This window comes from Sus scrofa, chromosome 17, assembly GCF_054392235.1.
Source record: "Sus scrofa isolate SSC_HxYL_T2T_F1_AM1 chromosome 17, Sscrofa_HxYL_maternal_Yorkshire_Landrace_v2.0, whole genome shotgun sequence".
Lineage (NCBI taxonomy): Eukaryota > Metazoa > Chordata > Mammalia > Artiodactyla > Suidae > Sus > Sus scrofa.
In genome coordinates, this window is record NC_139399.1 from 18,716,558 (window position 1) to 18,958,917 (window position 242,360).

Below are 242,360 nucleotides of genomic sequence, written 5' to 3' on the forward strand. Positions count from 1 at the left end.
ACTTCCATAGGGACCACGTGGCTGGATATGGGCCCTCTGCTGTGGTCAAGGTGGACTGGGGGCTACAGTGCCTGCTTGTGTTTTGCCAGGAGCAGAGTGGAGATCACAACAGCCTCCCCAATTCTTTACTTATTATTATTTACTTATGTATTTATTTATTTTTAGGGCTGCTCCCACAGCATATGGAGGTTCCCTGGCTAGGGGTCAAATGGGAGCTGTAGCCGCTGGCCTACACCAGAGCCACAGCAATGTGGGATCCGAGCCGTGTCTGCAACCTACACCACAGCTCACAGCGTTGCCAGATCCTTAACCCACTGAGCGAGGCCAGGGACCGAACCTGCGTTCTCATGGATATTGGTCAGGTTGGGTACTGCTGAACCACAACAGGAACTCCCAGCCTTCCCAGTTCTTTTCTACCCTGGGCAAGGGGCTGGAGATCCTGTAATGACTGAGACGGAATGTCCTGCCAGTGCAGTGGAGTGGGAAGCATCACTTTATCTGATTTATTGAAAATACAGGTGACACTTTCTGCGCCCTTGGTTAGCAGCAAATCTATTCCTGAGACAGTTGTAAATTCATAGTGGGCCAGGAACACACTCACATGGACGGGAAATCAATGTCTAATTGTTTCCTTCCTCTTCCATTGAAGCCGCAGTGTTCTGTAGTGTTTGCATGTGATAGCATCCAAAGACCCACTGCAGAGAGAAGAAGAGAGACAGCCCATTCTCAGGAGCCTGTGATCTGGGGAGGGGGACAGCCACAGGCTGGAGGTCTGGGGAGCGGTGGAGAGGGGGCTGGAGGAGGAAATACGGTCCCGACTCCAGGCCTGACTGTTTTTGTTTTGTTTTTTACTAAAGTTAATTTTTCTTAAGTAAAGTATAGTTGATTTACAATGTTGTACCAATTTCTGCTGTACAGCATAGTGACCCAGTCATATTCATATATGTGTGCGTGTGTGTGTGTGTGTGTGTGTGTGTGTGTGTGAGTGTGTACACATTCCCTTCCTTTCTTTCTTTCTTGTTAGGGCCGAATTTGTGGCATAAGGAAATTCCCAGGCCAGGGGTCGAATCAGAGCTACAGCTGCCGGCCTACACCACAGCCACAGCAATGCAGATCCGAGCCATGTCTTTGACCTACACACAGTTCACGGCAATGCCAGGTCTTTAACCCACTGAGCGTGGCCAGGGATCAAACCCGAATTTTCACAGATACTAGTCAGATTCATTCTCGCTGTGCCACAAGGGGAACTCCTGTTTATCCCTTCTTAATGTAATAGTTTGCATCTACTAACCCCAAATTGCCAGTCCAGCCCACTTCCTCCTCACTCCCCCTTGGCAACCACAAATCTGTTCTCTATGTCCGTGACAGGTTCATTTGTGCCCAGGGCTTATTTTATAACTGAGAGTTTGTGCCTTTTGACCCCTCATATTCATTATTCTTAAGCTCCAGGTGCAAACTGCAGGACAGTGGAGGGACAAGAACGTCGGAGAAACTTTCCCAGGCTTCCAGGATGCACGTTTTCACGTGTGGGTTTCCCCTTCCGCTTGGATCTCCAACCATGAGAACTAGCACATTCAGAAGTCGTCATCCTCTCTCCCCTGCCCTGCATCTCTTGGCCAGAGAGTGAATTAATAAGTCAGGAGTTAGGACCCAGAGATAGTTTTCAGACTTACACGATCTGACAGCTGGCTGGAAACCAACGAGGTGTACTTTCAGAGACATCACTCGTCACCCGATGTGGATGGTTTGAGCCCAGGACGCCCTCTCTGGGCGCCACTTTCTCTGGTCCCACTTTAGACTTTGAAGCCCTGCATTTTCTTTCTCCCACCCCCTTTTGGATAGAAATATCTTGCTGTTAAAGAGAAGGAATCACATCTCTCAAGCGGCCGTCATGATGCTGGCAGCCTTTGTCCTGGTGCTCAGTGCCCTGGGTGTCACCGGCTCAGGTAAGCTCAAGTTAAAGTAGATTAAAACTTGATCACTGTTGGTGCTGATAATGTTAGAATCACAAAGTGCAGGGTGTAGGTATCTTTAGGATAACCTTTTAAGGTGTGGCTCCGGTGACCAATTCTGTGAAATCTGTTACATTGTAAAGAAATCTTAATTATGAATTTCATAACGTTTATGCTTTTGTCATTATTGTGTTATTCCTTTTGAATCCTTATGAGCTTGGTAGGAGGACATAAAAGTGAAGAAAATGTTAGTGAATGCACTAAATGGAACTCAGAGAATTGTTAAGATATTTGGCATAGGTACTGACTGCATCAACGTTTTAATAGCATATCTATTAATATTCACTAGAGCTGTGTGTAGATAATTATCCAACATATCATGTGGATATAGAAATACTTACATTTATGTATGTAGGAATATTTAGTATGATTGTATATCACAATTGAACAAAAATGTATCTCAAATACCTATGAGCCTGTGTAAGTATTCTATGATGGTTATGGAGAGGAAAATAGAGGAATACTGAATAAAAAATGAGGGCAAATAAAAAGAGAGTGAAGAGGAAAGGGGGAAAGAAACTAAAAAGGTTAGGGAAGAAATGGTCACTGTCATCTGACAGTTTTCTGGGTTTTGGAATCATTTTGCTTTTCCTGTAACTTAAGAACAGGAAACCTGACACCAGAAACCATACAGAGCCAGGAGCCAGATGGTGAGAAACTGTGTTGTTCTGTTAGCACTTTGTATTTATCTGTCACTAGTGTTGTAGCCACATGTGATTACTGCAATTTTCAGATGGCGATGGGGAGGCACTGAGATAGATTTGCCCAAATCCTGAAATAAATCCTGGATTTAAAAATCATAGGGCTGTAAGGCACACACATCTGAACATGATTATATTTCCAAAAATGTTGTCTTTCCCTACCACTTGGGACTCGAAAACAGAGTCATTTCTAAGAGCAGAGAGTGTCAAACCCACTTTCAAATATCACTAAATCTGTTCTCTGAAAACTCTGAAGTGCAAGTTGTCAATCACAAAATTAATAATCAACTTCCTGTGTTTTAGCATGCAATTTATCATTAAAGTAACTAACCATCGACATCTATGCAAATCATGTTTTTCTGCCTTAATGTACTAGCACATATTTCCTATGCAAGAATCGATTCTTCCCATTCTTTCTGCAGAGAAACCAGGGGTGATTGACATAAACACTCTTGCTTCACCTGCCCAGCCTCCATCCTCTGCTGTGCCCAGCAGCAATTACATAAGAAAGTTGCAGTCAGAGGAGAGCCTGGTCCTCGGTTTTCCCCTGGCGGCTTCCAGCATTTGAGTCTGTCTATTTCTGTCCCAGAGCTATAGGAAATCCATGGAATAACCTGGAGTAACTCCTGAATTTCATTCTGAGAATTCCTAGAGCCACTGGAGTCTATTTTTAGATCTGTACCACACATTAAGAAAATCACCTTTTTTTTTTTTTTTTTTTTTTTTTTTTACCTAAAACCACATTTTTCAAATTTCAAGGGACAAGCCCTCCCTTCTGTGTTTCTGACTTCAGGGGCAGGATCCTTATCTACGGCCAACAGAACTCCTCTTGTGTTCCTAATTCATACTTTGTGTGTTTGTGTCTGAACCCAGAAACAGATACTGTGTCTTATTTATCTTCCCCTCACTCTGACATGTCACAGGATGATGTGTGTTTATTCACTCAATAAATATTTATTGTGGATCCACCATATCCTAGAAACAGTTCCACCATGTGGGACATGAGGGGGGATAAAATAAACATGTTCTAAGAAACCCTCAAGCTAGCAAGTATCCATGAAAGTCTTATTATTTGAGTCCACCTTCGGGCTAGCTGTCCGTGTTAGTTACCGTGTTTGTGGTATGATTTTTTTTTTTTGGACAAGGTGGTGATAATGAAAGGCAAAACCCTGGAGTTCCCATTTTGGCTCAGTGGGTTAAGAACTCAATGTTGTCTCTGTGAGAATGGGGCTTTGATCCCTGGCCTCGCAGTGGGTTAAGGATCCGGTGTGGCTGTGGCTGTGGCGTAGGTCACAGACGCAGCTCTGATTCAACCCCTGGCCTGGGAACTTCCATATGTCCAGATGCAGCCATAAAAAAGAGATATATACATATACATACATACACATACATATATATACGCACACACAAACACCAAAAGGTGTCAAACAAAAAAAAAGGCTTTCTCAACTATACTTGCTGAGATTTGAAATTCTTCAATTATTTCTTTTTTAAAATTATAGTTGATTTACGATATTGTGCCAATTTCTGCTGTGCAGCAAAGTGACTCAGTTATATATACATATATGTTCTTTTTAAAATATTCTTTTCCATCATGGTCTATCCAAGTAGACTGGATATAGTTCCCTAAACTGTACAGAAAGACCTTATTGTTTATCCATTTTCAATGTAATCATTTTCAATTATTTCTTTTTTTTTTTTTTTTTTTTTGGTCTTTTTTGTCTTTTTGTTGTTGTTGTTGTTGTTGTTATTGTTGCTATTTCTTGGGCCACTCCCGCGGCATATGGAGGTTCCCAGGTTAGGGGTCTAATCGGAGCTGTAGCCACCGGCCTACGCCAGAGCCACAGCAACGCAGGATCCGAGCCGCGTCTGCAACCTACACCACAGCTCACGGCAACGCCGGATCGTTAACCCACTGAGCAAGGGCAGGGACCGAACCCGCGACCTCATGGTTCCTAGTCGGATTCGTTAACCACTGCGCCACGACGGGAACTCCTTCAATTATTTCTTTACTCTCCTCACTGAGGATACACAATGGTATTGTTTTCAATAAAACCATAAATAATCATGGGAAATTTCATCTATTAAGTTTTTAAATTGAAGTATAGTTGATTTATAATATTATATAAATTTTAGGTGTATGATAAAGTGATTTACAACTTTTCAAGTTTATATTCCACTTACCGCTACTATAAAATATTGGCTATATTCTCCACGTTGTACAATACATCCTTGTGGCTTGTTTCATTCTTAATAGTATGTACCTCTTACTCCCCTCCCCTTCCTCCACCCTCACTAGCAACCACTAGTGTGGTATCTAGATCTGTGAGTCTGTTTCTGTTTTGTTACACTCACCAGTTGGTTTTATTTTGCCCATTTTTAAAGTTTTGTTGGGTTTTTCTGTTTTGTCTTTTTGCTGTTTCTTGGGCCATTTCCGCGGCATATGGAGGTTCCCAGGCTAGGGGTCCAATCGGAGCTGTAGCCACCGGCCTACGCCAGAGCCACAGCAACGCGGGATCCGAGCCGCACACGTCTGCGAACTACACCACAGCTCAAGGCAATGCCGGATCCTTAACCCACTGAGCAAGGCCAGGGACCAAACCCGAATCCTCATGGATAGCAGGGATTAATCACTGGGCCACGATAGGAACTCCCACGAAACTCCTTTTTTTTTGGTCTTTTTGTCTTTTCTAGGGCTGCTTCCGTGGCATATGGAGGTTTCCCAGGCTAGGGGTTGAATCGGAGCTGTAGCCACCGGCCTGCACCAGAGCCACAGCAACACCAGTCTGAGCCGCATCTGTGACCTACACCACAGCTCCTGGCAACGCCGGATCCCTAACCCACTGAGCAAGGCCAGGGATCGAACCCGCAACCTCATGGCTCCCAGTCAGATTTGTTACCCACTGCGCCACGACGGGAACCCCGAAACTCCTTTTTTTTCACCAAAAGAGACAGTGAAAAGCATCTCTGACTGGCAGCACATTGCCCTCTGAAGATGTGTGTGAGACCTAGTGTGTGTGTGTGTGTGTGTGTGTGTGTGTGTTGGGGGTGGCAGGGGACTGTGGGCAGACCCTGTCCAGTCTGAAGCAAGATGGCTCTGCCCTGTCACTGTAAAGTGCTGGGTGTCCGCCTCCCTGGAGGGTGACCCCAGGGCAGTGCCCATTCAACACCCCCTCACCAAACCCCCAGCAAAGCAGCCTGCCATGTGCTGGCTACATAATATATAATAATATATTAACATTATTAAGTAGTATTTATTTTATTTCTTTGTTTTACTAATTTATTATACATATTATTAATTATTAATAATAATGTAATCTAATATAGAATAATTCCAGGGTTAACAGACACCAGTGTCTCCCCCCAACCAAACAGCTGCTACCTGTAACCTGGTTTCGGAACACTGTCTTTCTGGGCAATAGCTTGAAACAACAGTTTGGAAAAAACAGTGCCAACAACACAGCAACAAAAATAGCAGTAGCAGAGTTCCCTGGTGGCTCAGTAGGTTAAGGACCCAGCATTGTCACTGCTATGGCTTAAGTTCGATTCCTGGCCTGGGGACTTCCACATGCCGAGAGTGCAGAAAAAAAATAGCAGTAACAATGAATATGGGTTCATAGAAGTGAATTGTTGCAACAGTTATTTTGTGGCAATAAGGTCATGGTGGAAATTCTATGCCTCCTCAATCCTCAAAGAACGTCATGGGCTGGTGGAAAGATGACAGCTTGGGAGTCAGAAGGCCATACCACCTCCGTTCCTGCCTCCCCTGGGTCTGCACCTGTAAAATGAGAGGCTCACATCTTTTTTGGGGGGGGGGGGCTGCTGCACCCACAGCACATGGAAGTTCCTAGGCCAGGCAACCACTACGTTTTCTTTGGAAGTTTTGTCCACCAAATAAAACTTAGTTCTCAACCTCTAGGTTATGCATTATTTTTCAGGCGACATTGTGGTTGATCCCTTTGGGGTCCATGTGTTGACCTCATGAAGGGAAGGTCCTGTGAGAAAGTAAAGCTCTGAGTAAAGTCTAGAGTCTACTTTTATTGATTTTTTTTTTCTTCCCGTTTTATTGGGATGAAGTTGGCATACAGCTCAATGTAAGTTTCAGGTGTGCAGCATAATGATTGGACGAACATACATTGTGAAATGATGACCATGATATGTGTAGTGAACTTCCATCATCGCATAGAGATAAAACTTTGAAGAAATAGAATAGAAATGAATACTTACAGCTGTGTGCCTGGGGATGCTGCTGAGGTGTGCTCAGCATACTGTTTTTGCGGAATCAGGCTATTTAGAAATACACCAGGGGGGAAGGGAGAGGGATGGACTGAGAGTTTGGGGTTAGTAGATGCAAATTACTCCATTTAGAATGGGTAAGCAATGAGGTCCTGCTATACCGCACAGGGAACTATATCCAGTCTCCTGGGATAGACTATGATGGAAAGAAATATAAACAAAAACGGAAGTTCCCATTGTGGCTCAGCCAGTTAAGGACTGGATGTTGTCTTTGTGAGGATTCGGGTTCAATCCCTGGCCTTGCTCAGTGGGTTAAGGAACTGGCATTGCCATAAACTTCAGCATAGGTTGCAGACATGGCTGGGATCCCGCGTTGCTGTGGCTGTGGTATAGGCTGGCAACTGCAGCACCGATTTGAACCCTAGCCTGGGAACCATATGCCACAGGTGGGGCCCTAAAAAACAAATAAACAAACAAAAAAGAGTGTATATATGTGCATAACAAAGTCACTTTGGTGGATAGCAGAAAATAGCACAAGACTGTAAATCAGCACTTTAATTTTAAAAATTAAAAAAAAAAAGACACGACTATCCAGATGTGGACCCACCCTGCGTCCCCAGTTAACTTTGGTTCCCTCTGTCTTGCAGCCTCTGCAGGATTCAGGTCCATCGCCGAAGCAGAAGACGCTCTGCTCAGACACTTATTCCAAAGTTACCAGAAATGGGTGCGCCCTGTCTTACACTCTAACGACACCATAAAAGTATATTTTGGATTGAAAATATCTCAGCTCGTGGATGTGGTGAGTCAGCCTCTGCCCCAACCTGAAAAGAGTGTGCTTTTCTTCACCTGTTCTCCAGTCTAAGATTTTGTTTCTTTTCTCCAAGTTGGCCAGTTCAGGTTTTTTTTTTTTTTTTTAAGGGCCGAACCCATGGCATATGGAAATTCCCAGGCTAGGGGTTGAAAGGGAGCTGCAGCTGCTGGCCTACACCACAGCCACAGCCATTCGGGATCTGAGCATCGTCTGCAACCTACACAGCAGCCCACAGCAACGCTGGATCCTCTTAACCCACTGAGCGAGGCCAGGGACTGAACCTGCATCTTCATGGATACTAGTTGGATTCATTTCCACTGCGCCACAATGGGAACTCCCAGGTTAGTTTTAAAAATAACTTACTGGATTAAGGATCTGGCGTTGCCGTGAGCTGTGGTGTAGGTTGCAGACTCGGCTTCGATCCCGATTTGCTGTGCTCTGGCGTAAGCTGGTGGCTATAGCTCCGATTCAACCCCTAGCCTGGGAACCTCCGTATGCCGAGGGAGCAGCCCAAGAATTGGCAAGGAAAAACAAAAACAAAACAAAAAAAAAACACAAAAAAACTTACTGGGAGTTCCCGTCGGAGCTCAGTGGTTAACGAATCCAACTAGGAACCATGGGGTTGTGGGTTCAATCCCTGGCCTTGCTCAGTGGGTTAAGGATCTGGCGTTGCCATGAGCTGTGGTGTAGGTTGCAGATGCAGCTTGGATCCCGAGTTGCTGTGGCTCTGGTGCAGGCTGGCGGCTACAGCTCCGACTGGACCCCTAGCCCGGGAACCTCCATATGCCACAGGAGCAGCCCTAGAAAAGGCAAAAAGACAAAAAAAATTAAAAATAAATAAATAAATAAATAACTTACTGTGAGAAAAAATCTGCCCCCAGAAGCCACTGAAATGAGCCATGAGCTGAGGAAAGAAGGAGGAGAATGTCATTTTCCTTGCAGCGCTGGGCTGGACAGGGCTGGGTGGGTGGGGAGGGGGCTGTTTGCCTGGGGGGCGCAGGGGATGTGGCTGCTAAGGCAGCCAGGCCCCTGGTGGTTTTTTTGCAGCAGCCAAGGTGAACACCAGGGCAGGAGCCCGGCTGCGCCAGGGCTGACTCAGTATCATCAGGGCTGAGACAGGCTGGGCAGGGGTGCCTGCAGGGAGAGAGGACAGATGGTGACCCATCCTGTCTCGGGTCCCCTCAGGACCCCAGACCTTCCCCCTGACACACCCATACTTGAACATTCTCTGCTAAGTTTCCCGTGGGGCTCACGCTTCTGCCATGATGTCCCTGGGGAAATCAGTGAACTTTACAAAACCAAATTCTGCTGCAGGTGCAGCCATAAAATGATATTTAAAAAACTTTAAAAAAGGAGTTCCCGTTGTGGCTCAGTGGTTAACGAATCCGACTAGGAGCCATAAGGTTTTGGGTTCGATCCCTGGCCTCGCCTCATGGGTTAAGGATCCCGAGTTGCCATGAGCTGTGGTGTAGGTTGCAGACGCGGCTTGGATCTGGTGTTGCTGTGGCTGTGGCTGTGGTGTAGGCTGGCGGCAACAGCTCCCATTAGACCTCTAGCCTGGGAAACTCCATATGCCATGGGTGCGGCCCTAGAAAAGACAAAAATAAATAAATAAATAAATAAATAAATAAATAAATAAACAACAAACCACCACCACCAACAACCAAATTCTGCAAAATCATCCTGCTGTAGTCCCCAAAGGCCTAGAATAATTCTCCCCGGTTGTCCCTATCCACTCACCCCCAAGGATCAATGGCTTCTAGAAGAGCATGCAAAGCCCATTTCTGATTTAGCTAATGTTTTGTTCTACTTCACACCCTTACCAAGCCTTCCTTCAGTTATGCAATTTTATATAAATATCACCACAGTGAACAACTACTTGCCTTTTTTTTTCTTCTTACTGTGACGCCTGTGGGACATGGAAGTTCCCAGGCTAGAGGCTGAATCAGAGCTGCAACCGTGGTCTATACCACAGCTTGAGGCAAAGATCCTTAACCAACTGAGTGAAGCCCAGGATGGAACCTGTGTCCTCACAGAGACAAATTTGGATCCTTAACCCTATGTCAGGTCCTGAGCCACAAGAGGAACTCCTACTACTTGCTTTAATTATTCTTCTTCACTTTAAGCAAAATATGCATAATATTTTCAGGTCCCAGTGCCATTTCATTGTTCTTAAGTTGAGACTCCTTTTCACTTTGGACCTTCAAAGACTCAGAGAAGTCTCTCTGACAAAATAATAATAATCATAATAATCCAGGAGTTCCCATTGTGGCTCAGAGGAAACACTTCAACTAGTATCCATAAGGATGAGGGTTCGATCCCTGGCCTCACTCAGTGGGTTAAGGATCTGGCGTTGCCATGAGCTGGAGTGTAGGTTGCAGATGTGGCTCAGATTCCAAGTTGCTGTGGCTGTGGTGTAGGCTGGCAACTGTAGCTACAATGTGACCCCTAGCCTAAGAACCTCTATATGCCTCGGGTGTGGTCCTAAAAATTAAAAAAAAAAAAAATTCCAATGCACAGTTTCACCTAATTTGAATTGACCTCTTTTTTAAATTTTATTTTTTAAATTAATTATTTTTTTTCTGGAAGTTCCTGGGCTAGGGTTCGATTCGGAGCTGCAGCTGCCAGCCTACACCACAGCCACAGCAACACCAGATCCAGTCTGTGTCTGTGACCTACACCACAGCTCAGGCAACGCCAGATCCTTAACCCTCTGAGTGAGGCCAGGGATCGAACCCACTTCCTGATGGATATTAGTTGGGTTTGTAACCTGCTGAGCCACAGTGGGAACTCCTGAACTGACCTCCTTTTTTATTTTCTCAGGATGAGAAGAATCAGCTGATGACAACAAACGTGTGGCTCAAACAGGTAACTGTCAGTCCAAGGCCTGTCCCTCTCCCCGTTTCCATTCTCTTCCACTAAGAAAGGCTCCCATTGGAAAAATCATTATTTTAAAGAGCATCCTGGGTTCTTCAGGGAGATATTTGGGAGTCTTTGGGGAGAGTCTATTCTTTTTGGAGAGAGTCGGAGGGCAGTCTGGAAGCTCACAGGCACACCTCGCTCTGTCTTGTTGCTCTGGGAATGGGTCTGTCCGCAGGTGGCAGGTAGGGGGGTAACTCTGACACAGAGGCCTGGGTGCTGGTCCCCTGGTGACTTGGAGAAAGTGGGAAAGGCTCCATTGCGCAACTGTCCCCCGTTCAAACTACCATAACAGGATAAGAAAATCAGGGATGTCCGGAGTTCCCTTGTGGTGCAGCAGGTTAAGGATCTGGCATTGTCACTGCAGCAGCTGCTTTGACATGGGTTCAGTCCCTGGCCCATGAACTTCCACATGCCCAGGTCTTGGCCAAAAAAAAAAAAAATCAGGGATGTTAAATTCCTCCTCCTCACTGGTCCTTCATGGCCCTAAATGTTTTCCCTTGAAAGAGGAAACAGGCCACCCACCATCAACTTCAGAACCTGGTGAAGCCCAAGTCAGCATGATGGCTCAGCAGGCTCAGAACCCAATTAGTGTCCAGGAGGCTGCAGGTTCGATCCCTGACTTGACTACAAAGCACATGAATGGTTTTCAGCTCTTAGCTTGAACGTAGCCTGCTTCCTGTTCAGAGGCGCTCCTTCTAGAGTTGCAGGAAATAATTACCCTTCAAAACCCAAGTTTGCATATGTCATGTAAAGGAAAAAATATTGACACTTCCTTGATAGAAAGTGAAAAGTTTGATTTCATTGCTTACTTACTTACTTTTTTTTTGTTTGTTTTTCTTTTTATGGCCTCATCTGAGGCATATTGAAGTTCCTGGGCCAGGGGTCGAATCAGAGCTTCAGCTGAGGTCTACTATGCCACAGCCCTGGCAACACGGGATCCAAGCCGCATCTGCAACCTATGCCACAGCTTGCAGCAATGCTGGATCCTTAGCCACTGAGTACAAGGCCAGGGATCGAACCTGCATCCTCCTGGACACTAATTGGGTTCTTAACCTGCTAAGCCACGACAGGAATGCTGTGCTTTTTTTTTTTTTTTTTTGGTTAGTGATCACTTGTTTTTTTTAACAGATATCCAGGTACTACATCATGTTCTAGAGATTGAAAATCTTCCTGGTGGGGCTATGTTAAGCATCTTGCTAAAGTTTAACATAGGAGTTCCCGCTGTGGTGCAATGGGATCAGTGGTGTCTTGGGAGCACTGGGTCGTAGGTTTGATCCCCAGCCCTGCACCACTAGTGGGTTAAGAATCCAGTGTGGTTTAGATCACAACTGTGGCTTGGATCTGATCCCTGGCCCAGGAGCTCCATACGCTGCAGGGTGGCCAAAAAGGAAAAAAAGAAAAAATTTAACATATGTGCACAACATTTTTCATGTGTTTATGTTGACAGGTGTTAGTCATCTCTTCAAGTTTAGTAAGTTTGTTCAATTCTTTCTGATTCGTAAGGTTCCATCTGGTTTATAAGGAACAATGGGTAAATGACACTGTTAGGGGATTCCCCAGATGTCATCAGCTGTCATAAAATTTCTACCAGCCAAAAACTTTGATCAAAGTTGAATAATTATGATAATAATTATTTTTACTAGTTTCTAGTCCTCTGATTCTTTAGCTGGGAGCTATGTTCACCTGCTATGAAATGGATCTGCATATTATTTTATTTGCAAATAAGAAAGTCCAGGAGAAAGTAATAAGCTGGGAATGTAGATATAAAAATTACAATTTAGGAGTTTCTGTTGTGGTTCAGCCGGTTAAGGGCCTGACATAGTGTCCACGAGGATGCAGGTCTGATCCTCAGCCTCGCTCAGGGAGTTAAGGATTCAGCGTGGTGGTGGATGTGGCGTAGGTTGCAGATGAAGCTCAGATTCAGTGTTGCCATGGCTGTGGTGTAGGCCAGCAGCTGCAGCTCCTATTTGACCCCTTGCCCAGGAACTTCCATATGCTGAGGGTGTGGCCATGAAAAGAAAAAAAATATTAAATAAGTGTATTTTTCGATATACCTATCTCATTCCTCAGGACTTATCCACTTTTGTACCTTAGAGGCTGTGGAATTTGGAGTGCTTAGAATTCATAAAAATCAATAAGTCCCATATTTAGAGGGAGGGAGTGGGAGGGATCGGGAGCTTGGGGTTATCAGACACAACTTAGAATAGATTTGCAAGGAGATCCTGTTGAGTAGCATTGAGAACTATGTCTAGATACTCATGTTGCAACAGAACAAAGGGTGGGGAAAAAAAATGTATGCATGTAAGGATAACTCGATCCCCTTGCTGTACAGTGGGAAAACAAAACAAAACAAAACAAAACAAATTAAAAAAAAAAAAGAAGTCCCATATTTGAGCTTTCAGGGTAAAGAAGAAAAACTTTTCTGCTAAAGGGTGAATAGGCTCAGGAAGTCAGCAAAAATAAAATGAAAAAACAGATTCTCACCGTTTCACGCACACCTGCTCCGCCTGCTCCTTGAGGTTAAGCTCTTACACATAAAGCAGTGGTCCAGCACTCTTCCTTTGAGATAGTAAGGACTTCTTTGGAAACAAGAAGTCATTTCAGCCAAAGAGAACAAGGTTAGACATGAGAAGAAGCTGCTACTCCTCAGGCCTTAGCCGTATTTTGGGAACACCTTCCAGAAAATCATGCCCCAGAATCACAGTGGCCTAGTGAGTGTCTCCAGGTCAAGCCAGAACCGACACCTAAAAATCCCAACACCCAAAACAGAGCAAAAGAAATCTTCAAGGAGAAGTGGGGAGTGGGGGGTAGTAGCTGACTGACAGAAAAGCCAGCTGGGGGCTTTGGTTCCCGTGTCATAGAAACAATGAGAATAACATGGTTTCATTGCATTAATTTGCAGTGGGTTGTCATCGATCTTATCCATTTACATTTCTCAGCCTCTCTGAGTTAGCAGAGTGGGTTATCATTACTCAATAATTCTGTAAAACAGATTTGGAGTGGGAACGTCACAGTAGATATTAATCAATAAGGGCTACATTACGGCACAAACAATGTGAGAGCAAAAAAAAAAAAAGAAGGAGAATCTAGGGCCTGGCCTGGGAGGCAGGCAGGGAAGGCTGCATGGAGAAGGAGGCATTGGAGCTCCACAGTGATGTTACTTTTATTTTTTTGTGTTTTTATTTTTAGGGCCGCACCTGCAGCATGTGGAAGTTCCCAGGTTAGGAGTCAAATCAGAGCTGCATCTGAGATCTATACTCAGCTTGTGGCAACACCAGATCCTTAACCCACTGAGCGAGATCAGGGACCTAATACGCATCCTCACAGATACTGTGTTGGATTCTTAACCCACTGAGCCACAATGGGAACTCCCATGATGTTATTTTACACATTTTTTTTGGCTTTTTGAAACTAAAAGGGCAAGGATTCCCTGGTGGCTCAGCAGGTTAAGGGTCCAGTACCATCATTGCTGTGGCCTGGGAATTTCCACCTGCCATGGGTGGGGCCAGCTCCCCCCTCCCCGCCCGCAAAAAAATGAAAAGGGTGAAAAACAGGACAAAAGAAAACAAATGATAAAAAGAAGATAAAATTGAAGTTCCCATCGTGGCTCTGAGGTTAACAAACCCGACTAGGATCCATGAGGACACAGGTTTGATCCCTGGCCTCACTCAGTGGGTTAAGGTTCTGGCATTGCCATGAGCTGTGGTGTAGGTCGCAGATGTGGCTCAGATCTGGTGTTGCTGTGGCTGTGGTGTAGGCTGGCGGCTTCAGCTCCGATTGGACCCCTGGCCTGCGAATCTCCATAGGCCTTGGGTGGGGCCCTAAAAAGCAAAAAAGAAAAAAAAGAAAAAAAGAAAGAAGATAAAATTGACATTTAAAAGAAACCACCATAAGCGTTTTACACAGATCTCCATTTCAGAGCAGCAACGACAATATTAAGATCCACTGAGCTCCAGCCTGGTAACTATGCTGCATGTGTCCTGGGAATGAACTCACTCGTTCAATGCTTGCAGCCCCTGCTAAGATAAGTCTATGATTATTCCCACTCAGCAGGTGAGAAGACTGAGGATGGAGCGCTGAAGTGATTTGTCTCAGGTTACACACCATTAAGTGCAGTCTAGCTTGTGTAAAGAAACGGTCTTTGGAGTTCCTATTGTGGCTCAGCGGGTTAAGAACCCAACTAGCATCCACAAGCTTGCAGGTTCAATCCCTGGCCTCGATCAGTGGGTTAAGGATCTGGTGTTGCAATGAGCTGTGTCATAGGTCGCAGATGCAGCTCGGATCTGGCGTTTCTGTGGCTGTGGTGTAGGCTGGCAGCTGTAGCTCCAATTTGACCTTGAGCCTGGGAACTTTCAAATGCCACAGGTGTGGCCCTAAAAAGAAAAAAAAAAAGAAAAGAGAGAAACCATCTCCTTCCTCAGACTAAAGGGAGCTGACAGAAGGGGCCAGGCTCTCCTCTCCAGCCTGTCACTGTGGAGTCTAGTTCCTTATCCTGGTCTTCTAAGGCTTTGATTCCCCACCACTACCACGGCCATCTGGGATGTCTCGTGGAGTTGGCCTAGAAAGATACTGAGGGGGGAAGGAGGCTTGAATCGACTCCATCTTCCATGGATTCTAGAGGGTTTATTGAGATCCAGGCACTCCGCTAGATCCTGGATGTACAGAGGTCAAAACGCAGCCCTGCCTTCAAGGAGAGGACATGGTGTTAGCTGTGTAAGAAGTAACTACTGTAATATGGTAAATACCGTAAGAATAGTATATACATAAGGTACTTTGTCGTTACAATAATGACAGTGAAACAGGGAGTAAATCAGGGAAGGCTTCCAAGAGGAAGAGGCATTTAAGCCGGATCTTGCAGGATGAGTAGAAGTCTTACGAGCCCTGAAGATGGAGAAATTGTGACCCACCTGTATAGGCTTCCCGCTAACAGAATTTCCCAAAACTCTCCCATCAGAGCAAACCTACAGGAAACTCTCCATCCCTGCCTACCTCAGTCAAAGTCAAAAATGACCAAACTGGGAGTTCCCATTGTGGCTCAGTGGGTTAGGAACCTGATATGCTGTCTGTGAGGATGCAGGTCCCATCTCTGGCCTCGATCAGTGGATTAAGGAGCCAGCGTTGCTGTGGCTGTGGCGTAGGTCACAGATGCAGCTCTGATTCAATCCCTAGCCCGGAAACTTCCACACACCACAGATGTGGCCATAAAAAGAAAAAAAAAGACCAAACGTCCATCTTTTCTCATTCCCCTCTCAGACACTGAAAAACGCTCCCTAGTTCATTTCCACGGAGAGAATAAAATTCTGCCTACTTGCAACAAAAAGCATATGCTGGAAGCATATGCAACTGAGATGCTTGTTTTGTTTTTTGTTTTTTGTTTTTTTTTAACCCAATTCCTCTGCCTTAGCCTCTATTTCCTTAGTTCCTGTCTGGTATGTTTCGACCTTTCTCTTCTCTCAACCAGACCTTTACAGTCACACTCTTAGTGACATCCTGAGAAAAGTCCTCTACGTGGAGCTATTTTTATGCCATTGATTTTATTTTGCAAACTCGTTTGTCTGCCTCCTTTGTATTTCCAGAGAGTAATCCAAACGCTATAAATCATAAATAGATATCAACACTGACTCACAAAAACCACATGAGAAGGTACGCACTGCCCTAGCGGTTCGGATTCTGCTTTGTCATGGTCAAGGGTAGGAAAACTGCATTGCGGGCGCCCTAACGGTGATGGAAGATGAAGCCATCCTGTCTTTAATGACGAGAGGTTGGCCCCTTGCCTAGTTGTTTTCGTGTGAATGATCTCCTTGGCCACAGATGTCAAGTGCACTTCCTGAGCACCCACTATGTGCCAGGCACTGTGTAGGGCCCTGCACCCAGCATAACTGGGGGCAAACTCCAACTAACCGGTAAGGTTCTGAGAGGCTGGGTTTCATGCACTGCATCTGAGAGCAGGCTGCTGTCTCATCCCCATGGCAACCTTGAGGAAAATAAAACTTCCCTCAACCTCTGCCCAGGCCAACATCTTAGACCGGTGTTGTTTCTCCAACAACTGATTCCCAATCGGATTTTTTTTTTTCTTTCTTTTTTTTAGGGCTGAACTTGTGGCATATGGAGGTTCCCAGGCGAGGGGTCAAATCAGAGCTACAGCTGCTGGCCTATACCACAGCCACAGCAACGTCAGATCCAAGCCTCATCTGCAGCCTACATCACAGCTCACAGCAATGCAGGATCCTTTAACCCCCTGAGTGAGGCCAGAGATTGCACCTGCATCCTCATGGATACTGGTAAGGTTCGTTTCTGCTGAACCACAACAGGAACTCCTCCTGTTTGTTTTTAATTAAAAAAAAATTTTTTTTGTTGGCCGCCCCCAAGGGATGGGGAAGTTCCTGGGCCAGGGGTCAAACCCGAGCCACAGCAGCAACAAGGCCAGATCCCTAACCCACTGAGTCACCAGGGAGCTCCTCATTCCTATTTTAGATCAATAAAAAGTTTAGAAATGTGACAAACCCATTGGGTAACTCCTCGGAGCTGGATTTTGGAGAAACCAAGAAGTCGGTTTGTCTCTTAACAAACTGCTAAGCCTTGCCTTAAAGCTCTAGGCCACCTCCCCTAAGCTTGCTTATCTTCCGCAACCTGCAGTGGCATTCCACATCTAGGAACTTACCTCAGGCTTCCTCACCATCTTGCTTTCCTTTTCTTTCTACAGCCTCAATCTGGCCTTGGCAGAGGAGGCCAGTGTGGTCTTTTTTTTTTTTTTTTTTTTTTGGTCTTTTTGCCATTTCTTGGGCCGCTCTTGGCAGAGCGGTATGGGCCCATCTGAGCCACGTCTGCGACCCACACCACAGCTCACGGCAACGCGAGATCGAGGCCAGGGATGGAACCCACAACCTCATGGTTCCTAGTCAGTTTCATTTCCACTGTGCCAAGCTGGGAACTCCTAGGTTTTTGGGTTTTTTTTTCTATTTTTTTTTTCTCAGTCAGAGATTAACTTGGTAACTTGTCCCTGACCTGCCTGAGCTCCCCTGTTCCCTGCACTAACAAGCTCTCAACCCCGGGACGGCTGCACAGTGGAGCTGGTGTTTCTGCCAGGCTTGGGGAGTCTTGACCAGGACCAGCCCCAGGAGCGCTGGCTAATTGTCTCTAATCTCCTCTCTGAAAAAGGGAGAGACAGTTAATCTCCAAATGTCCTCAGGGTTTCCGAGAGACCAGGGATGTGACCAGGAAGTCTCAGAGCTCCTCAGAGAGCTGGACAGAGGGCTTGGGCTCTGACTTCTTGCCCTGACACAGCTGGCTCTAACAGGAGCAGTGGTCCTGCAGTGTGGGCTCGGCCAGCCCCCCCCGGGTGGACCACATTCTGGTGGAAATTCTGTGAGCCCCTCCAAAGGGCGGGTCAGGGAGAACATCTCCGATGCTCCAGGTCTGGCTACCGAAGGACACCAAGGTGGTAGGAATGTCTCGCTCAACGCCGCAAAGGAGCACAGCTAGTAAAAGGATGTTCCAGGGCTTCTCTCTCTAGAACTCAGACTTTGGACTCTAATTCAGTGCCCTCTCTTTCCTGGGTATCCCAAAGTAAGCAGCATTGACCACAAGTCTCACTGTTCCTTTTTCCTTACTGGCCAGGAATGTAGCACTCTGAATCCACTGGAGATGTATTTGTATCCTCCTCAAATATTCAGGCATGTCCTTCATTCATCCATCCACTCACATCTGCTGTTCATTCTGGCCACATCGATGGCAGACCTGCTCCCTCCTTTGTGGCACCCACTACTCTTTCCTTCCCTCTGTCTCAGCTATGATGTCCTCTCATCAGAACCTCCTTCCCTGTCCTGTATCTTTACACCCAAACCGCCCCCTTCGTGGCCATGACCACAGAGTGTAGTGGTTGTTTCCCTGTTAGTTTGCACATTCTTGTCTGAGGCAGCCCCAGGCTAGGAGGACAAGGCAGCCATGCTTGGGGCTGGTATGGGCTTTGCATACTTAGGAAAGAATTAATCCTCCCCAGGAATTCCTGTTGTGGCTCAGCGGTAGCAAAACCAACTAGAATCCATGAGGACATGGGTTCCATCTCTGGCCTCGCTCTGTGGTTTTGCTATGGCTGTGGTGTAGGCCACCAGTTGCAGTACCGATTTAACCCAGAGCCTGGGAACTTCCATATGCCACTGGTGCAGCCCTAAAAAGATTAAAAAATGAAGAATTGATCCCCCTAAATTGTGAGCCTACAAACCACTGGCCCTGCGCTACCTCTGGCCACAGCTGTTTATTCTGCTGCAAGACAAATCTTTCTGGTTGAACAATTTCTCACCCCGGGACTTGACCCACTTCCCTGAGAACAGTCTGTACAGCTGATGTGTGTTTGCTGGGATTTGCACCCAGAATTTGAGCTATCCACCTCCCTCCTTGGAGGTAGAGCTGGGCTTAGGTAAAGACAGGCTGTGTTTATAGAAGAAAGAAGACAGGATTCCAGAAGCAGGAGATTTGATTTCTGGTGATCTTTTTGATCTTTTCATTCCCAGAGGAACTGCATTGGGATTCACTAGCTGTGTTCACCAATGCTCTTTCAAAAGACGGAGTGAGAGTATAGGAACCCAGCCAGCTCACCCCATGTCCATCCCCAGGGCTCATTGCCTGTGTGCCTGCAGCTTATTCCTTGCTAAGATCTACTTTCACGTAGAATATATATACTTTTTCTGGAGTTCCTGTTGTGGCTCAGCAGAAATGGACCCAGCTAGTATCCATGAAGACTCAGGTTCGATCCCTGGCCCCACTCAGTGGGTTAAAGATCCAGCGTTGCTGTGAGCTGTGGTATAGGTCCCAGACGTGGCTCCCACCTGGTGTTGCTGTAGCTGGGATGTAGGCCAGCAGCTGCAGTTCTGTTTTGACTCCTAGCCTGGGAACTTCCATATGCCGCAGATGTGGTCCTAAAAAGCATAAAAATAAAAATAAAAAAATAAAAGATTTACTTTTATTTGGCTGCACCCACAACATGTGGAAGTTACCAGGCCAGGGATCAAACCCTCACCACAGCAGTGACCCTAGCCACAGGAGTGACAATTCTGGATCCTTAACCTGCTAGGCCACCAGGGAACTCCTAAATATATTCTCTCTCTCTCTCTCTCATTTCTCTCTCTCTATATATATATACAAATGACTAAAAACTCAGTAATAAGATAACAAATGATCCAATCAAAAATATGCAAAAGTTTTAAGAATCACTTCACCAGATAAAATGTATGGATGACAAGCACATGAAGACATTTAGTCACTAGGAAGTTACATATAAAAATCATAAAGAGGAGTTCCCGTTGTGGCTTGGCAGGTTAGGAAGCTGACTAGTATCCATGAGGATATGGGTAAGATCCCCAGCCTTGTGGGTTAAGAATTCGGCATTGTTGCAAGCTGAGGAGTAGGCCTGCAGCTACAGCTCTGATCGGACCCTTGGACCAGGAACTTCCATGTGATATAGGTTTGTAAAAAGAAAAAAAAAATCATAATGATATGCCACTTTACAACTATTGTTAGGTAGTTAAACTTTAAATGCGACAATACCCAGTACTGGAGATGACACCAAATGGCCAGAATTCTCATGCATTGCTGGTAAGAACACAAAATTATACAGTCAGTATGTTTCATATAAAGTTAAACATACTATATAGCTCAGCCATCCCACTCCTAGGTATTTACCCAAGAGAAAAAAAAAAAAAAAAGAGTGCTTTTCACTCCCAACAAACTACAAAATGTTTATAGTGAATTTATTTATAATCGTTTACAAACTGGAAAGAATCCAATATCTTACCTGGCGAATGGATAAAAAAATTGTGGTATATTCGCACAATGGAATACTTCTCATTAATAAAAACGAACAAACTGCTAATCCAACAGAGGAGAATCCAAATGCATTATGAGAAGCAAAAGAAATCAGGGTGGAAAGGCTATCCCCTCTATGATTCCATTAGATGACATTCTGGAAAAGGCAAAATTATAGGATCAGAAAATAGGTCAGTGGTTGCCAGGAATTGGGGATTTGGCAGGGGAGGCTGATTACAAAGAGGCACCATGAGGAAAATTTTGGAGGAAACAGAGCTGTTCTGGTGTCTTGATGGTGCTGGTGACTATTCAACTATTTGCATATAGAGTCGTATACAAAAAGAGTGAATGTTATTGTAAGTAAATTTTTAAAACATAAAAATGAAAATGAACAAACAAAAAAAGGCTGCTCTGAGTTCCTTCCAACATTTCTGAGATTCAGGCTGGCTGCCCATAGTAGAAGCCTCCTTAGCAGGAGGCAAATTATTCATAGGGAGGAAATTATATTTGCTTTTTAACATGGGCAGAGGAAGACAGAAGCTTGTGAGTACAAGTAAACATGGTAAATACTTTATTAGTTTAAGCTCTTAAACTGTCAGTCTTCGTATGCATGTTTTCCGTAAGCATGCACGTGAATTTTTTTTTTTTTTATCCTTTCAGTTATAGCTTTTTTTTTTTTTAGTGGCCGTATCTGCAGCACATGGAGGTTCCCAGGCTAGGGGTTAATCGGAGCTGCAGCTGCCGGCCTACACCACAGCCACAGCAACGCCAGATCCAAGTTGCCGTCTGTGACCTACACCACAACTCAATGCAACACCGGATCCTTATCCCACTGGGTGAGGCCAGGGATTGAACCTTCATTCTCAACCTTAGTAGTCAGGTTCATAACCCGCTGAGCTGCAATGGGAACTCCTTGACTGTAGCTTGTTAAAGACCTATATTTTTTTAAAGCTTTTTTTTTCCCAAGGATCAACCCTCACAAATATTGTCTGAGAGAGACAAAGTCTTATCTAGAGTGTGCGGGTCCATCATTTTCCAGGCATCATGCATATTTCAATAGTTCACCATGTACTGAATCAGCCATCTGCTGACTCCTGATTTTTTAATGACAAAGTTAGGACCACTGGGGCTCCAGGAAGCCTCACACTGGGCACTCCCTCCTACCTTTCTGAAATGTCATTTAATATTATCCTGCATCAGTCCTCGACTGCCTACATGACAGAGAGTGGAATAGAAGAACTGAATTTTTAGGTTGGATTTCCTGAGATGTTAGATCCCAAATCTTTTTAAGAAGGCCCACTTCCACTATAATTGGGTCATCCGAACATCATTCTCTTGACCTTCATAATCCGATCAATTAATGCTCAGGGTTGTTCCTCTGGACCCATCAGCCCCCATAAACCATGCTAAATGATTTCATTCTATTACAAGACAAAATATGCAAGCATCTGGAGCCTAACCACGTCAGGAATGTAGTTTCAAACTGGAGTTGTGGCTTGCAAAATAAATTCAGATTAGAACTTCAAAGGACATTCTTGGAAAATATTTTTTCCATTGGATGAAAGTTATAATGTCATCAAGAGTGGTCAGCCGATCTGGATGTTGCATATTAACGTATCGGGGGGATGTTGGTCTAAGACTACTGACTGATAATTAAAATCACTTGCACCCATTATCATGGACCAAATCTCCTAGGATAAACAGAATTAGATCTATCTTTGCTGTTCTTTTGTTGCTTAGGAGAAAAGAGGCTGAAAAAATAAATCAGGAAACTGGTATTTGCTGCTCAGCCTTTTCATTGGGAGGTAGATTCTGCAACTTTTTTTGGCCACACCCACAGCATGCAGAAGTTCCCTGGCCAGGGATTGAACCTGTGCCACAACAGTGACAATGCTGGATCTTTAACCACTGAGCCACAAGGGCACTCCAGATTTGGCAGTTTTGGAAATCCCAGACCACACAGATGTGAGGGCACCATCCAAAAAACAGGACAGCTCAAGCAGTAACCTGAACTGCCATGAGCCACGGACAAGGTCATAAGGTTTAGAGGATGAATTTCCCATTTAAAATAAAACACTAGGGGAGTTCCTGTCCTGGCTCAGTGGTTAACAAGTCCGACTAGGAACCATGAGGTTGTGGGTTTGATCCTTGGCCTTGCTCAGTGGGTTAAGGATCTGGCGTTGCCATGAGCTGTGGTGTAGTTTGCAGACACGGCTCAGATCCCGAGTTGCTGTGGTTGTGGTGTAGGCCGGCAGCTACAGCTTGGATTAGACCCCTAGCCTGGGAACCTCCATATGCTGTGGGAGCAGCCCTAGAAAAGGCAAAAATATGAAAGACAAAAAATAAAATAAAAAAGAAACACTAGGGAGTTCCCATTGTGGCTCAAAGTGGGAACAAACCCAACTGGTATCCATGAGGACACAGGTTTGATCCCTGGCCTCACTCAGTGGGTTAAGGATCTGGCATTGCTGTAAGCTGTGGTGTAGGTCACAGACGTGGCTTGGATCTGGTGTTGCTGTGCCGGGGTGTAGGCTGCAGCTGCAACTTCAATTCGATCCCTAGCTAGGGACTTCCATATGCCGCAGGTACAGCCCTAAAAAGCAAAATAAATAGATAGATAGATAGATAGATAGATAGATGGATGGATGGATGGATGGATGGATAGATAGATAGATAGATAGATAGACAGATAGATAGATAGATAGATAGATAGATAGATAGATAAAATAGATTAGAAAATTAACATCAAGATTCCAAACCTGGAGTTCCCATCGTGGCGCAGTGGTTAACGAATCCGACTAGGAACCATGAGGTTGCGGGTTCGGTCCCTGCCCTTGCTCAGTGGGTTAAGGATCCGGCGTTGCTGTGAGCTGTGGTGTAGGTTGCAGATGCGGCTCGGATCCCGCGTTGCAGCTCTGATTCGACCCCTAGCCTGGGAACCTCCACATGCTGCAGAAGCGGCCCAAGAAATAGCAAAAAGACCAAAAAAAAAAAAAAAAAAAAAAAAAAAAAGATTCCAAACCCTAGTACCTTGAGTCTGCAGAATTAAATTCCAGTATGTTAATGTCATGCAGGAATGGACCGACCACAAATTACGCTGGAATCCAGATGAATATGGTGGAATTCACTCAATTAAAGTTCCTTCTGAATCTCTCTGGCTTCCTGACATAGTCCTCTTTGAAAAGTAAGTATCATGGAAGAAAAGTCCACTGATCAGATTAGGAGTTGAAATAGAAAAGCCCAATTGTGGCAAAATAATTAAGAGGAGTGTACAACGTTTATAAGAGAGTAGTTCCTTTTTTTTTCATTTTTTAAAGTTTTATTGACATCTAGTTGATTTATAATGTTGTGATAATTTCTGCTGTACAGGAGATGATTCAGTGACACACATGAGAATTGTTCCTTTTGAAAACATGGTTTGACACTGTAGAATGTTCCTTTTGAAAATGTAGTTTGAGGAGTTCCAGCTGTGGTGAAAACAGGGTCTGTGGCATCTTGAGAGCACTGGGGTGAAGGTTCAATCCCTGGCCTGGCACATCGGGTTAAAGGACTTGGCTTAGGTCACAACTGCAAGTTGGGATCTGATCCCTGGCCAGGGATATCCATGTGCTGAAGGATGGCCCAAAAAAGGGGGGAAAAATATATATATATATATATATGGTTTGACATTGTGGTAGGAAAGTAATAAAACACACACAGTACATTGGTGGGAAAACAAAAAACTGCTCATACGTGTTCCACTAACCATCAAGGGCACCATTTTGCCACAGTGCTGATGGACGGTTCGAAGGCTCACTCATGACCAAGGCCATCGTGAAATCCAACGGGACAGTGGTGTGGACGCCTCCCGCCAGTTACAAAAGCTCCTGCACCATGGACGTCACCTTCTTCCCCTTTGACAGGCAGAACTGCTCCATGAAGTTCGGATCCTGGACCTACGACGGGACCATGGTGGACCTCGTCCTGGTGGACGAGAACGTGGACAGGAAGGACTTCTTCGACAACGGGGAGTGGGAAATACTCAACGCCAAGGGCAGGGCGGGGAGCAGAAGAGAGGGCGTGCGTCGGTACCCATTCGTCACCTACGCCTTCGTGCTGCGCCGCCTGCCGCTCTTCTACACGCTCTTCCTGATAATCCCCTGCCTGGGGCTGTCCTTCCTCACCGTGCTCGTCTTCTACTTACCTTCCGACGAGGGGGAGAAGCTTTCCTTATCCACCTCCGTCCTGGTTTCCCTGACAGTTTTTCTCCTGGTGATTGAAGAAATCATCCCATCTTCCTCCAAGGTCATCCCGCTCATTGGCGAGTACCTCCTGTTCATTATGATCTTTGTTACGCTGTCCATCATCGTCACGGTGTTTGTCATTAACGTTCACCACCGATCCTCCTCCACTTACCACCCGATGGCCCCCTGGGTGAAGAGGCTCTTCCTGCAGAAACTCCCTAAACTGCTTTGCATGAAGGACCACAGGGATCGCTACTCTTTCGCAGATAAAGAGGACAGCCAGCCGGCAATGAGAGGGAAAGCCCTAGAAAAAAAGAAACTGAGGCACATGAGTGAAGGAGAAAAAGTTCTGGTTGCTTTCCTGGAAAAGGCTGCGGATTCCATTAGGTATATCTCCAGCCATGTGAGGAAGGAGCATTTCATCAGCCAGGTGAGCAAACTGTCCTGAGCAGGGACTGAGATTCTAACATCTGTTTCATTTAGGAAGTTTCTCTCTTTGTTTAAAAAGTGACCTTAGGCTGGAGTTCCTGTCGTGGTGCAGCGGAAATGAATCCGACTAGGAACCATGGGGTTGCAGGTTCGATCCCTGGCCTCGCTCAGTGGGTTAAGGATCTGGCGTTGCCGTGAGCTGTGGGATAGGTCATACACGCAGCTCGGATCCTGAGTTGCTGTGGCTGTGGTGTAGGACGGCAGCTGTAGCTCTGATTCGACCCCTAGCCTGGGAACCTCCATATACCAAGGGTGTGGCCCTGAAAACGCAAAATAAATAAATAAATAAAATAGAATGTGACTTTATGCTTCACATGCATAAAACTTAAGCCCTGGAGATACCACTGTGGCTCAGCAGGTTAGAACCCAACTGGTATCCATGAGGATGCTGGTTCGATCCCTGGCCTCTTTGAGTGGTCAGGATCCAGCATTGCTGTGAGCTGTGGTGTAGGTTGCAGACACAGCTCGGATCTGGCATTGCTGTGAGTTATGGCTTAGGCTGGCAGCTGCAGCTCCAATTCGACCCCTAACCTGGGAACTTCTGTATGCTGCAGTTGTGGCCCTAAAATGGAAAAAAAAAAAAAAAAAAAAAAAAAAAAAGTAAGCCCTGATGCATAATAGGGAATTTAGTATGGATTTGCAGAAAGAAGTTCACAAAAACAGAATGAACAAAAGAGAAGCAACTGTAGATTAAGCACTATGTCTTATCATTAGAGGTAATTCTATTTAAAATAATCCAATTCTACATTTTAAGTTGGTTATCCCGTTCTACTGGTCATTTATCTGTCATTTTTCGTGGGATGATGAATATTCCTTTTTTTTTTTTTTTTTTTTGTCTGCAACTCAGCATAGGGAAATTCCCGGTCCAGAGATCAAATCTGAGCAGCAGCTGCATCACGGTGGAAACTTCGATGATGGCTATTTCTCTCTCTTTTTTTTTCTTCCTAGGGCTGCACCCAGGACATATGGAGGTTCCCAGGCTAGGGGTCAAATCGGAGCTACAGCTGCTGGCCTGCACCACAGCCACAGCAACGCCAGAACCGAGCTGCGTCTGAGACCTACACCACAGCTCTTGGCAATGTCAGATCCTTAACCCACTGCGCAAGGCCAGGGATGGAATCCACATCCTCAGGGATCCTAGTTGGTTAGTTACCATTGAGCCACAACGGAAACTCCCCCAATGATAGGTATTTCTATTCAAAATATTTGGAGATAAGAAAACAGAATAAAGTTTTAAATTAACATAAAAGCTTGGTGTTACAGTACATATTTCACTAAGGGAAGAGGGTGTTGTTATTTAGTTTATTTTTTTTTTTTAATGTGGCAAGGGTATGGATTTTAGACCCAAAACAGTCCTGGATCCAGATGCTACCTGTGTTCCATTTGACTTCAGACAAGCCCTGAGCTTTAGTTTTCTGAAACCTCCCTTGAAGCTTTGCTGTGAGGGATTAGTGATATCAAGTACAAATTTTGCACATGTGGTCTCGGCCTCGTGATTTTGTACTAAGTCAATAAATATTAATTCTCATCTTTCTTCCCCTCATCTCCCTTCCCTCCTCAATTTTTTTTTTTTTCTTTTTAGGGCTGCACCTGCAGCGTATGGAAGTTCCCAGGCTAGGGGTCGAATACGAGCTGCAGCTGCCGGGCTACAGCACAGCCACAGCAACTGTGGGATCTGACCCACGTCTGCAACCTACACCACAGCTTACGGCAAAGCCGGATCCCCAACTCACTGAGTGAGGCCAGGGATCGAACTCGCATCTTATGGATTCTAGTCGGATTCCTTTCTGCTGTGCCACGATGGGAACTCCTCCTTTCCCTCCTCTAAATGATCCTTCCCCAATGGAAGGGAAACATTATTTGACATATAAATACTCAGCACGTTAAGTCTGTTGTTTAAAACATGTTAATAGGGAGTTCCCATTGTGGCTCAGCAGTAACAAACCTGACTAGTATCCGTAAGGACTTGGGTTCAATCCCTGGCCTCGCTCAGTGGGTTAAGGATCCAGCGTTGCTGTGAGTTGTGGTGTAGGTTGCAGATATGGCTTGGATCTGGTGTTGCTGTGGCTGTGGTGTAGGCTGGCGACTATGGCTTGATTTGACACCCAGCCTGGGAACTTCCTGATGCTGTGGGAGCCACCCTAAAGACAAAAAAATAAATTAATTGAAAAAATAAACAAATTAATATTTATACCAACTTATAAGGTTCAACTATTTCACTATAAAATCAGTGAAAATTAGTACCAAGAGCTTGATCCCATAAACAAACTTAAGAAATAGTGAGGTAAGAAATAGTGAGGCCAGAGAAGCCAATGTTTCAGGGGTGTGTTAAGTGGCTTCTGAAAACTTCAGGGCCTATAATCTGAACAGCACTTTTTTTTTTTTTTTTTTTGTCTTTTTACCTTTTCTAGGGCCACTCCCTCCGCCTATGGAGGTTCCCAGGCTAGGGGTCCAATCGGAGCTGTAGCTGCAGACCTACGCTAGAGCCACAGCAACGCAGGATCCGAGCCGCGTCTGCAACCTACACCACAGCTCATGGCAACGCTGGATCCTTAACCCACTGAGCCAGGCCAGGGACCGAACCTGCAACCTCATGGTTCCTAGTCAGATTCGTTAACCACTGCGCCATGACGGGAACTCCTGAACAGCACTCTTTTCAAGTCCCTTGAAATGATTTCAGAACAGTTGCCCAGCATCCTGAATGGGAGGCATTGTTTTCTCTGTTGCAGGTGGTGCAAGACTGGAAGTTCGCAGCTCAAGTTCTCGACCGGATCTTCCTGTGGCTCTTTCTGGTTGCATCCATCACAGGCTCGGTTCTGATTTTCACCCCTGCTTTGAAGATGTGGCTACACAGTTACCATTAGAAGCAAGTCTCCAGAGCAATCTGCACCCCACATATAATGACAATCACACCTTAGATCTAATCACACCGCTCCCACTCGTACACAGCATCCAAACACACATGCTTCCCAGGGGGCCCGGAGCATGGATAGTGTCCTGTGTTGGTCTCAGGGAAATTGAACCTTGGGCATCTGCCCACAGTAAATTGGTGTTGCCAGGAGAGTGAGTTGGGTTTGGATCAAGTAGAGCCTCCTAAGACCCCTCCCTGCCTTGGCTTCTGCAGACATTCAGGGAGGAATCCTGTGTCCAGGCCTGAGGTCATGAGCCAGGACACACTAGGCCCATTGCAATGGCACCAAGAACTCCAAGAGATGACATGGGCAGACCTGGGTCCTTCTGCTGGTGTCCCTGGTGGTTTTGCCTGGCTGCCCGCGGGCGCTGTGTATCCTTCTTCTGTAGCAATGTTCTGAGCTGCTGGGCAATTCCAACTGGTACCAGGGCACTGGCACGGCACACTTGTCATTAGGATGATTTCAAGACTGGTACCTCAAGTCCCCCCAAGACATGGTATTCATTCAAAACAGTCTGATCTTCCTCTAAGGCAAGCATTCCTCAGGGCTCCTTTATGGCTTTACAAGAGTTTTCTGATGGTGAACCAGAGTGACTGCGAATTGCAACCTGCTTTAAAGTCAGAGCAAAGTAATATCAGGAGAAACAATGTCTTTGGCTACCAGGAGGGTGGTCACGAATACCCCATTGTCTTTTCCTAGAAAACGGAAAAACTGAACATTCTCTGATGATGTTTTCTATGTCCTGTCATCTGCTGTAATCCTTTTTTTTCTTCTTTTTTTTTGTCTTTTTGGGGCCACACCTGTGGCATATGGAGGTTCCCAGGATAGGGGTTGAATCGGAGCTGTAGCCGCCGTCCTACGCCACAGCCACAGCAACGAGGGATCTGAGCCGCATCTATGACCTACACCATAGCTCACAGCAATGCCGGATCCTTAACCCACTGAACAAGGCCAGGGCTCGAACCCACATCCTCATGGATGCTAGTTGAGTTGTCAACTGCTGAGCCACGACAGAAACTCCTGCTCGAATCCATTTCAGCAGGACCCTGAGGTTCTCAGTTCTCTTTCTTTCTTCTTCCTCCCCCTCCCCTTCCCCTCCTCTTCTCTGCTCTCCCTCCCCTTCCCCCTTCCCCTTCCTCCTCCCCCCTCCCTCCCTCTTCCTCCTTTTTTTTTTTTTTTCCTGCGAACATTTGAATTGTACTCTCTTCACAAATTTCAATTAGGCAATGGAGTGTTGTCCACTCTAGTCACTACATTTTGCCTTAGCTCCTCTGACCTTCTTCATCTTATAACCAAAAATGTGCACCCTTTCACCAGCCTCTCCCTCCTTCCCCTCCCCCTCCCCCTCCCCCAACCCCTCTGTTTCTATGAGTTCAACTGTTTTCCTTTAAGATTCCACATATGAGTGAGATCACACAGTATTTGTCTTTCTTTGTCGGACTTGTTCCACTCAGTGTAATGTCTTCCAGGTTCTTCCGCATTGTTGTCTCGAATGGTAGGCTTTCCTTCTTTTTTACGGCTGAATTCTATTCCAGGGCATATACATTCCATTTTCTTTATCCATCCATCTGTCAACAGGTGTCTTGGTTATTGTGAATAGTGCTGCAATGAACACGGGGGTGCATGTATCTCTTCTATACCCAATTTTTTTTCCTGTGCATATGTACCCAGAAGTGGGATTTCTGGATCATGTGGTAGCTCTATTTTTCACTTTCTTTTTTTTTTTTTTAGTGATTTTTATTTTTTCCATTATAGTTGATTTACAGTGTTCTGTCAATTTCTACTGTACAGCAAAGTGACCCAGTCATATATATATATATATATATGTGTGTATATATATATACATTCTTTTTCTCACATTATCTTCTGTCATGTTCCATCACAAGTGACTGGATATAGTTCCCTGCGCAGGATCTCATTGCTTATCCATTCCAAAGGCAAGAGTTTTTATCTACTAACCCCAGACTCCCAGTCCATCCCATACCCTCTCCCCACCCCTTGGCAACATAGTCTGTTCTCTATGTCCATAGTTTCTTTTCTGTGGAAAAGTTCATTTGTGCCATATATTAGATTCCAGGTATAAGTGATATTGTATGGTATTTGTCTTTCTCTTACCTCACTTAGTGTGAGAGTCTCTAGTTCCATCCATGTTGCTGCAAATGGCATTCTTTTGTTCTTTTTAACTGTTGGGTAGTATTCCATTGTGTGTATATATACCACATCTTCTTAACCCATTCATCTGTCGATGGACATTTAGGTTGTTTCCATGTCTTGGCCATTGTGAACAGTGCTGCAATAATCATATGCGTGCATGTATCTTTTTCAATGAAAGTTTGAAAGTTTTGTCTGGATATATTCCCAAGAGTGGGATTGCTGGGTCATATGGTGGTTCTATATTTAGTTTTCTGAAGTACCTTCATACTGGTTTCAATAGTGGTTGTACCAATTTACATGCCCACCAACAGTGTAGGAAGGTTCCCTTTTCTCTGCACCCTTGACAGCACTTGTTATTTGTTGATTTGTTAATGATGGCCATTCTGACAGATGTGAGTTTTTTTCTTTTTCTTTCTTTCTTTTTTTTTGGCTGTACCTGTGGTGTGAAGTTCCCAGGCCAGGAATCAAACTTGTGCCACAGCAGAGACCCAATCCACAGCAGTGACAACACCAGATCCTCAACCACCAGGCCATCAGGGAACTCCCTATTCTTCATTTCTTGAGGAACCTCCATACTGTTTTCCATAGGGGCCGCACCAACTTATATTCCCACCAACAGTGCGTGTTTCCTTTCCTCCACATCCGCCAGTGTTTGTTACTTCTTCTTTATGACAACCATACTAACAGGCATGAGGTGATACCTCATTGTGTTTTTTGGGGGGTTTTTTTGGTCTTTTCTAGGGCCGCACCTGTGGCATATGGAGGTTCCCAGGCTAGGGGTCTAATCAGACCTGTAGCCACCAGCCTACACCACAGCCACAGCAACTCGGGATCTGAGCTGCATCTGCGACCTACACCACAGCTCACGGCAACGCCAGATCCTTAACCCACTGAGCAAGGCCAGGGATCGAACCTGCAACCTCAAGGTTCCTAGTCAGATTCATTAACCACTGAGCCACGACGGGAACTCCTCATTGTGGTTTTGATTTGCATGTCCCCAATGTCTCGCACCTTTCCATCTACCTGCTGGCCATCTGATGGTCTTCTTTGGAAACACGTCTGCTCAGGTCCTTTGCCCATTTTTTTAACTGGGTTATTCATTTTTTTGCTACTGAGTTGTAGGAATTCCTTACATATTTTTAATATAAGCCTCTTTTCAAATATATGGTTCACAAATATTTTCTCCTTTCCTATAGGTCGCCTTTTCATTTTGCTGATGGTTTCCTTCACTGTGTTGAAGTGGTTTTTTTTTTTAAGTTTTATTGAAGTAGAGTTGATTTACAAGGTTGTGATCATTTCTGCTGTACAGAAAGTGATTCGGTTATGCATATAGTAACATTCATTCTCTTTCAGATTCTTTTCCCACATAGATTATCACAGAATATTAGGTAGCAGTCTCTATGCTCTACAGCAGGTCCCCGCTGGCAAGTCATTCCATGTACCCATGTACCTCAGTGTGCATATGCCAATCCCAAACCCCCAGTCCATCCATCCCCCCTGCCTGTCCCCTTTGGTAACTCGAAGTTTCTTCGAAGCTTGTGAGTCTGTTCGTGCAGAAGTTTTTTAGTTTGATGTAATCCCACTTGTTTATTGTGCTTCCACTGCCTTGGTTATTTTGCGTCAAATGCAAAAAAAAAAATAAAAATAAAAACTGTCACCAAGATACTTCCCATTCTGGGAGTTCCCATTGTGGCTTAGTGGTAATGAACCCGACTAGTATCCATGAGGATTTGGGTTTGATCTCTGGTGTCCTTCAGTGGGTTAAGGATCCGGCGTTGCTGTGAGCAGTGGTGTAGGTTGCAGACACGGCTTGGATCCCGCGTTGCTGTGGTTCTGGCCTAGGCCGGTGGCTACAGCTCCGATTGGACCCCTGGCCTGGGAACCTCCATATGCTGCAGGAGTGGCCCAAGAAATGGCAAAAAGACAAAAAAAAAAAAAAAGGAAAAAGAAAATTACTGTTAATAAACAATTAACTGTTCTATTCATTTATTGTTTCACCAGGTTTTTTTTTTTTTAATCCTAAGTTTTCTTCTTTCCCTGATGCATTTCATTGTTTTAGAGGAATACATCTCCAAGTGATTCTTTTAGAAAGTTCTGAGTGGGGTAAACTTTCTGAATCCTTCCACTTCTGAAATTGTAATTTATTCTGCCCTCTCAGACTAGCTTGGCTGGGCATGGTATTCTGAGTTCAAAATCACTTTTCCTTCAGAAATTTGAAGAAACATTTCTACAATATTCCATGTTATAGATGAGAAGCATGGTGAGGAGTTATTCTTATTCCTCTCTCTCTCTCTCTTTTTTTTTTTTTTTTTTTACTTTTCAGGGCCATACCAGCAGTATATGGAGGGTCCCATGCTAGGGGTCAAATTAGAGCTGTAGCTGCCTGCCTACACCTCAGTCACAGCAACATGGGGTCTGAGCCACTTCTGCAACCTACACCACAGCTCATGGAAGCGCTGGATCCTTAACCCACTGAGCAAGGCCAGAGATGGAACCTGCGTCCTCATGGATGCTAATCAGATTCTTTTCCGCTGAGCCACGAGGAGAACTCCCTGAATCTTATTCTTATTGCTACAGACTCCTGTTTTTTTCTTTCCAAAACTCTGAGGCTTTTCTCTTTATCTTTGGACTATCGAAATGTCACCTGTATGCTGTATGTCTAAGTATAAGACTTTCTTTCTTCCTCCTTGGCACTGGTGGCAAATGTCCTTCAACTCATGCAATTTTTTTTCTCTTCAGTCTTTTATTATTTCCTGTCTTCCATGACTCCCTCCCTTTTTGAAATTTCTAACAGAAGGATCTTGGTATTTCTAGGTGTCTTCCATGTTTATTTAACGCGTTCACTTTTCTCTCTTACTTTTTATTTCTTTAACTCTTTACATTGTCAGCCTGAGATTACCATTGATTCATCCACTTTTCAGTCATTGTTTGTTCTTCTATTCAGCCCACCTACCGAGGTTGGGGGTGTGGATTGGTTTGTGGATAAACCATGTATTTGATTTCCAACAGTGCTAATTCTTCTTTTTGGATGTCACGCCCTCTGGAACATTTGGGGGATAGTAATTATAGTTACTTTAAAGTCTTTTATTGTCTGCATTAACAAATTTTCTTCAGGAGGTAGTTTTTCTGCCTGTTTTTGTTGCTTTCTGTGGTCACTTTACTCTAATGTTTGGTGATTTTTGAAATTGTTGATTCATTTGACAGTGGAAACCATTTCTAATTACAGGGAACACGGCCCCAGTCACTTTCCTTAGCTCTCCTGTGTCCAAGCAGACGTTTCTCTAGGGTGTGTGAGTAGCTCATCTTATCTTTGGGACACCCCTGCCTTCACAGTAGCCGGAAGTGATCTCAGGCACAGTCAGATCTGACTCTGATGCCCACTCCAGTTGTTCATGTGTCAAAATGACCCCATTGGTCCCAGGTCTCCTGCAATTCCACTGCTGTTAGGTTTTACCCTAAATCTGATCTCATCTGTCCTACATATTTCAGCCATCCCACCAATCTAGTCTATGAAGGGAAGGTAACTTGCTCATGAAAGTTGGAAGGTACCAACTTTCCAGTACTCTTATGAATTCATTCTCATTTTACATTTCTTCTGAAATAACAATAGGATTTGCAGGACAAAGAAGAAGAAGAAGAAGGAAATATATTGGCCTGCCATTTATACCATACCCTCTTCTAACTTCCAGTCCTTGTGGACGTGTCCAATTGTCCTTGGCAACTGGACACTGAAAAATCTCATTACACACTGAGACGAGTGGGGTCTATTTTAAGACTTGGCAGGCTGGTGGGTGCTGGGCATGCATGGGGACTGGAAAGATGCTTCTGTTGGGAATGGAATTGTTCGTTTATCAGCAAAAAAAAAAAAAAGAGGCATGTCTCGAAGGTCATGTCCCACATGTGTTGTTAGATGTGGCAGGAGCACCTTGCCCACAGTCTGGGACCCTCCACACCTGGCTGTGTCAGTCTCCTGGACCTCTGCTGAAGTCTCCAAACTCATTTCCTGCTTCCAGGCAGGTCATCCTCATGTTCACACCAACTAGCTTTTATCCTTCTCACACCCAGTTCCTCTTCCCTGGGCCCTTCATCCCTCCTCCTAGAAGTGATTCCTTTAATTATCCTTCCTATTTTCTACAGCTTCCTTTCCCACCAAGTGTCCAGATCTGCTTTCCTCTTAGAACAAAGCACTGACCCATGGTGAACAGAAATGATAGAATTTTTTAAAAGAATCTGGACTGTTTTTTTAGATTTAGCCCATTCAAATGACCCTCAAAAGCAATTCTAAATTCCCCCCCAAAGAAATCACATTCAGGTGTTCCCTGGTGGCTCAATGGGTGAAGGATCCCGGCATTGTCACTGCTGTGGCTCAGGTCACTATTGTGATACAGGTTTGTTCTCTGGCCTGGGAACTTCTTCATGTCCACAGACACAGCCAAAAAATAAAAATAAATCATATTCATGTGTTTTAGGTGTTTAAATAATATATAATATGGTCAGTGTATTTGTTTTCAATAGATAAATTCCATAGAACTATACATATACATATACTTTTTTATGGCTGCACCCACAGCGTATAAGTTCCCAGGCCAGGTATTGAATCGGAGCCACAGCTGCAACTCACACCACAGCTGAGGCAAATGCCAGATCTTTTAACCCACTACACCAAACTGGGCGGTGGGGGGGGGGGGGGGCGTAGGACCTGCACTTCTGCAGTGACCTGAGCCTCTTGCAGTCAGATTCTTTAACCCACTGTGCCATGGAAGGAAAACCCACAGAACTGTACTTTTGCGTACTACGTGCACATATTATGGAACATTGGGGCTCTTTATATGATCTGCATAGTCATTACTTTTGGGCATATTTTTGCTGGATTTTATTTTTTTATTTTTATTTTTATTTTTTTGGTCTTTTTGCCTTTTCTAGGGCCGCTCCAACGGCATATGGAGATTCCCAGGCTAGGGGTCTAATCGGAGCTGTAGCCGCCGGCTTACGCCACAGCCATAGCAACGCAGGATCTGAGCCGCGTCTGCGACCTACACCACAGCTCTTGGCAACACCTGATCCTTAACCCACTGAGCAAGGCCAGGGATCGAACTCGCAACCTCATGGCTTCTAGTCAGATTCGGTAACCACTGTGCCATGACAGGAACTCCTATTTTTGCTGGATTTTAAAGGGAGGCAACATGGCAAAGTAGAAACCAGGGCACAAGGGTTCAGGTTCTAGAGAAGCTGTCACCTACTGTGTGAGCTGTGGGGCCTTCTGTGGGTCACGTGCCTTCTCTGGGTTTTAGTTTCCTGGTCAATAATGAGAGGTTATGACTCATGACCATTGGCGATCCCTCCAGCCCCCAAACTCTATATTTTGGAGATTAAATACTAGAGCTCTCGCAATTTTTAAACCCCACAGTTTCTATTTGTAACTTTGTTCCCCTGGGAACATGTAATCTGCTTTATGGCTGCTTCAGGACAGGATTTGCAGGAATACATTGTGATGAAAATCAAAGATTCCCTGCCTTAAAGCCCTGATGGGATCACAGGCTCAAGGGCAAATCCCTCTTCTTCTCCCTTATATTGAAAACACTGTTGACTTAACTCATGACTTAACTTTAACTCATCAGTTTGCTGGGTAAATGACAGTGCTAATCTCAGAAAGATGCATTTCGGTTTGAAATCAGTTTTAAATAATGAAAAATGTCCCCTGAAAGGCTTTCCACGACAAGCCTCTTTCTGACCAGACACAAGTACAGCAAAGGTCAAGCTTTTCTCTGTGTGCACAAGGCTTAAGCCTCATCGCAGCTAAATTGGGAGATGATAAGGGCTTCGAATGTGGGCAAGATAAACATTCATATAGCACCGTAACCCTAAGGAAGTAACTACAAAAGATAACTTAAAAGCAAAGAAATTTGAATGTCCAGTGTATGGCAAGACAAATTTTCTGTGGACAAAACGTGCCAGGGAATTCCAACAGGTGGATGTTGGAAGATAAGTGCTACTACTCTCTGTCACACTTGTGGGCATGCACGGCACATGTGGGGGCACACACACGGGTGCAGGGCACACACGGGGGCATACAACGATGAGGCACACAGCTGTCCAAATTGTCCTCATTCCTCAGCTTTCTGTGCATAACCACCTCCTCCTGAAGCCCTCACAGAATACACAGCCCCCTCTGAGCCCCCGTGTTGTCTAGAACCTGTGGTGTTTTCAGTCACTGGTATGTAGATTAGAACATAGTCGTTTTCTACTGCTGTGTTCTGTGGATTTCACTTCCTCGGCTAAACCATATGTATCCTCCATCACACCCCCCATCTGCGTCTAATAGAGTTGAGTACATGCTCCAGGCTTAATTCATTCTTGTTGATTAGTTAAACCAGGACCACAAAGTTCGGATTGCGTTCTCTGTCTCACATGAGGACAAATGTGTCCTCTTGCTCAGCCCCTCCCAAAATTTCCAACTCTGTGTGTGTGCATGCACTTTTCAGTAAATTTCTTAAAGAAACATTTGCTTAACATTAAAAAAATTAAAAAACACTATTAACATCCTTAGAAAAATCAATAATTCCATATTCAAATTTCCCTAACATGTGGGTGGTGGGTGTGGCGTGGCTGTGGTGGGTGGTGGCTGGGGTGTGGGGTGGGTGTGGTGTGGGTGGTAAATTTCCCTAACATGTGGGTGTTGGGTGTGGCAAGTGTGGTATATATGCGGTGGATATGGTGGGTGTGGTATGTGTGATATACGTGTGGTATGGATGGTGGTGTGGTGTGTGGTAGGCCTGGTGAGTGTGGCATATGTGTGGTGTGGGTGTGGGTGGTGGGTTCGGTGTGTGGTATGTGGGTTTTAGTTTCCTGGTCAATAATGAGAGGTTAAGACTCATGACCATTGGCGATCCCTCCAGCCCCCAAACTCTATATTCGGTGTGGTATGTGGGTGGTGGGTGTGGTGTGGGTGATGGTGTGTGGGCGGCTGTCCTCTACAAGCAGGTGTAGGGTGGGCCTTCACAGGCCTGTGTCCCAAACTGATTCCCTGGAGAGGGTGGAGCTTCCCTTGGGCATCCTGACTGGGAAGCCCTCCTGCCCCTCGCATTGCAGATGGCTGGCATCCCCAGCCCCAGGCCCTAAGTGATAAGGTCACCCCAGTCCTGTGACCACCCAAAATGCCCTTTAGACATGTGGGAGGGGGGGTGCAGTAGCATCTCTGCTTGAGAATAGCTGGCTACTGCTGAAGGGTTCAGATGATGGTGCCAAAGTCAAAAGAAGGGGTGGGCAGGGGGAGATGCCCCTGTTCTATGTCCTTGTCCCTTCACTGCACCCATGAGACCCTCGGCCACATGGACACACTCTAGGCCCTCAGATGGCACTCTGCGGTCCCTGGAGTTGGCCTCCCCTCACCCCACCTCTGGCACCTCCCTACACCCACTCTGCCCTCCTGCCTGAGCTCCTCCAGCAGAAGGAATCCAGCCCAAGTCTGTTTAGCCAACAGCTGCAAACTCACAGCCCCGCATTGCAGTGTTTGTTTGGCCAACACCAAGACTTTATTTGTGCTTGATTTAGTCGCCACATTTTAAAACTAGAAGATTTTAGATGCAAAACTGGATCCTCCATTCATCTTGGAAAATCAGAAGCTCAAGACACCCAAGATGGGAGTTCCCATCGTGGCTCAGTGGTAACAAGCCCAACTAGTATCCATGAGGATGCGGGTTCCATCCCTGGCCTCGCTCAGTGGGTTAAGGATCCAGTGTTGCTGTGGCTGTGGTGCAGGCCGGCAGCTATAGCTATGATTCGACCCCTAGCCTGGGAACTTCCGTATGCCATGATTGCGGCCCTAAAGAGCAAAAAAGAAAAAAAGGAGGAGAAAAGACACCCAAGATGATATTCAGCATGAGGATGAGGGACTGGGGTTCAACGGGTGCCCATCAGCCTCTCGGCAAGCAGACCACTCACTCCATTGGCTCCTGCAGCACCTCTGTGAAGGTCTGTCCTGGGTTAGTCTGTACACTTCAGCATCAGCTAAGGTCAAAGGTTTTCTCCTCTGCCCCCCATCTGCTGCCTCAGCAGAGGGAAGCATGAACAGGTGGGGCACTTAGGGAGTAGAAACTCTAGGATGCTTCCACTGTGACCCAGGGCTTATGTCCCCAAAGGTCTGCTATTCATCTCAGCAATAAATGAGCTCATTCTGAAAACTCACATACAGCCCACAAAAGCTATTTGTATCCCCTGCCCCTGCTAAAATAAACTCTGAAGCTCCCCTACTTTCTTTTTCTTTCTTTGTACCAGCGGCATGGGAAAGTTCCCGGGGCCAGGGACTGAAGGGGAGCCAAAACTGTGATCCTTAACCCGCTGCACCACAGTGGGAACTCCCAACTCGGACACTCCTGATGGTCCTGACCTTCCACAAATAAGAGCACACTTGCTGCTTCCTTTCTAACTTGGTTTACATTGCCAAGCTTTCTTCTCACCAATGACTCACAGTGACAGCTGCTTTCCCCTGGTAGGAGGACCTGGGGTGGGGGGGGAGAAGACAGGCCACCTCAGTTGATTTACTGTTTTTTGAGTCCCATCTCATGAGAGAGACTAAACTATCTGGAGGCAGGGAAATGGTTTAAGAGTCAAAAGATGTGGGTCCTCAAGTTAAATTTGTTAGCTCCACATACATAGGCAAGCCACTCTACCTCTAAGATTAAAAATTTTAAAAAAGAGTCTAGCTAGATAATCTCTGAGTTCTGGTCTCTCTCTCTTTCTCTCTCTCTTTGGCCATGACATATGGAAGTTCAGGGATCAAACCTGTGGCACAGCAGGGACCCAAGCCACAGCACTGACAATGCTAGATCCTTAACCCACTAGGCCATCTGGGAACTCCTGTGCCATGGTCATTGATTCTAAAAGTCATTGATTCTCTAGTTCAAATGCACAGACACCTCCATGCTCTGATTCCCTTTTATTCAATGCTTAGTTCATTTATTTTTAAATGTATGTTTAGTCCATTTGCTTGTGTCTATACAATCCACCCACTATCCCTGAGGACCACTGAGCAACTTCTGGAAGGTGGACTGGGAAGGTTGAAGTACGTTCATGGATAAAAGAACATGATAAGAAGTCAGGGTGATGTTTACTTGCTAGAAAGGAAAAGGCAAAATGAAATTATCTCTTTCATTAGGGTGATTTTTTTCCCCTACTTTAAAATATATCTTGGAGGAGTTCCCGTCGTGGCACAGTGGTTAACGAATCCAACTAGGAACCATGAGGTTGCAGGTTCGACCCCTGGTCTTGCTCAGTGGGTTAAGGATCCGGCGTTGCCGTGAGCTGTGGTGTAGGTGGCTCGGATCCCGCATTGCTGTGGCTCTAGCATAGGCCGGTGGCTACAGCTCCAATTGGACTCCTAGCCTGGGAATCTCCATATGCCGAGGGAGCGGCCCTAGAAAAGACAAAAAAAAAAATTATATATATATAATTATATATATATAGGAGTTCCCTGGTGGCCTGACAGTTGAGGATCTGTCATTGGCTCTGCTGTGATACAGGTTTTTTGGTTTTTTTTTTTTTTTGGTCTTTTCTAGTGCTGCACCCAAGGCATATGGAGTTTCTCAGCCTAGGGGTCTAACTGGAGCTATAGCTGTCGGCCTATGCCAGAGCCACAGCAACACGGGATCCGACCCACGTCTGCCACCTACACCACTGCTCACGGCAACACTGGATCCTTAACCACTGAGCGAGGCCAGGGATTTAACCCGAAGCCTCATGGTTCCTAGTCGGATTCGTTAACCACTGAGCCACGACAGGAATTCCCTGTGATGCAGGTTTGATCCCCAGCCTGGGAAATTCCACATGCCACAGGCGTGGCCAAAAAAAAAAGGGGGGATTAAAATATATCTTTACAATTGTTAGAATAAGTGGATACAAAAAGAAGAATGAGAAGGAGGAGGGGAAAGAGGAGGAGGGGGAGGAGGGGGAGGAGGAGGAGAAGATGGAGTTCCTGCTGGGGCGAAGCAGGATAGGTGGCATCTTGGGAGCACTGGGACATGGGTTCAGTCCCTCCAAGGCCTGGCACAATAGGATCCAGTGTTGCCCCAGCTGCAGTGTAGGTCGCAACTAAAGCTCGGATCTGATCCCTAGCCTGGGTACTCCACATGCCGTAGGGTGGCCAAAAAAGAAAAAAAAAAGATAATAAATGAGAGTGGAATAAAACACAATGCCCAAAATTCTCCTCTCAGAAAAGGAATGGCTTCAAAGTGTACAAAATCACCATTTCTTAGAAAAGAAACACATGTTTAGTTAGGATTTTTAATTGTTTTTATTTTATTGAAGTAGAGTTGATTTAGGAAACGCTTTTATTTTCAGTCTCAGCGACAAAGATCAAATGGAAACTATTGATGAGAAGAGACACATTTGGACCCACAGCAAAGGCCGCTTGCAGTCTGTCCAGCCAGACCCCACCACGCTCTATTTTCATCGCTCTGGTTACATTCCCCACATGATACCTGGTCCTGGAGGTCTCTGTGTTTTCGATTTTTCCTAAAAAAACTCCGAGTGCGTGGACCAAACTTACTTCTGCTAGTGTGGTGATGCCTAGTGTTGGTCACCACTTGAGTCTCTTGCCAGATAAATGCTAATGAAATACAGCCTGCTGGCTAGATGGGCTACCTGCTGTTATTTAGCAATTAATGTATCAAGTAATGCTGAAGCGTGTGTGTTCCATCACAGAGATGTGCATGAGAAAGTAAGCAGACCCAAGCTCCCAGCCGCAGATGTCAGCGAGTCCGAGTTCCAGAGTTTCAGGTCTGGCAGGTGTCATTATATTGGGAAGCAATAAACTGGAGAAGCAACACAACCCCTTGATTCCATGGTACTGGGGTTCCAATGTGTGCCTGGAAGCCAAACATGTACAAACAAGAGATGCCTATAGATGCTGCTAGCTTGGGGCTCCCATGTCAGAAAACATCTTAAAGGACCCCTCCGAGCCCCGAGGGAGGGTATCACCTCCTAATTGTCAAGAAAGTCCTCTTTTACCATCTAGATGGGGATGTGGCGGGAAGATTTCTATCCCTTTCCTTGTGGTGGGGGACACAGAACAAAGAGCATCTGTAGGTTTCTGAAGATAAAGGAAAAAATTCATCCTTATGTCCTTATGAACTTCCTGTATTCCCCAGGAGTGGCTGGAGAAATAGCCCTACGGTTCCAAACACACAGACAATTATAAACACCCACAGGAACACCCTGTCCACCACCATGGCCACGTATTTCCAGTCGTCCTCTACCTAAAAGGCAAACAGAAAGGGAAGGAGCTTTAAAAAACTGAAGAGTTCCCATTGTGGGTTAAGGATCCAGCATTCCTGCAAGCTGAGGTGTTGGTTGCAGATGCGGCTTGGATCTGGCATTGCTGTAGGCCAGCAGCTGCAGCTCCGATTTGACCCCTAACCTGGGAATTTCCATAGGCTGCAGGGGCAGCCCTACCAAGAAAAAATAAAAATAAATAAATAAACAAACAAACCAAAACCAGAGTTCCCTGGTGTTACAGCGTGTTAAGGATCTGGTATAGTCACTGCAAAGGCTCAGGTCACTGGAGTGGCTTGGGTTCAATCCCTGGCCCGGGAACTTCCACATGCTACGGGTGCAGCTAAAAAAAAGAAAGAAAGAAAGAAAAGGTCCTAAGAAAAAGAACATAGAAAAGGAGTTCCCATTGTACCTAAGTGGTAAGGAACTTGATTAGTATCCATGAGGATGCCAGTTCAATCCCTGGCGTCACTCAGTGGGTTAGGGATCCAGCCTTGCCATGAGCTGTGGTGTAGGTCACAGATGAGGCTTAGATCTGGTATTGCTGTGGCTGTGATGTAGACCAGCAGCTGCAGCTTGGATTTGACCCCTAGCCTGGGAACTTCCACAGGCCGCAGACCCGGCCCTAAAAAGCAAAACAACAACAACAACAACAACAACAACAAAAACAACAACAACAACAGTTGCTTCCATTTCCTGTAAGATTTCCTGGCAATTTTTAAAGAAAATCCTCCCCCTCCCCCTCCCTTGATTCTGGTTAACCTCTGTCTCCTCTGTAGCACACAGAGAACTTCTGTTTGCCTGGGGAAGGTGGGTGCATGGGCCCCTTCAGTCCTGGGTAGCAGGTGGCAAGATAAGCAGACTTCCAGGGGCACAGAGGACTTCTGACTGCAGGAGCATCCCCAAGAAAGAGCTGCTCAGATGGCTCCACTATTGTGTCAACTCAAAAAAAAAGCACAACCTAAAAGTTGAGAATTGTGTTTTATTTGGTAGATTTTCTGGGGACTTAAAGCCCAGGAGACAGCCTCTCAGATTGTTCTGAGCGACTGCTCTGCAGAGAAAAAGGGGGAGCCAGGATATATAAGACTTTTTGCAACAAAGACCAGGTAGTGAGAACATCAAAAGATTATTGATAATGGCAGAAAACCAGACATCTCAAGTTAATAAATTAAGCACTTTTCTTGTTTTGTTTGTGTGTGTGTGTTGTTGTTTCTTTTCTTTTCTTTTTTTTTTTTTTAGGGCTACACCCACGGCATATGGAAGTGCCCAACCTAGGGGTCGAATCAGAGCTGCAGCTATAGCCTAGTAACACCAGATGGAGCTGAATCCTCAACTGATGCTGAAGCTTGCACAACGCTGGATCCTGAACCCATTGAGCAAGACCAGGGTTTGAACCTGTATCCTCATGGGTACTAGTTGGGTTCTTAACCCACTGAGCCACAACGGGAACTCCAAGCTCTTTTCTATGTATGGGAAGATGAGAGACTCTGGGCTGACTGAAAGTATTCCTTTGATATACACCTTAGCTATGAGGGACCAGCATCCTGCTTTTCTCCATCCTGAATCCGCTCAGGGTGCACACTTCAGGCTGCTGGCCTCATGGCCTATCAGCATCCTTTGTGTACTGATAGGGCCGGTGACGTTTTTCACCCACATTGTTGTGGGAACCACGGGATATGCTAATGCCCAGGCAAGTCCAGGAAATGGGGTTGAGGCAGGGGGTGTAGGACGGGTGGTGCAATTGGCCCCCATCAAGAAAAGGGGTGCCCTTTGGATCTCAGCGTCATGCTGGTCAGGGAGACTTCATTGCCATTTTTCCTGTCCTTCCTGTTCCTGAGCTCCAAGAACCCTACCTGGTGGCGATTACGTCAGCAGCAACTGTCCCCTAGGTTTGATGAAGGTGTCACCATAGAGGGGAATCCTGGGCTCCCCCGTTCCCGATGCAGCCCCACCTCTACCTGTGACATGCAGTCACAGCATGTGCCCCAGCGTTAACAGGAAGGTCTGCAATATCCTTTCCCTAAGAGAAAAGGATGCCAGCTGCAGCATCAGGTCAGACCCAGAACCTGGCAGGAGTTTTCAGAGGGCCCAGCTAGTCATCCCTATGGTATATGAAAAACTGGCATGCAACTCCTGAGCACTCTCTTAGGAGGGTGGGCAGGTCCACATTACTATAGTTAGACTCTGAGCAGCAGGAGCAAAATGTCTGGATGTAAAAATATCCCTGAGCCCCATTCAGTCAGCACCTGGATACCTGTCAAGTCTAGTTAAGTGGGATCCGAGCCTTTCTCCCAGGCTCCCAGCCTGCCAGCAGCCCTGCAGGCTTTCCTCCCGCCCCTCGGCCAGCTTTTCCCTCTCCTACCTTTCCTTAGGGGCTCTTGGCTTAATTAAGCAAGGTTGCTCTGATCTGTTTCTTTTTCAACCAGATTTTCATTTGAATTAAGTGAAAATTTAAGTGAAAAAAAAAACCTGCAGGAGGAGTTTTGGGTTTTTTTGTTTGTTTTTTTGGGGTTTTTTGCTTGTTTGTTTGTTTGTTTTTTAGGGATGCACCTGCAGCACATGGAAGTTCCCAGGCTAGGAGTCAAATAGGAGCTTCAGCCTAACCTCACAACCATGGCAACCCACCTGTGACCTACGCCGCAGCTTGTGGCAACACCTGATCCTCAACCCACTGAGCAAAGCCAGGGATCAAATTCACATCCTCATGGACACTAGTTGGGTTCTTAACCTACTGAGCCACAATAGGAACTCCTACAGGTGGAGATTTGTTCTGAGGCTACACCTTACTCTACCCCATCCCCAGGGCATCCCCATGAAGGTATAATCACAGGGCAATGATCTTAGGGGACCCCGCCCTGACTATCTTGCAAACAGAACTCACGCTAGAGATCTGACCTGTCTCGGCAGGGTCCCCAGGCTAGAGGAGACGCACCCTTACCTCCTTTGTTTGATTTTGGTGCTTCATGTTTTCTGCTATGAATTGAACACTATCCATCACATCTTCAACTTCAGGTGAGGGCTCTGTATGGTCTGTCATCCATCGTAAAGGCTGATGACTTAGTCGCCTCTTGCCGGTGGCGGGCTCCTTGGGTTGATGACAGCGGCAGCATTCTTGAAGAGGCGGGGGCTCTCCGTGATGATCCACCTTGCCTTTGGCAGGCCCCCTGGAGACCCCGTTGGGAGTTTTAGCAGATCTCGCCTCCCTCCTCTTGTCCAGGGGCCTCCTCATCATCAGGATCTGGGGTAACAGCCGGAGGAAGAGTGTCTTCACCCACGTGGGCATGGTGTGTGTGGTCGGGGTGCGATAGTGTATATTCAACACAAACACCGTCACCGCGATGGACAGGGTGACAAAGATCATGGTGAACAGCAGGTACTCGCCCACCAGAGGGATCACGAGGGACGTGGAGGGGATGGTTTCCGTGATCACCAGCAAAAACACGGTCAGAGACAGCAGCACTGAAATGCACAGCGTCACTTTTTCCCCACAGTCAGAGGGGAGGTAGAAGACCAGCACGGTCAGAAATGAAATAAAGAGGCAGGGGATGATCAGATTAATGGTGTAAAACATCGGCAGTCTCCTGATGTAAAAAGAATAGGTTATGTCCGTGTAGATCTCTTCACAGCAGTTGTACTTTATGTCGTGCTTGTAGCCAGAGGCATCGACAATTTCCCACTCACTGTTTTCCCAAAAATCATCCATGTCCACCTTAGAGCCAATGATGAGGAGATCAATTTCAGCTTTGTCATAGGTCCAGGAACCAAATTTCAGGGAACAATTTTGATGATCAAAAGGGAAAAAAGTGATGTCCATAGGACAGGAGCTCTTAAAAATAGCTGGTGGAGTCCAGGTTATCATGCCATCATATTGAAGAAGAGCTTTGGTCTTGCCCTCGACCTGGAAGTCGCCGACAGCACTGCAAGGCAAATCAGACACCGTTAAGGACACTCCCGGTGCTTTGGGTCCGCCTGGACCAAAGGCAACTTTGGAAAAGAGACTGGCTGTCAGATGCTCATACTTGTTGTAGAGAACGATGTCAGGCTTCCAGATCTTATCCGCAGGAACACGGAGCGTCTCAATGCCATCATATTCCATCGGGTCCCAGCGCAATTTATAATCATTCCAGATCTAAAGGAAATAGGACTCAGTTAAAAAAAAAAAAAAAAAAAAAAAAGCTGGAGTTCCCCTTGTGGCGCAACGGTAACGAACCCAATTAGTATCCATGAGGACAAGAGTTCTATCCCTGGCCTCACTCAGTGGGTTAAGGATCCAGCCTTGCCAAAAGCTGCGGTGTAGATCACAGACTCAGCTCAGATCCCATGTTGCTGTGGCTGTGGCGTACGCCGGCAGCAACAGCTCCATTTCGGCCCCTAGCCTGGGAACCTCCATGTGTCGAGAGTTTGGCCCTAGAAAGACAAAACAAAAAACAAAAAACACTTAAGCCATTACTTCCCTCCTCCCAACTTTTACTAAGTCTCTCTCCCCTTCCTCATTCACCCCTACTTCTTCCCCACCCCCATTCATCACTCCACCCCCAGCAAAAAAAAGTAAAAAAAAAAAAAAAAAAGAAAAGTCTTAAATTTTTTCCAATGTTAATTCTATGTTGGTTGATTGGTTTTTTGAAAAAGTTCTTATTTGAAGAGTACATTGGTTTCTATCAAAATTTGGGAGATTAAACCCATAGGGAACAAGGGAGTAGGTAGCTAAGCTGATTTGGGCAAATATAAATTATCTGATAGATATTAGATAAGGATTTATTGATTATTAACTAGCTGGCCAAGGCTCAGCTATAGTTCATGGGCTATGTTCAAACTGTAGCAATAGCCCATTTCTAATATTTAAAAAGATAATTAAGTGTATGATGATGAGTTTGTTACAAAATCTGCATAAAAGATTAAAACAGGAAGGAAGAATGAGATGAGATGGTCTCATTTTATTTGAGATCTCAATTTATTGATGGTCTCTCTCATTTTAGTGATTTTTACAGTTTTATTGATTCTTTATTATTCTTGGACTTTATTAGCCCATAAAATTGATCATTTTCCCACGTCAATCTGTACCGGCTCTTAAAAAATATTTTAAGTAAAATTTCCTTAAACACCTGGCATTCTCACACATCTCCAAGACAGCTGAAGTTCCAAGTTGATTTTAAGGAGAAGGCGGGCTTATGAACTTCATGAAATTACTACTTATTTCAGTTTGTTTGGTGAAGGTTCCCAGTGCTGTTGCCTGCTGGTTGTAGAAACACAGGCCAGTTGGATCAGTATTTTGCCAAGAAAGGGCAGGACCTTAATTTGGGATCAGTAAGATGGTGAGTTCTGTCCAGTGCGTGTAACTGAACTTCCCAAGCCCTTGTCTATCCTGTTACACTTGTCCTGCCTTAGACTTTAGAAGTGCCCTTATCAGACTTTCCTGGTGGCTCAGTGGGTTAGGGATCCAGTGATCATGTGGTCACTATTATGGCTCAGGTCGATGTGTGGCACAGGTTTGACATGCCACTGGTATGCCCCCCCCCAAAAAAAATCCAAAACAAACAACAACAACAGCAAAACCCAGATGGTAGGAATTTATCCACAGCCGGATCAAAGAGTGGGCAAACATCTGGCTCTGGAGTTTGAGATGTAGACAAAAATAAGAGACCTGAGAGCAGAACACAGAAAGGGCAGAGAATTTTGTCGCTAGGTTCTGCACCCATGAAGTTTGCACCCAGCCAGCCATTATCACTCTTAAACTTTGGGCTTTGGAGATAGATAATATTTTATGCTCTCTCATAAGCTGGAGATGAAAGAAGGAATGCTAGTGGATTTTATCCGTTAGATATTGTTCAATGGACACATGAGTAACACAGTTCCAAGGAAAGAACAAGTAATGTGGACACATACGTGACGCAGCCACAAGTTGGTTTCCATGATCTGGTTTACTTCATCCTAGGAAGAAGGAATAATATTCTCAGCCTAAATGTACTTACTCATAGAAATGAATCTTAGAGCAAACATTGCCACTAAAAGAACCAAATTTGAGTTATTCAGGCTAGTGGAGGAAAACAAAGAAGACTGAAAAGGCAACTTATAAAAAGTAACCATGGAGTTCCCTGGTGGCTCAGCAGGTTAAGGATCCAGGATTGTCAATGCTGTGGCACAGGTTCAATCTCTGGCCTGGGAATTTTCACATTCCATGGTGCAGCCCCTCAAAAAGCAACCAGAAATGTAATATTTCCACACTGGTCCCAAGCTTATTGACTTTGAAATGAAATGTGGCTTTAAGACTCTCTTTCAAATCTGATGAAGTCCCATTTCTTCTGTGAAGCCTTTCTGACCTGTGCAGCCCATAAAGGTTTCTGATTCCATGAAAGAAAAGAAGAGAGAGTGGGAGGGAGGTAAGGGAAGTCTTGCAGACAGTGATTTTTTTTGTTTTTTTTTTTGTTTTGTTTTGTTTTGTTTTTATTTTTTTCTGTTTCTGCCATCTTCTTCCCCACTCCCTGAAAAAACCTCCCTTCCCAACTCTGCCCCAGCATCTCAAGGCTCTGAGCCCTGAGCCCAACTTCCCCTGGAGGTGTCAGCCTCAGCTCACCACAGAGCTTTCCAGCCAGAACCTGCCACCCCACCCAAACCATGGCCAATTGCTTCAGTCATTCACTAATGAAGACTTGTTGAGCACCTATTATGTACTCTACAAATGCTGGGGCTGGAGAAGTAACCAGGATGGAAAAAATCTACCTATATGTGTCTAGGTTGGGGAGACAGGAAATCAATAATAGATATGTCATATAATATAAGATATGGTAGGTCTTATGGAAAAAAAAAACAAAGAGGGAATGAGTGGTGTGAATGTGTGCATATGTCTCTTTTAAACAGGATGATCAGGGAAGGCTTCTCTGAAGACATAGTTTAAGCAGGTTCATAAATGCCTTGCAAAGCGTCATGATTCTGTCTGGAAGAAAGGCGTTCCAGGCTGATAGCCCAAATATCACATGTTCTTTTTTTTCCTTTTTATGCTACCCCTGCACCATATGGAAGTTCCCAGGTAAGGGGTTATGGCCTATGCCACAACCACAGCCACACCGTGTCAGAACTGCTTTTGTGACCTATGCTGAAGCATGTGGCAATGCCCAATCCTTAGGCCACTGAGCAAGGCCAGGAATCGAACCTACATCTTCGTAGAGACTACGTTGTGTCCTTAACCCACAGAGCCCAATGGGAACTCCCCAAATATAATATATTCTTAAGGAGCTACTGACTCTCAGTGGAATAGCTACTGAAGACACATCCAGAAGCTGGCCTGGAAAGTCTCTTTCTCCATCCCAGGCCAGACCACGCCAATAGCCACAGGAACTGCCATCAGACAGCCCAGCTGAAGGAGGCCAGAGACCCACATACCAGCCCACATTCCTGCCACCATCACCGTGTGTCTCTTTCTCGGGAAAATAAATTAGATGACACTCGGTTGAATTAAAGGATTTGAGTTACAATTTCAAATGGACTAGATTCTAGAGCAGCAGCAACAGACCTCAGACAGAGGTGAGAAAATCCAGATAGGCTCCATTTTGAAAGCCTTCAGGTTTGTCATTTCAGATATGCCGGGCCATCGAAAACATCAGGCAGGAGCACGGTCCTGACCCCATGAGGGGGAGAGTGGAAATACTCCTACTCATCCACATGTTAAACTTTGTGGCCAAGGAGTTCCCGTCGTGGCGCAGTGGTTAACGAATCCCACTAGGAACCACGAGGTTGCGGGTTCGATCCCTGCCCTTGCTCAGTGGGTTAAGGATCCGGCGTTGCCGTGAGCTGTGGTGTAGGTTGCAGATGCAGCTCGGATCCTGCGTTGCTGTGGCTCTGGCGTAGGCCGGCGACTACAGCTCCGATTCGACCCCTAGCCTGGGAACCTCCATATGCCACAGGAGCAGCCCAAGAAAAGACAAAAGAAAAAAAAATTTTTGTGGCCAAGATCATTCCATACAGCAGGAAACACCCTTCTGCGCAGAGCTCTCTGATGCTCTAAAGGCACACTTGAGGCTCAGACAGCAGCAGAGGGCCTAGAGCCTCTAGAATGGAGTTGGTAAATGGGCATCCGGGTTGTAGGGCATCACAGTCCTCACCATGGCTTGGCGATAATGATGAATATGGTCCACAGGGACTTCTGGTGCCCCACGTGAGCACGAGGAGCCTCTGGTACACCAGTAAGGATGCTATATTAATAGCAGACAAAGTAGACTCGGAGGGAAACATTTACTAAAGACAAAGAGCAACATTACATAATGATAGAAAACTAAATCCACAAGAAAGGAGTGAGTTCCCGTGGTGGCTCAGTGGAAATGAATCTGACTCATATCCATGAAGATGCTGGTTTGATCCCCGGTCTCATTCAGTGGGTTAAGGATCCAGTGTTGCCATGAACTGTGGTGTAGGTCACAGATGTGGCTCGGATCTGATGTGGCTGTGGCTGTGGTGTGGGCCGGTGGCTACAGCTCTGATTCAACCTCTAGCCTGGGAACCTCCATATGCCCCAGATGCAGCCCTAAAAAGACAAAAAAAAAAAAATCCATAAGGAAGACATAATGATCCTAACTCTATATGCACCAAAACACAGAGTCTCAAATTATATGAAACAAAAACTAAGAGAACTGAAAGAAGAAACAGACAAATCTCCAATTACAGTTAGAGACTTCAAAATCCCCCTCTGAGCAACCAGTAGAACTACTCAACAGAAATCAGCAGAAATAGGGGAAGTCTGAACACTATAATCAACCAACAAGATCCAGCTGACATATATAGACACTCCACTCAAAACCAGCAGAATACACATTTTTTAAAGCATGCATGGATTATTAACCAAGATAGATCATATCCTTATCATGAGCCATAAAACAAACCTCAACAAATTTAAAAGAATTGAAATCATAGTGTGTTTCTGATTATAATGGAATCAAACTAAAAATCAATAACAAAAAGATTACAGGAAAATCTCTAAATCCATGGAGATTAAACTTCTAAATAATCCATGAGTCAAGGAGAATGTCTAAAGCAAATTTTAAAAAATACATAGACCATTCAGGAAACAAAAACATGCTATATCAGGCGTTCCCATTGTGGCTCAATGGTAATGAACCTGGCTAGTATTCATGAAGATGCAGGTTCGATCCCTGGCCTTGCTCAGTGTGTTAAGGATCCAGTGTTGCCACAAGCTAAGGTGTAGGTCGAAGATGCCGCTCAGATCCAGCATTGCTGTGGCTGTGGCATAGGTATCTGGCTTTTTTTTTTTTTTTTTTTTACTCAGTATTTACCAGCATGTACACACTCCCAGTCTGGGCCGGAAGCTAGAGGACCAGGCCAGGGTCAGTCCAGTCCATCAGGAAGCCCAGACTGGAAAACCATGGCTGCATCCATTGCCTGGGTTCTTCCCCAGGTGCACCTGGAGACCCACACTGTTTCTCCCAGGCTAAGCCCCATCCATAGTCTGGGTCTGCTCCCTCTGTGCACTGTTGTCTCAGAGATGCTCCTATTTCCCCTGCTTCCTGATCCTGCCTATTTTTGGAAGTCTGTCCTGGAACAGAGCGCTGCCAGGCCTTGGAGCCCAGAACTCTGCCCTACGTGAGGGCACCAGACCCACTGCCTTCTCTCCCAGCAACTAGGGTGTGAAGCTTATTCAAAAGAGAGAACACCAGCCCTCCTTGCCTTTGAACAGGGAAGCAATACACTAAAATAAGACCTCCAAATCCCCACCTGTTTTCTCAGGGCCAGATGGAACCCTACGAGAAAGAAGTTGCATTTTCCCTTTCTGGTGGAACACAGGAGACTTAAAGCAATTCTTCTTCCACGGAGTAAAAAGATTATGAGTTTTGCAATTAAACAGGTCTGATTCACCAAAGTAAATTTGTAACTGGAGGACATTGGGAAAGTTGCTTAATTGAGTCTCCCTCTCCTCAGCTGTCAAAGGCAAATAGCCCCCAAGTGTGGACACTGGTGCATAATAGGTGCACAGTGAAGTTAGCTCAGGTTCATTTCCATTGAGCCACAACAGGAACTCCTTGTTCATATTTTAAAATCCCTTTATTGGAGTTCCCGTCGTGGCTCAGCAGAAACGAATCTGACTAGTATCCGTGAGGACGCAGGTTCTATCCCTGGCCTCGCTCAGTGGGTTAAAGGATCCAGCATTGCTATGAGCTGTGGTGTAGGTTGCAGACACGGCTTGGATTTGGTGTTGCTGTGGCTGTGATGTAGGCCAGCGGCTATAGCTCCGATTCAACCCCTAGCCTGGGAACCTCCATATGCTGCAGGTGTGGCCCTAAAAAGACAAAAAATAATAAAATAAAATAACATAAAATAAAACCCTTTTATCTACCCTGTTCCGTGAGTGGGAATTGCTCTGACCCCTCAGGGTTGGGGCCCCTAAGGCAACCTAGTGACCCCTGCACTTACCACGTCGGCCAGCTGCGTGATGGCCACTTCAAAGTGCACCGTGACAGGGTCCGAGACATTTTCCACAGGCCTGATGAACTGGTTGTAGTGAGAAAACAGTGTGTGGAAGAGTCTCTCCTCAGATGCACAGCCTGCACAGCCTGCAGGGGCCAAACACAGGGCAGAGTCAGAGAAGCAGAGAGGATGCTGGCTGTGGGGAGGTGCCCACGACTTCCATCCCTGGAGGTGGGCCATCAGCTTCCCCATGGAAGCTGACCCTCCCAGGTGCACTGCTCGCCTCTGCCCCAGAGATGAAAAGAGTAATGCTACATCTCAGGACTAGGGTGATAACAAACCAAAAAACCCCACCAATGTTGGCTAAGAGCACTTCTTTTTTGTTTTTCATTTTTTAGGTCTTTTTTATGGCTGCATCTGCGGCATATGGAAGTTCCCCAGGCTAGGGTTCCAATCAGAGCGGCAGCTGCCAACCTACACCACAGTCACAGCAACACAGGATCTGAGCAACATCTGCGGCCTACTCCACAGCTTTCGGCAAAGCTGGATGCTTAACCCACTGAGCAAGGCCAGGGATCAAACCCACATGCCAGGTTCTTAAGGTGCTGAGCCGCAACGGGAACTCGGATAAGGGCACTTCTAAAGTCTAAGGCAGGACAAGTGTAACAAGATAGACAAGGGCTTGGGAAGTTCAGTTACACGCACTGGACAGAACTCACCATCTTACTGATCCCAAATTAAGGTCCTGCCCTTTCTTGGCAAAATACTGATCCAACTGGCCTGTGTTTCTACAATCAGCAGGCAACAGCACTGGGAACCTTCACCAAACAAACTGAAATAAGTAGTAATTTCATGAAGTTAATAAGCCCTCCTTCTCTTTAAAATCAACTTGGAACTTCAGCTGTCTTGGAGATGTGTGAGAATGCCAGGTGTTTAAGGAAAATTTACCTAAAATATTTTTTAAGAGCCGGTACAGATTGATGTGGGAAAATGATCAATTTTATGGGCTAATAAAGTCCAAGAATAATAAAGAATCAATAAAACACTGTAAAAGTCACTAAAATACATTTTTTAAAAATTTAAGGAATATTTCCCCAAAGTTGGTTCTCAAACAATAGCGCTTTGTCATTAAATTTTAGACAATCATTTAATGTATATCCCTTTGTATTTTCCCATGAATGCATTAAAAGTAGGTTGTTTGCCTTCTTTTGGCACAACTCATTTTATAAATGCCCTCTCTATATTTTTCCTTATAGAATTCAAATTTGACACCTAAAACATGATTCTACAAATTTCCCAACAACTCATTCAATCCCTTTAAATTTTTTCTTCTTTCAGGTTCTCAATCCCTTTGGGAAATCTGTAGAAGTCACTCATTAGGCAAAAACGAAGGAAAGGATAGCTGCTATGTTATTACTAAATAAAAAGCATTGCTTGCCTTTTGGCAACATTTGGAAAAGACAGCAACACTGGGATTTCAGCAGGAAAGAACAATTTTAGATGTAAAACATTCTCTACCAGCATAGTTAATAATGATAGAAACATTTCTACATCAAACAGACAATTAGAAAATCCTCCCATTACCCACTTCCCCCTTTGAGATGTTTCTTTTCCTTTGAGACTTTCCAAATAGACCCTCTGCTAATCTCTGCAGAGCCGACAGCACCCGGAAACGTGGTTTTGTTCAGCAAAGCAGCAGCTGTCCGGTTTCTAAGTCTTAAGTTTTAAAACAAATGATCTTACTCTTAGGACGCATTTCAGCATAGAAATACAGCATGGTTCCCAAAAGGAAGTTGATTACCTACAAAATGGAAAGGTTCATAGACTGAGGAATAATATCAGCCAACCAGTGAGTTTTGATAAAATATTAAATACAGATACATAGGCTGAATACATCCATCGCAGGGATGGACAGAAAATGGTACCATTATTATTGCTGCCATAGCTTCATTGGGAAAATAAAATATAGTTCACGGTGTTTCCTTGTTCTTTCGGCTCAACCCGCCCGACACCCATCCCCCCAAAATCTCATTTTACAGGTTAAGCCAACCAATTTAAAATGAATAGACTAATTAGCAGTTCTAAGACTAGTAATTCTTGTGCAGACACTCTGCCTCTTTACTCGTAGAGTAGCTCGTCTCTGCTCAGTCAAGCACAACTGGAAGAATAAATACGTGTAGCTAAAAAACGGAATGTGAGATAAAGCAGAAAATAAAACCTACCTTTAAAGAACAGCGTGAATACACACCACCAGAGACCCAGCCCAAAGCATGGGTATCCCTGACCCTCGAGGGTCAGCATGATAAAAACACACTCGGATTCCTTTGTCTAGTCTCAGGATCATAGAAAACAAAGAGCTATCAGTTCGCCACTCACACCCGACCCGACCGCCAGAGTCCACTGTGCTCTGATGAAATGAAAACCTTCACAAATGTAACACGGTCGTTCCCAATATCAGAGACCAAGGCAAACAAAAAGGGCAAATGAAAAGGACTCTATCTGATGTCCGATGAGTCATCGCATATCCTGCCACCCTAGATTGGTTCTCCTGTAAGAACCAGGAGGAGAGGCTGGAGGGGGACTGAAAACCCGGCTGCGCTGAGCAGATCTACACGCAGCCCCAACCTCGACCTTTAGGGAAGTGAACACACGTGTACTGAGCTCCAGCTGCAGGTGAAGCGCCTGCCGGGTCCCCAGCAGTGTGTTCTGTGTCACTGAGTTCTCTGGTTCCTTAGGGCTTAACCTTGTGACCAGAAAACATCCTAACGCAGGAGTCCTGGTTAAGTGTGGCTCCCAGAGAACAGAATTAATTTGGTTTCGTCTGACTTCTGGTGCCTTGTCAGTCAGAGCTTGGAGTGCACCCTCCCGGACCAGAGATGAGCTGCCTGAGAATGACAAGAACACAGGATGTCACCGGATGGTCCAGCATTTCCTTAAGCATCCTTGTCACCAGTTGGTTATCTTTTCCTATGCTTCTTTCCTAAGTTGAGTGTCAATAGGATTCTAATGAATTAGGCCTTCTGGTCAGATTTTGGTGTTGGCTAAAGAGGAGTTAGTGGAGTTCCTGGTGCGGCTCAAGTGGTAACGAATCCAACTAGGATCCATGAGGACTCAAGCTGGATCCCTGGCCTTGCTCAGTGGGTTAAGGATCCGGCATTGCCATGAGCCATGGTGTGGGTCGCAGACATGTCTCGGATCCTGAGTTGTGGCTGTGGTGTAGGCTGGTGGCTACAGCTCTGATTCGACCCCTAGCCTGGGAACTTCCATGTGCCACAGGTGCAGTCCTCAAAAAAAAAAAAAAAAAGAGGCATTAGTAACGAAATGAAAAGCTTAGCTATAGAATGGGGGAAAATATTTACAAACCATCTATCTGATAAGGGGTTTCTATTGCAAACTATATAAAGAACTTGTAAAACTCCATACCAAATAAATAGATAAATTCCAATTGAAAAATGGGCAAAGGACCTGAATAGATATTTTTTTCCAAGAAGACACAGATGGTCAACAGGTGTATGAAAAGGGGCCCAACATCACGAATCCTCAGGGCAATGCAAATCAAACCACAAGGGATATCACCTTGCACCTATTATGGTGGTATTATAAAAAGAAAAAAGAGGAGTTCCCACTGTAGCTCAGTGGGTTAAGAACCAACATAGTGTCTGTGAAGATGTGGGATCAATCCCTGGCCTCACTCAGTGGGTTACGGATCTGTTGTTGCCACAAGCGGCTGTGGCTCTGATCAATGCTGTGACCCAGGTTCCATCCCTGCCCAGGAACTTCCACATGCCATGGGAGCAGCCAAAAACAGACAAACAAACAAACAAATATACAGAAAAAAAGATAAGCACACTTTCAAAATGAATTTTTTTTTTTTTTTTTTTGTCTTTTCAGGGCTGCCCCTGAAGCATATAGAAGTTCCCAGACAAGGGGTCAAATCAGAGCTGCAGCTGCCGGCCTACACCATAGCCACAGCCACGCCAGATCTGAGCCACGTCTGCCACCTACAGCACAGCCCATGGCAAGGCGGTACCCTTAACCCACTGAGTGAGGCCAGGACTCGAACCCAGATCCTCATGGATACAAGTTGGGTTCGTTATCGCTGAGTCCCAACAGGAACTACGAAAAAAACATTTTTTTTTTTAATTCAAGTAAAAATTTAAGTAACAAAAGATTTAAAGACAGTTTGTCTTTTCCTAATGTTGCTGGGTACCACTTCATGTTCACATTCTGTGATTGGTTTAGCCTTGATGTTGAAGAGCAAGTTTGTGGAGTGCTGGTGTATGGAGATGGGAAAGCGGCTGGGAGGTGAGAGGTTAATTAACATGGGAAGAGCTCCCTTTTCTCCTTCTCCCACTTAACCTCCACCCCTTCACCTTCTTATTCCTCTCAGTCAGTTCCAAAAGGAAGAAGGAAGAAGCAGTGGGTCTTAAGGCTCTTCTTCTGGGGTGAGGGGTTGCCTCAGAGTTGTAGCTGCAGGCCCAGGCCGCAGCCACAGTAACACCAGATCTGAGCCGCAGCTGCAACCTATGCCAAAGCTTGCAGCAATGCCAGATCCTTAACCCACTGAGCGAGGCCAGGGATTGAACCCACATCCTCACAGACACTATGTTGGATCTTAATCTTCATATAGCCACAATGGGAACTCCTTGACATTCTTCAAGACCATAAATATACAATGAAGACTATGGCTTCTATGCTCCCTCCATACCCATGTGCATCCAACACAAATCAACATATAATTCCTGGGGTTCCAGACTCATGGAGGGCAACCCTGGATGGAGGAAAACTGAAGCTGGTTTCATCGTTTCCCCAGCCTCTGTTTCCAGTCATTCCACCACATACCTTTTTAAAATAACATATTCTAGAGAGTTCCCTATGTGGCTCGGCAAGTTAAGTACCCAACTGGCATCTATGAGGATATGGGTTTGATCCCTGGCCTCACTCAGTGAGTTAAGGATCTGGTGTTGTCCTGAGCTGTGGTGTAGGTCGCAGATGTGGCTCGGATCTGGTATAGCTGTGGCTGTGGCTGTGGTGTAGCCTGGCAAGAGCAGCCCTGATTCAACCCCTAGTCTGAGAATTTCTATATGCCACAGGTGTAGCCCTAAAAAGGAAAAAAAAAAAAAAAAAAAAAAAAAAGAAAAAAATAACATATTCTAAAGAGCTAATGTGTCAGTCAATTGATAGGTTCCAGAAACTAATTTTTGGAGTCTTTTTCATCCACAGATGCTGATTTCAATTTGGAAAGTTTCTGCAAGGGGAAAAAAAAGTGAAATTGTTTAACAGGAAACTTTTTTGTTTTGTTTTGTTTGTTTGTCTTTTTGCTATTTCTTTGGGCCGCTCCCTCGGCATATGGAGGTTCCCAGGCCAGGGGTTGAATCGGAGCTGTAGCCACCGGCCTACGCCAGAGCCACAGCAACGCGGGATCCGAGCCGCGTCTGCAACCTACACCACAGCTCACGGCAACGCCGGATCGTTAACCCACTGAGCAAGGGCAGGGACCGAACCCGCAACCTCATGGTTCCTAGTCGGATTCGTTAACCACTGCGCCACGACGGGAACTAACAGGAAACTTTTAAATTAACACATACTTAAGCTTTTTCCTCCCTAGTTGCTAAATCAAAGTCATTGCCTCATTCTGCTCTGAAAATAAGAGAGACTGATACGGTTACCTAAAATTGGTTATGTTCTTATTTGAAGTTTCAAAGGGTTTTGGCGTTGAAACTGCACAAATGAACATTTTGTTGACCTTTCTCCAACTGTCAGTTCTCTTTAAACTCAAAAGGAGAAGACTCCTTACTTGTCCCTAAAGAAATGTAAAGGAAATAACCCTTTAAACATGTATTATTTATAAATGCATGGCAGCAGAAGCATCATCAATAATTTAATGATCCCATATGGTTGGCTTAGTTAAAACAAAACAAAACAAAACAAAAAAAAACCACACAACCAAAAAGCAAAAAACACCACTGCTGTTAAACTCTCACACATTTAATATCCCTAGTCAGCAGTGTTTCCAATCCACCCCACTTGACATTTCACACGCAGGAAAAATAAAACAGCAGTAGGAGAGTTATTAAATTAAATGATAATTGTAGACCATAAAGAAACATTTAATAGCTCACAAGAGAGGCTCAAATGAAGCATATAATGTCCACCTTTTGTCGAAATAAATTTAAGAAAAAGAGAGTGATTTGCTTACAGGTCCATCAGAGCTGCTAAAGGACTGAGTTAGGATTCCGGTCTAGGTCTGTCTGACTCTAAAGACAATGCTTTCACCATCAAGCTATACTTGAAAGTCCATGAATACTTTAGAAGTTTCAGAGGGTTGTTACTGAAATGGACCTTGTGGCCCTAACCTCTTTCTCCTTCTCTGTGGATCCCTCCTGAGAGCTGAGGAGGCCAAGGCTAATTTGTAGAGAGAGTTGAAATGATGGACACGGTATAAGTTGGAAGTGAAAGCCCAGGAGATCGTCCCGCTTAAGGCTCAGGCTGATATCAGGCAAGCTTGCCACCCTGGGCCGGTGGGGTGACAGGAGGTAGGTGTCTTGGGGGTGCTGTTGCCAGCTGTGCCATGAGCATCACCAGGCTGAGTACTATGCTCCTCCAGCCAGACTGATTCCTACACAAGACTTTGGGGATTCTTGAACCTTCCCAGCCTTTTCTCTGCACTAAATGGGCAGCAGTTATCTCTGGGCCCAACAAGGGAGAAAGAAATGTGCTTAAATCATAAGCAACCTCATAGGAAGAATCAATCCAAGGTTACCATTGTCATAGGACCCAGCAGTTATGATAATAAAATGTATTCCACTATGGTAGACCCAGCTCTAATGATTATAAATGGGAATAAAAATACCAATCAGTATTAGTTTCCTAGGGCTGCTGTAACAAATACCATGAACTTGGTGGTTTAACACAACAGACAGTTACCCTTTCATAGTCCTGGAGGCCAGCAGTCCACAATCAAGGTGTGGGCAATACCACCCTCCCTCTGAAGTTTCAAGGAGAGGATCCCTCCTCGCCTCTCCACCTTCTAGAGGCTCCAGGTGTTCCCTGCCCTGTGGCAGCATCGCTCCTGCCTCAGCCACTGCCTTCACATGGCTGCTTCTCTGTCTGTGCCTTCTCTTCTGTCTCTTGTAAGGAAGCTGGTCATTCAATTAGGGCCTACCGGGTGAGCCCAGGATAAACTCATCTCGAGATCCTTAATCACATCTTGCAAAGACTCTTTCTCCAAGAAGGTCACATCCACAGGTACCAGGAGTTAGGACACGGACATATCTTTTTAGGGGCCATCATTCCCACCACTACGGTATCTCTCAGGATTCTGGTGGGGATTCAATCAGAAAATAGCAGCTACTAGAGACCTAAATAGACATTTCTCCAAAGAAGATATACAATTGGCTAACAGACACACTAAAAATTGTTCAACATCACTATTAGAGAATTGCAAATCAAAACTACAATGAGGTACCAACTCACACCAGTCAGAATGGCCATCATTAATAAGTCTACAAATAACAAATGCTGGAGAGGGTGTGGAGAAAAGGGAACCCTTGGACACAGTTGGGGGGAATGTAAATTAGTACAGCCACAATGGAAAACTATGGTATGAAGATTCCTCAGAAAACTAAATATAGGGAGTTCCCATTGGGGCTCAACAGGCTACGAGTTCAACTAGTCTAGTAGCCATGAGGATGTGGGTTCGATCCCTGGCCTCTCTTGTGGGTTAAGGATCCAGCATTGCTATGAGCTGTGGTGTAGTTTGCAGACGAGGCTTGCTTGGATCCCATGTTGCTGTGGCTATGGCATAGGCCAGCAGCTGCAGCTCAGATTTGACCCCTAGCCTGGGAACTTCCATATGCCACAGGTGCAGTCGTGAAGAGCAAAAAGAAAAAGAAAACTAAATATACAGTTACTCTATGATCCAGCAATCCCACTCCTGGTCACGTATTTGGACAAAACTACAATTCAAAAAGATACATGCACCCGTATGTTCATACCAGCACTATTCACAATAACCAAGACATGGAAACAACCTAAATGTCCATCGACAGATGAATGAATTAAGAAGATGTGGTATATATACACAATGGAATACCACTCAGCCATTAAAAAAAGAACGAAATAATACCATTTGCAGCACCATGGATGCAACTAGAGATTTTCATACTAAGTGAAGTAAGTCAGAAAGAGAAAGACAAATACTATATGATATCACTTATATGTAGAATCTAAAATATAGCAGAAATGAACCTATCTACAGAACAGAAACAGGCTCAGCAGACATGGAGAACAGACTTGTTGTTGTCATGGGAGAAGGGAGAGGCAGTGGGATGGATGGGGAGTCTGGGGTTAGTGGATGCAAACTATTACACTTAGAATGGAAAAGCAGGAGTTTCTGTCATGGCTCAGTGGTTAACGAATCTGACTAGGAACCATGAGGTTGCGGGTTCGATCCCTGGCCTTGCTCAGTGGGTTGAGGATCCGGTGTTGCCGTGAGCTGTGGTGTAGGTCACAGATGCGGCTCGGATCCTGAGTTACTGTGGCTCTGGCGTAGGTTGGCGGCTACAGCTCCGATTGGACCACTAACCTGGGAACTTCCATATGCCGAGGGTGTGGCCCTAGAAATGGGAAAAAGACAAAAAAAAAAAAAAAAAGAATGGAAAAGCAATGAGGTTCAGCTGCATAGCACAGGGAACTGTGTCCAATCTCTTGTGATAGAACATGATGGGGGATGATATGAGAAAATGAATATAGATATAGATATATGACTGGGTCACTTTGCTGTACAGCAGAAATTGACACTACACTGTAAATCAACTATACTTTAATTTAAAAAAAGAAAATAGGAGTTCCCGTCGTGGCGCAGTGGTTAACGAATCCGACTAGGAACCATGAGGTTGCAGGTTCGGTCCCTGCCCTTGCTCAGTGGGTTAACGATCCGGCATTGCCGTGAGCTGTGGTGTAGGTTGCAGACGCGGCTCGGATCCAGCGTTGCTGTGGCTCTGGCGTAGGCCGGTGGCTACAGCTCCGATTTGACCCCTAGCCTGGGAACCTCCATATGCCGTGGGAGCGGCCCAAGAAATAGCAACAACAACAACAAAAGACAAAAAGACACACACACACACAAAAAAAAAATAAAAATAAAAATAAAAAAAGAAAAAAAGAAAATAGTACCATAGCGGCGATGGACATAGATTTCCTGCTTCCAGAGAACAACATTTCCATGGGTACAACAGAACTTGGGGACCAGTGGGGAAGCCCAGAAAGAAAGGCTGCTTTTACCTAAAATGATACAGATTTCTTGTTCTTCCAAAGAAGAAAATCTGCAAAGTCACTTAGGCAGTTCCTCTGAGTAGCTCTCAAAGGTCAGCCTGGGTCAGGACCCAGGGGTGGGAGACAGTCTGAAAAGGTCAGCTTTTAGCCCCATCCTCAGAAATTCTGATGCAGTAGGTCTGGGGTGAAGCCCAGAAGCTGCCTCTTTAACAAGCTCCTGAGCTGATCCTGACGCAGGTGGTCTGCACTGCAAGAAGTCCTTCGAGAGCTGCTGGAAATTTTCCACCCAGCCCATCCACAGTGTGCATCTCTGATATTATAGAGTTAGACGTTTCTGGGACATACACGTCCCCATAAATCTGTATGCCACAAAACAAAAATATGAGAGATGTTCTGAAATCGCTATTCAGGCATTGTGTTGTGAGTAAAAAAAAAAGGTAATTCAACTTCTGTTTGTTTTTTTTTTTTTTTTGTCTTTTTGCCTTTTCTAGGGCTGTTCCCAAGGCACATGGAGGTTGGATCCGTAGCCACCAGCTTACGCCAGAGCCACAGCAACGCGGGATCCGAGCCATGTCTGCAACCTACACCACAGCTCATGACAACGCCGGATCCCCAACCCACTGAGCAAGGCCAGGGATCGAACCCACAACCTCGTGGTTCCTAGTCGGATTCATTAACCACTGTGCCACGACGGGAACTCCTCGACTTCTGTATTGACCAAGTCCTATGATGTTCTGGGCCCCCTGACAGATTCTGAAATATAGTTGTAGAAAATATTTTACTATCTTCAAGTACCCGGGGCACATTTACCAAACCTGAGCTCTTATTAGGAATTGAAAAAAAATCTCCACAAGTAGCCAAGACTATATACTCTACAGAAGATTCTTTGTCCACAAAAAGCAAAATGGAAAATCAATTCCAAGACCACTTCCCCAACCTTCCTTTCTTGTGGTCTTAAATGTTATCCTGGCAATGAAATCCTACTGTGCAGCACAGGGAACTATATCCAGTCTCCTGGGATCGACCTTGATGGAAGTTTAATATAAGAAAGAGAGGGAGTTCCCGTCGTGGCGCAGTGGTTAACGAATCCAACTAGGAACCATGAGGTTGCGGGTTCGGTCCCTGGCCTTACTCAGTGGGTTAAGGATCTGGCATTGCCGTGACCTGTGGTGTAGGTCGCAGACTCAGCTCAGATCCTGAATTGCTGTGGTTCTGGTGTAGGCCGGGGGCTACAGCTCGGATTTGACCCCTAGCCTGGGAACCTCCATATTCCTTGGGAGCGGCCCAAAGAAATAGCAAAAAGACAAAAAAAAAAAAATATATATATATATATATATATATATATAAGAAAGAGAATGTACATATATGTATGACTGGGTTACTTTGCTGTACAGCAGGAAATGGCACAACATTATAGATCAACTATACTTTAATTTCTTTTTCATTTTTTTTTCTTTGTACGGCCACACCTGAAACATATGGAATTTCCCAGACTAGGGGTTGAATTGGGGCTGCAGCTGCTGGCCTATGCCACAGCCACAGCAATGCCAGATCCTTAACCCACTGAATAAGGCCAAGGATCGAACCAGAATCCTCATGGATACTAGTTGGGTTTGTTAACCCTGAGCCACAATGAGACCTCCCAAGAGCACATTTTCTATCAGCTGGTAATATCCAGCTGCCCAGAAAAGCTAAACACATACACACACACAATTGACCATCACAGTGTATCCCTGATTTGATTCCACTTTTTTTATGTCCTAGAGCAGCCACCCTAAAGCCTGAATATTATCATTTTGTTCAGACAGTTTAAAAAACATTTTTTGGAGTTCCTGTCGTGGCACAGTGGCTAATGAATCCGACTAGGAACCATGGGGTTGTGGGTACAATCCCTGGCCTTGCTCAGTGGGATAAGAATCTGGCGTTTCGTGAGCTGTGGTGTAGGTTGCAGACGCGGCTCGGATCCTGAGTTGCTGTGGCTCTGGTGTAGGCCGGCAGCTACAGCTCCGATTCAACCCCTAGCCTGAGAATTTCTATATGCCACAGGAGCAGCCCAAGAAATGGCAAAAAGACAAAAAATAAATAAAATAAAATAAAATAAAATTTTAAGTTGAAGTCTAGTTGATTTACAATGTCGTGTTAACTTCTGCTGTACAGAAGAGTGATCTGGTTATACATACATATAAATATTCTTTTCCATATTCTTTTCCATTCCAGTGTATCATAGGATATTGAATAGGGGTCCCTGTGCTGTACGATAGGACCTTGTTGCTTATCCATCCTGTATATAATGGTTTGTATCTGCTAACCCCCAACTCCCAGCCCATCCCATTCTCTCCTCCCTCTTCCTTGGCAACCACTAGTCTGTTCACTGTCTATGTCTGAGTCTGTTTCTGTTTCATAGATAGGTCTATTTGAAGACATCCAAAGATTTTAAAACCTACTGTTCTTTTTGAGTCCAAGACTCTCAGGACTTACAATAAAAATTGCAGAACCTACTGCAAACTCATAGAATGCTGTTAATAATTTTTACATTTTACTTTAAACTTACAAAATTTATAACTTGAGGGAGTTCCTGTCGTGGCGCAGTGGTTAACAAATCTGACTGGGAACCATGAGGTTGCAGGTTCCATCCCTGGCCTTGCTCAGTGGGTTAAGGATCTGGCATTGCTGTGAGCTGTGGTGTAGGTCGCAGACGCGGCTCAGATCCCAAATTGCTGCGGCTCTGGTGTAGGCCGGCAACTACAGCTCCGATTGGACCCCTAGCCTGGGAAACTCCATATGCATGGGAGTGGCCCAAGAAATGGCAAAGAGACAAAAAAAAAGAAGAAAAAAAAAACTTGAAACTTGAATCATGTGTTTAATCAGTTTCCATATGCTCTAATGAAATAATGATTTGGAAAATTATTTAGAAGGTAGCACGAGAGAAAAAGAGATAGAAAATGTGAGAGAGAGATATTAAGACACACAGAGAACAGAGAGGGATGGTCTATTCCAGGAGATTACGGATGCAATAGATGAAGTGCTAATGGCTGAGAATTTTCTAGAATTGATGAAAGACATTAGGTTCAGAAATTGCTATAAATACCAAGCAGGATAATTAAGAAGAAATCTACACCACAACGAAAATACACAACACCAAAGGAAAAAAAATTGCAAAAGCAAGCAGGTAAAAAAGATATATTGCACACAAAGAAATGACATTTAGACCGAACATAAAGTGATCTATAGCAACAATGGAAGTCAGAAGGTCATGGAAGAGTATCTTCAAGAGTGCTCAGACAAAAACTGTAGTCAACCTGCAGTGATGAACCCTGGAAAACTATCTTTAAAAATACTGGTGAAATGAAATAAAGATATTTTCAACAAAGAGACAGTTAGACTTTTAACTAAGAGACCCTCACTATAGTAACTTCTAAAGGATGTGCTTAAGAAGGAAAGTGGAGTTCCTGTTGTGGCTCAGGGGTAACAAATCCAACTAGTATCCATGAGGAGTCTGGTTCGATTCTCGGCCTTCCTCAGTGGGTTAAGGATCTGGCATTGCCTTGAGCTGCGGTACACATCGGAGACTCGGGCTTGGATCTGGCGTTGCAACGGCTGTGGCATAGACGGGCAGCTGTAGCTCCAATGCAACCCCTAGCCTGGGAACTTCCACATGCTGTGGCTGTGGATTTAAAAAGACAAAAAAAAAAAAAAAAAAAAAAAGACAGAAAAGGAAGGGTGCACATAAAATCAGAGATGAGAGACACAAGAAGGAATAGTGGACAAAGAAAATCATAAACATGTGGGTTGATGTAACCAAAACCCATTCATATCGATTACTGAGGGTGTTGATACTCCCTTCAGTTTTGTGCCCAAGGTAAGTTGCTTCACTCACTTTCCCTGGGGAGGAGTTCCATCATTCAGTGTGAAATGTTTCATTTTATCTCCCAGTTTTCAACCTGGTACCCTCCTCTCATCCCCATCCTTAGCTGGGTCAGACTTTCAGTTCAACGTCTCAAAAGAAGGAACCTCTAGTCTTTCTTCTTCTTCCTTTTTTTAGGGCCACACCGCGGCATATGGAAGTTCCCAGCTAGGGGGTCAAATCCGAGCTGCAGCTGCCACCCTGCACAACAGCCACAACAACACCAGATCTGAGCGGACATGTACAACCTACACCGCAGTTCACGACCCTAAGGGATCTTAACCCACTGAGCAAGGCCAGGGATGGGACACGAATCCTCATGACCTGCTGATCCGCGACGGGAACGCCATAAACCCCCTAGGTTTTTTGCTTGTAGATAGATAGGAGATCTGGGGCTTGTTTTACAGACACTGAGGGATCTTCCTGGTTTTACCTCACACGCACCCCTCATTTCATAAGTGTCCAGTGCTCCAACTCCAGGTCTTTCCGGGACCCTCCAGAGCCCCTTGCCTTAAGGGCTTTCCCTACTGCTGGCTTAGCTTTTATTACTTCGGCTATCATCCGGCCATCTCTCTTCTGGCTTCCAAAATATCGTCTTTTTATTCCATCATCTTTGCCCTGATGAACTGACCCTGGTTTTAATCTCTTTTAGCATTTTAATGCAGTTTCAGTTGGATGAGAGGCATTTTTCCAAGCCACCAGTTCTAACGAGAAGGCTGTCTGCTGGGACTTGAAAACTTTCCCAGCCATCTGTCTCCAGCGACGTCCCCCTTCATGGCAACCACTAGAACTGCGGCACCCCCAATCCTAACCAATCACAGGCAAGGAGGGTGGAGCTGATCATTGATTCAGAGCCTAACCATCTGGGTGGAGTGGATGTCTGAGGTCAACCACAGCATTCGCCCTCAAGCACCTTAATTAGAGCGTGGAAATGCCAACTCCAAACCACTTACCCAAACCGGAAGAGGCTGTGGTCATGTTTGATATCTCCACCTTTAGCCATGAACCTGAGGGTTTATTTGACCAAGGGAATGATCTATTACATAAAGTGTATGGAGCTTATGTTTATGCATAAGACAGTGAGATGGTAAAGGCAAATAGTATAAAGACAAGACCTGGAATCTCAGAGGGAGGAAGCTTTAGAGCCTGTGGTTACATTGCTTTAATACTGCTGGGCCAGCCAGGGACTCTTTCTTTCTGGGTAAAGAGGCTTTTTAAATGTCAAGGAGCTAAAAGACAGGCTTATGATAGCTCTCAACATAAATACTAAATCAAATTATTTCAGGGACTCCAGTCTTAAGGTCATTTTTACATAACAATGGCCAAAATGGACTGGGTTGAAAAGTTTGGGCTATTTTGTTTACTGTGGTTTCATTTTTTGTTTACTGTGTGTGTACATGTATGTATATATGTTTTATATACATATATAGACATATACACACATATATGTATATATGTGTATATGTGTGTGTGTATTTTAAACACTAATTTGCAAATCACCAGTTCTATTCTGTAAGACATTAAGAGAATCTCTAACAAATTTAGTCAAGTTTTGTCTAAGTTAATATTAGTCATAAATATAAGCTGTGGGCTTAATATGAAATCTTAAGAGAAAGCCTACTTACTAAAGAGAGAATAGAAGGCATGGTCGTATTGCCTTTAAAAGTAAACAAGCAAAAAACCATGGTAGGGCATAGTTTCTGATTTGCCTGCTACAAAAACCTTATAATTTAAGAAGGAATATACAAGAATTGAGAAGTTCCACTTTTTAAAAGAAAAGTGCACAATGAGTTACATTTAAACTACACAAAAATAAGTAGTGCAAACACTTCAGTTTTTTTCCAAAAAGTCCTTTATGTTGATGATAAAAGGCGCTTTCTTACACCATCCCAATTTTTATGTGCCATTCATTTGTGAAAAAAAAATTATAAATTTCTAAATATGATGCCCTTTACAGTAAACTCATGAGTTTATGGCACTCTCATAGGGGAATTTACTCAAACTTTCACAGAAGAAAAGAATATAGGAAATCTTCCAAGATTTGGAACTTAATGGATGATCTATCTGAGATAAGAAAACTGAATTTGGAGTTCCCGTCGTGGCGCAGTGGTTAACAAATCCGACTAGGAACCATGAGGTTGCGGGTTCGGTCCCTGCCCTTGCTCAGTGGGTTAACGATCCGGCGTTGCCGTGAGCTGTGGTGTAGGTTGCAGACGCGGCTCGGATCCCGAGTTGCTGTGGCTCTGGTGTAGGCCGGTGGCTACAGCTCCGATTCCACCCCTAGCCTGGGAACCTCCATATGCCCCGGGAGCGGCCCAAGAAATAGCAAAAAAAAAAAAAAAAAAAAAAAAGCTAAATTACATTGTTCTCTCTGATGTTTCCAAAAAAATAGGATAAGTAAGTTTTTTTTAAGTCTACGAAACTTCAGACAGTTGAAAATACTGATCTGCTATTCTTTTTTTTTTTTTTTTTTTTGCCACATCCAGAAGTTGCAAAATTCCCAGGCAAGGGATCAAACCCTCGCGGAAGCAGTAACCAGAGCCACAACAGTGACAATCCTGGATCCTTAACCTCCTGAGCCACCAGGGAACTCTGTGATCTGATATTCTTAAGTTGTTCGTATTGTTGATAATATAGAGAGGTTGAGAGAGATGGTAGCATTCTAGAACCCGGCTCCCCATGGCCTGCCGCACCCCACATTGTTCACAAGGGAAATGTGTATGGTGTGCATGCGATGTGTATGTGTGTATGTGTAGTGTGTGCATATGGTAGAGGGAAGAAAATACTATTTTAAAAAGCAAGTAAAAATATTTACTATTTTTGGAGTTACCATTGTGACTCAGTAGGTTACAAACCTGACGAGTATCCATGAAGATATGGGTTTGATCGTTGGCCTCACTCACTCAGTAAGGATCTGGCATTGCTGAAAGCTTTGGTGTAGGTTGCAGGCGCAGCTCGGACCTGGCGTTGCTGTGATTGTGGCATAGGCCGACAGCTGCGCTCAGATCTGACTCCCAGCTTGGGAACTTCTATATGTCACAGGTATAGCCATAAAAAGAGGAGAAAAAAGTACGATTTTTAAACCTGTTGCTTTAGGCAAGGGCTACCACTCAAACACCTTTAGAGCCAAGCAAGTGGCAGCCAAGAGGGAAAGGGCTGGGGGATTTGACATGTGCTTGCCCCTCCAGGCTTCCCACTGCCCTGTTCTGCCCATGCCCCTTGGGCCATGTGGAATGATGTTGCCAAAATTTCTGATTTTTCAAGACAAATGCCAAATTTCAACTCTTGATTTTGAATTTGAACAAATTAAAAAACCTTTAAAATAGTAGGAGTTCCCTTCATGGCTCAGAGGTTAACGAATCCAACTAGGAACCATGAGGTTGCGGGTTCAATCCCTGGCCTTGCTGAGTGGGTTAAGGATCTGGCATTGCCATGAGCTGTGGTGTAGGTTGCAGACCCAGCTTGGATTCTGCATTGCTGCAGCTGTGGCATAGGACCGTGGCTACAGCTCCGATTGGACCCCTAGCCTGGGAAACTCCAAGTACTGCAGATGCAGCCCTAGAAAAAGACTAAATAAATAAATAAATAAAAACATTTAAAATAGTAGATGTGGGGAGTTCCCCTTGTGGTCAATGGAAACAAATCCGACTAGTAACCATGAAGGTTTGGGTTCAATCCCTGGCCTTGCTCAGTGGGTTAAGGATCTGTCATTGCCTTGAGCTATGATCACAGACACAGCTTGAATCTGGCGTTGCTGTGGCTGTGGTATAGGCCAGCAGCTCCGATCCAACCCCAAGCCTAGGAACTTCCATGTGCCATATGTGTGGCCCTAAAACAAACAAACAAACAAACAAAAAATAGCATGTGGCCCAACAAAATATACCTGCCAGCCAGAATCATATCCTTACCCTCCATTTTCTAACTCTGCTCCAAGGGGACAAACAGAGCATCTGTCATGGAGAAGACTGTGCCACTTAGGAAAAGGCAGCTGGGTCTTTTTGCTGAGCTAGGCTACATGGCCTAGTTGCTCTAAATAACAAGTAAGATAAATGTTTCATTTCTGTGGAATTTTGAGGCAAGAAAGAAATAAAGGAAGGACGACACGCTTTTAGGAGTGAATAGATTTCGGTAATATGGCTGGTGGAACGCACCCAAGGAGAGGAAGATGCTGAGAAACTCACAGTGGTAGGACGGCTGGAGACTGGAGTTCCTGTCATGGCTCAGTGGAAACGAATCTGACTAGTATCCATGAGGATGCAGGTTCGATCCCTGGCCTCATTCGGAGGGTTAAGGATCTAGCCTTGCTGCAAGCTGCAGTGTAGGTCACAGATGTAGCTCGGATCCCATATGGCTGTGGGTGTGGTGTAGGCCAGCAGTTACAGCTCCAGTTTGACCCCCCCTAGCCTGGGAACTTCCATATGCCATGGGTCCGACCCTAAAAAGATGGCTGGAGATTTATTCTGAGTGTAGTATGTGTGTTGTAGTGTGGTCTGTGTGTGGTGTGTGATGTGCATGTGTGTATGTGTGGTCTGTGTGTGGTTTGTATGTGGTGAATGTGAGTGGTCTGTGTGTGTGTGATTTGTGAGCGTGTGTGTGGTGTGGCATGATGTATGTGGTGTGTAAGTAAGTGGTGTGTGGCGTGTGTATGTGTGTGTGTATTGTGATGTGTATGTGGTGTGCTGTGTGTGTGTGAGTTCTTGCAGGCATGCTCTCGTGCTGCAATAATCCTCTGTTATCATGAGCCTTCTGTGCAAGCTTGTTTCATTGTAGAAGTGACACTGGGAGAATAAAAGCAGGAGTTGCCTGGGTGGAAAGTTAAATAAGTCTTGAAATAAAGCGGCAGTGAATACCAGAATGCAAATGTGTCTGAAAAAGGAAAATTAAGGTTTCAGTTAATCATTTTAATTTGGAGAGTGACTTGTGATCACAAGGGCTTCCATGGAGGCATTAATTTTATGTATTGGCTTGTCAGATGCTGCAAATACCAAGCTTTTCCTGCCACCTTCTGGCTGTTGGTTGCAATTTTTTTTAAAACTTTGAATAAGACAAGGTATAAAGACCACCATCACAAACACTAATGCACCAGCTTTAGAAACAAACTATTACCAATAAAGATTGAACTCTCCTGTCTATCCCTCCCTGACCGCACCTCCTTCCTCTTCAGAAATGTCTGTTATTGGAGTTTCTGCTGTGGTGCAGTGGGGTAAGAATCCAACTGAAGCAGCTCAGATTACTGTGAACACATGGGTTTGATCCCAGAGCATAAAAAAATAGTATCTATTTTCTTAAATTATATGTATATCATCTCAACACATTTTCTTACATATATATGTATCTATAAGACATGCTAGTGTTTGCATGCTTTTAAGTGCACGTAAATTACATCATTCTGCAGGGAATCTTCTATATGGAATCTTCTGCAGGTTTTCTGACCCAATTACACTGTCCTGAGATGTAGGACAGCGTTGAATAGGAATGGAACAAATAGCACCCTTGTTACAGCCCTTGATCTTATTGGGAAATAGTTTTCTAAGAGCTGTTTGGTTTTTTTTTTTTAAATCACGTGTGTTAAAATTTATCTTTTTGGCTCTGCACATATTGATAATTTTATTTGGTTTGTCTCTTTATTTTTATTTAGTTATTTGTTTGTTTATTTTTGCTTTTCAGAGCCATCCTTGCAGCATATGGAAGTTCCCAGGCTAGGGGTTGAATTGGAGCTATGGCTGCCGGCCTACACCACAGCCACAGCAATGCCAGATCCAAGCCATGTCTTTGACCGACATCACAGCTCATGGCAACACGGGATCCTTAACCCACTGAGCAAGTCTAGGGATCAAACCTGCATCCTCATGGATGCTAGTCAGGTTCATTTCCTCTGAGCCACAACGGAACTCCTGTCTTTTATTTTACTTTATTTTATTTTTTTTTTTGCCATGCCCACAGCATACAAAAGTTCCTGGGCCAGGGATCAAACCTGTACCACAGCAGTGACCCAACATACAGCAGGGACAAGACCAGGTCCTTAACCCACTGAGCTACCAGGGAACTCCCTGGTTTATTTCTTTTATTCTGTTAGTCTAGTAAATTACATTAATAGATTTTTTTTCCAGACTTAAGCTAGCCTTGCATTTGGGGAATCAACTTTTTATTTTAGAGTGAGTGAACTCTCATTTTCTTTCTCATACTTTTTTGTCTACTTATGTTATATTGGTCACATAAAATGAATTGGGGCACATTCTCTCATTATTTGCCACAAAAACTAAAGATTTAGAGAAATCTTTATTTCTGAACTCTGAGGGGCAGTGAACATTTAAGTAACAATTTATTTCACTTTACAAGTGTATAGCCTACTCAATTATAGGTTAGAGGAACCTACGTAAAGAAAAAAGAGAAAGGGCTTCCTTATAGGCCCAGGAGAAAATGGGACACTGGAGAACCAGTCTGATTTGTTCAAGGATTAACACTGATTACATGAACCTGGTTTCTGTCCTTTTTCTTTTTTTTTGCTTTTTAGGGCCTAACCCACAGCATATGGTGGAAGTTCCCAGGCTTGGGGACGAATCAGAGCTGCAGCTGCTGGCCTACACCACAGCCACAGCAATGCAGGATCCAAACCACATCTTCGATCTCCACCACAGGTCACAGCAACCCCGGATCTTTAACCCACTGAGCAAGGCCAGGGATTGAACCTACATCCTCATGGATACTAGTCAGATTCGTTTCCCCTGAGCCACAGCAGGAACTCCTGAACCTGGTTTGTTATAGAAAATTGCTTCTGTGTAAGACGTTTCTGTGAGAAGGATTTTTCTTAAAAAGCTATTACACTTACCAATATTAGAAGTTTTGTTTGTTTTCTGGGACTCGTGGGAGTACCAGATTTATGAAACGCTTACTTAGTCTCTATGAACCAACCAGAAAAGATCTCCCATTTGGAGATTGCCATCTAATTTATGATTAAGGGATAAGAAAATAGTTCATACACAAAGAAAAGCAAAGGGGTTTCTCCATTACAGCCACACAAACACCCAGAGAATTTACAGCTCCCCTTTTATAGGGTTAGTCACCGGTCAAAAGTAAACCAAGAAGGGAGTTCCCGTTGTGGCTCAGCAGTTAACAAACCCGACTAGGATTCTTGAGGATGTGGGTTTGATCCCTGGCCTCACTCAGTGTGTTAAGGATTTGGTGTTGCCCTGAGCTGTGGTGTAGGTCGCAGACATGACTTGGATCTGGCATTGCTGTGGCTGTGGTGTAGGCCGGCAGCTATAGCTCCAATTGGACTCCTAGCCTGGGAACCTCCATATGCCACCGAGGTGGCCCTAAAAGGCAAAACAAACAAACAAACAAAAAACCTCATCGGGCTAGACGACAAGATATCCTCCTAATTAATTTGGACTCATAAATAGACAAACAAAATCAAGTTATCTCCCCCCAGCAGAGACTACATCCTCATTATCTCAACAGAGATTATCAAATGTATAGACCATAAAATCCAAATCTCAGATAACAAGCAAACCATAGTCCCATATAACTAGGGTGTTCTCTGGCCACTCATAGAAGCTGACTTATGGTCCATTACTTGTCAATCCTTGGACCCAGTTATGGAAACGGACAGAGCCCAAATCAGGAAGGGACTAACACACGATCAAGAACCAGAAACAAACAAAAACACCCAACACAGAATCAAAAGAAGAAAAATCAGAGAGTCAATGAAAGTCAAGTTGTTTTCACTGGGATTAATTCTGGTAGCCAGGGGGGGGAAAAAAAAGGATTTGCCTGGCCATAAACACCCATGAGGTGCATTTCTTGGGCAACACAATTTAGGCCCTGACAGGTGAGTCCACATGGACATCCTGGTGGGCCTCCAAACTACCTAAGTGCAATTTTTTTTTTTCATTAAAAGCATGACACCCCAGAGTTCCCCTTGTGGCTCAGTGGGTTAAGAATCTGACTAGTATCCATGAGAATACAGGTTTGATTCCTGGCCTTGCTCAGTGGGTTGGGGATCTGGCCTTGCTGCAAGCTGCAGCACAGGTCACAGATGTGGCTCGGATCTAACATTGCTATGGCTGTGGAGTAGGCCGGCAGCTACAGCTCCAATTCGACCCCTGGCCTGGGAACTTCCATATGCTGCAGGTGTGGCCCTAAAAGAAAAAAAGAAAAAAGAAAATTAAAATAAAATAATGAAATAAAATAAAATAAAAGCATGACATCCCGCAAACATAAAGTGAGGCTGTCTCAAAGATTACTTTAACTCCTTCATAAGGGAGCCAGCAGAGTGTGTGAAAGATTAATGTGCTTAGGTCCTGAAGACAGAGTACAGAGGCTGGATTAGATACAAAACAGGCTCACGTTTGTACAGGCAATAAACCTGCAACCCTCAAGGTCATCTCTGCTACTGAACAGAAATTTCATGCATCCTTACTGGGAAAAAGCCTATGGGTTAGCAGGTGACTTCAAAGAGTCTTAGTCCTAATCAGCAGTAAATAGTAAACCAAACAAAGTAACAGTTCCTTAGAGAATTAAATCGTCTTTGGTGGGCCTGCTAGATAAAGATCTAGTAGGACACTGGAAGGACTTGCCTTATATTCCTTGTTTCGGATATTTTTTCTTGCTTTTCTTTTTTGAAATATTTTGTCTTTCAGTTTTATTGGCATATAATTGACATGCAGCACTGTATAAATGTAAGGTGGGTAGGAGTTTCCTTCATGGCTCAGTGGTAATGAGCCTGACTAGCATCTATGAGGTTGTGGGTTTGATCCCTGACCTTGATCCGTGCGTTAAAGATCTGGCGTTGCCAGGAGCTGCTATGTAGGTCCCAGATGCAGCTCCGATCCAGCCTTGCTGTGGCGTAGGCTGGCAGCTGTAGTTTCAATTCGACCCCTAGCCTGGGAACTTCCATATGCCATGGGTTTGTTCATCCCTAAAAACCAAAAAAAAAAAAAAAAAAAAAAAAAAAAAAAAAAAAAAATTTAAGGAGGAAGGAGGGCAGCATAATGATTTGACTTACATACATCATGAAATGATGACCACAGAAGTTGAGTGAACCTCCATCGTCTCATATAGACACAAAATAAAAGAAAAACATGTTTTTCCTTGAGATGAGAGCACAATTGAATGCCTGTCATGTGCTAAGTACCTATCAGAGGACTGAGGCGAATGATTGAAGGATCTTGCAAGTAGCAGAGAGAAACAGCAGTGGGAGCATCTCATTTCAGTACTGTACAGCAGGTACTATGATGAAACATCTGCAGAGTACCAAGGAGGGGTGTAGTCAGGTCTCCAGGAGACCAAAAGCCCAGAGGCATTTCCTAGGTACTGCGTGGGAGAGGCCATTCCAGGGAGAAGGGTCATCAAAGCAAGAAGGTGTAAAAAGCCACTCATTTTACTTGTCACAACCACTGGTTATGGACTTTAATTACATACTGTCCAGAACTGTCACTCAGCTGCTTTGTGCAATAACAGCATTTTGGCAACATCATATGCTTGGAGTTGGGAAATGCTGGGCAGAGATTGTTTTATGCTTTGGGGGCTGTTGGCTGTGCCCACAGCATGCAGAAGTTCCCAGGCCAGAAACTGAACCTCTGACAGCAGTGACAATGCTGGATCCTTAACCTGCTGAGCCGCCAGGGAATTCTCTTACATACTTTTTTTTTTTTTAAGTATAACGCAAAAAAAAAAAAAAAAAAAAAAAAAGGCAGTGGGCAGCTGATGGGATCTATGAAAATTGGGAAAACTGACTTTTGAGACTGGGTCCCATTTGAACCAATCCCAGGGCGACCTTCTGCGACTGTGAGATCTCCAAAACCTTAATAAACCTCTTTGTGATTCTTTTATATAAAAGGATCCCGAATCCACCCATCATTAGCACCATGAGGTTGCAGTGTTTTTTTGAAAGCTCACAGGCAGGAAGGCAGCAGAGTCCAAAAGTTCCTGGGGTTTCACCATCTTGTAGGTTGGTGGCAGGTTGGGCCCGAGAGGACCAAAGGCCAGATGACCTCCCATAATAAGTCTCTAGCTACGTGTTGCGGGGAGAAAGGGAGGGCCAGAGGGGATACTGAGGTGCTGTCTTAATTGCGGGAACTTCCTAGAGGAAATGGCCTTTCTAGAATGAGGGACCTCCAGAGGCAAGCCTGTCAGACGTGTGCTCTGAAATTACCCCCTTAGGATTTTAATTTACAGAGGTGACCCAGTGCAAACGCAGAAGGTCAAAGCCACTGCAAGAAGAATTTATTACTCACATTTCCCAAGAGAAGGGAACAGTTATTCCACTCAGAGCCACAGGGGGAAACCTAGGTCTGGTGAGGTGGCACAAGACAGCAGGAGGGGAAAGTGGAGGTCTGGGCTTTTACGGGGTGTCGGTGGGAAAGGCAAGTCAGAGCAGAGCGTACATTTAGGACCAGCCGATGTGAATCATTTCTGGTGGCCCAGGCTGTAGAGGTGGTTTCCAGTCATCCCATTCCTGGTGCAGTCATCCCATTCCTCGAGCTCTTTCTCATGTGACCATTGGCTCCGTATATATATTGGCTCCAAAGACATCTTCTTTGGAGAAATGTCAGAATAAGTTTGTCCACTGCGTTGATCTTCTCGTAGAACAAATTTTTGGTTTCTTTGATTTTCTTTGTTGATTTAAGGGCAGGAAACATGTCAACATGAGGTGTGAGAGCTGAAAGAAGGGATGGATAGGGTAAACCTAGCCTCTGCCAATCTGTGCAGGAAAAGGTGTGTTCCAGGCCAGTTGTCCCCACCCCCAGGAATTAAATGAGAGGGACAGACACTTTGTAAACAACAGCTGTGCGTCCTGGTTCACCAGCCTGAACTTCAATCATCCACATCACGTTTATAATACTGGAGTAAAATACACAACATAAAAATTACCACCACAGGAGTTCCCATTATGGCACAGTGGAAACAAATCCGATTAGGAACCATGAGGTTGTGGGTTCGATCCCTGGCCTTGCTCAGTAGATTAAGGATCTGGTGTTGCCGTGAGCTGTGGTGTAGGTCACAGATGCAGCTTGGATCTGAAGTTGCTGTGGCTCTGGTGTAGGCTGGAGGCCACAGCTCTGATTCGACCCCTAGCCTGGGAAGCTCCATATGCTGCAGGTGCGGCCCTAAAAAGACAAAAAAACAAAAACAAAAACAAAAAACTACCACCACAACCATTTTTAAATGGGCAGGTCCATGGTATTAAGCATATTCCCATTACCATCCACCACCCTAACTCTCTTTATCTTGTACCTTCTAAACAACTCCCCATGGTTCCCTCCCCCCAGCCCCTGGCAATTCTACTTTCCATCTCTATGAATTTGACTACTCTAGTGAAATTATACTGTATCTGTCTTTTGGTGACTGGCGTATTTCCCTTAGAATAATGCTCTCAAGATTCAGCCATGTTGTAGGATCTGTCAGAATCTCCGACCTTTTTAAAGTTGAGTAATACTTGATTGTATGTTTAAACCACATCCATCAATGGACACCGGGTTGATTCCCCCTTTTGGCTATTGCTGCTATTAACATGGGTGTACAAATATCTCTTCAACTCTCTGTTGTGAATCCTTTTGGTCATGTACCCAGAAATGGAGTTGTTGGGTTATTCGGTAGTTTACTTTTTATTTTATTGTTATTATTACTATTATTTTTTGTTTAGGGCTGCACCATAGCAAAAGTTTCCAGGCTAGGGGTCTAATCGGAGCTGCAGCTGCCAGCCGAAGCCACAGCCATAGCAACGTGGGGTCCAAGCCTCATCAGTGACCTAGACCACAGCTCATGGCAATGCCAGATCCTTAACCCATGGAGTGGGGTCAGGGAGCGAACCTGGGTGCTCATGGACATTAGTCAGGTTCATTACCACTGAGCCCCAGTGGGAACTCCTACATGGAGTATCTTTATCCATCCTTTCACTTTTAATTTATTTTAATCTTTGGATCTAAAGTGAGTCTCTTAGAGACAGCATATAGCGTAATCATTTTTCTTTATCCATTCGGCCAATCTGTCTTTTGCTTGGAGAGTTAATCCATTTACATTTAAATTAATTAGTGATAAGGAGGGACTTATTTCCGTCATTTAGCTATTTAATTTCAATATGTTTTATGACTTTTTGTCCATTTCCTGCATTATAGTTTTCTTTCGTATTTCATTGATTTTTTTTAATATAGTGAAATATTTCTCATTTCCTTTTGTGTACATTCTAGAACTATTTTCTTTGTGGTTACCAGGGATTATTTTTTACATCCTAAATTTATAACACTCTAATTTGAATTTATACCAGTTTAACTTCAGTAACATACAAAAATTCTGCTCGTTTACAGCTCCATCCTCACCCCTTTCAGCTATTGGTGTCACAAATACATTATACATTGTGTGTCCAAAACATAAACTAATGATTTTTTAATGCATATGTCTCAAATTATGTAGAGGAGTTCCCGTCGTGTTGCAGTGGTTAACGAATCCGACTAGGAACCATGAGGTTGCGGGTTCAGTCCCTGCCCTTGCTCAGTGGGTTGACGATCCATCCGGCATTGCAACAAACAAACAAACAAAAAAAAAACATCAAATTATGTAGAAAGCAAAAAGTGGAGTTATAGACTAAAGTTACAATAATATTAACTTTTAGACTCATATTTTTTTTAAAAGATGTTTCTTCAGTCATGTAGAACACAAAACATGGAGTTACAAACCATTGTTACAATAATACTGGTTCTTATAATTTCCCATGAATTTACCTTTTTAAGATATTTATATTTTTAAGATATTTATACTACTTCAAGGTAGTATTTTCCTTTATTTCACCCCATAGGACTCGAATTTCTTACAGGGCAGGCTTAGAGGCATGGAATTTCCTCAGCTTTTGTTTATCTGATAGTCAAAATCTTTCTCTTAATTTTGAAGACAGTTTTAGTTATAGGACATAGGATTCTTGGTTGACAGTTTTTTTGTTTTTTGTTTTTCCTTTTGGCACATTGAGTATATTGGCCCACTGCCTTCTGGCCTCCAAAATTTAACATGAGAAATTTTCTCATAATCTTACTGAGGATCCCCTATGTGTGATAAGTCACTTGTTCCTTGAAGCTTTCAATATTCTCCCCTGTCTTTTGACAGTTTAATTATATGTCTTAGTGTGGACTGCTTTGAGTTCATCCTAACTGGAGTTCATTGACCTTGGATGTTTATATTGATGTCTTTCATCAAATTGGAGAAATTTTCAGCCATTACTTCCTTAAATAATCTTTCTGCTCCTTCTCTTGTCTCTTTCTGGGTTTCCCAGTGTGCATACATTGGTCTACTAACTGTTGTCTCACAGGCCCTTTTAGGCTCTGTTCACTTTTTTTAAAATCTTTTTTTCTTTCTCTTCTTCAGACTTGATCATTTCAAATGTTCTAGCATCATGTTTGCTGAATCTTCTTTTTGTCTTTTAAACCTGCCTTTGAACCCCTCTAATCTTTCTTTTCTCTTATTGTATTTTTCAGCCAGAGTTTATTTTGGTGTCTTTAAATGGTTGCTATTTTTATTTCCATTTTTTTTTTGTCTTTTTGGCATTTCTTGGCCTGCTCCCACAGCATATGGAGGTTCCCAGGCTAGGGGTCAAATCGGAGCTGTAGCCACCAGCCTATGCCAGAGCCACAGCAACACAGGATCCGAGCTGTGTCTGTGACCTACACTACAGCTCACGGCAACGCCGGATCATTAACCCACTGAGCAAGGGCAGGGATCGAACCCACAACCTCATGGTTCCTAGTCGGATTCGTTAACCACTGCGCCACGACAGGAACTCCTTTATTTCCATTTTATTCAAACGTAGTTTCTGTGTTTGTTGTTGTTGTTTTACTTTCTCCATATCTTCCTTTTTCTTGAACATTTTCAAGACAGCTGTAAAATCTTTGTCTAGTAGGTTTGCCTTCTGGTCCTTCTCAGGGACAGTTCTATAGGTTTACTTTTTCTTTTGAATGGGCTACACTTTCCTATTTTTTTGAATGCTTTATGGTTTTTTTTTTTTTTTCTTTTTAGGGCTACACCTGTGGTATATGATGTTCCTGGGCTAGGAGTCCAATCAGAGCTGCAGCTGCTGGCCTATACCCCAGCTTGCTGCAATGCCTAATCCTTAACCCACTGAGCAAGGCCAGGGATTGAACCCACATCCTCACGGATACTAGCTGGGTTTGTAACCCTCTCGGCCACAATGGGAGCTCCTTAAATGCTTTATGATTTTTGTTGTTGTTGAAAACTGGACATTTGAATTTAATGATATGTAACTATGAAAATCCAATTCTATTCCCTCCTCATGGTTTACTTTATTGTTTTAGGTACTCTCCTAAGGACTTGGCAGGATCAGCATGAAGTGTCAACTTAAGATCTTCTCAAGTCTTTTCTGAGCCTGAACCTTTCCCTGGTGACTTTCTAATCTCCTTGTATGTGAGGTTGCTCTTGAATGCCCTAGTCTTTAATGCCTGGCTCTGAAAATCAGAGAAAAAATGAAATGGGAGGAGAAGTCACTTTAGCTAGAGGAGGAGGGGGTTGCAGCACTGAGGGAGAGGGAACAATGGCCACCCCACCCCACCCCCACCCCATATCTGCACCTTTGTGACCAGAAGCAGCAATCAGCACACACACTTCTGATATTCAGAGGAAAGGATCTTTACTGCCCACCTTGGCTCTCACACACTTTGAGTGAGGTCTCCTGCAGCTCCTCCACTGCCTGCCACTGGGATAGGGGTGTGAGATGGGTAATTGTCACCGAGCTAAGAGCTGAAACTGACCAAAATTAACCACTACTTACCATCCAAGTCTTCTCCCGGAAGTTGCAAGCCTTTAATGATGGATTCCAGAGTTCCAATTATATCAGATAGATTCTGCCATTACTGTGGTTGCTTTGGTTGGGAGACAGATTCTTGGTGCTTCCTACTCACCATCTTCCCAAAAACCCCTTTCTTTACCTTTAAAATTTTTTCACCCCTATGGTAGTTATGGTGTGGAGGAGGTCAGAGCTCCTCATGCAGCCATTCCAGAAGTCATTTGTCTACTTATTGTTAATACTGTACAATTTGTCTCACTGAAAAAGTTTAAAACAATGAAAGTTTATTCATATCCCTTAGGACATTTAAAAAATGAAATTTTTAACAATCTCAATCTACTATGAATTTAGAAATGAATAAAAATTCTCAAGATTTTTGAGAGTTTAAAAATATTCACCATTCAGGAAAAAAATCTCAGGAAAACCACATCCCAGGTTAAAAAAAAAAAAAAAGATATTAAGACATGGAATTGTAAGAAAATATTACTTCAAGCAAAACTTTTGCTAACGACAAAATTATAATTGCTTTTACCGCTTAATTGTAAATCATTGCATTTGCTTTGACGTTTTTCCTTTACATCAAGGATTGTATTTTAATACACGACTATAGAAAAACATAATGTCCAGAAACACTGGTTACCATCAGCCAAAAGCAATGCTCTTCACTCATTGCTCATCCAAGTCACATGGTCCCCCATATCAGGAGGAGTAACACCCAAACAGGCAAATCTGTTTTTTCTTTAAGCACTGTTCATGGCAGCCTAGCTTTTTTAAAATTCTGGAACACAACTGGAGTTTTCCTTTTATAGATCATATAGACTTTTAAATATACTGCATCACTTACAACGGACTTTATAAAAGTCATAGGTTCTGAGTATGTGTGTGTCTGCATAATTTTTAAATAACTAAAGATGATCAGAGACTACTACTTTAATCTAATAACAACCCCCTATCAAGTGAAATTTTCATCTGTCCTCACCATTATGGCTATCTTTCTAAGAAAGGGGCGACACAAATTATCACTAAAAGAAAAAATCTCGTGTATTTGGATTTCCAAGTAAAAAGTTCTGCCCAATAATTTTAGACATGACTGTTTCTTTACTGCAATGACAGAATTATTTGTAGTACACATAACAGGTACACAATTAATAAACATTTAAACTGTTTTACAAAATTTTAAAACTTCTTTAATTTGGAATTTGAAAGTTCAAACTATGCAGCAGTTCAAAGTGAAGTTTATAGTTGCACTATAAACAAGTGTTTTAAAAAGCGTCGACAGATTCTACTCTATGCCAGGAACCCATTTTAAAGAATCTAAACAGAATGGCTTAAATGTAAATGGTGGACTGTGAACAGACGTCCAGCTGTCAGGGATATTTTACAAGGCGATTCTGCAGGGTTTGGAGGATAGGCAAATGTTCAGTGATTTCTAGGGCCCTTCTAATTAGAAAATTCTACAATTTTCCTAGTAGTTCTATTTAGAAACAATTACTTCCTCTCACTATTATTGTCAGGTTGGAACAAGAGTAATAATAATTTCCATAGATGTTACTATCTGTGCTTAAAGTGTCATCTAACATTTTGAAATTCACAGGAGTCTCTCCACACCTATTCCCAGCCGAGACTTTGTCCCTGCTGTTTCAGACTGAGTTTCACTATACTTGAACAGGACCTGTTTTAGCCTATCTTTAGCCGGTTTTCCTTTTCTTGGCAATGTCATAAACAATACAACACAGAAAATAAATGCTAAAAACATTAACAAATGTTACACTTCAAATTCAGAAATAAGCACCTGTACCTCAAACTCCCTATGTTACACATAATAAATGATTTAAATGCAAACAGTTAGGATACATGCTGCTTGCTCCACTCTCTCCAAATAGGGATTTATGTCTCATGAAAAAAAAAAAAAAAAAAAGTAGCTTTAGGTTAAATCATAATGCTAAGATACTAAGCAATTACAATGATCACTTTTTACAATTCAACATTGGATTCTTGGTTCTGAGGACACACACACACACACGCACAGATTTTCTTTCACGTACACAACAATTCAGATTTAAGATATATACTTTGTAAGATATTTACCCATATATCATCCAGGAATTGTTAGAGATGAAATGTAAAAACAAACTACTTGGAGATTCTGTGGCTTTCAAAAAACAGTGATGAGACCCATGAATAACTAGAAAAAGTCCTCTGATTTGTTAGAGTTACAATATTCTAAGTGTTACCAGATAATATAATTTCAAGTAATGATAATTTTTTTATAAAACACTGGTTCATAAAACATCAAATCTCCATAAATCAAAGTACTATCTATTGGTAGCACGGCAGTGAATTACACTGAAAACCAGTCTACAGAAGTGGGACTTCACTGCTGTGTGTCTCTAATACTGCCTTCAAAGGCCAGTGCAGCACTTTCAAATATAAAAGTTCTAGTTGGAGCAGTTATTCTAAATCTAAGTAGGTCATTCTGATGGCAGTATTTGTTTAACTGTTTTCATTTCAAATACATGTAAGATTTCGAAGTCAGAACACAACTCACAGTTTGAGCAGAAACCTCAGTGTTTGGGTCTCAATGTTTGTAAAATCAGCCTTATTACCTATTAGGATGCTTTTGAATAGAAATCACTCATTTACGTAAGTGGGATGTAGTTTCTAACGTGGTAAAAGGAATCTTTTTTTTAATGGGAAGCCTTGACCAAAATCAGTCCAGTGTAAGATTTCCAACTTAGGGTACAAGTCAAACTTGACGAACACAACTCATCTGTTACAGATGTGGATGCAGATGAGCCTACAGCTGGGGGCCTGCATGCCCCTCAGCTTGGAGCAATGACAGAAAAAGGCAGACCATGTACCGGGCCCCCACTTTCATGACTTCATTGATAATAATGCCTCCTTCGTTTACAGAAGAATCTCTCTCTCACTGGAGATACACTTCTAATTCTGTAACGCTGGACAGCAGGGAGAAAGAGATTAAAGAATCCATTCTTTAAAGTCATTTAACCATTTTGATTTCTCCTTTTCTGCTCTGAAGACAACCAACTTTTTTTTTAAGTATTGACTTTCCAATTTATCTTTGATAAGTGATTAAGAAAGATAAATGAATCATCTGTCTTTACAAATAAGAATCTGTGAATAAGAATATACATATGTATTCTGAGAAATTATGTCACATGCTTCTGATTTAGAACATAACTATGTTTTCTCAATAAAATGCATTAATTTACAATTTTAAACTTAAAACTTAAATCATCTTTACTGTGTTGTTTTCATTTTCTTAACTTTTTATTGTTATATCATTTCTATAAATACTCAAATTAAAAAACAAAAATCCTCAATCTTGAAACTAACTTACATTGAAGCTTTGAGGTTAGTTTAGAACTCTGAAAATAGTTTGTTAAAATGTAAAAACCCTGAAATTACAAACCAAAATTTTTACAATTTTACAGTATATATCTAATTTATTCTTTTAAAAAAATATTCTGAATTGTTTTTATACAAGTAATCAAGTGTAATTTCTTTCAAATGAAACTCCTCTACAGGCTAGAAGAGGGTATGTGGTATTGCCCCATTAAAACCCAATAACAAATTTCACTTTTCACGCTGGTACTTCAACTATTTCGAAATAGTCATTTGGTAGAATCACATAACCCCTCTCTGAGACGTCGTCTTTCTCCTTCTGAAAGTGTACAACCTCCTTTAACTTTTCCAGCTGTCGTTCCTGCCTCCTGCATCGCTGCTGCGCAGTCTTGAGTTTCTTTCGGAGTTTTTCAACTTGTTGCTCTAGCTGGTGAATCCTTTTCCTCTGGTGCATGGTGTCCTCCACAGTATAGTTGTGGTCACAGAACACAGAGAGATTATCCGGGGTCTGCAGAGGAGGCATGAGTAATCCGATAGCAGCGTCAACCTGGGAAATGGGGGGTGTTAGAGGAGGTGGGGGGAGCTGTTCCTGTGGCTCCAGAAGATCTTCCTTCTAAAACAAAGATGCAGAGCTTGTCAGAATTCCATAACTAAAATAACAGTTTAGGAGTTCCTGTTGTGGCTCAGCGGAAAAGCATCCTTCTAGTATCCATTAGGGTGTGGGTTCGATTCCTGCCCTCACTCAGTGGGTCGGGTATCTGGCATTGCTGTGAGCTGTGGTGTAGGTCGCAGATGTGGCTCAGATCCTGAGTTGCTGTGGCTGTGGCATATGTCAGCAGCTGTAGCTCCGATTTGACCCATGCCTGGGACCCTCCATATGCCACAGGTGTGGCCCTAAAAAATCAATTAAAATCACATAGAACATTTCCAGGATAGATCATATGCTTTCCTAAATGAGCTTGAAAGCCCTAATAAGCAAAAAACAAAACAAAACAAAAAAACTCACAAAAAAACAGTTTAAAACAATTCACCTGTGGAATTTAAAAATACACTTTTTTGTTTCCTTGGTAGAGAAACATCCTAAAATAAGAAAATAGTTTAAGTCCTAATTATACTTTTCTATCTGAAGTAGAAATGGGATGCAAGAATGACAGCACTATTAATAACATTTAATTAAATACTAAGCACTTAAAAGTGAGGTAGGAGGGAGTTCCTTGGTGTTCTAGTAGTTAGGACTCAGCATTTTCACTGCTGAGGCCTGGGTTCAATCCCTGGTCTGGGAACTGAGATCCCACATCAATCCACTGTACTCCATAGCCAAATCCAGAAAAGAAAAAAACAAGACAAAAAAACTTAGGGGGAAAATACTTTGAAACTGAACTATCACTGATAAAGAAAAACAAAATTTATCGGCATTTAAGTAGGAATACAGAATGAGCTTATGTTAATGAAGCTACACCGAGCTTCTTTGTGTGAGGATATTTAACTCGAATAAACTGTACTGTGTATTTTTAAAAAGTATTTCACTTTTTAAAGTGAACAGTGGTTATTTACAAGGGATAGGTCCCAGCTAACATTTATTTTCTTTCTTTCTTTTTTTTTAGGCTGCACCAGGGATTGAACCCGAGCCACAGTAGTGACAACACAGGATCTTTAACCTGCTGCACCACCAGGGAACTCCACATTTATTTTCTTAACACTGCTCTGGATTTTCAAAATTTTCCACAATAAACATTACTTTTATAAACAGAAAACAACCTGATATTTTATTTTTATTACTTTTTTTTTTTTTTAGGGCTATACCCGAGGCATATGGAAGTTTCCAGGCTAGAGGTCGAAATTGGAGCTGCAACTGAGACCTACGCCGCAGCCACAGCAACACCAGATCTGAGCCGCATCTGCCACCTACACTGCAGCTGGTGGCAATCCTGGATCGTTAACCCACTGAGTGAGGCCAGGAATCGAACCCACATCCTCGAGGATACTAGTCGGGTTCTTAAACCACTGAACTACAATGGGAACTCCCCCAATATTTTAAAACACATCTTACCTTGTCATGTGGTTCAGTACAAAGAAATATCGTGGGAACAGCATCCTCTTTGAGTAACTTGTTGTTGCACTCCCTCTTGAAGCAGTCTGGAGTAAAATGTTCTGAACAAATGCTGCTATACTTGGTGGGCTTAAAGTTTTTTCTTCTGACAGCTGCCTCCCATTTTTTGCAAAGACTAGGTCGAGTAAGAGGAAACCTAAGAAGACAACATAGTTCAGTTTTCTAACCTTATTCCAAAAAAGGGCACATCCAGACTTTCCTGCTTTGGAAGGAACTAGCTTACACTGGTGTTAACACACCAATGAGTATTTGATGAAAATGCTAACTTTGCTCATTTTTGGGGGACAGTTTTTAGTTGTGCCTTTATTACCTTAGTTTGTTAAAAATGGACTTGTTTTGGAGTTCCTGCTGTGGTACAGTGGGTTATCGATCCAGCATTGCCACAGCTGCGGTGTAGATCACAGCCACAGCTCGGATTCAATCCCTGGCCCAGAAACTTCCATATTCTCCCAGTACCAGTGCAGTGATTAAATTAAAAAATGTACTTGCTTTAAAATCCTATAACTAGAAGTTCCCGTCGTGGTGCAGCCGAAACAAATCTGACCAGGAACCATGAAGTGGCGGGTTCGATCCCTGGCCTCGCTCAGTGGGTTAAGGATCTGGCGTTGCCATGAGCTGTGGTGTAGGTCACAGATGTGGCTTGAATCTGGCATTGCTGTGGCTATGGCATAGGCCAGCAGCTGCAGCTCCAATTCCACCCCTAGCCTGGGCTTCCATGTGCAGCTGGAACAGTCCTTAAAAAGACGAAGGAGAAAAAAAAAAAAATTGGAAGGTGGGTAGCTGAACAGCCTGCGATGGTGTCACCACCTCCAGACCTACTCCCTTGACTTTGAAAGTACTGGAGGCCAATCCATCAGCTTTCAGAAATTCTAATAAATCAAGAGGTAATATTAAGATATCACCCCCTCAAATGAATCTGGAAGTGTTGTGTTTCTCCCCTTAGAAGGGAAAACAGCAACACTCTCAAGATTTCTCTATGCTCCCTCAGCTCTCTAGTGTTACACCAAATGTACAAAAATGTATCCACATTCCCTGTTAAACATAAAAGGCCCCACCCTCCAAACTGAATGAATACTTAAGATTTTGCTCTTGAAATTATTTCGCTATAAATCGTATAATTTATCACTGGCTTTTATTTCTTTAGCTATCATCCATTTACGGTTGAGAATTACTGCAAAACACTTTTTATGTGATAACATCTGTAAATATAGAATTTGGCTGAATGAAAATGCCATCGTGCAGACATCGGATTGTCATTGTCACTCTACTTTTCGGCTTTCTTTGGAGAGAACCTGTTTCCTCCTAGGACCTCTAAGGTGAAACCGGCCCTAGAACTGGGAACGTGTCCCCCTCCGAGGGCTTCTTCCAGGTCCGTGACAGCCCGGCTGATTTTATCATGCACAGTGTACCACTACTGCCCGTTAACATAGTGTGCTCAGCCTGGAGCTCTCTCTAAAACTCAGCAGTCCTCAGGAGCAGAGTCCAAAACATCCTCCCTGAAATCCCGCCCACGTCAATGCCTAAATGCTGTGATGCTGGACTCCCCCCACCGCAGGGGATCAAAGTTCGTGACTTCCCGGCTGTTTCCTCTTCAACTTTACGGCTAAAGTGGCATTACTACCTGGCTTCTCTACGACCCTGGTGGTGAGACCCAGCTGCCTCTCGGTCTGGACACCCCACGACTCACGGGAATTCTAGGCTTCGTGGGTGGGCCGCGAACTAGCTACCCTGAGCTCCGCTAGAAACTGGAGCGCGAGGAACAGCCGCCGCGGCGACGCACACCGAGAACGCGCACCCCGGGGCGGAGCGCCGCGGGTGACGCCAGGGGCACGCCCACCGCTCCCCGTCCCAGCGCCAGACGGCGCCCCGCCCCTCCCACTAGGTCTCGCGCGGACACGCGCCTGGCCCCGCCCCCGAGCAGGGCCGCGCGCCCCCAGCCCCTGCGAGGCCCAGGAGGCGCTCAGGATACTTACTTGTGGAAAGAAACGGGCTTGTCCTTGTCATATCGGTTCTTGCAGCCGTAGGCGGAACAGGACTGCACCATCCTTCCGGTCCTCGGTTACTTCACTTCTGCCGCCCCAGCAGGCAGTTGAGGCTGCTATCAATGTCGTCGCGCTCGACTTTGACACCCTCTCTTCTTCCGTAGCTTTGGTCAACAGTTACAATGACGAGAGGCTCACTCGGGAGCGACTAATGTGTCCGTTTTGTTGTTTGCATTAGCAGAAGGACCACAGCCATCGCCCGTCTCCCGTCTCCAAGATGGCGGAGACAGCTTCAACCTCACCTCTCGCGAGGCGTTAGTCCTACTGTCTCTTGATTAGCCCTGAGGTCAGAGGTAACGTTTCTTGGGAAGCAGGCCATTGGCTGAGTCCCGCCGCGCGGCGGACTGAGCGTTGCGGAAGTGGGCGGGGCCTCCGAGCTTCCGGAAGGAAGGAGTAATTACCTGGGAGAAGGGGGGTGGGAGCGCAGGACCGATTCCGCCCCGGCGGTGCTGCTTGGGGTTACTTATGCTGGGCGGTTCAGATTCGCGGCACTCTACCGTCTATTGGGTCTGCTGGCCTGAAGCAGGACAGGTGTAAAGCTGAGGTCGTTGCATAATTGCCTTGTTTCTCTAAAAGGGCGGTCCCAGATGGCGTGATGTGTAAAACTTGGTGGACTCCCTTCCCGGCCCGCTAACCTCTCTTACTTGCTTCAGGTATTCTGAGGCTTTGCGGAGCCCAGGTGAAGAGTTTAGCCAGGAAAGCCCGCACCTGCACACACCGCGAGCCCAGTCTCTAGGGGCTTCTCTCACTAATGCTGCAGTTATCTTAATGATCTCCAGGTGCCATGTTGGGACTCGCCAACAGCTGCAGCCCTTTTGGCCGGCTCCTTTCGTCTGTGTCGATAACGGGCTGTTGAGTAATCTCATGGCTCATAATTTCTTTTTTTTTTAATTGGTGAGCAAGACTAGCATAGGCCCAGTCTTCGTAGCTTAAGTCCTAGTAAGGGGAAACAGACAATAAAAATGTAAATAAAATCACAGTGTGCTCAGGTGCCTGAATACATTAGAATGCCGAGATGAGGGTAGTAAGGAGAGGGTCACTGCCTACTCTCTGAGAAGGGAATGTTAAATCTGAGAACCAAACAACGGGTCGGGGGGAGAGGGTTTCTGCCACAAGAAGTGCGTGCTAAGGCCTGGAGGCAGTAAAAAGGTCTGTCTTCTAGGAACTGAATGGGGCCTGCAATGGCAGAGCCCAGTGAGTGGGTGGGGGCATACTGTAGCGTGAAGCCGCTGAGCCATTTTAGGCGGGGAGAGACATGATCTAATAAACGTTTTTAAAAGGCCATTCTGGGGAGTTCCCGTCGTGGCGCAGTGGTTAACGAATCCGACTAGGAACCATGAGGTTGCGGGTTCGATCCCTGCCCCCACTCAGTGGGTTAACGATCCGGCGTTGCCGTGAGCTGTGGTGTAGGTTGCAGACGCGGCTCGGATCCCGAGTTGCAGTGGCTCTGGCGTAGGCCGGTGGCTACAGCTCCGATTCGACCCCTAGCCTGGGAACCTCCATATGCCGCGGGAGCGGCCCAAGAAATAGCAACAACAACAACAAAAGACAAAAAAATAAAAAATAAAAAAAATAAAAGGTCATTCTGGCTATTATGCCAAGAATTTATCAGGGAGGGGCAACAGTGAGTGAGCAGACCAATTAAGAGGCTGTTGCAAGCAGACAGGAGATTGGCAACTTTGGACCAAGGAGTAGATGCCTATGTTAACAGGTAGAAACACCAGGGCTTGCTGGTAGATGGAAACAAGAATGAGGAAGACACAGAGTTCCCACTGTGGCGCAAGTGGAAACGAATCCGACTAGGAACCATGAGGTTGCAGGTTGGATCCCTGTCCTCGCTCAGCGGGTTAAGGATCCGGAGTTGCGGTGACCTGTGGTGTAGTTCGCATACGCGGCTCGGAAATGGCGGTGCTGTACCTGTGGTGCAGGGCGGGCAAGCTCTAGCCCCGATTAGACCCCCTAGCCCGGGAACCTCCGCATGCCTCGAGTGTGGCCATTAGTGGCCCTAAAAAGACGAAAAAAAAAGGAATGAGGAAGGAGTTCCCCCTCCCTCCTGGCTCAGTGGTTAACAAACCCAACTAGTATCCGTGAGGACTCGGGTTTCAATGGGTTGAGACCCGGTTGCTGTGGTCTACCTCACGTGTTTCTCGGATCCCACATTGCTGTGGCCGTGGCTAGCAGCTACAGCTCCGATTAGTTCCCTAGCCTGGGAACCTACATATGCTGCGGGTGAGGCCCTAAAAGGAGAAAAAAAAAAATTAAGATAAAGATATCAGGGGTAATTTAAGCTTGAGTTTTGGGTGTGAGCATTTTTTAAAAAATTGTTTTACAACGTTCAGCGGCTTAATGTGGGATCTCAGTTCCCAGAACAGAACTGGGGCCATATGGGTGAAAGCGCCAAATCCCAACCAGTAACCCACCAGAGAACTTCCCACTGGCTTGAGCATTTAGATGGATGGATGGTTTACCGAGCATCTTTACCGAGATGCTGATGGCCTTAAAAAAAAAAAAAAAAAGAGCTATGTCCCCTGACAGACTAGTGGCCTTGGAGGGGTGGGTAATTTTGGAAGCTGGGTCATCAGCTGTGGGATCCTAGGACTGAGGAATATCTACATGAAAGAAAGTATCAGTAGTTGGGGGGGGGGGAGTCAGGAGCCCTTTTGAAGTTTGTGGTTTATTTCAGTTTGCTTGGATTTGCCTCTGCCAAGTTCTGCTCCTCCTCCCCTTTCTTCTTCTGGCTATCTATAACTTGGAAATGAAATAAAAATTTCTATTATTTGTTGACTGTTATCCTAATGTTTCCTTCAAAATGGTAAATTTACTAGTAAAGCGAATTGCATGTAATTAAGAAATACATATCACTGAATTGAAATGAATGTTACATTTTTCTTTGTAAAAACAACTCCCCAAGCTAAATTTTCACTGTATGGTCTGTAAATTGATTTGCTTAGTGGAAAAGTGATATTCAGAGTTCCCATTGTGGCTCTGTGGTTAAGAATCCAACTAATATCCATGAGGACACTGATTTGACCCCTGGCCTCACTCGGGGGTTAAGGATCCAGCATTGCCGTGAGTTGTGGTGTAGGTCACAGACACGGCTCAGATCCCCGAGTTGCTGTGGCTATGGCATAGGCTGGCAGCTGCAGCTCCGAATGGACCCCTAGCCTGGAACTTCCACATGCTGCAGGTGTGACCCTAAAAAGCAAAAAGAGAAAAAGAAAAAAAGAAATCCCAGCATTCATTCTTTCTGGGCCCATTATCTTCGTGTGGAGCGTGCGGCTGTAGGAACTGGGGAATTCTTAATTTGGAAGCCATTAAATCCTAATTTCAGCTCTTTGAATCCCCTGAAAATGAACCCAAGCTATACACATGTGTATATAGGCATTTTTCTAGGGCGTTGTCTATAGTTTTCATCTGATGTTTCACAGAGAAAACACAGACACTTGCCCATTCCTAAAGTCTCTTACATCTCTAATATTCTGGGATTAGTGAAACAGATTAAATTTCACATAGATATAAATTATAGGTTTTCTCTAAAATTGATTAAAAGAGTGTGTTTTTTTTGTTTTATGGCCACATCTGCAGCATATGCAAGTTCCCAGGCCAGGGATTGAATCTGAGCTGCAGCTGTGACCTACTACCTTAAACCCACTGCCCAAGGCTGAGGATTGAACCTGTGCCTCTACAGCAAGCCAAGCTGCTGTAGGTGGATTTCTTAACCCACAGCACCACAGCAGGAACTCCAAGTGGTTTTGCACGTGTGTGTGTGTGTTTGGCCATTCCCTTGGCATGCAGAAGCTCCAGAGCCAGGGATTGAACCCAATCTACAGCAGTGACAATGCCAGATCCTTAACCACTAGGCTACCAGAGAACTCCAAGTAGTTATTTTAAAATCTTGTATTTTAAAATGAATTAAAACCTGGGAGTTCCTGCTGTGGCACATTGGGTTGGGAATCTTGACTGCAGTGGCTTACTTGCATCACTGCAGAGGTTCAGGTTTGATGCCTGGCCTGGCGCAGTGGGTTAAAGGATCCAGCATTACAGCAGCTGTGGCTCTGATTCAATTGCTGGCCCAGGAACTTCCATATGCCACGAATATGCCCATAAATTAAATTCATTAAAATCTAAACTGTTAGATGTAAGTAAGCTTAAAGCATCTTTAGCCCTCAAACCTTTCCTACATCACATATTACATTCTTCTCAAAAGGCCACTTAGTCTGGAAGAAAAGGACAGTGTTCAGACAATGCTGAGTGTTGTCTAATGGATGTGTGATCCCCTCCTGCGCCATTCTGGGACATGGGACAAATCAGGAGATGCAGGGGATGAAGGTGACAGCAACTGAAGACTCAGATTTGCCTGCAGCCAAGAACTCAATGCTTAAAACAAAAACTGGAGTTCCCGTCGTGGCGCAGTGGTTAACGAATCCGACTAGGAACCATGAGGTTGCGGGTTCGATCCCTGCCCTTGCTCAGTGGGTCAAGGTTCCGGCGTTTGCCGTGAGTTGTGGTGTAGGTCACAGACGCGGCTCGGATCCTGCGTTGCTGTGGCTCTGGCGTAGGCTGGCAGCTACAGCTCCGATTCGACCTCTAGCCCGGGAACCTCCATATGCCGCAGGAGCGGCCCAAGAAATGGCAAAAAGACAAAAAAAAAAACAAAACAAAAAAAAACAAAAACTAATGCCACGAAGATGGTCTGGTTCTGACAACAAAAGCTCGGTGACTGTCTTTGTCTCTGTGATACCATTGTCTCCTGTCAGCAGCCCTTAATGCCTTCTAGCTTGGGACCTTAGAACCAGGAGTGCCCCTTCCACTTCCTCAGACTCAGAAAAGAACATTTCACTTATCAACTTTACAATTTTAGTTAAATATACACTCAAAAGAAAGGGATCAGGAATCAAGGTACAAGTTGACCAATTTCACCCTATTGCCCAGAGCTCTGACTGCCCAGATTAAATAATTTTCCTAAAAATATTTCTACAGTGTAAATTTTAAAATATCAAAGCAGAGGGTATTCTGTTGTGGCTCAGTGGCAACAAATCTGACCAGGATCCATGAGGAGGAGGGTTTGATCCTTGGCCCCGATCAGTGGGTTAAGGATCTGGCATTGCCATGAGCTGTAGGTCTTAGATGTAGATGAGGTTCAAATCCCATGTTTCTGTGGCTGTGGTGTAGGCTGTCAGCTGCAGCTCCAATTCGACCCCTAGCCCAGGATTTCTGAATACTGCAAGTGCGGCCCTAAAAAAAAAAAAAATATATATATATATATATATATATCAAAGCATAAAGTGCCCTTGTGACCCATTGCTGCAACTATGGCTCAGATTTGATCCCTGGCCCAGGAACTTCCACATGCTGCTGCAGGTGCAGCAAAAAAAAAAAAAAAAAAAAAAAAAAAAAAGAGCAAAATTAATTGGGAACGTGATGAGATACTGGTTGTCCATTGGTAGAAAAGAAGGCCAGTGCAACTGTTATACTAAATGCTATATTAGGAGTTCTGAGTTTGAAAGCAAACAATATCAAAGGGAAATGGGACAATAACAGCAACTTTCAGATTTCAGACATGGTGCTTTTATTCAAAAGAATAACTGCTTGACAAACTCTTAAATCACAAAGTTTGAACCAAACGGTCAGTCCTGGGAACCAGCTCTGCGAGGTAGGTATCTGCACACAGCCCCAGGGACCAACTCAGTGCTTCTCCCTGCGCTGCTTTCAATGCTGAGGGTTGTCATAGCTGGAACCACTGACCTGTGGCTCGTTCCCCACAGAGCTGTCCAAACTACCATCTGCTCCTGGGATTGGACCATCTGTTTTTGTGAAAGTTACAATATTGTTTACAAAAATCCACATTGTTGCTTTGATTTATATGTTCTAGCTCTGAAATCAGGGAGGTACTGCTAGGATGTTTAAAACACTGATTGACTCTACTTGCTTTAAATACTCTTTCAGATCCATTCCACATTTATTATTAAGTGATCAAAAAAGATGACATAATAAACAGGTCTAAAATTCTGAGAAGCCAGCATGTTCCCTTTTCAACTTCATAAGACTTCTTAACAGTGTTTCTCTGTGTTACAAAAGTTGAACATCTTAGGAGTTCCAAATATTCCAATAAAAGTATTGTAACTGTAAACGTGACACCTGAAGCAGAACACATGCACAGAAAATTAAATCTTTTCCCAAGATTTAAGACCGCTCTAGTCCCACACCAAATGTGTAATTGGTAGGAAATGCATTTCTAGACTGCTGAATGGTGGTGTAACAAACGCCTGCTCTCTAGCTTATCAGGTTAGTGACTGCGGCTGAGATATTTCCCTATGACGTATGCTATCCTATTAGACACTTGATTTGGAAGTGTAGAACCGGGATTCATGGAGTCTTGATGTGCCATCTTTCTACACGTTTCCTCTTGGGAGTGCCTGAGCTGTCCGATTCCAGTGTGTCCCCAAAAGGCTTCCAGAGGACCCTGGTGTCTCCCCATGTGGGAGTGCTGGGCATCTCGTGCCAGTTCAGTCACTTATTCATGTGTAGCTTCAGACAAAAAAAAAAAAAAAAAAAACCTTTCCTCAGAGTGCCCATTGTGGCTCAGTGGTAATGAACCTGACTAGTATCCATGAGGACTTGGGTTCGATCCCTGGCCTTGCTCAGTGGGTTAAGCTGTGAGCTGCGGTGTAGGTCACAGACTTAGCTCAGATGCACTACAGCTCTGACGACCCATAGCCTGGGAACTTCCATATGCCATGGGTGTGGCCCTAAAAAGCAAAAACCAAAAAACCAAAAAACCCTTCTCTATCAGGGATTCTATAGGTACTGCCCTGCCTTCCTCACATAACTGTCTTGAGGATAAAAGGAAAAGTATGCCAGAAATTGCTTTAATTACAATGTGCTATACTGAAGAATTTCGTTTTTCTCTATGACAAGCAGCAGCTTTGTCTTAGGCCACTATTACTGGCGTTTCTTTCAGCGTCTCATTAATTGATGGCGGCCTGATAAGATGGATGACTGTCACAGGTCTGCGTTTTCTCCCCATCTGTCCACAGCAAGGCTTGCTGGTACGTGAGTGGACAGGCCCCCATGGGGACCACGACCACCCTGCTCCCTGCTGTCCAGGTCACTCCCAGCTGAGGGAGTTAAGCATTCTTAATACTTGCGGTTTTGTTTCTTCTCAAACAGAAAACTACAGGACAGTGTCAGATTCTTACGCTACAGTCCTCCAAAAACCAAGATTGCTTTCCTACTGAATTGCCTCCTTCTGCAAAGGTATGATGAATGTGGGCTAGATTTCGCCATCTAGGGACAGTATTACAGAAGTTTTCTGACAAGAGAAAACTAACCTCATCTGTCCGTTCTGCTACAGCTCACCAGTCATCCTAGTGCTCACAGCCATGAAAACCCACTGCCCTCAGGAACGGACCAAACTCTATGTGTCTACAGTATCACCCAGGTGCCTGGGGAAAAGCCCCTTTACGGTGACTGGTATATACTATTCCTATGAAAGGATCAAAGCCTTGAAATGTCATAACTGATGATGACATCAGGTGTGCTGTTGTCTTAACATCTTGTTTGTTCTTCTATTAAGAAGTGTTCTGTAAACCAGAATATGAAGTCAAATTAACAAAGTGCAAGTTTCTTCTTTCATCGTTAGCTAAGATAATTATATCAGAATGGAAAAGCAGAACTGCTCCAAATGCACAGAACTTAAGTAGTACTAAAAGAAACACCGATTTCCCCCCAATATTGTACAATATTTTATTGTGATGATATCATGTAGGTGCTCACTGAGAAGGATAAATTGGATAAACTGTACATTTGACAACATCTGACTATACACCCAATTAATCTGAGTAATCTGGGGGAGAAGAAGATACAAAAGCATCTCATCTTATGTAATTCCATATTTTCCCACAGACTTTATAGACAACACAGAATCAAGATGCACTTGTAAATCATTATAATTCTAACCTTAATATTAGAACCTGCAGCAGGTAAAAATTCCAGTCATATGTTGCTAGGCATGTGCCAAATGATAATCAGGTGTTTTAAGCTTGTAAGATAATATTCAGGTGCTTTATACTGCCACGGTCCTTTTATTTGATTTTACACATTCACTCAAATATTTTTGTAAACTCATTCTTTTCATCTGTTTAGTCTTTGTGTTATTACTTCTCGATACATAATAGAGATGTAGATGAGCAACAAGAAGATGACAAAGAAATCATCTAGAAAGCCTAGTATTCCAAACAAGGCTTCAGGTACAAAATCTAGAGGTGATATAAGGTAGAAAAAAGCGCCCATTAAACAAAGTATTATCCTGATACGGAACATCCAGAAAAGGCCCCCGACTGAAAACATCTCCCTGAATGCATGCCTCAGTAAAGTGGGTAGATCCATAATTCTTTCCATAATCTGGTAGGAGAAGAACAAATATTATGATTTATTATCTAATGTGCCAGACTTCAAAATAATATAATTTTCCTACAATGTGAAAACTCAGTTAACATGAATAAAGGAGTTTCACATATTGATTGAACACCATATTTTCTAGTTACGGATTTTAAGATAGTTTTTTGAGTAATTCCCATTGTGGCTCAGTGGACTAAGAACCCAACTAGTATCCATGAGGACATGGATTCGATCCCTGGCCTCACTCAGTGGGCTACTGAGTGATCCATTGTTGCCGTGAGCTGTGGTGTAGGTCAGAGATGGGGCTTGGATCCAGTGTGGCTGTGGCTGTTGTGCGGGCCACCAGCTGCAGCTCTGACTTAAACCCTGGCTTGGGAACTTCCATATGCAGTGAGCACAGCCCTAAAAAGACAAAAAAAAAAAAAAAAACTAGAAGAGATATTATTCTAAGACTTTTATAAACTGCCAGATAATATATAAGTATACACACATAACATATAAGTATATACAGGCACATCAACTTTATGGCTCTGACAGTCTAAGAATAACAATGAAACTGATGCCTTCTTAGGATATTTATTCTGCTTAGCTTGAGTTTAAGCAAATTACTAATTGTTACAGAGATATGGGGAATACTAGGCCTTACCCTTTCTGGAAATGATTATGTTTCTGAATATATAAAGACAAATAATTAGATCATATTTACTCTGTAAATATAGTGGAAACCACTGAATTGTACACTTTAAGCAGAAGTATTTTATGGCATGTAAATTAATCTAAATAAAGTTGATTAAAAAAAATAGTACCAACATCTACTTGTATGGCCTTGAGCAAGGCAGTTTATTCTCTGACTGCAGGCTTCTCACTTGTCCCATAAGGTCCTGTGTAGGAATGACCCACCATGACTCCTCAACACAACCTCCCTGTGGTCTCGTTTCTCTGGAGTTGGCTGGTGCAAGAGAAACTGACCAGAGGAAGTAAATCACTTCCTGGGCCCATTCCGCTGCCCACAGTTCAGCTATTTTTAACAATCTATATGAATATCATGAGTCCAACTCTAGGTATGTGTTTTGTTTTATTTTATTTTTGCCTTTTTAGGGCTACACCTGCGGCATATGAAGGTTGCCAGGCTAGGTAGGGGTCGAATCAGAGCTGTAACTGTCAGCCTACACCACAGTCACAGCAAAATCAGATCCCAGCCATGTCTGGACCTACAACACAGCTCATGGCAATGCCAGATCCTTAACCCACTGAGCGAGGACAGGGATCGAACCTGTATCCTCATGGATGCTAGTCAGATTCGTTTCCACCGAGCTATGACAGGAACGGCTAAGTATGTATTTTATTTGTCTAACAAATGCCAAATAAGTTGAGAGGGAGATAGAGACAAAAATGGGAAAAACTGGGAGTTCCTGTTGTGGTCCAGCGGTAACAAGCCTAACTGGTATCCATGAGGACGTAGGTTCCACCCCTGGTTTTGATCAGTGGGTTAAGGTTCCCGAGCTGCTGTGAGCTGTGGTGTAGGTGAACGACTTGGCTTGGATCCTGCGTTGCTATGGCTGTGGCATAGGCCGGTGGCTACAGCTCCGATTCAACACCTAGCCTGGGAACCTCCATATGCCACAGGTGTGGCTCTAAAAAGAAAAAAGGGGATGTGTGTGGGGGAAACTGAGCAAGTGATGAGAAAACAGTTTTAAAAAACCCATTATATAATCCTGTAACTCCTTTTGGAAAACTGGTTACAAAAGAACAAAAATGGTCTTTTTAGAATCACTTCCTATGATAATTTTCTATTCTCTATGGAATTTTAAAGTAGTACAGCTTTAAATATTAGTTACACAGCTTTCACAAGGTCTATGGTAAATTACTTCAGATATTCTAGTGACCAGCCAGAATGTCTTTTGAATGCTTTTCTGCCCATTTTCAGAGCTATTTTGTTCAGTTCTCATACAGTTTACACAAAATCTGTAATGATTAGACAAGAAATAAGAAATGTGTTAAGAAATGTCTGTGAATTTATCACAATCTGACTCCAACTTTGAGACAGCATAACAAAATTAAAAGCTAAATGTCTTTATTATATTGTAATTCCATCACATACCAATCTTTTACACTCATTAAATATGTATCTGACACAAACGAAATAACTCAGCAATGGTATGTTTCATACTTTAAAACATGAAATGAGTATCTTTTTTTTTTTTTTTTTGCTTTTTAGGGCCACACCCACGGCATATGGAAGTTCCCAGGCTAGGGGTCGAAATGGAGCTACAGCTGCTGGCCTATACCACAGCCACAGCCACACCAGATTCAAGCCCCATCTACGACCTACACACAGCTCATAGCAACACCAGATCCTTAACCTACTGAGCGAGGCCAGGGATCAAACCCATAACCTCATGGTTCCTAGTCGGATTAGTTTCTGCTGCGCCACAACAAGAACTCCTGAATGAATATCTTAAAATGATTTTGTTTTTGTTTTTGCTTTTTAGGGCCACACCCTCGGCATATGGACGTTCCTAGGTGAGGGGTTCCACCCTACACCACAGCCACAACAACATGGGATCTGAGCCATGTCTGAGAACTATACCATTGTTCATGGCAACATCAGATCCTTGAACCAATGATCGAGGCCAGGGATCGAACCCGAGTGCTACTCGAGTTCGTTACTGTTGAGTCATAATGGGAACTCCTATTTTTTTTTTTTTGCCTTTTTTCTAGGGCCGCTCTCATGGCACATGGAGATTCCCAGGCTAGGGGTCCAATCGGAGCTGTAGCCGCTGACCTACACCACAGCCACAGCAATGCGGGATCCAAGCCGCGTCTGCAACCTACACCACAGCTCATGGCAACGCCAGATCCTCAACCACTGAGCAAGGCCAGGGATCGAACCCGAAACCCCACAGTTAGTTGGATTCGTTAAGCACTGCACCACGACAGGAATTCCAATGGGAACTCCTTAAAATGATTTTTTTTTTAAGTTCAGTGGTAGTTCTTGACTTTGAATCACTGATTTTCAGAGAAACATCCTAAGAAACCAGTAGTGGACATGTAAGAAAATTGCTGGATGAGAAACAGAAGAGGCTCCCAAACAGCTAGGGAGGACAACAGTGACTGGGTCACACTTCTCTTGTTGTTTAAACTTCTAAAAAGATCTGCCCATTGCCATCCACAACAGGTGAGCCTGTATGCCTTGAAATGTCCATGACATCACAGGATGATAGACAGTGTGTACCAAGGAGCACAGGCAGTCACAACTGTTTAATACAGAAGCATTTTAACAGCATCTATTCTTGGCTGGGAGTCGTGGTATCCATCCTATCTTAAGGATGATAACCATTAATTCTACAGATGTTAAGGGCCCATTATATCCCAGGCACTGAGACTATAGTAATGACTAATCAGGGTCCCTGCCCTCATGAAGCTTGCCTCCTGAGAGAAAGGTAGTGAAGAAGGTTGAGGGCAATGACAGAGACCATCCTGGTTGATTAGGGCAGCCTCTCCAAGAAAGGTCTACATAGGAACGCCCTGCAGGATGAGAAAGCCAGGAGAGGAGCAGAGGGACATGCAATCCAAGCAGAGCAAAAGGCACGCATGAGGCATGAAGGTGGGAGGCGTGGAGCATGTCCTGAGGGAGGGGGGAGGGGGACCGGACCATCTTTGAAAGCTGCAGCCAAGAGTTCAGACGCTATTCCAAAAACTGGAAGCTTTAAAATACAAAAATATCATGGCCTTACTTGTGTTTTCAAAATATTACTCAGGCTGCTGTGCAGAGAAAAAAAACTCCAAGCAAAGAGGCCATTGCAAGTTGGCTTAAGCAAGAGATGGTGGTGGCTGGGACTAGTTTGATGGCTATAGACACAGGACATTCTTATGAGATAAAAATGTCAGGATCCCCCCAAAAGAGAAAAGACATGATCTCTGACTTCTTCAGAGATCAGAGGAGGACATCAAAACTGAGCTGAGTGGTAAGTTCCCATCGTGGCTCAGTGGTAACAAACCCATCTAGCATCCACGTGAGGAAGCAGGTTCGATCCCTGGCCTCACTCAATGGGTTAGGGATCCAGCGTTGTTGTGAGCTGTGATGTAGGCTGCATACGAGGCTTGGATCCCTTATTGCTATGGCTGTGGTATAGGCTGGCAGTTGCAGCTTCAACTAGACCCCCAGCCTGGGAACCTCCATATGCCATGGGTGCAGTCCTAAAAAGCAAAAAAACAAAAAAAACAAAAAACAAAGAAAACCCACTAAGCTGAGTGACTGGGAACAGGGCCAGGTTGTCTGTGTTACGCCTGAGATGCCAGGAGCATCCTGGCAAGATGGAGGCTGAGCAGGGGAACATGGGAGGCCAGAGCTTGGAGGACAGCTTAGGCTCCCCATGTGAATTTGCACTTAGTATGCTCCGGGTCTCGAAATAAATGTTCAGTCAGACACACACTTCTATAATTCTTTGTTAAATTTTGAGAAACCTGGGATGAATCAGTATAATGTGACAGAATTTTAATCTATCAAATGCCTTTTGGGGGAAGAAGAGCAATTGTAGAATTGATATATTCTTTAAAGTGGAATGCTTTTGAATAGCTGACATAGAAAACCCCCCAAACTTAGGGTTACTAAAGGGAACATTTCAAACTGGGGGCCAGGGTAAGTAAAATAAGAATAAAACACAACAGTAAAACTCCAAAAGTTCTCAGCTGTAAGTTTCTCACATGACAAACCCTATTTCAAGAATTTTACATTTCCTTCCAATTTTTTTCTATTGCTGGCATCACTTCATAAAGTTTTATAATGCCCTTTTTTTCCCTTAAGATAGAAAATTGTAGTCCTTGGGAAAGCTATAACTCAGTAAGGACAACAATGATGAAGGTACAAACTTTATGCAAGACATACAGATTTTTCAGAATCAAAGAACATCTGTCGGTAAAACCTCAGTATACAAAGGAGAAGTATCATTACATTTTAACTGTGCACCTGCTGTATCATTACTTACAGATCTGGGCTGCCCTGAGAATCTCCGATTATAATCATTAACATCCTGATGCAGTGATATTGCGTCCTGAGACTGGTCATTTTCACCAAATACTGTTAGGAGTAAAGTTACCTGCATGTTACAGGGGAAAAAAAAAAAAAGAAATTGTTACACTTTTCTGTACCAGTGATTTTTTTCACTTTATTACTATTCAGTAGAATGAGAAAAGCTTCCAAATTGGTATTTTGCTCATTTCTTTTGACACAGGCACCACAGGGGAGGAAAGTAAGTTATCATTGCCTTACAAGAAAACCCAATTCAAAATATAATGTGAACTCCTGTAACGTAAAACGGGCACCTTATTTAAATATTTTCCAATCCATGACAGGGATAAAGTCAGTAGTTTTCTCTTTGGGCTAACAGATATTTAAAGATATAACAATGATGAGAAAATATTCAGGAGCAAAATGACAGAGAAATATATACCTATAACTTTGAGAGAGAAAAATTAGGGATTTCTTTTTTTTTTTTTTTCTTTTTTTTCTTTTTTGGCCACACTCACTGCACTTGGAAGTTCCAGGGCCAGGGACTGAATCCGAGCCATAGGTTGCAGCTGAGGCAACACCAGATCATTTAACCCATCGCACTGGGCTGGGGATCAAATCTGAGCCTCTGGAGAGACCAGAGCCACATTTTTTTTTTTTTTTTTTTTTTTGCCTTTTTCGAGGGCCGCACCCATGGCATATGGAGGTTCCCAGGCTAGGGGTCCTATCAGATCTGTAGTTGCCGGCCTACGCCAGAGTCACAGCAACGTGGGATCAGAGCCACGTCTGTGACCTACACCATAGCTCAAGGCAACTCCGGATCCTTAACCCACTGTGCAAGGCCAGGGATCGAACTCAAAACCTCATGGTTCCTAGTCAGATTCGTTAACCACTGAGCCACGACAGAAACTCCTGCAGTCAGATTCTCAACCCACTGCGCCATTGGTGGGAACTGCTAGGGATTTCATTTTTGATTAAAATCATGATTCCTTATCCTTGCTGGTACTTGAATGATCTTTGAATGCAACCAACCATTAATACAGAGATGATGTTATTGCAGGAACCAGCTCTCAAGCACCCATTTCTATCACAATCAAAAAGGTAATACTTGATACTGTTATGTAACAAGATACATTTAACCTTCCTTCCTCCATGGCAGGAGGACACACTAATGTCTCAGGACAATACTCTAGTAATCTGAAGATGACAGTGTATTTTAAAATGGAACGACCCCTATAGAAATGACAGAAGAGCATGGGAGGGGGTTGTGACAAACTTGGGTTTGAACCAGGTTGCTGCTGTTTTGACCCTTCCTCAGCTCAGCTGTGAAACCAGGACACTCCTACTGTTCAGATGCTGCCCAAACAGCAAAATCCACGAGTGACTAAGCAAGGCAGAGTCGTGCAGCAGGTACAGCCATCTCGTCACAAATCTGTTAACAAGAATGCACTCTTTCCCTGAATATTAACTGAGCACCTACTGTGGGCCAGGCACCAGGCTAAGTGATAGAAATACCAAAAGATGGAGACCTGGCCTTGCCCCTTGGTGATCGCAACCCTCAAGACAGAAGGGGAGGCAGACCTGTTCAACAGTCTGGCGTCAGGCACTGGGGCAGACGTTACAATGATGCTCGAGAGGAAGGACTTCTGTCTGGGGTGTCCGGAAAGTTTAACACATACAGGAATGTGGTGGGACTGCTGGCATGTAGTATCTACCACCTGTCCCCTCCTAGATGAATTACACTAAGTTAGGGGGCCTCAAAGCTATTCTTTTTTTTTTTTTTTTTTTTTGTCTTTTTGCCTTTTCTAGGGCCACTCCCTCAGCATGTGGAGGTTCCCAGGCTAGGGGTCTAATCCGAGCTGTAGCTGCCAGCCTACACCAGAGCCACAGCAACTCGGGATCCGAGCCACGTCTGCGACCCACACCACAGCTCACGGCAACGCCAGACCCTTAACCCACTGAGCGAGGCCAGGGATCGAACCCACAACCTCATGGTTCCTAGTTGGATTTGTTAACACTGAGCCACGATGGGAACTCCTCAAAGCTATTCTATGGAAACAACTACCTCCACTTTCCTATCCTCTAGGCAATTTATGGGTGGTTCGAAATATAACACCCGCTAATATGTATATGCCCTAGGAAAAGCCACAGGTAGTGCCAGGAGTAGGGGACAGGTGGTGGGACTAATTCTTTAATGCAAGACCCACAGCTTGGTTTCAGCGTTGCTAGCAGATTGCTAAAGAGGAGAGGTGGCGCTGGCAAAGGAGTCAGGGTTAATGGCCTTATGCCACATCCAATCAGCCTGAGAGGCTGGACCAAAAACATGATTTTCTTCCTAACCCTGTGATAAAAAGTCAAGTATGAAAGAACGGGGAATACATATGAAAGAGGGAAAGAAGGGGAAGCCTCAAACCTTCCTCTCGATGGACAAAAAGCAAGCTGTGATAGGAGAAATAGCGAACAATGATGGAAAGGTACCCGTGTGTGTATGTGTTTTCATGTATGTATGTGTCTACGTATTTTACAATACTCACTACATGGTTTAATTTATATATGTCCCCAAATAAGGTAAAACAAAACAGTGATCTTAGGCAAGCCAAGGCAATAGAAAATAAAGAAAATCAAGGACATGCTTATCAGAGAAGCTCTAGGAGAGGATTGAGGGGAGATGGGGAAGGGGTACTGCGCAGGCCCCTGGGGCTAAGGCCAGTTTCTATCTTCATCTGAGTGGGGATCACTCAGGTGTTGCTTTGTGATCAGTCAATGAGCTATACTTCTGTGTGTGCTTTCCTGTGTGTCTGCTATGTTTTACAAAGACTTGTTGAAAAAGCATTTCCTTCTCTAATTTTATTTTATTATCTCTGTGGCCTTTCGCCTTTACGGTTTTAGTGGGGTAGCCAGAGGGAGCAAAAGTAAATGCACACACCCAATACGGCTTTCCAGGCTAGGGGCTGAAATAGAGCTACAGCTGCTGGCCTATGTCACAGCCACAGCAATGCAGGATCCAAGCTGCGTCTGTGACCTACACCACAGCTCATGGCAACGCTGGATTCTCCACCCACTGAGTGATGCCAGAGATCAAATCCACAACATTGTGGCTACTAGTCGGATTCGTTTCTGCTGTGCCACAATGGGAACTCCTCAATTTGGCATCTTGAGCTGGAAGGACTTGTTAGGACTTCCTCTTGCTCTGAAAAGACTTCCTAAGGAGGTGCTGTCTTTTTATACATTCAAGACTCATTATCAGACATATATTTGAAATGGAAAGTAAAATAAATATAAAGGATATTTTGGAAAACTATATACAAGTGATAGAAGGTCCTATTTTGCTATATTTATTAATTTAAAAACTAAGAACTTTGGTTTCTCAGATTTTCCAGTGTTTTGTTTTTCCAGTCTGTCAAAGATATTAAGAAAATTCATCCATGTTGCTGCTCTTTTTTATGGCTGAATCTCCTCAATTTCTTTGACAAACTGGAAAACCTGAGAAACTGAAATTCTTAGTTTTTAAATTAATAAATACGGCAAAAACAGGATGAACCTATCTACAAAACAAACAGAATCAGGAACACAAAGAACAGACTTGTGGTTGCCAAGGGGGAGGGAGTGGGATGGACCGGGGAAGTTCGGGGTTGGTAGATGAAAACCCTTACACTTAGAATGGGTAAACAATGAGGCCCTACTGTATAGCACAGGGAACTAACTATATCCGATCTCTTGGAACACGATGGAGGATAATATGAGAAAAAGAATGTATATATATGTATGACTGGGTCACTATGCTATACAGCAGAAATTCATTCAACACTATAAATTAAAACTTTTAATTAAAAAAAAAGAATTTGAGAAAATTTAGTACATCTCATGTGTGCTGCCATTTTGGTCTGCAATATATGTTTATAAAAAGCCACTGCCTCCCTCTTGAGGTAGCTTCTATACCAACTATAATATTTATATCTGTTCTGTTAGTAATAGAGCCCTGGATGATGCAATGTGGTTATATCTCCAAAAGAAACATTTTAAAAAAATACTGTTTGGGGAGTTCCCGTCGTGGCGCAGTGGTTAACGAATCCGACTAGGAACCATGAGGTTGCGGGTTTGGTCCCTGCCCTTGCTCAGTGGGTTGACGATCTGGCGTTGCAGTGAGCTGGGGTGTAGGTTGCAGACGCGGCTCGGATCCTGCGTTGCTGTGGCTCTGGCGTAGGCCGGTGGCTACAGCTCTGATTGGACCCCTAGCCTGGGAACCTCCATATGCCATGGGAGCGGCCCAAGAAATAGCAAAAAAAAAAAAAAAAGACAAAAAAAAAAATACTGTTTGTCACTTAAAGATATCTGGACCCTCCCCAGGGAGGGGCAGATTAAAAATAAGTTAAAACGGATAAAACCATTTTTTTCCAAAGAAGTCTACCTAGGGGATAGCTGCTTAAGTCTGATTTGCCAATTTAGTTAGTCCTTTGTGGTATTACAACAAAGACTGATTAGGATCTGAGGGAGGAGTCATTTACCAGTTTTTCACTACAATTGAAGGGATTTTGTATGTGACTTCCCTTTTTTTTTTTTTTTTTTTTGTCTTTTTAGGGCCACATTCATGGCATATGGAAGTTCCCTGTCTAGGGGTCAAATTAGAGCTGTAGCCACTGGTCTACACCACAGACACAGCAACATGGTATCTCAGCCACATCTGCAACCTATCCCACAGCTCTTGGCCACAGCAGATCCTTAACCCTAAGCAAGGCCAGGGATCGAACCCGCATCCTCATGGATGCTAGTCAGATTCATTTTCACTGAGCCATGACGGGAACCCCTCCCTTTTTTTTTGAGATGTCTTAGAGACATTAAAAAAAAATAATGGAGTAACATCATAGAAGATTTGGATAAATGAAGTTCTGCTAAAAATACAAAAGTAATTCAAGAGTTAGATACAGAACCTATAAAAACTTACAAGGAGTTCCCTTTGTGGCTCAGCAGTAATGAACCCGACTAGCATCCATGAGGACTTGGGTTCAATCCCTGGCCTCATTCAGTGGGATAAGGATCTGGTGTTGCCATGAGCTGTTGTGTAGGTCTCTGACTCGGCTCAGATCCCATGTTGCTGTGGCTGTGGTGTAGGCTGGCAGCTGCAGCTCTGATTTGACTCCTAGCCTGGGAACTTTCATATGCCGCAGGTATGACCCTAAAAAGCCAAACGAACAAACAAAAAATTACAAAATGAACTAGTATAAATGATGTTTTCTGGATACAGACATTACCGTTTGCCTGCAGATTGGACAACTGATCGCCCCAAGCCATGAACCGTATCGCCAGTATGCAATAATGCAGGTACCTAGTGAGAATAAAACATTAATACTGAGGTTTTAAAGTCCATATATCCTGAGAAAGTTTTAAATATCTGACACATTTTAACAGCATCACCTGTGTTAACACGTTTTTACTTCATCCAACCAACTCTTAAGGCAAATTCAAATCTAGTAACAATTCTCAGCCACTGAAAAATATTTTCATTTAAACCACCCGTTAAGATGCAAACATTTTTATGCAATCAAAAGTGAGCACATCTGAAATACCATGTGTTCATGCCATCAGTTTACTACGGTGTTTTGTATTTTGGTTGAGTATTAAAAAAAAATTGCGCTGTGTTTAAAAAAAAAAAAGCGAGCATGCATTAACTGCTTCAATGCTATGAGATTTAATAGAAACTGTTGCATTTTCTATGTAAAATAAATTAGACAATAATTGAACATCATTGTAAATATGACAACCAACAAATCCCAGTATAAATTTCCTGTTCCAAATTTGAAATGTACATTACAAAAACACAACTTGTTTTTTTAAAGTGTTTAGAAAACCAAGTTACTTATCAATAACATTAATTACATAGTTTGAGCAAGGGACCAAAGGATACAGAGAATACATGCTTTCTGCCCTAACAAAGTTTATAATCCAGTTAATCAATGGAATTATTTAACTTTTAATTAATTAATTAATTTTGTACTGGAGGTATTTGATTTTTCGGCTTGAAGGTGTTCATGAAGCAAAACAGGTAAACACAGCCTAATGGGAGGGTTACAGACTTGAAAAAGTGGTAGGTATAAGAATCAAGGTTCAGACCAGCAACAAATTAAAAAGGACTATTTTTATTTTATTTTACTTTTCTTTTGAGGATCACAGCCACAACATAAGGAAGTTCCCGGGCTAGGGGTTGAACGGGAGCTGCAGCCGCCAGTCTACACCACAGTCACAGCAACACTGGATCTGAGCCATGTCTGCAAACCTATACCACAGCTCATGGCAATGCCGGATTCCCAACCAACTGATCAAGGCCAGGGAATGAACCTGCATCCTCATGGATACTAGTCGGATTCTCAACCTGATGAGCCAAAACGAGAACTCTACGAAGGAAAACTTTGTAAGCACTGTTTCTCTGATCACCCAGGTCCCACTGTGACTCTGAACTGCGTGCTTCCTCGCTCCCTTCTTCCTCCAGGGTCTTCTGTTCTCTAGCTCTTGCCTCAGCAACCTCGCCTAACCCTCTGTCTTCCTTATTATGATTCGTCCAGATCAAATCAAGGTCCAGAATTCAGAACCAGCACTGCCAATCAAATTGAGGAGACCACAGGGACATACTTCAATCAGGCAGAAGGTGGCTAAATCTTGAACTGTGTAACAGTAACTTTTAGTACAAAGGAAGAAAAGAGAGGGAGAACTCTCTGGGATGTGCTGGACAGTAATCGTAGAGGAGACAGGATTTGAACCGAACTTTGTGGGGCTAGTAAGATTCAGGAAGGCAGTGAGGAGGAGGGAGATGCTCCAGGTTGTGCAATGGCAAGAGCAAAGGACAAAGTAAGAAAGAAATGGATGCGAGGAGACTGCTGAGCAAGCCAAAGGCTAGAGCAAAGGCTGTGCAACCTGGACACTAGTGACTGTGGGGGAAAACCGGTTCGATGATTTAAGGACTAATTTAAAAGCAAAACCATCTGTATCTTTTCCTGTTCTCAGAGTGCTGTGGTAATTAGACAATATTTACTAATTACTTTGAGCAATCTAATTTCACATGTAAACTATATGAAAGCAAGACCTACCATATATCTGCTATTATTATTACCATCTGTAATGATGCCTTAGATTTTTTTCCAGCCACGCCCACAAGAAGTTCCTGGGCCAGGGATCGAACCCAAGCCACAGAAGTAACAATGCCAAATCCTTAACTGCTAGGCCACCGGGGCACTCCACTGATGCCTGAGATTTATGTACTACTTTTTCACCCCGAAGTCCAATGTGTTTTCACATATGTTAATTAATTAATTAATCTATTTTTGTCTTTTTGCTTTTTTAGGGCCCCGCCAGCAGCATATGGAAGTTCCCAGGCTAGGGGTCAAATTGGAGCTGTAGCCGCTGGCCTACACCAGAACCACAGCAACACAGGATCCAAGCCGCATCTGAGACCTATACCACAGCTCACGGCAATGCCAAATCCTTAACCCCCTAAACAAGGCCAGGTATTGAACACGAGTCCTCATAAATGCTAGTCAGGTTCATTAACCGCTGAGCCACGACGGGAACTCCTCAAATATGTTAATTTATTTAATCCCTTATCTCTTCCATGAACTGGAGTGTAGGTGTCCTTGTTTTGCAAATTACATAATAGCCACTTGCCTGCACTGAAAAACTATGGTCCAGCAAATCAAACACTTTAGTTCATACACATCTGCTGTGACATGCTTGGTGTTTTCCTTTTTCCTCAACTTTCCCCCTCTGTAGGGGGAAGATGACTCAGTAACTTCAATCTGGGGCATAAATCTCTCTAGATCTGTTTATTTATAAAATTGGAAGAAGGCCTTGTAAGACTCCTGGAGAATTAAATAAAATAACGTGGGTTACAGATGAAGTCAGGTGAAGTTCGTTGCTGCTGTTACTTGAAACTGGCAGGAAAGGACCAGAACTGCAGCTCCACAGGCAGCTGCTGAGCTGAGTGCTCGTCACACACATGGTATCAACATCCCCCAACTACTAGTCAAAGAAAGGTTTCCGTTTACATGTGAGGCTGAGGATGGTAAATAAAAGTGTCTGACAAGGAGAGCAGAATATCAGAAGGCGTCCACCTAAGAGCCAGAAGTAAGGCCGAGAACACAACACAGCCATCTTTCAACTGACCGGGTCACTCACTCCATGAACCAGCCCAGGGGCAGATAGAATTCATCAGGCCGACCTGACCTGACTGATTCCAACACTGCTATGGCCACTGTGCTCACGATGGCCGGGGCCATGCCTGGACTCAGAAAAAGTCCCCAGTGGGTTAGGACTGTCAACCAGATGCTTGAGTGGGGAAACATCTGCTTTCTCTGATGGCCACTTACTCCCCCAGCTGAGCTTTCTTTCTTTCTTTTCTTTCTTTCTTTTTTTCCTGCCTTTTTTTTGGGGGGAGGCCCACACTTGCAGCATGTGGAGGTTCCCAGGCTAGGGGTCTAATCGGAGCGGTAGCTGCCAGCCTACATCACAGCCACAGCAACCTCACCATGACAACCTCAGATCTGAGCTGAGTCTGGGACCTACACCACAGCTCATGGCAATGCCAGATATCCTTAACCCACTAGCAAGGCCAGGAATCGAACCCAAGTCTTCATGGATCCTAGCTGGGTTCACTACTGCTGAGCCACAACAGGAACTCCTCTTTTATTTTTCAACTTTTTTTTTTTTTTTTTTTTTTTTTTTTGGCCATGCCTGTGGCATGTGGAAGTTCCAGGGCCAGGAATCGAACCCATGCCACAGTGGTGACAACATAGGATGGTTACCCTGCCAGGCCACATGGAACTCCCATTCTTTCTTTATTTTACTGCTCACTAGTTCTTCTCATAGATAATCAAGGATGGACACTGAAATAGTGTCTTATAGTTTATTAACTACTTAGGCAAAAACCTGAGGGGAGAGGTTGAAATCAGGGGATGAGGCAGTAATGGGGCTGGACAGCACTTACTAAATGAGCAAAAGCTATGGAAACCTGCATTTTGTGAAACGGATTTCAAATACTTTACTTCATCTACAATAGCATAAAAAATAACACTATATACCTGAGAATGCCATATAATGAATCTTAGACAAAAGACACAATGGGGAGAATGCAGTTTATAGATGCTACATTTAAATGAGTCTTCATATGGAAACTGGGTACATTTGGGGAGCGGTGAGAATCCTATGTTGAATACAGCTGTTCCAACGGAAAGAAACGCTACCAATAAAAAATAGGTTTAGTGATAAGATAAATCTCAAGTGGAGAGTAATATAAACCACCAGTGACGTAGTAGAACTGAGCATGCGCCCTGAAGTATGACCTACGTTGAAATCTCAGCTCTGTCCCTCTGCAGCAGGGTTGCCTTTTATAAAATTTCTATTCTTTTTAATTAAAAAATGTATTGGAGTATAGTTGATTTACGGTGTTATATTAGTTTCAGGTGTGTAGCAAAGTGAACTAGTTACACACATACATGCATCCATTCTTTTTCCCCATACAGGTTATGACACACCATTGAGTAGACCTCCCTGTGCTGTGCAGTAGGTCCTGGTTAGTGGTCTATTTTACACAGAGTAGTGTGTATGTGTTTATCCCATCCTCGCCATTTATGTCTCCCCCAATGGTTTCCTCTTTGGTAACCATAAGTTTGATTTTGAAATCTGTGATTTTTTTCCTTTTTTTTTGTTCTGTGACTTGGGTTGGGCATTTATGGCTGGCCCTTCTATGCTCTTGTGGTTTCACCTCTGTGGGTGAACCTGCTTCCATGCCCTCGTCCTCTCAACTGTTTCAGTCAGCCACCGTTTACATCATGATTGGCCAAACTGGGCCCCCAAGGTTCTCAGTGAGCTTTCCTTAAATGATAGAGTAGACAGCTGTTCTACTTTTAGCTGACCATCATCTTCCAAACAGTCCACCCAAACTGATGATGACATATGTCATTCATCCAGGGAAGATGTGGTTCCAAGCACAGGAAATCAGACCTTTGAAGTTGGTCTTGGCAAGAGAGAAAATCCTAATTTTCTTTTTTCTTGTCTTTCTAGGGCCACACCCACGGCGTGTGGAGGGAGCTGAATCGGAGCTGTAGCCTCCGGCCTACACCACAGCCACAGCAATGCCAGATCCAAGCCACATATGAGACCTACACCAAAATCTGTGCTTTTGTTTCTGTTTTATAAATAAGAGCTTCTTAACATTGCTGAGCCTCGGTTTCCTCATCTATGGCGCTGGATGAAATGAAGTATGTTGTGTGCAGAATAGAGCAGGCCCATAACGACAACTCTCCCCAGTCTCATGACCCTCGCCAGCAATGACTATGTGATACTTCATTATTCCCTATGAAATCTTTCTGAAAGGTCAAGAAAAACACACAGGGGTAGACAGCACCCCTTCTGATACTAAGCAAATGTGACATCAACATCCCTTCTTGTCCCATTGCATGCTCTAGGTTTCTCAAGCCTCTGGAGGTCATGAAGGAAGAGAGGCAAGAACTTCTGTACTTGCTCAGAGTGAAAAGGAGGTAGCAGAGCTGAGGGAAGGCCATGGGCAACGCCCTTGAGAAGAATCACCCTGCATTGGGAAGGATGAGCTATTGCTTCATTTGTTAATGAACCACCAAAAAGTGACGAAAACAACGGATGCAGTGAATCCCTCATGGTACTGATATGCTTGAATTACTATTCCAAGAAATATACTTATGGGTTTGTCTGGGGTTTTTTGTTTTTGTTTTTGTCTTTTTGCCTTTTCTAGGGCCACTCCCACAGCATATGGAGATTCCCAGGCTAGGGGTCTAATGGGAGCTGTAGCCACCAGCCTATGCCGAAGCCACAGCAATGCGGGATCCGAGCTGCGTCTGCAACCTACACCACAGCTCACAGCAATGCCAGATCCTCGACCCACTGAGCAAGGCCAGGGATCGAACCCACAACCTCATGGTTCCTAGTCGGATTCGTTAACCACTGCGACACGACGGGAACTCCGGGTTTGTCTGTTTTTTGTTTTTTTGGCCCCTTGGCCCCAGCGTGCAGTGGCTTGACATGGGATCTCAGATTCCAGACCAGGGATTAAACCTGGGCCGAAGCAGTGAAAGCTCTGAGTCCTAACCACTAATTCCCTATTTATCAAGGAGTTGAATAACTAGTTTTCTAAAATCTTTGAACCTGCAGACACTAAATAAAAGTGGCTGACAAGCAGGGCAGGATATCAGAAGCCATCAACCTCACTCACAAGATACAAACTGTGACAGAGAGAAAATCAGGAGCCTAGCCTGGGCATGCACACATGGGTCTTGGTCTAAATATCCAACCACCTTTCACTGAGTATACAGCATTGCTTGCTTACCGCAAAAGAGATGGCCGCAGTTTGTTTCAACAGGGAGGGAAGCTTGATGTAAACAGATTGGACAGTACATGTCAGTGTAGAACTGCTGTCGGGCGGCGGCAGGCACATCCTGGTGACAAAAATGCGGCATATTCAGACATGACACACACAGGCTTGTCAAGATCATCTTTATGCTAAAGTATACTTAGGAATACAGGCAGGATTATGTGAGCCTCGACTAGTTTAAGGTCTTCCAAGTTTGACTGAATTATAAGGCTCCACTGTTGTTTAACTTAAACTGTATGATCTCTACCTTCCTTCCTGAACACAGTATGAAGATAAAAACCTGAATTGAGTCAGGACTTTCTGTATTAGAATAAGTAAGTTACTCCGAGGAACAGGCTAAGTTCGTTAGCTAAAGAATCAGAAGATTAAAAGAGACAGCTATATTGAAATCATTCTGTAAATTGTAAAACACGATCCCAGCATGAATGATTGATATCAAGAGCTCTGGAACACAGCACCATTAATATACTGAATTTAAGTTCTCCGTGAACTTAAGTTCTATGAGGCAAGAATTGTTGTCTGTTTGGTTCACAAATGAATTCCCAATGCCTAGAACAGTATCTGGCATATGGAAGATGTTCAATAAATATTTGTTGAATGGATAAGTCATAAAAATGCTCTTTGGAATCAAAGACTGACTGATGGGTAGGCAATCGATTTTTCTTTTTTTCTTTTTCTTTTTTTCCGGCTTTATTTTAGGGCTGCACCCACGGCATATGGAAATTCCCAGGCTAGGGGCCAAATCAGAGCTGCAGCTGCCGGCCTACACCACAGCCCCAGCAACACCAGATCCTTAACCCACTGAGTAAGGCCAGGGATCGAACCTGCATCCTCATGGATACTAGTCTGTTACCTCTGAACCACAAAGGAAACTCTGGCAATCAGTTTTTAATTTTTGCTCTTTGATGGTAGCCATCTCAACATGAAGAGGTATGATATCCTATTAATCCAGCCTTCATAAAACATATTACATTTCTTAGTAATAGAAATATATATATATACAATATATTACTTAGAGAGTCCATGTGGTTAAAAGCAAAGAAGCAGAGGAGAAAAGTTCTTCTCCTTTGCCGAAATAGTTTTGTTAATTCTGGCCACTGAAGAAAAAGAAAAGGGAAAAAAACGCCCCTTATAGTCATTTCTTTGTAGGTCGTAGGGGAATACATTTTAGAAAGTAGGTTTTCCACTACATTTCATTAAAGCCAGCGACACAGTGATTATTCCCTCACAAGTAAATATCAGGGAAACTGCTGTCTAAGCAAGTTAAAACTAAATAAATACATGAAAATATCTTAATAGATGGAGATTAGCTATTTGCCTAATCTGGAAATGTATAATCAACGGAATAGTTTAAGGTGACTTCAAGCAGGACAACAGCCCATGCTTCCAAAAAGGAATTTATTAATGCTTCCCCACAATTTCTTACACAAGGGGAGTAATAACATCTACCCCTTTCACAAATGCACACATTTAATGTAACAACCGTACCTGTTCTGTTTGAAGTTGTTCCCGAAGCACCCTTACTAGCTCTTGGTTTTCTGGGTGAATGTTTTGATGTGCATTTCTGTTGAATAAAATATAAGAATGTCTGAATAAAAGATATTGTCAGATGAATCCATTTTCCTTATGGGTCTAATTTTTGATCTAGACTACTGGTTAACATAATTTATGTAAATGATGGTATACCACCGTATTCTAATTGCAGGACTTAAACATTCCAGGCTATTCTGAGATCACTGATGATCGGCTCATTTCAGGTTTAACAGGAATATGATGAAATCCAGAGGCCTAGAACCTTGGCGATCTAATGTAACTGCAGACTTATGAATAATAACCAATTAACGCATTTATTTCTTTGATAAAATTTCTTGTATTATTATGTACTTGAACACTTTTCCATATGGAATTAGGTCTTTCTCCCCACTTTTCACCTACAAGGAGAGGGAGATAGAGAAAAACAAAAACTAAAAGGTATAATGTGGACAGGACTAAACCTAATGTACCACCAGTTACAATTAACAATAAAACAACACATTAGCAAGAAAAATGAAAAATCAAAGGCAAGAGGTTGGTGGCCTATATAAAAGGATGGGATCAGACACATGAATGCTGAAAGTTACAAGTGGGGGTTAGGTTGGTGAGGTTGGGGGGGTGAATGTGAATATTTACATATGAATCACAGTTTAATTTCATTTGGCTGCAGAAGTTTTTCTTCTAAACTGAAATCTTGGAGTTCCCGTTGTGGTGCATCAGAAACGAATCCGACTAGGAACCATGACGTTGCGGGTTCAATCCCTGGCCTTGCTCAGTGGGTTAAGGATCTGGCGTTGCCGTGAGCTGTTATGTAGGGCGCAGATGTGGCTCGGATCTGGTGTTGCTGTGGCTGTGGCGTAGACCAGTGGCTACAGCTCACATTCGACCCCTAGCCTGGGAACCTCCATATGCTGCGGGGTGTGGCCCTAAAAAGGACAAAAGACAAAAAACAAAAACAAACAAACAAAAAAGACCAAATCTCTAATAGCAATATTTTAAATCCACACAATGTCGGTGTTTCTCTAAAGAAGAGTCTTTACTCTCTGGCTGGACTGATATCCCACAGCAATAAGAATTCTAACTCAAAATTCTAATGGGGTAAGGAAAGTTTAAGAAATTTATCTATAGTTATTTAATTTTTAGTAAAAAAAAAAAAAAATCCAAATTTTAGAAAAGAAAGCTGAGGGAGTTTCCATTTGTGGAAATGAATCTGACTAGTATCTATGAGGACACAGGTTCAATTCCTGGCCTTGCTCAGTGGGTTAGGGATCTGGCCTTGCTGTGAGCTGTGATGTAGTTCGAAGGCACAGCTCGGATCTGGCTGCGTCTATGGCTGTGGTGTAGGCCAGCAGCTACAGCTCTGATTTGATGCCTAGCCTGGGAACTTTCATGTGCTGTGAGTGCGGCACTAAAAAAAAAAAAAAAAGAAAAGAAAGGTGAAAAGACATAACCACTAGTTGAGAGGACATAAAAACAACAGAAAGTCAAATATCTGATCAGAAGCTCAACAAAGATGCAATAAAACTATCTGAACTCTGTTTAAACATCTTACATTTTGGTGAATTATTGATTTTAAAATGTTACATCCTTTGTGTGTGTGTGTCTTTCCAGGGCCTCAAGCTAACTGGAAATTCTCAGTTCTTTGACACTGGAAAACCATGCCCTTTCCACTGGGGGGAAAAAAACAGTCATGACTTTCAAAGTATAGATATACATTATGTGACTAGAAGGTCTTTGGGTTTCTTTTCATAAAAGAGAAGATATAAAACTCTTAAGTCTGATCATAGAATATGAGAAAAGTCAAGGTACAGCCCAAGAACAAGGACAAACAGCCTGAGATGCTGAACATGGCCCGGAGCTCAGGTAAATAAATGTGACTGGCAACTATGAGTACAGAACCAAAAATCTAGACAGTGGGATAATACAGATTGAAAGCTACACCAGAAAATCTTGAAACACATTGTTATAGTCAAAACCACAGGCCAAAAATGGCGTTGCTTGTGCCAAAGCCCATGATTCAAACAGACTGTGTACCTGGCCCACCTGCTGCGCCCACCTCCCCCAGGAACTTGATCAGAATCAGTCAGTCTGGAATTCACAGGTCAGCACAAAGGAGCTAATGTGTAGGGTAAGACCCCCGCCGTTTCCCTCCCCCAGAAGCAAGCTCAGGCCTGAAACCATCCTTCCTTTTCCTCTGCTGATAACCTCCTGGCCCCACCCTCCTTCTGTCTGTAAGCCCTTCCATTTCATGCAACTCCTAGGAGCATAACTCCTTGCTGGACAGGCTGCTGTCTGATTCATGATTAGCTTAATAAAGCCAATCCTATCTTCAGATGTACTCAGTTTAATTTCTGTTCTATAACAATATGATCACCTTCGCTATGAGAAAATGATGGCATCTGACACTGAGCAGGTCTAAAATGAGAGGCCAGGGAAAACAGTGGTTCTACTATAAAACAGAAGTGCATGTGTTGTTACCAGTATATTTATCAACGATTTATGCTCCTTCTAGGTTCCCTGAAAGGAGAAACCCAAAGCGTCAAACCAGGCAAGTTATATGTAACCCTGGGAAGAAGCCAGGCACCTCTGATATGAGGACAGCAATGACACCCAAAGTCTGGGTCAAGAAAAGAAGTTTGAATCAAAGTTTACAAATATGCAAGTGTGGGGCTCACAGGTTAACCTGAGTACCCTTGGGACTGGATTCCGGTTATGTCAACACATGGCAGCTATTATTAATGGCTTGAGAAGGAAGAACAAATAGAATAGATTTAGGAGTTCCCATCGCGGCTCGACAGTTAACAAACACGACTAGTATCCACAAGGACAGATTCGATCCCTGGCCTCGCTTAGTGGGATAAGGATCCAGCACTGCCGTGAGCTACGGTGTAAGTGGCAGATGCAGTTCAGATCCTGTGTTGCTGTGAGCTCCAATTCGACCCCTAGCCTGGGAACTTCCATGTGCCACAGGTATAGCCCTAATAAATAAGTAAATAAATAAATAAAATAGATTTACATAGAAATTAATTATAACTACAAAACATCGCTGAAAGATATTAAATATGACATGAATAAATGGAAGACATTCCATATTTATAGATTGGAAGACAACAATTGGTTAAGATGTCAATACCATCTGACATGATCTATCTACAGATTTGGTACAACGCCTATCAAAATCTCAACAGCATTCTTTGCAAATAAAGAAAAACCCACCCTGAAATTTATATGGTATATTGATGGATTCTCAGTAGCCAAAGTAATCTTGAAAGAAAAGAACAAAGTTACCAGAACGTCCTGATTTCAAAACTTGCTACAAAGCTATAGTTAAAAACAATGTGGTACCGGTACTAAGGACAAACACATAAACCAATGGAATAGACCATAGAGACCAGAAATAAACTCTCACAATTACGGTTAACTGGTTTTTGACAAGGATGTCAAGATCCTTCAGTTAGAGTAAGGATGGTCTTTTCAACAAACGGTGTTTGAAGAACTGGATCTTCACATACAAAAGAATGAAGTTGGACCTTTATCCCATACACATACAAAAATTAACTTAAAAATGGATCAAAGACCTAAACTTAACAACTAAAACCATAAAAATCCTGGTAAAAAAATAGGGAGAAATCCTTGTGGCCCTGGATTTGGCAATGACTTCTTTCTTTCTTTTTTTTTTTTTTTTTGCTTTTTAGGGCCATACCCATAGCACATGGAGGTTCCCAAGCTAGGGGTTGAATTGGAGCCGTAGCCACCAGCCTATACCCCAGCCACAGCAACAATGGATCCTTAACCCACTGAGCGAGGCCAGGGATCAAACCCACAACTTCATGGTTCCTAGTTGGGTTCACTGACCGCTGAGCCACGACGGGAACTCTGCAATGATTTCTTAACTATGAAACCAAAACCAAAGGCAACAAAAGAAAAAAAAAGATAAATTGTGACTGGCTTCTGGTTATGTCAACAGGTTGAGGCTCAGCAGGTTAAGAACCCGAAACTGTCCATGAGGGTGCAGATTCAATCCCTGGCCTCGTCAGTGAGTTAAGGATCCAGCGTTGCCGAAAGCTGCGGCTAGGTTGCTATGGCTGTGGCGTAGCCTGGCAGCTGCAGCTCTGACTCAACCCCTAGCACAGAAACCCCATGTGCTGCAGGTGTGACCTTAAAAAAGAAAAAATAGAGTTCCCATTGTGGCGCAGGGGAAACAAATCCGACTAGGAACCATGAGGTTGTGGGTTCTATCCCTGGCCTTGCTCAGTGGGTTAAGGATCTGGCATTGCCATGAGCTGTGGTGTAGGTCACAGACGCGGCTCAAATCTGGTGTTGCTGTGGCTGTGGTCAAGGCTAGCAGCTGTAGCTCTGATTAGACCCCTACCCTGGGAACCTCCATATGCCAAAGGTGCGGCCCTAAAAAGCAAAAAAAAAAAAAACAAAAAACAAAAAACAAAGAAAGAAAGAAACAAAAGAAAACAAAATATAAGTAAATTGGACTTCATCAAAATTTTAAAAATTTTCTGCAGAGGACACTACCAAAAGGATAAAAAGACAACCAACAGAAACAAAGAAAATATTTATAAATCATATATTTGTTAAGTGATTAAGATAGAACATAGAACTCACAAACAAAAAAAACCAAACAACTCCATTCAAATTCATGCATGGACTTGAATAGACATTTCTCCAAAAGAAGACATACAGATGGCTAATAAGCATATGAAATGATATTCAACAGCATTAGCCATTAGCGAAATGCACATCAAAACCACAAATGAGAGACCACTTTGTACCCGTTAGGATGACTATCAAAAAACCAGAAAGTAGGAGTTCCCATCGTGGCTCAGTGGTTAGCGACTCTGACTAGGAACCATGAGATTGCAGGTTTGATCCCTGGCCTTGCTCAGTGGGTTAAGGACCTGGCGTTGCCGTGAGCTGTGGTGTAGGTCGCAGACACAGCTTGGATCTGGCATTGCTGTGGCTCTGGCGAAGGCCGGTGGCTTCAGCTCTGATTAGACCCCTAGCCTGGGAACCTCCATATGCCGAGGGAGCAGCCCTAGAAAAGGCAAAAAGACAAAAAAACAAAAACAAAAACAAAAAAATCCAGAAAGTAGCAAGTGTTGGCCAAGATATCAAGGGAACTGGAATCTTCCTGCATTGCTGGTGGGGATATAAAATGTGAAAAACAGATTAAAGGTTCCTCAAAAAGTTAAAACAGTTCCCTTGTGGCCCGGCGGGTTGAAGATTTGGTGTTGTCACTCCAGCAGCTAAGATTGCTGCTAAGGCACGGATTCTATCCCAGGCTCAGGAATTTCCACATGCAGCAGGCATGGCCAAAAAAAAAAAAAAAAAAAAAAAAGTTAAACCCAGAAATATCATGTGATCTAGTAATTCTAGCTGAAAGTGAGGATTAGTGCAGATACTTGTGCACCAATGTTCATAGAGCACCATTCACAATAGCTAAAAGGTAGAATACCCATGTGTCCATCAACAGATGAATAAAAAAACGAACAAAACATGCAGTTCCCAACGTGGCGCAGTGCAAGTGAATCCAACTAGGAACCATGAGGTTGAGGGTCTGATCCCTGGCCTCGCTCAGTGGGGTAAGGATCCAGTGTTGCCATGAGATGTGGCATAGGTCACAGATGCAGCTCGGATCTGATGTTGCTGTGGCTGTGGTGTAGGCTGGCAGCTGTAGCTCCCATTTGACCCCTGGCCTGGGACCTCCATATAACTCAGGTGCAGCCCTTAAAAGCAAAAAAAAAAAAAAAAAGAACAAAATATGGTATGTATGTACAATGGAAATGTTATTCAGCCATAAAAAGGAACAAAGTTCTGAAAGATGATACAACACAGATGAACCTTGAATGTGTGAAATAAGCCAGTGAAATAAGCCTGACATAAATCAACAGGTATCATTTAATTCCACTTCATGAGGTATACAGAATAGTCTAATTTCTTGAGACAGAAGGTGAATTAAAGATTACCAGGGGTGGGGGAGGAGGAATTGGGAATTATTATTTAATTGGTACAGTTTCTGTTTCAGACGATGAGGAAGTTCTAGAAACAAACAGTGGTGATGTTTATACAACACTGTGAATGTACTTAATACCAATGAACTGAATACCTAAAACGGTAACTTTTAGGTTATGGTTATTTTACCATAATACAAAGAATGAATTATAATGACTAAAAAAATCAAAGAAATTACAAAAAAAGAACACAAGGCTCCTTTGAGTTTTACAATACACATGCTACCCCTCCCCCGGCCCCATAAGTGAATACTTTAGTTGAAGTAACTGAATTAACAACTGACAAATGAATATGAATCTGAAGAGCTGGACAGCAACTTAAACTGACTTCCTATCCAATCATATGCAGATTTAAGACCATGTTCAAGTAATGGGGAGCAGCTTGTATTACTTGAAAAGTTGTATCTTAGGGTAAGCCAAAAGCACATCATTTATCTCCACCTGCTGGCCCTATATAAGATCACAGAAAACATATAGATTGGTCTCTGCCCATGGTTCCTGGCACAAAGCTCCAGAAACACTTGTCGTTTCCTAACTGATAAGAGTGCAGGAGCATCTTTTATTCTAATATTTGGTCTGTGACCTGGTCCCTGACACAGAGCTCCTGAATCCCTTGTAAACGCCCAGGTGACAGGAGTGTCTTTTGCTCTAATGAGGTGACTCTGTGGGGGGGGGGGGGCTCCCAGATGAGGGCTGGTCACCAGTCATGATTAGAAGCTTGCTATTTTCAGCTCCCCACTCCATTCTCGAGAGATGGGGGGGCCAGATGAGGACGCCCCCATAAAACCCCAGTAACACAGTCTGGAGAGCCTCCTGGTGGGTGAACACGTCCATGCCAGGAGAGTGACGCATCCAGGCCCACGGGACAGAGGCTTAGGACCCACCCAGACTTCGCCCTATGCATCTCTTCATCTGGCTGTGCATCTGTCCCTTTGTCACATCTCTTAATAAACTACTAAACCTCACTGTTTTCCCTGTGACCTGTTCTGGCAAAGATACCAAACTTGGTGGGGGGGTCATGAGAACCTCTGATTTGTAGCCAAATCAGAGAGAAGTTAGGGGTAATTTGGGGACCTGCTACTTGTGACTGGCCTCTGAAGTGTGGTGGCAAGCGATCTCGCTTCAACTGTGGATATGACGCTCTTTGCAGGTTAACAATATCAGAATCAAGTTAAATTGTGGGACACCTAGTGGGGGCTGTGGAGAATTGTTTGGCAGGGGAAAAACCTACACACATTTTTTGGTGGCCAGAAATAATGAGTCTGTGTAAAAATAGAGGAGACATACAGGAGAGAAATGGCAGGGAAGAACTGGGTCCTTCACAAGAAGGAAAAATCTGTAGGTTTCTCCTTTATACGGTAGTTCTGCCCAGGAAACCACACAGAATAAACCTAATTCTTCAACAATCAAGCCCTCATCATATTTAAAAACAGCTTGTATATCCTATAGTCTTTTTCTCTAATCTAAATGTCCCCAGTTTTTCAGGCATTTTTATGATTTGTTTCCGTAGCTTTACCCATTTTGATAGCCTCCCCTGAATATTTTACTGTTTAAAATTCTTAGAGGAAGTTCCCATCGTGGCTCAGTGGTTAACAAATCCGACTAGGAACCATGAGGTTGTGGGTTCGATCCCTGGCCTTGCTCAGTGGGTTGGGGATCCGGCGTTGCTGTGGCTCTGGCGTAGGCCGACAGCTACGGCTCCGATTGGACCCCTAGCCTGGGAACCTATATATGCCAAGGGAGCGGCCTTAGAAAAGGCAAAAAGACAAAAAAAAAAGAAAAAAAAATTTAAAAAATTAAAATAAATAAATATATAAAATAAAATTCTTAGATATACAAGGTTCTACTGCAGAGCACAGAGAACTATATTCAATATCCTGGGATAAACCATAATGGAAAAGCATATGAAAAAGAATGTACATATATGTATAACAACCATTTTGTGGTACAGCAGAAATTAACACACTGTAAATCAATAAACTTCAACAATAAATAAATAAAAATAAACTTTTTTTTTTTTGGTCTTTTTGCCTTTTCTAGGGATGCTTCCCATGGCACATGGAGGTTCCCAGGCTAGGGGTCTAATCGGACCTGTAACCACCGGCCTACGCCAGAGCCACAGCAACACGGGATCCGAGCCACATCTGCGACCTACGTCACAGCTCACGGCAACGCTGGATCCTTAACCCACTGAGCAAGGCCAGGGATCGAACCTGCAACCTCATGGTTCCTAGTCGGATTCATTAACCACTGCGCCATGATGGGAACTCCAAAAATAAAATTCTTGATCCAAACTGACTATAATCTATATGTGACCTTTATCTGATTATCATGATTAAGACAACCTAATACAGCTGTCTTTGACATTTACAATATACAACTGCCTTTTTAACAGAAACTTTTGAGCTTCATGTCACTCCAGTCTGTGAAGGAAAAACTGTTATTAAACAAGTGATAGTTATCCATAGTAGGGAAATTAGAAAAACAAAGGAAAAGAAAAATATTTATAAATAAAATTAATCTCACTTTATCCTTGTTTTTAAACAAAATGGGCTATGTGACTTATGGTTTTGTGATGTGTCTTTCTCTTAATTCTCACTCAACGATTTATCATAGTTTTTTTTTTCCCCTCTTATGGCCACTCCTACAGCATGTGGAAGTTCCTAGGCTAGGGGTTGAATCAGAGTCGCAGCTGCTATGCCACAGCCACAGCAACAGCAATACCAGATCTGAGCCGCATCTACAACCTACACCATAGCTCATGCCAACGCCAGATCCTTAACCCACTGAGGCCAGGGATCAAACCCACATCCTCATGGATACTAGTTGGGTTCTTAACCCACCGAGCCACAACAGGAATTCCCCTTTTCAGTTAATTTTTGCATATGATGTGGTATGGGTGCAACTTTATTCTTTTGCATGTGGCTATCCAGTTGCCCAGCATCATCTGCTGAACCCTTTCCCCACCAAAAGGTCTCAGAATCACTGTCAAAGACCAGTTGACCATCAATATACGGGATGTCCCGCTCCTTTTTTTTTTGCTGAGCCCACAGTATGTAAAAGTTCTCCGGCCAGGGATCAAACCCATGCCACAGCAACAACCCAAGCCACTGAAGTGACAACACCAGATCCTTAACCTGCTGTGCCACGAGAGAACTCCAACCCATTTCTGAATCTTAATTCTATTGTACCAATATATTAATTATCGTTCTCAACTGACAATCTAATAAACATACTTCTTTTGTCTTCTTCACCCCAGTTGCTAACAGAAATGAGCAGAACAGGCTCAAAGGCAAAGCTTTTTGACAGTTCAGTGTCCTTTTCTGGTTTACATTAAAGCATGAACCAGTACTTCTGGGAATAACTTGTTAACCAGTTATAAACACATTTAAATCTGTTATCATCTGGTCATCATTTCCCCATTATACGCACAAGTACATCACCAAGTACTGTGTAAATACTGATACCAAGATAATACCGCCCTAATCAGAAACTAACCATGCAGAGGTAAGAGAGAAATGTTTCACGTTCTGTTTAATAATCCTTCCTATAACTTTTATAAGAAACTAACTGGCCTGTAGTTTTTGAAATTAATCTTTTTTCTATTTTATACTTTTCTGCTCATTTCTATTTTCAATGATATATACAAAATTTTATGTATCTCCGTGTGTTAACACTTCCGTTTCTGGTTTATTACCTTATTTCTGTGTATTGTTGGTATATAGACCTCTGAGACCTATAGGTATTTTTTCTGATTCTATAACAGTAATTTTAATCCTAATCTTAATTCCCTCTATATTGTCCAAGGTGGAGGGGGTTGCCTCAGTTTTTTTCATTTAAACACTGAAAATATTTTTGTACTTATATCACCTACAAGTTGATGAATTCAATTATGAAAATTACATTTTTAAACTGTGATATTCCAACAGAAAATACTAACATTTTATTCAAAACATGGAGGATAAATTTAAATCTTATCTGACTAGACAGTTGATGAAAGGAAAAAATATATAGTAGTATTTAGAGCCTAGTGGAAAATAAAATATCTTAGTAAATATATACAATCACTGAAATCTATTACTTTCCTTTGATATTAAGTATTAAACATTACTAGATGCAATCAGAAAGTCAGTGGCCCTAGGAAATATGTATTATTTCAATTCTTTTGTCCTTTAGTCTCACCTGAAAAGTGCATATACCAGGGTAGCAATCAAAGCGAAACTGACCACAACTGCCACAAGTACTTGGTCACTTACTCCTTCTATGACTGAGTCATCATCCAGTTTCAAACTTTGAACTTCACCTTGATATTTGGCCATTCCAGGTCTAAAAGACAAGAGGTAAGGTAAACAAATGACACAGTGAAAATGAAATACACTAGTAAAAGCAATACAGATAGCGCTGACTTCTAATACATTTACCTTTCTGTAGCGCCCACTTAAGGTAGGTTGCCTTAAGGACACCAGTGGGCGATGCCCCATGAATGAGTTCTTTAAAATTTGCCAGACATTATTTTCAAGAGTACAGAATTCTATTGCCTTTAAGGAAAATTATTACTATAATTTATCATCTATTTACATTTTTTATTTTTATTTTTTTTTTCATTTTAGGGCCTCACCTGTGGCATATGGAGGTTCCCAGGCTAGGGGTCAAATCAGAGCTGCAGCTGCCAGCCTACGTCACAGCCACAGCAATGCCAGATCCTTAACCCACTGAGTGAGGCCAGGGATTGAACACACAACCTCACGGGTACTAGTCAGGTTTGTTACTGCTGAGCCACAACAGTAACGCCTATTTACTTTTTTTAGCAATTTTTTTTTTTTTGCAAATTTTTAAAAAATACCCTTTCCTCTTCAAGCTTAGGTCTTTTTATTTTAAGGGAAAAAAAAAAAAAAAGATACTTCTCATGCCTAGCTGCTCTTTTCTTATTTGTGAATACCAAATAAATTCTCCAAGTAGATCACAGCCCTCTTCTCCCTTGTGGCACTGAACGTGCATCATGGAATGTAACATGTATGAATAGGGAAGGAAATACATTGTCTTCTGCAAATGTTCCTGTATCACCTAGCATGGTGCCCTGTACACAGTAGGATTTAATATATATATAAATATATATATTATATATCTTATATCTATATATATACACATATTTATACCTATCTATATCTATCTATCTATACACACATTTATATATATATGTTTAAATAAGAGTGACTTACCTTCCTTACAGTAAATATATTTATTCATATAGAGACATATTTACATAAATACATGTTTAAATAAGAGTGACTTACCTTCCTTACAGTATTAGTACTTTGAAAAGTAAGCGACATAGAGGCCATAGAACATTTATAGCTATACTAACACTACTTGAATTAATGAAAATTCTGGTGCTTTGAAAAACGATGAGCCTCACCTGGGACTAAGCTCAGCTTATGGTTCAGAATTCTTTGAACTGCCTGGAATATGGAATCGCTCTGAGGCTGCATTTCCTTATGAAGAGAAAAGGGAGGATATGAAACTCTTCTTCCCATACACTAAACTGGAGAAAAAATGGTAACACCCGACTTCTATAGGTATGAGGGGAGACAGCCCAAACATCAGGGTTCAAATAACACAAATAATTCATATCTTTTTCAGCTGGCAAACACTCAATTTCAAAATCTTATAAAACACAGCAAAGAAAATAAAGGCAATAAATAGTCAATTAAATGTATATGATTATTCATAATTAAAATCCTGCATTTATGTAACATACTGCATTGAAAACAGTTTTATTTAATATCATCATTAATCAGGTGAGTCTCTCCTAAAAGCAAACTGTGAGTGTAAAAGTCCAAAGTCTTTGAAAAAGAACTGGAATTGGCTGCCAAGATGAAAATGACCTGGCATGGAAGAAACTTAAGTAAACAGATCAAAGGTGGCTTTCATCAGTTTTACACATAGTAATGGCCTCATGTATCAGGAACTTCCTAATGATAGGTTTTGAGTATCCTTCACAAAAGCTCACACCAGGAAACACAGAGAAGAGGCTCGACCTGCAGAATTTTATTCAATGAACTGCCAATGGAAATTGAAAAGAGCCACAAGTAATCAAGGGGTGGGCCACCCAGTCAATTTAGATATTTTTGTTGCCAGGTTCCCTCTTTCTAAATGAGAGATGCTGTGGCCGTGTCCGGAGTCCTAAGGGCAGGGAGGACTGCTCAGAGATAACCCTAACGTCATCCCATGCCAATATCTGGATTCCCAGTCTCTCATCACTGAATCTAACGCCTTTAGCGAGCTGAGAGGATTTTTCTCCTCTGCTGTACATTCAGGGAGCTCACTACTTTGTACCTAGTTTTAAAAATAGGTTACATTTGTTTTTATGTCCTTCCAGGTGTAATCAATGATGATATTACCAGAGTTCCCACTGTGACTCAGTGGTAATGAACCCGACTAGTATCCACGAGGATTCGGGTTCGATCCCTGGACTTGCTCAGTGGGTTAAGGATCTTGGTGTTGTCATGAGCTATGGTGTAGGCCGCAGATGAGGCTTGGATCCTGCATTGATATGACTGTGGCGTAGGCTGGCAGCTGCAGCTCTGATTCAACCCCTAGCCTGGGGACTTCCTATGTTGTTGGTGTGGCCCTAAAAAGGAAAAAAAAAATTACCAAATTCTACTGTATATATAAAATATATGTATATATAAATTATATCTGTATTCTTATATAGTGGATTCACTCTGTTGTGCACCTGAAATGAATACAATATTATTAATCAACTATGGTTCAATAAAAAAATCATTAAAATCGGAGTTCCCTTGTGGTACAGCGGGTTAAGGATCTGGCTTTTTCACTGTAGCAGCTTGGGTCACCTGCTGTGCTGTCGGTTCAATCCCTGGCCCTTCCACATGCTGCAGGTATGGCCAAATAAATTAGTTAATTGAATTAAAATAATATATATACACATATCATCTCTACTGTATAAATATATGACTGTGTAAATACATGACTTCTACCAATTACATCAAGATATTGCTTCACTCACATTTTCAAGAACTCAGAGCTCTGGGATACTTTACTGCAGGACTGTGTAATGTTATTTGCCTCATTTTTCCCCTCTATGGCCATACCTGCAGCATATATGGAAGTTCCAGGGACTGAATCTGAGCTGCAGCTGTGACCTATGCCACAACTGTGGCAATGCCAGATCCTTTGACCCACTGTGCCAGGCAGGGGATCAAATCCAAGCCTCCACAGAGACAATAGCAACTGTAGTCAGGTTCTTACCCCACTGTGCCACATTCGTGCTTTTTTTTTTGCTTTTTTTTGGGGGGGGCAAACCTGCAGCATATGGAAATTCAAAGCTAGGGGTTGGATTGGAGCTGCAGCAGACAGCCATGCCGGATAGGAGCCACAGCTCAAAGCAACACTGGATTCTTAACCCACTAATTGGGGCCAGGGATGGAATGGGTTCATTACTGCTGAGCCACAGTAGGAACTCATTATTTGCATCATTTAACAGCTAAAGTTCCCAGTGTTGTTAAAATGAAGAGTTACCTTTTATTCCGACAAATTCTAGGGTCACTGAGAGGGCAGGAAGGGAAGAGACTGCTGATGAGTTTTGGAGAGGTGCAGAAGTCGCTGCTTTCCCCTGCCTGGTGGAAATGCCAGCTCCCACACGCAGAACCACTAAAGGCATCTAACTGACTCTCTGGGGCTTCAAAAACTAACTTCTGCCTGTTGTTCTTATTGTCAGAGTCAAAAAAAGGAAGAATAGGAGCTAGCGGCTCAAAAATGAGGTAGGTATGATACCACCACCTCAGTTTGGAAAGAGGCCGATCTAAGATCACAGGAGATAAGCAATAAAAAGCAATACAATTTTCTATCTGAAGACATAACAGCATCCCTCAATCTTGAAAATGAGTTCCAACGTCTACCGGAACTTCAGACCTCCCACTGTGGCTGGTCTGGAACAGAAAGGGGCTGCCAATTCTGACTGGGAACCCAGGCTCTCAACTCCAGCCAAAGCTCCACTGCCTGGCATGAGGATCCTGGAGTTTAGTTCCAGTTATGCTACCATAGCTGGGACTCCATTTAATCTCTTAGTTTATTTATTTTTTCCTTTTCAGGGCCGCACCTGTGGCATATGGACATTCCTAGACTAGGGGTCGAATTGGAGCTGCAGCTGCCCACAGTTTGTAGCAACGCAGGATCCTTGATCCACTGAGCAAGGCCAGGGATACTAGTATGATTCTTAAACTGTTGAGCCACAATGGGAACTCATTTAATCTCTTTGGACCCCTCATTTTCTGCAACATGTAAAGGCTGGATCTGAGGATTTTTTTAGTTCCTTCCACCACTGCATTTCTCTGATTCGGTATTTTTCGAAATAGAAGATAAAAAGGCGGGGGGGGGGGGAGCGAGAAAAAGATAAATGCCAAAGGTTAAAATGGTGACAAGTAGGAAGTACTGGCACAGCCAGACCTTCACCTTTCTTGAGACACAGTTCTCTAGTCTGAATTCTTTTCAGGTTAAGGATTAGTTCAGCAATAAAAATAAAGCCAGTGTCTGCTTCCTCCCTTAAGAGATGAAAACTGGGCTTCAGTGCGCAAAGATTTAAGACGTCTGTCTCCAGCCCCATTCTTACTGAGCACCCTAGACCCTCCGTTTCCTGAAGGCGTCTTCTGAGGACCTCAGGGGCAGGGACTGAGAGGCGCCCGCACAGGCAGGGCACTGAGAATTGCACATGTGTGGGGCCACTAAATGCTGCTTGCTTCAAACCCTAAAGCAAGGGTATTACATTTATAAAACATGGTATCTAATCTACTTTACAGGATCCTGTCAACTGAGAATGCATGACTAGCAGTCTGGTTTTCACTACTGGAGATTTATAGCAAAACATCATAGACCTTGGAAACTGTGGATAATTGATAGAAAAACTGATAAGATAATTGACAGAAGAACCGATTTCCGAATGGCGTTTTTTGCAATGCTTTGCTAAGTCTTATTGAGACTTAATATACTGAAGAAGCATATGTTTTGCAGTCAGATGACTGTGTACTTGTGCAAAATCTGGGTCTCAGCTTCCGCATATATAAAATAAAATTAACTTGCACTATGTCAAACAAGCACTTTTTTGGCCAAAAAAACACACACAAAAAACCAAAAAACCCACACTTGCTTTGTGAAGTTTATGAGATGATGAAGGTAGAACATTTAACATACTGCTTGGTAGGCTTTCAATAAATGGAAGCTATAATATTTTGATTACTGTTATTAACAACCTTCAAGGTATCCACAGAACCATGATAAAACAGCCATGCCTTCCCCACAGAGTCACTAAGTAGCATCTTAAGAGCTCTTTAATCAAAGCTCTAAATATGTACTCCCTACATACAGGAAGACAGGATAATAAACTTGGAACATTGCCACGAAAGACACCATCATGTTTACTGAATCTTCTAAACAGCTGTAGTTGAGAACCAGTCTCCAGTAGCCTGAGTAAGGAGACAGCCAAGCCAAGTTCCACTCACCTCTCTTTGGTCTTTCCTGAAGCTTTCAGGAAAAAACAAAACACAGAAGAATAAGGGAAATAGAGGAAGTTCCACAACTTCAAAGGAGAAACTCAATGTCATTTTGCCCAAACTCATGTTGAAACATGATGGCCACATGGCTTCCGCAGACAATGACTCACATCCAAGATGTTTTTCTTTTTATTTTTTGGTCTTTTTAGGGCTGTACCTGCTGCATATGAAAGTTCCCAGGTTAAGGGTTGAATCGGAGCTACAGCTGCCAGCCTACACCAGAGCCACAGCCACACGGGATCCGAGCCATGTCTGTGACCTATACCACAGCTCATGACAACGCTGGATCCTTAACCCACTGGGCGAGACCAGGGATTGAACCCATGTCCTCATGGATACTAGTTGGGTTCGTTACTGCTGAGCCACGACGGGAACTCCCCTAAGACGATTTTAATATAATTTCCTTCATCGAGGGTAGGTGGAGCTACAGAACACTGCACATCATGCGCAAGTGCATAGTGCATTGAGGGTGAGCCACTGAACCTGAGAAGGGAAGCCGAGATCAACTGTGTCAAAGCCCTAAAAACCAGAGCATCTGGTGCTCCACATCACCGGCCTTTCTTGAAAGGCTCCACATCCAAAGGCAGAATGCACAACTTGCTGACCTCTCATGCCTAACAAGGGTAATGGTCACTTAAAGTGTCAAGGATCCTGCAGAGATAACCTAGCTTGGAATGTAGAAACTCAGGTTTGACAAAGATCCAGAGGCAGGAACAGAGGAAGCAAAGGCAGGTGAAGTATATTTTATCACTTCTAGAGGATTCTCTGCCTGTGGTGCAAGGAAGAATGTTTAAAAGAAAAACCATTGAGAAGAACTCGGGTAAGATTTTCTACGTTCATAAAATGAAAACTATGTTACTGGTACTCTGAAAAGCATCATTAAAAACTCAATGATTGGAGTTCCCATTGTGGCGCAGCGGAAATGAACCCGACTAGGAACCATGAGGTTGCAGGTTCGATTCCTGGCCTCACTCAGTAGGTTAGGGATCTGGTGTTGCCATGAGCTGTGGTGTAGGTCGCAGACACAGCTCGGATCTGCCATTGCTGTGGCTCTGGCGTGGGCCAGATTAGACCCCTGGGAACCTCCAAATGCTGCGGGTGCGGCCCTAAAAGGACGAAAAGACACACACACACAAAAACTCAATGCTGGAGTTTCCATTGTGGTGCAGCAGAAACAAATCTGACTGGTATCCTTGGCCTTGCTCAGTGCGTTAAGGATATGGCGCTGCCATGAACTGTGGTGCAGGTCACAGATTCGGTTCCTATCTAGCACTGCTGTGGCCATGGTGAAGGCCAATGGCTGTGGTGAAGGCCAGCAGCTGTAGCTCTGATTCAATCCCTGGACTTCAAAGTTCCATATGCCACAGGAGCAGCCCTACAAAGCAAAAAAAAAAAAAAAAAAAAAAAATCCTGGACTGGGAGTTCCCATTATGGCTTAGTGGGTTAAAAACCCAACATAGTGTCCATGAAGGTGCAGATTCAATTCCTGGCTTGCTCAGTGGGTTAAGGATCTGGTGTTGACATGGTTTTGGCATAGGTCTGCAACTGCAGCTCCAACTGGACCCCAGGCCTGGGAATTTCCTTAATGCCACAAGTGTGGCCCTTAAAAAAACAAAAAACAACAACTTTTTTTTTTCCTGCCTTTTCTAGGACCGCTCCCAGGGCATAGGGGTTGAATCAGAGCAACGTGGGATCCGAGCCGCATCTGAGACCTACACCACAGCTCATAGCAATGCCGGATTAATCCACTGAGCAAGGCCAGGGATCGAACCTGCAACCTCATGGTTCCTAGTTGGATTCGTTAACCACTGAGCCATGACGGGAACTCCAAAAAACAATAACTTAATGCTGCCTCTCTCTCTTTTTTTTTCCCCAGCCATTCCCAAGGCATGCTGAAGTTCCTAAACCAGGGATCAAATCCTTACCACAGCAGTGACAAGGCCAATCCTCAACCACTAGGCCACTTAGGGAACTCCAAAACTCAACGCTGTCTTGGGAGTTCTGAAAACTCAATGACAAAACCTAGTCTTCATGGAAATAGGGGGCTCCAGGAACCACAAGCCAAATAAGGATGTATCCTGGGAAGTTAACTTTGCTGCACTCCAAATAAAATTTGGCATTAGCTCCTAAAGTTATGGACACCTTTTGACTCAACAATTCTAGGTCTCCAACGCATGTACCCTAAAAGAAACTCTTACACATTTACACTATCTTGGGATAAAAACCTTACATCATTGTTCTTAGCCAGAAATAAAATGCCCATCAACAGTAGAGTGGATATACTGCTATATTCATGCAATGGAGCACTAGACAGGAATGAAAATTACCTATAGATCTGCACAAACTTACTGTTAATGCAAAGCCAAAAATAACACGATGATTCCTGATAAAAGTTCAAAACCAGGCAAAGTAAAACGGTTGTTTAGGCATGCGCATTTAGGTGGTAAAGCTAAATTCGAGAAAGTGAATTATCATAAAATCGGTCTATAGAGGAAGATGCTCAGAAAGGAACGCCAGATGCGGGAGGAACTCCAGAGGCGCCGGCAGTGTTGTTTTCACCTGAGTGTTTGACTACTAATTAATCACTCCTTAAACACTTCTGCCTTATGCACTTTTCTGCACCCAACTACAACTCTTCGGTTGCCCTGCAGAGTTTATCGCCTCCGTTAAGAGCTCGAGGACGATCCCAGGCCACCGAGAAAAGGGGGAGGTGCAGGCCCGGGGAAGGTAGCGGTCCTCGGGGCCCGTCGCCCGCCCACCCCCTCTCCCGACTTCCAGTAACTAGTTTCCGGGGCACCGATGTCCGCGCAGCCGGGAAGGGGCGCCCCGAGCCCGCCACGTCGGCCCGCCCCGCGCGGGCGCCCGGGCCCCCCGGCTCCCAGAGGAAAGTCGTCCCGCCCACGCCGGGGTCCCGCCGCTCGGCCGCGCGTACCTCTGCACCGTGGAGGACACCTCGCCAGCTCCCGGGAACCGCGGCCACGGACTGTTTCCGGGCCGCCCCGCCACCCTCTCGGGCGACCACTCGCTGCCTCCGTCTGGCCGGGAGCGCGGGCGCGGCGCACGCGCACTGCCGCGCTTCCCAGAGGGCGCGGCTGAGACTGGCGGCCGGGCGCGCGCGGGGGCGACGCGCAGCGACCCGGCTGGCGGCGGCGGCGTGTGCGGTCGTGCGCAGGACTGGGCGGCCGACGGCTCAGGCCGGGCCGCGCTCTCGGCGGGGGCGGGGCTGTAGGCGGGGGCGCGCGGCGGGAGGGCGCGCGCGCGGAGGGCGCGCGGTCCCGAGGGCCCGAGGAGGAGGGGAGCCGGTGACGCTGCGGGAGCCGCCGCCAGCGCCGGACGGAGTCGGCGGCCGGGCGGACTGACGGGTGGACCCTCGGACGCAGCCCCAGGCCGAGCCGCAGGCTTCCTGGCGCAGCGGGGCGGCCCCGAACCCCAGCGGGAAGATGTTCAACGTGGAGTCCTTGGAGCGGGTGGAGCTGTGCGAGAGCCTCCTCACTTGGGTAGGTGGTGGCGGCGGCGGTCGGAGGCCCCCTCCCCCAGGCCGCCGCCCGGGGTCCCCCGCGCCCCGGCGGGCGCCGAGGGCGGCGGTGCCGTCACATCCGGGGCCCGGGCCGGGGAGCCGGAACGCCGGGGCTGCAGCGTCTGCGGCGGGAGGCCCGGCGGGGTCCGAGGGAAACTTACGGGGCCTGAGGCGCGGGGTGGAGGCCGAGGGCCGGGTGCCGGCGGCGCTGTCACGGGCGGCGGCCCGGACGCTCGCGCCTTTGTTGTCACGCACGCCGGCCGGAGCGCAGTCCGGGAGGGCGAGCGGCCGGGGAACGCTGGGCCGGGACTGGAGGCCGGGGCATCCGGATTGCGAAGGGAGTGAGCCGAGTGGAGGTTCCTAGTGAAGGCGCTCGAGATGGAGATAAATCCGGGAGGTTTTTGGGCAACAGTCAGAGGACTCGACAGCTGGGGGGCAACGTCGTGGGGTTCCGATGTTAAAATATTAAATGCTCGTTAAAATCCTCAGATTACTGTAAATATGTGTTCGGTTCCAGTGCCAACGACCATGCTTTTAGCAGCCTCTTCTTACAGTTAGATATAAAATCCATGCTTGTGTGCTTCTCGAAGTGTGTGTGTGTGTGTGTGTGTGTGTGTGTGTGTGTGTGTGTGTGTAGATCTGCAGAGCCATGGGATAAACCTGGTGCTTCTTTAGGGAGCATTCGTTTTACTCAATGCCAAAAACGTTTAATATCACTTTTAGAGTAAAACACAGATGTATTTATGGAAGTGACTACAGCGTTTATATTAATGTTCAAGGTAAAACACAGATGCCACACAAATTTGGTTTGGCTGTACCTCGGGTGATAACATTTAGATACCTGGAGTATAGTCACTGTCCTGCGTGGGGGCATTTCGGTGGAAAGGTTGGAGGAGCAGTGCTTTAGGTTGCCTTAAGTTGGTTGTAACGCATGTAATCAGAATACTCTGAGATTTTCATGATTTGTCTATGTCACAAGTCTGTTTTCTGAAGCCAGTACGATGGCAGAGCTTGATCTTGATGTATTCAGTAACTTTTATATTAGGGCATTCTTGGCATTACTAATTATTTGCAATTGTATGTAGTTAACATACAGCTTACAGCTGTAATGGGTTTCAATTTCACGTGGGAAAATGGGTTTCACTGCTGTGTTTTAGAGAGAAAAACAGATAAGCTGCATAACGTGGCCCAGGTTGGCCTGGGCAGAGGAGTGATAAAGGAAAGGATTACCACATTCTTTGATACTGTGGAAGGAATAGATTTGGCAGAGATTGTAAACAGAAGATTGAGGATCTGAAGGTGTGTGTTTTTGAGGCTGTGCCTCCCTTGATGCTAGAAAAAAAGGGCAAGAGGGCAAAGATGAAGAAGCTTATTGAATCAGAAGTAGGGCTACATTGTTTAAAGTCCAGAAATACAAGTCAGGGAAACAAAGAGGTATGTTTGAAGGGCATCTGGAGAAAAAAAAAGAAAAAAAAAAGTGAGCAGTGCAGTTATTTGAGTGAAAGATGCTAATGGAGAAGAAGAAAAGAACTTGGAAGGATTTGAGGGGATTCTAACCGAAGTCCACCATGAGGGCATCTATGGAAACTGGTAAAATGTTAAGAAAACAGATACAATAATCCTGGTTATCAGCTATAGAGAGAGGTCAAAGGATATGATTTTGTAGAGGGGAAAAAAAGGCTTTTTGAAATTTCACTGGAAGGTTTAGCAAGGGAAATCTCTGCAGGGGGATAAGAGATTATGGATGACAAAACTGGAGAGCAGAGTCCAAATAAAGATAGACAATTCAAGATTTGGAAACATTTTAAAACGTACATTGAAAAGTTTCAAAATAAAGTTGAGTTTAAATGATAGGTTTGTTCTTTTTTAGTTGTAATTATAAAAAGCAGAATGAGAGTTCCTGTTGTGTCTCAGCAATAAGGAACCCAGCTAGTATCCATGAGGACAGGGTTGGATCCCTGGCCTTGCCAGTGGATCAAGGATCCAAATGCCGTGAGCTGTGGTATAGATCACAGACGCAGTTCGGATTCCGAATGGCTGTGGCTGTGGTGTAGGGCCGGCAGCTGCAGTTCTGATTTGACCCCTAGCCTGGGAACTTCCATTAAAAAAAAAAAAAAAAGCAGAATGAATGTTTATGTAGATGTCCAAGGTAGCTTGAAAATGTACATTTAGCCTAGTGTTTCCACTGATATCTGAAGGCCAGATGAAAGCTGAACACCAATTCCAAAACCAAAAGTAAGCGGGGCAAATGTATACTGCATACCTCCCTAAGAAAGACTCCTATTTGAAATAATTTGCTCTAGGAGTTCCCGTCGTGGCACAGTGGAAACGAATCCGACTAGGAACCATGAGGTTGTAGGTTCGATCCCTGGCCTTGCTCAGTGGGTTAAGGATGTGGCATTGCCATGAGCTGTGGTGTAGGTCACATATGCAGGTCAGATCCTGCCTTGCTGTGGCTGTGGCACAGGCCGGCAGCCGTAGCTCCAGTTCGACCCCTAGCCTGGGAACTTACATATGCTATGGGTGCAGCCCTAAAAAGCAGTAAAATAAAATAATTTGCTCTATTTTGCATAAACCTTTAGCCAACTCGGTTGTGCAGTTTTTTGCACACAGTAGGTTAGAAGGTAACTGCAACACTCAGCAAAATGCAGACAGCCGTCAGTGACAGAGAAGACCCAAGAGCTGAAAGTTTAGCCTGGTTGAGTCAGTCTTTGAATTGCCTTGTATACTCCAAGAGCCTCCATATTCCATTATTGAAGTTCGTAATTATGATCCTGAATGCCAAATAAAAGTTTATTTTTTCTACATAGCATTTAGTTTGAGATTAGAGGCATTTGGTGCATTTTAGAAGTTGTTCCACCAGAACTGGTGAAAATAACAACAACTCAGGCACCTTAAAGGGATGACTGTTAGCCACCTTGCAGAATTCATTTCTGTGGAACATCTCATTGCCCCAAGTGCTAGATAAATTGCTATTTTATCAGAGCGCTTACTAGCCCATGAACCAAGTGTTCCACATTTTTTGTTGAAAGAGGAATGCTTGTTAAGAGACAAAGTATCATCCTACCAAGGGAAAATAGTTTAAGCTTAAATTCTAAAACAGAGTTTGTGCAGCAAGCAAGTTCAGCAGGATGTGCTGGAAATTTTCCACTCTACCTCTCTCCCCACCCTCTGAGTCAAAATGTGCTCTTACCTGTTAGAAAAATCTGCCCTACCTATTACACCTGTCGAGCCTAATTTCTTGCACAGCACATGAGAAGATTGCTCTTTCCCAGGTTTAAGAGATTGAAAAACCAGAGTCTAGAATGCCACCAGTTAATGGCAAGAAGCAAAGTGGACCAAGAATTATCACATAGGCTCAGTATGTTTCTTCTGGGAAACCCAGCAACATCAACATATCCTTGTGATTTTCATAGTTAGTTGCCCTATAAAATGACATAGTGGTGTTTAGAATTAGAGGGGGTGGAGTTCCTGTCGTGGCGCAGTGGTTAACGAATCCGACTAGGGTCATAACCTCTCTTTTAATTTTAAGAAGTGCTAGAACCATGAGGTTGCGGGTTCGGTCCCTGCCCTTGCTCAGTGGGTTAACGATCCGGTGTTGCCGTGAGCTGTGGTGTAGGTTGCAGACTCGGCTCGGATCCCGAGTTGCTGTGGCCCTGGTGTAGGCTGGCAGCTACAGCTCCGATTTGACCCCTAGCCTGGGAACCTCCATATGCCGCGGGAGAGGCCCAAGAAATAGCAAAAAGACAAAAAAAAAAAAAAAAAAAAAAAAAAAGAATTAGAGGGGGTGTAATTTTTGTGGTAGTATCTCCTCCATTCCATTCTCTCTGCTCTAACTCCATACTACTTTCAATTTTTGTCCTCTAATAAAAGTCAGATATGCAAAAGCACACTTTGTTTAAAGCTTTAATCTTTTTTCCTTCCTTCCTCCATCTTTCCTTCCTTTCTCTCTCTCTTTCTCTTTTTCCTTCCTTCCCTTCCCCCACCCGCCCACCAGTTAACATGTTAGGAATATAGGTTCTGAACTTATACCACCTAGGTTCAAATCCTGACTTGACTTTATACCGTTGGTAACTTTAGACAAGGAACCTCCCCTGTGTTTTGATTACCTTCTGTTTTACACTAAGAGGTGTTTCTTATGTGTTAGTGTTGATCAGCATCATTGGCAGGCTAACTAAAATGCTGATTGCTAGGCCCCATGTCCAGAGTCTGTAATTCATTGGGACTGGACTAGAGCCAGATATGCTGCATTTCTAACAAGTTTCCCGGTGCTGCATGTTAACCTTAGCATTACTAACGTTCTGGGCTGCATCTTTTTTGTTGTGGGCACTGCCCTGTGCATTGTGAGACATTTAGTGGTAGCAGCCCTGGTCTCTAGCAATTAGATGCTGGTAGCACACTTTCACTTGTTACAACTAATGTCTCATAGGGAGCAGAATTACCCCTGGTTGAGAATCACTGCCCTAGAGATAGTAATTCCAGGTGATCTCATGCTGTACTCTTCTCATGCTTTCATGGGGGAGGGGAAGGTAGAGCTTGGCTGTTTATAGCACTTCTTAAAATTAAAAGAGAGGTTATGACCCTTCAGGCACTTTCATGTTCTAATGTGGTTAGGTGCAATGATCTTTAAATTTTATTGTACTTCCATCCTGAAACAGTCTGTGGATTTTTTTTTTTTTTTTTTTTTTTTTTTTGGCCGTGCCCATAGCATGCGGAAGTTCTTGGGTCACGGATTGAACCCGCACCATAGCAGTGATACCAGATCCTCAACCACTTAGCCATCAGGGAACTCCCATTCTGTAAATTTTATCTCAGAGTTTATGAGAACTGATATGTGATAGTTTTTTTTAATTAAAATACACATGCCATAAAATTCATTCTTTTAAAGTGTATAGTTAGTTTGGTGCTTTGTAGTGTGATCACAAGGTTGTACAACCATCACTAGCATCGAATCCCAAGAGCATTTTCATGGCCTCAGAAGGAAATTCCATAGTTTCTTTGGGATCTGCTTTGCTCATGTCCCGAAGCATAGGTGGACATCCTTCAGCCCTCGTGAGCAACTGTTACCTCTGGAGCCAGTTCGGAGAAAATAACTGTTTAGAAGCCATATTTTGTACTTTTTTTTTTTTTTTTCATTTTTGGCTACCACACAGCATATGGAGTCCCCAGGCCAGCAATCAGATCTGAGGTACAATTGCAACCTAAGCCACAGCTGCAGCAATGTGAGATCCTGAACCCACTGTGCTGGGCTGGGGATTGAACATGAGTCCTGGAACTCCCAAGATGCTGCTGATTTTTGTGTGACGGAAACTCCTGGAAGCCACATTTTAAATATAAAAAGGAAAGTAGTTTTAAGTCCCAAGAGAGGAGCAGACATAGTCTTTACAAGGAAATTACTTGCATTATTGAATTAATTGCTTTATTGAGTTTTTTCTTCTGATTGGCCAGAGGCAGTTTTCTGATCTTTCAACCTTTACATTTGGTAGTGGTTTGTATCAGAGGGTTCCAAAGGCAAATTGGTGCACCACAGCATGAGAAATAGTTGATAACCTTGTTAAAAATAGATTCCCAGCCTTCTCCAACCTCCCAGATGGTTCGGGTGTACACCCAGGTCTGAGAACTGAAGCTTTAGACTTTTGCAAATACCTAATTTGCATTGGTTTTTCTCATTCATTCCTTAAGCAACTCACCCCTCCATAAGGTATTTTTTACTGATTTCTAGATTGAAAAATTGATTTTTAAAAGAGTTAAAGTGGCATATCCAAAGTCACACAGCCAGCAACTTAGGAGCAAGGCTGGGACCAAGTCAGTTCTTTACCATCCAGAGAATGTTGGGTGAGGGCGCTTTTGTGTCAGGTGTGGTGCTGAGGTTGGCGATCAAGAGACCTGTGAGATGTGGCCCTCACTGCTGCTCTTGTTCATCTAAACCTCCAAGAAAGTGATGGAGTCAACCTCTATAAAATCAAAATGGGTGCTTATTTCTTTTTAAACTACGGTGTTATTACCATATTACCATTGACTGGAGAGAGTGTGGGGTAAAATTCAGTATTTCCTATGATGATGTTTATTTGGTTCATTTATTCACTTAGGAACAATTTATTGAGTCTCTGCTGTGTATATGGTAGTGCTGGGCGTGACTTGCAAGGGCCCTCTTTCCATCACCTCTCCCAAATAGACACCTAAGTAAAAACCACTTGGCACTCAATCTTTAAGGTCATTTCCTTAGTTTCCACCACATCGCTACTCACAAGACTGTAGGAAATACGAAGAAGCTACTGACTGCACTTGTTAGTATTTCTCTTTTTAAAGATTTGTTAGATGATGTGGCCTAGAGAAGCGGACATTTACCGACTGTTAGTAAATCACTGTGGCATTTATTAAGGGCAGTTTGGCAATATTTATCAAAAACCTAAAATGTGGATACACTTTGATCCAGCAATTTTACCTCTAGGAATGTAACTCCCTAGTTGAAAATGTATTGAAGACACATTGTCACCTGAGCATTCTTTCCAGTACTTCCGTGGTCACTCCCTAGCTTGACCTCAGCTGTGGTCTCCCTGCCAGTTCCCTGCAAGCCTTTCTTCATAGTGCAGCAGCCACAATCCTTGTGCAGTGTGAATCTCATACCTCACTCTGCTGCCCAGAATCTTCTGGTCACTTGCCTTGCGCTGAGGATCAAGTCCTAACATGGCTTATGAGGCTTTGCACAATGATGCTTCCTTCTTTCACCCTGTCTTTCACATTCCACTCTCTTCCCTATTCCATCTCGTCCTCTGATTGCCATACTCTTTTATGTCACTAACCTCTAAACTGCAGGGCATGGCCTGTGTCCATTTCTTCTTAGTGACTTATTTCCATCTAAATCCTGGTTGCATTGGTGGGTCTAATCATTGTTGGCTCAGCTGTATTATCTTACTCAGAAATAATTGCTCCCAGTTCTCAGCCACATCATGTTAGTTCTAATTTAGAATACATTCAAAATCAAAGTGAATATCTAACCTAACGGTAAGTGTGATTTCTGCATCTGTATAAAGATATTTTGGTTTTGAGTAAAAGAAATCTCAATGTGGCCAGGCTTAAAGAAGAAAATTATCTCACATAATAGGAAGCCTTAGGGTTTTTTAATTTAATGGCTCCAGTTCTTTCTGTCCCTCTTTTCTGACATCCACTGCATTGGCCCCATCCTGACAGTCACAGAAATGACATTAGTGGCCATTGAGGCAACCAGCATGCTTACTCATTTCAATAGGAGATGGGCTTTTCTCCCCCAGAAGCCCAAGTAAGCCTCTCTTTGCATCTGTTTGCCTGTGCATCCGTGATTCAGCCCCTGCAGAGGGGATGAAGGTGCCCTGGCATTCCTAGATGATCATCTGTGAGGAGGATGAATGCGGCGAAGTCACCCAGTGGCCACCACAATTTCTCTTTTACTCAAAGGAAAAAACTGCAGTAACAGCCTACAGGAAATTTCCCATAAGGGAAAACATTTCTAACTGTCCTGCATTTTAAAATGTATTCAATTCCCAAGATGAGCCTAAGAAGCCTAAGAATTCTTCCATGCAGCTAACCATGGAATCTTTTTTCCCTTTTTTCTTTTTTCAGATCCAGACATTTAATGTGGATGCGCCATGCCAGACCGTGGAAGATTTAACGAATGGGGTTGTGATGGCCCAGGCTCTTCAGAAGATGTGAGAATAAGTTGCTTTATCTTTTTGTATGATTTTATGTAGTTATTTATTAGATTGAAAACATGAGCAAAAATGTTAAGTATTCACGTGACACATGTGTTGCAGGTGGACTGAGCACTGAGCAGCACAGGGGACCCTTGGCTGTGCTTGTTTAGGTACAGATGGACTGGCTGCCAGGTTAGTTAGGGCTGTGTTGTTATGATGCTCCAGTGATTCCACAGAATTCTTTGTTCTTGTGTTTTTTCAGCATAAGCTTGGCAGACAATGTCATATCAGCGTCCTGATTTTGCCATTAGAGAAAAAATGAAGAGGTTCTCTTTTTCTTTAGGACTCTGCCCAGGTGTTGTCTTATCAGCAAGGCCTCCCCTGAGAATCCTATAAAATACCCATTGCCCTGTGTTCTGTATCCCTTTTAACCTGTGTGCTTTATAGAAGTATGTAACACCATCTCATAAGCCATATATGTGTCTTATTTGTTACATCTTGCTTCTTCCCACACTCATACACACACACACAGCTCCACATAGAGTAAGGGGATTTGTTCACTGGCACATCCTAGCACCTAGGACAATACATGGTTTTGGGGTGAAATGGGGTTTTGGGCCCTTCTTATTAGTAGGTCCAATATGGTCAAAGATCCACATTTCTCTTGGTTTGGTCTGCATTGTGGGTGCTGCTTACTGGCTGACCAAGAGGGTGAAATATTTGAGATATATAAAACATGCTTGATTCTTTCCTTCTAAGTATTTGGAAACGTGATAGTTGTAAAATTAATATTGTTTCGCCGTCTTCAACTTTTGACCCAGGAAGTTTTCAAATAAAGGATTGCCTGGGAATTTAAGATGTCATTAGGTCTGACGTGGTCTGGAGGACACATAGTCTTTTGAAGCTCTGAACATCTGTCAGCCTGATGACACTAGAAGATTTACATGTGATGTTCTGAGACTTCCTGCAGTTCTGTTCATCTATAAAGCAATTCTTGCTGTTGTTCACCTTGCAGTGAGCTGTACAGAGTGACCCATCTGAAAAGCACCTCAGATGCCTGCATTTCAGAGACTCTGCCTGCTTTTCACACTGGGGGCTCACGCCTGAAATCTGTAGCTTGTTGTCTCTTTCCTCTGTACCTCACATGGCACACCTCTTCAGACGTGATTGGGCGTTTTCAGAGTGGTATGGGGGTAAACAACATCTCTCCAGATATATAGGTGGGCAGACTTTTTGGTGGAGCTTGAGAAGGCTCGTTTCAAACCCAACCAGCCCTAATTCTAGAGCTCTGACAGGTGTGGTCTTAGGACTTTCATGGTCACCTTTGGTTTTTTTTCTTTTTTGTCAGGCCACAGCTGCGGCCTATGGAGGTTCCCAAGCTAGGGGTCGAATTGGAGCTGTAGCTGCCAGCCTGTACCACAACCACAGCAACGTGGGACCAAGGCTGTGTCTGTGACCTACACCACAGCTCACAGCAACACCAGATCCTTAACCCACTGAGTGAGGCTGGGGATCAAACCTGTGTCCTCATGGATGCTAGTCAAATTCGCTTCCGCTGAGCTATGACGGGAACTTTCATGGTCACCTTTGAATGGTGTCCTGATAACCTTTTGCTTCTGAATGGTCTAGAGGATTTCACTGAAATTCCTAATAAAAATTATTTGTGGTCAAGTGGGCCTAGCTATGTGAGCTTTCCAGGTATGTGTCAGTAAATGAATTTTTTGCTTGTGTTAGTTTGGGTAGGATTTCTATCAACTGTAGAAATCGGAAAAAAGACTATGTGTGTATTATTTCACCAAATCAAGATCATAACAATTATGCTCTGAAAAGTAGTTATTCTAATTTATCAAATGTAGAACTGTGAGCATTTCTCATCAATATTTAGTTTGTTACCTTTTTTTCCTCCTAAAAAATGCATTCCTTTCTTCCTTTTGTAGTGATGTAGGGTAGACAGAAAAGCTTATTAAAAAAGGCAGTGAATTTGTCTGTATGTATAGATTGTATGCGTATGCATGCATGTTTACACACATCCATGTAACCACTGCCCAGACTGAAATATGTAGCATTTCTAGCCCCTGATGGTTCCCCTCATGCCCTTTCCTAATCAATACCCCTTGCCTCAAAGAGGGTCCATGATTTCGACTTCTCCATTCTTGTAAGTGGAATCATACAGTGTATACTCTTTTGTGTCATTTTTTAAATGACATTTTTCTTTTCTTTTTTCTTTTTTTGCCTTTTCTAGGGACACTCCGGCAGCATATGGAGGTTCCCAGGCTAGGGGTCCACTTGGAGCTGTAGCCGCCGGCCTACTCCAGAGCCACAGCAACACGGGATCCGAGCCGAGTCTGCGACCTATACCACAGCTCAAGGCAATGCCGGATCCCCAACCCACTGAGCAAGGCGAGGAGTCAAACCCGCAACCTCATGGTTCCTAGTCAGATTCGTTAACCACTGCACCACAACGGGAACTCCTGACATTTTTCATTCAACATAATGATTCATTTTTTTTCTTTTTTGGCTGCCCCATAGCATATGGAGTTCTTGAGCCAGGGATCAGATCTCAGCCACAGTTGCGACCTACACTGCAGCTGCAACAGTGCCATATCCTTTAATCCACTGTGCCAGGCCAGGGATCAAACCTGTGTCCTGGTGCTACAGGGATGCTGCTGATACTTTTGGGCCACAGCGGAAATGCCATCATTCATATTGTTTTATATTATCTGTTTTAAATAATTGTACAATACAGATTGACAGAAACTTCCTCCTTTGTCAGTTTGGTATTTATTGAGTGGCTACTTTATGTCTAGCCCTAGTGATAGGAGGATGAGCCACAACCCACAGGGTAAACTAGTCCTGAGAGTCATTCAGAGAGTTTATAACCTGGGGAGAAGCAGATTTTAAATAACCACGGGAACAAAACTGCCAGTGAAAAAGCATTACGGAGAAAGTTGTAAAAGTTTCTCAGTTAGCAGTTGACTCCACAGACCTCAAATTCAGAGGAGTCCAAACAGGAAATATCAATTTGGCTATCTCTTAATTGAAGCAATAAGTGTGGATTAAATCATTCACAGAATAATGTAGGACCAAGAAAAAAATGTGTGGCCTGAGTCTTGAAGAACTTCAGCATTTAATTGTTGGTTAGAACATCTGCCAGCAGAGGGACCAGAGAGGCAGCAGGAAAGCCAGTGGAGTGTGGGTGCTGAGGAGAGTTTTACTGGAAAGAGCAAATTTTATTTTGTCAGAGCTGATAAGTGAAAAGCTATTTATCTTTTTATGGTTTTAGGAGAAATTTTATCAAATATGACTAGATCTGATTATACTTATTGTTAGTATAATGTGTTTTTCTTTCAGTCTTTCAAGTCATTTTCTATCCATCTGTTTTCCTGCTTCCAACAGTTTGTTGTCATCTTCTCTTTCTTTCTTTTTTTTCCATTTTGTAAAGTTTTATTGAAATACAGTTGATAATAATTTCTGTTGTGGTTCAGTTATACATATACACACATCCATTCTCTTTCAAATTCTTTTCCCACATAGGTGATACTGGGTAGAGGTCCCTGTGCTCTACAGCAGGTCCCCGTTGGCCAGTCATTCCATATGCCTCAGTGTACATATGCCAGTCCCAACCATCTTCTCCCTTTGTGTTCATCTGTGTGGGTTCATGTCCCCCTATCTTTTTGTTTGTCCTTTGTTTTTAATTAATAGACCTTGTTTTTCAGAGCAGTTTTAGCTTCACAGCAAAATTGAGTGGAAAAAAGTTTTAGTGTGAGATGATGGAAAAGTTCTGGAGGTGGAGAGTGGTGGTGATTGTGCATCAATGTGAATGGACTTAATGCCACTGTGCACTTAAAAATGGCTTTAACGACAAGTCTTGTGTATATTTTACTACAGCGAAAGAAACTTTTAAAAACTGAGTGAAGGAGTTCCCACTGTGGCTCAGTGGGTTAAGATCCTGATGTAGTCTCCGTGAGGATATGGGTTCGATCCCTGGCCTCACTCAGTGGGTTAAGGACCTGGCATTGACACACACTGTGCCATGCATGGGTCACAGTTGCAGTTTGGTTCCCGTGTTGTTGTGACTGTGGTGTAGGCCGGCAGCTGCAGCTCTGATTTGATCCCTAGCACAGGAACTTACATATGCCGTGGGTGCCTCTGCAAAAAGGAAAAAAAAAAAATTTGAGTGGAAAGTGTGGGGAGGTCCCATTACTCGCCCACGCAGAACCCCCCCTGCTCTCAACATCCCCCACCAGAGAGGTATACTTGTTGCAATTGAGCTGACACTGATTCATGGTATCAACCCAAAGTCCCTAGTTTACTTCGAGTTCACTTTCTGTTTACATGCTATGGCTTTGACACATGTTGATACTTCATTATAGTATCATACAAAACAGTTTCTGCTCTGAAAATCCAGTTCCACCCAGTCACCCCCACCTGCCACAATCACTGATGTTTTCTCTGTCTCCACAGTTTCCATTTAAAGTTCTTCCACGTCTTTTTGTGACTTGACAGCTCATTTCTTTTTAGCACTCATCCCCTCCTTTTCCTAACAGTTTTATTGAGATGAAGTCGACCTACAGTAAACTGTACTTTTTTACTTGGGTTTTTTTGTTGTTGGTTGGTTGGTTGGTTGGTTTTCTTAGGGCCACACCCGCAGCATATGAAAGTTCCCAGGCTAGGGGTCGAATCAGAGCTGTAGCTGCCTACCCACATCTTCAACCTACACTACAGCTCACCCACCGGATCCTTAACCCACTTAACCCAGAGATCAAACCCGCATCCTCAGGGATGCTAGTCAGATTCATTTCCAGGAATGAAACTGCACGTTTTTTTGTTTGTTTGTTTGTTTGTTTCCCAGGGTTTGACTTTTTTTTGTTCTTATTACTCAATGAACTTATTACATTTATAGTTGTACAATGATCATCACAATCCAATTTTATAGGATTTCCAACCCATAACCCCAGCGCATCCCCCCACCCCCAGACTGTCTCCTTTGGAGACTATAAGTTTTTCAAAGTCTGTGAGTCAGTATCTATTCTGCAAAGAAGTTCATTTTGTCCTTTTTTCAGATTCCACATATAACTGCATGTTTTTAGAGTGTAGAATTTGATCATTTTAATTCATTTATTTATTTTTTGTCTTTTTGCCATTTCTAGGGCCGCTTCCACGGCATATGGAGGTTCCCAGGCTATGGGTCTAATCGGAGCTGTAGCCACCGGCCTACGCCAGAGCCACAGCAACGCGGGATCCGAGCCTCGTCTGCAACCTACACCACAGCTCACGGCAACGCCGGATCATTAACCCACTGAGCAAGGCCAGGGATGGAACCTGCAACCTCTTGGTTCCTAGTCGGATTCGTTAACCACTGAGCCACGATGGGAACTCCCCTGATCATTTTTTTTTAACCTGTGGAAATGCCCAAGGTAATGAACATATCAATCACCTCAAAACATTTGTCAGCTCCTCCTTCCAGACACCCCTTTCTCATCCCCAGGGCAACCATGGATTTGCTTGCTGTTGCTGTAGATCAATTTGCATTTTCTACAAATGTATATAAATGGACTCACAGTATGTTTTATTTTTCAAGGGAGAGTGTGGCTTCTTTTTTTCATTTTCTAACTCGGCTCTTATTTTTAATGTTGTAATCTTGCATTTTGTTTTGTTTCTTTTTTCAGTGAAGTATAAGTGATTTAAACTATTGTATTAGTTTTGGGTGTACAGCACAGTGATTAAGTTCATCACAGTATATACATATACTTTTTCACATTCTTTTCCATTATGGTTTATTACGGGATATTGAATATAGTTCCCTGTGCTGTATATATTTTATATATAGTAGTTCGTATCTGCTAATTCTAAACTTCTAATTTATCCCTTCCTCTCCTTTCCTCTTTGTTAACCATATTTGTTTTCTATGTCTGTGAATCTGTTTCTGTTCCGTAAATAGGTTCATTTGTGCCATTTGAGATTCCACATATAAGTGATACATGGTATTTGTCTTTCTCTTTCTGACTTCACTTAGTGTGAGAATCTCTAGTTGCATCCTTATTCCTGCAAATGGCATTATTTTTTTCTTTTTTTATGGCGGAGTTGTATTCCATTGTGAATATGTACCATATCTTCTTAGTCCATTCATTCGTCATGGACATTTAGGTCGTTTCCATGTTTTGGCTATTGTGAATAGTGCTACAGTGAACATAGGGGTACATGTATCTTTTTCAATGAAAGTTTTGTCTGGATATATGCCTAGGAGTGGGTCTGCTGGATCATATGGTAGTTCTCTTTTTAGTTTTCTAAGGACCCTCCATACTGTTTTCCATAGTGGTTGCATCAATTTACATTCCCACCAACAGTGTAGAAGGGTCCTAGGGGTCCATGACTCTTAATGTCAAAGCCCAGATTTATGGAATTTTCTATTTTCTGTTTCTTGATCTGAAGAAAATTAACGTTAGAGTTTATAAACATTTTCACAAAGCAGCTCCCAATTTGGTGAGCACAGCATGTCCTATGTGAGATGTCAAGAATGTAAATTGACTGTTTATGCTGTAACCTCTGTGAATCTTGGTCTGCACCTCCCCCTGATCAACGGGCTTGGAAGGAATTCGGTTCTCCCTGACAGCGCTGCTTCTGCAGGCTTCTGAGGAAGGCTGTCCCCCACTGTGGCTTCGTGGACCGCTCAGCCAGGTGCCCCTCCTCAGTGCTGCTTCCAGACCTCTCTCCTCACCATGCTCCTGAGACCCCCAGGTTTGTGGCTTAAGACGTCCTCCTCATTTCTGACAGCTTTGGGTCCTGGTGCTCGGCACTCTTCCCAGTGATGCCCTTGTTGAGGTCCCTGATGACCTGAATATGGACCTGGAGGACCCTGCACGGCCTTGCCTATCAGCTCCTGGAACTCTCCTCCCCTGGTCCAGCCCATCATCCTCCTGGTCCTGCCCTGTACCTTATGATGACCATCATCTTGCTTGTCTCTTGACCACGGTCTGATCATCACTTCCTGTCTTTCCATCTCACTCTCTCTGGCATAGAGCTGCTAGCCGTTCTTCCATTCTCTGCGCCGGGGGGTCTCAACCCTGTCCTTCCTCTTCACCTCTTTCTTTCTTCTTATTCAGCTGAAATTCTGTGGTCAGTCATAGCCACTTCCTAGTGTACCTTTTAGCTCCTTTGCCCCTTTCTTGTTTCTTTGTATTTTTTGGCAAAACCACAACATAGTTAACTTTGATGTCCCACCAATTCTGCATCTGGCCTGTGCAGCTGAACGTGGATGGAGAAAACATAGACATGCTGGTGCATCTCATTTTAAATTTCTCACCTTGGACCCATGGTCACACTTGGACTTCCCAGTCCTCTCGTTCCCTGTCTTCTCTGTGACTGTCTCACGCTTTTCTCTCTGCAGCCCTTCACTGCTGCCTCCCCATTCTCTTCTCCCATCACCCCTCAAGGTAGGATTCCTTCTGCTTCTGAGAAGGTTGAAACACACAAAAGAGAATCTCCATAGAACCCCACACTGCAGCATCAGCGCCACTGCCTGGCCACCCTTTACCACATTCGAGTTGAGGATTAGGGATGAGGGACCATCTTTTTTTTTTTTTTTTTTTTTTTTTTGCCTTTTCTAGGGCTGTTCCCACGGCACATGGAGTTCCCAGGCTAGGGGTCTAGTCAGAGCTATAGGCACCAGCTCACACCAGAGCCACAGCAACTCGGGATCCGAGCCACATCTGCAACCTACACCACAGCTCACGGCAGCGCCGGATCCTTAACCCACTGAGCAAGGCCAGGGATCAAACCCGCAACCTCATGGTTCCAAGTCGGATTCATTAACCACTGCGCCACGACGGGCACTCTGTGAGGGACCATCTTGTGGTAAAGTCAGTGCCTGCACATCCTGGGCTGGGTCCCACTTCCTCTCACCCACTCAGGATTGTCACTGACCTTCTCCCATCTTTCCTGATCTGACAGCCCTCCTTTCTCTGCAGAATCAGCCCCACTAGCAGACAAGCAGACCGATTTATCTGTAAGCATCCTTCTCAGGACCCCACCCCTGTTGGTCATTGTTCCAGTTCTCTCCCGTGTGCAGCAGCTTTCTCAGAATCCTCTCCCCTGCTGTCAACTCCACTTTGGTCAGGGTTTTCTCACCATTATTAAAGCTGCACTTGTTAGGGCACCAGTTACCCACACACTGCTGATTCTGATGCTCGTTCTCAGTCCTCATTTGGACCAGCAGCAGCATTCAAAGGACAGGTGCTCACCTGTTTACTTTTCTTGTAACACTTATTAAAATTTGGCCTCCAGGATGCTGTAACCTTCCTGGGTTTTCCTCCCATTTCGGTGGATGATCAGCATTGCGCTTGCTGGTTTCCCTCCCAGTGCTGTCTCCCGAGGACACATTCTCCACGCCCGGGGGTGCTTAAGGACTCAGGCCTGGACCAGCTGCTCTTTTCTGTTGCATTCACTCCCTTGATGATGTCATCAGTCTCATGGCCTTAAATATCATCCATATCCTGACTACTCTTAGCTTTTTGTCTCCAGCGTGGATCTTTCCCCTCATGTCCAAATTTGTCTGACTGTCTACTCACCATCTCCAGGTGGGTCTCGAAGACGTTCAAAGTCATCATATCTAAAACCAAACCCTGCAGTTTCTTGGTGGCTCAGCAGGTTAAGAAACAAACAAACAAACAAACAAAAAAACACTAAACCTGTCTTCTACCCAAACCCACTCAGTCAACCCTTCTCATTCCAAATGTTGGCATTTCTGGCCTTGAGCTCCTCGGACCTTAAAAACCTTTCTTTCTTTTTCTCCCCATCCCACATCTAACCTGTCAGGAAATCCTAATAGCTACACTTTGAAAATATATCTAAATCTAGGCTTTAGATCTAACTTCCAGATTACAGAAAAATACAGAGGACAGAGGAATACATTAAACTAAGTTAAGAGGAAAGGATCAGGCAAATCCAGAAAATGGGATATTTCACAGTACAGTTGACCTGGTCTCTTCAACAAGTGAATGTCAAGAGAAGAAAGGAAGCAGGGTGGACTGTTCTGGACTAAAGAGCCCAGAGAGACAGACGCTAGCCAGACGCGTTACATGGCTCTTAGAAGTTCTACTCTGTGCATTCACTCGGACACCCTCACAGAATATGCCAAGTGGGACAGCCAGTCGCAACAACCCACGACTCCATTTGGGAGGTGTCTGGAAGCAGAGTGGAATGGGATCTGGGGGAGATGGAGAATTGCTGTTCAGAAGTTCAGTTATAGGAGATGCATGCACTCTAAGGTCTGCTGTGTGCCGTTGTGCTCTGGCCAACACTTCCATGTTGTGATTGTGAAAATGTGTCGGGAGGGCAGAGCTTGTGTTAAGTGTCCATACCCCAAATTCAAAAACCAATGCAGTGCGTGAATCTTGTTTTTTTCTTTGGGGTTTTTTTTTTTTTTTTTTTTTTTTTTTTTGCTTTTTTATGGCTGCATTTGCAATATAAAGAAGTACCCAGGCTATGGGTCAAATCAGAGTTGCAGCTCATGGCAGCACCAGACCCTTAACCTACTAAGCAAGGCCAGGGGTCAAACCTGCATCCTCATGGATACTAGTCTGGTACTTTTTTTTTCTTTGGTCTTTTTAGGGCCGCACCTGCAGCATGTGGAGGCTCCCAGGCTAGGGGTCTAATTGGAGCTGTAGCTGCTGACCTGTGCCACAGCCACAGCAATGCCAGATCTGAACTGCATCTAATCAGATTCATTTCCGCTGCCCCATGACAGGAACTCACTAGTCAGGTTCTTAACCTGCTGAGCCACGGGGGGAATCCCTCTTGGGTCTTTTTAAACAAAGACATTTTGAGGATGTTATGGAGGACGTTTGAATACAGAGTATTAGATGGCGTTTTGGGAGTATTTCTGTAGCAGTATCAAAACTGTGGTTAGTAAGAGATGTGTAGTGGAATTTCAGGAGTAAAAAAGTGTTACAATTAAAAATTATTACTTTGGGAGTTCCCATTGTGGCTCAGTAGTTAACGAACCTGACCAGTATCCATGAGGACATGGTTCGATCCCTGGCCTTCCTCAGTCGGTTAAGGATCCAGCATTGCTGTGAACTGTGATGTAGGTCGCAGATGTGGCTCAGATCTGGCGTGGCTGTAGTGTAGGCCAGCAGCTATAAGCCCCGATTCTACCCCTAGCCTGGGAGCCTCCATATGCTGTGGGTGCGGCCCTAAAAAGACAAAAGACAAAAAAAAAAAAAAAATTACTACTTTACTGCTACCATACAGGTCTGGCCACTGTTATCACTCTTCTGTATCATGTGAATAGTTTCCTGACTGGTGTTGATGTTTCTGCAGTTGCCTGCCCACAGGCTCATGTGAACTCAGCAGCCAGAGTGTCTTTTTAGTAAGCTGGGTTTTCTGCTTAGAGTCCTGCATCAGTGCCCCAGTGAAAGAGTCAGGGTAAGAGCCAAAGTCCTCACAGTAATATATGAGAGCCCAGGGATTGGACCACCTGACACCGTTCTAACCTCGTTTACGAGTTCTTTCACTCACCTGAGCTCCACTGTTGAGGGATTTGTTGGGGAAATCATTACATAGAAATGACTGAAATCATTTGCCATGTGTTTGAACTCAATCTCCAGTCCCTTCCTGGAGGTGAGGGGGCGGGGCTGAAGCTCCTCTGGGACCAGCTCCCATCCTAAGACTGTCCAGACATCCCACCAGGAACCACCTCACTAGCATTAGCTCGGGTATGGCTGGAAAGGGTCCTGAGAGATCATAAAAGACATCCAGAGTTCCCGTCATGGTGCAGCAGAAGCGAATCCAACTAGGAACCATGAGGTTGCAGGTTCCATCCCTGGTTAGGGATCTGGCATTGCCGTTGCTGTGGTGTAGACCGGCAGCTGCAGCTCCCATTAGACCCCTAGCCCGGGAACCTTCATATGCCGCAGGTACAGCCCTGAAAGAAAGACCAAAAAAAAGAAAAGGAATCCCATCACTTGGGAAATTTGTAGAGTTTAGGAGCACAGTGCTAAGAACCAGGGACAGAGGCCAAATAGACCTTTTATTCCATCACAACCATGTATTGATGAAAGAGCAAGATCAGAAGTAGTAAGCTGTGCCTCTAAGTGCCATCAGCTTTTATTTGCAGAGTTCAAAAAAGAGGAAAAAAGAAAGTAGATGAGACCAAAGGAGCTTGAGTAAAGGTCAAGCCATGGACAATGATAGCTTCTTTTTACTTATAGGACCTGATTGCCTGTCCTTGATTTAGAGCCCAGCCCTTCCTTATAAGGTGCCTTTATTGCTCTTTTTTTTTTCTTTCTTTCTTTTTTTTTTTTGGTCTTTTTGTCTTTTTTTAGGACCGCACTTGTGGCATTTGGAGGTTCCCAGGCTAGGGGTCCAATTGGAGCTGTTGCTGCCAGCCTACGCCAGAGCCACAGCAATGTCACATCCAAGCTACGTCTGCAGTCTGCACCACAGTTCACGGCAACGCCGGATCCTTAACCCATGGAGCAAGGCCAGGCATTGAACCTGAAACCTCATGGTTCCTAGTCGGATTCATATCCATTGCGCCACAACAGGAACCCCTGTATTGCTCATTTTGACACAGTGGGTGCTATAAGCATAAGTTGCTTTGTTTTTGTTGTTCTTATGGATGTGAAATATAATTATTAAACTCTTCAATATACATTAATGGCAGAGGACCAAAATGATCATTTTAGGTAATGAAAAGCTCATTAGAAATTAGGCCTAAGAGGAGAGTTCCCTAGTGACCTAGGATCCAGCGTTGTCATTGCCGTAACTCGGGTTTGATCCCTGGCCCAGGAACTTCCACATGCTCTGTGTGCAGCCAAAAATAAATAAAGAAATAACAAAAAGACACTGAGTGAGATACTCTGTATTTCTAAGAGGCAGAACTCAAAGGGAATGAAAAAGAAAAACATTAGACCTAAGAGTCAACATACCTATAAAAAATACTAAGATTTGCTAATAAAAATGCCATATTAAGAAATTGAATCAAAATACAATGTTTGTTTTGGACTCCATCTTAATTTGGGGGAATTCAATAATAATATCATGGTACTTCGAAGTTCCCATCATGGCACAGCAGAAACAAATCTGACTAGGAACCATGAGGTCACGGGTTCAATTCCTGACCCCGCTCAGTGAGTTAAGGATCCGGCATTGCCGTGAGCTGTGGCATAGGCTGGCAGCTGTAGTTCTGATTCGACCCCTAGCCTGGGAACCTACATATGCCTCAGGTGCAGCCCTGAAAAGCAAAAAAAAAAAAAGTTTCGGTACTTAAATAATTTTAGCAATAGAAATCTAATTTTTTAACTTCTGTGGAGGCAGTTGACTGCAGGAAGACAGTATATTTCTGGAATTATATTAAGGGTTAAAATTAATGGGCTTTTTCCTTTAGCTTAAACTATGACTGGTTCATAAGTTACAGCCAAATAGACCTGTTACTAGAAAAATCTAAGAAAATGGCTTTGTATGTTTTGTAGCTGGTTTGTGTTTTTTTCTTAGGTGTCAGGACATAGTAAGAAGCTAAAGATAGTTTCTTACTCATGAAGGGCACTCCTTGTAAGCTTATCTGTTGTTATTTATATATCTGTGCAGAGCTATAATCTCTTAAGATTTTGGAAAAACTTACCTTTATGTTGTTTAATCCTAGCCTGAGAATGGTAATTAAGGGGTACTTAGAAAACATTGCTGAGATTGCAAACTGAGACAGAGTTCATTACTAGGCAAAGTGCCATTGAATGCAAGAACGTCGTAGACTTGTTCTCTTGCTGTGTTCTACCCAAGTAGTAGGTTGAAAGCTCATTAAAGCAAAGTGCTGGCGTTCTCGTCGTGGCTCAGCAATTAACAGCCTGACTAGCATCCTTGAGGATGCAGGTTCGATTCCCTCACCTTGCTCAGTGAGTTGAGGATCGGGTGTTGCCGTGGGCTGTGGTGTGGGTTGCGGATGTGGCTCGGATCCCACGTTCCTATGGCCTGGCGTGGGCCGGCAGCTACAGCTCCAATTTGACCCCTAGCCTGGGAACCTCCATGTGCCGCAGGTACTGCCCAAAAAGACAAAAAAGAAAAGTGCTGTCACATGAACCTATCTACAGAAGAGAAACAGACTCACAGACATGGAGAATAGATTTGTGGCTGCCAAGGGGAAGGAGGAGGGAGTGGGATGGACTGAGAGTCTGGAGTTAGTGGATGCAAGCTATTACATTTAGAATGGCTAAGTAAGGAAGTCCTGCTGTACAGCACAGGGAACTATATCCAATCTCTTGTGATAAAACTTAGATGGAAGATAGTATGAGAAAAAGACTATATTTATATGTATATATATATATATATACACATATACACATACATATACATACATATATACATATACATACATACATATATATATATATGACTGGGTCACTTTGGTGTACAGCAGAAATTGACACAACATTTGTACATCAGCTATAATAAAAGAAAAAAAAAGGCAAAAGAGCTGTCACCTTCTGATGTATTTCAGTGCACGGGAGCCAGTGAGAACTGCTTTGTGTCAGACGTGAAGTGCTGGGCATATGGCGGTGGATGAGACAGACACCTGCCCCTGATGAGCACAGGGTGTCCTGACCGCCGTGGGTCTTTTCTCTCCGGGACTGGTCTGCTTGGCCGGAAGGGGAGAGTCACCCTCAGGACCTGGGTGTTGTTTGCCAGGACCAGTGTTGTGTTGAACTCTCTTGTAACAAAAATGACAGTACTGTCACCTCTGCCACCAGACTGTGTGATTGAACTTGGGGAGATTAATTTCTGAGTCTGCTGTTCCCCAGGGGTAACTTGGGGATAATGACACCTTCCTGGTGGTGTCATTGTGAACATAGAGTGCCTGGCTCAGTGGCTGGCATGTGATTGGGTGTTAAGTACATGGCAGAAACAGTTGTCTTTGTTCTTTTACCTTCCCAGCTCAGACATTGCTCTGATATTTTGATGTCATCTTTTAAGGAAGAAGTAGTCTGTATCATAGTATTTGAAGTATTTTATTCAGATTTTTCTGAGTTCTTTTGCTGTGGAATTCCCGTTGTGGCTCAGTGGGTTAAGAACTCAGCAAGTATCCACGAGGACACAGGTTCAATCTCTGGCCTTGCTCAGTGAGTTAAAGGATCTGGTGTTGCCCGAAGCTGTGGCATAGGTCACAGATGGAGCTCAAAGCTGGTGTTGCTGTGGTTATGGCCCTAAAACAGCCCTAAGATCACCTCCCCTCCCCCCAGAAAAAGAAAAAGGAAGTATTGTTCTAAATTGTAAGTGAAGTATCTCATAATCCTGGCATTTTTAGAGTGTATGATTCCTTAGACTTTTTTTTTGCTTTTGCTTTTGCTTTTGCTTTCTAGGGCCGCACTCGCGGCATATGGATGTTACCAGGCTAGGGGTCAAATTGGAGCTACAGCTGCCAGCCTACACCACAGCAACACCAGATCTGAACCACATCTGCAGCCTACACCACAGCTCACAGCAATGCCAGATCCTTAACCCACTGAGCAAGGCCAGGGATCAAACCTGTAGTGTCACGGTTCCTAGTTGGATTTGTTTCACTGTGCCATAACAGGAACTCCACTTCTTAGACATTTTAAAGCATTCCTTTTTTTTTTTTTTTTTTTTGATTAGCTAAGGGCTTCCTGTTGTAATATCTTTTAGCTGTATGGCCCTGAACTGCCATGCAGCCAGTAAATTCAGTGCCTTTAGCTTTGGGTGGTCACCACCTACTTAGCAGCAGACTTGGCCTTGTGAGTCTTTGATTGGAAGGACTTGATTGGCAGTGGCTGTGATTTTTTTTAATTTTTAATTTTTAATTTTTATTTATTTATTTATTTTTGTCTTTTTGCCTTTTCTAGGGCTGCTCCCGCCGCATATGGAGGTTCCCAGGCTAGGGGTCTAATTGGAGCTGTAGCTGAGAGCCAGAGCCACAGCAATGCAGGATCCGAGCCGCGTCTGCAACCTACACCACAGTTCATGGCAATGCCGGATCGTTAACCCACTGAGCAAGGCCAGGGATCGAACCCGAAACTTAAGGGTTCCTAGTCGGATTTGTTAACCATTGATCCACGATGGGAACTCCCATGTGATTTTTAGATTATAGCATTTTTGGTTTTTTTTTTTTTTTTTTATTTGTCTTTTTGCCATTTCTTGGGCCGCTTCTGTGGCATATGGAAGATCCCAGGCTAGGGCTCTAATCGGAGCTGTAGCCACCGGCCTACGCCAGAGCCACAGCAGCGCGAGATCCAAGCCGTGTCTGCAACCTACACCACAGCTCACGGCAATGCCTGATCCCCAACCCATTGAGCAAGGCCAGGGATCCAACCCGCAACCTCATAGTTCCTAATCGGATTCGTTAACCACCGAGCCACGACGGAAACTCCACATTTTCTATTATTTAAGTATTAAAAATATGGAACATTTTCTACTTTCTGTATTATTTTTATAGTAATTCTTTAATATTTTAGCAGAATTCACTTAAATTGTTTTTCTTTGCAATATCTATTTTTACAAGAGGTTTTAAGCAAAGAGGACACTTTTGGGGGGATTGTCTGCCCAGTTAAACAGGAGTTGCTTTCTCTGAAACCTTAAGTTGCGTGTTTCCCACTTGTGGCTCTTCATCCATTTGATCACATACAATCAGACTAGGGATGAAAAACATACTCTAGCTGGATTATTTGGAGTTTCCTGGGAAGTTAGAATTGTGATTGAGTGACAGCTGGCCTTTAAAACTATCTTCTTGAACTAGCATGGTGTGACACGGAACATGTGTGCAGTTCTCTTCAGCAGTGTGTGGAGAAACAGGAAAATGTTGGTCTTCAGAGAGAAAACATACAGATGGGCAGAAACATAGATGAGAGTGAGGAGAAGACTGTCCAGATTCTTAATAGCTTTCCTTAATAGCTATGAGGCCCAGTTCCTGTTCAGGACCATAACGTATCCCAGTGGCCTTCCAGTAAGTTCCACGTTTTGCACAGGTTTATTCAAATTTGTTTCTCTCACATAATAACAAAAGAACCTCAACTGAAGAAGCTAGATTAAGCTTAAAACAAAATAGGTAGATATGTATATCTACTTGCAGAGGAATGAAGTTAGACCCTTTATTAGACCCTTAACAACACTGTGCACTGTGTATCTTAATCTGAATTTAAAACTAAAACTATGAGAATTAGAAGAAAAGTTTGAGAGTAAGTCTTCCTGACCTTGGATTAGGCAAAAGCTAATAGGTATATTGGCTATATACTGGAATATATATTGGGTATATTGGAACTGGCATGTGTTGCTGGAAGGAATGTAAAGTGGTACAATTACAGATGATATATTGGAACTAATGTGTGTTGCTAGCAGAAAGGTAAAGTGGTACAACTACGAAAAATAGTTTGGTTTAAACTTCAAATATTAAACAGACAGTATTAGATGCAGCAATTCCACTTCTAGGCACATACCACATGAAACATGTATATTAACTTATAGATAGATACCAAAATGTAGGGTATCCATAATGGAATATTATTGAGCCATGAAAAGGAATGAAGTGGTGATTGATGCCACCATATGGATGGACCGTAAAGACATGCTAAATGGGAGTCCCCTCATGGCACAGCAGAAAGGAGTCCAACTAGGAACCATGAGGTTGTGGGTTCGATCCCTGGTCTTGCTCAGTAGGTTAAGGATCCAGCATTGCCATGAGCTGTGGTGTAGGTTGCAGACGCTGCTCAGATCTGGTGTTGCTGTGGCTGAGGTGTAGGTCGGCAGCTGTAGCTCCAATCTGACCCCTAGCCTGGGAACTTCCATATGCCAAGAGTGCAGCCCTAAAAAGCAAAGCAAACAAACAAAAAAACATGCTAAATGAAATGAGCCAGACACCAAAGACCACATAGTATATGATTTTTTCTCTGTGAAATGTACAAAATGGGCAAACCCATAAAGACAAAAGTAGATCCTAGGGGCTGGAGAGAGGGAAATGGGAGTGATGGCTAATGGATAGGGGGTTTCTTTATGGGAAGATGGAAAAATTAGGTGGTGGTGATGTGAATATACTAAAATCCACCTCAGACAGGTGAGTTGTGTGGTATTGAATTATATCTCAGTTTAAAAATTTTTAGAGTATTAACTTTATTGTCTCTCAAGTTAGTATGTTAACTTTGATACGGGCTTCTCTACAGAGATAACTTAGTTGTAACTTTTTTTCATAAGTACGTATGCCCATATAAGTACATTTTTCTTTTTTAGTAATAAAATTTAATAGTTCCTGCTATAGGGCAGTGGGTTAAGAATCCAACTGCAGCAGCTCAAGTCACTGCAGAGATGAGGGTTCCATCCCCAGCCTGGCACAGTGGGTTAAAGGATCCAGCATTGCCACAGCTGTAGTGTAGGTCGTGGCTGTGGCTCAGATTCTTCCCTGGCCTAAGAACTTCCATGTACCTCAGGTGTGGCCATAAAATAAAAAATAAAATAAAACAAGTTGTCACTACTTTGGTGTGGGTTTGATCCCTGGCCCAGGAGTTCCCATATGCCACAAATGTGGCCAAAATAATAATAATTTGAACAAAATTTAGTACTGATTGTATTTATCAATTTGAGTGACAGCGTAAGTTGAAATGTAGATTCTCTTCTCAGATATTTCTCTCATTGCCATTATGCTTTTTGACTGAATGGAGACAGTTGTAAGGGTTCAGTCTGTGGTTTTGAACAAATGATTTAATTTCTTAGAGCATCGGATTCAAGAACTTTGAAGTGAACATCATGCTAGGCTAAAAGTTTTTTTTTCTTTCTAGTGTTTATAAAAGTTTGGAGCTTTTCCTAAGAAAGATAAGCATAAGTATATTCAGCTTCTACCCTTGTTTCAGTTTGTGTGTCCATACCAATGTTATCTTAGATCTAAGCCTTCTGCAAACAGAAACAGTATCCAACTTTGTTTAATGCCTGTATTTATATACACAGGTTCTCTGTTTATATAATTTAAAGACATTGAAATTTTAGTAACATTATTGGTGACCTTCAAAGTATTAGATCATGGAAACTCATTAAAATATTAACTGAAAAGCTTATTTTAACCTTTTTCCTAGTATATTTCTTTTGCCTATTTAAAACAATTGTCAATGATTTTGAATGTTTTTAGATATTAGTGTGGTATCTACTAATTACATTCATTCCAGATTAGTGTGTAATTTAAAATACATAAACTGTATTTATCACTTTTCACCTTTTAGCTTGTTTGTTGATAAAATTATATTTTTTAATGAGCTGGTAACAGTTGCTTTTAGAGAAATTTACTGTTATTGCATTCAGTCTCCTTATATTGAGTTATTTTGTGGCCAATATGTATCAAATATTTTTATGTTGCAGTTAAGGAATGATACAGAATGGGTTTCAAATCTGTGTGTGTGTGTGTTTTAGCTCGAAAGTTACATGATCTTAATATGCTAGCTTTTTCTTATTTGCAGAGATCCTGCATACTTTGATGAAAATTGGCTAAACAGAATCAAAACTGAAGTAGGAGATAATTGGAGGCTAAAGGTATTTTTTTTTTCCTACCTGTTAATTCATCTTTTACTTGGGTGTGTATAATCCTTGTTGACTTTTGCTCTGATCTGTCTAGTGAGCTTTAGAAACTTAGATAGGCTTTAGCAAAATAATCTAAAATTAAAGATTGGAGGTGACCTGGAGTTGCTCACCGAGATCAGGCTAAGTTAGTGAAGCTCACTGACTAAGGGCTCAGAGCCCCGAGCAAGCTCCTGTGTCCATGTCCCAGGTCAGTCATTCACCATCCGTGGGAATGTCTTTGACCTTCTTTTTGTTGCCTGAGTTTCCCCATTTTGTAAAATGGGGGTTGTAGCAGGATCTACCACATGGAAATAAATGAGTTAACACATGTGATGTACTTAGGACAGTACTGTTAAGTTGCTAGTGTTTATTAATAATGAGGAAATATTGATCATTATTAACCATGTCCAGAACACACAGAGAATGACTTGTTTTTATTTCCTTCCTGGTAGCCTTAAGTTTTAGTATTTCTCAAGCGTCTTTGACCCAAACCCACAGTAAGAAATATAGTTTACACTGCAGCCTTCTCTCTACCTAGATGTATGTGCCTATACAGTTGAGTAAGTTTTTAACTCTGTATTGTATTTTATTTTACTTTTAGAAATATAAGTCACAACCCATCTATAATTTTTTTTTTTTTCTTTTTACAGCTGCACCTGTAGCATATGGAAGTTCCCAAGCTAGGGGTTGAATCAGAGCTACAGTTGCTTGCTTGCACCACAGCCACAGCAACCCCAGATTCGAACCACATCTGCAGCCTGTGCCACAGCTTGTGGCAACACCAGATTCTTAAGCCCCTGAGTGAGGCCAGGAATTGAACCCACACCCTCACGGAAACTATGTTGGGTTCTTAACCCACTGAGCTACAACGGGAACTCCAGTTTTCTAACTTTATATTCTGAAATGATTATAGATAAATTCACAGGGCATTGGGAAAGTTCCACGTACCTTTCCCCCAGGTTCCCCAGTGCCAACATCTTACATAACTAATACCGTATCAAACCTATGGAGCCAACCTGGGCACAGCACATGGTGTATTCAGAGTCACCATGTTTACTCACACTCCCGTGTTTGTGTGCACAGTGCTGTGATTCCGTCAGTGTGTAGATTCGTGTAGCGGCCACCACAGTGAGGGTAAAGACGGCTCTGTCTCTGTAGGGTGTCCTGGTGCTGCCTTCACTCCACATCCTCACAGCTCACCTGAACCCCTGGCCACCACTGACTTGTTCTCTATAATTTTGTTACAGTAAGTTGATTTTTATGACCCAGTAATGGTCATGACTGACAGTTTGAAAAATTCTGGAATCATTTCTTTCTGATAAAGATTGGTAGAAACTCAGAGATGCAAGTAAACAAGTGTGTGAAATCCCCGGACTTCTGATGAGCTAAGCTTGGTTTATCTTTATGTTTCCCCATAAAACATGTATTCAAGGTAAATATTTATCCATTGCCTAGATATTGGGCCTGCCAAAATCTAATTCCTCCCTTTTGCTAAGCTACAGTGAATCAACACTGTTCAGTGGCACTGTTTTAATTTCTAAATATCCTTTCAAAAATAGGCAATTAAACTGATTGCTTTTTAATGTTATTACATGTTTAAAGTAATGCTCCTAATCCATTTATGTTTGCTGCTGCTTCACCCAGGAGGAATTATGTATCCCACCCTCTCTGCACAGATCCACACACAAACACACAATCTTCAGTGTGTCCCAAGTATGGCACATTCTTAATATCCTTCATAATTAATTTGCTTTGCTTTGCTTTTTAGGGTCACACCTGCAGCATGTGGAAGTTCCCAGACTAGAGGTTGAATTGGAGCTGTAGCTGCTGGCCTACACCACAGCCACAGCAATGCTAGATCTGAGCCGCATCTGCAACCTACATCACAGCTCACGGCAGCGCTGGATCCTTAACCCACTGAGCAAGGCCAGGGATCAAACCCGAGTCCTCATGGATACTAGTTGGGTTCTTTACTGCTGAGCTACACCGGAAACTTCCAATAATTAATATTCTTAATATTCAGAGCTGAAAGTAGCAGCTCTGATTTGTATTCCTATTCTCTTTGTTTTATCCTTCGTTATATTTCTTCACTTTTAAGATACCATTGATTAATAAGATTTGTAACTTTTTCTAGTGGAAAATAAACTACCATTTTAAATGGACACATTTATTTTTTTTAAGACTTTCTAGTTTAAAATGTTAAAATATGAAAAACTGAACACCCTAGAGTCAAAGTAATAAAGTATTTTATATACTTTTTATGTCTCCAGATTCTCTTTGACATACAAACATGTTAGTTTTATTTATTTCATTTTACTTTATTTTATTTTTTGTCTTTTTGCCGTTTCTTGGGCCGCTCCCACGGCATATGGAGGTTCCAAGGCTAGGGGTCTAATTGGAGCTATAGCGACCAGCCTACGCCAGAGCCACAGCAACTCGGGATCCAAGCCGTGTCTGCAACCTACACCACAGCTCATGGCAACGCTGGATCCTTAACCCACTGAGCAAGGCCAGGGATCGAACCCGCAACCTCGTGGTTCCTAGTTGGATTCATTAACCACTGAGCCACGATGGGAACTCCTTTTTTTAATACAAAGTTTTCTATTTATTTTCTCCCTTAAAAAATATGTCTTTGATTAGGCACTGGGTGCCACTGCTGAGATCAACCTCTTATTTGATAGCCACAGGCCCTGCTGTCTTCAGTCATAGGGTGTCTTCCACTGTGAGCACTTGCTGGGGACAGCCAGGTGGATGATTAGCAGAGTCATATCTGTCTAACTTAACGCAAATGGAGCCAGATGACCTGAGTCACACACCAAAAAAGAGCGAAAAGAATAAGTTCACAGTAAATAGTGCAGGTGATTGCACCTGTGATGTCACCTGGTGACATGGAGTTGAATGAGTGTTGGTCCCTCCTCTCCTTGTTCCTGGGATGCTCCTTACAGCACAGGAATCTTGCAGTGCTGAGTGTTATACCAACATTTAAAGACAGAGTTGTAGGAGTTCCCGTCGTGGCGCAGTGGTTAACGAATCCGACTAGGAACCATGAGGTTGCGGGTTCGGTCCCTGCCCTTGCTCAGTGGGTTAACGATCCGGCGTTGCCGTGAGCTGTGGTGTAGGTTGCAGACGCGGCTCAGTGGGTTAAGGATCTGGCATTGCCATGAGCAGCAATGTAGGTTGCAGATACAGCTTGGATCCTATGTTGCTGTGGCTGTGGTGTAGGCCGGCAGCTGCAGCTCCGAATTGACCCCTAGCCTTGGGAACTTTTGTATACCATGGTGCAGCTCTTAAAAAGACCAAAAAAAAAAAAAAAGAGTAGTTTTTTTTTTTTTTTTTTTTTTTTCTACGTTTATGGCTCCTAAGTCTTTTCTTGGTGCTCAGCTGAAGAAACCCACTCTTCTCTGGCAGGGGAGGAATTGGGAGACATTACTTCCGAGGTGGCCACCTGCTTCCTAGGTTGCTTTAAGAGATTCCCAAAGGGTAATTTTGACTCTCATTTTTACTTCATGCTCTAACTTTAAAACTCCACTTCTGTGTATGACACAACTCTACTTTTCTAGGAAAAACAGTATTGAACTCAAGTCTTCAGTAAGGATGACACATTTTTTTTTCTTTCTCTGCAGAAAATCTATATAATTTAATCTTCCCATTAAATCTTATTCAATTACCTTCCAATTTTGTCAATGTGGTCATAACACTGAAAATTTAACATAACTAGAAACCTCATTTGCTGTATAAATCTCTTAGATCAAATAAATTGAGCCATTGATTATCCTGTTTATAATGATAAATTCAAAAGTACTGTTGAATTTTATTTTTTATGTTTACTTTATGATTAACAAGAATGATGAGTTGGTTCAGAAATTTTTTTAGGTTAAACTGTATTTTCATCTGTGCCTTTTATCCAGTCATTTTCTCTCTCTTTAAACAGATAAGCAATTTAAAGAAAATTTTGAAGGGAATCCTGGATTACAATCATGAGGTAAGAACTTTTTTTTTCATTCTGCTTGGAAGTATTGCTATAGGATAATTTAATTTTACAATATTGTACAGTAGTTTCAAGTAAAGGAAAAATTAGCTCAAAATTAATAATCAGTTTTATCTTGCATTGTGTAATTTCTAGGATGTTTGAAAGAGCAGCTATTAGGTGGTTACTAGGTAAACTTTTCCACTGTACTATAACGGATGGTTTGCTGATCGTAAACTTCCCTCTCTACTGTCCATTAACTCTCTCCTTCCCTCTCTTACCTTCCATGAAGGTGGTTTACCATCCACATCCCTGCTACTTCCGTTTTATTCCTTGGCAAACCTCCATCCTTAGAGCAACTCAGTTTATCCTCTGGGTCTGCATCAGAACAGTCAAGACAGTGCTGTGCAGAAACAGGCAGTGAAAGTAGTTGTACTTTAAACTCCATGATCACAGATGTCAAATGGACACAACACAGTCTGGAAAACCTATATTATCTCCTCACTGTTTGCTCCCCACAAGCTCACCTGTGTTCAAACCTATCTCTATACTTAACTTATCTGTCTTCTTCATCTCAGTAACACTACCATCCACTCTACTGTCTGAGTCTAAACCTACAGATCATCCTGTAAGCCCTCCTTCTTTTGATGCATCAGCAGGACCTGTTACTTAAATCTCCATAATACCAGTTCCTCCTTCTCCGCCCTGTACCAGGCTGTCATTAGCCTTTGTTCAGATGTCTAGTGTCATCTAACTGGTGGCCCTGACTTCACTCTGCAGTCTACTCTCCACTCCCAAGCCAGGATGATTTCTAAGAATGAAAAAAAATTTTTTTTCCCTTTTTTTTGGCTGCCCCACAGCATATGGCATTCCCAGGCCAGGGATCAGATCCAAGCCGAGGTTTCAACCTACACCACAGCTTCGGCAATGCCAGATCCTTAACCTGCTGTGCCAGGCCAGGATCAAACCTGTGTCCTAAGACACCACTAATCCTGTTGTGCCACAGCAGAACTCCTAAAAATGAAAATTCGATTATGTCACAGTCGTCCTCAAAGTCATCCTCTGTAGTTTCCTCTTGCATTGAGAATGACATCCATGCTTCCTACCAGGAGCTACCAGATGCTTCATGACCCCTCTGACCGCCTCTTTCATAGCTCCACTCACCTCTAACACTGCAGCCACATTCATCCTGCTTTTGTGCTTTTAGGATCTTTTTTTTCACTGTAGGATTATCACAGAAACTTACCCGTTTGTCTGCATCTGTCATTTCATTTGGATCCAGTTTCCCCATAAAGGAATCCTCCATTTCCTTTCCTGATATAGGCGTCTTGTTATCAGCACTTTGGAGTCCCAGGGAGTGAAGGCGGCCAGGGGAATCCTGCTGCTGTGGGCGTGAACCTCATTTACTTTTTGTGCTTTCTACCTCCTCACCCGCCCCCCACCACCGCCCCATTTCAGAAGCCCCCAGGCTCTACTTCTCCAGCAAGCTCACATGTAGTCTTTCTGGGGGAGGTGGAGGGGTCGTAGCTCAGGGGACGTGCCATATACCAGGGACTAATAAGTTGCTGTAGCTCAAGAAAGATACAGGGCACATGGTGGGAGGTATACATGGAAATTGGGAGTAAGATTGACCAAGCAGCTGTGGCCTCAGCAGTGAGCTTCCAGTGTGGACAGACTAACCTCTTTCAGATATTTTATTTGGTCCTGCATCTGTAAATGCAATTCTCACCTCTTTATCTCTGTCCAGATTTTAGGGCAGCAGATTAATGACTTTACCCTTCCTGATGTGAACCTCATTGGAGAACATTCTGATGCCGCGGAGCTGGGAAGGATGCTGCAACTCATCTTGGGCTGTGCAGTGAACTGTGAACAGAAGCAAGGTAATTCACTGGAAGTTAGTGTGTGCCTGTAGAATAATGAAGAAAAGTAATACATGCTGTGTATTGTACATATAAATCATACGTGCAAACCACACTGTCTTCTTAAGGCCACCCTCACGGAATGCCACTTTCTACAATTTTACTAGTAATCTGTTAAGCTTAAAAAGAGTTTTATAAGTTTGAATAAATGTGATTATGATGACCCTTTTTCTGCAATGCTACATAATTCTTTGTGTAGTTTTTTTGGTTTTTGTTGCTTTTTTTTTTTTTTTTTTTAGCTGCACCCATGGCATATACAAGTTCCCAGGCCAGGGATCAGACCTGAGCCAAAGCAGTGACAAGGTCCAGCCAAATTCATTAATAATTAATCATAATTAATTGATAATACCAATCAGTTCAGCTGTGGGAACTTCAAATTAGATATTTTAGATTGCAAGTTTGAAGGGCTGATTTCATAAACACTTAGCTGAATTCATGCATTATGCTGGGGCTTGGAATACAGTGCCAGACAAGACAGATGCAGCACCTGCCCCCATGGAACCTTGTAGTGGGGATAGGGGTCGGGGGCAGTAAGTAATGCCTCTCCTAACTGGTCTGAGAAGTGGCTGGTGTGGTGAAAGTGGAGTGTGATGGGGGACAGTGCAGGCTTGGTCTGGGGAAGGTGTCCAGGCACACGTTGCAGGGGGGATGGAGCGAGTGATCTGATTAGTAGAAACTGAGTATTAGAAAGACTTAGGCTCCCTCTGAGGTTATAAAAACCCACAACTCTAATTGGAGAGTAGTGAGGAGGGATCAGGACCCGGAAGCAGAAGGAAGGTAGGTGGGACTGTCCTAAATGATGGTGGCACCCACTCTACTGCGATTGACGTGGCCTTTGAAGAAGAGAGATTTTTTTTTTAAGCCCACAGGTATTTTTCTTGTTCTTCCTACTCCAGCCATGGTTATGCAAAACAGATTTTTATTAGCTCGTTGTCTTTACCTTTTTGTCCTGGTGATAAGTTTAGTAGTAGTCAACCTTGTTTTCTTGAAGCTGTGACTAGTTTTATTGGTCTCTGATTCAGGAATTTCTCTTTACACTGTATTTATTTCTCTCTAGCCACATTCCTTTTAGATTTTGGCATTCCGTGGTCTATAGTAAATTTTAGTTTGTTCATTGAGTTGAACTCAGGGATTAAAATGGGAGTTCCCTGATGGCTCAGCAGGTTAAGGATCCAGCATCACTGCTGTGGCTCAGGTCATTGCTGTGGCACAGGCTCAATCCCTGGCCCTAGAACTTCTGCATGCTGTGGGTGGGGCGAAAAAAAAAAAAAAAAAAAGAAATAAGACATTTGCATTTTTAATATTGCTGAAATGTCTTAAATTTTTTTGTCAAAGATTAGAAAGATTGGTTTCAGTAAGAAGGTTCAAGCCACATTGAATCTCTAAGTAGATGCTTTGATTTTAAAAGGCAAATGAAAAATTATTTAATGTAGTTCATCTAATTCAGATAAGGATTTCATATGTATTTATTCTGTCAGGAGATTTATCAGCTCTTGACATGTATAGCTATTAAGAGTTGGCGAATTATTTATTACAGGGTGTGAGTAGGAGAAGACAAGGATGTTACCCATGTCCATAGTCCTGGGGGGAAGTAGTCATAATATTTGTTGAGCTTCTCACACAGACTGAGCACCTGTGTATAACACCTATGGTGAGTTTTTTCCTGAAAAGTATATAAATGATGAAACCTTTGAACAAGATTTTTTAACATCTTACTTGTCCAGAGGGCATTCTCTGCTCTGGGGGTGTGGAGAGCTAAGAACCAAATGGCATGAATTTCTGAGTTGCTCGGCGTTGCCAGTCACCACGCACTTAGGACACGTGGCATAAGCGGACCAAGGTAGCTGTGCGCTTGCACCTGACGCTGACTGAGGTGCCCAGCCCGTCCCCTCATTGGCAGAGTGATCGCCCGAGGAGTCAGTGGGACATGCGTGTGCATTTGCTTTGTGATCCAAAAAGCACTGCACAGACCAGGGCTTTCTCTTGAGAGGATGTTTTTAGTTCCTCGGAACTGAGGAGTAATTACTCGGAACGCTGGAAGGGCCTCCATTTCTCTTGGCTGACTTCTCAAATTGGGGCAAATAAACAGTGGGGAATCTGAAAAGACAAAGATTAGTAGTAAAAACACACTAGTAATAATATTTACTGTCTCCCTTCTGCCTGATAACAAAACAAACCCCTCTTTACAGATTGGAAAACTGAGACTTAAGTCTCATTTGACTTGCCCAGGATTTCTTGCTTGGGGGCGGCCAGATGAGGACAAACATTGTGCCTCTTCTGCATTGTAACCTAATACTATTTGTGTTAAACTGCTGCAGTTTGGACCTAGAAGCTCAGTTCTCAGGATAAACTCCCTGACCTAGCCCACCTCATTCTCCAGCACTGCCTCCTGGATCTGCACCCTGTAATCATACATACTTGGATTTTGGACTTTTAACTTTTTTTTTTTTTCACTTTTCAAAAATTGTGCATTAATGTGGCTCTCATCATCATTTTATCATCTGGCATTTTACGGTGTTCGCGGGGAAGGGCCTTGACGTGGCAACACCGCTTCTTAACTAACGCTTCCCCTCTCACACCTGACTAACCTCCGCCTCCCGGTTCCAGTCACCGCCTCCACGTCCACCAGGCTGTCCTCAGTCTCCCTCCCACGATCAACCCGCTGCCGCCTCTGCCATGTTCACAGTCTTCCATTCTGAGCCCTGCTGGGCCAGCTCCTCTGCAACCTGGGGATTCTGCGCTTGGTTCCTTGTAGCCCAGTGCTCTTAGGATGCTCCTCACTAACACAACAAAACCAACAGAAAGCTGAGCTCAGACTCAAGGGATTTTTTTTTTTTTTTTTTAACTAGATAACGATTTTGCTCTATTCCTACTTTTGGCCTAAGAACAGTGCCTGCAATGAAAGTATGTTGTATATTTTGCATGTATCGCCACACATTTGATTGGGTACAAGTATCCTTAGGGCAATACTTCTTTAAAAACCTGTTTTTGATTAACTAAAATCTTTGGCATTAACAACCAGAAAGTCATAATTTAATACTGCTGTCAAAATTATTTCTTTTGGACAAAAAAAAAAAAAAAAAAAAAAAAAAGGAGTTCCTGTCGTGGCGCAGTGGTTAACGAATCCGACTAGGAACCATGAGGTTGCGGGTTCGATCCCTGGCCTTGCTCAGTGGGTTAGGGATCCGGCGTTGCCGTGAGCTGTGATGTAGGTTGCAGACGCGGCTCGGATCCCGCGTTGCTGTGGCCCTGGCGTAGGTCAGTGGCTACAGCTCCGATTAGACCCCTAGCCTGGGAACCTCCATATGCCGCAGGAGCGGCCCAAGAAATAGCAAAAAGACAAAAAAAAAAAAAAAAAAAATTACTTCTTTTTTTTTTTTTAAAGTTACCTACCAAACAAAGGATTACAGCTTGACATTCCAAACACATGAGTCTCTTTACAGAAGTTCCCTGTAACAATTTCACAGTAAGACTCCATATAATATTAGCGTGTTTAGACAATTTTTCAGCGGTTTTGGGGGTGCATAGTGGGGAGAGGCTGGTTGAAGCTAAAATTTCCTAATGATTTTACTCTTTTAAATGTTTCTTATTAAAATACACTTACCAAATTGGTTGAAATCCAGCTGGCTTACTGATGTTTTTATGCCTGGATGCTGTCATCCATTGTTGAATTTGAAAACAATGAAAACTACTTCCAGGGCTTTTTTAGAAGGCAAGAAAAAATTTTTTTCAACTTTGTCGCTATTAATGACCAAGGAATCCTTCTCTTTTTCGGCAGTGGTGAGGGTAAGGTTGATGAGATTGATGCTTTAGCTTATTAGAGATGTGGGTCATTACTTTAAAGCCCAGGCTTATACAGTATTTAACTGTGATATCAATCTCTATCCTAAATTCATCTCAAATTTTTTGTCCTAAGCAGCTCTCAGTTTCACTTTTTTTTTAATGACAGAAAATATTAATATAGGAGTTATACACAATTCAGTGTTTTGATGTCACATAAGAATAAAACATAGATAAACACACTTCTATATATAAAATAACCAACAAGAACCTACTCTATAGCATAGGGAACCACATTCAGTATCTTATAATAACCTATAAGGGGAAAGAATCTGAAAAAGAAAAAAAATATATATATATATATATACACACACACACACATGTATGTATATATATACACATGTATACATACACGTATATGTGTATATATATATTCTGAATCACTATGCTGTACACCTGAAACTAACACAGCATTGTAAATCAACTATACTTCAATAAAAATGGAAGGAAGAACAAAGGAAAGAAAAACATCAAAAATGTTTAACATATAGCACAGAATAATGTCACAGATTTTTAGATCTTAGGAATAGTAATAACAGGGCCCTTTCCCTTCTTGGCTTTAGGTTTTACTGTTCCATTGCTTTATGTTCCCGAGATCCTCCATTCCTGCAACCTTTAGCTATAGCCTCAACTTTATAGCAGGGGGGTCGGAGGAGGCGGGGAAGCAATTATCTTAAAGAAAAATAAGTACTGTGATTATCAGCCTTTGCCTTACCTATGGCACAGATTTAACCACATGCAGGGATTTCCAAGGAAGACTCAAAGCACAGGAGATGACTTCCGAGATACCCGAGGTGCTAGCCTTTACTCCATTGATTGCCTTTGACTTGAACAGTGACATTCCAGGTTGTTCTTGTTTTCAGAGTACATCCAAGCCATTATGATGATGGAGGAGTCTGTTCAGCATGTTGTCATGACAGCCATTCAGGAGGTACGTTGGACCTTTGTGCTTACTCCTTACGAGCAATTAAAGGAGCAGACACGAGTTTAAGTAATTGAAGCAGAAATTTTAAGAAGAGATTCTCCTACTTGTTTTTTGAGAATTTGGTCTTTACACTTAGGATATAGCTTATCTCATTTTTATGTAGATGTTAAACATTTATCTTGCAGGTATAGATATTCAGTAACTATTCCTCAATTTTTTAAATGCCCTAATGAATTAGAACTAGTAGACTAATTCCTAAAGCCATTGTAATATCTATCTTAAATCACAGTCTACCTCACACTTAAGTACTGGTGCCCTATTTGGAAGAAAACGGGTCTTCAGCTCCAGCCATACCTAAAGCAATTTCTCGATGAGTATTTATTGGAATCTATAGGAGGGAAAATTTTTTTTCGTCTACACTTCCAAGTTGTTAGCTGGAGGAGTTCCCATCATGACGCATCGGAAACAAATCTGACTAGGAACGATGAGGTTGCGGGTTCAATCCCTGACCTCACTCAGTGGGTTAAGAATCTGGGGCTGCTGTGAGCTGCGGTGTAGGTTGCAGACATGGCTCAAATCCCACGTTGCTGTGGCTGTGGTGTAGGCCGCCAGCTGTAGCTCCCATTTGACCCCTAGCCTGGAAGCCTCCTTATGCCATGGGTGTGGCCCTAAAAAGCAAACAAAACAAAAACAAAAACAAAAAAAAACCAAGTTGTTGGCTGTGGCCTCTGTTAAACAAACAAAAACAGATTAACAAGAGAAAAGCATATAGGAATTGTCTTGTGGCACAGCAGGTTAAGGATCCAGTGTTGTCACTGCAGCAGCTCAGGTTGTTGCTGTGGCACCGATTCTATCCCTGACCAGGAACGTCCACATGCCAAACAGAGAGAGAGGCATACAAATGTATTTAATATAAGTTTTACACAACACAGGAGCCTTTATAAAGAAGCCCAAAGAAGTGTTTAAACCTGAGTGTTTCCATTGAAGATGAGGTGGGGAATAGAAAGTCTCCTGGGAAAATGTGATAGAGCCAGGAAAGGGGAGCAGCAAGTCCTATTTGTGCAGATTGCTTTCTCATCCTCTGACTCTGGAGATAAAGATACTCCTTCTGTCTGAGTAAGGGCGGGCATCTCTCACACGAGGGATGGTCTCTGGACCTACATTAGAGGAAGGCCAGAAAATCTTTCCTGCACCTGCTCTTTCTCAGATTCCTTCAGCTTGAGATACTAGACGCGCCAAGGCATCGTATGCAGGGGTAGCATGTCCTGAGCGCCATCAAATGTCAAACATTGAACTGTAACAGTGAAATTAAATGCCGGAGTTACCGCTGCGGCTCGGCGATAACAAACCTGACTAGTATCCATGAGGATTCGGGTTCCATCCCTGGCCTCGCTCAGTGGGTTAAGGATCTGGAATTGCTGTGAGTTGCTGTATAGGTCGCAGAAGTGGCTTGGATCTCTAGTTGCTGTGGCTGTGGTATAGGCTGGCAGCTGCAGCTCCAATACAACCCCTCGCCTGGGGACTTCCATGTGCTTAAAAAGCAAAAATTTTTTTTAAAAAAAGAAAATATAGATTAATAAATAGTTGATCTTAGGATGTGAGAAAATTTTAGTCATAAAAGCAAGGAAAGAAACCTTTAAGGGAACTAGAAACAGCATAAAATATAAGTATGTAACCAACAGAAAAAAAAAAGTGCAGCAGACAAATAGGAAAAATGCTAAATGCTGTTCAAGATAGTGTTTTCTTTTAAATCTGACCAACTGACTATAAATCCAGAGGTTCCCATGACATCCTCAGATTTGATGATTTGCTGGAATGACTCACAGAACTGAGTAACAATGGCGGTTTTATTATAGCAGAAGGATACAAGTCAGAACCAGCCCCCACCCCCAGTGGAGGTCTGGGAGGGTCCCGAACCAGACGTCTCTGCTGTCCCCTCCTAGCGCGCATGTGACAGCATGCAGAGTGCTGCCATCCAGGGAAGCTCACTTGAGCTTTATTGGGTGTCATTATAAAGGTGTGATTGATTGGATCCTTAGGTTAAACCAAATCCAGCCCCACTCCCTCCTGCCAGAGGTTGATATCAAGTGGCTCAAAGCCCCAACCCTCTAATACATGATCGGGATTTCTGGCATCACCGGCCCCCAACCATTTACCTTCCAGCTTAGACTGCTAGGGGCCCGCCATGGATGACAAAGACACTCGTCAGGGACATTTCAGAGATCTGGACGCTGCCTCCCAGTAACTGGGGACAGAGGTCAGCCAGAGTCTTGATTATGCGGGACCTTTCAAGAAAACAAAGCTTTTAATAGATGATCAGTTTGGCAGTCAACACTGATGGCAGGAAGGTAAACTCTTTTTTGTCACGGAAGACACAAGGTCTTGAGTGTTAAAATAACAAAAAGACAATCACCCAAGCACGATGCAAATTTACTTACTCTTAAGTGGCCGTGGGTTGGCTCTGTGGTCACCAGGGACCCAGTTTTCTTGCATCTTGTTGTCCGCCCTCCTTAACGCGGGATTCCCACCTATGGTCAGCTGTGGCTCTGGGCGTCCAGCCCTCACATTCATGCTCCAGCCAGCATTTCCTCTTCGTTAACTTCCAGGAATTCTCCGTCTTGTTATCCTGCTGTTGCGTACATGGCCTCATGGGTAACCTGGGAAATGTGGTCGTCACTCCAGGTAGTCATGGGCTGAGCCAGAATTTGAGGATTCTGTTACTAAGCAAAAATGAGCAAAATAACAAGGGGGCTGCTAACAGTTCTGCCTTACTCTAATTGGTCCTGTAATTCCACTTTTAAGAATTTACCCTGAGGAAATCTGAAATACAAAGAATAGTAGCGAAATGGGATCCATGGCGTCTTGGGAGCACTGGGATGCAGGTTCGATCCCCAGCCCAGCACAGTAGTTTAAGGACCTGGCGTTGCCACAGCTGAGGTCTCGATTTGCAGGCTCGGATCTGATCCCTGGCCCAGGAACTCCATATGCTGCAGGGCAGCCAAAAAAGAAAAGAAAAAAAAGATACAATAGTGATGATGATAATAATAATAGTAACACTCATCTAGCACCTATTATGTACCAGATAGTGCTGGTACTAAGCACATTGCATCTACTAACTCATTTAAAATTCAATACCGCTGTAATTTGTGCTTCTGAAATGTACACATAAAGTAAGTGTGTTTTACCACAATTTTAACAGTGAAAAAAAAGTCAACTACAATCCTTTGAAGTATGTACTGTTATTGTCCCCATTTTAGAAAAGAGGAACCTGAGGCCTAGACAGTGTGAATAACCTGCTCAGGTTCACATGGGAAGTAGCAGCAGAGTTAGAATCTGGGTCAAATCAGAGCCCCCTCCATAATGCTGTGCTGCGTCACTGCAAGATTATCTCAGCCTTATTTTCTGGTGCTGAAACCTCAGAAAGAACCTAACTGCCCATCAGTAGGAGAATGGACAAATTATGGTGCACTAATATATTGACATACTATGTGGGCATTAAAGCATGTTTTTTGGAAAGAATATTAGGTTAAAAAGGTAGGATACAGAGCACATGAACAGTATAATCCCATTCTTGTTAAAAATTAAGCTGAGTGAAAAGAAATAAACTTTCCAAAACAGTTGGATGTTTTCTAGCCTTTTCTGTATTTTCCTGTTTTTCTATAATAACAAGTTATTGTATCTTTAATCAGGATTTTTAAAGATTAAAATCTGTGACTGGGTGATTCTCACTCTTACGAATTTATCCTGAGGAATTATTTAGAAATTCAGACCAGGATTGTGCACAACAGTGTTTACAACTCTTTTATAGTGACCATCTTAAAATAATAGAAATGTAAGAACATGGATATCCATTGGTAAGCAGGTGTTTAAATTATAGTACTCAGGAGTTCCCATCGTGGCACAGTGGAAACAAATCCAACTAGGAACTATGAGGTTGTAGGTTTGATCCCTGACCTCGCTCAGTGGGTTAAAGATCTGGCATTGCCGTGAGCTGTGGTGTAGGTTGCAGATATGGCTCAGATGTAATGTTGCTGTGGCTGTCGCTTAGGCCGGCAGCTGCAGCTCCGATTAGACCCCTGGCCTGGGAACCTCCATATGCCACAGATAAAGAAAAAGAAAAAAAAAAAATTATAGTACTTTATCCCATGGAATATGATATAGCTGATAAAAATTTGTAACCAAAACAAGGTATCTTTTGGGAATTCCCATCATGGCTCAGAGGAAACAAATCTGACTAGTATCCATGAGGGTACGAGTTTGATCCCTGGCCTCATTCAGTGGGTTAAGGATCCAGAATTGCCATGAGTGTAGGTCACATGCGTCTCGGAGCCGATGTTGCTGTGGCTGTGGCGAAGGCTGGCAGCTACAGCACTGATTTGACCCCTAATCTGGGACCTTCCATATGCCGAGGGTGGGGATCTAAAAAGGAAAAGGGGGGAAAAAAAAGTACATACAATTAGATTTCCAGATGATATGTCTGTTATGTGCATCTTCATTTTAGTCATTTAGCAAATACTTACTGAGCACCTGGAATGCAGCAAGAATGGTAATAGGCCCTCAGGGCACAACTGTGGATGAGATAGACACGGTCTCTTGTCTCACAAAGTCTTAAGTCTATAGGAAATAACAGCCAAACGAGCAATTAGATACATCAAAAGCATTCAAAATGAGAAGTACCACCTTGGGGAAATGATAGGAGTACCTCAAGGTGTATCTGACTCCTTTTGGTGGCCTTCAGGAGGCTTCTCAGAGAACAAGGCATGTAGCTGAGCACTGGAGGACAGATGAGGTGAGGCTGAGGTACACACTGTCCAGCAGCCCAGGGGGCAGGAGCGGCAAGGGGGTGCTGAGAGCCTTGGCAGAGGAGTGAGGGGAGGTGCTCAGTGGGACAAGAGCCCTGAGATCAGTAGGATGCTGAGCTCTTCTGTTTAAAGAGTTAGAATTTTGGAAAGCAGCGAATGGGTTTTTAAGAAGACAATGCATTTACATCTGTATTTGAGAAAATCCATGCAATGAGATTGGAGTGAAGGAAGAGAAGGCTAGCAAAAGGGAGAGCAGTTGAGACCATCATAATGATCCAATGAGGAATGGTGGTATCTTGAGCCAGGCCTCGGCAGTCAGGGGTTGGAGGGGGGCAGGGGTGGGGAGGAGGCAGACAGATTTGAGCATTGTCAGAGCTTCAGTCAAGAGGCTTGGTGACCAATCCAGCCGGAATTGAAGGAGGCTTTGTGAGATGATAGTCTGTGTGTCTTTATTCACGTGCTACTAACTTATTTCTCTGATGGGGTGAAATACACATAACAAAATTTGTCATTCTCAAGGTTTTTTTTTGTTTGTTTGTTTTTGTTTTTTTTGTCTTTTTGCCATTTCTTGGGCCACTCCAGCGGCATACGGAGGTTCCCAGGCTAGGGGTCGAATCGGAGCTGTAGCTGCCAGCCTACACCAGAGCCACAGCAACGCAGGATCCGAGCCACGTCTGCAGTCTACACCACAGCTCACGGCAACGCCAGATCCTTAACCCACTGAGCAAGGGCAGGGATCGAACCCACAACCTCATGGTTCCTAGTCGGATCCGTTAACCACTGCGCCACAACGGGAACTCCTCAAGGTTGCATGGTGTGGGGGCACCACATTGTGTTTATCTTTTCATCAGTTGATGGACATTTGAGTTGTTTTCACCCTTTGGATATCATGAATAGTACTCTGTGAATGTGAGTGTATAGGAATTTTTCTTTTTTTTTTGAACTCTTGTTTTTAATTCTGGGGTATTTTTTTAATTTGGGGGTATATACTCAGAAATTGAATTACTGGGTCCTGTGGTAATCCTGCGTTTAACTTTTTGAGGCAGTGCCGGCATGTTTTCCACAGCTGCTGCACCATTTTACATTCCCACCAGCAATGCACTGAGGATTCTAACTTCTCCACGTCCTTGTCAGCCCTTGTTACTGTTCATCTTCTTCACAAGAGCCATCCTAGGGGATGTGAAGTGTTTTCTCATTGTGGCTTATTTATATGTCTGAGGACAGATGATGCTGATTGTCTTTTCATGTGTTTATTGGCCATTTTTGAGTTCTCTTCTTTGGAGACATGTGAATGGTAGTCACGTAGATTTTTAGTCTTTTAATTCTTTAAATGTTAGCTGGAAAGCGCCTCAAGAAGGAGTAAGAAAGAGGTTGAGGTATGGAGAGAGGACCATGATAGTACAAGTTCTGTGATAATGGTACACAGTCTAAGAGAACAGTTGAGAGTGTAAGTGGAGGGGACGGGAAGAATCACACTTGTATTAAAATAAAACTGAAGAAGGAAGGATGGCACAAATGCAGCCAATCTTGTAGATTAACATACAGGCAGTGGGGGAATTTCTTATCTGGTGGCACAGTTTTCTGATGAAGGGTAGTGAGGAGTTGGTGAGGTTTGAGAGATAGGAAAGGTTTGGAATAATCTCTAAAGGAAATGAGACTGCTGATTAGGGAGGTGTAGCTGTACTTTGGGGACAACTTGAAAGGCTCCACTGAGATTGGATACTGCATATTTTACATGAACATGAAATTGTGCTTTATGGTTTCAAAATATTCTTACCCATTGAGTACTTAGAAGTCAAGGTTTACGGCCAGAAGAGAGGTAGTTGGATTGGTTATGGATTGAGATTTTGCCTGGGAGAAGGTATTATTAAGATAAGAAAACTGATTATATTGACAAAAGTCATCGAACAATAGACCATGAAGCCTAGGCAAGAAAGAGAAGGTAACTGATTATGATGAACCATGTAAGCTAAAGTACAGAGCAGGAGATTTTCAAAAAGAAGGTGATGATGTTGGCAGGAGAAAGAGGAGTACACTTTAGGCAGACAAAGCAAAGTGGAGAAGAAAATGAGTAGAAACCAGGGAGAAAGCAGGAGGCACAGGGCCTGGAGGCTCTGGCCCACCATGGTTGGCCGAGAGAAGGCTGTTCAGGGCTGGGGGCCAGGGTTTTATTCACAGAGGTTACTGTGTGAGAACTAACATGTAACAGTGGGGACAGGAAAAAGACTGGGAGAAAACTCCTCCACTCCCCCACAACTCCAGTCTCTGAATCAGACACTTCCTTTCTAAGTGTTTGTCACACCCCTTTTCACATGGTACTGTATATCTTTCTTTCTTTCTTTCTTTTTTTTTTTTTTTTTTTGCTTTTTAGAGCCACACCTGCAGCATATGGAAATTCCTGGGTTAGGGGTCAAATTGGAGCTTCAGCTGCCAGCCACGCAGGATCCAAGCCACATCTGTGACCTACACCACGGCTCACGGCAACACCAGATCCTCAACCCACTGAGCCAGGCCAGGGATCAAACCAGCACCATCGTGGATACTAGTCGGATACGTTTCCACTGCACCACAATGGGAGCTCCCTGTATGTGTCTTTCTTACTTGAGCTTGTCCCTTGTCCATGGCACAGGGACCTTCTTAAATATTTCAGAATTATAGAGGTGATTATTCCTAGATTGTAGAATAATGGATTATTTTATCTTCTCTACATTGAGTGTTATTTTTTCAATTAGGAGAAAAATCTTTAAAACATCTTTTAATTCATATTCTTACCTAAAAAATTGAAGCTGTATTTTTTTTTTTTTTTTTCTTTCTGAGGCCCCCCCCCCCCCACCCAAGTTATGCTCAGGGACTTTCACTCTTCTCACGACAGAAGTGTCCTGAGTTCTGCGGTGCTCAGATTTCAGTGCGCAAACTGGGCCCTCACCCCAGGCCCTCACCCCAGCGTCTCTCATTCAGTAAATCTGGGCGGGGCCCATACATTTGCATTTCTGACAAGTTCCTGGGCAGTGCTGAAGTTGTTGGCTTGGGGACCTCCTGTTGAGAACCCCTGTAGCAGGGAGAAAGGTACAGCTGAGCATAACATCTCAGTTCTTTAGAGAAGGGGCTGCAGGCTGAAATGACAAGACTCTCAACGGTATGTCCCCACGTTTCTAACTGTCCCTCTCCTTTGTCCTTCAGACAGAACATAAGGGGGCAGTAGACAACTGGGACATTTGAATCTGCCCCTGACATTTGTCACAGTCAGAATTTTCTTCCCTCCTCCCAAACCCTCACACACCCTTTGGATCTTCTCTTTGCTACACAAGGGTGAGAGGCCGAGACCTTGGTGTGTGTGTGTGTGTGTGTGTGTGTGTGTGTGTGTGTGTGTGTGTGTGTGTGTGTGTGAGTCATCATTGAACATTAGCGCTGAATTTTGGCTGGTACTGATGTGGCCCACATTTAGTCTTCAGAAACAAATAGTTACTTACTGTTGCTTTTTTTTTTTTTTTTTTTTTAACTGAAAACTTACTGTTTTGAAATATTTAGCCACATTTTAACTTAAAGACTTGTCTTTTCAGTGGTAAGAATAAGTAATCCTTGACTCTCATGACTAGCCCTGTGGTAAAAATACACACCAGAATCTCAACTGAGATTTTCAGTGAAGGCTCACCCTGCAGTGAAACAAAGCCCCAGACTGAAGGCTTCAGTGTATAAGAAAATGTTCCCTTTACATTAGTGTTTTCATTGTAATTTTTGTAATTCCATGGCAGCTGGGTATTCATGTTTGCTGCGTAAGTGTATATATGGAATGTCTTTTTTGGTCTCATGGTTGTAATCATCTAAACTTTCATTTCAGCTGATGAGTAAAGAGTCTCCTGTCTCTGCTGGAAATGATGCCTACGTTGACCTTGATCGCCAGGTACCAAATCTTGCATTGTTTCTAATCCATGCAGAAACTGAAGGGTAAACTGTAGCTATTGATGAAAAGACTGTCGCCATTGAAATTGCTCGAAATATATTGGTATAATTCTTTATTTTTTACCTAAAAATTCAAGAATCTGAGCTACTTTACTAGTGGATATTACACTTTGTAATTTAATCTGTAATTTTAATTAACATTATTGTATAACCCACTTTAAATGAACTTCTTTAACTTAGTGTAATTTGTGTTTCCATTAGTGATAGCTCTCTGTCTGCCACATTTAACACAGTAGATGCAGCCCTGGAAAATGGCATGCATTTAATCTTATGATTTATTTGTAATACAAAAGATATTTTACCAACAATCTTTTAGGAGATATTTAAACACCCAAAGGAACTGCTATATCTTCTAAGGAACTCTGCAGTGTATTCTTATGGTTTTAAATTAATTTGTAACTTTAATTATTGCTCTTTAATAAAATACTGTTACATTGTCAGTTGCTATGTTCCTTATTCTGGGACATCTGTTCCAAAGCATGAGTAGAAATTTTTGTGTTCTTTGTCTTCTCTCATTTCTTCCCCATGGTTTTTCAAAGTTTTGCAGGAAAATCTTTGGACATGCTGTAATTTTAACCCAAATTGTCTTTCTCTTTTTGGTGTTTGATTTTAAACTTGCTACCTCCAATGCATTTTTGTTTGTATCTATATTAATTTTATTGTATTTATATCTAATTTTATTTTAATCCATTTTTCTTCTTTAAAATTAATTTTAATTTCAATTAATTTATTCTTACACTACTAACTTGTATAATAATAGGACACGGGAATGTTTGGTATGTGTTGAGAATCAGAATAATCAAAACCTTTCGTTTTAAAACTAATATACAAAATTAACACAAAGGTTTGGTATGACTAAACACTTGTGTTGAAATGCACTGCTTTATATTTTAACAGTTGAACCCCTGTTCCTCTAACACATACATATTTTACCTAGGGAAAATCTGTCAATTATTACAGAATCAACATTACCAAGAAGCAAGTAGCCCAGAAAGTAGAAGATAATGTTAAAAAAAAAAACTTGATAGGAGAAAAGAAAATTCAGAGTACAGAAAAGATAAGGATTGGGAGTTCTCATTGTGGCTCAGTGAGTTAAGAACCTGACTAATATCTATGATGATGCGATTTTGATCCCTGGCCTCGCTCAGTGGGTTAAGGATCCAGCATTGCTGTGAACTGTGGTGTAGGTCACATGCAGCTTGGATCCGGTGTTGCTGTGACTGTGGTGTAAGCCAGCAGCTGCAGCTCTGATTCAACCCCTAGCCTGGGAACTTCCATGTGCCTTGGGTGAGGCCCTAAGAAGCAAAAAAAAAAAGAGAGAGAGAGAGAAGGCTAAATATTCAAAATGTATCAAAATTAGAAGTGCCTTCTTTTGACTTGTACAGAAGGGTTCTTTGATTTCTTCCTGCCCCACAGGAAAAGAAGGGAGGTGCTCAGGAATGGGGAGAATTAGAAATGGCAGGCCAGGAGTTCCCACTGTGGCTCAGTGAGTTCCGAACCCGACTAGTTAGTATCCATGAGGATGAGGGTTCAATCCCTGGCCTCACTCAGTGGGTTAAGGATCCAGCGTTGCCATGAGCTGCAGTGTAGGTGACAGACACGGCTCGAATCTCAAGTTGCTGTGGTTGTGGTGTAGGCTGGCAGCTATAGCTCATTTTTAATTTTTAATTTTTCTTGCACATGTGCAGTTATTAGTTGTTGCCCCTTCATATTGAAAGGCTGACTGTAGGAGTTCCCGTCATGGCTCAGTGGTTAATGAATCTGACTAGGAACCATTAGGTTGAGGGTTCGATCCCTGGCCTCGCTCCGTGGTAAGGATCCGGCATTGCTTTGAGCTGTGGTGTAGGTCACAGACGAGGCTCAGATCCTGCGTTGCTGTGGCTCTGGTGAAGACCGGCGGCTACAGCTCCGATTAGACCCCTAGCCTGGGAATCACCGTATGCTATGGGTATGGCCCTAGAAAAGACAAAAAAAAGAAAGAAAGAAAGGCTGACTATAGCGCTTTGTCTCTACCCAGCTGAAGAAAACGTCAGAGGAACTAAATGAAGCTTTGTCAGCCAAGGAAGAAATCGCTCAAAGGTGCCATGAGTTGGATCTGCAGGTAAGAGGTCTGTCCCCGCACCACCTGTTTGAAACCTGCGCTGGGCACCACCACGTGCCCTGGGTCCTACTGCGGTATGGTTTCACTGTGACACAGCCCTGAGCAGAGAGGAAAAGGAAAATAGGTCCTGAAAAAAGCATGCAGGCTGAGAGCAAAGATTGGAGTTTTCCTTCCCTCTTTCAACCCCATTAAATTCATAATGAATGAATTAAAATGGGATTAATCCCACAAGCAGAGAAGAGAAAGAAGAGGGAGAGTAGCTCTCAGGAAGGGGAGGATGGGTAAAAGCCCTGATTTGTAGTGTTGGTCAATTTCCACAATATAACCCCTCCCACAGTGACCAATTCCAGGTGATTAAAGGTTTAACACTGAATATTTAACAAGCAGATTGGTTATATGTAGCCAGCAGGAGCACACCACCACTCATTACCAACCTCTGAAGGCCAAAAGGAAGTTGGGGAAAAGTGCTGAATGGGCTAAAAGAAATAGAGAATGCAGTGGCCAAGAACAGCCAGAACGGGGAGGGACTTGCCGGGGGCCAAACCCCAGAGAGCCCACACGATAGAGGTACAGTGAGGCTGTGGAGGAGGTACCACAAAGGAGAGCTCACCCCCACCCCCACCCCATCACCACTGCACCTGTCACCTGTAGCAGGCTTGCCATCCTGAGGTTTTCTTTTCTAAAGAAGTTAAACGGAAGCAGAGGAGATTAGACTGAATATGGGTATTGCAGGGTCATGCTCTTTCCATTTCGACATTTCTGGGTTCTCTGACCTACAGAAAACCAGCTTCTTGTAGATGAGCCCAGAAGTGAAGCCCACAAAGGCAAAGCTTCCAGTTACCTTTGTTGTTGACCAGTTGTTACCTGGGAGGGAAATCTGCATAACAAAAGAGCAGGATCGAGGAGTTCCCTGGTGGCTCAGCAGGTCAAGATCTGGTATTGTCACCATAGCGGCTCAAGTCACTGCTGTGATGTATGTTCAGTCCTTGGCTTGGGAACTTCCACATGCTGGGGGCGTGGCCAAAAAAATCTTCTGAAAAGAGAGAAGGATCAAGATAAACAGGAAACCGGTCCTAGAGGAGGTGGAGAAATGTGGGGTAGTAGGAGAAAGTTTTCTCTTTAACTATTTGACACCCTCAGTGAAATTGGTGAAGACATTGCATCTATAAGGGATGTGGGAGGAGAGGGTGGAGGCACAGATGAGGCATAACTGGCCATATTTTGATTCTTGTTATAGCTGGGTAACAGGGTTTGTGGTATTTTACACTAGAAGCATTTTACTTTGAAAGGCATAAAAGTTGGTCATTGCTTTGGATGCGGGAAGAAGTATAATCAGAGCACCCTTGTTGGATAATATAGTAAATAATAATTACCTAGTAAATGCTGTTCATTGCTATTCAAATTTTAAAATTCAACTATATGCAAATGCTATAGTTACACTAATGAATAAATAAGGATTGAGTGTTTTTATAAGCAGGATATATTCCTTTTATAATATAATATTCCTTTTATAATATAAAATTGAAATTAGAAGTTCCCTTATGACACAGCAGGTTAAGCATCTGGTATTGCTATAGGTGTAGTGCAAGCTGCAACTGTGGCTCGGGTTCAGTCCTTAGTTCAGAAACTTCCACATGCTGTGGACGTGGCCAAAAAAAAAAAGAAGAATTAAAATCATACACAGGGGTTGGCAGGCTCCAGCTGGCCATCTGTCTCATAAGTAAAGTCGTGATCACACAGGCACGCCCATTCCTGGGTTGTCATCTGAGGTGCTTTCCTGCTGCAGTGACAGAACTGAGAACTTGCTGCAGAGACCATGGCCCTGAGCAGTTAAGCTGTTCACTGTTTGATTCCTTGCAGAAGAGTCACCTGTCCCAGGTGCAGACAGCAGAGAGGATGGCGGGGCTGCAGAGAGGTTTGGAGCAAACGGGGGTATCACCGTAACTCTCAGGCACGCCAGTGTGGTCTCTGATGTAGGAATGTAACTGTCACTGGTTTTTAGCGCTGAGACCCGTCCTGTAGAGAAGAATTGTTGCGGAAGTAAAGGAACAGGTGAGGAAGGTGGAGAAGCAGGATGGGTCGGGGCCGTGAGGGTGAGGGTCAATGTCAGGGCCTCTCCACGAGGGCGCAACTGTGTCACTGCTGTGGCTCAGGTTCCGTCCCTGGCTTCAGAACTTCTGCATGCCAGGGTGTGGCCAAAAAAAAAAAAATTTGTGTTGGCTTAAACATAATTGAGGAGTGGTGAGAAGTAGCCAAGATCTGTTTAAAGGCAGAGCCAGTGATATTTGCTGAAAGAGTGGACATGCGTGTGAAGATGAGACATAAAGGATGGTGACTAAGGTGTGGTAGGACACAGCATCGCTGAGATGGGCATGACTGGGAGGCCGGGGTAGGGCAGTGAGAGTCCCACCCAGAGTAGATTCCAGATGCCTGTTAGACATCCAAGTGGATGTGATACCCAGTTGAGGCGTCCAGGCTGGAAATGGAAATGTGCGAGCTGTCAGTGAGGAAATGCTGTTTAAGCCTACAAACTGAAGCCATCACTGTATTTAGAAGAGAAGAGCCAAGGGGGCTCCAGTGCTGGGGGATGAAGAGGCCTTGAGGGGAAGCACAGTGGCCAGGAGAGGGGGCAGAGGTTAGCTGATCCTGAGGATGGCAGGCAGTGGCCCAATGGGAACAATTGTGAGAGATAGCCCGAGTGCTCAGGAGGGGGCAGAATTAGAAATGGTGCAGGCCAGGAGTTCCCACTGTGGCTCAGTGAGTTATGAACCCAGCTAGTATCCATGAGGATGTATGTTCAATCCCTGGCCTCACTCAGTGGGTTAAGGATCCAGCCGTGCCAAGAGCTGCAGTGTAGGTCACAGACATGGCTCAGATCTCAAGTTGCTGTGGCTATGGTATAGGCTGGCAGCTATAGTTCTGACTCAGCCCCTAGCCTGAAAACTTCCATATGCCACAGATACAGCCCTAAAAAGCAAAAAATGAATAAAAAAATAAAGTGCACAATTTCGATGCGTGTTGACATGATAAACGTATGAACCCATGACCACCATTAGTATAACAAGCCTCCTGATGACTCTGTGATCCTTCTCCAGTCGCTGGCTCTGCTTTCTATCACTGTAGCTTAATTTGTATCTTCCAGAATCACCTACAAAAGGAGTCGTACGCAGTGTACTCTTTTTGCCTGGCTTCTTCCATTTGAGATTCATTCGTGTTGTCAGTATCAGTAGTTCATTCTTGGAGTTCCACGGTGGCTCAGCAGGTTAAGGATCCAGTGTTGTCACTGCTTTATCTCAGATTTCTGCTATGGTGAGGGTCCAATACCTGGCCCGGGAACTTGTGTATGCTGTGGACGCAGCCATAAAAGAAGTTAATTATTTTTTGTTGTCAAATAGCATTCTGTTGTATAGGTATGCTGTAATTTATTTATTCATTCACCTGTTGATAAACATTTATTTTTTCCGTGTTACAAATGAAGCTGCTATAAACATTTTTTTCTAAGTCTCTTTGTGGACATATGCTTGTTATTTCTCTTTGGTAAGTAAATTCCTAAGAGGAAGATGGCCGGGTCATGCGGTGGTTGCATGTTTAATTTTTTTGAAAACACAAACCAGTTTTTCACAGCATTTAGAACATTCCACATGCTCACCAGACATGAGAGGCTCCTGTTTATCTTCATCTTCACTAACTTTTGTTACAGTCAGTCAGTTTAATTTTTGGCATTCCTGCAGGAGTGTGTTGGTATAACATTGTGGTTTCAATTTGTGTTTCTTGAATAACTGATCATGAATATCTCTTTGTGTGCTTAGTTCAACCAGTGAAGATATATAGATAGCAGCTGTCTTCAAATATAAACTAAAGAATGAGTTCTTGGAGTTTCCGTCATGGTGCAGTGGTAACGCGACTAGGAACCATGGGGTTGCAGGTTCGGTCCCTGGCCTTGCTTGGTGGGTTAAGGAACCGGCATTGCCGTGAGCTATGGTGTAGGTTGCAGATGCGACTCAGATCCCACGTTGCTGTGGCTCTGGTGTAGACTGGCGGCTACAGCTCCAATTCGACCCCTGGCCTGGGAACCTCCATATGCTGTGGGAGCAGCCCTAGAAAAGGCAAAAAGACAAACAAACAAACAAAGAACGAGTTCTTGCTCCCTTGTACATGCTGTTCTGCCTGTGCAATATTCCAAAATGATGTAAATGTTATAGGTGGAGGTCGACTGTACTGCTTTAAAAATAAGCTTTAATTCGTAATGGTAAGTCACACGTGATTATGCTGGCTCCAGTGTAACTGGAGACAGTAACCACTGTCTTCCTGTGTCCCAACAGGTCGCAGCGTTGCAGGAGGAGAAGAGTAGTCTGTTGGCTGAGAATCAGGTGTTAATGGAAAGACTTAATCAGTCCGATTCCATAGAAGATCCTAACAGCCCAGCAGGAAGAAGGCACCTGCAACTCCAGACTCAGTTAGAACAGCTCCAGGAAGAGACATTCAGGTAAAGGCCCACTCACTCAGGTCTCATTTTTTAAAGTTTGATCATGCCTTTTACTTATGTATTTATTTTTAATTTTCCCACTGTACAGCAAGGGGACCAAGTTATCCTTACATGTATACATTACAATTACATTTTTTTTCCCCACCCTTTGTTCTGTTGCAGCATGAGTATCTAGACATAGTTCTCAATGCTACTCAGCAGGATCTCCTTGTAAATCTATTCCAAGTTGTGTCTGATAAGCCCAAGCTCCTGATCCCTCCCACTCCCTCCCCCTCCCATCAGGCAGCAACTAGTCAAAGTTTGATAATGCCTTTTAAAGTTGGAAGTATAGGGAGTTACCATCGTGGCACAGTGGAAACATCCAACTAGTATCCATGAGAACGTGGATTCGAGCCCTGGCCTTGCTCAATGGGTTAAGGATCCAGTGTTGCCGTGAGCTGTGGTGTAGCTCGAAAATGCAGCTTGGCTCTGGTGTTGCTGTTGCTATGACTGTGATGTAGGCTGGCAGCTTCAGCTCCAATTCTACCCATAGCCTGGGAATTTCTATATGCCACGAGTGCTGATCTAAAAAGCAAAAAAAAAAAAAAGTTGAGAGTATAGTGTTAGAACTTGGTTGGGTAGCTGCAAACCCAGGGTCTGTGTACTTAGCCACCGCCCCAGAGTCCTCCCCCACAACACAAACTAACCGTATATCCTGGAGAAATTCTGGCGGCACCCACCCTCAGCAGTACCTGAGGACTGAATACCTGCCTGCAGGATAACTGTGAGAGAAAGGCAAAAGCCAAATACCTGCCCCCCCCAACCCTGCCAGGTGATTGGAGACAGGTAAAGGCAGACTGAGAACAAAAGTCGGAGAAATTGCTGGCAAAGGAGCCAAGGGTGAGCTGGAGTGGTCGAGAGAAAGATTAAATTCACTCCGAATCTGAAATTATTTTACAACCAAAAAAGGAAATTCGATCACCAACTGCAGGGACAGGTTTCAAAGTAATTTTATCTTCTAAAAGGGCCAGATGCCATAAAATGTACAGGCACTGAATTTGAAGAGATTGGTGCTCCTTCCAGGGCACAGCTTAAAGAGACGCTGGTCAAAGGCCATGTGTGTGGTTTATAGAGACAGACTTATTTAAAGGGCAGGCTGATGTAAAGGTGCCCTGCAAGGTAGAACAGAACCACAAATTTGAAGGACATATCCGTACAGTTAAAATATTGTGTTATTTACTAGAAAATATACCATAACCTCTTTCTTATCTGACGTAGATTTCCAGTGTTAAAACTATAGGAGAAATTAAATGTCAATTAGATTTTCTCTTTTCATTTAACTTAGTATGGTAACATATCTAGCAGCCTTTGTTTATAAACCACAATGAAATGTTTCTGGATTTTTTTTTTTTTTTTGCCTTTTGCCTTTTGCCTTTTGCCTTTTGCCTTGACAAGAAAAAATAAAAATCTTTCCTTAGTCTTCTCAGAAACCTTAGAAAAATAGTCTATCTGCAGTTTAGGGTGTGATCTGAGAACGCTTTCAGAAAGTCTTCAAGGCCCTTTTCTACATATCTGTGCAGAATATGTACAGATAATGGATTTCCTTAAAAACCATTACAGCAGATGAATGTACAAAGAATTAAGAGAACTCAGCTGTCTTCTCTTAAACCAGATGATTCGAATCACAGAATGTAAAAAACATTCTTTTCATCAATTTTTGGTTTCAAAAATATTTATTTTTCTTAAAGAATATGTTGTCTGTATTAGCATAATGGATTTATTACTATTAAATGGCAAATATCTCATTTATGAATATTCTTTAAATAATTCTGAATAAAATAGTAGCAAATCCAATCCATTACTATATTAAAATAAGCTTTATCCCAGGATTGTTACCTGTTGAATATTATTAAATCTATTATAATCACTATTAATCTGTTATAACTCCTTCAAACTGTAAGTTAAGGGAGAAAAAAATATGAAATAAGCTTCGTACATGAAATTTTCAGTAAAGAATAAGTGAGGAGGATGATTCACTTTGATGTACACCTGAAACCAACAACATTGAGTCACTTATACATCAATAAAATTTATTTTTTAAAAATAATAAACTTCATAGATGTGTTTTGGGTATAAGGAAAATAATGATTCTATTCAGAGGAGTACAATGGAAGAAAAAAAAAAAAGAATAAGTGAGGATGAGTATTAATCTATTATTTGACATTTTTCCTAAACATTCTAAAAATCCTGGCTTTGCCACTTACTGGGCTGTGTAAAATACAGATATATATAGATATTATAGATATATCCCAGTAAGTAATATGAGGAAATTATATGATAGAAACTTCTAAGTTATACATAAATCATATTTTAATACCCCATGGAGAGAGAGAACATATTATTAGGTGTTTTTAATGGAGCATTGTAAGAATGCCATTTCTTCTTCAATTATTATATAATTTGAACTTGATTCCATTTCACATGTTATGTTCCTCCAGAAGTGTTAAGGAGCAAATGATTCCCAGAATATTTTGAGAACAAAGTATAATAAGGGAATACTTGCCATACCCAGTGCTTAAGTATGTTATAAACTTTTACTAGTTAAAATAGCTTGGTACTGGTACAGCAAAACACACCAGTGACACAAGTGAAGATCAGAAACCAATTCAAGTATATATAAAGATATATAATATGATAGAGGTGGCATTTTCTAATCAATAAAGAAAGGTTAAATTATTTCTTGCATAGTTTGAGAACTATGTAAGTATTTTGGCAGGAAAAGTTAGATTCTTATATTACATCATATACCCAAGTGAATTCCAGGGAAGTTGAAGTTAAAAATGAAACCAGGAGTTCCCGTCATGGCGCAGTGGTTAACGAATCCGACTAGGAACCATGAGGTTGCAGGTTCGATCCCTGCCCTTGCTCAGTGGGTTAATGATCCGGCGTTGCCGTGAGCTGTGGTGTAGGTTGCAGATGCGGCTCGGATCCTGCGTTGCTGTGGCTCTGGCATAGGCTGATGGCTACAGCTCCGATTCGACCCCTAGCCTGGGAACCTCCATATGCTGTGGGAGCGGCCCAAGAAATAGCAAAAAGGCAAAAAAAAAAAAAAAAAAAAAATGAAACCATATCAATACTAACAGAAAATAAAGAATTAGAAGAAAAAAAGTTTCTAATTGCACATTGGAGGTAGGAACTATAAAGTATAAGATCATCAGTTGAATTACATAAAAATTAAGAACTTCTGTACATTAAATACTTAGATAAAATTAAAAGTGAATAACCAATGGTAACTGTTTGTGACATGAGAAAGAATCTTATAAACCCAAAGGAAGGATGTATGTTAATCAAAAGAAATTAATATAAACTAGAAACAATATTCGTATTTTGGGGGAAAAAGGTCTATGAATATAAATCAGGCTGGAGGTTATATTCCAAAAATGTTAACAGTAGCTGTCTGTCTAGAGTAAAACATGATTTTTGTCTTACTTGCTTTTCTGTACTTCGTAAATTTCCAAAGGGAATGTATGTTAATTTCATAATCAGAAATAAAACTAAAATTATAGCTAATATATTTTGAAAAATAGTGCTTGGTGTCTAACTTCTAAATAAAGGAATGGTGATCAGATGTTATCTTTCCACAAGTCTTGGACAGTAGAATCCATTTCCAGGACAGTTAAAACTTGGAAATACAGCTGATGGTCTCAAAAGTAAGAGGCAAATTCAAGAAAAATTTTTTTCATTTTCTTTTTACTTACTTTTACTCTTTGACTATTTACTGCAGTAAATAGTGCTTTCTAGATCTATTTTGTTTTGGTTCCAGACTTGAAGCAGCCAAAGATGATTATCGAATACGCTGTGAAGAGTTAGAGAAGGAGATCTCTGAACTCCGGCAGCAGAATGATGAGCTCACCACTTTGGCAGATGATGCCCAGTCTCTCAAAGATGAAATAGATGTTCTCAGGTAAACCGTCTTCCCAAACCCTGAGCAGATCTACCCTGATGCTGGGAACTCCGAGGTCTCTGAGCACAGGAAGGTGCTGAAGATCCAGACCACCTGGGTTCATACCCCAGTGCTGCCATTTATTTAACCCCCATGTGACCATTTTCTCGTCTGTAAAATGGAAATAATACACAAATCTCCCTCAGACTGACATGCAGAATTAAGCGAGTCTATATTTGTAAACCCTTGGAGCAGTATCTGACAAATCAGTGCTGTGTGTACATGTTACACAGACCTCTGACCACCACTTCACCGTTGTGTAGCGCTGAGCTTTTCCTGTTCCTGGTCTGTTGTTTTGAGCCCTCTGGTTACATGGTCCTCCTTTTCCTTGGACACTGTCCCTCCCACCAGGCTTCATTTCCTCGCTGGACTCAACTGTTGGCTCACTGGGCCCCTCACTTCTCCACCATTGTGCTTGTCTGATCTGCGCCCTGTTAGATCATTCTGGCCATTTGTATTTGACACTTTTGCTCTCTGAGTACCGAGAACCAGTAGAGAAAATCACATGGTGTGGAGTTTTGTCCTCCCGTAGACCAACCATCTTTACTCTCCGCTGGGCTCCTCCTCCTGGCCCCGGTTCTGCGGAGAGCAGAAGAGTGGAGAGCTCTGTCCAGCATTCCTTCCTTCTCCCCTGACTGCCCCCACACCTCTCCCAGGCTTCAGTCTCAGGAGCTGACACTGTGAGGAGGAGGGAGGGACCTGTCCTTCTTCCTCCTGTCCAATACTGACTCCTTCAACCCTTCCACCTCCGTAGGGACTGTTACATCAGTTATTATTTTTCTTCATGTTGGAATTGTCCTCCTTAGCATGTATTTATATATTTAGATCCCTCTCATCTTAGAAGTAAGAGACTTATTACCCTCTCCTTCCTTCCAGAACAAATTTAGTTGACACAGGGTAAAATTTACATTCTCTCCTTAACCCACCAAACTCTGCCACTGCCCGCCCCCACTGCTCCATGGAACCAGTGTTCCTCTCTGGTCACTGATAACCTTCTAATTGCCAAATTATTTGGACACTTAGAGTTTATTTTGCTTTTATGCTACATGTGACTCTGCTGGCTACCCCCAGAGTAAATTTCATAATGTTCTCCATTACAAGTTGTGCTGTAATTTTGGTCGTATTTTGGAACCACAAAAAACTAAGCTGGAATCACCTCCAGCCTTATCATTTCATTAAAAAATGTTATTTCCTGGTGATCCCACTTGGTTTGGCACTATCTAAGGCAGCTTTACAACTGTGGATGTGTTTGTGATTTCTGGTTTCACATCTTATTCTAGGCATTCTTCTGATAAGGTGTCTAAACTGGAAGGCCAAGTGGAATCATATAAAAAGAAGCTAGAGGATCTTGGTGATCTGCGGAGGCAGGTTAAACTCTTAGAAGAGAAGAATACTATGTATATGCAGAACACTGTCAGTCTAGAGGAAGAGCTTAGAAAAGCCAATGCAGCTCGAAGTCAACTGGAGACATATAAGAGACAGGTAAGAAGAGGGACACGGCTTCTTAAAGCGTTTGCAGAGAGCTCTCCGTCAAAACAACTGTGGCTTCTTAGAATCCACTGACCTGTTTTCATGGCATTCTGTATTTTTTACCTGTGAAACATTGTTCTCATCCAGAGGTTATTGACTGGGCTCTCTAGCATATCCTTCGATTATTTTTTTATTTTTTTAATTTATTGTGTAAGATTTAAGAAATAGACTGAAGTATAAAAAAAATGCAGTAAGTATCCATGCTTAATGAATTAAAACCATTTTCCCCTCTTCATTACACTTAACCACTAAACCATTTTGTGGTTTTCTTTTTTTTGTCTTTTTGTTGTTGTTGTTGTTGTTGCTATTTCTTGGGCCGCTCCCACAGCATATGGAGGTTCCCAGGCTCGGGGTCGAATCGGAGCTGTAGCCACCGGCCTACACCAGAGCCACAGCAACGCAGGATCCGAGCCGCGTCTGCAACCTACACCACAGCTCACGGCAATGCTGGATCGTTAACCCACTGAGCAAGAGCAGGGACCGAACCCGCAACCTCACGGTTCCTAGTCGGATTCATTAACCACTGCGCCACGACGGGAACTCCTTTTTTTTTTTTTTGTCTTTGTTGTTGTTGTTGTTGTTGTGGTTTTCTTTTTCTTTCTTTCTTTTTTTTTTTTTTTTTTTGGTCCTTTTTTTTTAGGGCCCCATGAGAGGCTTATGGAAGTTCCCAGACTAGGTGTCCAATCAGAGGTACAGCTGCTGGCCTACACCAAAGCCACAGCAACACAGGATCTGAGCCAGATCTGCGACCTACACCGAAGCTCACAGCAACACCAGATCCTTAACCCACTGATCCAGGCCAGGGATCAAACCTGTGTCCTCATGGATACTAGTCAGATTCATTTCCGCTGAGCCATGATGGGAACTCCTATTTTGTAGTTTTTATCCCTGTGCATCTCTTTATTGTTTTGCTACGCACACACACATACACACACACACAGAATTTTTGACATTTCAAAACTTCATGTAAAGAATACAGTAGATGTTGTCTTCTGCGATTTACTTCTGCTCAGTAGATATTTGTAAAATTTGTTTGTGTTGATAAGTGTAGCTTTATCCCGTTCATTTGTACCAATGTATAGTATCCTATTGAGTGACTATACCACAGTTTATCCATTTTTCTGTAGAAAGACATACAAGATGTTCTGTTATATATATAATTTTTATATATTATGAATATATAGTTTATATATTGTATATATTATATTTTAAAAAATGCCTCTGTGATTAGTATTGAACATATCCTTTTCTGTACATGTGTGGAAGTTTTATAACTATGTGGAATATCTTCCTTAGAGTATCTTCATTTAGTTAGATATTGCCAAATTGTTTGCCATAGTGATTGTGTTACCTGAAATGATGTCTCCTTATGATTATACTTTGTATTACCCTAATTGCAAATACATTTACCAATCACATTTCTCTTGTGCATTACCTACTTTTATCCTTTATTCATTTGTAAAATTAGATTATTTCTTTTACTGATTCTGAAAGTTCTTTATATGTTCCCAATAATAATCTTTTGTCATATGTTGCATTTATTTCCTACCAATCTCTGTCTGACCTGTCCTTTTGCTTTTTTTGAGATTGTAAATTTTAACATAACAAACTTTAAATACCTTTTCTTTATGATTTGTGCTTTGAACATCTAATTTAAGAAATAATTTCCTCCATAAAGATGTAGCACTAATCTCTGTTTTCTTTGCAGAGATTTAAGGTTTGTTTTGTACATTTAAGTCTTTAATCTATGAGAAACTCATTTTCATGTAGGGTATAAGGTAGGGATCCACTTGATTTTTTTTTTGTCTATGTGGACAACCAGTCAACCTAGCAGCATTTATGTAGTAATTGGTCTCTTCTACAGTGACCTACAGTTGTATCCGACCATATATCTAAAGTTTCTATGTTATAAGTAGGTTTGTTTATGGGCAGTCTCTTCTTTTTCATTGATCAACTTATCTATTCTTATACTGGTACACTCTCTTATTATCTATAGATCTTAGGAATTTTGATGTTTGGCAGTACAGATACTCACACATGTTCTTTTTCAAATTTGTCTATTCTTAGATCTTTCCTTTCCCTTTAAACCCTAGATCTTTGCAAACTGACATTACATTGAATCTGTTGGTCAGTTTGGGGAGAGATGACATCTTTATGACACCATATTTTCTTATCAATGAATATCTTTCTATTTAGATCTTAGTGTCTTTCAATTAAGTTTCATATTGTTCTTATAAGTACTATGCATGTATTTTGTTATATTTACTCTTAGGTTCTTTATGTATTTGGTTGCTTTTGTAAATGCAGTTAGAAAAAGAAAAGATATTTTCAGTGTGTTGGTCATTTATGTGATTGAAATTGGTTTTTATATGTTGATTTTTACAATCTTGCCAAATTCCCATATTACTTCTAATAATAGCTGTTCCCTTGTCAAAAGTCATATTTTAGGAGTTCCCTGGTGGCTCAGCAGGTTACGGATCTGGCATTATCACTGCTGGCTCAGGTCACTAGTGTGACACAAGTTCAACCCCTTGCCCAGGAACTTCTGCATGTCACAGTATAGCCAAAAAAAGGTCATATTTTATATAGATTAAAGCCATTTTGTTTCTACTTCATACCCCTTTTTTTCTTCTTAATCAGCGTGGCTGACCTTTAGTATAGCCTTGAATAAAAATAGTAATAAATAATAGGCAACCATTTCTTGTTGATTTTATACATAACGCTTTAAATGTTTTACCAGTATAGTGTAAGTATTGCTATAGGTTTTTCTAGCCACCTTATATTAGGATAAAAAAATTTTCATTGAATTTCTAATTTGCCCAGAGTGTTTATCTTAAATGGATGTTGAATTTAATCAGCTACATCTATTGAGAGACTCCTGCGCTGCCTCTCCTTGTTATTAATTGGATGAATTCTCTTGATGGGTTTCTATGCTTAAACCATCCTTGCATCCTAGAGATAGTCTTAGCCTAGGTCATAGCAGATTTATTTGTTGTTTCACATTGTTAGATTTGCTTTGTTCATTTTGCCTCTATGATTTGTGTACTTTAAGTTTTCTATCTCATGCTTTCCTCATCTTCTGATTGTGGCATCAAATTATACTTGCTTAATATAATAAATTAGAGAACTTTTAGTCAAACAACTCTGAATACCATGAATGGCTGGTAGGTTTTTTTGGTGAATACATTTTTTCTCATTTCATTTTGAAAATTTTCTACATGTAACAAGGTTGAAAGAATTAATGACCTTGAATATGGACTGAGAAATTACTGGAAAAAGTGAAGCCCCAAAAAACTATAAATGTGATTAAGGGGTATCAAATTAAAATGAGAAATTATTTAATTAGAATTCTAGAGGAAAGAACAGAGAGAATTGTAGAAGGACATTAGAAGGAAAGAATGGCTAAACATTTTTCAGAATTAATGAAGGACATCAGATTGAGTATTAACAGTGAATCACGAACAATAAATAAAAAGAAATCTATACCTACAAATACTGCAGTGAAATTGCATATACACTGATTCTCTCAGTCTGTTTCTAATCTGGAGCTTAATATACTTTATTTTTCAATGTAGTATTTTTCTTTCTGCAGTTTCCCTTTGGGTTCTCTTTCAAACCTGCTGATTGTTATTTGATGATCTTTTATTCCTTTTATTTTTTATTTATTTTTTGTCTTTTTAAGGCCGCACCCGCAGCACATGGAGGTTCCCAGGCTAGGGATCTATCCAGAGCTGTAGCCGCTGGCCTACACCACAGCCACAGCAACACCAGATCTCAGCCGCATCTGCTACCTGCACCACACCCAGATCCTTGACCTGCTGAGCAAGGCCAGGGATCAAACCCACAACCTCATCATTCCTAGTCGGATTGATTTCTGCTGTGCCACATTGGGAACTCCTCTTATTCCTTTTATAATTTAGACTTCTTCCTTCTTTTCTTTAAGTATTAAATCTAGTGTTTCATTTTTGATAACTCTAATTTTAAGTCCTTAGAGTTCTTGTTCTTCTGTTTTGTTGTTATTGCTATGAATGTTTTTCTGCTGACTGTTGCTCACAGTGGATTATTCCTTTAAGACTTTTATAATTTTGGATTTTGCTCTGTCCTTTGGCTTTACCTTTGTGAACACTGGGGACCTGGTTGAGGTTGTATTCCTCCAGATAATGGATGTTTTTCTTATGCCAGATTTTCCACAGCATTACCAACCAGAATGACTTTAAATTACTTGCCTGGCTTAGGATTTCCAGTCAAGGCATGTGGTAAAAATTCAAACACAGATCCATGTATTTGTAGGCTGCAATTAAACCTTTTCAAGTTATACTTTTTAAAACCCAGAACACTCACTTTAAGACAGGCAAGTTTCCTTATTGATTTTGCCAGCTGATGGATTTTTTTTTTTTTTTCCTAACCCACCTGTTTACTGACTCACCTACCTTTTAGAGCCCAAGGTAGTTTAATAACTACCTGTCTCCCGATAATTTTAAAGGTCTGGGTTCCTGGTGGTATGTCACAGTACCTATAGTATCCTCACAAAATCCCCCCTCCAGTGCTAGCCTCTGACAATTTCGCTTAGTTTCTTACAAGCTTAGCAATGCAATTGGATGTTTGCCCCATCATTTCTTTTGCTTCCATGTGTTACAAGAAAAGGAAATCCTATAGTCTGTCATAATTTTGAACATTTGCTCCTCTGGATGATCTGGTTTTAGAACCTATAGTTTTTAGGCAGATTTGTGCCTAGTTCTCTCCGCTGGGTTAGGCTTCTGTATTATATATATATATATTTTTTTTTTTGAGTTATTAGTAGGGATGGGAATTTTCATAGATCTGTAGAAGAAAATAGTAATAATTTCCAATGTTTCAAGTTATAAAAATTAATGGCACCTTTCTATATATCAGGTAGTAGAACTGCAAAATAGATTATCTGAAGAATCAAAGAAAGCAGATAAATTAGATTTTGAATATAAGCGGCTGAAAGAAAAAGTTGACAGTCTTCAAAAAGAAAAGGATGTGAGTATCTATCTATCTATCTATCTATCTATCTATCTATCTAAGGCCTTTTAGCACTGCCAAAATAAAGAATATGATATGTAATTCATATTTTGACTACACATTTCTTTGTCTATTTATAAATTTAAAATTAGAGATTATTTATTTTTAAATGACAGAAGATTTACATTTGTGTTTCAGAAAGAGATCTAAAATAAAAGATTAAAGAATGTATTTGCATCTAGTTTATATCTATTTATCTACCATTGTTGCTGCTTTTACATTATCTTGCTTATGACTCTCTATATTTGTATAGCTTTTCTGTTTTATGTATGATTTTTATGGAGGACAATTTCTTTTTGTTGTTGAACATATTTTGAAACTTTTAAAATGTTTTTACTTTGTTTTGATTATGAATATTTAAAGTCTTTGTTTAATCTTTTATGTTTCATGAAAAGAATGTTACATAATAAGATTACTCATTGTTAAGGATGGAGTAGACAGTTTTGTTTCTTAGGTTTAACTAGATACTTCATTATATATAGTAGATATTCAGTTATTGTTAAATGGGAAAAAATTGTATAATCTTTTCTTTCTATGATCTTTTGTAGAAAATCAAAAGATATAATATGTCCATATTCACCAGTAGATAAGGCAGAGACCACTGATGGATAAACTCATAAAACTTAAAGCTGACTTTCCTTATTTTTAATGTCCCTCCAGAGGTTAAGAACAGAAAGGGATTCTCTGAAGGAAACCATTGAAGAGCTGCGCTGTGTTCAGGCTCAAGAAGGGCAGCTCACAACTCAAGGTATTTCAGGAGCCCAGGCAAGACTACTCATTTCTAACAGTGTCAGTAAAATATCAGATTCATTTTAGGATGATTGCATCAGTAGATGAGATTTAAAAATTGGTGAAGAGCCATGAGATTGATACAAATTTGGAACTGTTACCCAGATTTTATGGCAAATAGGCTATAATTATGGGACTGTGACCAAAAGAAAAAAAAGAAAGAATAGGTAACTTGGACTTCATCAAAATTAAAAACTTTTGTGTATCAAAGGACACTATCAATAGGGTGAAAAAGCCACCCACAAAATGGGAGAAAATATTTGCAAATCATTCATCTGTTAAGTGATTGATATCAAGAATATATAAGAGTTCCCTTGTGGTGCAGTGGGTTAAGGATCCAGTGTTGTTACTGTAGCAGTCCAGGTTGCTGCTGTGGCATAAGTTCAGTCCCTTGCCCGGAAATTTGCATATGCCACAAAGAACTCAACAACAGCCAAAGACAACACTCAGTTCACTGATGGGCAAAGGACTTATATAGATATTTCTCCAAAGAAAATATACAAATGCCTTAAACAATTCTCAACATCATTAGTCATTAGAGAAATGGAAATCAAAACCACAATGAGATACCACTTCACACCCATTAGGATGGCTATTACCAAAAAATAAAAGGAAAATAACAGGTGTTGGTGAGGTTGTGGAGAAAGCACGGCCCTCGTGCATTGCTGGATGTAAAATGGAGCAGCCACCATGGAAGAGACGGTGGTTCTTTAAAAAGTTAAACATGAAGTTTCATATATATGATCCAGAAATTCCATTCCAAAGTATATACTCAAAAGAATTCAAAGCAAGGACTCAACCAGATACTGGTACACCAGTGTTCATAGCAGCATTATTCACAATAGCCAAAAGGTGGTCAACAGATAAATGGATAAAGAAAATGTGATACATACATATCTTGGAATATTATTGAACCATAGAAAGAGATGAAGTACTGATAAATGCTGTAACAGTAGGTGAATGTTGAAAACCTTATGTTAGGTGAAGTGAGCCAGATACAAAAAGACAGATACTGCTATCATTTAGACAGTCAGAAAATGGAATAAAAGTTACAAGGGGCGGAGAGAGAAAGCGGTGGGGAATTATTGCTTACTGGTTACAAAATTTATGTTTTGAGTGATGAAAGAGTGGGAACAGATAGTAGTGATGGTTTCATAACATAGTACGTACGTAGTGTCACTTAATTGTACACGTAAAAATTGTTCAAATTGTATAATGATGACGTAAGGCAACTGTGACACGGTTTTTTAATTTGAAGTAAAGATTTTAGCTGTTAAAATTAACGTTCAGCGTAGGGGTTCCTATGGAAACTAAAGGAGATGGTTGTGCTCTGTCTTAATCTGGCATCCATGCCTGTGTATTTACAGGGTTAATACCTCTGGGAAGTCAGGAATCTTCAGATAGCCTGGCGGCAGAGATCGTTACCCCTGAAATCAGGTAAGGCGGTCCACAGCCACACTGCACAGTATTCCTGGAGAAAACCTGGCCCTCTTTCTGTCATCTGGAGGTCCAGCTCCTTACTCTTTTTTTTTTTTTTTTTTTTTTTTTTTTTAGGGCCACACTCATGGCATATGGAAGTTCCCAGGCTGTAGGTCGAATCAGCTACAACTGCTGGCCTGCATCACAGCCACAGCAACTCAGGATCCGAGCCTCATCTATGACCTACACCACAGCTCATGGCAATGCCAGATCCTTAACCCACTGAGCGAGGCGAGAGATCAAACCCACATCCTCATGGATACTAGTAAGATTCATTTCTGCTGCACCACAATAGGAACTCCAGTTCCTGACTCTTTGTCACTGATGTTTTCAACGTGAGCTTCATGTTAGGTGTCCATGTTTTCCACATATTAGATGCTTTCTTCAGCTGGTGCAGCAAACCCTTGATTTCTCCCTTTTGGAAGATGAGGTTTCAGAGGTACAGAGCAAACTGATGTCTGTGCTTTGGTGTCCTCAGCAGACAGGTAGCAGTGAAACCACTCAGCTCAAAGACAAAGGTTATGCTTAGTCATCAGCCTGCAAAATAATTAGTCATCTTCATTTATTAATTAAGGACAGGGAGTGGTCTGGGAAAGATGTAATGCAGTGAACAGAGGATACATTTCCCTGTCTCTCCTACTCCTCCCTCAGTGGTACTTTACGTTTTTATTTAGTCATGGCACTTTAAATATTCCATTTATTTCAGTATATGCCTGGCTTTAAGTACAAGAATGAAAAATTGGTGGAGAGGCCCCAAATGTCCAGCAGGAGGTGAATGATTAAGCCTGACTATTGCTTTTATCAGATTTGGGCTGATTTTTCCCCCTTTCTAAATTGACACTAGTCTTGATTGTTCATAACATCCTTGGAGACGTAAATAAAATAATGATGTAACAATGTGTAAAAGCTTTGCAACTGTGAAAATTGCAATAGGCATTGAAATACTTGTTGAGTACATGAAGACAATGCTTATTGTTTTTGGCATTGGTTTAAGAAGGACAGACAGGACTTCCCTTGTGGTGCAGTGTGTTAAGGATCCAGCATTGTCACTGCTATGGCTCAGGTCACTACTGTGGCGTGAGTTTGATCCCTGGCCTGGGAACTTCCATATGCTACAGATATGGCCAAAAAAAAAAAAAAAAAAAAAAAAAAAGGAGAAACAGAAGACATATTTTGCAACACCAATTCCAGAAGCATTTTGTATGCCTTTTACTTTTTTTGCATACCTTTTACTTATCTGATAGAGTATTTAGTTCTTGGATCACATGATTATTAGTCCAGTGTGATTACTGGACCAATAAAATTTGTTGAATGAAAAAACACTTTTGTTATGAATATTTATACGTAAATGATAATGTCCAGGAGTTCCCACTGTGGCTCAGCAGGTTAGGAACCCAACTAGTATCCATGAGGTTGCAGGTTTGATCTCTGGCCTCACTCAGTGGGTTAAGGATCTGGCATTGCCATGAGCTGTGGTGTAGGTCCCAGATGCAGCTTGGATCCCGTGTTACTGGGCTGTGGCATAGGCCAGCAACTGCAGCTCCAATTCGACTTCTAGCCTGGGAACTTCCATATGCCACAGGTGCAGCCCTAAAAAGAAAGAAGAAAAAAACAAAAGGTTATATCCACACAACAAATTTTAAGGAAGCTTATAGCTAACGCAGTTGAATTTTTTTTTTATTTTATTTTATTTTATTTTATTTTATTTTTTTTGTCTTTTTGTCTTTTGTTGTTGCTGTTGTTGTTGTTGCTATTTCTTGGGCCGCTCCCACGGCATATGGAGGTTCCCAGGCTAGGGGTCGAATCGGAGCTGTAGCCACCAGCCTACGCCAGAGCCACAGCAACGCGGGATCCGAGCCGCGTCTGCAACCTACACCACAGCTCACGGCAACGCCGGATCGTTAACCCACTGAGCAAGGGCAGGGACCGAACCCGCAACCTCATGGTTCCTAGTCGGATTCGTTAACCACCGCAGTTGAATTTTTAAAGCAGAAAAGAACAATGATAAAGATTCAACAAAAGATTCCCTTGTGGCCCACTGAGTTAAGGATCCAGTATTGTCACTGCAGCAGCTCAGGTCACTGCTGTGGCACAGGTTCAGTCCCTGGCCTAGGAACTTCCACATGCCATCGGCGTGGCCAAAAAAAAAAGATTGAAGATATAAAATACCTTTTTTTTTTGAGTATTACTCAATAAAAATTGAGATAACTCTGTGTCTAGAAAAGCTATCAAGAAAATGAAATAGTGCAAAGGGTGAAATTTCTTAATATATGTCATAGATGATGGGTTAATATTCTTGATACATAAAGAAATTTCCCTATCCAGTTCACAGAAATCTATTAAAAATGATGATTTTCACTAATGTTAAGGGTGTGGAGAAATTGGAAACATCAAAAAATAGGAGTAAAAGATTAAAGTGATGTAACTTTTTTAAAATAATTTTTTTTAATTGAGATATAATTGACATAACATTGTAATAGTTTTAGGTGTACAACATAATGATTTGATATTTGTATATATTGTGAAATGATTATCATAGTAATTTAACATCCATCACCACACATAATTACAAAATTTTTTTTTCCTATGGTGCGCAACTGTTCTTTTTTTTTTTCTTCCAGTTTTATTGCGATATGATGGGCATACAGGCCTATGTAAGTTTAAGGTGTACAGCATAATGATGTGACTTAAATACATCATTAAATAATTACGACAATAAGTTTTAGTGAACATCCATCATTTCATACAGAAACAAAGCTAAAGAAATATAAAAAATATTTTTTTCCTTGTGATGAGAACTTTTAGGATTTACTCATAACAGTATCCACACAACAGTGTTCATTATGTTTATTGTGTTGTACCTCTCTAGTACTTATTTACCTTTTTCTAATTCTTTTTCTTAATGAAAATTCATTAAATTCTATAGTGCTTAGCAGTTTTCACAAGTTTCACACACCTGATTTTTTTTTCTTTCTTTTTTTTTTTGCTTTTTAGGGCCACACCCGAGGCATATGGAAGTTCCCGGGCTACGGGTCAAATTGGACCTGCGGCTGCAGGCCTACGCAAGAGCCACAGCAACACCAGATCCGAGCCTCATCTGCAGCTTACCCCACAGCTCAGACAACACCAGATCCTTAACCCACTGAGCAAGGCCAGGCATCAAACCTGCATCCTCATGGATACTAGTCGGATTCCTTACCACTGAGCAACAATGGGAACTCCACATGATTTCATATAATCCCATAATAGCCCTTTTTTAAAATAAAAATCCCCTGCCTCTATAAAAGTATGGAACACTTCATGTATTTATGTGTCATCCTTGTGCAGAGGCCATGCTAATCCTCTCTATCATTCCAGTTGCGTGTGTGTGCGCACACACACAGAAACAACTCACTGCACAACTCTTCTTTCGAGCAGTTTGGCTGAAAAGATATGTATAGATGTATTTTTTTATTGTGATTTCCCCAATACAATTTTTTTTCTACTGTACAGTGTGGTGACCCAGTTTCGCATACATGTATACATTCTATTTTCTCCCATTATTGGAGTTCCCAGTGTGGCTCAGTGATTAGTGAATCCGACTAGGAACCATGAGGTTTCGGGTTCGATCCCTGGCCTCACTCAGTGGGTCAAGGATCCGGTGTTGCCGTGAGCTGTGGTGTAGGTCGCAGACGGCTCAGATCCCCAGTTGCTGTGGCTCTGGCGTAGGCCGGTGGCTACAGCTCCGATTAGACCCATATCCTGGGAACCTCCGTATGCCGTGGTGTGGCCCTAGAAAAGGCAAAAAAAAAAAAAAAAAAGCATTTTCTCCCATTATCATGCTCCATCATAAGTGACTAGACACAGTTCCCAGAAAAGGTATATTATCTAAAAGATGTGCTCATCTTTTGATGTAAAAATTACTCTTCTGAGAATTAATCCTTAGGAAATAACCGAGAATATACACAAAGGGCTATTTATAAAGCTGATCATTAAGAACATGTTAAAGCTCAAAATTGGTAATAATCTAAATACCAGTAATTGGGCATTGATTAAATAGTAATTCAGCTATGTCTTTTTTTTAAATCTATGTCTTTTAACATGTCGTTTAAACTATTAAAGTATAGGAGTTCCCAGTGGCTCAGAAGGTTAAGGATCTGGCATTGTCACTGCTGGGGCTTGGGTTGCTGCAGTGGCACGAATTCGATCCCTGGCCCAGGAACTACCACATGCCACAGGCACTAACAAAAACAAATAAATAAAATATTAGAGTATAAAATTTAATGATATGAAAAGATTGCAAAAAGTATAAATAGCAGATACCAATGTAGCACGTACTGCAAGATTCATTTTTACAGGTCTTTTACATGGTTGTGCATATGCATAAAATTAGAATGCTATATTTCAGCAGGAATTTTGCACCCTAGGCTTATGGAGGGTGCAATATTTTCTTCTCTGTCTTTTTTTTTTTTTTCACCCTATGATGAGCATGTTTTACTTTGTAACCAAAAAATACAATGAAGTCATTGTTGTCCGTTTATAAAATATATCAGGTTCTTTATTACTGCTTGAGTTGGGCTACAAATTTGACACTCATCTCTTCAGTAGCAAAAGATTTACAGTGTTTACGGGCAGACTGGTTTGTGTGTGTTTGATATTTCATTTTGTTTTTCCTTTTCCATGGGAAGCACAGCTCTTGATAGTATCTGGTATTGACAGTAATGCCTTCTTCATGTGGCTCTCTAAAGATGCCCCTCCCTAACATAAAGGATGAGTTGTATCCTTAACAAGTATTTTTTTTATCATCACTGCAGTAAACGTAGTGGTAATCTTTGTGTGTAAGATTTTGACGTAACACAAAGAGCCCAAAACAATGCAGTTCAGTAACTTGGCTCTGATTTTCTGTCTTATTACAAGAATACAGTTTTACACATCTCTGGGGAACTATGCATCTTGATGGTATTCTTCGTTGAATACTTATACCTTGCCACAACATGATTGGTAATTTAAGAGCATTAAAGATGACTTTTTTTTTTCTTTCTTACGGCCGAACCTACAGCATATGGAAGTTTCTGGGCTAGGAGTCAAATTGGAGTTGTAGCTGCCTGTTTTCACCACAGCCGCACCAGATCTAAGCCACATCTGCAACCAGTGCCACAGCTTGTGGCAATACCAGATCCTTAACACTGAGCAATGCCAGGGATGGAAACCTGCATCCTCATGGTCACTATGTCCAATGGGAACTCCTTCTGTTTTTTGGGGTTTTTTTTTTTTTGAGATGATGTTTTGTTGATGAGAACCAAAGAACAAGTACATAGATGCATTCACAGCTTAAGTATTTAAATCAGAAAGGAAATAGGATTTTGAAACCTCATTCATCACAAATCATGATATTTGGATATTCTGTTATCTTCAGATTATCCCCATTCTAAAAAGAAAGTGCTTAAGATCTGAAACATAATGTCCCAGCCAGTAACCACAGGAGCTAAATTCTTTGCAGGTACTTTGTTTTTCATTTCTGTTCTATGTATTAAATCTGTAACAATGACTGGCTGGATTTTGATAATTATATTGTATTTAGGTACTAAATAATCAGTTTCTTGTTTGCTCCCAGGGAGAAGCTTATTCGTCTTCAGCATGAGAATAAGATGTTAAAAATCAACCAAGAGGGTTCAGACAATGAAAAAATCGCCTTGTTGCAGAGCCTTCTAGATGATGCCAACCTACGAAAGAATGAGCTGGAGACGGAGAACAGGTAGGAGCTGCCTGGAGGCAGCACATAAACACAGTCTTTCTCCATTCACCTTGGTTTTGATCCCCTTAAACAAAGGTTTGAATTGCATTTTGAAAAGTAACAATGTGTTGTTCCATTTCATTTCAAGAGTACTTTTTTCGGCTTTTCCACTAATGGGCACATTTGCCCCATTATTGTGTCTCTCTGTGATAGCATGTCCTTCTTAGCTCTTCAGGCAGAATGATACCAAGGCCCTACCATCTTCCTTTTCTAATCACTAATTAGAAGTAGAGGATTAAAAAATAAAGTCGCCAGAGTACCCATTGTGGCACAGTGGAAACAAATCTGACTGGTATCCATGAGGACGCAGGTTTGATCCCTGGCCTCGCTCAGTGGGTTAAGAGGATCCTGTGTTGCTGTGAGCTGCCGTGTAGGTTGCAGACTTTGCTCTAGGTTGCAGACTTTGCTCAGATCCTGAATGGCTGTGGCTGTGGTGTAGGCCAGCAGCTGCAGCTCCCATTCAACCCCTAGCCTGGGGATTTCTGGCCTGTCTCAGTGGGTTAAGGATGTGGTGTGGGCGTGAGCTGTGGTGTAGGCCACAGATGCAGCTCAGATCTGATATTGCTGTGCATGTGGCTTAGGCCAGCAGTTGTAGCTCCGATTTGACCCCTAGCCTGGGAACTTCAGGTTGGCCCTTAAAAGCTTAAATAAATAAATAAATAAATAAAATTTGAAAGTCACCACATAACAATTTTACTTCACAGTCACGATCAGGTTAATAAAATTTACCCTCTTTTCACAAGTTAACATTTTAAAGACTCAATCAGTGTGAGGAAAACTGTAGTATCCATCATAATTGAATTGATAGGGCTTTTTTTTAAATGTGTTATCTCTTTTGACTCTAATATGAAATCTTCCATTTTATGAGCAATTTAGTTATTTTGAGAATTCAGAATCTGCAAATTTAACAAGAGCATCACTTTTCTGCTTGTAAGTTTTCAGAGTATTGCAGTAGACGGTCATTCAAAATTACTTTTGTTTTTTTGGTCTCTGTCTTTTAGGGCTGCATCTGTGGCATATGGAGGTATGCAAGCTAGGGGTCCAGTCGGAACTGTAGCCACTGGCCTACGCCAGAGCCACAGCAATGCAGGATCCAAGCCGTGTCTGTGACCTACACCACAGCTCATGGGAACGCTGGATCCTTAACCCACTGAGCGAGGCCAGGGATCGAACCTGCAGCCCCATGGATGTTAGTCGGGTTTGCTAACCACTGAGCCATGAAAGGAAGTCCCCAAACTACTTTTAAAAGCAGTAGCTTACTCTGGCAAGGGTTACTCATATTTTGTTGTGACAGTCTTCAGGTTCTCTTCCTTTTTGGAAATGTTTCTTAGCTACCAAACACATGGGTCGGTCTTTTTCTTCAAGCTGGGATATTCTGGCATTTTGAAGGGATTTGACATGTTTTATAAATAGTTTCACAGTTTGCATGATATTACAGATTCTCTGTTTATTATGCCTGATTGATTTGGCATTTCCCAGGTGTGAGTCAGTCCTGAGAGTCAGAATTGTTATGACAGTTTTACATATCCCTCCCTTCTTCCCGTGACCATCATTTTCAAAGCTGCTGAGGGAGAATCAGCAAACAGTGTAAATACCAGGGGGATTATTAGAGCATAAAGTGTCAACAGAAAGAGCCATGTTTTATATCAATTCTTAGGAGCATAGATAATGAATACTTTTTAAAAATACTTAGGAAAAGTGGAAAAAGAGAAGGGAGAGGTATGGGAATCATAGAAAACTGCTGGCGATCTTGCAGAGCCCTTGGGGAGAGTGCCCTGTGTCACCCCTCCCCCTTGGCCTCCAGAACAGATTTGAGCATTATAGGCTCTCCCGACACTGATTTCTTTTCGGCTAATCAACACCTACAACTTATCTAACAACAGATTTGCCTTGTCTTTCACAAGCGTTACAGCTATTGCTCTTTTCTCCTCCAAAGCAGAAGAGCTAATTGTCGTGTGTACAGGACTCGTGTATGGAGGTGACTGGTGACGCACCACCCCACCCCACCTCCACCAAGTCCCTGTGTTATTTACAGCTCTGTATGTCTCTTAAGTTACAACACCAATGATAACTTACCTTTGGACTATAGCTACTTGTAGGTATTATGACCTGTAAGAGTAATAATAATAGCAGCTAACATTTTTTAAGCTCCTATTTGTTTCAGACATGGTGCTAAATAAGTGTTTTCTAGATGTTCCTGTCGTGGCTCAGTGGAAATGAATCTTGACTGTAGAATCCATGAGGACACAGGTCTGATCCCTGGCCTTGTTCAGTGGGTTAAGGATCCAGCGTTGTCATCAAGTATGGTGAAGGTTGAGATGCAGCTCAGATCCCATGTGGCTGTGGCTGTGGCTGTGGCGTAGGCCAGCAGCTACAGCTCCAATTTGACCCATAGCCTGGAAAACTCCATGTGCCATGGGTGTGGCCCTAAAAAAACAGCAACAAAAAAAGTGTTTTCTATATTTGGTCTTTATTAAAGTGTTCCAGATGAAGGAATTTTGGCTCAGACCCAGACTACTGATTCCAGAGCCTCTACTTCACCTTTACCTTCTTTCGAATTTATCTTCTGCCACGTTTGTACAACACTTTTTTTAAAACCCTGTCTCCCTCACAGAATGCCTTTTCTCTTAAGTGAATTATAGCATATTCGTTTTGAGTTTAATAAGTTTTTACATTACCTTGTCTCTAACTTAACCTCTTACTATTTGACAGAACTGGACTAGCAGCAAGACAGCAGAGTTTCAGTCCTACTGAGTCTTTTTTTTTTCCCTTTTTCAACTGAACCTGTGGCCTATAGAAGTTCCCTGGCCAGGAATTGAATCCAAGCCACAGCTGTCGCAGCTGCAGCAACACCAGATCCTTAACCCTCTGCACCACAGTGGGAAATCCCCACTGAGTCTGTCTGTCTGTCTGTATTTATTTATTTATTTATTTTCATTTTTCAGGGCCATACCCGAGGCATATGGAGGTTCCCAGGCTAGGGGTCAAATCGGAGCTGTAGCTGCTGGCCTTCGTCACAGCCACAGCAGTGCGGGATCTGAGCTGCATCTTCGATCTACGCTACAGCTCATGGCAACACCAGATCCTTAACCCACTGAGCAAGGCCAAATTCAAACCTGAGTCCTCACAGATGCTTGTCAGATTCGTTAACCACTAAGCCACGATGGGAACTCCCCCCACAGTCTTTTAACTGTATGACCTTAAATACATTTTGCTCATCACCCATATATCACCTTAGAAGAAAAGGTTTGTAGAAAACCTCCAAGCTCATTTCCATTTAGTTTTCCCAATAAGTGAGTCCTTGTTAAAAGGCTGTAATACCTGTTGACCCTCAAGCAGGAGAGGCAGGAAGGGTTGAGAGTAGGGCCATGTCAGAGCTTTCTGGGGGCATTTATGATTTCATTCCCTCTCATAGTATGTGGGGATTCAAGCTCACTTTCTCCCTATGCCCCCTTGATAGCTATATGTAATTAGATCTTGATTAAAATGTTAATTGGGGGTTCCCATTGTGGCTCAATGGTAGTGAACCCAACTGGTATCCATGAGGACACGGGTTCAATCCCTGGCCTCACTCAGTGGGTTAAGGATCTGGTGTTGCTCTGAGCTGTGGTGTAGGTTGCAGACGTGGCCCAGATCCAGTGTTGCTGTGGCTGTGGCGTAGGCCAGTAGCTGCAGCTCTGATTCACCCCCTAGGCTGGGAACATCCATATGCTGTGGGTGCTACCCTAAAATGACAAAAAAAAAAAAAAAATTAATTCACTGAACTGAAAGGAGAGAAAGAAAGTAGAAGCATTTACAGAGTACCTGCCGTGTACACACTCTTTATATATTATCTCACAATAAAGAGAGATATTCTTATGACAGCTTCCACCTAGTAGGCTTACAGTGTTTATTTAGTAAATAATTTTTAAGATGGCTAAGATGGATAGTTGAAATAGTCTTATAGTTTGGTGTATATTTCCATATTGCTTCCTGAAAAGATTGAAGAAAATTACGGTTCATAATGTGCTTATGTACCTGTGTTCCCATATTGAATATGGATTTTCAGGTGATTCTTTCACTGAATGAAAAAGCAGCATCCTTCATGTGAAAAACATCAGTTATTATTTTAGATTTATTGCCCTTTTCTGTGATTCTCACTAAAATATAAAGCCTAAAGGTTTATGATAAGAATTTATTGCAACTTGTTGAGTAGAAAATGTTTCTTCCTGAGCTTCCTGGGTGTTGGATTCTAAACACTCATTGCCCTGTTTTGTTCTTCATTGTGGGCAGCCTGGCTTTTACTGCCTGGCTTTTACTAAAGTATCTCTTACTAGAATCACCAGTCCGGTGGGAACATTAGGGACTCATCTCTCCTCACCTTTTTGCTACATTCACTGTTGGTTCTTCCCTCGATTCAGACTTTGTCTCAATTTCAGTGTCAGCCCTCATTTGCGAGTCTCCTCATTACCTGGTTATTCTCCAGGACGAGGTTCCTCTTTCCGCCCTTTGGTGGGTGAGCTGCTGTGGACTGTCAGTTCCTTCTGCCCTTGCTCACATTCTTTCTAGTCACCATTGTTTGTGCTTGTGGCTTCAGTCATTTCCAAATGGCTCTCAGGTCTGTAGGGTCAGCTTGGGCCCCCGGCTGTGCTGTAGAAACAGCCATCCAGCAGTTTGACAGGCATCTGGGCACTTCATTTCCAACAAATGCCAAACGAGGTCTGTGTGTTTCTTTCTCAGCCCCTGCCTCCCGTATTGCCTTTCTCAGTAACTGGTTCTTGGTAGTTCACACCAAAATCCCGAGTGTTATTTTTGGCTCCCTGTAGTCTTTTGCTTTTTCCATGCCTTACCCCCAACTCTGTCCCTTTCCTTTAGGCACGTGCAGTAGCCACCGTGGTCTCCTCCGCCTGGTTCATGTCTGCCCTCTGGTTTTTAAAGGACACCTCCTCTCACACCAGTGTCATCTTTCTGGAGTGCTGTCTTATCCTTCAGCATCACCCAAGACCTACTGGTGTACTGCACGTTGCATCCTGATGACCTAGAGAATTTAATGGAGATTGAGCTCCAGAATCGGCATTTTAAAGGCTGGCTGGGCTCTTTCTGGTCCAACCAAATTTTAGGCCAGATTAATGGCCAGATGAAAATATATCTGCATTTCACAGTCTTTTCTTTTCTGCTCTGGTTTCACCTCCAAGCTTTCTCCCTCCATAACTTATTCTCCAGGCATACAGTTCCTGAGGTCATCTTCTGTGTGCTTTGGACATGCTGAATTCTTGGTCTTGAAGCCCTTCCCCACCCCTAACCCATAAGCAGTTTGTTTACGGTTTTGGTCTCAATTCAGGCAAAGCTTCCCTGACTCCTCTGCAGATTTAAGTATAGTCCTTGCCTCTTCGTACATTCAGCACTCATTTGTATAGCTCTGCGTTCTGGGCTGAAGTATTACCTCATATTGTATCTGTTAACATTTTCAGTTCCTTGAGTTCAAGGATCTTTTAACACAATACTGAGCACTCTTTTTAATAAACATGCCTCGAAGTAAATTTCAGGTAAATATATGTGCATAAATATACCAGCTCAACAAAATGTGCTATCAAAACACTGTTTTTTGGATGTCATCATCAAAATTTCAGGCAGTGCAAAAAATAACCAGAAAAATGAGCCACCATGACTATCACATGAGACTTTATTTTGCTAATTACTGTCTCTCTGATACCTCAACCTAAGGCAGAAGGCAGAAGTTCAGCCAGAACTCTGAAAATTAATGTACTTTTGATTTCTAGGCTGGTGAATCAGAGGCTTCTGGAAGTACAGTCACAAGTGGAAGAACTGCAAAAATCCTTACAGGATCAAGGCTCAAAGGCGGAAGATGTAAGTCTTTGTATGTACCAGTAATGGTCCAGCAGTTTCATTATGTTAAGAAAAGCTAGGAGTTCCCGTTGTGGTGCAGCAGAAATGAATCCGACTAGTATCCACGAGGTTACCCCTTTGATCTCGGGCCTAACTCAGTGGGTTAAGGATCTGGTGTTGCCGTGAGCTGGTGTATGTAGGTCACAGACATGGCTCGGATCCTTCACTGCTGTGGCTGTGGCGTAGGCCAGCAGTTGCAACAGCTCCGATTTGACCCCTAGCCTGGGAACCTCCATATGCTGTGTGTGCGGCCCTAAACACCAGAGGAAAAAAAAAAAGAAAAAGAAGAAAAAGAAAAGAAAAGCTATAACTTTTATTTTTTATTTGATGGTGTCTATCAAAATAATTGCAATTATATTTGTTATAGAAAAGATATGTGTTTTCCTTTTGCTAGCACTTCGTATAAAAAGGACCAGACCGCACTTTATTGTCTCTGCATGTTCACCTTGCTGGGTATTAGAAACTCATTTCTAGTTGTCAGCTAAGGAATTAATTGGGGATTTATGTATAATGTGCTCAACTCAATATTCAAGAGTAGAGGTTTTTCCCTCTGGTCCAAAAAATAAAAAAAAAATTTAAAATGCTGTTAGAAACTTAGCATATTCAAGTAGCAATGCTTGATGTAAAATTGATTTTAAGAAAATAATGCTATTCCTAGAATCCTACCATTTCTGAGTCTATGAATCCCTCTTTCACCTCTTGCACCTGCCCCCCCCCAATACACACACAGAGAAATATAAGCTCATTGGCCTTTATATTCTTTAGCACTGTTCCTGTCACAGCCCTGCCTGTTGGCTGGTGCTCACCTAGAACACGGTAAGCGTGTTGGGGCAGGTGCTGGCCCCGCTCCATCTCTTGCTCATGCCTGCCACAGTGCCCATGCGGCACATGGTAGTCAGTCTCTGGTGAAGGCGAAAACCAGTCGTGTTTTGAAAATCCTGTACATTTAAAGAGCTCTATAAATAGAGCTGCAGCTATAAAGTGCTCAAAAATAGTGTGAGGAGGGGATAAAAACTAAATTTTAATGACTGATCTTTTCTTACATCAGTTGGTAATTTTTTTCCCATGCCAGCATAATTTGCTGTAAGCTCTGGCCTCTGAGTATAAACCAGTTGGATTGTCTCTAGTGTTAGAGTCATCTTGGGCACTCAGCGTCTGAGCTGTAGACACGGCCAGTTCCATCCAGCCTTAGTAACATAAGAAGGGGGTAAAAACAAAACAGTCCATTACCTCAGATCTGAGAATGTTGGGTATGAAAGCTCATCTGTACCTAATTCTCGGTTTCTTAAACACCTACATGGCTTCCATTGGCAGCAAGCTTTCTGAGGCTACAGGTCAGAGTTTATCCTCTAATGTGTTGTAGTCCTTCTTTGAGCCCCACACTGATTCTCAGTTCCTAAAATTGTCACCAGCATTTGCACTGCCTCATTCCCTTACTAAAACGGAATCAGTCTGAAATGTCAGGGTTTACTTTTTTAAACATGCCTTTATCCAGAATGCTCAGTCACAGGCAGAACCACCATTCGTGTATGAAAATACCAGTAAGCCTAACTGAGGGTGTCTTGGAGGCGAACCAGAGTGTAGAACATTTCTTAGTTCAGTGAAATCACCAGGTCCCTTAAATTGAGGTAAATGTAGGCTTCATTTTGGTCTCAGAAACTTTGAGGAGACTTTCTGTTGACTTGTTACGGTAGAGAGGGAAAGGGTGTGTGGGTTATAGAAGTAAAATGGCACAACATCAGAATGAGCTCCACCTCGGTATTATAGCAATGACCATTACCCTTGTTTCTCTTACATTAAAACATATAGAAAGGAATGTATTCTGTACAAAAATAATTTTACACAGCCTGATGAAGTATCACTGTGGTGATCAAAGCTAATTCCATATGCCGTGTGTCGTTACACTAACAGACCATGTTTCAGGAGTGAGTTGCCAGCCCTGAATGTACTATTTGCATAAACTATTCAATTTATTTGACTGCTCAGATGCTAAAGATACGTGTTGCTCTAAATCCTTGAAAACTCTCTCAGAGCTCTTCTCTATAAAGAAAAGATTCAGATCAAGACTTTGCTCATTCTGAACATAGGCTCAACATGATCTGGAGAAGAGTGTGGTCATGCCAGGAGGTTCCATCCCTGGCAGATATTCAATGCTCTGTCTTCTCTCTCACTTAACCTACAATTTTGCATCTCAGGAATATATAATATGTAAAACAACCTGCCAAATGGAATTGGTCCTCTCTGAAGAACAACCTAATTTCTGCCTGTTTCTGTTATCAAAAGCACAGTCCTTGCATGTGACCTTAAGTCAGAGTAGCATAGTTTGCACATTTTTATTATTATTCTTATGTCATTTATTTTTAGCATGGAAGCAGAAAAGCATTGTTATATCCAGTCATATTGGATAACTTGAGCTAGCCACAGTATGTAAAACTCCAGAGAACAAGACAGGATGAGGAGACTATAGAAGAAAGAAAAATGTACATTTTTGAAAAAAAAATGCATATCTTTTACTTCTGTTCATGAATTACTAAATCGTTCCTTCTATTGGCTGCTGTGTTTGCTTCGTACTAATATGTCTTCTCTGTCTCTTGGCATGGTTTCTGCTCAAGGCTATTGTAAGTATGGCTTCCTATTCTTTTCTATATATTGAGCGGTTTGGGGATTTATATATTATCTGCCATCACAGTTGATGTTGAAATTTTAAATTATGGGAATTTTATGCAAAAATGGATATACCAGTATTACTGCCTTATAGGTTTATGCCCTTTTGAGTTAAGATACTTGAAGGATATTTTAAAAAATCTAACAAGTCAAACTAAAAGGAATTTTGCTCTTTTTCTCCCCCATCCCACTTCTGCTATACCCCCATTGTTATAATTAGTTTGTTTATATAAGTATTTTGGAGCTAGCTTCCTGTCACAGTCTGCCCTCCTCCTGGCATACGTTACAGCAGTCACAGCCTTCCGTTGGCAAGACAGGCCTCAAAGGAAGTAGGAACGAGAGGACTGCACGTAGACTTTGGCATCTGGCAGACCCAGGCTTTAGTTTTGGATCTGCCACCTGAAGCTGCTGGCTCTCTCCCCAGCCTTACCTTCCTTGGCTGTAGGATGGGGCTGGTGTCACTCCCAGGATGATGAGGTTGATGCGAGACAGTGCAAAGGACATGCTTTAGAGCAGTGCCTGGCATATTAACCACTCGTTAAATCATCATTTTATTATGTATTATCTCAGAGTCAAAATTAATTTTGCTCAGAGCCTAATCAAAACATAAATGCAAAATGAAAGCTAAAGTATTTTAAAAGTATTCTCACTTTACCCTCTGTAATGTGAAAATTACAATCAAGAATCAAAAGTCAACGGGGTTATCAGTTTTCTTAATGTTTAGGGGGAGCAGTCTGCTAATCTAGCTATATTTAACATAATTTGCAAAGAAGTGAGTTTGGAACATTCCAGAGCTGTGTCAGAATGGGCTTGAGTACATGATTACAGTCATCATTATGAAGTAAAAGGACTGATAACAGAAGAGCCCAGTTTGAGGAATGAGTTACGATTGACTAATTGAACAGTTTGTTTAAGCCTCTGTTATTTGGGTTTGACTGAGTTAATTATGTAACCATTTATTGCAACATGAACTGTTTCATAGAATTCATTAATTCATTAATTCATTCCCCTGCAAGTGTTGAGTTGAATTATGAAACCTGCTGGTCCTATAGAGAACACTGTTATTCTTGGTTTATTTGGGGTCAGTTCTAATCTCCTACTTTTTAGGAGAATGTCTTTTTTGGTTTTTGGTTTTTGTCTTTTTAGGGCCACACCACAGCATATGGAGGTTCTAAGGCTAGGAGTCTAATCCAAGCTATTGCTGCCAATCTATGCCAGAGCCACAGCAGTTCGGGATCCGAGCCATGTCTGTGACCTACACCACAGCTCATGGCAGCGCCAGATCCTCAACCCACTGAGCGAGGCCAGGGATCGAACCTGAAACCTCATGGTTCCTAGTCGAATTCGTTTCTTCTGCACCACGACAGGAACTCCCAAGGAGAATTTTTTTTTAATAACCAGTTAAATTTGCATTCTCCAGCATATTCAATGCTATACATATCCCATCTTTCACATTTCCATCCCATCACATAAATTATTTGCAACCTGTGCATAGCAGAAATCTCTGATTAAGTCAGTATTTATAGAAATTGATCACAGACTTCACTATGATGCCAGGAAAACAGTGTAGTAGATAAAAAGTGTCTTAGGGAAAGTCTATTATTATTAGAGTTCTACTGCCTTTCATGTCTAGGAATATTAGGTCTGATATAAGTGGCTTTTTTATTATTTCTCTGACTATCGAGAATTCAGATGTGCAGGTCTCAGGATTTATACTGACTGCTATCACATATAGGTTGTACTCTCCCTTATCAAAGAGAAATAAACCTGGGTACATTGTGTGTTTTCAGCTCTTTGACTAGAGAACTTACTGAGGGTCCGCTCAGTTATTTACTACTATACTTTTAATTTTTAAAATAATTTATTAGCTAAAATGTTAATAATTTTTTTATTTTCCATTTTTAGTCAGTTCTTCTAAAAAAGAAGCTTGAAGAACATCTGTAAGTATAAAAGCTGTTAAGGCTCATTCTTATTTTGTCTAGTGAAACTCTGTTTTGTGTTTAGAGGTTATGGCCTCAAAGGTAGAGATGATTATCAAGTGTCTAAAATGTCATCTCCACCTAAGGTGATCGAATGAAAACAATTACCACATTAGAACTGTTTTCTCCTAAGAGATTCTGGGATTTTATTTCTTCATGATGGTATCTGCAATCCCAGTTAGATGTGTGACCCTCTGGACCAGGAGTCAGAAAACCTTTTGCTCCCTCTCTCTCTGTCTGTCTCTCTCTCTCTCTCTGTTTTTTTGGTTTTTTTTTTGGTCTTTGTAGAGCTGCACCCGCAGCATATGGAAGTTCCCAGACTAGGAGCTGAATCAGCGGCAGCTGCCAGCCTACGCTACCACAGCCACAGCAACACCAGATCCGGATCTGAGCCACGTCTTCGACCTCCACCACAGCTCTGGGCAATGCCGGATCCTTAACCCACTGAGCAAGGCCAGGGATCAAACCCATGTCCTCATGGATACGGGTCGGGTTCGTTACTGCTGAGCCATGACAGGAACTCCAGAAACCTCTTTCTATAAAGGGCAGAGAGCAGTTGCTTTACGCTTTACAGACTATGGTCTGTGTCACAAACACTTAGCTATGTGGTTGGAAAGCAGCCACAGCCCATATGTGAACCAGTGTTGTGACTGTGCTTCCACAAAGCTTTCTATACAGAGTGGGCAGCAGGTTGTCTTTGGTCCCCAGGCTGCAGTTTGCCAGCTCTAGAGTCTGGCCCGCTGAATCTTCCTTTTTATGTAAATGTTTGTAAGGGTTATTAAGCTTATCAGGGGCAGATTTGCAAATATTTCTTTGAATTGCAAACATACTCGAACATGACTTTTTAATCTAAAAGATTACATTTTAAAACCTTACATTTGGGAGTTCCCGTTGTGGTGCAGGGGAAACAAATCTGACTAGTGTCCATGAGGATGCAGTTTCCATCCCTGGCCTCGTTTAGTGGGTTGGGGATCTGGCGTTGCCTTGAGCCATGGTTTGCAGACAGGGCTCGGATCCTGGTTGCTGTGGCTGTGGTGTAGGCCAGCAGCTGCAGCTCCAATTCGACCCATAGACTGGGAACTTCCATATGCCGCGGGTGTGGCCCTAAAAAAATAAATAAAAGCAAAAAGTAAAATAAAATAATATCTTATATTTGTTTTCTCATGAAGAAGAACTCCTCCTCCACCTTTACTTCTGTCTGAGCTTGATGATGTTAGAAATGTTTTGTGATTTTTTTTTTCACAAGTCAGTAACAACTTTAATCCTTCCCATTACATTCTGGGAAAACTGTCCCTGCAGACACTGAATGTAGGTGGCCGTGGATTGCTAACCTGTTGGAGTTTACAATGTTGGTAAACCAGACATCCCCACTACCACAGAGGTCATTTGACCTGTCCTACTGGCATTGGAAAGAATCCTGTAGTCTGGCAGCTTTGCTGCATGCTATCCAGTTTCTTTTTTTAAATTTTTTATTAAAGTGTAGTTGATTTACAGTGTTGTGCCAGTTTCTGCTAAACAGCAAAGTGACTCTGTCATACATATGTATACATTCTTTTTTTATATTCTTTTCCATCATGGTCTGTCCCAGGAAACTGGATATACTTCCCTGTACTGTACAGTAGGGCTTTGTTGTTTATCCATTCTAAACATAATAGTTTGTACATACTAACCCTAGACTCCCAGTCTATCCCATTCCCTCCCCTCCCCCTTGTCAACTACAGGTCTGTTCTCCATGTCCATGAGTCTGTTTCTGTTCTGTAGATAGGTTTCATTTGTGCCATATTTTAGATTTCACATATAAGTGATATCATATGATGTCTGTCTTTCTCGGACTTCACTTAGTATGAAAATCTCTTGTTCCATCAATGTTGCTGCAAGTGGCATTATTTTGTTCTTTTTTATGGCTGAGTAGTATTCCATTTGTATATGTACCACATCTTCTCTATCCATTCATCTGTTGATGATTCTTTGACTTTTATATTGGGCTGTAACTTACAATAAAGTATGCACATCCTGAGTTCATAAGTCTACAGCTTGATGAGTGTTTTCTTACCTAGGCAGGTAACCTAGATCAATATATAGCATACTTCCAGCAACACCCCCGGGGTTTTTGTTCTCCCTTCTTATTGATTGAGTACATCTCTGAACCAGCCACTGTGCTGATCTCTTAACACCCTTCATTAGTTTTGACACTTTCTAAACTTTGTATAAAAGAAATTGTACGGTATTAGCCTTTTGCGCCTGACTACCTTCATCCAACTTTATTCTGTGATATCTCTTCATGTAGGTAATGTGTACCATTAATTTATTCTTTTTTAATGGTATATGCTATTCTTTCTATTAATTCTTATTTTGGGAACCTCGGTTTTTTTGCAGGAAGATTTTGGGTTGTAAAGCCTCTGCAAAGTTTTAAATTTAATTTTTATGCTATCCTTATTCCTAGAAAAAATAAAAATAATTAAGTTATTACTTTCCACTTGTGTAGATTTATATAAAAGAATAATTACTATGTCAAACTCTGAGGTTTTTGTCTGTTTTTTAGTTATTTAAAAAATATAAAAAATATATTTATATTGGGAGTTCCCATTGTGGTACAGTGGTTTAATGATCTGGCTTGTCTCTGTGGTGTTGCTGGTTCAGTCCCCCACCCAGCAGAGTGGGTTAAGGATCTGGCATTGCTCCAGCCACAGATATGGCTTGGTTTCGATCCTTGGCCCGGTAACTCTCATATGCCGTGGGTGCAGCTGAAAAAGGAGGACAAAATATATGTGTATACACTCACACACACACACACATTTGTGTTGGATTAGCCTTTTCACCTTTGTTTCATAGCACTTGTATGCTATGCAAGTGTATCCCAAGAATAAAGAACTTAGATCTTTCAAGTGAAAAAAATGCAAAAATGTATTAGGTGACATGGTGTTATGTATTTTGTCACAGAGAGAAGCTGCACGAGGCCAATAATGAATTGCAGAAGAAGAGAGCCATCATCGAAGATCTCGAACCAAGATTTAACAACAGCTGTGAGTTTTCCTAATTAGCCTAGTTGTAAACTGATAAGCTGTACATTACCTTAGTAAAAGTGAATTCATGTAAAAATTGGCTTTTTCAGAGATGGCCCTTTTACATTTTCTAGCAGTTAAAGAGTTTGTCCCATTCACAGAAAGAGTATATATATATATATATATATAATCATCTTTTCAGCATGTCTTACATTTCTAATTATAGTTTTGAGTTTTTCCTTAGTTATGGATACTAATGAATAATTTATGAAATTATTTTCATCATGTAGTTAGAGTGTAAGTCAGCCAGACTTTTTACTTTTGTTGATATTTACACATGTATGTAGGTTGACTTGGTTAATGCTTTTGTGTGGAGTGGGTGGGAGCAGGAGAGACACTTGCTTTTTTTGTATTGTAAAATATACATAACATAAAAAATGACCATTTTAACTATTTTTCAGGATATAGTTCAGTGACATTAAATACATTCAAACTGTTGTACAAACACTCTCTGTCTCCAGAACTTTTTCATCTTCCCAAACTGAAACTCTAAAGCATTAAACACTCTCTTACCATCCTCCCTTCTGCCCAGCCTCTTCTCCTCATGTAAATGGAATCATAACAGTATTTGTCCCTTTGTATCTGGCTTATTTCACCTAGCCTAATGGCTTTCATTTTCACTTACTGTAATGTCTCCATGAGGTAACATGTGTCAGAATTGAGACTAATACTCAACTTCATGTATAAAGAGACCAGATTTTGTGTATCCTTCAGCCATCAATGAATACTTTTTTAAGGGCCACAAGTGTGGCATATGGAAGTTCCCAGGCTAGGGGTGGAATCTGAGGTGCAGCTGCCGGCCTACTCCACAGCCACAGCAACGCAGGATCTGAGCCGTGTCTGTGACCTACAGCACAGCTCACAGCAACACCAGCTCCTTAACCTTACTGAGTGAGGCCAGGGATCGAACCTGCATCCTCATAGATACTAGTCAGGTTTGTTACCACTGAGCCTCAACAGGAACTCCCATCAATGAATACTTTCTAATTTGCACACTTCCATCCTGTAGTTTTTTTCTTTATAAGAAAAGCATTTTGTTTTTTTAAAAAATTATGAATTTTTAAAAATAAAATTTTATGTAGGAATAGACCAGAGTAATTACTTTCTCTGAAAGCTAATAATTTTTATCTTATCAGTTGAAATATTTTTAAGGTTGTTGCAATCTAAAAAAAAAAAAAAGCCTTTTTTTTTTTTTTTAACTCTCTCATTGGCAGCCTTAAAAATTGAAGAATTACAAGAAGCCTTACGGAAGAAAGAAGAAGAAATGAAACAAATGGAAGAACGATATAAAAAATACTTGGAAAAAGCCAAAAGTGTGAGTCTGTGGGCCTCTCTTCATTTTCTGACCACATTTCAGTGATGTCTCTAAACCAGGGCCTGTATGATGACCTCTCACACAAGGAACCCAGGAAGCTTCCAACCCAGGAGCCCAAATTGTGGTGCTCTAGAGCTGTCCATTTCCTTATAGACAGTAATGGCATTGTGATCACTTAGGAGCATGTCCCTCAGGAAGTGCGTGTTGAAAGACTTAAGTGTCTCGTGTCCTGTGACAATGTGGGTTAAAGAAAGTGGGTTTTTATTGTTCTGCTCTGTGAAGTTTTCTATGTGGTAGATCATTTTTGATAGTAAAACTGTTGTTCCAAAAGGTGAAAAGAGCCTTCATAGAAGTCCTCTAGGGGGCAAGCTAGTGTGTCACCTGCCTATGTCTAAACCCGCCATTGGCAGAGGAGAAGGGCTACAGTGACAGCTTGTAGACCTCGGGACCCACTCCCTGGCGCACATCTGGTCAGAAGCTGAACCAAATCAGAGGAACAAGAAAGGGAAGACAGCTGTCAATAGTGTCTGCTATAGTAGAATTGATTAATTTTATCCAGAATTACTTTTTTTTCTTTTTTTTTTTTTTTTGTCTTTTTAGAGCCACACCTGCAGCATATGGAGGTTCCCAGGCTAGGGGTCCAATCAGAGCTATTGCTGCTGGCCTACGCCAGAACCACAGTAATGCCAGATCTGAGCCATGTCTGTGATCTACACCATAGCTCACAGCAACACCAGATCCTCAACCCACTGAGCAAGGCCAGGATCAAACCCGCAACCTCATGGTTCCCAGTCAGACTCGTTTCCCCTGGGCCACAACGGGAACGCCCAGAATTACTTTTTATAATTGATTCTCTTACATAATTTTAAAGTTTTATATAATTAAAAGTTGTAACAACTGAATATCATTTCCTACATTCAAATTTCAAAATAGCCTTCCTTGTAAGATAATTTTTGACTCTCATAAGGTTTATTCTTTTTTTTTAATAACTGCTTCCTTAGATGGTACATTCTTTAGGTTTGAGACTTAAATTTTTTCTTCTATTACTTTTTGCAGGTTATTCGTACTTTAGATCCTAAACAAAATCAAGGAGCAGCACCAGAAATACAAGCTCTTAAAAATCAGCTCCAGGAACGGGACCGACTATTCCATTCATTAGAGGTAGTTTAACCGTGTGATAAGAATTTGACTTATTCTTTGTTTTCTAAAAGCCTTGTTGTATACGGTCGAGGATGTATGTCCCTCAACATCCTAGGGGCACAGTTACCAAAAGCCATGGATGCTCACGTAGTGTTATGTGGAGTTCCTGCTGTGGCTCAGTGGATTAAGAATCTGACTGCAGCAGCTTGGGTTGCTGCTGAGTTGCAGTTTGATCCCCAGCCCAATGCAGCGGGTTAAAGATCCTTTGTTGCTGCAGCTGTGGCGTGAGTCGTAGCTGCAGCTTGGATTCATTCCTCGGCCTAGGAGCTTCCATACACCACAGGTGCAGCCATTTGGAAAAAAAAAAGTAATATATGTGGTTATCTGCATATAACCTAAGCACATCGTCCAAGTGTTTTAAACAATTTCCAGTTTACTTGTAATACCTAACACAGTACATATTGTTCCCAGTGTGTGGCAAATTCAAGTCTGGGTTTTGGAACTTTCGGGATTATTATTATTATTATTATTATTTTTACTATTTTAAATCTGGGGTTGATTGAATCTGTGGATGCAGAAGGCTGACTGTGCATAGTACCCGTGAATTTAGATGGTTAATTGTGAGTATTTTATTGATACTGAATTGTTTTTCATCTTTACATGCTTACATGTGCTTGCTTTTTAGAAAGAATATGAGAAAACAAAGAGTCAGAGAGAGATGGAGGAGAAATATATTGTTAGTGCCTGGTACAATATGGTAAGAAAATAATACTTAAAAGATATCGCAGAGTTCAGTGAATGTGAGGTATTTGTTATACTCCCTTTACCATAGAAGTAATTCTACCAAATGAATCGGAAAGTAATTCCTGTCCTAACTCACACTAACAAAACTCCAGTGGTGATCTTAGGGCTCAGCAGGAGATAGGAGAACCATGTGACCAGGGCTAGAATGTTGTGGACATGTCATTATCCCTGTCCTGGTGGATAGAGAGATAAATGACAGTTTGATCTCTGTCCTGTAGAACCACTTTATTCTGGTGGTAGGGCTATCTAAACCCAGATGCAGTAGCTTTTGTTTTGTAAGACTATTTCAGTGCCTTGCAGGAGTGCTACTTATCATGAAAAGAGTTTAACTGACTCACAGAGTTGGTTAAATGGTCACGGTGTTAGACCCTGAACAACTGGAGGTTTTGAAATTGAATTTTCCAACACAAAAAAAGTATTGCAGGGGAAAATAAGTGCATATCAACCTTTTGGTAAGATTTTTCAGTAAGATTTTTCTGACATTCCTGTCATGGCTCAGCAGGAACAAACCCAACTAGTTAGTATCGGTGAGGACACGGGTTCGATCCCTGGCCTCACTCAGTGGGTTAAGGATCCAATGTTGATGTGAGTTGTGGTGTAGGTTGCAGGTGCAGCTCGGATCCCAGTGTTGCTGTGGCTGTGGTGTAGGCCAGTGGCGACAGTTTCCATTCAGTCCCCAGCCTGGGAATCTCCACATGCTGCGAGTGCAACCCTAAAAAGACCAAAAAATATATATATATTTTTTTTTTTTTCTGGGTTTGAAGAGCTATGAGCTGTTCTTTTTCAACATTATTTCCTAGACCTTTATCTTCTTTGTTCTTCCCAGTAAGACCACATTTCTGCCTTTTCAAAATGTTAGTTGCCTGAGATTCGAAACTAGGCCAGATTCTTTTCCTCACATCCCTCAGACCCTGTAGTTGTGTTATTGGCACAGTATCATTGTTTCTCTTTTACAGTTATAATTGATACTGTGTCTTTTAAAGGTTAATGTCCCACATCTCCTAATAATGTGATCTGAACTTTGTCGAGAAATTTATACAGTGGTTTCCTGGTGGCTCAGCAGTTTAAGAATCTGTCATCATCACTGCTGTGGCGCGCTTTCCACTCCTGGCCCAGGAACTTCCACATGCTGTGGGTGCGACCAAAAAAAAAAAAGAAAAATACATACAACTTCATGACATGTCCACACTTATATTTGCCTGGGTTAAAACTACATATTTAAGATTTTATCACAATTTTAAAAAGCAAAAGAAATCATTCAAAGGTTTACAATACTATTATCATTGACAATCAGAGATTCACTGAAAATTAAAATGTAAAAATATTAGGAAAAAGCTATACTTACGGAAGGTCTCTGGGAAGGAGTCCTGACCACACTTACTCTGCTTCCTTTGTGTCCTCCTCGGAGGTTAATGTTAGCAGTCTCGGAGCCCTGCCTCTCAACCCTTACCAGTAATTGCATATACCTGATTAAGTTTTATGACTTCCACATACTGTATTCCTTTTGGAACCAAACTCATTTATTCTGTGATGTGGTATTAAAGGAGAGTTTTCAGCTCTCTGGCGAGTGAAGGTACAACCCCAGCGTGTGGTCAGGTAAGATAGCCGGTAGCAGCTTCTCCTGGACATGGAGAGAGTTCTGCCTCTCAGACAACCGAAATGGAATCAGGGATGGTGCGTGCTGGGAAAAGATACGCAGTATCTCAGAGAATGGCCTCGAGATGGGGATTGACACCTCACAGGTGTGTCAAGAACTTGAATAAATGGCTTGGAATGTGAAAGTGAGGGTAAAGAATATATTTTAAATAAAATATAATTGTTATAATATTATATTTATAGTAATAAATATTACCAGCAGATGTTTGATCCCAGAGCCTCAAGTGCCTTAATATCAAGTTGAGTAAGAAGCACGTCCTGGATTTTCTCTTGGGAAAGTGGGGAGTGTTGTGTATGTGACCGAGTGAATTCTGTTAAAGACGTGGAGCTGTGACCCTGTTTCCCTCGAGGCCGGCTAGTGCAGGAGGCCCATCTTCTCTCGAGTCTTCCCTGCGTGTCTGCCCAGCTCCTTCATCACCGGGTCCCCTTCCTCTCCATCGTCTTGTTTCAGTCCCTGGTGAGAGGAACTTGCCGCTCTCAGCAGTTCCTGTTCCTCTGGCCGAAGTTCCTCCCCGGCCGATGCAGTGGGCACCAAATCCACTTTGTCCTGCTCTCTGTGACCTCACTGGGAGCCCTCGTGTGTAGGGAGGCCCAGGTTTCCTCCTCCCTCTGAGGTACTCTGGGCCCTGCTGCCCTCTAAGCACGGAGGCCTCCTTCTCCAGCCCTCATGCAAGACCCCCTGCGCCCGGATGGGCCTCTGTTGTGGGCTGTCAGGAACTTTTCTTGACTTGAGGACACAAGTCTGCCTGAAGTGAAGAAAACAGCGTGGTGGTAGGTATGGACCTGGTGTGACCTCCACCTTAAGAAACAAGTGCTTTTGCATTTACCTTCTAAACAAGCCCTGTGATTTCCACATCTCCACATGAATCAGCTGCTACCAATCAATTGCCCTTTTTTTCTTGGAAAATCACTATAATATTGGTTTGAAAGGGAAGTATGGATGATTGTATATGGGTAATGTGTTCCAAAAATCCATCTCTATCATCTACAATTTGGGTGATCATAAATTCAGAAAATTAAGCCTTAATTTTTCTGATAGAAGATTTGTACTAATTGTTGGAACTGCAATGTCTGTAAGATTTTCATCTATAATGAGCAGAATTAACATTCCTAATAGTGCCTTAAGCCACATCACAAATCCTGCATGATGAAATGGTCTTTGGTAAGAGTGTGTTCCACTATTTTTCCATTGATTCCTTTTTTTTCCCCCTGTTATGTAGGGAATGACTCTTCATAAAAAGGCGGCTGAAGACAGACTTGCTAGCACAAGTTCAGGGCAGTCATTTCTGGCGAGGCAAAGACAGGCCACCAGCACGAGAAGATCATACCCAGGCCACGTGCAGCCAGCCACAGCAAGGTAGACAAGTCTTGCTGTTAGAATTTAAAAAAAACACCCTGAATTCAAAACATACTTCTGTTATGTATAACAACATTTCAGGAAATTCAGCCAGCTTATATTTTGTCTTTTATGTTACTATTTAGTTGTTTCTCATTTGAGGACTTTCTCTCCTCCGTATCTATAATGTTTCAGTTTCTTGGTCCTTTATTCTGTAGTCCTTTCGGTTCCTTTAAATGTGCCAAAAAATTTTTAAATGCCCAGTTAAAAGTGTTGTATATTAGTGTAGTACTTTTCTTTGTATGAAAATGTCCTTTCCCCAATGGTGTAGGCTTTGTAATGAATTAGATTTTCTGCCAATAATTGATATACAATTTATATTCTTTATTGTGCCTCTGTGTTACCATGCTTTCTAAGAATGTCTTTGTTTAAAGGGAATTAATCTTTTTATGATGTATTAATCTGTGTTTTCAATTGTTTTCCAAATGCACCTCAAATAACGTGCATATTTACTATATAAAATGGTTGGCAAATGCACTTTTTGCAAAGACATAAATATATTGGCAGAGGTGCTAATCAGATCCTACCTTCAGCACCTGATAGAATTATTTAGAAGGGAAAAAATGAGTTTTCACATTGTTTTATAGGAAATTAAATTTGTCCAAAGATTTGGAAACTATTTTTTAAACATAAATAGAATTTCATTATTTCCTGCTGTCTTGTTTGCTGACAGATGTGAATGCATTGGTTAGGTTAGCTGGGGAGAAGTTATAGAAGAAAAAAAATCAGGCAGTGCATTCATTTTTTTTCTCTTGTTTTGGAATCTCACAATAACTGAGGATCAAATTCTAACAATGGGCCTGACATTTGCAGTTTCAACTGCCCTCCACATCTAAAAGATTGATTTTTTTTTTTTTGTACACCTAATACAAGTCATTGGTAGCCTTACCTTTGGGGTAGTTTCCTTGTTGACTTGTACCTCATTTGTTTTACTTATTCTTTAACATAAACTCTTCTATTTCTCAATAATTCCTAATACTTAACCATCTTAATATCAGTCATTAAGATCAATAAGTGACTTCTTATATGTGATGTAGCAACAAGTCTCTTAAATCTTTCTTCTGTGTACTAGTCTGAGAATTTGCTACTGAGTAGATTCTCTTGGGTATTTGGTTGCCCCAAAGTGCTTAGATTTGTTGACAGATTATAGACTATGTTTATTTACATTGATGAATGGCTGTCAAGTAATCATGATTGTAAAGCACTTTGACTATATAAGGTGCTATATAAGTGCAAAATATCATTCATTTGAACACAAAGTGTCTCTGCTTGACTTTCCACATTGGCTTAACTATTTGGCCCCAAATTAAATTTAAGTTCCCCTCCAGACTTTTTCTTGCACCATAGCCCTTTTTTTTTTTTTTTTTAAGGCAAAAATTTATTGAAATGAGGTTATTTGCTTGTTTGGTTTTGGTTTCAGATAGGTCACCTCTTAAGAGGATTTCACTTCATGTACTTGCTCTTTGGAAGTTCAGGTTGCATTTAGTATTATATATTAAGTACAAATGAGTAACTTTAAATCAAGCTAGATATAATTAAGAACTTTCAGATTCTATTCAGGTGTTTTATTTTAAATCCTTATTTCCTTTTTCATAAGAAAGTTGACCTGAAAATTGGTAGTGTTTTCATTTGTCCTCAGAAATCATACTTGAAGAAAGGTATTAGAATCCACAGAAATGACTTCATGCATTGTGCTAATTTTTCACATTAAGTACAGAAGTCTGAGCTCAGTGTGAGTCCTTCTGCCTGGTAAGAGGTAAGGCAAGAAGAACTAGTAGTAACGGAGAGAACCACTGGAGTGGAATGCATTGTGGGGCCTTGGGAGGCTAAGCAAACCTCGTCAACATGGAAAGTTTTAACAATGAAACATTAAAGGTGATTTAAGATGGTACAGCCTTTCCTATCCCTTTACCTCACAAGTTAGAGGAAGGACCCAACTGTTCCTTGATCCTAATCCGTCGGGGCATAAACACTAAATAACCTTGGTAAAATTGAACTGTTGGGAAACATGCCTGCGGAATATGATGGATGAAAATACAAGAGTCTATGAGCTATTTATTAAATGGGCTATATCCCACTAGGTAAGAGGTTTTTCATTTCAGTTCTTTATTTGTTGCCTCAGTGCTGGTCTCCTACTTACCATCTATTCAGATATGTTCCTCTAAATGGGAGAAGAAAGTACCAAGCTTTTAGAAAGAAGTGCTCCAGGTTTTTTTTCTTCAGCCACTGTTGCATGCCATTATTTTGGTGTTTACATTCATAACTTTCACTCACCTTTATATAGTATCTTTACATTTCAGTGTATTGCTTTCATTACATAGTAGAAATTATGTTTCTAAACATTTCGTGACACTTTTTTAAAAAGCAGGAATAAAACTTAGCTGTCACAGTGGCAAGCCCTGTTTCCTTTGCTCATCTTTGGAAAGGACTTATAAATTTCTCTTTCCTCAGTAATAATTGATTTTTTTTCTCAGGAGGTTTGTGATGGTGCCTGGTCCATCTGGAAGTTAAAAGACATTGGGCGCCTTATGTAGACAGGAGCCATACTGTGCAGTACCTTGTACCCAGTAGCTCCACAAAGCCACCGTCTGCTAGGGCAGCAGTGGAGTCAGCACAGTGTCACTGAGCTGAGGTTGGGGTGAGCCATCACCCCAGAGTCTGAATTCTTATAAACAAAAAGCTTATTTTCCTTCTTCCTTCTAACCAGGGTAGGAAAATACAAAGTTAATAACTAAGGACTATACAAGCATAAAATGTATATTCTGCAGTGTGTATTTAAGAAGTTTGTAATGGCAGAAAAGATCCAGCAAATATCATAGTCTAACACATCTCAAAAAGAGAATAAATAATACATTTGTACGTATCTTAAGAGAACTTTCAAAAACTTGGATCATATCTTTTTAAAATTTGTCTGATTTCTTAATAATAACCAAGAAAAAGAAGTCCCTAAATAAAAGCTCCATTTTCTAAAATTGATCAGGATTGAATTATTTGTTTGATGGTCCAGCCTGGTAAAATTGGCTAGTGAGATGATTCATTATAATGAGGCTAATACCCATATGTATCAGCAGTCCTCAGGAAGGCATGAAGCTCCGTGCTGGGTGATGTGAAGGGAAGGATGATTTAGGGTGTAGGAAAGGTACACTTTATCTATGAGCTGTTTTACCCCTGTCTCTTCAGTAGCAGTCTTGTTTATTCCTGTCTTATGATATGGAGTATTTTGGAGCATCTCTTACTTTTTGACAAGCATTCATCTTTTAAAGATAATGCCATTGTTTAAAAAAAAAAAAAAAAAAAAAAAAAAAAAACTCGAACATCTTAATCCCAATATAAGAATTATCTTGAAACAAAATTCTGAATTTTTAAGCTTAACTCTCTGTATTTAACCTCCACTTGTCCAGATCTCAGTCTCCAGGAGTGTTACAGTTAGCCCCACTTGGAACACGTGAGGTTTCTCTGCAGAAGCATCCACAACCCACAGGTAGTGTAAACCCAGCTTAGTTTATAGCCACCTGGCTAGGAATACCTGTGATCCTAAAAAGGGAGAGGAAAGTGCTTGGCATCTGGCTTTTTGCTGAGGGCAAAATAACAATAATGCTTTTGGTTGTCTGTTCATTAAATGATGGAAACATATTTTGACTTTTTATCTTTATGTTATGAAGGGGCTCTTTGCCCAGAATTGGCTGTCAGTCTGATGTAGGATTGTGCTTCTTAATAGTGAAGCCTAGGTGTTTGTTCCCGTTGTGGCTCAGCAGAAATGAACCCAACTAGTATCCATGAGGATGCGGGTTTGATCCCACTCAGTGGGTTAAAGATCTGTTGTTGCCTTGAGCTATGGTGTGAGTTGCAGACTCGGTTCCGATCTGGCATGGCTATGGCTATAATGTAGGCCAGCAACTACAGCTCTGATTCATCTCCTAGTGTGGGAACTTCCATATGCCACGGGTGCAGCCCTAAAAGGACAAAAAACAAACAACAACAAAAAAAACCCAGTGAAGCCTGTGTGATACACTATAAAGTAGGATGAGACTGTATAGAACCAAATAACGTGGGATCTCGGGATCTTTGAAAATTATTTTAGCATCTTTTAAATTTTTACCCTTTTATACATTAAAAGGGTTTTCCATTCAATAATGATGATCTCTTTCCCTATAGTCCCAGTGGTCAAAATGTCAGCTTATTTGGGTAGATGTACAATCCATCTCACTACATTTAGAAAGCAGTCTTGGAGCTTATTTGTAACTCTAATGATGCGAGTGTTTTGTATCATGAAGTTTTTATATGAGGAAAGCTCTTCTCAATGTATCTGTCATATAATTTTTTACTTTCTATAAAGCATATTTAAATAATAATTGGTGTATGTTCATTTTGTTGAAAATGTTTTAGTGTCCAATTTAAGTACGATACTTCTATTGTTCTAAAGTTTCACAGTAAATACTATTTATTTCTCAGAAGCATAAAAAAACAAAATAATTTCCTCCAGACCGAACTGATTTCTACCCCTCCGCATCCCCCTAAATCATGGAAGTATCAGTATTTAGCTTCCTTTTTATAAAATGAAGGACAGGAAGTTCCTGTTGTGGCTCAGCAGAAATGAACCCAACTGGTATCCATGAGGATGTGGGTTCAATCCCTGGCCTTGCTCAGTGGGTCAAGGATCCAGTGTTGCCATGGGCTGTGGTGTAGATTGCAGATGCAGCTTGGATCTGGCATTGCTGTGGCTGTGGTGTAGGCTGGCAGCTATAGCTCTGATTTGACTCCTAGCCTGGGAACTTCCATTTGCCATACCTACAGCCCTGAAAAGGAAAAAAAAAAAAAAAAAAAAAAAAAGCAAAAAAAATTAAAAAATAAAATGAAGGACAGTACAGATAGGATGGCATCCATCTCTTTTAAATCACTGATTATGTTCTTATGAAATATGTACTAATAACTTTGCTTTCAAACAGCCTTTTATCAATCCAGTTCCCATGTATTTATAACTATAAAAACTTATAAAATTTATATTTAATGTTATCTTGATACATACTTGGATTCTTCACACTGCACTTAAAACGGTAGAGAAGGGACATCAGTTTACTTGAGAAATGGGAGTCCTGAACCTAATTGTGGAAAATATATGAGTCTTGGCAGTTGTGGGTCCATCAACATTTCCTAACCACTCTATTTCAGCAATTACATTGCTCTTCAGTATTTTTCTGCTTTCTAACATTTTCTAGTAATATTCTGTGAGATAGGTCTGTATGTGGTGTGTAAGCGAGCATAGAAATCTGAGGGAGTAACAGAAGGCTGTGAAGCCAGATCCATTCTCTGAGAACAGAATTGACTATTGGGATAAGCAATGGCTGATTTAGAAACAAATATCCAGGCAGATAGAAGTACTAATACAGTTGAACTTAACAATTGTCTTAACAGATGTCCCTAAAGTAGGAGTTTTCATAAAATCTTCTGACTTTGTTACGTGATCATTCAAGAGAAAAGAGTAGACAAAAACATAATTTATTTTCTAACCATCCTTCCCTTCAGTGGGCAAACGCTGGGCACACAGCACCAGCTGTACATATTGGTGGGTAGACGGAAGCATTGATTTTTCATTCTGAAGCTGTTAACCCATCACCAAACCTGAGGCAGGGATTCAAGGGCCTAAGGATAATAGGATTTGATGAGGTGAGAGATCTTTGGTGGCTAAAAATCACCACTAGCTTCCCATCAGTTAGCTGGACCTCATGCTCTACCTGGTTTACAAACCAGCTGCTCAGCTTTCTGTCTCCCCTAACTCTATGGAGCAGCCCCACAGAAACCTGTGTTTAAAATGAAGGCAAGAGAAGGCTTTTTTTTTTTTTTTTTTTTTTTTTTTAGTACGTATCAAGAAGAGCCTTTATGGAACTGATCAGGCATTAACTGGCTCTGAATTAGATGTTGAGGGTCTAGAGGTAAAAGCATCGGAGAAGGTGTCCATAGCCTCAAAATTTAAGGCCCATGGAACTATCAGATAACCTCAATGATATCTACTCAGAGCTCAAAGGATACTTAAATAGACAGCGGTCTCAAGGCAAAAAGAAAAAAAGCTACCAAAGCACGCTGAGGCTTTAACGTAGGCAGGAGGCTTCTGAGCAGGTGTTGTCTGGTTAGGGATCTCTAAGTTAGCAAAGAGAAATGAGTAGACTAGCATTTGTGTTGTAAATTTCATGAAAGGGACTCGTTTTATTCTTGATGTGTTTGTTGACCTCTGGACAGTGATTACTGTATATACATTCTGTAGTGTGTCTTTTTTACATATGTCACTGTTAGAGATGAGCGTCTTAATATTATTTACTGTTCTACTCACGTATGTATTATTTATACTTTCCTGCAAGATTCACAGCACTTTACTAATATTAGGTAATGATTTTTCCTTCTACCTTTCTGTGGCATTTTCCATTTATATCTATTCCATAGGGGTTCTTTTCCTTATTTTGGAACACTCACCAAGAAAAATGTAAAAGATTGCCCAAATAAATGGGCTTTGTACTCTTCCTGAGATGTTTTAAGTCAGGTCCGAAGTTCTAAGTCTAGAAATCTCTCTGAACCTGGGTTGGGGCTACTAGGTGTGCATTGCATTTTATATTTCACATTAATAAGACTCTTACAAGTTCCTCCTCATGAAGCCAAGTTCTCTCACATGCAGGCACACTTTAAACTTTCTGTTTTCTGGAGTGGCCTTAATAAAAAGGAAACAGTCTTCTGGTTCATCAAAAGATGTTCTCACCTCTGATCTGCCTGTCTCCTAAACTACCAACCTGCAAACTGGCCTTCGCTTTCATAGTTTCCTCATCTTTGAATATTCTCAGACAGGAGAAAGCAAGCCACATTCCAAGAACTGAAAAGTCTGAGAATCTGGAAAATGGTGGGAGTGAGGAGATGGGAAAAGGCAGACGCTAATGAGGGCAGAAAGCTACAAAAATAGTCTCAGTTCTGCTAAAACAGGTAGGCATTATGAACTTGGCCATTTTCTCAAGTTCAAACATAGGCAGGTTTTCAGCTTGTTCTGTTGTGAGATGTTTCGGGGAGTCAGGACTCTTGCAGTATGTACTTGAATATGTTAGTCTTTTATAGTCAAAGAGTTCCCTGGTGGCCGGGCAGTTAAGCATCCGGCATTGTCACGGCAGCAGCTTGGGTTGCTGCCGTGGCATCGGTTCAATCTCCAGAGAGAGAAAGTTAAACAAAATCATAGTCAAAATGTACTGAAATATTTCTTGTTCTATAAACATTGACACAAATGATTACTGCCAAAGACTAGGGAGGTTTGCTCTTAAGAACACTCTCAGAGTTTTCTTATATTTTGTGTTTTTAGATGAGAGAAATGCTTTTATAGTGTGGCAAGTTTCTCTAGGGCTGTCTCCTGCATCAGCCCCCATCCTACTGATGTGCTTGGCTTAGTCAGGTCCCCTTGAAGAGGGCAACATATAGAGAAGGCTAAAGTCCTACCTTTGAGGGAAGAGCCACTTGTATCCTCCCACAGTAAAAAAAAAAAAAAAAAAAAAAAAAAAAATTAAAATTAAACACACCTAGGAGTTCCCATTGTGCCTCAGCAGTAATGAACCCAACTAGTATCCATGAGGATGCAGGTTCGATACCTGGCCTTGCTCAGTGGGCTCAGGACTGGGCATTGCCATGAGCTGTGGTGTAGGTTGAAGATGAGGCTTGGATCTGGCATTGCTGTGGCTGTGGTGTAGGCTGGCATCTGCAGCTCCGATTCGACCCCTAGCCCGGGAACCTCCCTATGCCACAGGTGCGGCCCTAAAAAGAAAAAAAAAAATTAAACACACCTATGTGCACACAGTCACACTCACACTCACGGACAAAATCTCAAATGGATATGGCACCTTCTAATGTCTTTACATCCACTGACTTCCTGTTTACCTAGTTAAGAGTAGATTCTAGACCTGCCTCGTCCAATTCACAGCCACATGTGCTGATTTAAATTCAAATTGACTAAAATTAAGAATTTGGTTCCCATGGAGTTCATGTTGTGGCTCAGTGGAAATGAATCTGACTAGCATCCTTGAGGACGCAGGTTCGATCCCTGGCCTCGCTCAGTGGGTTAAGGATCCGGCGTTGCCATGAGCTGTGGTGTAGGTCTCAGATGGGGCTCAGATCCAGTGTTGCTATGACTGTGGTGAAGGCTGGCAGCTACAGCTCCAATTCAACCCCTAGCCTGGGAACCTCCATATACCACAGGTATGGCCCTAAAAAAAGACAAAAAAATAAAACTTGGTTCCCCAGTTCCCCAGCCACATTTCAAGGGCCCAGAAAGCCACACATGGAAAATGGCTACCTTATGGAGCAGCACAAATCTAGAATATTTCCATCACTGTAGGAAATGCCTTTGATGGTGCTGTAATGGCCAAAGAGAGAATGAGGACAAAACAAAGATATTCAGCTAACTGTGACACGCTTAGATTTTGCTGGCATAATTGAAGAAAGCTATTTTTCTTATCAAAATTAATACTAGCCCTTTTTAAAGACCTAGGAAAAATCAAAACCCCATTCTTTGAAACTAGTTTTCAGTATATTTTTTATATAGATTCTTAGCACTTTACTTTTTAAGTGATATAATTAAGTAACTTCATAAATCATAACTTAGTATGTTCAGGTTTTCTCCTTTTTTAGGTAGTCTTTTAAAATTGATGACACATAGCTTCTAACACTTACCCAGCAGAAACTAATGAATGTTTCACTTATTTACAAGTAAAAGTTAATAAACATATTCCTCTATTCTTTTACTTTTAAATCTATATAGAGCTAATGAGAATTGCCAACAGTTTATTTCTGCCCCTACAGTTGCATTTATCTTAAATGTCAAGTATGTCAAGATCCAGATAATTTCTTTGATTTTCTTCGTAGCTTCTTTCTCTTAATCACTTGGATTATGAATCAAGTTCATGTATGAAGCAAACATTTTATTCCAGCGACTTAGTTAATAAAACATTTTTTTAAGGTTTATCAATTAACTTGGCCTTTTACTGAACTGCGTAACATAACTAAAAGGATGCATACAAATGCATCTTTGAATTTTTTAACAACTGTAAGAGACTAAACATAACTCTTCAGAGTCAGCTTGGTATTTAGTTAAAACTATCCTGTTAGGAAAATCAGATTCTTTCCTCTTCCTTTTTAAATTTTGTAATCAAGCTGCAGACTTAATCCAGTGGTATCAAATTCCAAGCGACTATAATGAAATTCTTACTGTTCTTCAAGTACAGATGAGTAAATGGTATAATCCGAGTTCATTTTATTATTTTCTCAGTGGCCTATTTTAACATATGTTCTACCAAAATATATTATTAAAGAGAAATTTTCGATACGGTTGAAATAAGAAAGAATATGATAGTATAAATACAGGAAATGACTGTACACAAATGCCAATCAATGATTTGGGGCCTTTTTATTTGTTTCATAGTAATCTTTTGGTTTTTCAATAGCCTTAGTCATTTAAAAACCAGATGCACTAAATGTCACTGCTGTCACTAACTTTGCTGTTTACAGATTATGTATGATGCATAATGCTTTGTACTCAGAAAAATAGTTTCCAGGTTTAATCTTGTTTTGCAGTTTTCACATTTTGACAATTGCCCCTCCCCCATTTATAACACCCAGTTTGAATGGTAATGAATGGTAAAATTCAAACATATCTAATAGTTTAATCATTTGCCTTATTTTGATTAACAAATTCTGTCAAAGATTTGGGGATAGAAGAGGCTTTTTTTTTTTTTTCCTATAGTACTTTTAAAACTTTTCAGATGAGCTGGAAAACACCTTAGTACATTGGAGTTGGCGTTGTATTGATTACAGTCCCAACTCTAAAGCCTTATACTCATGTCTTAAGTATTACTGATTATCCTGTGAATTGTTGGTTTGGTATTTGACATTGTAGTTATCCACCTTGCACTTCAGCCTTTGCGAAAAGGATATTACCAGGTATGTTCTTATTTCTGGTTGACGACTGAATTTGTAATTTCACGGTTTCATTCTTCCTCCCTGTAATCCAAAAAGGAAATCCACGTAGGACTCTAAATTTCTCACTTCACCATTGGAATCAATACAGATTTAGCAACATTGTACATAAATGGCATCCAAGCATTTTTCCACCTGTTTACCAAGTTTACCAGCCCTATTTTATGTGTTAGATTCGTGGGTTTTCTCACTGTTTTTCTGAGGTAAATGACTTGTTAGAGAGCCTCAGTAAGAAATTTTCACCAAAATCACAAAAACGTAAAGAAATCACCAGAGACAGATTTTTAATTTTTTTGAAATCTTATATGGTATTTCCTTTTGATATCACTTAACTCATTTTAATTTTATGACTGCCAACTTGTTGTGGTATTAATTATATGTATATGTTTATATGTATGCATATAATATATGTATATGTATATGAAGAATAAAGTTAAGATTTGGTCAAACTATATTTTCCCATTCAAGTACAAAAATGTTTTCAAGGCTGCAAAAAGTGTACAGTTGTTAAACAAGTTGTAAATAAAGACTTGTATAAAAATTCAACTTAGATTGTCTTTCTTCGACAGTGACAAACACATGTTTAATAATTGTCTAATAGGAGTTCCCATTGTGGCTCAGCAGTAACGAATATGATTAGTATCCATGAGCACGTGGGTTTGATCCCTGGCCCTGCTCAGTGGGTTAAGGATCCACTATTGCCATGAGCTGTGGTGTAGGCCGCAGACATGGCTCGGATCCTGCGTTGCTGTGACTGTAGTGTAGGCCAGCTGCTGAGCTCCAATTTGACCCCTAGCCTGGGAACTTCCATATGCCGCAGGAGGGGCCCTAAGAATAAAATAAAATTGTCTAATAGAATTCACCCACTTGCCTTTGGCACTTGCCATAGTGTCCTATCAACTTAAAATTATGCCACTAACTTGCCGTAAATCAGGAACATTCTTTGAGTTTTTTCCCAGGGCCTAGGATAGATGTTGTTTTGACTTAGGCTGGTACTTAATGTTTGTAAGCTGCTTGTCCAGAGTCCTTAGGGATGAAAGTTAAACATGGCTTCTTCCCTCTCAGAGTTACCATGGTAACCTGACCAATCTTACCAATACCCATGCTAGAGCACTTACATTCTTTCACAGTATAAGGCATTGTAGAAGCATCCTATTTAGGCCCATAGACCAATAAAATTCACCCTTTTCCTTCCTATAGACCATTAAAATTCACCCTTTCCCCCCACCTCCACTCTAAACATAATTGAAATGTGGCATCATCAGTGTTTTATATATATATATATATATATATATACACATACACACACACATTAAAATAATCAGCTAAGTGGAGTTCCTGTCGTGGCTCAGTAAGTCAAGAACCCTACTAGTATCCATGAGGATGTGGGTTCAATCTCTGGCCTTGCTCAGTGGGTTAGGCATCCGACAGTGCTGTGAGCTGTGGTGTAGGTCGCAGGGGTGGCTCAGATCTGGTGTTGCTGTGGTGTAGGTCAATAGCTGTAGCTCCAATTTGACCCCTAGCTTGGGAACTTCCATATGCAGTGAGTGTAGCCCTAAAAAGAACCAGGGGAAAATCAGCTAAGTAATTCCAAAGTGAAATTGGCACCAAGATTTAAAGCAAACCAAAAAAAGCCTCCGAAGCACATAGCCAAAATAGTGCCCATTTTAATGTTAGAAAGAGAAATGTAAGTTTTCTTCACTCAGTACTGTGGAGAAAACCACACTAAGTTTAGCCTAAATCTGCCCCGTGTATTGAATATTGAAGCAAAGCAGAAAGGGATGAAAAGGTAAGTCGAATCACAAAAATTAAAGCAAAATGTAAGTTTTTGCCTTCAAATAGTTGTGTAGGAAGTTCCTGTTGTGGCTCAGCTGTAACGAACCTGACTAGTATCCATGAGGATGTGGGTTTGATCCCTGGCCTCGCTCAGTGGGTTAAGGATCTGGTATTGCCATGAGCTGTGGTGTAGGTCTCAGACATGGCTCAGATCCCACATTGCTGTGGCTGTGGTATAGGCTGGTGGGTTCCATATGCCGTGGGTGCAGCCCTAAAAAGACAAAGAAAACAGTTGTGTAATCAAATGGAACGTACCACCGCAAAGTTCCCAAATAGAGGTGTCACCCAGCTGAAAGCCCCGGGTGGTCTGGTCACTGCTGCCCCACTGACCACTGCGTGGGTCCAGCTTCAGTGGTGATATGCTCTCTCTCGGGGCTGGGATGGGCCCTGCCCCCTCCAGTGGGCCCTCATTCGACTGCAGTTAGGTGATAGCCAAGGCTGGAGTCATCTGCAGACTGTTCTCTCTCATGTGGCACCAGACTGGTGTGGAGAGAGAACCCGAAGGTGTCCAGGCCACTCTCCACCCACCTCCTGATGGGGGAGGTGGACTTGCTACTCTCCCCCAGAGCTGAAGTCCTAAGAAACCCAGGGAAAAGCCCAACGCTTGTGCAGATGCAGCCTTAGAAACCACACAGCATCAGGTCTCTTTGATAGGTGAGAACTGTCACAGACAAGGCCAGGTTCAGGGGGCTGACCACCCACTTCTCCTGGAGGAGTGATCAAGTTCCCCGCAGCTGCTGTAGTTCCAGGTTCAAAGACAAGAAAAACTTCTGCCATGTAGATCAGACTTCTGAAGTCAAAATCATGCCCACTTTTTCCTTTTTTTTTTTCCTTTTTAGGGCTGTACCCACAGCATGGAAGTTCCCAAGCTAAGAGTTGAATCAGAGCTACCATCCTACACCACAACCACAGCAACACGGGATCTTAGCCACATCTGTGACCTACACCACAGCTCACAACAACGCCTGATCCTTAACCCACTGATTGAGCCCAGAGATCAAACCCGCATCATCATGGATCCTAGTATGGTTCGTGACCACTGAGCCAGGACAGGAACTCCTAAATGTATATATTCACAATGAGCCCATTACAACAATCAAAAGAATGAGCATAGCCTGAGAGTTCCTTGTGGCCTAGCAGTTAAGGATCTGGCATTGTCACTGGGCTGTGGCACAGGTTCAATCCCTGGCTCAGGAACTACCACATGCCACAGGCATGGCCAAAAAATGACAATAATGGGCACATTCATCACTCAGAAGGTTCTCCAGACCCCTGGGAATTCTCCAGGCCCTCCCAGCTCCCCTACACCCATCCTTAATCCTGGACAACCATACCTGTTTTCTGTCATTTATAGATGACTGTGTCTAGTTCATGTACAATTCTGTGTAAGTGGAATCCTGCAGTGTGTTCCCTGGCCTTGGAACTCCATATGCTGTGGGGCACCAAAAATGAAAAAAAAAAAAAAAAAAAAAAAGAGGTCTCTCAATCCCAACATGTCCAAAACAGCTCCTAACCCTACCACCACAACTGCCACACATATACACATGAAGAAACAAAATTTCTGTGATTGCAACAGAATTTCCCACATGGGCAAATGTCAACGCCATTCTTCTCGTTGCTCAGGCCCAAAGCCTCCGAGTCATCCTTGACCCTCCGTTTGCTCACCCCACTCCCACATCCACTAGGTCAGCAACTCTCCACAACTCTTATCTTCAAAATTCAACCAGAATATGAAAGCTTTAGTATGTCCACCCTAGTCTAAGCCACACTGTCTCCTGATCACTGCAATAGCCTCCTCTCTGGTCTTCCAAGCTTTTTACCTTGCCCTACTCTCCTACTTATGTTTTGAATAGATGAAAGACTCAACAGAAGGCATTGTGACCTGCATGAATAAGTTTTATATATATATAAAGTTACATATATGTATGTTATATATATATATATTTATATTTGTATTTGTATATATAAAACTTATGGGGAGCTCCTGTTGTGGCTCAGGCATCACAAACCCGATGCGTATCCATGACGAGGTGGGTTCAATCCCTGGCCTCACTCAGTGGGTTAAGGATCCGTCATTGTCATGAGCTGTGGTGTAGGTCACAGACATGGCTTGGATCTGGCGTTGCTGTGGCTGTGGTGTAGGCCGGCGGCAGCAGCTCCAATTCAACCCTTAGCCTGGGACGGCCCCAAAAAAAAACGCCTTTGCTGCAGGTATGGCCCTAAAAAAAACACCTCTGTGTGTGTGTGTGTATAAATATACAGATATGTGTATAGATATACATATGTATATTATGTCAACCCACTACTCAAAATATTTCAGTGACTTCTCATCTAATTCAAGAGTAAAAGCCAAAATTCTGTAAGACCCTGTGTGTCGTAATCTGCCTTAACTCTCTGACCTCATCTCCTACTACCCCACCCTCCAATCACTCCACTCCAGCCACACCAGCCTCCTAGATCCATGAACCCTTCAGACACTCTTCAATGTCAGACTTTCACCAGGAACAGTGCTCTGCACAATGACATTGACCTACTCCTCTATCACCCACAGCGCTTTACTCAAACATCAGCCACCAACCAAGCGCTTCCCTATCAACATCGATGGTAAGTACTTGGAGTTCCTGCTGTGGTGCGATAGGATGGGTGGCATCTCTGGAGCACTGGGATGCAGGTTCGATACCCAGTGGGTTAAGGATCTGGCATGGAGTGGCCAAAAGAGAAAAAAATTCCGTGTTTATCTTTTTTATCTCCCTCACTAGAATGAAAGCACCATAAGACCAAGGATTTTGTTGTTGTTGTTGTTTCATTTCCATTCAACACTAAAATATTTATTGTTGGAGCTCAGTGGGTTGAAGATCCAGCATTGTTGCTGCCGTTTGTTGCCCAGGTTGCTGCTGTGGTGCAGGTTCAATCCCTGGCCTGGGAATTTCTGCATGCCCCAGGTATGGCTAAAATTTTTTTTCCTTTTTTTTTTTTGGTGGGGGGGCCGTACCCACGACATCTGTTTAAGTTCCCAGGCCAGGGGTCCAATCAGAGCTGCAGCTGCCAGCCTACACCACAGCACAGCAACACCAGATCCTTAACCCACTGAGCGAGGCCAGAGATGCAACCTGCATCCTCGTGGATCCTAGTCAGGTACTTAACCTGCTGAGCCACAACGGGAATGCTCCCAAATAAATTTTTTTTAATAAAATAAAATTTTCCAAAGGAAAACAACTGTTTTATTTTAGTTTTTTAAGCCACCAGAAATGGTTTATGTGGGTATAAATCCATAGGGAAAGAACGCAGTGCACAAAACTGAACTAAAACATGATTGGATGGTTAAAAGTTCTGTGTTTTCTGATCAAAAGGAACCTTCACCGTGGAGTCATCCATAGCTATTTTTAGGTGTCACATCCTCCATCCAGTTAAGCTGTCAGCAAATCCTATCAGATTAACCTTCAAAGAACATCCGGAATGCACTGCTCATCACCTCCTCCTCCACTGACCGTCTGTTGTTTTCCAGAATTGTTGACCACCACCCACAGTAAGAAATACATTTTATGTGATCCATTATACCTGAACATATATAAATTTTTAAAAATTCACCAAGAATTACTTTCTCCTTCTCAACGCGCTATGCATTATTTTCTATTCATTTTTTAAAATACTGGTCATGGGAGTTCCCGTCATGGTGCGACGTTGCTGTGACCTGTGATGTAGGTCACAGACAAAGCTCCGATCCCATGTTGCTGTGGCTGTGGTGTAGGCCAGCTACTGTAGCTCCGATTGGACCCCTAGTCTGGGAACCTCCATAGGCCATGGGTGCGGCTCTAAAAAGCAAAATAAATAAATGAATGAATAAATAAATTAATTAATTAAATACTGGTCATAAGGTTCCCACTATGGCACAATGGGATTGGTGGCATCTCTGGAGGGCTGGGACACAGGTTCGATCCCTAGACCCACACAGTGGGTTAAGGATCCAGCATTGCTGCAGCTGTGGCATAGGTTGTAGCTGGGGCTTGGATTCGACCCTTGGTTTGGGAACTCCTTATGCCTCAGGTAGCAGAATAAATTAATTAAATACTAGTCACACACACCAAAAAGTGCTGCTCATGGAATCAGATACTAAGATGGAACTTGGGATGCAAGATCAGGGACAAACACCTTGGGGGTGTGGGGGGCGAGGTTTAAACTGCAAGGCTGTGGAGTTCCCGTCGTGGCGCAGTGGTTAACGAATCCGACTAGGAACCATGAGGTTGCGGGTTTGGTCCCTGCCCTTGCTCAGTGGGTTAACGATCTGGTGTTGCCGTGAGCTGTGGTGTAGGTCGCAGACGCGGCTCGGATCCCGCGTTGCTGTGGCTCTGGCGTAGGCCGGTGGCTACAGCTCCGATTAGACCCCTAGCCTGGGAACCTCCATATGCCGCGGGAGCGGCCCAAGAAATAGCAACAACAAGACAAAAAACAAACAAAAAATAAATAAATAAATAAATAAACTGCAAGGCTGTGAAGCCTCAGCCTCCTAGGTGGGAAGTTGTGTGGTCCTCTCAGTGTTCCTAGTCAGGCAGAAATGGCTGGGCCTTTCAACCTCCACCTTCTTCTTCGGTGGCCTGGGGTGGGCTGGCCTCAGGCCTTGTGGGAGGCTGGCTGCTGACTACTCCCCCCAAAGCTGGTCTTCCTTGGAGGAGGATTGGTGGGTCATCTTGTCTACCGTAGGACCCACTAAAATGCTTTTATGATTGAACAGTGAATTGTGAATCATGATTTAAACACTTGGACATTTTGCCCAGACTTTTATGATGACTTTACACTCATGGTTTCCATTCTTGCCTTTCTACTGTGTGTACTTACACAGAATAGCCAAGTAATCCTTTAAAAAATGTATATCGTGTGGGAGTTCCCCGCCGTGGCTCAGCAGGTTAAGAACCCAACTAGTATCCATGAGGATGAAGGCTGGATCCCTGGCCTCGCTCAGTGGGTTAAGAGTCCAGCATTGCCGTGAACTGTGGTGCAGGTCACAGATGTGGCTCGGATCTGGCTTTGCTGTGGCTATGGCTGTGATGGCAGTAGCAGCTCAAATGCAATCCCTAGCCCAGGAACTTCCATATGCCGAATCTGCAGCCCATAAAAAAAAAAGAAAAAGGGAAAAAATTTAAATCACACCTCTCCCTTACTCAAAACCTTCTACTAATTCCAATTTAAAATCAAATCCCACAAAATGGTCAAGAAGCACATTAAAAGATGCTCAATATCTCTAATCATTAGGGAAACACAAATCAAAATCACAAGTGAATGCAGACGCAAAAATTCTCAACAAAATTCTAGCCAACCAAATCCAACAACATAGCAAAAAGATGGTACACCATGACTAGGTGGGATTCATCCCAGGTTCACAAGGATGGTTCAACATACACAGATCAATCAACGTCATACACTGCATTAATAAAAGAAAAGTCAAAAACCATAAGATCACCTCAATAGATGCAAAAAAAAGCATTTGACAAAGTCCAGCATCCATTTATGATAAAAACTCTCACCAAAGTGGGTATAGAGGGAAATTCCTGAACATAATCAAAGCCATTTATGACAAATCCACAGCAAATATAATACTCAATGGAGAAAAATTGAAAGCCTCCTCGCTCAAATCTGGAACAAGACAGGGATGCCCACTCTCACCACTGCTATTCAACAGAGTTTTGGAAGTCCTAGCCACAGCAATCAGACAAACAAAAGAAATAAAAGGCATCCAAATAGGAAGAGAAGAGATAAAACTGTCACTGTATGCAGACGACATGATACTATACATAGAAAACCCTAAGGACTCAACCCAAAAACTACTTGAACTGATCAACAAATTCAGCAAAGCAGCAGGATATAAGATTAACATGCAGAAATCAGTCGCATTTCTATATACTAACAATGAAATATTAGAAAAGGGATACAAAAATACAATACCTTTTAAAATGGCACCCCAAAAAATCAAATACCTGTGAATACACCTGACCAAGGAGGTAAAGGACTTATATGCCGAGAACTCTAAAACATTAATCAAGGAAATTAAAGAAGACATAAAGAAATGGAAAGATATTCCACGTTCTGGGATTGGAAAAATTAATATTGTAAAAATGGCTATACTACCTAAAGCAATCTACAGATTCAATGCAATCCCTATCAAATCACCCATGACATTTTTCACAGAACTAGAACAAACAATGCACAAATTTATATGGAACCACAAAAGACCCAGAATTGCCAAATAGCAACACTGGATCCTTAACCCACTGATCGAGGCCAGGGATCAAACCCCCACCCCCATGGATACTAGTCAGGTTCATTACCACTGAGCCACAACAGGAGTTCCTAAAGAGATAAGTTTTAACAACAAGGTCCTACTGTATAGCACAGGGAACTATAGTCAATATCCTATGATAAGCCATAACAGAAAGGAATATGAAAAGGAATATATATATATGTATAACTGAGTCACTTTGCTGTATAGCAGAAGATTATGTTGTAAATCAACTATAATAAAATTTTTTAAAAGAGCAGAAAAAAGATGTTTTATATTATGACTATTTTACCACAATAAATAATATTTCTAAAACTCGAAATGCTTCCCACAGTCCCTGGCTCCCTTTTCAATCTTACAACCTAGCAGTTCATTCCTTTCACTCATGGGCCTTGAAGGACAGTAGCGTCCTTCCCTAACCAAGACCATGCCAAGCAGTCACCTCCTGTTCTCTCTGACTGGCATACTTTTTCCTTTCGCAGATCTCTGCTCCAACAGCCCCTGGAAAGCCTTCCTGACCATCTACTGCTGAGGGTGAAAAATGGTTTTCCCTCCACCCTTATGAGTTCTTGGCTGAGACCATGGTAATAAAAGTCTGATTAACAAGAGAAAAACAAACAGGGGTTTATTAACATGTATAGCTCGAGAATACCTAGAGAAAATGGAAAAATACTTAGAGATATCT

General features: G+C 42.5%; 5 protein-coding genes and 1 pseudogene across 17 annotated transcripts; 2 read left to right on the top strand and 4 right to left on the bottom strand.

Annotated features, from left to right (window-relative positions):
- Positions 1 to 1,605: 1,605 nt before the first annotated feature.
- On the top strand, positions 1,606 to 32,213 carry CHRNB3 (cholinergic receptor nicotinic beta 3 subunit). The gene is made up of 7 exons (XM_003359872.6): positions 1,606 to 1,946; positions 7,597 to 7,748; positions 10,584 to 10,628; positions 23,558 to 23,667; positions 24,254 to 25,136; positions 27,925 to 31,098; positions 32,058 to 32,213. The coding sequence occupies exons 1-6, from the start codon at positions 1,892 to 1,894 to the stop codon at positions 28,057 to 28,059; spliced, it is 1,380 nt and encodes a 459-aa protein (XP_003359920.4). The 5' UTR covers positions 1,606 to 1,891; the 3' UTR covers positions 28,060 to 31,098; positions 32,058 to 32,213.
- An 8,317-nt stretch (positions 32,214 to 40,530) lies between these two features.
- On the bottom strand, positions 40,531 to 54,498 carry CHRNA6 (cholinergic receptor nicotinic alpha 6 subunit). 2 transcript variants are annotated; one of them, XM_085004420.1, is made up of 7 exons: positions 54,162 to 54,498; positions 53,683 to 53,740; positions 51,946 to 52,085; positions 47,413 to 47,457; positions 45,549 to 45,658; positions 44,468 to 45,446; positions 40,531 to 41,513 (listed from the first exon to the last, which is right to left on the bottom strand). In XM_085004420.1, the coding sequence occupies exons 2-7, from the start codon at positions 53,714 to 53,716 to the stop codon at positions 41,382 to 41,384; spliced, it is 1,440 nt and encodes a 479-aa protein (XP_084860546.1). In that variant the 5' UTR covers positions 53,717 to 53,740; positions 54,162 to 54,498; the 3' UTR covers positions 40,531 to 41,381. The 2 variants fall into 2 exon arrangements, with proteins under 2 accessions (XP_084860546.1, XP_003359919.3); XM_003359871.5 differs by lacking the exon at positions 53,683 to 53,740.
- Positions 54,499 to 80,167: 25,669 nt separating this feature from the next.
- THAP1 (THAP domain containing 1) lies at positions 80,168 to 87,662 on the bottom strand. The gene is made up of 3 exons (XM_003359869.5): positions 87,354 to 87,662; positions 85,321 to 85,516; positions 80,168 to 83,883 (listed from the first exon to the last, which is right to left on the bottom strand). The coding sequence occupies exons 1-3, from the start codon at positions 87,422 to 87,424 to the stop codon at positions 83,509 to 83,511; spliced, it is 642 nt and encodes a 213-aa protein (XP_003359917.1). The 5' UTR covers positions 87,425 to 87,662; the 3' UTR covers positions 80,168 to 83,508.
- Positions 87,663 to 87,799: 137 nt separating this feature from the next.
- RNF170 (ring finger protein 170) lies at positions 87,800 to 132,384 on the bottom strand. 7 transcript variants are annotated; one of them, XM_085004429.1, is made up of 8 exons: positions 132,280 to 132,384; positions 125,195 to 125,270; positions 123,961 to 124,104; positions 113,711 to 113,786; positions 112,178 to 112,286; positions 106,083 to 106,156; positions 100,811 to 100,921; positions 87,800 to 88,358 (listed from the first exon to the last, which is right to left on the bottom strand). In XM_085004429.1, the coding sequence occupies exons 3-8, from the start codon at positions 124,095 to 124,097 to the stop codon at positions 88,188 to 88,190; spliced, it is 678 nt and encodes a 225-aa protein (XP_084860555.1). In that variant the 5' UTR covers positions 124,098 to 124,104; positions 125,195 to 125,270; positions 132,280 to 132,384; the 3' UTR covers positions 87,800 to 88,187. The 7 variants fall into 7 exon arrangements, 6 of the variants coding, with proteins under 6 accessions (XP_084860555.1, XP_084860554.1, XP_020933511.1 ...); XM_021077852.2 differs by lacking the exon at positions 87,800 to 88,358 and adding an exon at positions 92,968 to 95,825; XR_014832759.1 differs by lacking the exon at positions 87,800 to 88,358 and adding an exon at positions 95,155 to 96,057 and having other exon boundaries at positions 98,750 to 100,921.
- Positions 132,385 to 132,642: 258 nt separating this feature from the next.
- HOOK3 (hook microtubule tethering protein 3) lies at positions 132,643 to 226,514 on the top strand. 6 transcript variants are annotated; one of them, XR_014832735.1, is made up of 22 exons: positions 132,643 to 132,844; positions 140,464 to 140,549; positions 158,975 to 159,047; positions 163,006 to 163,056; positions 164,789 to 164,921; positions 169,664 to 169,731; positions 178,366 to 178,428; positions 180,505 to 180,588; positions 184,911 to 185,074; positions 188,877 to 189,017; positions 190,337 to 190,538; positions 195,480 to 195,590; positions 196,293 to 196,380; positions 197,789 to 197,858; positions 203,494 to 203,634; positions 209,433 to 209,530; positions 214,129 to 214,163; positions 217,143 to 217,225; positions 218,479 to 218,579; positions 219,636 to 219,740; positions 220,405 to 220,476; positions 223,400 to 226,514. XR_014832735.1 is itself a non-coding variant. In XM_021077847.2 (22 exons), exons 1-22 carry the CDS (start codon positions 132,788 to 132,790, stop codon positions 223,538 to 223,540), a joined length of 2,157 nt encoding a protein of 718 aa, XP_020933506.1. In that variant the 5' UTR covers positions 132,643 to 132,787; the 3' UTR covers positions 223,541 to 226,514. The 6 variants fall into 6 exon arrangements, 1 of the variants encoding a protein (XP_020933506.1); XM_021077847.2 differs by having other exon boundaries at positions 209,433 to 209,520; XR_014832736.1 differs by lacking the exons at positions 209,433 to 209,530; positions 214,129 to 214,163; positions 217,143 to 217,225; ... (2 more) ...; positions 220,405 to 220,476; positions 223,400 to 226,514 and adding an exon at positions 206,669 to 207,424 and having other exon boundaries at positions 203,494 to 206,021.
- On the bottom strand, positions 201,183 to 201,281 carry LOC146395147 (U6 spliceosomal RNA; annotated as a pseudogene).
- Positions 226,515 to 242,360: the final 15,846 nt, after the last annotated feature.

Excerpts from the sequence above, each read along its gene's own strand:
- CHRNB3 (XM_003359872.6), top strand. The coding sequence starts at position 1,892 with ATGATGCTGGCAGCCTTTGTCCTGGTGCTCAGTGCCCTGGGTGTCACC. Across the intron at positions 1,947-7,596 it reads CCTGGGTGTCACCGGCTCAG|CCTCTGCAGGATTCAGGTCC; the intron begins GTAAGCTCAAGT and ends TCTGTCTTGCAG. Across the intron at positions 25,137-27,924 it reads AGGAGCATTTCATCAGCCAG|GTGGTGCAAGACTGGAAGTT; the intron begins GTGAGCAAACTG and ends TCTCTGTTGCAG.
- CHRNA6 (XM_003359871.5), bottom strand. The coding sequence starts at position 54,240 with ATGCTGACCCTCGAGGGTCAGGGATACCCATGCTTTGGGCTGGGTCTC. Across the intron at positions 52,086-54,161 it reads ATTCACGCTGTTCTTTAAAG|GCTGTGCAGGCTGTGCATCT; the intron begins GTAGGTTTTATT and ends TGGCCCCTGCAG. Across the intron at positions 47,458-51,945 it reads TCACGCAGCTGGCCGACGTG|GATGAAGTAAACCAGATCAT; the intron begins GTAAGTGCAGGG and ends CCTTCTTCCTAG.
- THAP1 (XM_003359869.5), bottom strand. The coding sequence starts at position 87,424 with ATGGTGCAGTCCTGTTCCGCCTACGGCTGCAAGAACCGATATGACAAG. Across the intron at positions 85,517-87,353 it reads AAGCCCGTTTCTTTCCACAA|GTTTCCTCTTACTCGACCTA; the intron begins GTAAGTATCCTG and ends TTGTCTTCTTAG. Across the intron at positions 83,884-85,320 it reads GTACTGAACCACATGACAAG|AAGGAAGATCTTCTGGAGCC; the intron begins GTAAGATGTGTT and ends TCTTTGTTTTAG.
- RNF170 (XM_085004431.1), bottom strand. The coding sequence starts at position 125,267 with ATGCAGCCTCAGAGCGATTCCATATTCCAGGCAGTTCAAAGAATTCTG. Across the intron at positions 113,787-123,960 it reads CTGGTATATGCACTTTTCAG|AAATGCACATCAAAACATTC; the intron begins GTGAGACTAAAG and ends TTTATTCAACAG. Across the intron at positions 100,922-106,082 it reads GTCCAATCTGCAGGCAAACG|GTAACTTTACTCCTAACAGT; the intron begins GTAATGTCTGTA and ends TGTAACATGCAG.
- HOOK3 (XM_021077847.2), top strand. The coding sequence starts at position 132,788 with ATGTTCAACGTGGAGTCCTTGGAGCGGGTGGAGCTGTGCGAGAGCCTC. Across the intron at positions 140,550-158,974 it reads GCCCAGGCTCTTCAGAAGAT|AGATCCTGCATACTTTGATG; the intron begins GTGAGAATAAGT and ends TCTTATTTGCAG. Across the intron at positions 217,226-218,478 it reads ACCAAGATTTAACAACAGCT|CCTTAAAAATTGAAGAATTA; the intron begins GTGAGTTTTCCT and ends TCTCATTGGCAG.